At 56.8% G+C, this 233791-nt stretch overlaps 18 protein-coding genes across 29 annotated transcripts; 7 read left to right on the top strand and 11 right to left on the bottom strand.

Annotated features, from left to right (window-relative positions):
- Positions 1 to 7168: 7168 nt before the first annotated feature.
- ANO8 (anoctamin 8) lies at positions 7169 to 18049 on the bottom strand. Its single transcript, XM_051639400.1, is given in 19 exon segments — positions 7169 to 8198; positions 8200 to 8499; positions 8584 to 8694; positions 9037 to 9168; positions 9248 to 9439; positions 9543 to 10217; positions 10529 to 10672; positions 10886 to 10960; positions 11063 to 11118; positions 11221 to 11347; positions 11441 to 11593; positions 11806 to 11967; positions 12206 to 12333; positions 12413 to 12529; positions 12611 to 12707; positions 13023 to 13161; positions 13249 to 13381; positions 13544 to 13654; positions 16376 to 18049. Coding segments are annotated over 19 exon segments (3312 nt in total). The 5' UTR covers positions 16458 to 18049; the 3' UTR covers positions 7169 to 7820.
- GTPBP3 (GTP binding protein 3, mitochondrial) lies at positions 14024 to 22306 on the top strand. Its single transcript, XM_051639451.1, is given in 11 exon segments — positions 14024 to 15109; positions 18969 to 19074; positions 19473 to 19708; positions 20005 to 20091; positions 20196 to 20398; positions 20513 to 20585; positions 20681 to 20824; positions 20931 to 21096; positions 21188 to 21296; positions 21298 to 21473; positions 21574 to 22306. Coding segments are annotated over 11 exon segments (1647 nt in total). The 5' UTR covers positions 14024 to 14988; the 3' UTR covers positions 21800 to 22306.
- Positions 22307 to 22695: 389 nt separating this feature from the next.
- PLVAP (plasmalemma vesicle associated protein) lies at positions 22696 to 25868 on the bottom strand. Its single transcript, XM_051639469.1, has 6 exons — positions 25251 to 25868; positions 24839 to 24929; positions 24036 to 24622; positions 23504 to 23618; positions 23307 to 23385; positions 22696 to 23219 (listed from the first exon to the last, which is right to left on the bottom strand). The coding sequence occupies exons 1-6, from the start codon at positions 25626 to 25628 to the stop codon at positions 23213 to 23215; spliced, it is 1257 nt and encodes a 418-aa protein (XP_051495429.1). The 5' UTR covers positions 25629 to 25868; the 3' UTR covers positions 22696 to 23212.
- Positions 25869 to 28394: 2526 nt separating this feature from the next.
- LOC127394172 (uncharacterized) lies at positions 28395 to 30752 on the bottom strand. Its single transcript, XM_051639984.1, has 4 exons — positions 30093 to 30752; positions 28922 to 29105; positions 28648 to 28780; positions 28395 to 28482 (listed from the first exon to the last, which is right to left on the bottom strand). Exons 1-4 carry the CDS (start codon positions 30399 to 30401, stop codon positions 28395 to 28397), a joined length of 714 nt encoding a protein of 237 aa, XP_051495944.1. The 5' UTR covers positions 30402 to 30752.
- An 8035-nt stretch (positions 30753 to 38787) lies between these two features.
- Positions 38788 to 45066, bottom strand: CILP2 (cartilage intermediate layer protein 2). The gene is made up of 9 exons (XM_051639983.1): positions 45006 to 45066; positions 43907 to 44005; positions 43369 to 43641; positions 42923 to 43105; positions 42537 to 42695; positions 42164 to 42424; positions 41933 to 42041; positions 41285 to 41442; positions 38788 to 41180 (listed from the first exon to the last, which is right to left on the bottom strand). Exons 1-9 carry the CDS (start codon positions 45064 to 45066, stop codon positions 38788 to 38790), a joined length of 3696 nt encoding a protein of 1231 aa, XP_051495943.1.
- Positions 45067 to 46136: 1070 nt separating this feature from the next.
- YJEFN3 (YjeF N-terminal domain containing 3) lies at positions 46137 to 50136 on the bottom strand. Of its 2 annotated transcripts, XM_051639516.1 has the most exons (5): positions 49830 to 50136; positions 48197 to 48307; positions 47992 to 48105; positions 47379 to 47529; positions 46137 to 46360 (listed from the first exon to the last, which is right to left on the bottom strand). In XM_051639516.1, exons 1-5 carry the CDS (start codon positions 50013 to 50015, stop codon positions 46143 to 46145), a joined length of 780 nt encoding a protein of 259 aa, XP_051495476.1. In that variant the 5' UTR covers positions 50016 to 50136; the 3' UTR covers positions 46137 to 46142. The 2 variants fall into 2 exon arrangements, with proteins under 2 accessions (XP_051495476.1, XP_051495477.1); XM_051639517.1 differs by lacking the exon at positions 48197 to 48307.
- Positions 50137 to 52956: 2820 nt separating this feature from the next.
- NDUFA13 (NADH:ubiquinone oxidoreductase subunit A13) lies at positions 52957 to 54318 on the bottom strand. Its single transcript, XM_051639538.1, has 5 exons — positions 54191 to 54318; positions 54026 to 54104; positions 53583 to 53654; positions 53427 to 53496; positions 52957 to 53203 (listed from the first exon to the last, which is right to left on the bottom strand). Exons 1-5 carry the CDS (start codon positions 54282 to 54284, stop codon positions 53084 to 53086), a joined length of 435 nt encoding a protein of 144 aa, XP_051495498.1. The 5' UTR covers positions 54285 to 54318; the 3' UTR covers positions 52957 to 53083.
- A 5611-nt stretch (positions 54319 to 59929) lies between these two features.
- GATAD2A (GATA zinc finger domain containing 2A) lies at positions 59930 to 119690 on the bottom strand. 8 transcript variants are annotated; one of them, XM_051639438.1, is made up of 13 exons: positions 119616 to 119690; positions 114694 to 114787; positions 90376 to 90450; positions 80353 to 80624; positions 71281 to 71407; positions 70652 to 70783; positions 69320 to 69409; positions 67235 to 67366; positions 66019 to 66207; positions 64788 to 65067; positions 63638 to 63927; positions 62799 to 62982; positions 59930 to 61922 (listed from the first exon to the last, which is right to left on the bottom strand). In XM_051639438.1, exons 4-13 carry the CDS (start codon positions 80613 to 80615, stop codon positions 61792 to 61794), a joined length of 1818 nt encoding a protein of 605 aa, XP_051495398.1. In that variant the 5' UTR covers positions 80616 to 80624; positions 90376 to 90450; positions 114694 to 114787; positions 119616 to 119690; the 3' UTR covers positions 59930 to 61791. The 8 variants fall into 8 exon arrangements, with proteins under 8 accessions (XP_051495398.1, XP_051495396.1, XP_051495399.1 ...); XM_051639436.1 differs by lacking the exon at positions 114694 to 114787; XM_051639439.1 differs by lacking the exons at positions 114694 to 114787; positions 119616 to 119690 and adding an exon at positions 108197 to 108408.
- A 3187-nt stretch (positions 119691 to 122877) lies between these two features.
- MAU2 (MAU2 sister chromatid cohesion factor) lies at positions 122878 to 141634 on the bottom strand. Its single transcript, XM_051639423.1, has 19 exons — positions 141206 to 141634; positions 141089 to 141106; positions 140767 to 140832; positions 140068 to 140163; positions 138257 to 138351; positions 137696 to 137723; positions 137064 to 137219; positions 135844 to 135990; positions 135288 to 135378; positions 134598 to 134701; positions 133437 to 133514; positions 132795 to 132860; positions 132440 to 132523; positions 131799 to 131848; positions 131472 to 131549; positions 130924 to 131035; positions 130022 to 130112; positions 128559 to 128686; positions 122878 to 127181 (listed from the first exon to the last, which is right to left on the bottom strand). The coding sequence occupies exons 1-19, from the start codon at positions 141632 to 141634 to the stop codon at positions 127107 to 127109; spliced, it is 1992 nt and encodes a 663-aa protein (XP_051495383.1). The 3' UTR covers positions 122878 to 127106.
- Positions 141635 to 141984: 350 nt separating this feature from the next.
- Positions 141985 to 161709, top strand: SUGP1 (SURP and G-patch domain containing 1). Of its 2 annotated transcripts, XM_051639419.1 has the most exons (14): positions 141985 to 142029; positions 142311 to 142482; positions 143057 to 143160; positions 143593 to 143820; positions 145575 to 145698; positions 146763 to 146866; positions 148511 to 148634; positions 149868 to 150439; positions 155625 to 155731; positions 156484 to 156661; positions 157303 to 157409; positions 158229 to 158374; positions 159838 to 159967; positions 160666 to 161709. In XM_051639419.1, exons 1-14 carry the CDS (start codon positions 142005 to 142007, stop codon positions 160690 to 160692), a joined length of 2148 nt encoding a protein of 715 aa, XP_051495379.1. In that variant the 5' UTR covers positions 141985 to 142004; the 3' UTR covers positions 160693 to 161709. The 2 variants fall into 2 exon arrangements, with proteins under 2 accessions (XP_051495379.1, XP_051495381.1); XM_051639421.1 differs by lacking the exons at positions 145575 to 145698; positions 146763 to 146866.
- A 1298-nt stretch (positions 161710 to 163007) lies between these two features.
- Positions 163008 to 166379, top strand: TM6SF2 (transmembrane 6 superfamily member 2). Of its 2 annotated transcripts, none has more exons than XM_051639490.1 (10): positions 163008 to 163183; positions 164039 to 164139; positions 164255 to 164352; positions 164505 to 164608; positions 164714 to 164796; positions 164996 to 165120; positions 165239 to 165340; positions 165438 to 165530; positions 165617 to 165736; positions 166087 to 166379. In XM_051639490.1, the coding sequence occupies exons 1-10, from the start codon at positions 163092 to 163094 to the stop codon at positions 166291 to 166293; spliced, it is 1125 nt and encodes a 374-aa protein (XP_051495450.1). In that variant the 5' UTR covers positions 163008 to 163091; the 3' UTR covers positions 166294 to 166379. The 2 variants fall into 2 exon arrangements, with proteins under 2 accessions (XP_051495450.1, XP_051495449.1); XM_051639489.1 differs by having other exon boundaries at positions 163042 to 163183; positions 164036 to 164139.
- Positions 166380 to 167206: 827 nt separating this feature from the next.
- On the top strand, positions 167207 to 173053 carry HAPLN4 (hyaluronan and proteoglycan link protein 4). Its single transcript, XM_051639491.1, has 5 exons — positions 167207 to 167292; positions 168494 to 168611; positions 168970 to 169332; positions 170529 to 170831; positions 171839 to 173053. Exons 2-5 carry the CDS (start codon positions 168494 to 168496, stop codon positions 172174 to 172176), a joined length of 1122 nt encoding a protein of 373 aa, XP_051495451.1. The 5' UTR covers positions 167207 to 167292; the 3' UTR covers positions 172177 to 173053.
- A 1464-nt stretch (positions 173054 to 174517) lies between these two features.
- On the bottom strand, positions 174518 to 186944 carry NCAN (neurocan). The gene is made up of 15 exons (XM_051639556.1): positions 186920 to 186944; positions 183381 to 183460; positions 181945 to 182346; positions 181301 to 181475; positions 181045 to 181172; positions 179878 to 180171; positions 178611 to 179459; positions 177338 to 178516; positions 176740 to 176856; positions 176348 to 176461; positions 175983 to 176141; positions 175798 to 175880; positions 175576 to 175720; positions 174815 to 174997; positions 174518 to 174699 (listed from the first exon to the last, which is right to left on the bottom strand). Exons 1-15 carry the CDS (start codon positions 186934 to 186936, stop codon positions 174551 to 174553), a joined length of 4074 nt encoding a protein of 1357 aa, XP_051495516.1. The 5' UTR covers positions 186937 to 186944; the 3' UTR covers positions 174518 to 174550.
- An 8213-nt stretch (positions 186945 to 195157) lies between these two features.
- Positions 195158 to 197347, top strand: NR2C2AP (nuclear receptor 2C2 associated protein). 2 transcript variants are annotated; one of them, XM_051639540.1, is made up of 6 exons: positions 195158 to 195218; positions 195716 to 195762; positions 196195 to 196285; positions 196399 to 196504; positions 196794 to 196862; positions 197025 to 197347. In XM_051639540.1, the coding sequence occupies exons 2-6, from the start codon at positions 195722 to 195724 to the stop codon at positions 197138 to 197140; spliced, it is 423 nt and encodes a 140-aa protein (XP_051495500.1). In that variant the 5' UTR covers positions 195158 to 195218; positions 195716 to 195721; the 3' UTR covers positions 197141 to 197347. The 2 variants fall into 2 exon arrangements, with proteins under 2 accessions (XP_051495500.1, XP_051495501.1); XM_051639541.1 differs by lacking the exon at positions 195158 to 195218 and adding an exon at positions 195353 to 195372.
- A 164-nt stretch (positions 197348 to 197511) lies between these two features.
- Positions 197512 to 202075, bottom strand: RFXANK (regulatory factor X associated ankyrin containing protein). The gene is made up of 9 exons (XM_051639518.1): positions 201997 to 202075; positions 201569 to 201765; positions 200635 to 200715; positions 200315 to 200380; positions 200067 to 200167; positions 198957 to 199082; positions 198406 to 198472; positions 198191 to 198271; positions 197512 to 197836 (listed from the first exon to the last, which is right to left on the bottom strand). Exons 2-9 carry the CDS (start codon positions 201756 to 201758, stop codon positions 197778 to 197780), a joined length of 771 nt encoding a protein of 256 aa, XP_051495478.1. The 5' UTR covers positions 201759 to 201765; positions 201997 to 202075; the 3' UTR covers positions 197512 to 197777.
- On the top strand, positions 202071 to 209522 carry BORCS8 (BLOC-1 related complex subunit 8). The gene is made up of 5 exons (XM_051639544.1): positions 202071 to 202153; positions 203135 to 203247; positions 207095 to 207159; positions 207849 to 207956; positions 208970 to 209522. Exons 1-5 carry the CDS (start codon positions 202117 to 202119, stop codon positions 209010 to 209012), a joined length of 366 nt encoding a protein of 121 aa, XP_051495504.1. The 5' UTR covers positions 202071 to 202116; the 3' UTR covers positions 209013 to 209522.
- A 165-nt stretch (positions 209523 to 209687) lies between these two features.
- TMEM221 (transmembrane protein 221) lies at positions 209688 to 214456 on the bottom strand. The gene is made up of 3 exons (XM_051639511.1): positions 214161 to 214456; positions 211196 to 211281; positions 209688 to 210984 (listed from the first exon to the last, which is right to left on the bottom strand). Exons 1-3 carry the CDS (start codon positions 214454 to 214456, stop codon positions 210473 to 210475), a joined length of 894 nt encoding a protein of 297 aa, XP_051495471.1. The 3' UTR covers positions 209688 to 210472.
- Positions 214457 to 224428: 9972 nt separating this feature from the next.
- On the top strand, positions 224429 to 228243 carry MEF2B (myocyte enhancer factor 2B). The gene is made up of 8 exons (XM_051639488.1): positions 224429 to 224503; positions 225017 to 225220; positions 225330 to 225458; positions 225539 to 225671; positions 226501 to 226646; positions 227176 to 227287; positions 227379 to 227469; positions 227940 to 228243. Exons 1-8 carry the CDS (start codon positions 224450 to 224452, stop codon positions 228241 to 228243), a joined length of 1173 nt encoding a protein of 390 aa, XP_051495448.1. The 5' UTR covers positions 224429 to 224449.
- Positions 228244 to 233791: the final 5548 nt, after the last annotated feature.

Raw genomic sequence — 233791 nt, 5'->3', positions numbered from 1 at the left:
TGTCAGTTGCTGTTCTGGTCGTGCCAGGGTCACCTGGCAGCCCACGCTGTCCCACGCATCGGTGGCTGTGGAGGATCCCAGGGAAAGGGGTGTTGCTTTGGTTGCTCTTCAAATTCTACCCGTCCCTTGGGCTTGATCAGACTGATGTGTGCACCTTCTCCGTTGGAACAGAAGGATGGTCCTCTCCTGCTCTGAGGGGTTGGCCAGCAGTGTCTGTGGATGGGATGGAGCTGGATGAGCCCTGAGCACCTCGACAGCTCCAGCTGGTTCTCCACCAACTGCTGGCTCAGAGTCGTGTTTTCCTGTCCTCTCAACATGTCTGGAGTGGAGCCCAGGACTTGGAGTTGATCAAAATGTGAGCTTCCATGGTCTGTGATGAAGACCAACCTCCTTTGGACTGTTCAGTGCCTGTTGCCCAGAGCCCTTCACTGACTCTTCAATGGAGACCTGTACGTTGTCAGGGTGGATCCAGATGTGCAGAGACTGAAAGGAAATGAGCTTTGTCACCTGGAGGGGACAGGAAAGGTGTAGCTTAGTCATGATGTCTTGTCTGCTTAGCAAGGAGCTGCCTTCACGCTGTGTTAGTTGGAATTGTTGCATTTAGAGCTGTGTTTTTTTTCCCCCCCCTCCTTCACAAATCCCAGACACCGACTGAAGAAACAGCATGGATATTTTTCCAGAGCTCCTGGATAATCCTGGTGGCAGTGGCTGGTGTGGCTGTGAGCTTGGAGGGTCTCTGCTGCCCCCCTTCCCACGGCACCCCTATCCAACAGGGGGTGCCAGTGCTCCAGGTTTTGGGATGAAGGGAGACAAACTGTTGCTGGGCCCGGATGCTGCAGGGCAGAACCTTGGGAAGAGCAGGGAACAAACGGCTCCCCTGGCAGGTCTGAACTAGGCACCAAGTTCCTGACACAAGGAGTGGATCCAACACTGAGTAGTTGAGAACTTTGTACCTGCCTCAAAAACAAGCAACGACACCCAAGCAACAAAACAAAAAGCAACCAACAAACCCTTTTAGCCACAGCAGTGACCTCCAACTTGCTGGAACATCTTGGAAGATGCCAGCTGTCTTGGTGAGGATAAAACACACGTGGATTCCCATGTGATTCCCTGGTGACTCTGAGGATTCTTCCCAGAGCTACTCTGGCCAAAAGTGCTTTTGTGGAAGATGTTGGTGAAACTGAGGCTGAAGAAGCTTTGTGAAGAGCTGTGAAACACCAAGAGAGGGAAGGGACACCAAGGTGTGACCAGCTGCTGTGCTTGGCAAAGCTGCAGCCTGGCAGTGGTGTTTGTGCAGTGCTCCCAAGTTGTACAATCCCTGTAATTCCTGGTCAGCCTGGTAAGGTCTGAGCTTTGCTGACTTCTCTGCTAGACAGAGTGATGTGCTATTAAAGAGAGATGGCAGCTCCTTCCTGCTGTAATCCCCCCTCTTTGTCCCCTCTGTGTCTTTTTTAAAGGAAAAAATGACCTTGTTGGTTGTGGGGAGGCCTGGAAACAGGGCAGGTGTTTTTCAGGAGGTAAAAGCAAGTTGCCTTTTTAAGGTAGTTCTGGAGTCAGAGGGATGTGACGTTGTGGCACTGGTTGGTTGGCCTGGCTGTGGACAAGGATTTCATACCCACAGTGAGGCTTTCTCCATCCCGTTGGATCCAAAGGGAGCAATTCCATCCTTCCTCTTCCAACTTTTCCCACTCTGCTGCTGCCTCATGGGTGCTCTCCTCCAGCTCCTGCACTTTGCTCCTCTCCCATCTCTTTTAAGACCTGGTAAGTGTTTGAACATTGCCTGGAAGATCTGCTTTGCCTGACTGTGACTTCCTGGTGCCTTAGTGCATGGAAAACCACAACAAATATGTTGGGAAAAAAACAAAAACAAAAACAAATACAAAACCAAGCCCTGGGTTTTGCTGAGCCCACTTTGTACCATCCTGAGCTCTGACTTCCAGCCCTCTTGTTACAGAGTGACTGAGACCTGGTGACCCTCAGGGTTGGGGGTTTTTTTTTGTACATCTCTGCCTGGTGTTTTTATTGTTTCTCTTACCAATGTAAACTGCAGGTTTGGGTTTTTTAATGAAAACTTGAGCTACTTCTCAGAGATGGGAGTTTTGGGGTGTTCTGTTGTTGTTTCTTAGCCCAATGAAGCGCCTTTTCTCAGAAGTCAGAGCAGCAGGAACCTGGTGCTGGAGGCCACAGGTCTGTCTGGGAGGAGCCCCTTCCAGAGGACCCTGCTCTTTGCTGTGGGGAACACCTGGAGCTTGTGCCTGGAGTGAGTGACTAGATCTGAGTTGAGAATATTAACCAAAAAAATCAGGCCCTGCCTTTTTTTCTAGCACAAAAAACCCCCACTGGTGACTGGTGTGCAGGGAAACTGATGTTTGTTGAGGTGTAATAACTGATGGTTTATGATCACCTTTTTTTTTTTTCTTTTTAAGGGAAGAAATAATTCTAAAAAAACCCGCAAACTCACGCAAGAGGTGGGGAAATGTTGAAAAAAAGAGGCTAAACTTGAGGAAGTTTTGTGAATTCCCTTGGAATTCCATCTGAGCAGCAGGGTCTGTGTGTGTGGCTCCCGGGGTGTGCAGGGTGGGTTGGTCTGTGTTCACTCGGGTACCCTTGGCCTCTGCAGCTTCCAAGGTGTTTCCTGTTTCTGTCCTTGGAAGTTATTTTTGAGACCCTGGGGAATGTTGCCTTGAGCACCCTGCTCTGCCTCTGGGATCATCCCTGCTCTGCCTCTGGGATCATCCCTGCTCTGCCTCTGGGATCATCCCTGCTCTGCCTCTGGGATCATCCCTGCTCCCAGCACAGGGGGTTTGGGGTGTCCTGGGCTCCCTTCCAACCTTGGGAAGAGCCAAAACCTGTGGCTGGAAGGTTTGGGTGGGTGTGAAGCTGCTGAGCTGGGGGGGCTGTTGGCAAAGCTGGTGGGTTCACAGGCACAAGTCCTGGAACCACCTGGTGCTCTAAAGACCAGGGAGAGGCAGGATGGGGAGCAGGAAAGATCCCATTGCCTGGAACGAGCCTGGCATGGGTTGAAATTCTTTCCCACAGGAATATTTGAGGGGAGCAGAAGCTTTTAGATGTGTTTCACCAAGAGGCTCCGTTGAGGTGCACGATGCTGTAAGAGGATGGGTTTTAGAGGCAGTTAGATAATGTTAGAGCTGTTTGGGTTTTAAACAAAGACTTGCTTTCCTAACCTTGGCAAGGGATGAAGCACCAGCAGCTCCTGGGATGTGTGTCCTGGGGTGTTGGGAGCTGGTTGCTGAGCTGGGTTGTGACCAATCCCAAGGACACGCTTCACCCTCCTGCTCTTTGTCATCCTGGTGAAGGTGTCACCAACAGGCTTGGTCACCTCCCCCGTCCTCAGGGCTGTCCTGATGGAAGGCTGGGGAGCTGGGAGGAGAATTGGCTGGGAAACAGGTTTCCTTCCCTCTCCAGCACGTGCCTTATGCAGCACTTCCCTTCTCAGCCTTTGGGCTGTTCCCTGTGGGGCTCACTTGGAGCATCCTGGACTCTGACCGTAACATTCTCACTCTATTCCAGGTAGTTTTATTTTTAAAGCTCTTTTTTTCTGAGCTCCTTGGCACTGGCCTTAAGGGCAAAGACCAAGCAGGAATCCTGGATTTTTCCTAACCCTGCAGCTGTCAGTCCTGTTTCCTGCCTTGTGTCCAGACCCCAGCTCCCTCTTCTTGTTTGTTTGTTTTTAAGATACTTCTCTTTAAGACCTGCATATCTAGGGTAGGAAAACTGATTTGTTTTCTTGGATGAGCAGGCCCTGGCAGCAGGGAATGATGCCACACACTGACCATGACCACAGGGGTTCCAGCTCATTTATTTCCCTGTTTCCTTAGATTTTTGGGGGGTTTTTTGGATGTGTAATAGAGCTTGTCCCAGAACACATGTGCTGAGTTATCTTTTCTATTAAAAAACGTGCGACAACTTGAGAGTTTAAAGTCAGGGAGGAGGCAGGACTTCTGGAACCTCTTTTTTTTAATTTATTTTTTAACTACTGGGGAGAAAAAAAGGAATATTGAAAAGGCTGTGGGAAGAAGGGCTTTGGAACTGAAACAAGAGAATGGGATTCCAGCTTTCAGATTCACACTGGGAGTGTTTCTAAAGGCAAAGCTTCCCAAGTGTGTCCTCAGATAGGAGGAACTAAAGCCTCTTTGATAGGTGTGATTTGTAGAATTGGGTTCTAGGAATTCAAAACCAGTCTCACTGGTGGGTCTTGAGGAGTCTGGGTGGTTTCAGCCTTTCCTGTAGGGCCCCAAGTGCAGACCTGGCAGTTCAGCTGGTGAGGTGGAAGAGCAGCCCTGGTAAAACTTGACCCCTTTTCAAATCAGGGGGTTTTATTTTCACATCAGGTGGGAAGAGGAGCTGTCCCTCAGCTGCCTCCTGCACAAGCAGCACAGCAACTTGTGCTTTTCATGCTAATACTCTGCTTTTCATTTCCTCACCTTCATGACCAAAGCAGACTTGGGTTTGGTGGTGACCAGCAGGAACTTCTCACTTGGCCTCATTGCTGAGCATCCCCAGGACAGCTCATCCTCAGGGAGCTGCAGGGCTGGGCTTAAAACACCCAGGGCTTTTGTTTTTGTTGGTATCAGATTATGTCAGACAGCCTGACAGGTCAGATCCCCTCGGGTGCTGTGACAAGTGGGGTGTCTGTGAGGGGCTGGGGGGCAGCAGAGGGACCCGTGGGGAGCAGGACTGGCTGGTTCCTTCCTTAACGATGGCTCATTAAGGACACAGGATGACTAATTACTGGAAGGAATAGCCTGGAATCTGCAGGACGCTCAGGGCTGAGTCACTGCTCTCTGTGCTACAGTTGTGCCCCTTTCCCAACACGTTCACTTCCCAATAATCAGCACCCAGTGGGTGATTAACGAGATCGATTGGGTATTTTTAATTAAACCACCCCAGCCTTGAACACTGTGGCCTCTCTCCTCCCCAGCTGCTCTGACCCTCTCAGCTCAGCACACACAACCCCAGGCTGGTTTTTGGCAGCTCGTGACTCCCTCTTTCCTTCCAACCTCTCTTTGCAACTTGAATTTTCCTCTTCTACAAAAATACTGTTTGCTGGGGCTGGGAGAGGGGGGGTTTCCCCCCAAAAAGCTGCACGTTGGCAGAAGGGCTGCCCTGGTGGAGTAACTGTAAATACACTGTCTGTCAGATGTCATGGCCATTGGATTTTATTTGTTTGGGTTTTGTTTGCATTTCTTTTTAAACTATTCCATGTTTGATACTGTGTATAATAAATTTGCAGAATTTAGAGGATTATAATAACTGGCTTTGTTCTTCCTCTGCCTGACAACACGAGTGAGAGCTGCTGGGCTTGGTGGGGCTTGTCCTTCTGTCACCATCCCTGACTTTCTGTCACCATCCCTGACTTTCTGTCACCATCCCTGACTTTCTGTCACCATCCCTGACTTTCTGTCACCATCCCTGACTTTCTGTCACCATCCCTGACTTTCTGTCACCATCCCTGACCTTCTGTCACCTTTGCCCTGTGGTAGAGGCCTGTGAAGGGTGACAATGTCCCTCATGTCCCCTTCCTCCTTTCCTGGGGACAGGAGCTTCTTCCCCTGAGTGTGCAAACCCCCTGTGGGCAATAATCGAGCCAAGGCCTCAGGCTTGTTGAAATAGATTAATATTTTTTTTTTTAATTGCATTTCTGCAGGTTTTACAAAAATATGACAAAAATAAATTAAAAAGAAATAAATAACCCCCTTCCTTTCTTTTTGTTTCCAAAGAAATCTAACACAGCAAGGGAGGAAAAAAATGACAAACCAAACCAAAACCAACTCAACTCTTCCCTCCTTGGTTCAGGAACTGCCCGGCAGGGTGGGAGCCCAGGCAGATGCCTGCTTGTAGAAATCATATGTATAGAGAAATGTTTTAAAAATACCCTGGTCTGGGGAGTCCTGGCAGCAGCAGGTCCCTGCCCTCCCCTCGGGCACGCAGGGTGGGAAGACATGGTTGCAGGGCTGTTACTCCCAGGAGGGAAATGGGATGAAAGGAACTCCCTTTAGGACCAGGGTTGGAGGGGGGCAGAGCTGAGAACTGGCCCCCAAATTAAATGGAAGGAGTGAGCCCTGCCTGCTCTGGGGGTGCAGGCAGGTCAGGGGGGAGTCTCAGGCTCTACACAGTCCCGGGGGGGGAGCAGTGGGGGTTTGGGGTGACCTGGTACCCCCAGCCTGGCTCTCATTTTTCTGCCATCTGCTCCAGGGCATGGCCGTGGGTCTCCAGGGCTTTCCCAACACTCCCTTTTCTCTGGTTTTTGTCCCAAATCTTTTGTCCCGAAATCTTTCCTGCATCCTCTGCTCCTCCTGTGGGAGGGTGAGGGGGGACCAGTGGCCCTGGGGAGGGGGCTATGAGGGGACAGCAAAGCTTGTGATCTTGTCCCCTCTGCAGTGCAGGGAGCCCACCCTGGTGGCCTTGACCTTGGAGAGGATCTCCCTGCCAGGCTCAGCCCTGGCCTCTCCTGCCCTTATTGCTCTGGAAAATGGCTTAATTCAAAGATAAATTAAATTAAATTACATGATGTGTGGAAAGAGACGGCAGGGGGGGGAAACAACAACCTGACGTTTTTCTGCAGCCCAGGCCTTGGGGAGAGAGGGGGGCACGGCCCCTGCCTGGGCCAGGCACAGTGATGGGGCAGCCCCCCCCACAGCCCAACCCCCCAAACCAGCCCCCCCCATCTCTCCCCACCTTGCTTTGGAAATGGTTGGTGGGCAGAGAGCAGAGCTGGTGAGGAGGGCAGGGCTGGATGTCCGCAGCCGGGTCACCCATGGACACCGGGCGCTGGGGTGCCACCACCACCCTTGTCCCCCCCAAAGCGAAGCAGCAGGGACACAGAGCGGCGGCAAAGCAGGGGGGGTGGGGGGAACCGCCCCCAGCCCCTTCCCCACGGCAGCGGGGCCGGGGCTGTGAGAGCAGGAAGAGCAGCCGCTGCCAAAACCTTCGCCCCGGGAAGAAGCGAAGCTGCTCCCACCCCCCGGCTGCCCCCCAGCCCCTTCTCCCAGCCTCTGCTCCGTGGGCCAGCGCCTTATTGCGGAAGAATTCCAAGAAACGGGAAAGCAGAGCAGGGGAAGGGACCGTCCCGGCTGGTGTCGCCGGTGCCAGGTCTCGCCTCCGCCGCCTGGAGCCGTGGGACGAAGAAGGGAGCGAGTCGCCTGCCTTGGGGGTTGGTTTGGGTTTTTAGTGCAAGAAATGCTGCCCATGCGTGGGAATCCGGGCCGAGCCCCCCCTCCCTCCCGGCCGTCCGGGCTGCGGGCAGGAGGATGTCCCGGTGTTGGGAAGGAATCCAGGCGGAGGCAGCCGGTGGGTGCCGGGGGGGTGGCTGTGGGGCAGGGGCTGTAGGCACGGGTGAATCGGGCTCCTCTCGCCGTTCCCGCCGTCTCGTCCCGCCGCCAACGGAGACGCCGGTGCCCGGTCCCGCTGGACCCCGCAGCACCCAACTCCCCCGCCGAACCGCAGCGTCTCCCTGGGCCGAGTCCTCAGGTGCGGAGACGGCGGCCGGGACCCCCGGCTCGTGGACGCAGAGCTGGGCCGGGGCATCTCCCAGCCGCGGGACGGGGAATCCTGCCGGGACGCTCCGGGCTGCCCCCGCTGCCAAGCGCCTGGCTCTGGCGTCCTCGGTGCCCGAGGCGGCCGGACCCCCCCCCCGGAGCTGGGGACGAGGGGCTGGAAGGACACGAGGGGACAGGGCAGAGGGGGACGGTGCAGAGCGAGGGGCGAGCGTTGGCAGCCGGCGGGCTCAGCCCTGCGGCGGGGACGGCAGGCGAGAGGGTGACAGTGGCTGCGGGGACCAGGGACCGCAAAAGGTCCGGTTAGAGTCTGTAGCCCCCGCTCTCCTCCTCCGCCCGGCTCTCCGGCTCCTCTCGGCCGCCCTCCTCCGGCATCCCGTTGAGATGGGACTTGCTGGGGACCGGCCGCTCGCCCGTGTCCGCCGAGGGGCCGGGCCGGGGCTGGGGGGAGGCGGTGGCCGCGGCCCCGTTGCCCCCGGCCCCTTCGGACTTGCCGAAATTGAAGAGCTTGCCGGGGTTGAATGGCTTGGTGGGCGACTGGACCTTCTCGGTCCCTGTGTCCCGCTTAGTCTCTGGGGATTTCAGGAACTTGAAGCTGAGGAATCCAGGGAGTTTGTTCTCGCTGCCCGTGGGGGACTGGGGGGACCTGGCGGCGGCCGTGCTGCCAGCCCCGGCCCCCCCCGGAGAGGAACTTGCCCTGCAAAGGGATGATCTGCTTCAACTTCATCACGTTGTTGGTGGCCAAGAGGGAGCTGGGTCTCTTGGGCTTGTCGGAGCCGTGCGAGGAACCCCCGGAGCCTTTCCCTTTGCTTTGGCTCTTCTCGTGAGCCGGGTCCTGCCCGGCGGCCTCGGCCTTGGTCTCGTCGCGGTTGGCCTCGCGTTCCCGGCGGGCCTGGAACTCCGCGTGTCGCTGCCGCTCCTCCTCCTCCCGCTTGCGCCGCTGCTGCTGCTGGAAGTGGTGCTGGGCCTGCCGCTCGTGCTTCTGTCGACAGGACCCCGTCAGCCCCCCCAGGGAACATCCTGGGGACCCCACCGACCCCCGCGCTCCCACCCCCGCACTGCCTACCTTGAAAGCCTCGCGGCGCTGGTACTCCAGCTTGGCCATCTCCTCAGCCACCCAGGCGGGGATGTCGGGAATGGCCACTTGGATGATGTACTTCAGGAGCAGGGCGAAGTGCTGGGGAGGGGGGGATGGACACAGGGCTGGCTGAGCATCCCCAGCCCTGCGGGACCCCTCCTGAAATGCACCCACAAGGGATGGGGGGATGGATGGAAGGATGGATGGACAGACGGACGGACGGATGGAGAGACCCTACAATAACACCCCAGGGGGCTTCTGAGCCCCAGCGTGTTGCTCAGCAGCAACAACCCCTGCAGTGAAGTGTTTAAGGCTGAGACCCCATCCCTGGAGGGAAGGGTCTGCAGGAGCCCTTGGCTGAGCCAAGACACCACCAGGAGACCCTACAACAACAGAAGGTGATGGGGTGGGGGGTGCGAGCCCTGGGTGCCAGTGCCCTACCTCCAGCACCACCACGGAGATGATGGCTCCCTCGGGGCTGAGCCAGGGGAAGAGGCGCTGGAGCTGCCCGCACTGGGCGATCAGGTAGCAGTTGACCACGATGGCCAGGACGCCCATGGCCTCCATCACCTTCTGCAAGAGCAACAGGGCTGGGGATGAGCCCCTAGCCAGCTGGGACCCCTACCAGGCCCCCTGCCAACCCCCAACCCACCTGCCACTGCCCGATGCTCTCCACCCGCTGGCCGAAGGGTCGCTGCAGCCCCGTGCACAGCTTGAAGGCGTCGCTGCGGATCTCGATGACGTTGTTCACCAGGGCACACATGGCGGCCAGGGGGAAGGCAGAGGAGAAGAGCACCACGTACCCAAACTGGATGAACATCTCCTGGTAGTCCTGGAAGGTGTCCTAAGGAGGAAGAGGAGAAGGAAGAGTGCGTTGCAATGGGGCTGGGAGGGGGTAACAGGGCACCCCACCAGCCCTGTGTGTGTCCCCCCCTGGGGCTGCTCACCTCGTACTTCTTCATGCAGCTCTCCACCTCCGCCTGGGTCAGCTGTGTGGAGTAGTCCTCCTCCGGCGGGTCGATCCACGATGCCCGGTTGCGTTTCCGCCCTTCCTCCTCCCCCTCCTCCTCCTCCTCCCTGCCCTCAGCCCCTCTCCTCCTCCGGCCGGCCCGCGGGACCACCGCCGGCTCCACCGCCTTGACGGGGCTACCGGCCGCGCCTTCGGCCTCCTCCTCATCCTCGCACAGCTCGAAGACGGCGGCGGGATCCATGCCCTTCTCCACCATGGTGGGGCTGCCCTCCTCCAGGAAGCTCTCGTCCTCGGGGCCGCCGGGCTCCCCGCCGCGCCGCTCCGCCCTCTCGATGAAGCTCACCTTCTTCAGCTTCAGCCCGCAGTCCAGGGCGCTCTCCTCCTCCGAGTCCGACTCGCGACGCTCTTCCTCCTCCTCCTCTTCCTCCGGGACCCCGCAACCCCCGTTCAGACACTTCTTCTCCCCCCGTGGCCCCTCGGGGGGGGCCGGGGGGTGGCGGCGGGGGGTGAGCAGGCTGAGGATGGCGTGGACGAGCTGGCGGAGGCTGCGGAGGTCCAAGTCCCCCCGGCGCAGCCGCTGATACAGGTGGGGCTGTGACACCTCCCGGACGTTCTGCAGGAACTGGCGGGTGATGAGCAGCGTGGCCAGCATCTGCATGGGGACACGGGGGGCACAGGCTGTCACCCGGGGAGGGGACGGCACCCGATGTGTCCCTGCATTCCCATCACCTGCCCCTGCGGGGTCCCTGCTGCTCCCCGTGGCTGTGCTGGCCACAGAGCCCCGGTGTCCCCCCTCCTGTGACCCCTCCATCAGTGACAACTGACGGGATGGGACCTCAGCAGCTCCGGGGTTGTTGTGTGCCACCACCAGCTGGAGCAGATCCAGGCCCCGGGGGCAACAGGGGTCCCAAGGTGGGGTGCAAAGGGTGCCCACCCACCCCCTCCCCACCTCCCAGCTCCTACTTTGGATACTCCCAGTTTCCAGCAAAAGCCCAGGAGGCCCTTAAAGAAGATGAGGGAGAGGTGGAGGTGGAGGAGGATGAAGGGGAGGAGAGCCTCTTTGAGCTGACGCACGAGGCTTTGGGAGAGAGAGAAGATGAGCAGGAGCTGTGGAAGGGACAGAAGAACAGACAGACAGACAGAGAGACACCGTGAGCAGGGGCAGGGGCTGGGAGTGTGGCAGCAGGGGGGATGCGGGGACAAGCCGGGGGGAGAGGGGGATGGTGGCAGGGGTGGGGGGGTGGAGGACATCCGTCTGTCCGTCTGGGCGGTGCCGGGGGGGGCTCAGACGGCCCCGCTGCCCCCGGCACAGCCCCTCACCTCCTTCAGCCGCTCCATGTCTTTGAGGTAGAAACCGATGTAGAAAAGACTCAGGTATGAATTTACAAACTGAAACTGCGGGAACAAAGGGGAAGGGGTTGGAGGGGGGTGAGCGAGGGGTGGATACCAGGATCCCCCTCCCCCCCGTCCCCTCCAGCCCCCCCGGCCCCCTCTCACCAGGACCATTTTGATGATGAGGTGTTTCTCGTAGGCACTCTGCAGGCGATAGTTCTCTGCAAAGCAGAGTTGGGGGGGGGGGGTTCAGAGAGGGGGTCGAAGGGGGGGTGGGTTGTCCCAGCACCCAGCCCTGCTCCCCTGGTGCCACCCCCACGCACCCATGTCGTTCAGCCAATAGGCAATCTTCTTGTAAACCTCATCGCAGGTGGTGACGATGGCGGCCAGGATGATTTTGGGGAGGAAACGGATGATCCGGGGCAGCTCCTGGATGCTCAGCACAAACTCCTGCACAGGGACAGGGATGAGGACTGGGTCAGTACTGGGGTGGTGGTGGTGGGGAGGACCTGGCAGCCCGATGTGGGTGGGACAAGGACCCACCTGGAGCTGGAAGCAGCCCAGCATGAGGAGGAAGACGCAGGAGAGGCAGGCGAGGCAGACGGGGAGGCTGACCAGGCACTGGAAGAGCAGCCTCTTCCACGGGGGGTAATAAAACTCCTCGGCACTGGTCACTGGGCTGATCCTCTTAATGCCCTAATTGGGGAGGGGGACATACAGCATTGTGTGACCCTCCCAGAGCGGGGAGCCCCACGGGATCCCCCCCGAACCCAGTGCTGACCCCCTCAGGGTGTCGCGAGGGTGACAGTTCTCTGCACTGAGCTTGGGTGGCTCAGCGGGGTCAGGAGAGGGGGGGGGGGCAGCAGTACCCCAGCCCCAGGGACATCCCCGCCCCCCCCAGGGCTCACCCTGAACTGGGGACGTGGCTCCTCAATGGACTCGGCCGGGGTGTCCAACGTCCCCCACTTGTAGGCGAACTCGGCTCCCCGGCGCTTCCACTCCTCGAGGAAGAGGGTGGACCAGATGACATTGAAGAGGGCAAAGACCACGCAGCAGATATCCTGGCTGGTCTGCAGGACAGATGTCACCAGGGTCTGTCCCCTCCTGTCCCCAACACCCCCCCCCCCCCAGCCCTAGGGAGCCACATGGTGCTGCTCCAGTCTCACCACCATGGACTTGGAGCCTCCCAGCTCATAGCAATTACACCATTAAAACACCGTAGGGAAAACCTGGAGCAAGGTGGGATGGAACCACCCTCCCCCCGGCCCCGAAATATGGGAATTTGCCCCATTTCCCAGCCCTTCCCACCTGGTCACTCTCGGTGAAGGTGTAAAGAAGAGAGCCAAAGATGGCAGGGTACACCATGGCAGAGGTGTAGAAGCCCAACCAGGCGAAGTACATGGCAATCTTCACCCCAAAGTAGTCACAGATCTCATCTGGGGTGGGGTAAAGGGGGGCATGAGCAGGGCTGGGACCCCCCCCAGACTCCTCCCATGTCACCCCCCAGTGCCTCACCGAGGGGCTGGGCCTCACAAACCGCCTGCACCCAGGACTTCATCAGCCTCTTGAGGATCCTTTGCTCGTGCAGTGGGAAAACCTGCTGGATAACGCCGCGGGCTGCCAGCTCCGGGACTGCGCCGCGGGGCAGGGGGTGAGGGACAGGCTGTGGGGACACTGCCAGCCCCCCACGGCTCCCCTCAGTGTCACACTCACTGATGGGCTGTCCCTCGAGGAAGTGGATGTTGTGCAGCGACTCGCCCTGCTTGGCGCGGAGGTTTTCCAGCCAGTACCTGATGATGTTTTGCCGTTCCTGCGGCATCACGACAGGATTGAGCAGGGGGGTGATGGTCCCACTGCCTGGCCCCTCTCCTGCCACATCCTCAGCCCCTGCCCTGTCCCCTCCCCAGACCCACCTTGTCCCCTGGGCTGGGTGTCCCCGTGATGCCCTTCTTCATCTGGGGAAGGGGAGAGGACCCACCTTCCCTGCCCCATGGCCCTGCATCCCTGCCCCACATCCTTGCATCCCTGCATCCTTACCCCACATCCCTTCCCCATATCCCTGCACCCCCACAGCCCTGTATCCCCACATCCCTGCTTCCCTGCCCTTCATTCCTCCACATCCAACCTGAGAGGTGAAGAAGTAAAGCTCGTTCTCGATGTTCTCATAGATATAATCCTCCTCACAGGAGAAGCTCCTCATCCCCCCCCCGAATTCCGCTTTCACCGGCTTCCGCAGCCCGATCTCATCAGCCCCACGCAGCAAACTGCAGTGAGAGGGGACACAGCTGGGGACACGGCTGGGGACACGGCGGGGGACCTGGCAGGGGCTGGGGACATGGCTGGGACCTCACCTCTCGTAGGTGGCGGTGACAAAGAAGGCGTAGACACGGGTGTGCTTGTGGTGCCGGACCTGGACGATGAGCTCGGGGATGCCGAGGCGGATGTGGTTGAGGAGCCAGAGCAACGTGTGGTCGTCAGTGGTGTCTGGATGGTGCTGGTCAGTGTGGTCCGTGTCCCCCAGCACAGCCTGTCCCTGTCCCTGTCCCCATCCCTCCCCACATCCCCCATCATCAGCTCTGTGCTGCCACCCCAGTGCCCCACACCGGCACTGCCAGCCCCGGCCCTGGTCCCCTCATCCCCCCCTACCCGGGAAGGTCATGAGCACGTCGCAGTTCTCCGTGGGCACCGTCTTCATCCAGGCCTTGTGGGACATGATGTAGCGCCCGGCCTGGAGCAGCCGCTTCCCGAAGAGTTTATCTGTGGGATAAGGGAGGGAGGGGCTGAGCAGCTGTCGGATCCCGCAGGGCTGCCCCCCCTCCCCAGCCCTGGCATCCGGACCCCAAAGCACTAACAATTCAGCAGCCGGTACATGGGCTGGACTCCCGGCACGTCCCCGGTGGTGACTGTCCCCCATGGCAGCGGGTGGCCATGGCAGCGGGTCACAGCCCCGCTCCAGTGACGTTGGCCCCGGCTTCGGTTTCTCCTCCGGCAGCTCAGGGTGCCCAAAAAAATCCCCGGCAGCTGCCAGGGAGGAGCCGGCGGCGCGTCCCGGCACCCCTGGGGTGCTGGGTGCCGTGAGGTGCCCCGGGATGCCCCCCTGCAGCCCCCCCAGCCGCTCACCTCTGCCCGCAGCCCCCCGGCGGGGCCGGGATCCGGCAGGGCCGCGGCTCCGGGAGCTGGGAAACCGCAGGAAAAATGGGGAGAGCGAAAAAGCAGCCGGTCTCCATGGAAACCCGGGCGGGCCCCGCGCCGCCGCGGCGAGGCGGGGTGGGAACGGTCCCCAGGGTCCCCTTGTCACCCCTCGGCGGGGGCTGGAGCAGGGACATGGCCCCTGTCCTGCTGCGGGGTGACCGCGCTGTGGGGACACACTGTCCTAGTGCCCAATGTCCCCATCGCACCTGTCAGGGTGGACGGGGACCGGGTGCATCCCAAAATACTGCCCGGAGCGGGCAGGAAGGGCAGGATGAAGCTCCCCAAAGATGCTGGGGTGGGTCCCCCCCAGCGGGACCCCGTTTGTCCCTGCCCCACGCCGGCAGTGAGCTCGGCCAACTCTCTGCCTCAGTTTCCCTTCCTAAAGCAGAGTCTGGAAGGGGCGGGGGGACTGATGCCCAGGGGAAGTCACGGTGCCTCCGGCTGCCCCAGGGCTGGGAAGGTCCCGGGGCTCCGGAAACGCTCCAACCGGGACCGGCCGGTCCCGAAAAACGGGAAATGCCAAACCTGCTCCGGCAGCTCCTGCCAGGGGATGCACCCCAGCTGCCGGACCCCCCCATCCCGGACCCCCTGGGCTGGAGGAGCAGAGCAGGGACACCCCCACCAGACGGGCTGAGACCCGACAAACTCATCGCCTGAGCCTGTGCGGCGCCGGGCTCTGAAAGGCCGCCCTGTGTTGGCACCGGGGGCGAAAGTCGGGGCCGGAGCCAGGCCAGCCAGCCGCCCCCGCCGCGGGCCCGATCCTGGCCCCGGGGGCACGTCCCGCACTGCCTGTGCCGGCGGGTGCCGCGGTGCTGCCGGTGCTGACCCACGGCAGGAGGAACAAAACCACCCGGAATTGTTTAGGCCCTGCCGGGAGCGGTGGGAGGCAGGGGGGCAGTATGTGGGGGAGCCCAGCTGATGGGCACAGCATGACACGGCATGGCATGGCACGGTACAGCACGGCAAGATGGCATGGTGTGGTACAACACGGCACGGTGCAACATGGCATGACATGGCACGGTATGGTACAGCACAGCACAGCACGGCATGGCACGGCACGGCACGGCACGGCAGAGCAGCCAGCAGAGCCTCCACACGCGTGTGCACCCACGAGCAAAGCTGGGCAATGCTGGGGGGGGGAGGGGGGTGCCCACCCCGAGGCCTCGGCTCTGGGTGCAGGAGGGCTTTTCCCACCCAAGGTCAAGGGAAAAGATGAGGCTGAGCCACAGGGGGGCCTCCAGCACCCCTTTGTCCCCCCAGCTGTGCACGGGGGGGCAGACCCTGCCTTTGCCTCCCTCCAGCCACACGGTCCTTGTCACCCCGCTGCCAGCAGCCCCCGGCCCCCTCCCAGCACCTGGTGCTGTCACCAAACCACAGCAGGGGTTCTCCGGGGATGGAGCTCCTCAGCCCCTCTGTCCCCCCTCCGCGTCCCCGGGGCCCCCCGCACGCCGGGGCCGTGCCGCTCACCTTGGCTCTCCGGGATAAGGTCACGGGAGCTGCAGCGCGGCGGGACCGGCGCTGCCCCGCCACCGAGCGGAGCCCGCGGCCACCGGGCGCGGGGGGCGTGGGGGAGCGGCCATGTCACCTGCCACGGGTGGCAGCGTCCCGGGGGGACACAAAGTGGGTCATCCCACCCCCCCAACCGCTCGGCTGCGCGGCGGGCAGCAGGGCCTGCCTGGGGGACCCCAACCCGGCCAGGGGGATGTCACCTGTCCCCGGGACCACCCTGGGGGGAGACCCCAAAAGCAGCTTGGGGACCCCAGATCAAAGCCCCCGTCGAGCACTCGCTGCCTGGTATTGTCCCGGGGGGGCTGGTCGTGGTGTGTGGGGGGGTATAGGCCTGTCTGGAGGGGACAAAAGGGGTCCGGCGGTGACACGGGGGATCCGTGGACCCGGTGGTGGGGGGGGTGACTGGTGCGTCCTGGGGGACACAGACCAGTGCGTGGGCCCCATCCCGGGGGGGTACGGACCAGTCCCGAGCAGGGACACACACACACAGCCCCAATTCCCCGAGGACCGGGCGTAGGGATGGAAATCCCGGGGGGGGGGACACGGATCTGTCCTGGGGGGTGCACGGACCCCCTCCGGGGGTGGTGTCCAGAGCCCTACCGGGGGCACGGCCCCTCCAGTCCCGGGGAGCCGCATCCCGGCCGAGCCCCGCCGCCATCCGCATCCACACATCCAGCCGCAGGGAGCGGCCCCCCCCCCGCACGCCCCCGCAGCTGCAGCCCTGACCCAACCCGGCCCCGAGGGCCGCCCCCCCCTGCCCCCCCGGTACCCCCGTACCCAGGACGCCGGTCGGAGCCGCCGGTTCCGTTCGTTCTTCGCCGGCCGGGGCCCGCCGGGACCGGTCACCGTCCTCGGGCATGGTGCGGGGGGGTTCGGCGGCGGGGGCCGGTGCATGGGGACCGCCGCGGTTCCAGGCTTGGGGCCGGTACCGGAATCGGTACCGGGGCCGCCGCCGTCGCCGCCACCGGGCGGGAGGAGGGACAAAGGCGGCGGAGCGGAGCGCGGCGCTCCCGGCCCCTTTAATTGTCTGGTTGGCCGCCGTCTCCCCAGCGCCTGTCGCACCGGCCACGCGTGTCCGGCCGCGCCCCGTGGGGTGGTTCTGAGGGGAGGGGGGCGGCGGGTGTCCCCCCCCCTCACCGGGGGGTACAGAGCATCCCGGCTGTCCCGCCCCCAGTATCCCCCTCAGTTCACAGCATCCCCCCCCGGGGCTGCTCTGGCCCCAGCATCCCCCGCCTTGCCCCCCCCGACTGCCTCACCTCCTCAGTATCCCCCCCCCCGCCGGGGCTGCCCCATGTCCCCAGCATCCCCCTGGGGTTGCCCCCCATCTCTCGCTTGCCCCCCCGGCCCGGCAGGGTGCCCAGCCCGGCGGGTCAGGCTGTTGTTCCCTGGAGCACCCGGGGCGGGGGGGGCCGGTAACCCGAGCGGGCTGCCCGCTGCCTTCCTGACCTTTCGGGAACCCTTCTTTGCCCCCCACTTCTGCTCACTCCTGAGGGGACCCCCACACAGGGCCCTGGGGCCCAGCGCAGCCTGGCCGGGCACCCCGTGGCCCCCCCGGCAGTGCAGGCAGTGGGGCGGGGGGCACGTCTGTGCCAGGTTCTGCTGGACGCGCCCCCCCACCCCCCACCCCCCTGAGTTCCGCGCAGGCCTGGGGCTATTTTGGGGCAGGGGCTGCGTGCCAGAGCTGGTGCAGGGTGCCACAAGGAGCCGTCCCCTCCTCTGGCATCTCCGTGTCAGCAGCTGGAGGGAGGGGGCGGGGGGGGACACAGGCTGGCACATCTCCCAGGCCAGGCCTGGCCACCATCCCAGGATTGGCTGGACACTGGGTGCTATCCCCCGACCTGCCCCCTCCCCACCCTCCTGGACCCCCGTGGGCCGGGTCCAGCTGCGGGGTGGAGAGGGGGAAGCTGAGGGTTAACGGGGGGGAGGGTGGGGGGCACAAGGAACAAGCTTCTGCATCCCGGGGTGGGAGGGCAGTGACCAGGCTGGCTGGTCACCGAGGGTCTGTCTGGGCCCTGCAGGGGGGTTGTGTGTGTCCCCAGAGCTCCCGGGGAAACCCACCCCCCGGCCCCAGATCCTCTTCTGAGCTTCTGTCCTTCATCCCTGGCCCAGGGAGCATGGGGAGGGGCGGGGGGGGGTCCACAAAGATTTAGCACGGGAGGCAACATTGATGAGTCCCCAGCATCCCAGGAATTCCAGCATCCCTGCCCGCATCCCGGCCCTGCCGCCTCTGGCTCCTCCCTGCTCCAGCGCCTTTGTCTGTGTGGCTGGTCCCCCATGTCACGCCCCCGCCAGCGCAGCGCCCCGCGACCCTCCCCACGCCCCAGCCGACCCCAAACCGCTGCTCACTGAGCCTACGTTTCAGGGAGCTTGGGGGGAGACCCCCAGGGCAGGGGGGGATCTCGTTGTCTTGGCTCCCCACACCCCTTCTCTTGTGTCCTTTCCCGGGCCTCAAGCAGGAGGAGATGGGATGGGAACAGGGATGGGGTCCCCAAGGCCTGGGAAGGGGAGTGGGGAGCAGGATAGAGAAAGGGATGGGGGGTGGGAAGGGGAATGGGGTGGGGAGCAGGTACCACGCTGTGATTCTGCTTAGGAAAAATGTCCCTGGTTCATGGAGCAGGGGGACTGCGGGCCCCAGGAAGTGGGGGTGGCTTGGGGGACCCCCCACCCCACAGCCCAGGGGTCAGACCCGGTTCCCACTGCGGGGCTGCGATGCCCGGGATGTCAGGGGGTTCCCCTGGAAGAGCATCTCCACTCAGCTGGGTGCGGAGTTGTGGCGGGTGACCCCCCCCTCCCCCCGGGTGAGTGAGGCCCCCCCAAAACCCCAAGCGCTCCTGGACAGTGTTGGAGGGGAAGCAAGGGACCTCCCATCCCCGCGGGACGGGGACACCAGTGGGTGCAGAGGGGGTGGCTCCGGGGTGGGCTCTGCCATGAGGGGATTGTGGCTCCTGCTCCGGACACGGGGGGTCCTGCAGTGCCGGGTGTTACTTTTAGGGTGCAGCCGGGGGTCGCGGGTGTCCAGCACTCACAGCACTGCATCGCAATACGTGGGGGACCCCCGGGGGGGGGGCCGCTGTACCCCCACACTTTGCACCCCACCGTGGGGGACGAGCGGGGGTGCGGTGCCTCGGGGGGGAGCGGGGCGGGGGCTGCAGCCCGGCCCACCCGGCGAGGACGGGCGGAGAGACCGGGAGGGACACGGGCAGGGACCCCCGTGGGCAGGGACCCCCACGGGCAGGGACCCCCACGGGCAGGGACGCCCCGCGCCGGGCGGAAGCGCTGGGCTCCTGCGCAGCCTCAGGAGGGGCGGAGTCACGCCCGCGACGGGAGCCAATCAAAAATGAGGTCGCGGGCATAAAGCCCGCCCTCCTAGGACGCGTTGACCAATCGACGCTCGCGGATGGACGGAGCCTGGAGCCTGCGCTGAGGCCGCCGCGGGTCATGGCGCTGCGGCGGGCGCTGAGCGCGGCGGGACGCAGGTGAGGGCACCCCGGGATGGGGGTCCCTGGGGCCGGGCGGGCACCCTGGGGTGGGAGGACTCTAGGGAGGGAGCGGTTAGGCCTGAGTGTGCGGGTTCCGGGGTTTGGAGGCAGCTGGGTGTCGCGGGGAGGGGGAGCACGTGGGGAGGGGGTGCCCAGGAGGTGGAGCAGCTGGGGAAGGGGGAGCATATGGGGAGGGGCTGCAGGAGGAAGGGCTGAACTCCAGCATCTGGGGGGGCATAGAGAGGTCTGCACCCTTTTGGGACCCATCCCCGGAGTCTGTGGGGTGCACGGGGAGGGGTTCGGGGGGGTTTGCTCATCCCTGCCGAGCCTGGGTGGAAGGTGGGGGGTGGCTTGAGAGGAGAACCCCCCCACCCTGCACCCTCTCCCCTCCGCAGGTGGGCGCAGCGCCTGTGTTCGGCGGCGTGGGGGGACACCATCTTCGCCGTCTCCTCGGGCCACGGGCGCTGCGGGGTGGCCGTGATCCGCGCCAGCGGGCCGGGCAGCCGCGGGGCCCTGCAGAGCCTCACCGGGACCCCCCGGCTCCCCCCGCCCCGCGTCCTGGCCCTGCGCCGCATTCGCGACCCCGTCACTGCCGAGACCCTCGACCGCGGTCTCGTTGTCTGGTTCCCAGGTGGGGCTGGCACCGGGGCTCGGTGGCTGGTGCGGGGATCTCAGTGGCCAGTGCGGGGGTCTTGGCACCCATTAGGGGCATCTTGGTACCTAGTGAGGGGTCTTGGTGCCCCGAACAGCCCCTTTTGGCTTCCCCAGCACCAGCTGAGTGCAGATGCCAGCGGGGCAGTCCTGGCTGCAGCACCACTGCGAGTGGCTGATGGGTCACTCCTGAGGCCCCCAAAAAAGCCCCTGTGGGGGTCAGAGGGGGTGTGCTGGATCCAGCGGTGGGCTCAAGCGCTGCCCCCACCTCTGCAGGTCCCCAGAGCTTCACTGGGGAGGACTGTGCCGAGCTGCACGTGCACGGGGGCCCGGCGGTGGTGAGCGGGGTGCTGCGGGCGCTGGGTGAGTCCCTGCCCCCCTCCCCTGGGCTCCTGCCCCCCGGGGTGTCCCCGGAGGGGGTACCCCCAGCCTGGAGAACTGGGAGGGGCTCACCCGGGGGCTGGCAGGGCGCTTGCCCGGGCTCCGTCCCGCCGAGCCCGGGGAGTTTACGCGCCGAGCGTTCCGGCGGGGGAAGCTGGACCTGACGGCGGCCGAGGGGCTGGGGGACCTGGTGCGGGCGCAGACGGAGGCGCAGCGGCGGCAGGCGCTGCGCCAGATGGAGGGCGAGCTGGGCCGGCTCTACCAGCGCTGGAGCGAGACCCTCACCCGGGTATGAGGGTGGTGGGATGTGGGTTTGGATCCACCTTCCTCTGCCAGCGCCTGGTGGGCCTGGGGACACGGGGACAGGCTGTCCCCACTGACCCGCCCCCCTCCCCGCCCCCAGGCTCTTGCCCACCTTGAAGCTTATATTGACTTCAGTGAGGATGACAACGTGGAAGAAGAGGTTTTGTCCCAAGGTGAGGCTGGCAGGGTGGCTGGGGGGGGGGGGCAGGATGGTCAGTCTCTGCTGTTTTCCACCCCCCACCATGTGTCCCTTGCTCTGTCCCCGCAGTTGATGCCTCCGTGCGGGCGCTGGAGCGGGAGGTCGGTGCCCACCTGCAGGACGGGCGCCGTGGGGAGCTGCTCCGTGGGGGGGTCCACGCTGTCATCGCTGGCCCCCCCAACGTGGGCAAGAGCAGCCTGCTCAACCTGCTGTGTGAGTGGGGTGCCAGGGGGGCTGGATGAGGGTCTTCCTCCCCAGGCACAGCAGGCAGTGATGCCACCACCGTTGTCCCCTGTATCATGTTGTGTGTGTCCTCCAGGCCAGCGCCCGGCAGCCATCGTGTCACCAGTGGCCGGGACAACACGGGATGTGGTGGAGGTGTCCCTGAATGTTGGTGGTTACCCCCTGGTGCTGAGTGACACAGCTGGGCTCCGTGATGCCTCCGACCCTGTCGAGCAGGAGGGGGTCAACCGTGCCCGGGATCGGTGAGACCAGGCTGGGGGGATCCCTCCCATCACAGTGGCTGGGAGGTGACAGGATGTGCCCCCTTGCTCAACCTTGTCACTCCCTCCCCAGGCTGCAGCAAGCAGACCTGGTGCTGGCTGTGCTGGATGCCACGGCAGTGCCCACTGAACTGACGGGGCTGGGGTCTGCCCTGGGGTCCCTGCTGCCCCCCACTACCCCCCCCTTGCATCCTGGTGCTCAACAAGGCTGACCTGCTGCAGAGGGGCGAAAGGGGGGAGGCCCTACGTGATGCCTGCACCCAGGGTGACCCCCTGCCCCCCACCACCCTCCTCTCCTGCAAGACAGGCGAGGGGCTCAACCACCTCCTGGAGCTGCTGGCGCAGCAACTGGCACAGCTGTAAGTGTGGGGGTGGGGGGGCAGGGGGTAGAACATCACCCACCCCAGCTGGAAGGGGGGCGTTGCTCCAGGCTGAGTTTTATGCCCACTCCCCCTCCAGATGTGGAGACCCCCTGGCAGGGTCGCCCAGCCTGACCCAGAGCCGGCACAGCCTCCACCTGCGGGCGTGCGCGGCCGCCCTGGCGCGGTACCCGCGGGAGCGGGACCTGGGGCTGGCGGCCGAGCGGCTGCGGCTGGCGCGGCGGCACCTGGGCTGCATCACCGGGCAGGTGGGGGCTGAGGACGTCCTTGACATCATCTTCAGGGACTTCTGCGTGGGTAAATGAAGGGGGGTATTGGTGGGTTTTGGGGGTTACCCCCCGCCCATGGTGCCGCCAGCACTGGAGGTGCTGTAGGGGGGGGGTCTTGGCTCCGTGCTGGTATTAAACCGTGGTGCCTTGGGTGGCTCTGGTGTCCTTCCCCCCACCCTCCCTTCCCTGCATTCCTGCTGTTTTCCTGGCTGGGGGGGGTGGAATGTGTCTTGAGTCCTGGGTATGGAAAAAAGACACTCAAGAGGCCCCATTTCCTGGCCCAAAGGATGAACACGGAGCTGAAGCAGCCACAAGGGAAAAGCCACCCTAGGCATCCCTCCCTTGTGCCATGACATGGGTGTTGCAGGGCTTGGTCCCCCCTCAGCATCCATCCTGGCCCCCCAAGTGTACCCCAGCCCTAGGGACACAGCATGGGGGTCTTCCCCACCACCTCCAGGGCACAGCCCCAGCCTGTGGAGTGGTGGGATCCCCCCAGCTCCTCTGCCCAGCTCACAGCTTTGAGTTCTGTGGCCCCAAAAGTGGGGGTTCCCCAGGACCCTCCTCCTCTCCTCCCCAGCCAGGGCTTCCAAGCTCTAGAAGCATTGGGTGCTTTGGGATTATTTATAGTGGAGCTCCAGAAAACTCCCTTTCCCCCCTGGTTCCTCAGCCAGGTAATGCTGGGGGAACCCCCCTCTGTCATCCCCATCCCACCCCAGCTTTTCCTAGGAATGGGGTAGGAGAGGTCCCAGTGATATCTCTGTGCTTGGGCAGCGGAGAGGAGTGGGAACGTCTGGCCGTGTGGATCCCTGGGGAGGAGGCAGTTCAGGAGGCACCGATGGGACCTGGGGGGACGCACGTTGGGACCTGGGGGTTGTTGTGGCCGGGGACAGGGACACCCCGGGAGCATTGCGTGCTAGCGGCGGAGCTGCAGGCAGGGGCTGGCGTGCGGGGAGCCGGACAGGCAGGAAAAGCCCTTTTCAGCAGGCGGGAGCAGGAAGCAGCAGCAGTAAATCAGCGCCGATCAGCACCGCGCTCCGTGTCCCGCAGCTGCCCCCGCCCCGGCCGGCCCAGGGACTCGGTGGCCAAGGGCTTCCCGCTCTCCAGCGGGGACAGCCAAGGGCACGGGATGTTCCCAGTCCCCGTTCCCAGCCCTGGAATCTGCGTTCCCCCACCACCACTGGCATCCAGCCACATGTGCAGCAAGCTGTGTCGGGGCTCAGGGCCGGCTGTATTTCCAGCTGCCAATTGCCACGTCTCCAAGCATAGGGGTACATGGGGGGAGGGCAAGTATGGGGAAGGGGACAGGGGAGGGTGGCCCTGGCACCCCCCCCCCCAGCATAGGGTGAGGATGACAGTGGTGCCAGCAGCTCGTTCCCAGTCAGGGTTTGCCATCCGTGCCGTGGGAAGCACCTCCTGGGCTTGTCTTGTTTTCCATGGGCTGCTGGGCTGTTAGCCGCTGTGGAGAGGGCAGGATCAGGTCCCCAGTGCCCCTAGTTCCTCCCCCCAGCCTGGTGGGCTCCCACACCAGCCTCCCCCTCCTCACCTGGGGCTCTTCAGGGAGGACGTGTACTGCTCCAGGATCTTCTGCACCGACCGCTGGATCTCCTCTGCGTTGATTTTACCTGGTGAGATGGAGCCTGAGCTGGGCTGGGTGCTTGGGTGGGGGAGGACACTGTGACCCCCACCCCCAAGGGTGACAGAGGGGCTGGTCCCACTGCAAGCCACCCCTCCAGGACTCACCTGTGTTCCCAAGGAAGCCTGGGTTCCTCAGAACATCTGCATAGGTGTTGAAGGGTCCCAGCCGCCCACTCCCCCCTGGCACTCGTGAGCCTGGGATGTCAAAGAAGGCATCCATCTGTGGAGGAGAGGGGCTGGGGGTCAGCTTGGGGGGCTGGAGGCTTATTTTGGGGGACTGGGGGGGATCATTGCTACCCAGGGTGCACCATGGCCATGCAGGAGTGTGTGTGTGTGCAGAATAAAGTGCGCATGTGAAAGAAAATGCAGGTGCAAAGGGGTGTTTGCAGGAGCACAGGTGCAAAATTGGGTGTGCTGAAGAAAGATGAGTGTGTGAGGTCGTTTGTGGATGCAAAAGAGAGTTGTGTGAAATGGCTTGTGTGAAAGAAAGATGCAGGGGCAAAACTGTGAATGCAGAAGAAAGGGACGTGCAAAGTGGGATGTGCAAAAGCAAGACCTGTGTGCCCAGCCTTGTGTGCTCCCAGCACGGCCTCCCAGGGTGCCTGTGGATGTCCCCATGCCCCGGCAGCTCCCTCACCTTGGAGCCCATGCAGATGCTGAGCTGCTCCTTTAAGCGCCCAGCCTGTGCTGCAGCTTTGCTCTTCTCCTCCAGCTCCTTCCCAAGCTGCCCCTTCTCTGCCAGCAGCTTCTTCTTCTCCTCCTGCCCTCCCTTGACCTGTTTCTCCAAGTCCAGCAGCCTCTTCTCCAGCTCCTGCTTCTCCCCAGAGCAGTTGATGCGACAATGGAGCAGGTTCATGTCACAGACACTTTTCCCCACGTACTTGGTCTCCCGGTCCTGCTGCCAGCGGAAGAGTCCCTCTGTCTGCTGGGTCAACCAGTTGATCTGGTTTTCGGCAGCGCTGCAGCCGTAGGGGTTCAGCACCTCCTTGATGCGCTGGTAGGTGCTGGCAACGTTGCTCAAGGTCCCACACTCGTGTTTCAGCAGATCCAGGTTGGTCCTGGTGGACTCCCAGAGGGTTCGGGTGCTGAGCAGGTCCCGCTGGCAGCTCTCCTGCTCCTGGGTGGTTTTGGTCAAGGTGGCACCAGCTTTGCGGCAGTTTTCCTCCAGCTCCTTCTTGGCCAGGGTGGTCTGGTCCAGCTGGCTCCTCAGCAGAGCCTTCTCAGCTGGGGAGGAGGGGACCATGTTGGGGTGCAGTGTCCTCCCACACCCCAGCTCCCACCCCACATCTCATGGTGACGTTTCTGTCTGGCCTGGGGATGGGGGGGCACCCCCTGTGCAGGCTGTGGTGGATCCCTGAGGGGTGCTGGGGGTTCTCCAGGGGACTGGGAGGGGGGGTCCCAAGGAGGGAGGGACACCTTTGGGTGGGGGAGGTCCCTTACCACTGCAGCTGGAGTTGATAACACTGATGGTCACGTGGCACTCGTCCAGCTTCTTTGCCTGGTAGATGATGATCATCATCATCTCCTGCAGCTGTGGGGGGGTGGGAAGAAGAGGAAGAGGGTGAGGACAACTTCCCTGCCCTGGGGAGGATGACGAAGAGGGTCAGGACACCCCCTCAGCATCACCTCACTCTCCCGGGGGGCTGGGGAGGAGGAAGAAGAGGGCTGTGAGTTGGATACCCATTCAGGGAGGGGCTGCTGTGGGGATGTCAGGACTGAGACCCCCTCCCGGGGTTTGGGGGGACACATTGGTGTCATCAACAGGCTCTGCCTCCCCCCCACGTGCTTGAGGAATGAAGTGAGGTCCAGCACCCATGGGTGGGTACCCAGGTTGGGGGGGGAGGACACTCACCTTGGGGATGGGGTTGGGGACCTGGGTGCTATTGCACTTCTCCAGGTCCTTCTGCACCTTCTGGACAAGGGCCTGCAGCCCCTGCTTCTCCTTGAGGGTGGTGTTGAGGACACGGGTCAGGTTGATGTTCCTCCCACTGAGGGTGATGATCTTGCTGTAACGATCCTGGAGCTGCTCCTCCAGCAGCCGGAGGTGGGTGTCAGTGCCTGCCTGGGCATTCCCGTACACCATGAACAGCACCAGTCCCAGGATGATGAGGAACTGGATGAGGGAGGTGAAGAGGAAGATGTACTTCACATAGAACCCGCAGTCCCGCTTGGGCATCGCCTCCTTGCTCTCCAGACCGAACCTGGCCATGGCGAAGCTGCTCTTCTCCATCCCGACCAGGCTCTGCCCACCCTGTGTCCCCCCCCCAGCCCCTTATCACTGGGGGCCAGGCCGGGGCGGAGCCAGCCCCTCCTGCCGTGTTTATATTGCTGCATTTAATATTTCCTCCTGCCGGGCTCCTTCCTGCCTCTCCGGATGCCTCCGACGCGCCGGGTTATCACGACTGAGCTTCTGTTTGGTGAGAGGACTATTGTTCCTGGTTGCTAAGGGCTGGGGGCGAAGCCTGGGACCCTGCTCACCCTCCCTGGGCTGGAGCCACATGCTCCCCCGGGACTGACGGGTGCCCCAGAATAGCCCCCAGCACGGGGGGTACTGGGGAGTGAATCCCCCCCGGTTGGGCCACTGGCAGTTGCTGGTGGGGTGATGGATGGAGATGCCACCACCTGCACCAGCACCTTGTGTTGGTCCTGGTGCCGCATCCTTGTGGTGGCATGTGAGTCACCACTAGCCCCCCCCTGCTTACCAGTTTGGTGGCACTCAGGGGCTTAAATCCCACAGCTCCAGCTCGTGGAGCAGGGAAAGGTTGTGGCCAGGTCCTTGCTTGCAGGTGAGGTGGCAGTGGACATGGAATGAAGCCACTTGTGGGAACCTGATTGTGGCCCCTGTGGGTGCTGTCACCCCACAAGAGCCACCATCCTGTCGTGGGGCCCAGGGAGCCACTTCTGGTCCCTGTCCCCTGCTGGGGACATCTGAGCTGGGCAGTGACTAAGGGGCAAACACAGACCTCCCTGTGCCCACCCATAAGACCCCCGTGTCCCCAGGCTTCTGAGGAAGCTTCAGCCAAGCAGATTGAACACGGGTGGCCCTGGCCCTGTGTGAGGACAGTCACCAATGCCAGTGTCACTCTCACAGCCACTCAGCCCAGATGGATGGAAAGAGCAGTGGGTTTGCAGCCGTGTTCCCCCCCAAATCCTGCTCGGGGTCTGGGGTCCTCAGGGCCACCACGGACGGGCTGTCTGGGCTGCAGGACGAGCCCCCCCCGGGGTCTTAGCTGAGCCAGACTCTGCTCAGACCCCGGGCGCTGCCCCCGCCGCTGCTGCTTCCTGCCTTCTGGCTGTGCCGCGGTCCCCGGGGACCGGGAAGTGTCTGCGATGGCCGGGATGGTGTCGGGCCTGAATCCATTCTCAGCTACTGCCGTTTCCTTCCTGAGCTGCAAATAACGGTGAGTCACACCCACTGCCCCCCCGTGGGGACACTCCTGGGGCTCTGCCGGACCCCCAGACCCCCTTATGTGGGGGAGCTTCACTGGTGGGATGCTCCCTCTGTCAGTCCCCTCCCCCGAGGGCTCCCCGCAGCCTCCCAGGGCCACTGGGGATCCCAACAGGGTGTCTGACCCCCCCAGCACTGCAGACCCTGCCTTTGTCCCGTTTTCCACTTGACCTCCGGGCTGTACTGAGCCCTCGCTGTGCCGAAGGCTGGCGCGGGGTCATAGGAACGGCTCTTGCCCTCCTTGTCCCGGGCTGCCACGGGTCCTCTCTGGCGACCACCGCGTTTGGGGTGCAAAGATTGCCCGACATGACCACGGGCCACCTCGGGGGGCACGTGGGTGACAGCCCACCCCCCCCGGAGGGAAGGATGGCCGGATGCCTGCCCTCTGCACAGGATACGGCGGCAGGAAAATCTGGCACTTTCCTGGAAACCTCCTTCAAAGAGAATCAAAAGATGATGGGAAGCGGCTGCAGCTGCTGGTCCCCGTGTCCCCCCCTCCGCTTTTGCCCCGCAGCCCTGGCTGGGGGTCCCTGGCACAGCCGGGTCCTGCCCCGCAGCCACTGGGCACCGCGGTGGCAGAGCCCCCGGTTAAAGCCATGGGGGGGGGGGGGCAGGGGGTGATGCCTGAGTGAAGTTGGGGGGGTTGCTGGGATCAGGGGGTGGGGGTGGCTGGGATTGAGGGCATAGCTGGGATTTTTTGAGGATGGCTGGGATTTGGGGTTATGTCTGGGATGGGGGGTTGGCTGGGGTTGGAAGGGACAGCTGGGATCGGGAGGATGTCTGGGATCAGCGGGGGATCGCTGGGATTGGGGGGCACAACCAGGCTGGTGGCACGGGGAGATGTCCTTGTGGGGAGAACAGTTTTTATTGACCAAACGTCTGCCCAATCTTCCCAGTTTATGGAGCACACTGGGAAGGGGGTATCAACGCCCGGAGCTGATGGAAGAGCCGCTCGGAGCAGCCGGTGGGGAACCCATCCCTCGACTGAGCTGGAGCTGAATGTTTGGCCCCTCCGGTCCCACCGTCCTGCTGCGGCGGTGGCATCCGCATCGGGACACACGGCAGCATCGGGACAGGCGACAGGATCGGGACACACGGTGAGATCAGCACAGCTGGGATCGGGACACATGGTGGAGTCGGGACGCACGGCGGGATCAGGACCAATGTTGAGATTAGGACACTCGATGGGATCGGGACACCCGGTGACCACCAGCATCCTCCCTCTGGCCGCGCTGGCTCTGCTGGTTCCCAGTGCTAAGCGGCGCTGTGGGACTGGGAATGATGGGCTCAGCGGGGCGGGGGTGCCCGGCACCCAGCCCCCGCCAGGGCGGGGGTCGGGGGGCTGCGGGGCTTTAGCCCTTCCTGCAAAAGAGAGGAAAGCCGAGGATGAGCCCCCACAGGACCCCCGGCTCCTGCTTCCCTGGGGACACGGGTGACAGCGGCACACACGGAGGGGGGGGTGTCCCTGAGCACCCGGGCTGGCCGCAGCGGTGCAGCCCCCTCCCCAGACTGCCCCCGCCACCCCCCCGGCAAAAGCACCCACAAAAACTACCGGGACGGGGGGCACCTGCGCCCGGTCGCTCGGCCCCTCGCCCCCCGCCGCCGCCACGTCTCCACCTCGGCCGCGTAGTCCCGCCTGTGGGGAGAGCGGAGCCGGGTCAGGGGGTGTCCCTGTCCGGGGGGGACGGAGGGTCCCCATAGGGAGGGAGGGACAGGTCAGGGGAGTGAAGTGGTTGAAGGTGATGAAGGGGCGGGGGGGGCTGTCCAGCCCATGGAAGGGAGGGGGGGACAAGGACCTTACAGGGTGGTCTCAAGCTGCCTCTGCCGGGCCTCGCACTGCTCCCCGCGTCCCCGCAGCGCTCGCTGCTGCTCCGCCGCCTCCTCCAGCTGCTGCCGCAGCCCCAGCGCCAGCTCCTCGCCCCGCGCCAGCTCCTCTGGGGGGGCGACGGGGACAGCGGGGTCACCCCAACCCCCGACACTCCCAACACCCTGCTGGGCACTGCCCCGCAAAGAGCGTGGGGCGGGAAGGACCCCCAGGCAAGGTCCTGGTGCGGAGTGGGGAGGGGGATCTGCACCCCACGCTGCTGCAGCGGTGGGGGTGGATGGACAGAGGGACACGGTGGCAGGGGGACAGGGGGACATAGCGGCCAGACAGACCTCACCTTGCAGAGCTGCTTTGGCTCGGGCCAGCTCAGCCTGCTCGTGCCTCAGGGCCACCACCTCATCCCCCAGCGCTGTGGTGTTGGCCTCCAGCCTGGCCTGGGGAGAGGGGACACGGCAGTGTGGTGGGACAGGGCTGGGCAGTGTCCTGTCTTCATCCACTGCTGGAGCCCTTGACCCTCCTCGCCGCCTCCACATGTCCCCAAGCTGTCCCCATGCTGCTGGTGATCTCAGGTCCTCCCTGTCATGGTTCTTGAAGGGGTAGGGACATGGATTTGAGGAAGATGGTTTAGGGGAGAACTTTGTAGAACAGGGATGATGGTTGGACTCAGTGAGCCCAAGGGTCCTTTCCAACCTGAATAGTTCTATGATTCTAAGATCCCTCATTCCTGGAGGGATTACTCATCCTGGTGCTCCAGGGATGTCACCGGAGCCCTGGGCCACCCAAGCATCTCCAGTGCCTGGGAGGTGACAGAGCTCCTTGCAGCTGGCCAGCCCCGAGGAGCTGGAGCCCTTTTCCAATCTCTCTGGGCCATTGTTCAGCCGGATGAGCCCGGAGGGGGGGTGGGACCCGGCTCTTCCTCAGGGCTGCGGCCATGGCACTGGGGCCAGGCCCTTTCCCGGCCAGGGCTGCAGCTAAAAATACCCTGGAGGGAAGAAAGGGCAGCTGGGCACCGCTCCGACCTCCTCTGCCGCGGTGCGACGGGGTAATTACACGTGTGAGGAGCAGCTCGGTCACGGCTCGGAATAGCTGCTGGGGCCGGTGGGACCGGGGCTGTGCCACGGGACTGGGGGCAGCCGGGGCTCTGCTCTTGGGGTGTCCCATGCAGGGGGCTGACCATGCACCCCCCATCCCAGGGCTCCTCTCCCATTTCCCACCACATCTTTCCAGCCAGCCTTTTCTCTCCGAGTTTTTCTCACCCGCCGTTGCCTTCCCATCCATGCTGGGCAGTTTCCGTGACCTCGGTCAAAATTCCCTCGAGGATGAAGCATCACCCTGGGCTGTGCTCCCCCAGAAGCCCCTCTCATCCCCACCCCCTACATGCAGACCAACCCCTTTCCCCCCCCATCCCCACCAGCACCTACCACCCGCTCCCGGCAGGACCCCAGGCTGACGTTCAGCCTCTCGCCGTCGCCGCGGGCCCGGACGAGCTGCCGCCGCAGGGTTCCCTCCTCCCGCCGCAACCGGGCTCGCTCCCGCTCCAGCTCGGCCACGCGATTCCCCAGCTCCCGGCTCTCGTTGACCGCCCGTTCCCGGCAGCCCCGCAGCTTCCCCAGCGCCTCGGAACGCCACACCATCACCGCCACCGCCACCGTCACCGCCGCCACCAGCACCAGCAGCGCCGCGCACAGTCCCAGCACCTTCAGGGTGGCCTTGGGCACCGCCGGGTCCATGCCGGAGGGGACAAGGGACCCCTGGCTCGCTCTGGCGGTGGCCGCCCGGGCTGTGGCAGTGTCCCCGGGACAAGTCACTCCCTGGGTTGCTGTAATTGCCGCCTGTGGCTTTTCTTTTTTCCTCACCAAACGCCACTTTGGGCTGCGGTTTCTCACAGGTCACAACCCAGAATAGATTTTGTTTGGGCTGGAGGTGGGAGGATGCTCCGTCCCCCCGCTGGCCCTTGGTGACAGCTGCAGGGACGGGCAGGGATGCAGTTGGGGGTCCCGTGGGTGCCAGGGATGCTGAGACTGCCGCCTGCCCAAGGAGTCTCTGCAGCAGCCCCTTGTCTCTGCCGTGCCACAGGGTTGGGGCTCCGGGTCCCCAGGAGCTGCTGGAGTAACAAACCACCGGAATTTTCACAGAACTTTATTGGAAACTGGTTAAAAAAACAAGCCAAACAATCCCTCAGTGGCAAAGTGTCCATCGATTTCTCAACCGTGTATAGTGCAGGGCAGGGCTGTGCCCACTGCCACCCCCAAACCCTGCCAGGCTGGATGGGGACAGTCCCTCTTTGACCCATGTCAGGGGACAGGGAATCCTGGGGGGAGGAGGCAAATATTCCTGCTTCTTCAGGCTCACAGGAGGAGCATCCCGGGGAGGAGAGCCAGGAGGCTGAGGGACATGACTGGAAGTGTGTCCCCACCCGAGGGCCGACTTCCCATGTTCCAGAGCTGCTCCTGCAGGAGCTGGTTCTGCCGCTGGAGCTTGTCCCTGAGGCGGGGACACGGAGAATTGGTGACAGAGAGGGGGGGGCTGGGGGTAGCAGGAGGGAGTGGGGAGGGGGGCTCACCTGGTGTACTGCAGGTCCTCCAGCTGCTCCTGCTGCTGGGCCACTGTTGCCCGGAGCACTCGGTTCTCCTCTGCAGGGAGGTGATGGCAGGTTGGGATAGAGGTGTCCCAGAGGATGGGGATCAGGGTGTCCCAGGGATAGGGACTGGGGTGTCCCATGGAATGGGGATTGGGGTGTTAAAGGGGACAGGAATTAGGGTGCCCAGGGAACAGGGATCCTGGTGGCTGTGGGGATGGGGATCAGGATGACATAGGCAACAGGGATCAGGGTGTCCCAGGGGACAGGGATAAAGGTGGCCCAGGGGACAGAGATCAGGGTAGCCCAGGAGCTCTTGCCTGTGCCCATGCCCCCTGCACCCACCCCTTGCCCAGGACTCACCCTGCAGCTGGGTGACATTGGCTCGTGCCTGCTCCAGCTCAGACTCTTTCACCTCCTGTGCAGGATGGAGGGAAGGGGCTGGGAAGCTCTGCTCCACACCAGCTACACAGCTCAAATTCGGGACTGGGGGCTGTCCCTTGGGGTCCTGCCCCCCACCCCCACCAGCAGCACCCCAGCACCTACCAGCTTCTTCCTGTAGCTGTCCCGCTGCCAGCGGGCTTCAGCGAGGGACCGGTTGGTGAGAGCCAGAGCTTTCTCCAGCCCCACCGAGCTGTTCCCTGCCATCATGGAGTCCACATCCTGGCAGAGCACAGCGGGGATGGTCACTGCCACCACCATGGTGGCCACGATGACCAGCGCAAGGGCCACAGCCACGTATGTCTTCCTAGGTTGCTTGTCCGGGGCATTGTAGGGTTTGTAGTCCTCCATCCTACTGACACTGGCACTGTCCTGCCTGGGCAAAAACACACGGACCCAGGAGGCAGCTCAAGGTTTGCTGCAAAATCGAGTTGTTTCGTTTTTCAGAAAGGGACTTTCCCGGAAATCATGTGGTTTGTAGAGCACGGAGGGGCATGTGGGGGGGGCGGAGTGAATGGCCGCTGGGTTCCCGAGGCCCCTGGCTGGGCTGGCACTGAGCCCCTGCCTGCACTGGGGCTGGTACAGGCAGGGATTGGGCAGATACTGCTGGGGACCCCACAGTGGGATTGAGGGGACAAAGCTGGGGGGGCTGCGGGGCACCTGGGGTGTGAGGCAATAGGGGTAGGGGGTACTCGGGGTACAGAAAATTAGGAGTAGGGGGTACTCAGGTAAGGGGGCACTTGGTGTAGGGGTACCTGGGGTGTAGAGGATTAGGGGAATGGGGTACTGGCAGTAGGGGTTTCATGGGGTATCTGGGTTATGGGGTACCTAGGGTGAGGAGAATTAGGGGTACAGAGTACTCAGAATATGGGGTACCTGACATAGGGGCATGGGGTACCTGGGGTAGGGGGGATTAGGGGTACAGGGGGTAGGGATTTTTTGGGGTGTGGGGTATCTGGGTTACGGTTACCTGGGATATACAAAATTAGGGGTACAGGGTATGGAGAATTAGAGGTATGGAGTGTCCTGTAAAAAGGGGTGTGTCCCCCACGCAGCTTTAGGACCCCCTCCTGCTGCATCCCAACGTTCCCAGGGGATCCCCTCTGCTGCCTGGAGCCTCCCTCAGAGGGACCCTGCACCCACTCTCTGTCCCAGACTTGCCTGGGGGGTTCCGGCTGAGGGATTTTGTGTGTGCAGCCCCTTCAGCCAAGCAACCTTCGCCTGGGTCCCCATCCTGCCCAGGAGGCTCAGTCAGGTAAGTGCACAAAGTTGCAAATTGATTGAATTTGTGAAGGTTTGGAATATTGGTTTATTCCAGGTTTGGAACTGCTGCTGGTAAATCCACTTGGTGCAAACCCTGAGCTCGAGTTAGTGATTCCCGGGGAGCACCCGACAGAGTCGGGAGCGCAAATCTTACCAAAGAGGAGTCTCTGCTTGAGGGGTAGAGAGGTCCAGACCCATCGAGGCAGGGAGCTGGAATTTTCGTCCCTCAAAACTACAAGGCCAGTTTGTACCTACTGACAAGGGGGCCTGGGTCCCACGGCAAGTGCTGATTGGCTCCCTAGTTGAGATGGGGGGTAGGAAGGCCAACTCGTTACAGATGTCAACTCCTCCTCCAGTTTTGTTGATCCAGCCTCTGGTTGAGAGACCTTCACCCCAACCAGCCGTCTGGCAGGTTGTAAAACTTCCAGCATCTCCACTGGGTCCTGAACAGGCAACGAACAATTTCACCATCACCCCCCACCGCTCAGTGTCAGGCAGAAGATAAGAGCAGTAATTAGCCTCATTCCTGGTCCAGGCTGGGACAAGATAAGCACATTGATAAATCTGGACACGGCAAACTGGGCAGTGTCCCCCAGGGGGTACCCGGGGTGGGGTGGATTAGGGATACAAGATATCTGGAGTATTGGGAATTAGGGACGGGGGTACTCTGGGTGTGGGGTACCTGGGGTAAGGTGAATTAGAGGTGCAGGTTACTCCAGGTATGGAGCACCTGAGATATGGAGAATCAGGGGTACGGGTTATTTGGGGTGGGAGGTACCTGGCGTGTGGAAAATTAGGGTAGGGGGTACCTGGGGAATGGGGTTGCCAGATATGGATGTGGGATGCAGGATGCTGGATTCAGGAGTATGAGGTGGGATGTGGCTTGTTCGATATGGGATATAAGATGCATTATATGGGAATATGGATTATGGAATATGAAATATGGAATGTGGAACACAGAATGCTGGCACACCAGGACAGTGGCCACCACCTCACCTTTCCCCCCAGCTCCCGAAATAGCAGCCCCACTCGGGATTTTTATTCTGCTGCTTCATGGGATATAAAAAGCAATGGCTGTGAAATGAAAAACACACAAAATATTTACCAAAACTCAAGTTTTTTGAGTCAGATTTTCAACATCTGGAGAATGAAAAGGCCCTGGCAGATTCGGGAGCTGTCAGCGACCCGGCGTTCGGTGTGTTGTTATTATTATTTATGGCCTGGAGGCTGAGGAGGGAACGAAGGCCAAAGGTTTCAAAAATAGCTCGAAAAACCGGGGCTGGATGTTTTTTCCAGCTCTCTTTGAGCAGCGCGAGATTGAGCTGAGACTGAAAAAATCCAGCTAAAAAGCAATTGGGAGAGGAATGTGCATCAGGCAGGGCTGCCCCGGAGCCATCCCGGCGCTCCGCCATCCCCACCGCGTGCCGGCTCCGGGTCACTTTGGAAAGCAAACGCTCCCGGTAGCCCCTCTCCCTCTTTCCCTCCCCGCCCCCCCCAAAATCCTGGCTTTCAATGGCTTCTTTCCCACAGGACACATGGTGATACCCCCCCCCCCCGGCACCCCCTGCTTTGGGAGGGGTTGGGGTCTCTCACCTCCAGCTTGTCCATGTTCAAGGAGTGTTTGTTTTCCTGCTCCGGCAGGTTGTCCGGAGGGAGTGCCGGGAGCAGAGCAGCCTCTCTTGGCCAGACGGCCTGGAATTCGATGGCTGGATCCTGCCATGGCAGCAGAGACAGGGAGCTGGCATCTCCCGTGTCCCCCTGTGGCTGGGGGATGCTCCGGATGCCCTGGGATGCTCTGGTTCTGAGTCCACAGGGATATTTGGATTTAGGGACTCTGGGGATGTTCTGCTTTGGAGTCTACAGGGATACTCTGGTTGGTGATCCCTGGGGATTCTCCAGGCTGGGGTCCCTGGGGATGCTGCAGTTTGGGGTCCTTGGGGATTCTCCAGGTTGGCGATCCCTGGGGATGCTCCAGGTTGGAGTCCCTGGGGATGCTCCAGTTTGGGGTCCCCAGGAGTGCTCCAGTTTTGAATTCCCAGGGATGCTCCAGGTTAGGGTCCCGGGGGATGCTGTGGCTCAGGGCAGGGTGTAGATCCATTCCCTCCCAGGAGCCCTAGGCAGGATGTGACCCCTGGAGCAGCAGAACTGGGTGCGGTGCAGAGGGTGAAGCCAGTGAGATGGGGGCACATTTTTGGGCCCTTGGGGCCTGGGGCAACTCCTGATCCCCCTCTCAGCCCTCACCCCACGGCTTGGCCCCAGGGAGGGGGTCAGACAGCATGGGCCCCCCCACCAAGCCCCTCTGGGGGGCCAAGAAGAGGGTCTTGGGTGGGTGTTTCTGCTTTTCCCTTTCATCCCTTGGCTGCTCCTGTTCCCTTCAGCCTGAAACGTGGGTTTCTCTCCTATTTTGAGTTGGCTTCTCAGCTGGTTGCTTTTATTATTTTAATTTAGGCACTGTCATTATATTTTCCATTATTTAAAAAAAAAAAAAAGGAAAGAAAGAAAGGGAACGAGCAGCTTCCCAAGGCCCTTTCCAGCTCCTGGCAGCTTTTGTTCCAGGCCAGCCCCGGGACGTGCTCCTGGAACCTCCTTCCTGCGGCCCGTGCACCCGTTTCCCCCTCCCCACGGGGGTTTTGGGGGGGATGCACCCCGATGTGAGGATGCTGGGGGTGGGGGTGAGCAAAGGGGAGCCCCAGGCCCGCCGGGGGGTCCCAGCAGCTCCCCGGGATGTGCCGACACACGGGCCTGCTCAGCTACCTTGGGCTCCAGCCATCCCTAATTGCTGGCGGGGCGGGACGGGAGCGCGTCCCTTCCCTGCTTTGCTGTTCCCTTCTGGATGGGGTCTAAGACGGGGGGGGGGAGTAACAAGAAGCAGCTGGTCTGGGTCAGCGCCCCCCCCCCCCCTTGCCCCTTTCTCATCGCCCACTGTGTGAGATGCAAAGTGCCTCTAGAATCCCATGGTCCAGGAGCTCTCCCGGGATGTTCCCATCCCTGTTGCTGCCTCCTGGGCACTGCTGGAGCTGTATGGACCCACCAGACATGGGTGTGAGGGGGGAGCTCATCCCAAAGCCCGGGCTCCCTGCAGAACTCAGCTTGACCAAAGCTGTGGGGAGACTGAGGGGGTCCTTGCTGTGGTCCCAGCCCCCCACCCAGGGGATCCTTGCTGTGGTCCCAGCCCCCCACCAGCCCATTGTGGAGCTGAGCTGGGAGCATCACCCATGCCAGGGCCAAAAAAGGGTGGTTTTTTCCTCAAAAGCTGTTGCCTTGCTGAAGACCCCTCCATCTTGGCTGGAATTGAGACACAAGGGCTTCTTGTCCCCAGGGCTGGAGATTGTGGGACCCTTGGGATGGGATCTGTGGGTGCAGCTCCTGCATGGAGGGTCCCACCAGTTGGGGGGGGGGGGGGGGGGGGGAGGCGGGGCGTGGAGCAGCAGGAGGATTTTGGCTGTAGCCCCCCCAGCCCAGCCCCTGACCCCAGGCGGTTTTCCAGCCCTCGGGAATGTGGGGCTGGGCTGGACACCCAGCAAGGACCTCCCGCAAAGCCGGCACGTCCCTGGGTGTCCCTGGGACTGTGGGGAGCCCTTGGCACTCCCTGGCACCCCCATGGCTGTCCCCTGCACCCATCACCCCCCATCTTCCAGAGAACCCCATGGCACGATGCCAGAGATCCCCTTGGCTGATGCTGGGATGGGATCCAGGCAGATGGAGCAAGGAGCAGGGGGGAGCACAAGGGGCTGCAAACAGGGGTGTCTGACCAGCTGCTTTTTTGTCTTTTTTTTTTTTGCCCCATTTTTCTTCCCGACACCAGAAATAGCAGCGGAGCCTCAGGAGCTGCTTCCAGCTGCCCTGCCTGCGCAGCTGCCTGTGCCCAGCCAGCCAGATGGTGGAAAACAATCCTGCCTGCTGGAAATCCCTCCGGATCCCAGCTCCTGGGGGCATCTGCCAGCCTCCCCCCCATGGTGGGGGACATGGGGCTTGGTGGGGCAGCCAGGGACTGGCAGCACCCAGGGACTGGCAGCACCCAGGGATTGGCAGCACTCAGGACAGACAGCACCCAGATTTTTTTTTTGGGGGGGGTGTCACCCCAGGATGTGCTCCCAGCACTCCACGTGCCTCCTTCATCCCATGCTGCAGCGTTGCCCACCCAACGCAGTGGGTTCCCATCCAGGTGGGATGGGGGGGAGGGGGAGGACTAGGATTTGGCCACTGGCTTGGCACATGCCCCCCCACCTCCCTCTGTGTCCCCACCCCACCCCCGGGTGCCCCGTGTCCCCTTTGATCTCACCAGCAGCCGCATCCAGTAGAAGAGTGAAAAAATGCCATGATGGGGCCAAAGTGTCTTGTAAAAGGGAAACGTTGTGCTGGGAGCGGGGGGGGGGTTGGCCCCGTAAAAGCTGCCTGTTCCATTACAGCATCCGCCGGGAGCCGCGGGCGGGAGGGGGGCACGGGGCTGGGGGGGGGACACACACATGCCTGTGAACCCACCCGGTGCCACCAGCCAAGGGAGGTGGACAGAAGGACACATTGCCCTTCACCCCAGCCAGGGTCACCCAGGGAGTGCTCAGCTTCTGTGCTGGGAGCATCCCTGTGCTGGGGGGGCTGCCAAGCTGGATGGCCCCCCCCCAGGCTGCCACGTCCCCCATCCACGGGACGCTGGCACTGGTCCCCCCCACACCATTGCCAACAGCCTGAACTGGGCCCAAGGCAAACAGGAGCTGCTGGGACGGTGTTACCGTGCAGGGCGGGAGGAGATGGGGCTGGGATCTGGTATGGGGGGGGGGGTACATAAGTCTGAGCTCCCCCTGCCCCCCCCAGGAGAAGCCCATCAGCCAGGTGGGTGTAGACACAACGGTATATTTCATAATAAATAATGTACAAATCCTCACGTGCCCTGGGCAGGCGCGGGTGCCAGGACCACCGGGTCACATCCAGCCCTGGAGCACCCCAGGAGCTGGGGGGGGTCCCCGTGCTGAGGGGGGGGGGATGGAGGGAGGTTGGGTCAAGAAATGCCTTTTTTGGGATTTTTTTTTTTTTTGCCTGGGATAAAGGTACAGTTGGAACAAAACACTCCTCAAAGGCAAAGTAGGTGTTGGCAGCAGGGTGGGTGAAGGTTGTAGGGACCAAGCCCAGTGTCCCAGACATGTCACCGAGCCCAGCTGGAGACCTGTCCCCACGGCTGGAATGCTGTCACCACAGCCAGAGTTCTGTCACCAGGGCCAGACTGTTGCTACCTCACCCTGCTGGAGGGTTTTTAATCCCCATCTTTGCTTTTTTTTCCCCAAAAAAGACCCCCCCCGTTTCCTGGCGGAGTGCTGGGCAGGGATGCAGAGGGTGGTCCCAGCACCCTGGGCTTGCACCAGTCCCAGCACAGGCACACAGGACCCCCAGTGCTGGGCAGGAGACCCCTCCCCACCCCAGCCCCTTCCCCCATGCTCTTCCACCCCCTCTTTTATTCTAGTTTATTTAAATAACCCCCGGGGGGGCCGCAGCCCCTCCACCGGCACCACCAGTGCTGCGGTCCCGGGGCTGAGCACCAAGAGCTGCCCCGCGTGGGGCTGGGGGCGAGGGCAGGGGCAGCACCGGAGGGTCGGGGAGGGGGTTGCTGGCCAGGCCAGCAGGGGCCTCCCACTGGTGCCCCCCTCCTCACGTCCTGGTAGATCCCCTGCCCCTCTGCCCCGCGGGGTCATGGCGGGAGGGTCCCACTCCACGTGTCCCGTGTGTGTCCCCCCACCTCGGTGGTTATAAATGAGTGCGAGGAAAAGCGAGAGGGGGGGGGAAGGGAGGGCAGAGCTGAGCCGGGGAGGGGGCGTCGTTGGGAGGGGGGGGGTCTGCAGTGCTTACAGCTGCCCCCGAATCTGGCCCGGCCTCTGCCGGCTGCTGGGGGTCCGGCGGGTGGCCGTGGGGCGGGGGGCTTGGGCACCGGAGGCAAAGTCCATGACGTCGGGGGGGGCGCGGCGCAGCTCGCCAGCCCCCATCTCCCGGCGGATCTCGGCCAGCGCCTCGGCTGGCGCCGTCAGCAGCCGCTGGAAGAAGCTCTCCCGCCCTGCCGGCCGCTCCTGGCAGGTGAAGGTGACGGCCGTGCCCGCGTCCGCCCTCATCTCCCGCGAGAAGCCGTCGGAGGTGCCGTCGAAGCAGCGGCCGATGGCGATCTCCTTGGCCAGCCGCGGGTTCTGGTCCGTCACCGTGTAGATGCCGTAGTTGTGACCCAACGGGTCCACCGGGGCCAACATGGTGAAGGCGGCCGTGTGGTTGTTCTCGGCCACCGGCGGGTGCCGGTTCAGGTACTCCCGGAGGAGGCTGTTGACGGCCGTGCGGCGGCAGCTGCCCTGGGGGATGATGGAGACCAAGGTGCGATCCACCAGGCTCTGGTCGAAGAGCATCCCGCTGCACTTGAACTCCACGCAGGCCCCCGAGGTGCTCTCCAGCAGCGGGTCCTGTACGCTACGGGCGTCACGCAGCCCGTAGAGCTGCCCCCGGGTGCGGGGGTGGCTGCCGCCCACGTTTCGGGACCTCACCATGTACTCCTGCGGCCCTTCGATCTGCACCTTGATGAAACAAGCTCTGAACTCCTGAGGATTGGGCCACCACGAGAGGTAGTCACCGGTCCAGGAGGTCAGGTCGCTCTCTTTGAAGGGCACCACATTGTACTCGTACTTGTCCACCTCCACGCGGTAGAAGCGGAGGTGGTTGGCACTGACCGGCGCCTCCTCGCACTCCTCGAGGCTGCGATACGAGTAGATGGGACCGTTGGTCTCGTCAACATTGTTGGGGTCAGGCTTGGCCACATTGATTTGGAAAGCTGTCTTCTTCAAGTTGGGGTCATCGTGGTCTGACCGGCGGTAGCCCAGCTTGCCCAGGTAGGGTTGGGACACCCCAACGGCGTTGGGGTTGAGTTTGGGGCTGGAGGCTACAGCTTCCAGCTCCTCCCCACCCATTGTGGCCGTGACGTAGGCCGAGTAGGCGTCGGGGCGCTGGCTGTCACAGAAAGCGGGCAGGCAGGCACCGTTGGGACCCGTCACCACGCTGTCGAAACGACCCCAGGCCCGAGGGTTGGAGGGATAGCCAGGCTGGGGCTCCAGGTTGATGAGGCTGATGACCACCCCTTCCAGCTGCTCGTAGGGGTTGAACTTCTCGTTGCTGTAGGCCCTGACCTTGACGAAGCAGCGGCGGTCCTCCGGCACGTCCAGGTTGAAGAGGCGCCGCTCCCGGATCTCCAGGTTCCCCACCAGGAAGGTCCTCTCCTCCCTCTTCCCCCGGCTCCCCCCGGCAGGGCTGAGGACCCCCTCCTCCTCCCACAAGCCAGTTTCAGGGTTCAAGGACCACAACTTCATCTTCTGCAGGTGCTCTGGCATCCAGACCTGCCCAGTGTCCATCCGCACCTCCACGGGCCCCGTCTGCAGCGCCGCCCTGCTCTCCCCTTCCCGGAAATCCACAGCAAACATGCCATAGGTCCTCAGGGGGACGATCTCCCCCTCGGTGTTGGCAAAGCTGAGGTCACTGGAGGCAGCACTGGCCGTCGTCATGTCCCTGGGGTCCAGGAAGGTGACACTGGCTTTGACCGTGCCCTTGAAGACCTCCCCGGAGGGACGGAGGAAGGCGCCGGCAGGAAGGACGAGCTCGGCGATGGGCTCCCGCCCGCTCTCCTCTCCCAGTGGGATGGCGTTGCTCCGGCTGCCATCCAGGTCCACCGGTTCCTTCTTCCGCAGCACCTTAACCTCCTGGTAGATGGTTCCGCCACGGCGGTCGAAGGGCAGGACCTTGACGGCATCCAGGAACTTCTGCTGCCGGTCCACGAAGCGAGCCACCAAGCGCTGTGTGTCCGGTGGCACCTCGATGGTGAAGGAGCCCTTGTAGCCGGTGAAGCCGACCTTCCTCCCGCCCAGGAAGATCTGCCCGAAGCGCAGGGGCTCGCCCGTGTCAGCTGCCGTCACCCGGCCCTGCACCAGGATGCGGGGCTGGGCGCAGGGCCCGCAGCCGCACTCGGCCACCACCTTGATGGGCAGCAGGGAGCCGGCGCAGGGGATCTCCCTCATCTCCATCCTCCGCACCCCGCAGCAGCGCCCGGCCTCCGCCCCGCACCCCGACAGCTCCCGGGGGCCCCCAGTGCACGGGGCGGGCGGGCACCGGCCCACGTTGTAGTACCGGGAGCCGGCGGCGTCCTGCGGGCACTCGCTGGGCAGCTCCACCAGGCTGGGCTCAGGCTCCGGCTTGCAGCTCTGCTGGCCCTGGGCTTTGGGGACACAGAGGGGGACACGGGGGGTTAGGGTGACCCACCCAAGTTCACACCCCGTGCTGGGGTGAGGCTGCGGCCGAGGGAGCCCGTCCCCTCCTCACCCAGCACGGTGAGCTGCGCCGGTGCCGAGCGGATGGCGCCCGCCTCGGTGCTGGCCTTGCAGTGGTAGGTCCCAGCCTGCTCTGGCACCAGCCCCCGCAGCACCAGGCGGCCACCTGAGCGTGGCAAACCCCTCTCCAGCAGCGTCCCATTGTGGTACCTGTGGGGATGGGGACGGGCTCAGCCAAGGCTGGAGCAGCTCTGCTCTGGGAGCCAGGCTGGGAGAGTTGGGGTGTTCAGCCTGGAGAAGAGAAGGCTCCAGGGAGACCTTAGAGCACCTTCCAGTGCCTGAAGGGGCTCCAGGAAAGCTGGGGAGGGACTTGGGGCAAGGGTAGGGAGGGAGAGGACAAGGGGGATGGATTAAAACTGGAAGAGGGAGATTTAGATAGGATATTAAGAAGAAATCCTTTGCTGAGAGGGTGGTGAGACCCTGGCCCAGGTTGCCCAGGGAAGCTGTGGCTGCCCCATCCCTGGCAGTGTTGAAGGGCAGGTTGGATGGGGCTTGGAGCAACCTGGGCTGGTGGGAGGTGTCCCTGCCCAGGCAGGGGGTCAGAACAAGATGATCTTCCGGGTCCCTTCCAACCCAAACCAGTCTGGGATTCTGGAATTTGATGGTTCCCCCCCATCCCCCATCCCGGCATTCCGCTCACCAATAGTACTTCTTGGGCACGGGGGTGCCCTTGGCCTTGCAGCAGAATGTCACCTCCTGCCCGGCCACCCGCACCTTGGCCGTGGGGTGCAGCACCATGTAGGGCTTCTCTGCAGGGGAGGAAGGTGGCTGAGAGTGCAACAAACCCTGTCCCACAACAGCCCCCCAGATGGGGATCCCCCCCCATCCTTCAGGGTGCCCATCGTGGTCCCCCCCACCCTGTGATGCTCACCCAGCCTCTCCATCCTCACGTGTGCCACCGCCACGCCGGACCCATTGGTGACAACGGGTGCCAGTGCTGAGGCGAAGCCCTCGCGGTGGACGCTGACGTTGGTGGCAGCATCCAGGCACAGCCCCTCTGCTGTGAAGACCCCCCGGGCGTCACTGCGGGCCAGTAGCACCGGTGGGCGACCCTCCAGGTAGATGCTGGCATCTGGCAGTGCCACGCCGGTGACAGACACCACGGAGCCCTGCAGCGTGTGGCCGGGGCAGGCTGCGAGGGGCACGGCGCTCAGACCCCACCATCGGCAGCAGAACCGCGTGGGTGGGGGGCACCAGGGTGAGGGGGGGATGGTCTGTGTCCCCACACCCCCTAGGGAAGGTACCTGGGCAGGGCGAGGGGGGACATTTCTGCACCTCAGTGGGGCGGCCAGCGCACGGCAACTTCTTGCTTTTCTTGCAGCTCCGGCGCCGGATCCGCTTCCCGGCGCTGCCACAGCTGCGGGAACAGGGACCCCAGGACCCCCACTCCATCCATGCTGACTCTGTGTGTGGGGAGAACGCCGGGTGGGCATCGGGCTCCCACCAAACCCACCATGGTGACGCTGTGCCTGGTGAGCTGCCGTGTTGGCGCGGGGGCAACCACCGCACGCCAACAGTCATTGGCACATGGTGGTTGTCCCCGCGCCAACACGGCTCCTGCTGTTCCCTTGTGCTTCCGATTGTTCTTGAGGACCAGGAGAGTCAGCAGGACTGGTGCTGGGGCTCTTACCTGGGCAGGGGTCAGCACTGCATGGCCGGCGCTCGGTGGCTTTGCCCTTGCACTTGAACTCCGCCAGGGCAGCTCCCAGGCGGGCGTTGACACATCGGCGGGTGCGGGTTTGGGTGCCGGAGCTGCCGCAGGCACGGCGTGAGCAGGGGCTCCAGGAGGACCAGTGTGACCAGTAGATGTGCTCTGGGAAGGTGGGGAAGGTGTTAACTGGGGACACATCACCCACACCCATCCCCTTGGGGTGGCATGTTAGCTGCTGAGATGATGCTCAGCGTTGGTGCACCCAAGGGGTGAGGGCTGGAGCTGGGAAGGGGTTTGGTGGAGCTGCAGCTCCAGCAGGATGTGGTGTGTGTGTAAGGGGGGGGGGGGTGTGTGTGATGAGGGAGAAACGGGTACAGAACCACCACCAAGTTGCCAGCGGGGAGGTGGTGGGGCCAGGAACTCACCCAGCGGGCAGAGGAATCGGATGTGGTAGTTGGAGCAGGTCTTGCCTCGCGGCTGCTCCTTGTTGATGCAGCGAAAGCCTTTCTTGGGGCTGACGTGCACCACCTCGCCCACCTCCTCAGGCAGCTCCCACTCGGTGGTCCGGGCCTGCACGGCCACCGGCCGCGCGCAGACGCGCCCGCGGTAGTAGAAGCGAATGGCGTCCAGGCTCTCGTAGTCCCCGTCCCCCCCGGGGTGGTCGATGTTGAACCACGACGTCCACTCAGCTCCTCCACCTGGGATGGAGCAAACCTTCAGTGCACCAGTGGGGAACAGCACCCCCCCCCCATCCCGGGCTGCTACCGGCACTGGGGACAGCTTGGGGACATTGAAGGCATCATGGAAAGGGGTAGAGGGCACTGGGAGAGCCTTGGGGACACTGCTGTGGGGGGGATGGTGGCACCTCTTGGGTTGGCATGGTGGGCATCACCTGGCACAGCCCCTTTGGGGTGTCCTGGCTGGGTGACACGGTGTCCAGTGGGGGTTTGGGGATGGCCATACCTGCCGTGTCCAGGTCAAGCTCTGCCAGGCTGGGCTCCTCTTTCCAGGGCTTCCCCGCAGTGCTGCCCTTTCCCGGCTCTGAGTCGTTCTCCAGGGGCTCTAGGGGGAGACCAGAGGGTGGGACCACCCAGCACCCTGCCACCCCCTCCCCAGGGCACCAGGACACTCGACGAGCCAGGGGAACCAACATTCTGCCGCAAAGCTCAGCCAGATCTGGGATGGACCCCTGTCCCAGCAGGGTTGTGGAACCCCCACCCACCCTGAGCCCCCCATCACCACCCAGGGAAGGGGGTCTGGGCAGGATTTATCGACTCCCTGGGGCCAGGCTGGGGGTGACACCACCCGGGGTGGCCCAGGACAGGCTGCAGCCTCTGGGGGACGGGCCGAGGGGCAGCTGAGGCTGGTGCCGCGTGGCGAGTCCGGCCGTGCTGGGCCCTGCGCCACGTCCACGGGCTGCACGCCTTGAAATGCTGCCCAACCAGCTCCCGGCTGCCCCGGGGTGAGCTCAGCCCCGGGGGGGGCACAAGGGACAGGGAGAGCAGCCAGGGTGCCCACCCACACACCTGCTGTGCTGGGGCTATGGAACAAACCCGGCATCACAGCGAGCCAACCCAGGAGCCAGCAGGAAATTGGGCTGTTAAACCACAGCTGGGAAGTGGTCAGCCCAGGGGGGCTCGCTGTGTGGGAGGGTGCCCCCCACTCAGCTCCCACCGAGCCATGTCCCATGGGAGTTAACCCCACGGAGCAGCCGGGGTGGCCGAACCAGCCGGAGCTTCCCGCAGGTGCTCAACCATCCGGAGCAGACAGAGCTGGTGGGGACACGGCACCGGGCACGTCCCTGTCCCCCTGGTGACACAGGGTGGGCAAAACTGCCCTGAGCCTCACCAGCACGTCCTCCAGGTGCCAGAGGGAAGTGCCAGAGGGACCATCCATGACCCTGGAGCATCCATGACCCCAGCACACATCTGGCTCCAGCACACATCTGGCTCCAGCACACATCTGGCAAGCACTCAGCCCCATCCCCATCCTGCCCCGCAGCCCCCCAGGAGGGCAGGGATGACCCCCCGCCCCCGTGGTTCCACACCAGAGCCAGCCTTACCTGTAGCCCCAGCACCGTGCAGGGTGGCCAGGGCCAGGAGGGCCAGTGCCAGCTCCCCCATGGTTGCCGGCGCGGCTGCCGGTGACTGCGAGCGCGGCGGCGCCCTGGGTCTATATATGAGCCCTTTCCCCCTCGCAGGCAGCAGCGATCCTGGCACCCGGGCCCGGCGGCGCTGGCTCCGTGTCAGGAGGAAAGTGGGAAGGAGGATCCCTCCCCGCGGCCGGGCTGCACGCTCCAGCCCGGGAAACTTGAGGGTTTTGTTTTTGTAAAGCTGCTAAAATTGGATGCGCTTGGGAATGTGGAGAGGAGGGAAGGCGGGGAGGGGGGGGGGGGGGAAGAAAAAAGGCAAGTGAGGCCAAACTCGGAGCTCCTGTGGCCAGGTCAGGGTGCCAGCACTGCCCTGGCACCCCGTGCTCTGGGGCATGGGGGGCTGGTGGGGCCGGGGTCACCCGTGCTGTGACCTGCCCCACACGGCTGTGCTGGAGCCATTCGTGTCCCTGTGCCGAGGTGGAGCTGAGGCCGGGCACAGCTCGGTGCACACATGGCCCCGACTGCCCTCTGGGGCTGCGGGAGGCAAGGCAGGCAGCATTGCTGCAGCATGGGTGCAAGGGGGGGGGTGGTGGGGACACACACGGGGTCTCCCCCAAATCAAAGCCGTCTCCCACAGCCCAGCTGGTGGAAATCCCAGCACATTCCTGCATTCCCTAAAACTCCAGTGGCACCTGCGGGGGCGGGGGGGGGGGTGTGTGGAGGGGAGGGTGGCAGCTCCCAGGGCTATTATGGGGTCAAGAACATCCTGGGACAGCTTGGGACAGTCCCCAGGGGTGGCTCATCACTGTTAATTAAACATCCTATAATAGGGGACTTTTCAGGCGCATTTAAGGGTTTCAAGCTAAGGGGGGGGGGGTGCAGCAGCAAGGAGGACCCTGCAGCCACCACCAGACCCTGCAGCCACTCACGGGACCCCAGCAGCTGCCCGTGTCCCCATGAGACAGACAATAGAGGAAGTCACACCAGGTCCCCAAGAGCAGGTGGAACCGAGTCCCAGCACAAGCCCCCAGCCCACGCCCTGCTGGGAGGCCACTGTCCCCATGTCCCCAGGCAGACATTGACCCCAAGGAAGAGCCACCAAGAGCTTTATTCCCGGGGGGCTGGCAGGGCCACCACACACTCGGTGCCAGGGTACTGGGGTGGGTTGAGCTCAAACTTCTTCTGCAGGTCGTAGGGGAGGAAGCGCCCGGCCACGAAGTGCTGGCGGCCCAGGAAGCGGCGGGCGCACTGCTTGGGGGCTGACAGGGACACCAGCACCTCGGGGCTGATGCCACCACCACTGCCACCAGCCTCCACCTCCCACCCTGCAAGACAAGAGGAGGTCAGGGTGGGGAGGATGCAGGGGACATGGTGGCCCAGAGGCAGGGGAGGGTGCTGGGGGGTGGTGGGGATGGGGCAGGGGGAGGATGAGGCAGGGGGACAAGGGGTGTGTCCCCCTCCCCCCTGGCATCACCCCCCTACAAGACAGGAGGAGGGGGTTGGGGGGGGGGTTACAGGGGACATGGTGTTCCATAGGTGGTGGAGGATGCTGGGGGGTGGTGGGGATGGGGCGGGGGGGGGAGGAAATGGGGCAGGGGGAGGATGGGGAGGGGGGCGTGTCCCCCATCCCAGCATCACTACCCTGCATCCTGCAAGACACAAAGGAGGGGGGGTCAGGGGGTGCCCAAAAGGCAGTGGAGGATGCTTTGGGGTGGTGGGAATGGGGTGGGACGGGGGGAAAATGGGGCAGGAGGAGGATGGGGATAGGGGGGTGTCCCTCCCCGCTCTGGCACCGCCACCCTGCCCGGCTCCGGTCACATCCTGGCACCAGGAAGGGTTTTTCTTGGTGAGGATTCACCGGGGGCCGTGCCGAGAGCTCCTGTTTGCTCCTGCGGTGCCGAGGGGGGGTGTGGGGTGTGGGTGGGACGCGGCGCGGGGGGGCGGGGGGACGTGATGGCAATTCCAGGCCCGGCCACCAGACACCCGGGTGTTTTCAAATTACATCATGTCTCAGTTCAGGGAGTTTGTTATTTACCGTGGATGCCCTGAACGCATCCGCAGGGAGCGGCTGCCAGCCCCGGCTCCCGGCAGGGATGCTGCCAGGCTTGGAGGCAAGGGGGGGGAGCCGGCAGAGCGGGGGGGGGGTCCCCAGGGTTGTCCCCACCCTGGGAGGGCACAGCGGGGACTCCCAGTCACCCAGGCACCGAGCCCAGGGTGACACCACGCTGGGCAGGGTGACAAGCTTGGGGTGTGGGGAGCAGAGAGATAGGGGGGAGCTGCCCGGGAGGGGGGGGGTCCCATCCTGCCTCGGGGGGCGGGGGGGCGCTGAGTGCAATACCAGACCTGAGGGCACATCCAAGCTGATGATGGGGATGCGGATGTTCTTGAGGGTGGCCAGGATGGGGGCACAGGGCCCCCGCCCCTCGCCCACCTCTGCCTCGGCTCCCAGCACCGCGTCCACCACCGCGTTGTAGGCGTCGTTGATCAGCTGGACCTGGGGGGGACACACACACACACACGGTGGGCGGTGGGTCCCCCTGCCAACCCCCCCCGCCCCCCCCATCGTGGGACCGGCACCCAACCCACCGCGGGGATCCCATTTTCTGGCATAAATAGCCTCACCCAGCACCTACTGCCAAAAATCCCACCTCCCCCTCCCCTTCCAGCTGAGGGGAAGGGGGAGGACGGACGAGGGGGGGGCCAGGGCAAGGCTTTGGGGTCACATTCCTCCCGCCCAGAGCCCGGTGTGGCCAATAACAACAGAGCCTGTGGCTGGCGGGGCCGCGGCGGCCGCCGCTGGATTTCATGGCATCCCCGGAGCTCCCAGCAGAGCCGGGGGCGGGGGAGGAAGGGGGGGAAATAAAGTAGGGAATAATAAACTCAACCACGTCAGCCGGTGAGAGCGGCGGCAGCCCTGGGGGGAAGGAGGCCGTGGTGGTGGTGGGGGGGGTCTCACCTCGGTGGGGAGGTAGGAGAGGAAGGGGATGTCCATCTTCTCACACTGCGTGGTGAAATCCCGGTGCAGGGGATCCGGGGAGCGTTTGGGGTAGAAGATGGTGGGCTCGTAGTCCTGCGGTGTGGAGAGAGGGCAGGGGGCGGTGGAGCCCGGCATCACCCCGGGAGGAGGAGGAGGAGGAGCAGGAGGGGAGGAAGATACCTACAAAGATCCGCAGGTGCCGGGCACACACCAGCCCGATGGCCCCGTTCTGCGCCGGGCCGCAAACCACCAGCACCGTGGGCTGCTTCCGCGGCAGGGACGGCAGTGGGAAGGCCTGCCCGGAGGACACGGGGACATGGCACGGCCACCAAGCCCTGTCCCCACCTGGGTCAGCCCCAGGGATGGCACCCAGAACTGGGGATGGGGCAGGGGGACCTGGGTTTGCGGGGGGAGGAAATGGACCCGTGGTGGGGATCTGCTGCTGGGTGGGTCGTGGGGTGGGAATGGTGCCCAGGATGGGACCTGTAGTGGGATGAAGATGATACCCGTGGTGGGATGAAGATGATGGTCCTGGTAGGATGAGGATGATGCCCATGGTGGGATGAGGATGGTGACCATGGCATGATGACAATGATATGATTGCCCTGGTAAGATGAGGATGAATCCTATGATAGGATGAGGATGATGCCCATGGCAAGGTGACAACAGTGCCCAGGGTGGGCTGGTGATGATGCCCAAGGTGTGTTGAGGTCGATGTCTGGGCTGGGGCTCCGGGCCAGCCTGCAGGGAGGCGGCCACACGCTCCACATTCCAGCAGCCGGCACAGGGAGGGTCTGTTTATCCCTTGACGGATTTTTTCCTGCTCCAGGAGCCTGGCTCCTGGTCCCATCCAGCTGCCAGCGACCTGAGCGGCACGGCCGGCTGGTCGGGGCGTGGGACAAAGGGACAAAGCCACACTTGGCTGGTCCTGGCCCTGTCCCAGCACCCTGGGGCTCCCAGGGACGTGCCTGAAGGGAACAGTGCTGGGGACACTGGCTGAGTGGGAGATGCCCCAGCTGGGGGTCTGTGGATGCTCTGCCTGGCTCAGCCCCACCAGGAGGGTGCTCAGCCCCACCAGGAGGGTGCTCAGCCCGGGTCTCCCCAGCTGGGTCAAGTGCTGGACCCACGGATGCTGTGATATGTGGGGTCCCTGGGGGGGTGGGCAGCCCCATGCTGTGGGGCCGGGGCCAGCCCTGGGATTCAGAGACACCCAAATATTTCCCCTCCTCAGGCAACTCCTCTGCCCTCAGAGGAGGGGAGGGCAGAGCACAGCCCGGACACCTCACATGGAAAAGCTGAGCCGGGCTCTGAGTGACAAAGCTGCCCTTGATACTGCACCTCTGCTCGCCCACGCTGCCTCCTCCTCCTCCCATCCAGCACCAGCACTCGGGGGTCCGAGCATTGCCAGGGCATGGGGACCCCTCCCAGCACCCTCCTTCCCACACCAGCCATGGGGGCAGGCAGTGGAAGGGCTGAGCATCCCCATCCTGAGGAGGGTGAGCCCAGGGTGAAATGATGAAAGGGGGGCTCAGGAATGCAAAAAAAAACCCCACAAACAAACACCCACCCAGGGAGAGGCTGCAGGGCTAGGATGGGCAGAGCATCACTCTGCCACCAGCCCTGGGTGTCCCCTGTCCCCATGCCTTGATCTGTGGGGCAGGACAGAGACTACGGCTCAGGGTGGGAAAAGCCAAACAGGGGGACAAAAGGAGGGTGGGAGAGTGGCTGGCAGTGAAGCCCCCAGCCCTGGTGGGGTGTCCCTGACCACAGAGGGGTGTCCCCGACACCCGTGGGTTGTCCCCACCTGGCCACCTCACCTTGGTCACAGCCACGGCACAAGCCTGTCCCCAGATCTCGATCAGCTGCTGCCGCCCAAACCGATAATCCTCCAGCAGCTCCTTCTCCATGGCCTCTGCCTCCTCCTTGCTGCGGGAGGAGAGGATGGCAGTGAGGATGAGGATGTCCCCCCCACCCCTGGCACCCCTCGGGACCCCCTGCTCCATCGCCAGGGAGCAGGGCAGGGGATGCTCAGGGGTGCTGGGTGAGAGGGCTGGGGTCTCACAGGGCTCGGGGTGGGCACAGGAAGCAGCTCAGGGTTCAGGATGTGCAGGGCTGGCATTTTGGGGGGGCCCATCCCGCAGCGGGGGGCGGGGGGGGAGGCCCGGGGCTGCATTTCGTGCGAGGCACAGCCCTGGCAGCGTCCCCGGGCTGCTCCACAAAATCCAACAATGCTGCGGTTGTTCCTTTGCTGCCGAGCCCCGGCGCTGGCAGGGCCCGGAGCCTCCGAATGGGAGGATAATTGTTCCCATCTGTTGGCTCACCTGCGCCATGGGAACAGCCTGTGCCGGGGCCGCCGCGCTCGGGCTGGAAGGGATGGAGAAATCTGGCTCCTGGGAGAGGCCAGAGTCGGGGTCTCAGCAGCTCGGGGGCGGGGGGGAACCTGCAGTCCAGCAGGGGAGCTGGGGTGCCCCCGAAGCCTGTTCTTGTTTTGGGGGTGCACACTCACACCTTGCTCCGTCTTGGAAGTGGGGAGGGGACCCCCTGCCCCCCTGCCATGTGTGGGAACAGTGGGGTGCCACCGGCCCCGGCAGCTTCAAGGGTTACAGGGCCAGGTTCCTGCCAGGTCCCTGGTTGTGGGGTGGCCCAATGGACCAGCCACATCCCCTGGGTGTCCTGGCAGCCCCCAGAGCCCCCTGTACCACACGGTTCCCTGGGTGTCCAGACAAACCCATAGACCTGCCACACTCTGGTGGCTCCAGCACATCCCACAGCCCCTGCAGACCCCATTCCTTGGCCATGCTGGCAGACCCCATGGACCCACCTCCTCTGGCTGTCCTGGCTGATGCATAGACCCCTTGGTCCCCCCTTCGTGTCCTGGAAGACCCCACAGCCCCCCAGTGCTCTGGTGGTCCTGGCAGATCCCCAGGAAAGGTTCATCCTATCCTATCCCAACCATCTCATCCTGTCCTTTGCCATCCCATCCCAACCATTCCATCCCATCCCTTGTCATCGCATTCATCCCATCCCATCCCAAATCCTTTGGTGCCCTCTAGTGAGTCCCAGCCCGGCCCCAGCCCCACAGCAGGATCCTGTGGGCACACGGAGGGGACAAGGGGCCAAATCCACCCCCCCCCTCCCCCTCCCGGGCCGCTGCAGAGCAGCTGTGTTGTTGTCACCGGACAAAAGGCACGTTCCGGCTCTGACAAAACTCCCCACGTCTGCTCCAGGGGAGAACATTGTCCGTAATCGCTCCTGGCAGGGAATCCTGGGCCCCGGCCCGGGCTGGCTCCTGCTCTCCTGGCACCGTCCCCGTGGGGGCTCCCGGGGTCCTGGCTCTCTGACCACCCGGGAGCAGCGTGTCCCCCCCCGAAACGCTCCGGGGTTCACGTTTGCTACCAGACCCCCCCTCCTGGGTCACCCCAGTTTGGCTTTGCCACCGGTTTGGAGACACGGTAGGGGGAACGGCTGCTTCTGGGGGAGAAACCCCTCAGACCCCCAGGGACACCCAGCAGAGCCCAGTCCCACCCAGTTCAACCCTTGCGAGGAGCAGGAGGAAGAGGAGCCGAGGGAAGAGGAGCTCAAGAGCTGTGCCCTGTGTCCCCTCCCATGCCCCGGCCTCAGGAGCGGGGTCCCTCGGGCTCTGCATCCCGGTTCTGCTTCCCAGATCCTCATCCCGGCTCCGTGTCCCCCTCTCTCCGTCCCAGCTCTGTGTGCCCCCTCCAAATCCCGGCTCCACATCCCAGTTCCTTGTCAACCCGTTTCCAACTCGGCTCCTCATCCCGGCTCCGTGTCCCCCCTTCTCCCGTATCCCAGCTCCTCATCCCGGCTCCCTGCCCACCGCTCATCCCTCTCCAGCACCGCTCGGTTGCGGGATCCCCCGGGGAAGGGGCGACCCCGGTGCCGGGCAGGGCCGGTGCCTCCGGTGCCCGCCGGGGCGGGGGGGTTGGGACCGACCCTTCCCGGGACCGGGATCCCGCCGCTCCGCTCCCTGCCTCTCCCGGAGCCATCCCCGCCGCAGCCATGGAGACCCGGGATGCAGTTGCTCTGGCAACCGAGGCTATTTAGGTACCAGCCCCACTCCCCGAGGCTCGGGGGGGGCTCCCCGGGGCCTGGCGGGGGGGGTCCCGGACTCACCTGAGGTACCGGGGGGCGCCGGGCGCGGAGCTCATCCCGGGCAGCGGGACCGGGCAGCGGCGGAGCCGGGTGGGAGCGGCGGCGGTTCGGCCCCCCCGGAGCTCCGCGGTGCCGCCCGGGGGGAGGCGGCTCCGGTTGCCCCCGCCCCGCCCCGCCCGGCCCCCCCGGGAGCACCGCACCGGCCCCCGCCCCGCGGGCGGTGCTGCCAGGGGGTGAGGGGGGCAGACACCCCCTCCCACGGCGGGGGCTCCTCCCCCTTCCGAGCAACGGGAACACCTCAAATACCCCAAATCGGCGTTTTTCTACCTCCCCCGCCCCCCCCCCCGAAAGCCACATCTGTGGCACCAGTGACTGTGGGGCTGCCCCCCCAGGCCCCGGCCCCCTCCCCCCAAACCCCTGCCAGACCCTGACACAAACACCAACTGCCAGACCCCCACTGCCCCCCCAAGCCCCAGCCAGACCCCCATTTCTCCCCCTCCAAACCCCAGGCTGACCCCAACACCCACCCCCCAACCCCTGCCAGACCCCGATGGTGACACGAAGGGACAATTCCCTGCTCCAGGGGTGACAGGGAGGGCCCTGGGGGGGTCCCTGGCCCCTCAGGACAGCGGGAACAGGGCCTGGCTCTGCCATGCCCCCCCCCCCCGGGCACTTCCCACAGCCCATCCCACGCTGCCCCCTGGACCCGGGAGCCAGAGATGGGATCCAGGGACCCGCAGGAGCCGGGAATTGCAGGGAACAGCCCGGGAGAAGCTGCATTTCCCACGGGGGGGATACGGAGCTGCCGAGGAACACGCAGGACACGGCGGATCCGGGGCGGGGGGGGTTTAATAACAGACTCTAGAACAGTTCCCACCGCCCCCCCACCGCCCCCCCCCCACGGCGCCAGTGCCACTCTGGCATCACTCCGGTGTCCCCCGGGGGTCCCCCCGGTGCCTCAGACGTAGAACTGCAGCCCAAACTTCTCGTTGTCCATCTCGCTGGAGGGGCGCAGGTAATAAAGCTCATCCAGGGTCGGGGGGACCCAGCGGTCGGTGTGGAACAGGGATTCACCCACCTGGGCGGGGGGCAGGAGCAGGGCTCAGGGGGGGTGTCCCACCCGGGGAGGGCTCAGAGCCACCAGCCTCCCACCCCCCCCCGGGGGTGCTTCTTCATCTGAGCGTTCCAAGAAGGACCCGGACCCAGCGGGATGACTGGTTCAGACTGGGCGGTGCTGGGAATCACCGAGGGGCAAGACCCCGCCCCTCATCCCCCCCCCCCCCACCTCGGGAATCACAAACCTTCCAGCCAGGAACATCCTTCATGATCTTGGCCTCCTCGTCCAGGTTCTGCCGCAGGATGCGGAGGGTCCTGCGGGAGAGGGGGCGGCTGAGCCCGGGGCCGGGGCTCCGGCAGGACCCCCCCCCGTGTCCGTCCCGTCCCGCCCCCCCCGCTACCTGCGGTCCGACTCCGCCTGCAGCAGCGGCATCAGCGCGATCCGAGCCTCCAGGTCCTCGATGAGCAGCCGCCTGCGCCGGGAGGGGGGCACTGAGCTCCGGGGGGCAACGGGGGGGTCCCGGGAACCGGGGGGGGGGGGGTCCCGGGGCGGGGGATGCGGGGAAGGCAAATCCCGGGGAGGAGACAGAGGGAGCCGGGGAGGGGGGAGCCGGGGAGGGGGGAGCCGGGGAGGGGGGAGCCGGGGAGGGGGGAGCCGGGGAGGGGGGAGCCGGGGAGGGGGGAGCCGGGGAGGGGGGAGCCGGGAGGACCGTCCCGAGGGACAGAACGAGGTGCCAGAGCCGGGGAGTCCCCGGGGCAGGAGCCGCGGGGGGCGCGGAGGAAGCGGGGGCGGGCGGGGAATCCCGGGACGGGGCCGCGGGGAGCCGCGGGGGGTGGGCTGCACCTGCGCTCCCGGTTCCACTTGATGAGGGTGTAGTACCCCAGCAGGAGGCTGCCGACACCGAGCGCGAACAGGCTGTACCCTGCGGGGACGGAGCGGCTGAGCGGCGGCGCCGGGAGGGGGGCCCGGCCCGGCCCTGCCGCCCCGCGGGGCCCGCTCCCCGCCCACCTGAGAGGCCGCGGCGCGGCAGGTGCCGCTTGTAGTCGATGGGTCCGTACCCGCCCGGCGGGGCCATGTCCTGCTTCACCTTCGGCGCCGCCATCACGGCGGCCGCGACACGTCACTTCCGCCGGGAGGCCGGGACCACGTGACCCGCCGCGCTCCCCGCCGCGCCTTAAAGGGGCAGCGCTGGGGGGGGGGGGGGCCCGACCCACCGGGACCCGCACCGGGACCGGGACCCGCACCGCGCCCGAGCCTGCGGCAGCTCCGAACCGCCCCCCCCCCCCCCCCGGGCACGGCCGGTACCGGGCGCTCCCGGCACTGTGCGCCCCGCGGCACCGGCGAGCGGGCGCCGTCGCAGAAATGCACCCAGAAACCTGCCCGCGCTTGCAAACGGGGAGTCACAGAGTCATGGAGGGGTTTGGGTTGGAGGGACTTTAAAGACCATCAGGTTCCAACCCCCTGCATGGGCAGGGACACCTCCCAGCAGCCCAGGCTGCTCCAAGCCCCATCCAACCTGCCCTTCAACACTGCCAGGGATGGGGCAGCCACAGCTTCCCTGGGCAACCTGGGCCAGGCTCTCACCACCCTCACACTCCAGAATTCCCTCCTCATGTCTCACCTCAATCTCCCTCATTCAGTTTTAACCCATCCCCCCTTGTCCTCTCCCTCCCTGCCCTTGTCCCAAGCCCCTCCCCAGCTTTCCTGGAGCCCCTTCAGGCACTGGAAGGTGCTCTAAGGTCTCCCTGGAGCCTTCTCTCCAGGCTGAACACCCCAACTCTCCCAGCCTGTCCCCAGAGCTGCTCCAGCCCTCCCATCATCTCCGTGGCCTCCTCTGGCCCCTCTCCAACAGCTCCATGCACCAAACAGCCCCCGGTGAGGGCTGCACTAACATCCTGCCCCCAACAACAAGTGTGCAGTGAGCTCAGGCTGCCACGAGCACCCACACCCACCCAGCACAGCCCCCGGGCAGCGTGTCCCCCCCTCCCCAGCCCCTCACCCACCCCTCGCCCCCAGCTCTGCTCCACACCAGCACCCCCCTTTCCCTGCTGCAAACCCCCCAGCCCCACAGGTCCCAGCTGTGCCCGGGGGCTGGAGCAGGGTGGGGACCCCCCCACAGCCCCGGGATGGCTTTTCCCTGCACGCCCCCCCCCCTCCATAAGCCCCCGGAGGCCTCAGATCAAGGTCACTCTTGTCTTAAGCTCTAATCGGTGCCTTTAATCCCCCGGCTCCCGCAGGGCTGTAATAACTTTGCAGATGGTGCAGCCAAAGCCACGGGGAGGGGGGACATTGGGGTCCTGGGGGAGAAGGGGCAGCCTGGGGTGGGGGGGACACGGGCCAAGCCCCCCAGGGTGAGCGGGACAGGGAGGACACCGGGAAGGATGAGCCCCCGGGGTCCTCGCGGGATGCGGGGAAGGCTCCTGAGCTGGGCTCCTCCTCCGCGGCTGCTGCGGCTCCTCCAGCTTCGACAGGAGAATCCCGGCACCACATCATCCCACGGGAACTGGACTTGCAGGAGAACTGCGTGAAAAACGCGGGCCAAGACCCTGGTGGGGGAAGGAGCAGCCGCCCAGTTCCTCCTCCTGCCTCCACTGGAGGCAGAGACGGGGGTGAAACCCGGGGGTGACCCCTGATCCTCACGGGAAGCACACCTGGAGTGCTGAGCTCTTACCTGGGTTGTTGTTTTTTTTTCTGCTGGATCCAGCCTGGTGGTGAGGGGAGAAGAACAGCAGGAGAGATCTGTCAGCTCCTTTGCAAGGAGACCCCCCCTCCCCTCCCCGCCCAAAGCCCCCAGCTGCTTCCACCTCAGAAGCCAAATTTCCACATTTCACTCCCATTAGGTCTGGGGGCTTTTCAGGACCCTGAGACCCTCCCCCCCCCAAGTCTCCATCCCCAGGGAAAACTGAGGCCAAAGCCCTGCCAGGCCACCAGCTCCAGGCAAACGTGTCCCAGGATGGTTCACGTGTCCTGTTCATTGCCAGAAGCTGGGAAAGCAGTGGGGATCTGGCAGGAGCAGCCCTGCAACACGGGAACTGCTGGGATGAATGTTCCTTGAAGTAAGGAAACAAGCCCAGGGAAGAGGGGCTGCTGTGAGTTGGGGTCTTACATCCATGGGGGGTTTAATCCCCCTGCATCCTGATTTCCCTGGAGAAGGGGGCCTGGAGTGAAGCAGGTACCAAGCAGCACCCACTCCAGGCAGAGCTGGATCACAGAAAGGATGGGACACAAGTGGGGCTGGGGTCTCCAGAGCAGGGGGGGACAAGTCCCTGAGGCTCATTCAATGGGTGCAGAACCAAGTGCTGGGGCTGGGGCTTGGATGAGCAGGATTATTTCTGCATGGAAGGGGGAAGAAGCACATGGGAGGAGGTTTCCACGTACCACCTGAACCACAGACCCCAGGTTTCCCTTCTCCAGGGCTGTCACCTCAAAGCCTTGGGAGTTCCCATCCACCAGCTCCATCCAGCCCAGCTCCCCGAGGGGCAGAGCTGGTTTTTCGTGGCTCATCATCCACCCACAGACCTACAGTTAGAGCAGGAGGCTCAGCCCCAAGTGCTAATTTTAGGTGCAGACTTCACAGGCTCCAGATTCCAGCCTTTTCCACAGGACCCTGATGCCACCAGGAAGAGCTTCCAAGGGCTGATGTCCCAGGCCCTCTTCTGCTCTCAAGCCTGACTTAAAAAAAAAGGGACACAGAAGAGTTGTTTTGTTTTTCAGAAGTCATTACCTGCTCTGCCTGACACGTTTCTTTTGAAATAAACCACCACATCCTTAGGAGCAGAAATCCTTACCCCAATGATCGTTATTAAGGCAATTAATTACTCGGGCTGTTGCTGAGCAGTAGCTGTGTTCCCATCTCCTGGAGGGAGGTGGCTCTGCCCCTCTGGGACCTGCAGGACTCTCCTCCCCTCCTGTCACCTCTTGCAGTCCCAAATCCAGGTTTTTCGCTTCCAAAAGGAGCTGTTCCCACCTTCACCCACAACAACCCACGTCCCATCCCTGGGGAATCCTGGGAGGGGACAGGAAAGAAGAGGCAGAGCCAAGAGTTTGTCCATTTCTTTATTCTCATCCAAATACTAAAAATCCCTCACAACACAATTTACAGTTCTCAGTTTCAGATCCTTCCACCACTGAGACTCTCAGGTTTTGGTGGGAAATTCTTCTTCTTCTTCTTTTTTTTTTTTTAATTTTTGTTTTATTATCAAAGATTTAGAGTCACAATAAATACAAGTGACAAAACCCTGCCCTGGCGTCACGTTCCTGTTAAACTCCTGTGGTAGGTGATTATAAATGTTTCTTTTTTCCCCTGTTTTGTGTTTGTTTTGTTTTTTTTTTAATTAAAAAAAAAAGCACAATGCAAATTATCTCACTAAATGCAATGTACAGAGCTCTGCCTTCAGCAGACAAACACTCCTGTGGTTCCTTGAGGTCTTTTTGCTTTTTATATATATATATATATATTTATATATTCATTGTTTTAAAAAAATGCTTCTGTGCTCCTTCCCAAAGGAGAAGGTGAGAAATGAGCTCAATAAGGGGGGTTTTGATGAGACCTGCCTCAGCTTGCTCTGCTCTCCTAATTCCTTCAGCCCAATCTCCCCCCTCTCCCCCCCCAGTTTTCCATCCTGGTTTGTCCTTTGGTCAAGTTGTTTTGTTTTTTCCTTAGTGAGCCAAAAAAAGGAGTCACAATTAAGTCTCAGGATTCAGAATTAACGTTGCCCTAAAATGACAACGATAAAAAAACCAACCCAAATGATCCTGAATTTAAGGTTAACCAAGAGTCTTCCTCACTGTTACAGCCGAGATGCCCCGATCCAAGAACCCCTAGAATACAAAACTTAGCAAAGTCACCTTCTCCACCAGCTGGAAACACCCCCCAAGTCGACTGTGCTATGAAAACAAAAAGGTTCCACCAGGCAACTCCTCGTGTGCCTGAGTGAAGAACTGACCCTTTGCCAACACCCCCCAGTCACACAGAGAATAAATTAGGCCATAAAAACAAAATGGAAAGTACCAAAATAACAATTAAAAAAACAGAAACCAGGCCACCACACAAGCTCCCAAATTGCAACACGGGTTTCAAATGAAAATCCGGGGTTTATTTCACAAGTTGCTAAAATCTAAGTACAATAAAGTCATTATTACTGGATTATAAAATCTTGCCGTCGCAAGGTCTCCAAGAAAGGTTATATGGCTTGCAAAGAACCAAGGCTGCTCTAACCCTCTCCCCAGGAGAGGGGGGAAGCAAGCAGCACCCCAGCAATGTCAAACCAGCTCATGCAGCAGTTTGCAGCGAAGCAGTGGAGGGTCTGGGGGGAACGGGACACGAGGCCGGATACTCCACCTGGATGCAACCGCTGGCCAGGCCGGGCTGTGGAGCAGCACCTCCAGTCTCTGGTTCTGAGGGAGCTCGAAGTAAAACGGTTGGTTTTGTGGTGTTTTGTTGGGTTTTTTTGTGTTTGTTTCCCAGGAGCAGGCTGGGGAGGTGAGCGTGGGCAGCTCCGCGGCAGATCCGTAGCCCTTACGGAGGCGGGAATTCCCAACGGGAGGGATGAACCAAGGATCCTGTTCTCCAAAGCACATCTAACCCTCCCCCCTCCCTCCTTCACGATTCCCAAAGGATTTCACCATCAGGCTGGAACACCCTCCCGTGGCTATTCCACCTAACTGAGTTCCTCTGCTTGTCTGTGGGGTTTTTCGGGTCTCTTTCCTTTTTTCCCTGCGAGAAGGGGAATGAACAGAAGGGCAGGAGGAGATTTGGAAAGACTGCAGCAAGTGTTTGAACAACTATCTACATAAACCCAGCACGGGTCCTTAACTAGCCCAGGTCAACACTACTTAACTGAGTATGAAGTTTTTAACTAGGAAGGAAGAAGCAAATCTGGCATTTAACACATGGATACAACTTCAGTCTTTTCCTGGTGCATTTCTCTAAATAAATAAAACCCCAAAGTTCCCTGCAAAGCTCCAAGAACCACAGGTTAAAACCCATGTCAAAACTGGTTTGAATCCCAACAGGCAAATATCTCTGTAAGATTTCCTCTTCACTGACAAAGCCTCCAAAATAATCCCATCCCAACATCTAGGATAACGTTTGTGGGGTTTTATTCTACATTAAAGGAGAACAGGTCGTGGTCCAGCACTGCTGGGGGAGCAACATTTGTATACTCATCTGTATTTTCAGGTCCAAACCTTAAAATAAGTCTTCTCAATGATTTTAAGGCTTATTTTACATCTCTCCTGCCCTCTGGGCTGAAATAAAAATTCCCAAGCTGCTGCACAGAACTGCTGGTGTCCAAAAAGGTTTTGACATGGCTTTTAGAACAGGCAAGTTTAATATTTCTGCCCCTCTTTCCATTCCCCTTTATTTTTTCCTCCCAGCATCAGCTGAAGCTAAAGCTGCACTGGGAAGAAAGAGGGTGAAGTTGTGCAGGTTTCCCAAAAACAGTCAGATTTGAATTTTAGTTTGAGAAGTTTTGCTTGTTCTTTTTAAACAAATGCCCAGTGATGCAACAGCACCAGCCACTGGCATCAATGCCAAGAGAATCCAGGGATTTGTCAGGAGAGGGGGGGGGGGGGGGGAAACACCAACCAAACAAAAAAAACAACCCAAAAAACTCCACGCAGGAAAAGGAACAGAAACTTTCTCGTAACATTTCAAAGTGCAAAACTAAAATGCACTTCAGTGTCTCTCCCATCTCCCAACCCGAAATCCTGGAATGAAAAGAACAGTGACAGAACTCAGACCCATTCCTCTCATCCCCATTTTCTTCATGTACATTTGTAAAAACAAACAAACAAACAAAACCAAAGTCAAATTGAAGTTCTAGGGCTTTATACAGTTGCAAAACTAGGGAGTTTCTAGACTACTGAACAGGTTTGGGTTTTTTTTTTTAAAGTATCTAAATACTGATATTCACACAATGGAAGAGGGGCTCAAATGAAGGAGTTTTTTGTGTCACTATTCAAGTTAGATCTGAAGGGGGAACAACCCTGCCCAGTTCTTGGGTTGGTGTTGGATCTAACAGCAACTGCTAAGAAAATAGATTCAGCATGGGCTGAACAGTAACCCCTCTCCCCTCCCCCCCCCTTTTCTTTTATATATAGATATATAGATATATATATATAATTTTGCAAATAATTCTTATCAGCACTACTTCCAGCACTGATATGCAACATAAGTAGTAAGGCATATTTCTGCCACTTGAATTCAACTTGTAATTTGGGAGAAGCACAGGGAAGGTGACAAGAAAGGAACAAACCAAAACTGGACCTGATGGGTTTGGGTTGAAACTCGTGGAATTCCCAAAACATTTAAAACCACTTGGAGAGCTGTCCTTAAAGCAGGGTCACCTAAAGCTCTGTCAAGAGGGAAACAAGTGATGGACAGAGGAGCATGCTCGGGATGCCTGGAAGAACGGAGCTGGAGAGGGATCAAGGTGGGCAGTCCTGCCCCCAGCACGTGCTGGCATTGTCACCAGGGCCACCACGGCAAGGAGCAGCACGGGGACCAGCCCTTCCCAGCAGGAATGAGCAGAGGAAGGAGCCTCCCCCTCCTCCTCTGCTCCCTGCAATTCCCCCCCCTCTGATTGCGTGCAGCTTCTGGAATCCCTACTTTTTTTTTCCTTTTTTTTTTTTTCCTTTTTTCTTTTTTTTTTCCTTTTTTTTTTTTTTTTGAGCAAAATTGCTCAAAACAACAACAACAACAACAACAAAAACCCTCCAAAAAAGAAAATAATCAAAAACAGTTTCAACTTTTAAAGTCTCTGGGAACATATGAAAGGCCCAACTGCTCTTCGCTGAATTAGAAAGACTGAACAAAGGTGTTTGTCTATTCAGGAAATTAGGTTTTCAGACTACCAACAGTTCAAAGTCTATTCCAAACAGAATCCAACAAAAGTGAGAGACTCCTGCACTGGTTCCCACCTACCAGACAAGTTTTGGTGGCAGCCAGTCCCTTAGGAAGAAAAACAAAACATACTCAACTGGAATTTTGAGTTTGCACTTATTTATCATTAGCTCATCATCATCAGAAGATTTGGAAACATTATGATCTGTAGAACTGCCTTCCTGGCTGGAGGAGGGGCAGGGAAGAAAAGCAAACATGAACTCGGCTCACTAAATGCATCTGCAGGATGGGGTTGAAATTCCTCTCTCTCCTTGCAGTGACATCCATCCCCAGGGAACACCACGTTCCTGCTGCACGGGGAGCTATGAATAAGGAACCCAAAGGCAGAGTCGTTCAGTCCCTCCTTTTGTGCTGGTGCCAAAAAATAAAACAACCAACCATCCAAACTAAATACATAAAGCAAACAAAACAAAACAACACAAAAAAAAAAAAAAGAGAGAGAAAAAGGATTCTTCCCCTTCCCTGACAGCCTTCATCATCAGTCAAATCATCAGAATCTGAACCAAATGAGCTCAAGTCTTTCCCACCCACGTGGTGTCATTTTCTCATAGCAGGGACAGCAGCACTCGATGGGATGAGGAGTGGTCTTCTTGCATCCTATAAAGCCTGGGGCATATCCAGCTGGGATTAAAGCAGATTCCACTGTAATGTGGTATAAAAAGGATGGCAGAGACAGGAAAGTCTTCCTCTGGGCTCCTCTGCATTATTTCCACGTGGCAGACTGTGGGATGGACCGTGGGGGAATCATATCCAGGAGATACTCGCGCTGGCGGTCGACGGCTGAGGAGGACTTGTGCACAGCTAAACCAGGGCTGACGAAGGGCAGAGCCCCCCCTGGGGACACAGAAGAGAGCAGAGGGGACACAGGTCACAGTGTGATACAAACCTGAGACACAAAATGTGCCACCCACATGAAAACAGATCATCTAAGTAAGCACTATTGGCTGCCAAGGCCAGAGACCTGCAGAACATCAGTTATCTGAACCAACAGGAGCAGGATTTTGTACCAGGAATGAAGATCTGGGCAGGCCAGAACTCTCTGCATTGAAATCACATTTTAAATGAGAAATTAAGCTGTCAGGAGTAACAAAAATAAGATGAAATCCATTCAGTACCAGGCAAGAAAGTAGATCACAAAAGAGCTAGTTGCTACAGTGTTTCTTTCCAGGAGATCCTAATTATCATTGCAAAAACAAATGACTCTTCTTGAGTCACGTTCTTTTATATAAAAGAAAGATTAGAATTTCTAATTTCCATCTGTTGAAAGCAACAGCTTTAGTTACTGCCAGTCCTGAGGAAGGCTGGGAGTGCACACTAGGGCCCTCAGAGCAAAACCATCTCTTGCCTGTACGTCGCCCCCAGCAAAGAGAAAACACCAGCCACGCTGAAACGCCTGAATTCAACTCTCAGAAATTCCTGACCAGCTCGTGCAGCCTGGGAGGGCCTGCAGAGACCCCTCCTGAACAGCCTGGCAGTGCCCCTGGTTTTAAGTGTGTGAAGCAGGGGTTGGCAGCACCAAAACAGGGGTTTGGCAGCACCACCCGACTGCCCCTTTTTCCACGAGCCAACAAACCACCTTGAAACCCAGAGCCAACAATCCTGAGTGCAGCACCTTGGGGCTTCCATGCAGGAAGTGTCAAAGGGAAAGCATCCTCAGAGCTAGGACAGTTGGGCAGAGAGCAGCTGAAGAGACCTGAGAGAGGAGCCCACCTGTATTGATGGGAGTCTTCTTCCAGGCGGCCGCGCTGCCCTTGCTGCCGGGTCTCTCCGTGTGCTTCCCCGGCCGGCTGCCCAGGGCTGCAGCAGACGAGGTGTTCTGCAGCTTGGGGGACTGGCTGAAGGGGTGCAACACCCCCCGGGCACCTCCAGGACCTCGGGACATCTGGCTGGAAGTCTGGCAAGAGAGCAGAGGGTCAGATGGAACCAAGGAATGGTCAGGATTGGAAGGGACCTCTGGTGATCAACCAGTCCCCCTGCTAAAGCAGGATCCCCTGGAGCACATTTCCCAGGGCTGCATCCAGGAGGGGTTGGATTGTCTCCAGAGAAGGAGACTCCACAGCCTCCCCGGGCAGCCTGTCCCAGGGCTCCATCACCCTCATAGTAGAGAAGTTTCTTCTCATATTTCAGTGGAACTTCCCATGTTCCAGCTTGTGCCCGTTGCCCCTCATCCTGTCACTGGGAGCTACTGAGCAGAGTCTGGATCCATCCTCTCTGCACCCACCCTTGGACACTTAAGAGACATTAATAAGGTCTCCCCTCAGCCTCCTCTTCTCCAGGCTGAACAGTCCCAGATCCCTCAGCCTTTCCTCACCAGGGAGGTGCTCTCATCCCCCAGTCATCTTTGTTATCCTGTGCTGGACTCTCCAGCAGTGTCTCCTGAACTGGGAAGCCACTCTGGTGGGAGGTGTCCCTGCCCATGCAGGGGGGTTGAAACTAGATGATCTTTAAGGTCCCAATCCAACCCAGACCATTCCATCCTACGATTCTATGAAGGTCATGCCTCAGTTTCACACTCGTCCCTTGTCACCAGGACCTGGAGGGAGCCTCACCTGCTTGAGCGAGTGGTGCTGCACGATGGGGTCTGCCTTGGTCTGCCCAGGAGAGGAGGTTTGCTGCAGGATCCTCTGCTCGATCTCCTGCTCCTGCTGCAGGGCTTTGACGAAGGCGGCCTTCAGCCGGTTGGTGTGCTCAGCTTTCAAGGCCTTCTTCTGGTTGGATGTCATGCAGGTTTCACACATGATGGTCCCGTTCTTCTCCTCCCTCCAGCGGCAGGTGAAGTCAGTCTTACACTGAGCACACATGTAGGGCTCGCGGGAGGACACGGGGACCGAAACTTTACCTGGAGAACACAAGCAGGGCAAGCTCAGCTGGGCTGTGGCTTCTAGGAATGAGCAGAACTTGGAAAACTCAAGGATATTCCAGCATTAAAGACTCACAGCAAACCCCCCACCCACAGCCTGGAGCCTTTTGCAGCTCTCAACGGAAGTTTTGCAGCTGAAAGGAGGTTGTGGAGGGGCAAGTGATGGTCTCCTCTCACAAGTAACAAACAATACAAGAGGAAACAGCCTCAAGTTGTACCAGGGGAGATTCAGGTTGGATATTAGGAGAAATATATTCACAGAAAGGGTTGTCAAGCACTGGACCAGGCTGCCCAGGGATGTGGTGGAGTCACCATCCCTAGTAGTGTTTAGAAGTCCTGTAGACGTGGTGCTGAGGGACATGGGTAAGCAGTGGACTTGGTAAAGTTGGGTTAATGGTTGGACTTGGTGATCCTTCAAGGTCTTTCCCAACCTAAACGATTCCATGATTCAACCCTTAAACTCTTCACTTCTGTCAGTGTGTGCAAAGGGACCCAGCTTTAGATACTGAGAATTTACTGGTTATGGACAAAGAAGTGGTCACTAGGAAGTCTGCAGCTCTGGGGAGAACTGGAAGCACTTTAGAGAAATCCCCACCCCCAGCGTCTTGCTTGTGAGAATCACAACTGGTTGTTTTATTTCGTGTTTTTTTTTTACAATTTTTAATTTTTTTTCCTTCAGAATTTTGAATTCAAGTTTGAAAATTATTAAAGGTCAAATCCTAGATTTGACAGAGCATGACCATTCACTCCTGCACAGCCTGGAACTCCTTGTGGAGATAAAACCCAGATGGGAAGAGATCACTCCCGGCCTCGGAGGAACGTTTTTAAGGCAACCTCACCTTGAGTCTCCAGCAGATTCTGCACAACTTCTTCCAACCCGACTAGGTAAATAAATTCGTTATTGGCTGCACTTGGCAGGAAGTTCATCTCTGGAGCAGGTGGCTTGGGAGGAGGGATCTCCAAGAGTGTCTTCTCCAGCTGCTTCCGCAAGGCCAGCTTGGCGGCCGCTTGCCGGCTGGCCGGGGACTCGCTGGAGTTGACGATGGAAGCGGCACTGGTCGTGGTGGCATTGGCCTGAGCAGATGTCACTGTGGTACCTTTGATTGAAGTTGGGGAAGCCTGGGAGGAAAGAGGACAATAGCTCAGGGACCAACTGGGTCTAGTTCGGGAGTCCCCGACACAAGGACTTGGAGTAAAATTAGAGGAGGCCACGGAGATCTGAGGGTTGGAGCAGCTCTGCTCTGGAGACAGGCTGGGAGAGTTGGGGTGTTCAGCCTGGAGAGGAGAAGGCTCCAGGGAGACCTTAGAGCACTTTCCAGTGCCTGAAGGGGCTCCAGGAAAGCTGGGGAGGGACTTGGGACAAGGGCAGGGAGGGAGAGGACAAGGGGGGATGGATTGAAACTGGAAAAGGGAGATGGAGGTTGGAGATGAGGAGGGAATTCTGGAGTGTGAGGGTGGTGAGACCCTGGCCCAGGTTGCCCAGGGAAGCTGTGGCTGCCCCATCCCTGGCAGTGTTGAAGGGCAGGTTGGATGGGGCTTGGAGAAACCTGAGCTGGTGGGAGGTGACCCTGTCCATGCATAGGGGTTGGATCTAGTTGATCTTTCAGGTCCTTCCAAGCCAAACCAGTCTGGGATTCCAGTGCCAGGCAGGTCTCTCAGACAAGAGCTCTGTTCACCAGAATGCTCCGTTTTGCTTTCCAAGGAAGAGAGATGAAGCCCCTGCCCACTCCCAAGGGCAGCTCCTGCTGCAGTGCCAGCTGAGAGATGAGGCACAAAGCTCAGTTCACTGAAATATCCATTTCTTTCCAACACTCGCTGATGTTTCCCTTCCTTCCTACTAGGGGAGGTGACTGGGAACAGAGGAAGGGACTGCATGGGAATGATCTGTAAGGTCCTTTCCAACCTTAACCATTCTATGCTTCTATGGACAAGGAGCAGTTATGAGCAACCACGGCAGCTGGAGGACACCAGGCCACACTGATTAGACCCAGTAACCCAATCGTTATTAACGACAACCATTCATCTCCTGATTCATGTTATGTTTGGCACAAAACGCCTTGGGGAACTCACCTGTGGGATGTTGACCAGCAGGCTGGTGTTGGGGACGTTGGCCACACGGATCAGCCCCTGCTGGATAATCCTCTGTCCCTGAATTTGGACGCTGGGGACCGAGGCCCGTGGCGCCAGCAGCAGCGGAGGAGGCCCCGTGCTGGAGTGCTGTCGGATGTTGTGGATTTGCTGGGAAGAGACAGAAATGGGCTGATGTGATGGCACCATGAAGGATGGGGAGGATTGGAGAGCAGGAGGGGAGCGGTGGGAATCCGATGGGATGGCATGAGACAGTGGAAAGGAGGCAAAGCAGGGGACGCAAAGAGAGCGGATCGTTAACACCCGGGTCAAATGGGGGAGTTTTGTCCCTTTCCCTCTGCCAACATGAAACAAGGAGAATGTAGGAGAGGCCACTGCACTGTGGCCAAAACAGCTGTGCCAAAAAACCTAAGTTTCTGAGTGAAATCTCTTCAGAGTGTATCATTGTTAAGCCTATTTCATTTTCAAGGCCCTAAAGAGAGCTGTTTCTCAGGATGAGTTTTTCTCCCTAATCAGAAGAGAAATAAAATGAAATACCAAATCTCTACCTTCCTCCTTGATACAAGCAGACCTTCCACTGCAAAATAAACCCTTGCTTAGCAAGGAAGTATTTTTTTTCCCCCTGGTATCCCATGGAAGTTGGAATTGTAGAAGATGGAATCAAATGGAACATTGCTTTCCTGCCTCTTTTCTGTCACGGGTGATAAACACTCTCCAAGCAGCACTTCCAGAATTCCAGGCAACTACCTCATCTCAACAGCTCTTGTTCAATTGCAAGACAGACACAATGAGGGGGAAAAATGAGTTCTAGCATTTGAAAAGGTGAAACTGAGATGATAGAAAAGAATGAAAGGAAAATAAAAATAGAAGAAGGAGGGACTGTCTTTCATTTCCTCTGCTGCTGCTGCTCTTCTGAGAAGAGCAGGTGAAGCTGAAAGTCTGTACATGAACTTTCCCAATAAAGGCAAACCAAGTGCTTTGGCACAGCTGAAGGAGGCAGCATTTGGAGGCAACACCAAAGCTCTTCCCTCATGCTGCACTGGAAGCACAATATGATGCAGGATCTTTCAGCAGGGATCCAGCCATATGAAGAAATTCCAGGAAGGACTTCATAGGTACCCCCCAGACAAGCAGGAAAATGATTGTTCAGATGCAAGAAGGAAAACCAGAGCAGATCTACCCCAAGGTAAATCCTTACCTGTGCTCCTCTGACCAGAGGTGGCATCACTATCTGCGTGTTTTGCTGAGTTCCTAATTTTGAAGAAGTCTGCTGCCCTCCACGGACCAAGGGAGGGGGAATAACAGTGCCTGGGATCCGTGTAGAAGAGGTCTGCAAAACAGGGAAGAGTTGACTTGCATGGTTTTGCCCTGGTGTGCTTCTGCTCCTGCTGCTCAGCGACCCACAGAGCAGCATCTGCCCCCTCACACACGCGGGGACGCGGTGGCACCTGGCTACAGGCTCAGGGGCTGTTCTCTCTCATCCTGCACAGAATCCAAAAGGTGAAGAGCATTCCTGAGCAACGTTTTCCTCTGCCCTCCCACCTCTGGAATTCAGGAACAGTTCAAGAACTGCTGCACTCAGCCATCCTGAGAGGGACGTCACAGCCCGGGCAGGGCTGTGCGAGCGCTGCCGACGGGACGGATGAGGATCTGAGCCAGCAGCCAAGAGATGGTTGGGCTGGTTTCAGTGCAGTGAAGTGTCCAAAAAAACAAACAAAACCAGTCTGGTTTGGGGGGCAGTAAGAGAATGGGGAAATACAAAGTGCTGCCTTCAAGGAGGAGCACAGGGCGGACAAGTTGGAGAGGCAGGAAGGCAGGGAGGTGAGCAGACTGGTGCAGGAATGTGGGAAGGAAAAAAGAGACAGGAGAAGGGGAAAGCTTTAGGAAAAAAATGGAGAAGTAAAGGAATCAAGCTAAAGAAGTTTGAAAAAGCACTGCCTGTGCTTTTCAGGCTGCAGACTGCATTAAATCCTCCAAGTTTCTCATGCTGCTGTAAAAGGTGATATGGTTTCCTGCCTCACTTCATTCCTGCAGACCTCTGAGGAGCACTCGCTGCTCAAGAGCAACAAACCTCCCCATCCTGTTCACGTGGCTTCCCACATCTGGCCACCTCCCTCCACCTGGCCATCATCAGTGAAGGAAGACTTCCAAAAACACCAAAGCTCCCACTTTTACCATGGGCACACACATATTGAGGCAGGTGGGAAGTTTTCCCTGCTCCTGTGATGCCTTTCAACTGGAGACCAAATGTTAACTCAGCCCCTGCACCCAGGGATTAGTAGAGTTTGTAGAGTCAAGCAAAAAGCAGATGGGGGGTTAGGCTCATTTGCCCAAACACAGCAAATTAGGCAGAATAAGTTCAATTCTGGATTCTTAGCTCCAAGCTCTCTGCTCTGTCCACCTGGAGTTTCACTGTCTGATGGCTGAAGGTTTAACTCGTGCTCTAGTTCCTCTGAAAGTGCTGTCTTCAGTGGAGGCAACTTGGCCTCAAGGAAGGGACCACTCCAGCTGACAGACTGCTTTAGGTCTGGTGAGTGTTTCCTAAACAGAGAGACAAATCCACCCCTCCCCTCGAGCCCAGCCTTCTAGGAGATCTGGAAATGAAAAGTTCCATTTTCTGAGTGAAAGCAGCTTGTGCTGAAGCAGTTTTGAAATTTGTTTCAAATTAGCCCAAGTTAAATAACTGTAAATATTTGAAATCCAGCAACATAGTGAGACTCAAGAGGCAGATCAGGTTGACAGATTTCGATTGTCTCTGCTGGTTTTTTCTTTCCCTTCCCTCAGGCTTTCCAAGGTTTCATGTAATTTATTCTGAACCAAGATGTGTCCTACCACCATGTGCCATTCAGCCTCCAAGCCAACAGAAATTACTACAATTCACTCAGCTCTCCCAGTTCATCCCACTGAGGGCCCAAATCAGTCTCTCGAGGGGTCTGGCAACAGGCTGCCCCAAGATTCATAGGACATAACTCCACCACATCCTCCTTGTTAGCACTAGCATGGCTGTGTTTATCAGCAGAGTGGATCAGGATGATCAGCCACCAAAAAATAAGCTTGTGAGTGTTATTTCTGGGTGACAACTGGGATCTCCCACCCCAATCATTCTGAAAAAAAAAAAAAAAAGCTTACAGCGGGGTTTTGGGAGTTTAAAAAAAAAAAACTGTACATAATTCTGCTTGGCTTCAAGCCAGGAATGGGATGGGTTTGTCCTTTTTCCCTGCCCTGTGCACCTTCCTTCTCTGCTCCATGCCCTGCACCTGGCAGCCTGGCCCACCCCACTGACCTGGAGGGATGGCTTGCCAGCAGGAACGCTCTGCGGTCCCCGCACCAAGGGCGGAGGGGTGGCCACAGCACTCCCAGAGGAACCAGCAGGCTGGAAGAGGAAAAACCAGAAAGAAAGCAGACGAGTGTAAGGGTGCAAGCAGAATTACAGAAGCTCAGGGAATAAAAGCGTTTTAGCCCCTTGTGCCTTGGGAAGGGAATCTTCAAAGACCGTGGCTCCCACCCCAGCCCCTCCCTTTCCTTCCTCCAAGCTCCTCAACATGCACAGTTAAACAGAGACATTATTAGGTGAGTAGAGATAAGATTATACCAGGAAAATAAAAGGTTTGCAGACCAGAAAGCAGAGCAATGTGGAAATCTATTTCAGGAGTCTCAGCTTAGAGCCCACTTCAGCCTTATCCACCTTTACCACTCATCTCAACTAACTAGGTTCAAGCATAACACAGAGTGAAAAACAAGTTCAGGAAAAAGACTTCAGCTGTTCAGAAGTTTAGGATGAGCCATTTCACCCTGGTTAGGTCAGACAACCAGAGCTCACTGCTCAGTGTTCAGCAGTGAGCTGAGGGAGGCAGGTACTGGCATTAGTTTCAACTCCATCAACTGAAGCACTTCAGAAGTCCAGAAGAAAGATGCCAATAAAAGAACCAAACCCAGCCAGGAGTCAACATCCACCTGCACCCCGAGATGCTCCCAAATCTACACATCACAAAACCCATCAAGTCAGCATCACACGCTGCAAAATAAAGTGGTTTAGTTGCCATTGTTACAGATATTGAGACTTCACCTGTGCCTTGATAGCAGCGCGTGGGGAGTTCACACCCCCTCCCTTGCCTCTTCTCCTGCCACCCTCTATCTCTCCCATTTCATGCTGGCACACCAGGCAACTGCTGACTGACTTTACCTGGAAAAACCTGGGATCCAGAGCTGGGCTTCTGCCACGCAGCACAGAGCAGAGCCCCCAGCCCCCAGAGCCTGGGGTTTAACACTTCAGTTCCACCTGTCAGCACATTTGTGACGTGGCAAGAAACTCTTCCACGTGTGTTTCAGCAACCTCAACTCGGCACTAAGGACTGGACAGAGGCTTTGATCACTGGAAGTGTTACAGCCATCAACTGTCCTGTTCTTTTGGTCTTGGCAAGGCAAAAAAAGTTCCACAAAAAGGAATGGTTAAGAGGATAAACCATCACAACTCCATAAAGATTGGATGGGAAGGGAGACACGCCGCACTGGGAAGCTGTCTGTGTCCCACAGGTTACAGCAACCACCCCAGTTATTTCACTTCCCCCTTCATTTCAGAAGATGAGATGGTAAATACATGTAGGAAAAGAAATACCTTCTGAGTAGTGGTCTCCTTCTGGATTTGACTTTGCCGTAACTTTTTCAACAAAACAAGCTTTGCTTCTTCTAACCGTAGCTCTTCCTTCAGCTGTTTAATCATCCTCTCACGCTCCTCTGGGCTGCTCTTCTGCAGGGCCACAGAGAAGAGGAAAACAGGGGGAGGGAAAAGACAGACCATCCAAGTTACAAAAATAATGTAGAGCTTTATAATCATCAGCTGTGCCTCAGTGCCACAGACACGTCTGCAAAACCTCTGGACACAAGCTGAGTGTGGAGGAGGAGCTCAAAGGCAAAACAATAGGTTTTTTTTGAGGTGTTTTCACTAGGAAAACCAGTCAAGTGAAGAGTCAGGCAACAAATCTGAGTTCTGACCTGCTGAGTAAGGGTGGGAAAAGGCAAAAGAGGCACTTTTGAAGGATGTAAATATTAAGGAGTGATGAGGCTGAGGGAAAATAAAAGGCCATCAGCCTTTAACAGCTCCAAGATTCCTCACTTGCAAATCCATCTTTATAAAACCAGGTATCCACCTGACCCTGGGATCACAGGTGCCCCTATGGGGACAAGTGGGTGTTCCCTTCTTCCCAGGTGGCACCACCTCAAGCTTGCCAAGCCCAGAAGACTCACCATGAGGGCCTCCGTGTTGGTCTCTTTTAATGCTATTTTTGTTAAACCATTCATCCTAGGGCTAGAAGGTTCATTGTCGGATAAAACTATAACATCTGGTGAGGGGACTCTCTTTTCTCTCATTTCACTGCAAATCAAAAGAGAAACACAGAGAATTCAGTCAATCAGAACAAGGAAACAACTACTTCATGCTGCAAAGTGAGGTGATTTACAACCTTCTGTGAGATTGATCCCCAACCTCTGGAATCCTGAATGAACTTGACATGGAGAAGCTCAATCCACTTCTGCTCTCCTTGTGGATATTAAGTACAAAAAGGTGCCAGGAGGCAAGATGCAGCCACAGCACAGAGCAATGGTGGATTCCTTCAAATCAGCTTTTCCACTTCAACCCTCCCCACCTTTAGGAGACACGGAGGCTTTCCAGGGTTGTGTTGGCACCAGAGGAAAATCCTGGTCAAATGGTACTTTGGATACTGCAAAACCAGCCTCAAGATACTGTAGGAATCAGCTTTTTAAATGTAATCTCAACGTTAGTGGAAAAACTGAAGGAAAATAGTAGAGGAGTGTCCTCTAGAGGGCACAGCAAGCCAGAGAACTGGAGTTACTTAAAAGGAGGGTGTTCCAAAAAGTACCAGGAGCACAGGTGAAGTATTTCCAGCTTTTTCCTGTGTCTGAATGCACCAAACTGGCTTGGATTGCTCTTAGCAGGGAAGGAACTGGGTCGGGCCAAGCTCTGACCAGCTGGATAAACTGCTCCCCGAGTGAAGAAGCTGAGAAAGCACCGAAGTGAGAGGCAGAGCAGGCGTGAAGGGCTGAGGCTGGAGTCAGGCCCTGGCTGCTTCTCAGGCTTGGAGGGTAAATCCCTCAGGAAAAGCAGTTACTGAAAAAGCTGGGAATGCCAGCAAGATGGGGATTTGAGCAGGCAGCGTTTGGCACATGAACCAGCTCACTCTGGGAAGCCCAGGGCTCTTCACCAGTCTGGAACCCACCAGGGAGGGGGCCTAGGGAGGCAGGGATCCCTCATGGAGGGAGGGATCCCTATGGAGGGGAAGGGGGAATTCCACGGTCAGAGAGGCCACAACCCCAGCCCACCTGCAGATCCAAGGTGAAGGACGTTATTTGGCTACAGATGCCGATGGCCACGGGTGGCACTTCCCCCCCCTCTCCAAGCAGCAGGGCCTGCCCAGCTCCCCTGGGAAGGGCGCGGGAGCTGCCCAGGGGCCGGGCCGGAGCTGTCATCGCCACGGCCCGGGAGCCTGAACCTGAATTCTCTGTGGAGCCTGAACCCGGGTTCTCTTTGGAGCCTGAACCCGGTTCCTCCCCGGCCCCTGAACCCTCCCGATGGCGGCACCGGGGGGGGGGGGGGGGGGGCACACCGCTGGGTCATGTGACCCGCCGGGCACGTGACCTGCCCCGGTGGAAACCATGGCAACGCCCGGCCCGGCCCGGCCGTCATTTCGCGAGGGGAGCCCGGGGCCCCGGGGCCCGCCGAGGAAATGGAGGGGGCCACGGCCGGGGGGGTCCCCACAGCCCCTCCCGGGGCCCCTCTGCCCAGGGGCACCGGCCGCGCCTCATGGAGGGAAAAAAAAACACCCAAAAAAAGAGAAAAAAAATTAAAAAAAGAAAAAAAAAAAAAAAGGGGGGAGGGAGGGGAAGAAATGGGAGAAAAGTCCCCAAAGTCGCCGGCCTGTGGAGTGGAACCTTCACAGCATCACAGAATTATTGAGTTGGAAGGGACCTTAAAGATCATCTAGTTCCAATCCCTTTGCCGTGAGCAAGGAAAACTCCCACCAGCCCAGGCTGCTCCAAGCCCCATCCAACCTGCCCTTCAACACTGCCAGGGATGGGGCAGCCACAGCTTCCCTGGGCAACCTGGGCCAGGCTCTCACCACCCTCACAGCAAAGATTTCCTTCTAATGTCCAACCTCAATCTCCCTCTTCCAGTTTTCATCCATTCCCTCTTGTCCTCTCCCTCCCTGCCCTTGTCCCAAGCCCCTCCCCAGCTTTCCTGGAGCCCCTTCAGGCACTGGAAGGTGCTCTAAGGTCTCCCTGGAGCCTTCTCTTCTCCAGGCTGAACAACCCCAGCTCCCTCAGCCTGTCCTCACCAGAAAGCTGCTCCAGCCCTCGGGTCATCTTCGTGGCCCTTCTCCGGGCACGTTACAACAGGTCCACCCGGAGTTATTTTCTGGCTGGGGGAGGAAGGTCAGGCTGGGAGATGCCATCAGCCTGACCCCTGGCTTTCCCCAGATCCCACAGGGAGGAAAAGTAGTTCCCAGTGTCAGAACGAGGGGCAACAGGTACAAATTGGAAGATGGGGAGTTTCATTTAAATACGAGGAAAACTTCTTTACAGTGAGGGAGACGGAGCACTGGGACAGGCTGCCCAGGGGGGCTGTGGAGTCTCCATCTCTGGAGATACTCAAAACCTGCCTAGATACAGTCCCGGGGTAAAGTGCTCTAGGTTATCCTACTGCAGTGGGAGAGTTGGACTAGATGATCTCCTGAGGTCCCTTCCAACTCCAGCAGTTCTGTGATTCTGTGACAAGCTCCATCCTGGCCTCGTTCAAGAGCGTGTGCTGGTGACAGAGCGACAGGACACCCCGGGGCCACAGAACTGTCCTGGTGGGAAACGACCTTTAGGATCATCTGCAGCAAGGTGTGACCCCTGGAGCTTGTGTTCACCAGTGACCTGAACGCTTTATCTTTGGAAAACCACAAGACCACTGAGGCGAGGGAGCAGAGCTCCCAGTCTGCTGGCTGGGCCTGCACTGCTCAGCCAGGGAGTGGGATCATGGAGGGAGAACATCAGCCTGCATCCCACCATCCAGGGCACCAGCAGCTGGAGTGGACATGGGTCTGCCTGGCCAAGCCATGGCACCACACACACCTTCCCTCCCCCGTGGCTCTTCCAAAGATGGACCAACAGCATCTCTGGAGCCACCGCAGCCTGGACCCGTGTTCCCCTCTGCTGTGGGGGTACCCCCAGTGACCCCCTTGTGCTTGGAAATGAAACCTCATCCCTCAGAGCTCTGCAGTGAAGTCCATCCTATGCCCAGGCTGCGAAGCAGGAGGAGACAAGACCAGGACTGCCCACATTATCCTGATGGTTCTTCACCTAAGGGCTTCCCGAAGCCCTGGGATTTCTGTTTTGCAGGACACACGATGATGCTCCCAACAGCTGCATTGTAAGATGCTATAAGATCTAATAAAAGCTGCATTAAAACCCACTGCATTCAGACTTTTAAAATAATGTATTTCCACAAAAGCATCAAATAGATCCGTTTGGGACCATCTACCTACACCAACTTTGAGTCTGTTGACACAAGACCTCACAGAGGAAAAAAGTCAGCTTGAAGGGGGGAGATACATGATTTTGTTTTAAAGCACCACATATTGACCACAGCAGAGCTCGTGGCCAGTTCTACAGGATTTCTACCCTCAGTGACACAGTGAATGAGGTGGCACAAGACTGAACCCCAGCAATGTGGAGCAGAACTCTGCAAGAACAATCCTCCTTCATGGAGGGCTCTGCTTTCCTCTTTTTGTCAGCCCGTGTTGTCAAGCAAAACCATTCAAACCAGATGCTTCAAAATAAGAAAGACCCTGGAAATATCATCACTTTGAGAAAAATACTGCCACCAGCAGTTAATAATTTGGGATAACTGCCCTGATACTATGACCTTTATCTTCTGAAGCCACCAGGCATGTCCTTCAGCTAAATAAAGACATAGTTCTGTTACTCTGCCTTCAGCTTTCCTAAGTGTTGCTGTCTCAATCATCTGAACCCTGAGCTGGAAAATGAAAGCAGGGCTGCTGCCCAGTTACCTGCACCCAATTTAAGCCCTCACAGCAATAAACCACAATTTAGCAGAGACCTTGCAGAAAGTTTGCCTAAGGAATCAAACACAGACCTGACTGAGGAAAAAACTGTGCTTCCTCCAATATCCTCTCTCCAAACCAGAGGGACTGACACATCACACCATTCAAGAGCATTCCTGGAGCATCCTGAGCACAGCCACCATTCCAGAAAGACACAAACCAGACAAGAAAAGCCACTTTCCCATGGGGACACTCTGTATTATTACTTTTTTCTGTTAATCTGCAGGAAAGAAGAGGCTCAGGTGGCCAAATCCAGCCTTGGTGGTTTGCTTCCACTTAGCTGGGCTGGACGAAGCTTTTTTCTTGAAGATGACACACCTGAGTTCTAAGGTACCTCAAGGGGGACTTAACTTTTCTAACAGATCCATGTTCCTGCGAGACAGAAGTTTCAGTGAGGTATGATGAAATTTTAGGAGGAAATTCTGGGCTGTGAGGGTGGTGAGACCCTGGCGCAGGCTGCCCAGAAAAGCTGTGGCTGCCCCATCCCTGGCAGTGTTGAAGGGCAGGTTGGATGGGGCTTGGAGCAACCTGGGCTGGTGGGAGGTGTCCCTGCCCATGCAGGGGGTGGGACTGGATGATGTTTAAGCTCCCATCCAACCTTTGCCATTCTATGATTCTGTACAGCTAAGTAAGACAAAGTTTAAACTTAACACTAGTAAGAGAAAACGAGACACCTGGGAACTGTTGGCTCTGGGTTTCAGTTCAGAGGACTTGGAGCTCCTCTGTCTCAACAAGCAGTCTCTGCATTTGTTCATACTGACCCAGAAGCCTTACACAAAACATCAGCTTCTCTTCACAGCCCAGATCTTAGCCATGCTCTAAAATGCCCCTTGGAGCACTCCTCCCCCAGAGAAAAAAAAAAAAAAAGGATAAAACCAAAAATCAATGCAAAGTTCACTTGGTCAAAGCTACAGAACTACTGACAAGTGCCCCACTGTGGAGCAGGGGCCTGACAGCCCCATCCTGCCTCAGCCCAGCACCTTTTCTCATCTGGAGGTAACTGAGGGAAGCACCACAACTGCTCCTCAGACTTCATCTGCATTAGCAAATATGCAACAGTTTTGCCTCAGTCCATTCCATGCTCTCATCCAAAAATATTTGGCAAGGAAGACAAACAAGGAAAGAAAAAGTAATCCAGTGGGGAATTTTTTTCCCCCCCTGAAGATGTTTTATCTACAGGGATCAAAGAATGGATCTAGTGTCTGTGGTGTGAAAGTGAAGCAAAACAAACTTCATCCCTTCCTCTGAACATAAAGGAAGGAAACTTTAGAACTGTGTCTGCATTTAAAATAAAACACATTTCCCCACGAAAATCTGGCATCGGTTTTGTGACAGTCCCAGAACAGGACGTAACAGAAGCCACAGACCCAACACAGGCAAAAAAATGGTCAGAACAGGTCCCATGGATGAAGGAAGAGGAATGTGGGGGACAAGAAATGCAACGTGATGCAGCATGTTCAGCCTGGAGAAGAGAAGGCTCCAGGGAGACCTTAGAGCACCTTCCAGTGCCTGAAGGGGCTCCAGGAAAGCTGGGGAGGGGCTTGGGACAAGGGCAGGGAGGGAGAGGACAAGGGGGGATGGATGAAAACTGGAAGAGGGAGATTGAGGTGAGACATGAGGAGGGAATTCTGGAGTGTGAGGGTGGTGAGAGCCTGGCCAAGGTTGCCCAGGGAAGCTGTGGCTGCCCCATCCCTGGCAGTGTTGAAGGGCAGGTTGGATGGGGCTTGGAGCAGCCTGGGCTGGTGGGAGGTGTCCCTGCCCATGCAGGGATTGGAACTAGATGACCTTTAAGGTCCCTTCCAACCCAAACCATTCCATGATCCAAGGACAGCTCCAGGAGAAAGCCCCAGCTTCTTCCCTGCTCAACACATGGGAGGGAACTCATGTATTTAAGGGAACGAAAGAACAGAGGAGAGAGGAAAAGCAGAGGAAAGGGAAAGCAGGGCCTGAAAGCACAGGAAGACATTAGGACTCAACCAGGTTTGATCATTTCACCATCCCAGTCCAGGGAGACATGTCCTTATCAAGAGGGGAAGACTCTCCTTCCTCCCATTCCATTCCCTGCAGTGGATCCAGGATAATTACACACCAGTGCAGCCAGCTCCCAGTGCTGCAACAACGCCAGGCAGAGGAGCAAGATTTTGGTTTGGCCTTGTGTGACCTCCCATCAAAGACTTCTACCACTACAGACCTTCTTCTGTTTCTTCTGGCATCAGAAAACGCGCTCAAACCAGACCCTATTTTTAAGTTCAACTTGAAGGTTTAGGAAAAAAAAATATGACAAGAAAAATATTTTTAAGTTTAACATGGAGATCTTGACAGGCTTGTGTTTCAAATCTTGGAAATCAACTGATTTCAGGAAGATAACCCATTCAACCAGCCTCATGTCTGCTAAACTGGGATTATTGCTGGGCCACCTTTTCCAAGGAAAATATTATGTTTTCAGTTCTAAAAGCATTAAGGAAGTTTAAAAGCCAAACCATCATACACCACTAAGCATGAATTTTACCCAAGAAGTTTGTAGCAACTCAGTCATCTTGAGCAACAGCTCTTGTTTCATCTCCTCAGAAAATCAGCTGAACTGCTTTAAAGACACAGGTCTTCTGAAAGCTGGGAGCTAAGTTCCTCTAAAGATCAAAGGTCTGGAAGGGTAAATCTCACACTTAAGGGAAAACAATAATAATAATCCTTACGAAATTAAGATCCACCTTCCCTGCAGATGCCAGTTGTATTCTTATACATGCAAGGGATCAGGCTCACCCAGGGACAAGCTGCCTCTGTATCGCAGGCATCTCCAGACTCGGATTGCATTTGCTGGGAGATATTTGCATCCTGAGGCTGGTCAGCTGCTCAGCACCATGTTTGTGCTCTGGGAGCAGAGCCACACACAGACCACAGGCACCACCACGGAGCAGGAGAGGAGCCCCAGAACCTGGGAAGCTGCTGCTTTTGCTTCCAGGAGTTTGCAGAAACATTCAGGCTCGTTTTTCTCATTTGAGATGATCCCAGTGTTTCACTCCTCCCTTTTCAGATTTTTATACAAATGTGCATTATGAAAGTTGTTCCAACTTACCAACTAGCCAAAGAGTTTATTACCTGTGACCTTCTTAATTATAACTATTAATGTCAGTGGATTTGGGATCAGCCTGCCTCCTTAGGCAAGCTCATTTTTTGTCTAGGGGAAACCTCTTCTCCCTCCTTGCAGAAACTGAATACAACAATATCCTGTTACCACCTGAAATAAGAACACCGCACAGAGAGAGGATGATCTCTCATCTCCTCTAAATAGGTGCTATTGTTCCAGGTGCTCTCTGGGAAGTTAAATGCACAGCCCCATGTTCATCCCCCCTTTTGCACGTCTTGCAGCAGAGACGGACACCAACAGAGCAGAAGCCCTAGCACATATTTCCAAAAATATTCCAAATTCACAACGAGCATATGCATGTGGGGGCAAGTCCTGCAATAAAAAGAGTCTGAATACCTGATTCTAATTTATTCAATTTTTGGTATGAGCAATCTCTCTCAGATAGCCTTCAAACACAGAGCGTGCGTGCTCGTGGTAATGAGGAGGTAGCGATTAAGCCCAAAAGACACTCTCAGAGATTTACTCCTAGTCAGCACAATAAAACTGCTTGACATGGAAGTCATCCATCACCCCAATTAGCTGCTTCTGTGCAAGTCATAAGTGCCTCCTAAATATCAAATTGAGCAACGTGTATAATTGTCCCTTTGGCAGAAGTTTTATGGGGAAAGCTGAAAAACTCTCCCCTTCCCTCAGTCAGGCTGAGGGAAGGAATCTTGTTTTACAGACACTGAAGCTGCATTTGGATAATCAGGCTCTTTAGTTATTTCTCTGAGAAAAGCATCAAAAGTTGGGAAAAGTTTACAGATGAATTGCCAGCAAACATCAAAGATACCAATTTTCTCAGCAGCTCCCATAAATGCTCCTCCTCCCAATAATTCCCGAGCAGCTGATAAGGATCTCGTGTTTTCAGCTTCACACCTTAAATATGCCCTGCTGCAATACCCAACACCCCTGGATTTGTTACTCCCAGAACTGTTGAAGCCCTTTTGCACAGATAAGAAGGTCTCAGTTCTTACATGTTACTACTCCAGCATCAGCTGGTGTCAGAACCAGGGATGAACCAGGAATAAACCAGGCTTCCTGCTCCATATATTGGATCTTACTGCACTAGGAAGGAAAAAGCTAAACTCTGAAAGGGCCAACATCAGGGACAGAGAATTTCTGACCAGATTTTTATCCTGGTACAGCCAGAATCTGTGTTAGAAATATGGTGGAGAACTTGGAATCTGGCTTTATAGTGAGGCCCATAAATCTGTATGTCAGAACCACGCAGTTCATGCATATGTCTCATCTGTAAGTCAAAAGAGAAGCTTTAAATTTCCATAATAAAATTCTCCAAAGTGATAAGGAACTTTGAATTCATGCTTTCAGATGTCAAAATTCAGACCTCTCAAGGAGGCTGGACTTGCAAAAAAGCACTGAGAACTTGTCCTGCAGAGACAGGTGCTCTCTTTTCAGAACACTTCTAGAATCAAAATCCACAAGGTACTCGAAGGAGAAAGTCAGGCTTATCCATACATACTGCTCTGTCAGGAAGAATCAAGTTGCAATTAAAATGCCTCTGTTCAGACAATTATAATCTATTATTTTGCCTATATCACAGCTCAGCTAAAGAAACCCAAGCCACTCTTCCTCACATAAATCTCAATCAGTAGCTCAAAGCACATCCTCTCTATAACTTGTATGTTCTTCTATTCAAGACGTTATATTTCTTTACTCAGCTGCTCATCACAGCTGCCACTGCTGTCAAAGCTTGTGGAAGGAAAACCAGGGAGGGAGTTACAGAGAAGAAGCTGCTAAACCTCACGTGAGGAGCCAGAGATGCAACACACACCTTCACATTTCATAGAATCACAGACTGGTTTGAGTTGGAAGGGACCTTAAGGATCATTTAGTTGCAACCCCCCTGCACGGGCAGGGGCACCTCCCACCAGCCCAGGTTGCTCCAAGCCCCATCCAACCTGCCCTTCAACACTGCCAGGGATGGGGCTTCCATCCCCTCTACCTTTACAATGCAGAGAACCTCTTCTTAGCACCATCTGACCACACTTTACTGTGCTGGTAACCCAAAAGTTACAGTGCAACTGGAGCACACAGGTCATAACTCACCTTTTTGAGGTACTCATGTCCACAGGCTCATCTCCCGTCTGAACCTCCACTTTAATGGTTGCTTTCACCTCTCCACTTTTTAATAATCCTTGCACTTTCCCAGCTGCAGGATCTGTCTTTATTTTCATGTCGCCTTCAGCATTGATCTCTGCTCCTAACAGTCCTTTCTCCATTTTTATTTTTTTACTGTCCACATCGTTGTGCGGTACCTCACGTTCTAAGGCTCGTTTCTGACTTCGTGTCCTGCATGCTTCCTCTGTCATTGTGAGGCTCTGGGGAGAGAGGAGACACAAATGAGTTAAAAAAAAAAAAAAAAAAAAAGTAAGTTGGACCAAACACCTTAATTTCAAAACAGGGCAAAGTGCAGTGGTTACTGCAAAAGAAGTTCAGAAAGAGCAATAAAAGCTGTGCCAGTTTGTTCACTTGCCCTATCTTCAACATACATCTCAGGCTGAAGCTATTAAGCACCCAGCATCACCCTGCTCACACTTTTTATGTTAAGCAAACACAAACAAGCAAAAAAGCAAAACAGGAACACACAGACAAACCTCACTGAGCATAAACTAGAATCACCAAGGAGGAAAAAAAACCAACAACCTAACCCAGGAGCCTGTGTTAGGGCACAGGAGAATATACAAACCCCCACCACGAAAAAAGTCTGGCTCTTTACCAAAAGGCAGGAAGAATGTATGCATTTGCCTGACATGCAAATAAAGGCAATTACAAAATTCTAGATTAGGATCTCCCTGGGACTGCTGCCATGCCTTTCTGAGGACTTGAGCTGGATCAGGAGTTTCGGGAATCAGACAGCACGGGGAGAAGGACCTTCACACCCTGCATGGGGAGCCTTCCAGGTTTCCTGACAGCCTGCGCCCAGGCACTGCCTCCGTAATGCTCAAAGTTGAGACTTTCTTGGCTCCTGCTGAAGGAGCCAGGCTTTTCCACCAGGAGCCAGGCTTTTCCACCAGGAGCCAGGCTTTTCCAGGCGGCAGAGGAAGCGCTGGGCTCAGGGGAACCAGCCTTAACTCCTCGCCTGCTGGAGTCGCGGGAAGTTTTGCTCCGGGCGGGCTCTGACACCTCAGCCCACACCTGGGTACCTGCGGACACCCACCCATGGGACACCCACCCATGGGACGGACACCCACCCATGGGACGCGGAGCTGAGTCAGGCTTTGATCCCATGACATCACTGGGCTCCACATGACCCTTCCCAGGATGCAGCCTGCGAGACAAAGCACTTTCCAGAAACCAGTCTGAGCCGGCAGCAGGCGACCCGCAGCGGGGCTCACCCTGCCCGGGCACCCGCAGCATCCCTCCTCCTCCTCCTCCTCCTCCTCCTCCAACCCTCAGGCTGCTCAGGGACACCAGGCACCAAGGGGATGGCACAGAGTGGGGTGGGGAGAGAGGCAGAGAAATACACCCCCCTCCACAATTTATAATCAATCAATTAATTTTAAGCATTCCTCCCATCCCAGATTCCCACACACACACACTCCTCCTTTTAAAATGGATTTTGAGAGCAAGGCCAGCACACAAGAGTTGAACAAAGTCTTTGAAATGTTTTCAGCCGCGTGAGATTAACATAATTACATAACATAATTAACCTCTGCTCACCCCCCACCACCCCGTTATTCAACAGTGTCACACGAGCATTATGTGCAATGGCCATTTTGCTGGTATAAGCCCTGGAAAAGTGACCACAAGTTTTTCTGCATGGTGGTGGATGAAATAGATTTTTTTTTTTTTTTTTTGGGGGGGTATATATATCCATTTGGGGGGGGGATATGTTTAAAATCACAGTCAATACGCATCTCCCCTCAGCTGATCTGCATTTACAGGGTGGTTGAATTCACAACAGCAGAAGCAAGGTGTGTTTTACAGGAAGGTGAAGTCACTGCTGGTGTTTGTGGCAGTGAGTGCACAGCCCAGCACCAAGGCTTCCAGCTCAGCTCAGAGCTCCCCAGCTGACAGGGAACAGCATCTTCCAAACCCCAACAGCCCCCTGAATGCTGAGCTTCTAACTGGACAATCCAGCAACTGCTTCTCCCCCTGAATGAGCCTGATCAGGATTCACAAATCTTATTCCTGTTAATTCAGTGCAAACGCCTCCGAGCCCAGGGCTAAAACAAAGGAGCAGGCAGGGCAGCTACTGCCCAGCTGAGGTAGAGCTGGGCCATCAATCACAAGGACTTTCTTGGAGCAAGACTGCTTAGTCAGGAGGAAACCTCCTTAAACCCTGATCTGGATTTATTTTCAGCATCTTCATACTCTCCAGCCTCGCAGGGATGAGAAGCAGCAACTCCAGCAGCCTGTGCTGATCCTACAGCAGCACTTCAGGCACTCCAAACTTCTCCAACATTCACACCACACTGGATTTCTACTCCTCTTTTCCCAGCTTTGATGGGGAAAAGCTGCAGCATCTTGAGCTGCACGGGGGTATTTATCTCCTAGCACACCACACAAAGAGCTGCCAGGCAGAGCCCTGATCACTCACAGCTGGATCTCACTCACCTGAGTTAACATCACAAGCCCTGGAAATGAATGATCCGCATCTCCTAAGCACTAGGTTTTATTAAAAAATGAACACAGTCAAAATCCTAACACCCAGGCAGGGAAGGGATCCTGAACATGTCACTGAGCACCTGCTTTCCAGCCAAGCAGGACAGCTCATCCCAGGGTGATGGGAGAGAGGCAGCCCCTGAGCATTCCCCTCTGAGCCTTTCCAGGGGCAAACCCTCTGTACACCGACTCCTTACCAAGGTCAGACTGGACAGATCAACCACCCTGATGAAAAGGCATCATCTACCATTCCCAACAAACTCCTCCTGTTGCAAATTCTCAAGGCCACCACATCTTGCACCCTGCAATTCCTCCATGAACTGGCAGCAGCTTTTACATAGAATCATGGAATGGTTTGGGTGGGAAGGGGCCTTAAAGATCATCTTTTTCCAACCCCCCTGCATGGGCAGGGACACCTCCCACCAGCCCAGGTTGCTCCAAGCCCCATCCAACCTGCCCTTCAACACTGCCAGGGATGGGGCAGCCACAGCTTCCCTGGGCAGCCTGTTTGAGTGATTTCTCCTTGTAGCCACAGCTCCCTTATCAGACACTGACAAACTTCACTTTGTTGAGGAAATGGCCTCAGCTTCCCTGCACGTTCCTTAACTCACACAACCAAAAAAGCAGCACCTACATTTTCCTTCGAGGAATGGATTCACTCCAAGTTTTGGTTAAAAATTCACAGCATCTTGTTGCAACGATGGAGGTTGGAAAGCAGCAAGTGGGGACAGTGACTGCCAGAGAGAAGAGCAGTGCTCACAGCACGACCAGAACAGCCTGTTGGGAAGATCTACATTACTGGAGAGACCTTGGGATGAGATTGCACTCAGATTTTTACAGCTGAATCTGAAGATTGCAAGCACAGGCTCAAGGTTTAGATTAGTGTAACAGAGGGATCTGGTTGTGCAGTTCCCTCCCCACGATAGTGATTAAATCATATTTTTGTAGATGAGCCCTAAAGCCAAGTTACCTAAAGAAGTTTTAACCCTTTCAGGAAATAACACTGGAAAACAATTTGCTGAGGTGGATGAAGATGCAGAGAGACCTAAAGAAAAATGAATGTAGTGCTGAGAGAAGAGGGGGAGAAAATAGAAAGGAGACAAAAATGATGAGGTTTTCCTTTAAAAAGGCTGTTCTGCATCTTTTCAGGAAAAGAGATGAAAATTGGTGATGTCAGAGACTTCAGTGGGCATCAGCTGGGCCCCATCTCCTGCGAGTCAGAGGGCACCAAGAAGCAGGTTTGCAGTTTAGGTGGGTCCCTGACAGTGTCTGTTCCACGCAGCAGATTCCAAACCACTTTCCAAAAAAGCCTAAACTCATGGTCTGTAGGAAAAGGTTAAAACCAGAGGGAGGGCCTGGAAGAGAGGAGGAGAAACAGTCACCAGCAAGGATGATGTCCTTGGTAATGGAGAGGTGCCTTGCACAAGGAGGTAAGAGAAACGCAGACACACCTGGGAAGAGAACTTCCTCCTGGTGGCAAATCCAGGAGTTTGTTTAATCAGCACCTGAGGAGGACACAGCAGTGTCAGAGGAGACTTCAGCACCCCTGTTAAACAGCACCTTACCAGAGAATCATAGCATCATAGAATCATAGAATCACAGAATGTCTTGGGTTGGAAGGGACCTCTAAAGGTCACCTAGTCCAACCCCCCTAAAACCAGTACACTCTGTGACCAGCCCTTGAAGTCTGCTGGATTTATGGAGCTAGCACCTTCACCAATTCATTCCACTAGATGGGAATAAATCAGCTTATGTTTCAAACCATCCAGGCCATTTCAAAGCTAACATATCACTTCTTAAGCTGCTCCTGAAATCCCCACTTCTGCTTCTCCACCAGGAACTGATCAACACAAACCACTTCAGTTCAACTCAACTCAATCTTTTATTTGAAAGAAGGAAGAGAAAGCAAGGATTAGACAGTAAATTTTAAATTTTATGGAAGGTTCTGCTTTTTATTACAAGGAATAGTATAGCTCAGGGTGGAGTGTCCAGGACTTCAGGAGCAAATACTCAGCTGTAAGTGCTATCACTGTAACAGATTCACTATCACCATCAATTCAAGAGGCAGTAAAATATACCACAAAACTGCAGCAAACTCCTCACACTGGAGGCCACTCCACTGGTCACCCTGAAGCATTGTCAAAAATTGCCCCCACGCAGCCCAACTGCCCTCTGAGCACACTGACAACAGGAAAAAACCCCAAATGTCCTGAATTCACAACCTATTTATGCTAGCCTGGTAAACATCATGGAGGCTTGTGATGCCACCTGCATGCTTCCCATCAGGAAAAGGGTCAAAAGAGCTCCCTTGCCATCTTCCAAACCTTTCCTCCTTCCAAAGAGCAGAGCAGCAAGACCAAGGACACAAACCAGTGTCTTTTCCAGCAGGGATGTGTAGGACACTGTGACACACAGCCCAGCCCCTCACAAAGGGCTGGAGGTGCTGTAGCCACCACCTGCTCTCCTGCTTTTGCTGCTGCAGGGAAAAGCCAGAGCTGAGGAAAAAAAAAAAAAAAACAACCTCACAAAGTTCTAGTTTAAGGCTTGGGAAATTAATTACTTGGTGCTGATTTTTCCAGATGTGTGTCCCAGCCTGGAATGAACCCGAGCAGCTGCAGAAGCCATGCCCGGCTCACCCGGCTGTTGCCCAACCAGGGCATGAAGAGGCAACTGGGATGGCAGCTGAAACAGGTTTGATGCACAAGCAGACAGAGATCACCGACACGGTATGTGGAGACAAAACCACAATTAAGGAGGGGGAAGAAAAAAAAAAAAAAAGAAGAATCACCACACTTTGCTTGCTGCTTGCAATGCACACTTCCACATCTCCCCACATCCCATTCAGGGCTCTCTGCGTCGCCTCCTCTCTCCCGGTCATGATTTATAACTTCCTTGTACAAACTCCAAGTCATTCCCTCACAGAGGAGCAGTTCTGCTTAGTTTTAGCACAACTTTGTCGTTCAAAGTTAAAGGGAGTGAAGCTAAAATCACATCCTGACACGGCTGGAGGCATCAGCAGTGCTGCTGAGCACCAGCAGCAGATGCAGGTTTGGCACAAACCACCTGCAGCCAGGCTGGAGTCCCAGTGCAGCCACACACCAACCCTGGGTGATACTCACTCTTTTTGGTAGCAAAATAAATAAAAAATTAAAAAAAAAATAATAATCAAACCAACAACCCTCTTCCCAGCATAATCTGGAAACTTTTACAGCAAAAGAGAGGAAAAGAAAAAACAAGACAAAACACAATAAAGGTTACAGAGGAGGAAAGGGAGAGGTTAAGACTCCCTGAATGCCCCTCGAGGAGTATTTTCTAAAGGTAGTTTACCAAAAATGGAGTGAGCAGATGCCTGTCCCCCAGCACAGCCCTGACATGCACAGCTCCTGCAAGCTCAGCCATCCCCACACACCCTCCCCAGGATGCCCAGAGGTTCACTTCTCCCAGCAGGATGTCAAAACTTTCAACAAGAAGTCCCCGTTTCAACCAAGCTTAATTTCTTGTTATGCCACAAGTGGGTCGTTTTTTTCCCCCCCTATCTACTCATTCCTCATGAAGCCAGAAGTGAGATGTCCTGAGAAAAGGCATTAAAATGTGTCTGTGTGTCCATGTGTGCCACTGAGTGTATGGATCCACGTGTACTCCTGTGCACACACATGGAGAAGTCCACAACCTTGGCACGTAGGCACTTGGGGGAATAAACTTTAGAAAGCCAAAGTAAGGACTAGATTTCGTATATTTTTTAAAGACTAAATTAATGCAAGTGGGCAAGAATCCTGGTTATTCTGTGGGCTGAAAAAAAAATAAAAAATATAAAAATGAATCACCCTGCACCAGAATTCAACTGGGCAACCAAAAAATAAATAATCTCCATCCTTCCCCTGATGCAGGCAACAAAAAGCAGTGAGAAGCGGGTTGATCCCTTTGCTCTCTCAGCCATTATTTCCATGCCATGAGACCTAAAAACAACCCCCAAACCAACCAAACAAAAAATCCCCCAAAAAACCCACCAAAAAAAAAAAACAACACCACCAAACAAGCCCCAAGCAAACCAACCACACCAAACCAAAGAGAAGCAGGAGGAAGTGCTGAAGCCCCCTTTCCAGCTGCAGGGAGGAGCGGAGGGGGTGGGAGAGGCTCCCAGGCTGAGCACCACAGCCCACCAAGGGTTAAGTCCTGCCATTTTGGTGCCATTCACCGATATGTCCATTAAGGGTGTTACATAACAAAATGGCAGCCCTTAACCCTTCCCTCGCCGGGCTCCCACGCTGCTCACCCGGCCCCTGCTTCCCCCTCCTTTGCTGGCAGGATGATTTCCTCCCCCTTCTTGAAGCATTCAGGGTGGGGGGGGGCAGAACAAACAAACAAATCAATAAATAGAGCTCGCTCAGGATTGTTTTAAGTACTTGTAATTAAAAGAGGGAGAGGGAGCCCATGGAAGTTTCGGGCATCTGGAGGCAGCAAAGTTCTCCCAACGTGTGGGCAAGCAGGGAAGTGGCATTTTCAGGGGTGGCAGCTCAAGGAATGGCTGCAGGGAAACAAGTGGGGTATGGGGATCCTACCCTGCCCTAAAAAACAGGCACCACATCCCCAGGGCTGCTCCTGGTGCCTGGTTTTGGAGGGGAGCACCTGGAGCTGCTTCTCTTTCCACCCCAGGGAGCAGGCACTGAGGCACACGCTGCAACTGCTGGCAGTCATTACAGGGCAGTAGGAAGCAATTCAGCCCCCAGTTTTGACTAAATATTTACCAAAACTGACAGATAAACATTTGTAGAAAGGCGCTGAAATTGAGCTCTGAGCACCACAAACATCAAGTTCTGTATCTGGCCGGAAATGGGACTTTGGTAGCTGAGGTCCCACAAACCATCCTGCTGCCCTCTGTGCTACGTGTGTCAACTCAGCTTAAAATAAAATCACTATGATGGCTGAGTTTGGCTCCATTTATTAAAGAAGTGTGGAGTCTGACCCCTATCTCAGTGCTCTGAACAACAGAGAGAGAGGCATTGATGATTCCTAAGAGAGAGCTCCATGTAGATGTTAAACATGTAGCTGTGCAGATGGAAAAGAGAAGAAATAGCAGAAATCAAGCTGTTAATCTGCTAAATTTTGCTAAGAACTTCAGAGAAGTGATCAAAGTGATCTTAGAAAAAATAATTATAATAAAGCCACTTTAAAAAAATGCACAAAGCAGGTTTTTTTCCCCTAAATACTTTTTACTAGTGTTGCTATTCTTTACTCAGAGTATTCAGCCTGGAAAAAAAACAACCAACCAACCAACCCTGTCACTCCCCAGTCCTGCCACAATGACACAGATTCCCTGCTTGGCTCTGCAAAGCTCTGCCAGTTCTCCGCATGCTCCCTGATCCCGACTCCCAGCTGCAGTTTGCAGGAATGAACTGCAGGCTCAGGATGGAGTTGGGTCATTGTCAGCCCGGAGCTTGCTGGGGAAATTCACTCACAGGAGGCAGAGAAGGAAGAGGAATGAAAAGCCAAGTAATTCTGTTGGAAGACACCAGCTATTATCTGGCTGAGAAGGGCTCTGCCTTTCCTCCAGGTATGGATTCTCCAGGCACATCCTCATGGACACCAACTACTCGTTACAAACTCTTCAGCCAGTGTTTATTTTGACTTCCAAAATACAACCTTTCACTTAAAGGACTGCAACTTGATTTAAACTTTTCTTTGATGGGAGCAGATTTAAATACAAAGTAAAGGCACCATCAACTGCAATCAGGTCCTCCCCCCTCTCCCCCCAGCCCCCTCCCCATTTAATGTATGCTGCTTATTAGAGGAGGGCTCTAGGTTGGTTCATTTATTTTAATGCAAGAGCAGAAAAATTTGCATCTTTAAATACCCAGTCACAATAACAATCAGCTTTTCCAGCACCACATGCTGTGCATATGATAATAATGGGCAATTCCTTGGTTTTCTGCATTTTAAAAACTTCAGAGGAGGGAGGCTCCCTGTGCACACAGACCATCCCATCTCCTCTCCAAGAAGTGCTGTGCTCTGGATTCATGTTCAACCAATGCATAAATTATTGAGAACAGCCCCAGAGCAACCACAGAGGTTGCACTGAGGGAAGTGATGTATGTGGATACAAAGGACAAGGCACCAAAAGAAAGACTTTTAACAACCAAGGAATTACCTTTATTTACCAATTTATGTTCTAAAGAGAAGCCTGAACGTTATATTAATTCTAAGTTCCACTGCTTTGGGTTAAAAGAGGTGTTTTCAGAGGGTACTACTTACAGCCATTCCACGAGGGATTTGTCTGACCTGAATTCTCCCCCAAGTTTTATGGCTCTATTTTGGTCTAGAAACGACTGGGCAGGAAGTCTGCTAATGACCATGCCTGGGCTTTGTCCTACCAAAAAAATAATGGAGATTCCTCAGTGCAGGAGAGCCATCAAATACCTGTTTCAATTATGGGTCAAAATGCAGGAAAACAAGTTGATAGTATTAATGCAGACTGCTGTTCAGGTGTTTTATGGTGATAACTCACAGAACAAGAGAGCAGATGCAGAAACTTCCATGCCTATATTAAAGACATCTGAGTGTGTTACTCCTATTCCTTCACCTCTGACTGGTGTCATTAGGAAAGGTGTTTTTATGATTTCATTTAGTCTTTTGGCCTCATGAAAGATGGCACTGCCTTGCAGGATTGGGAAACTTATGGAATAAATAGCCAAAAATAAAATAACCAGTGATGCTCATGGCTTGCACAGTGTTAGTTCTGAAGTTAACTCTAGTAAAACACAATAAAACCAAATGAATAAATCTGTGAGCACCAACAGCAGGGAAAATGAGAAGGGAAGAAAAGTGAAGATCAGAAATGTTGGCACTGATCATGGGGGCCCTGGCAATATGTGTTTTGGAGGGGAAAAAAACCATTGGATAAATCCTGAAATTTATGAAATGGTCTGAGAGGTGAGCACCATCAGGCAGGGGACAGCTGACCAAGAGAGCTTTCCTGTGGCTCTGCCCCTGGAGCACTACCAGAGCTACAAGATACCTGCAGAAATTTCATTTCCATTCACAGTTTTTCTTCTGGGGTTTGTACAAATGATCAAAATATACAGAAAGCCTCAAGGGAGGAATTTCTGTGCATTTGCTTTTGTTTCTCCTCTTGCTCAAGACTGACAATATTGTGCAGCTGTTGTGAATGCTCAGTTAAAAGGAAGTGAAACTTCTGTGTCCCTCAGCAAAGGAGGGAGATTTACCTACACCAGCGTGTGGATTAAGTGCTAAGGGAAAAGGTGACTTTTGGTTAAGGCCCAGGAACCAAATCCTCATCCAAGTTTAATCTCCAAGATCCTCTACAGCTCCTCCTTGTCCTCCCTGATAAAGCAGGAGCTGGGGTGCAAAAACCCACTGGACAATTCCACCCTCCCAGCCCAGCTCCCCATTTACAGCACCCACCAGGGCAGATGGGGTGTCTGTCCTCCCTCTGATCACAGCTCCTACCTGTCAGTGAAGTTCATGGGTTCCCAGTGGGATCCTGGCCAGGCCGAGTGGCTGAAAGTGACTGCAGGGAGGATCCTGAGGGAAGAGACAAGCCCGTTAGGATACAGGTAGGTTAGAGAACACCTGTACTGCTGACATGCCCACCACTTCACCCCAAACACGCTCCCTGATGAGACACTGGTCCTTAAACATCAAGACCCCTGTGCCAAATGAGACCACTCTGTTTTAACTGGGACGGAACTGCAGGCCAGGCTGGTGTTCAGATGCTTTTGGATTCAAAACAAAAGCACAAGCAAATACATTTTAAAGATATTGCTTTTTCTTACTCTGTGTTTCTTCAGTCCTTGCTCCTTAGGTTAACACTCTAAGAGGAAACCAACTGTTTCTCATTATCTCTGGTTTGACTCAAACACCCACTGGAACCAATATTCCCACTTCTAACTGACAGTTTCCCTCAAGGAGATCTGCATCTCTCCTGCCAGCCAGGACCATAGGACTGCTCAGGGCAAGTCAAAGCAGCCTCTGTGCCACCTCCCCACTGCACTTCTTGGACAAAAGCAGCCCAGGTCCCTGTGTGAATGCAGGAGAACAGCCCTTGCAGACACATCTTCCAAAATTCCTTCACTCCTTCCCAAGGGGGCTGTGACACCAGCTGAAGTGACGTGCTGCTTTTAAGACAGACCAGAGCAAAAAGCCTGGTTTCATGAAGGTTTTCAGCTCTTAGTTTGTCCCACAAGCCAGTAGGCCCCTGGGTGAGCATTTTAACAGTCAGTAAGAAGAAGCAAACACAGCAGTACTTGTCCCGTGTTACCAACAGGAAGGTCACACTGTCAAAGTGTCTGTGACCTTGTGTATCTTTGGAAGCGACACCAGATCACACACAGGCTCAGTTCAGCAATTTAGTGACAATTTGTTGTTTTCACTTAAATAGTATCAGAGCAAGTTCTAATGATGAGCTGGGCACACTGGCTAAACACAGCTGGAGGTTTTGGAGGGGTATGACCACCACCCATGCCCTTGTCCTCCTGGTCATACTTGGGACTGCATCACCCCACCCTGGAGAAGCTTCCATGAAGTTGCATGCAAAGAAGAGAAAGGAGCGGAGAAAAGACTTCTTGGAGAAGTTTTTATCCTGCAGGACAGCATGTAATTCTGAAAAACATACTCCTGTGTTTATCTGCTTCTCACTCCAGAAAAGGTCCTGCTGGCCAACACTTGCTTGTGCTTCACAAAAATCTTTTTTAGGAGCCTGTACACACAAGGTACAACATCCAAACCTTCCTTCTCTGAAAACACCGAGGGGAGGAACCCACACTGCTTGGTTGGAGAAAGCAACTTGTTCTGCCACACCACAGGATGGACAGTTACCTGTGCCAGCAGCACCCGCAGAGTCAGAAAGCCCTGATCCCAGCAGAGGTGCCCAGCACAAAGCCAGTCCCCATTCCCAGTCCCCAGCCATGGTCGGCCAGTGGGGCAGGCAGAGCAATGCTGGGAGGAGGTGGAGCACGGCACTGGATCCACACTGGCTGCCAAGATGACTCCTTGGAAGCCCAGCCTCTTATTTCTGCTAAGCCACCGAGAACTGAGTCATTTCCCTCCTCAAAAAAAGTTGCAGAGCTGTTTTCTTTTGTCTAGAAGGCAGGACAACAGCTCACTGACTTCGAGTCCTCCTCTCTGGGTAGGGGAGAAGGGCTGTTAAGGGTCACCCCTCCAACACTCCCCCGAGGATCAAACTGTCCCCCCCTTTGACCAGACTCAGAGGTCACCTTGGCCCAAAAGCAGGCAGGTTGTGCCCAGAACATCATCTCTCTTTTATAGTTTTAAGCACCCCAAAAGGTTCCAATGGGTTAAACAAACTGCCATGAAAGTGCACATAGAGAAACTCAATGAATGGATATACAAGGGTATCCTAGTCCCTGATTAGCTATCTAGAGGGCAGGTTTTGCTAATTATAGCTCATCCTATTAGTCCAATGCTTTTCTAATTAGAGGTCCATTGAAAACCATTGCAACAGCTACTTCAGGGCCTTCAGCAGAGCTACAAAACCCAACAGACACGGCAGCACTTCCACAGTGCTCCTCTTGCATCTGGACATGAACAAACACTTCTTCATCACCAGAGATGACAAAAAGCAACACACAGAGCACAGGCATGGGGTGCTGGGCTGTGACAGGCACCACGGCACCACCAGCAGACAGAATTCCACAGAATTGTCCTGGTTGGAAAAGACCTCTCAGATCACAAAGTCCAACCATCCACCTGGGCCACGATGGAAGGGAGCAGGAAGGCACAAGTTGTAACACTGCTGGGGGTGAGGGGGGGAATAAATGACAAATAAAATAACTTAAAAAGGAATTATTCTGCCTGGCAGAGATAACTGCTGAGCAGGACTGGTGAAGGTTGCAGTGGGAGGGGAGGATCTGCACCAGCTCTGCTGGGAGGCTGGCACACAGAGCCCCTCCAGCACAGAGGGAGTTGGAGCTTTGCAAGAAAGTTTTCCCCAGCAAAAGAAGGAACGTGGGTACAGGAACGGGCTTGGCAGCAGCCTCAGTGCTGCTGTGTTCTGGAGGAGGTCAGCAGGGATGACTCCTGACGTGCTGTGGATGTGGGAAGCTGAAGGCACTGAACAGCATTTCTGAGGCTCCGGCCAGCCTCCATTTTTAATGAACTGTAGCATTAAACTCCCATAGTGCTCCTGTCATGGGACTAAAATAGTTTGCATCTCGTGAGGACACCAGAAGAGCAGTTTAACTGCTTCAGTGCCACGGGTGCCAGTGGCGTGGGACCAGGGCCACCTCCAGCACCGACCCACCTTCAGTGCCTGGAAGTTTCCACCAAAACCCAGTGGAGCATCAGGACTGAGCTGCCTGGGGAGGCAACAGGCACCACTGCCCATCCCACTCCAGCTCCCATGTCCATCCCTCCACAGCCAGCTCCATCCGTGGCTCAGCCTTCTCCCACCTCTCCAAGATGGGAAGTTTGCTTTCGCAGAACACGCTGCTAAGGAAGTAAGGTTAAAAGGCTTTTAAAAGTAGTTTGAAGGACTAATTTTTAAAGCACCTCTCGAGGGAGCCTCCTTGGGAACAGGCAATTAAACAGTTAATACTCGGGAAATGAAACCCTGCCCAAGCAGCAGCTCTAAGTTTTGACAGTGCTTCCATTGGAAAAAGTCCCCGCAGGAGAAGCAGAGCCCAGGGCTGGACACGGAGCTTGGGTGCAAGGGGTGTCCCCCAAGGGCACCAGGGACACCCTCACTGCCTGGCCTGGGGGTCCTGCCCCCCAGAAAACAGAGTCTTCAGCATCCTTCCCTCTGCAATGTCCTTCACAGGTTGGGTGCTTCCCTGATCAAGAATCGTGGCTCTTGTTCTGATACAGCGACTTTGAAAAACTTTTTAAAAGAAATGAAATGTTCAAGAAATGAAACTGCACCAAAACTGAATCTCTTGCTAACTCGTCAGACCTGAAATCAAGTTGCCAGCCTATTCTGTCACTCCTGAAGGTATTTTTCCTCCATTAAATGATGAAAGTTGTAGATCAGAGTATCAGGGACCGCATTTTTAGCAACATCACTGAATCCCATCAACACTACCTAATAAAACTGATGATCTAGAAAAATTCAAGACAGATTTAGCTGGCAAACCAGTGCTTAAAAACATGACATTTTCAGAATAAGAAAAGCTACAGGTTTTCTAAAGATTAAGGCATGGAAACTATGAGACAGGTACCACAGTTCAGCATTGCTGCTGTACATACCTCCTCAAACAACTGAGATAACAAAAATGCTGTATTTTTTAATAAGGCTGAGTGAACCAGTCACCAGAAAAAAGAGGAATCACATTTCAATTTAAATATTGACAGTCAAGGGGCTGGCTTCTGTATCCCATGTTCAGGCTTTGCTTCCATAAACATTTTTGAACACAGGGGTAAAGTCTTCAAAGTATTGGTCTAGGAGAATTCAAAGCTGTACAAAAGTATCAAACTGGGTTATCTGAAGTATCAGCTGAAAGCACTTTTGGACACTCCAAACCCACGGATTCCTCCCTGCACACACCTCAACAGAATTCTAGGAAGAGTCATTGGATAGAAACAGCAGCCACAGTGCACGTTCCACTACAGTGCAAGCAACCACCAAGGAGAGGAAAAGCCCTTCTCTGGCTTTGAGGAATGTGTAGGATCCATTTTCTGTACCTGCCACACGTTGGTATTTCTCCAAATATTCCCATATTGCTTTTTAACTCCGGGGTGCCTCCAGATTCAGGTGAAAGCTCCTCAACACCCTGCGTACCCACCCTTGGGTTTTAGCCCCTCCACACTGAAGTGCCACCTTGTAGGAAGGAAAAAAGCTCCTTTCAGATGCTCACTGAAACCCCTCTAACCCTTTGTTGTGCGCGAGTCAGATCGCAAATAAAACCTGTTACAAATTAAGAGTCTCCCCCACTTGCTCCCGAATTCCTGCCCAGAGGTAAAACACAGGACTCCCCTCCCGGGTCATCGATACCATTTCTAATTACACCCTTTGGATCAATGCTGGGCGAGCAGGGCTCTGGGGATCCTTTAGCTAAGCTGGTCTGCAGACAGGGATCACAGCCGGCGAGGGCAGGAGACAGCAGAAAAGTCAGAGGCAAAACTCCCTCCTGGCAACAGCTGCTCCTTGAGCACACCACCCCAGCACATCCTTCTCTTGGAGAACGCTTGTTTTCCCAGCATTTGTTCCCCACTGGATATCAAGTGGCTACCAAGGGCTGCCAAAGGATAGAGCAGCACATGCAGGCCTCCAAGCAGCAACCCTGCCTGCACTTCTGGATCCGGGAGAGGCTGCTCCACTAATTGCTCTGGCTGCGAGGCACTCCATGCAGATCTTGACACTAATGTGGCACAACTAGAGTTCAGCTTGACTCTGCCCTCTCCAATCCTGCTGCTTGCACACACCAGCATGCAGAGAAACAGGACATTTCGGAGTTAAGTTTTCTCCAGAAAATCCTGGGTGAACCTTTTGAAAAACACTGGTCGAATCTCTCCTCTTGCGATCAAAACTTAAGTGTTTTGAGACCAAACTGCAAGTGCATTCTGGCTCCTCTTTTTCCTTAGTCTGGAATATCTCAGTGGTAATGACATTACCAAGCTCCTTCCTCCCTCCCCAAACAAGCCCCACGATCTACCTGTGCTTTTAGTGAGATTAGGATTCAGTCAAGTGTGGATACCTGGAAGATGCAAAGATAAAGATGTTCTAATAATGCAGTTGATAAAGGAAAAAAAAAAATCAGCACTAACTGCAATGATATTTTTTTCCTCCCAGGTAGCCTTTGCTATTCAAGACCTTGCAAATCTGGCTTTCTGTAACCAGAGCCTGGAGTCCCCAGTTTCCTGGTCAGCAGTTCACAATGCTGAAGTACCCACAGCAAATGGAACCGAGTTCACTGATGCTCCGTGGAAAATGCAACACTGGCTGAGCCCTGCAGGGAGTCCCAGGTCAGCACAAAATGGAGTGTGCGTTTCTCTGCAGGTTGATTCAGAAGATCAGTCAGGCTCAAAATACCCAGATCACGATTTGGTTGGCTACTCATGAATAGAAACACCCATGATTGTCTAGGGTTGCACCACTACGGGCTCGAGCAGACACAAGCATGCAGCTTGCTTTTCACTCATAACACAATTTATGTCTTCAAATGGGGGCTGAGAGGGGGCAGGTTGCCCAGAAAAATCTCTGAAAAACCCACTTAATTCCACAAAAAGTCCACAGGAAACAGCTCTAAGACACTACAGTTTCATAAAAGTAAGAACAACGTGTTACAAAGTTGGCTACAAAAGCTGTTATTTCTAGATAAAGTGAACCTTAGAGCAGCCCTTTGGGTAAACCAGGTTTGTTTTGCTTTGGTTTTGAGAGCTGTATTCCCTCGTAGAGAAGCATTTAAGCAATGTCAAGTTCTCACTCCAAGAACAAAGAAGTATGATAAGAAACTAGGGAAGCCCATGAGTGAAGCAGAGAGAAAATATTTTCTTTTTGTCATTAATTTTACAATTAGTAGTTTAAACTGTGAAGTGGGAGTTGACAGAGAAAGGATGAATCCAACGATTAAGAGGCTGCACTGGAGCCAGGTCCAAGCAGTGTTACACATCTGTTTCACATCTATCCAAGTTAATCTTTGTAATTACTCTATGGGTAGACCTGACTCATTAAATCAAAATCTTTGCAAGAGACTGACTTGCAGGAGCAACAAAAAGAAACACCCGGCGTGGCGGAGCCGGCAGCCGAGCAGCCGCCGTGAACAAAGCAGAGCCCGCTCCGAGAAGAGGAACTACAGTATCTGCTGCTGAACAAAGGGAGGGAACACCAAGAAGAGCTACAAATAGCCTCAAGGGTCTTAGTTTGGGGGTTCTTGGTTTTTATACATAGCACAGTTGGAACTCTTTTTCAGTTACTCTGTGTTTATGGTCAATTACGATGATCCTCGCCCAGGGTCAAGATCTACAGGACACACGGGGTGAGCAGGAAGGATCTTACCACCCAAAATCATCATCATCCAGATCAATCCAGACCAACAGCACAGGGCAGACATGCTCCATGTTCCCTCCAGGATAAGCAAGCCTGCCCAGCCTCCAGCCTCCATCCCCACCAAGGAGTTGCCATGAACTGGTTTTAATCAAAGCTCAATCTGACCGCTCCACGGTGCCGGCCTCTCTGGATTTTGTTGAATAAACATGTTTTTCAAGAACTGGAATCATTATCTTCTGTTTTCAGATGTAGAATATATTTTTGACAGAGGAAGGGGGGGGTGTCTTTTTTCTATGGAAAGAGGCAAGGTTATGAAATGCATTTGCAGAACTCTTTGGCAGAGTATGAAAGAGGGGAGGAGGGATGTGTGCCTGAATCTCTCACCTCTTTTACCCACTGCCCAACAACCCCAAGAAAGAAGACTGGAAAGGTCTGGACCTCTCCTTAGGATGGAGACTGAAATGAGTGGCAATGTCCAATTAAAAAAAAAAAAAAAAAGGCAACAAAAAACCACAAAAAAACCCCCAACAAACCCACAAATAAAAACAGGTGGCAAATTGTTATGTCTAGCTCCAGTGGAAAAATCTGTCCTGCCTTCAGCATGGAGTAGGATGTGCTTTTTGCCTGCATCATGTTTGCTCTGGAATGCCAGTTCTGGGGGCTTGCTCTCCTCTGCCTGGCTGATGCCCAGAGCTGCAGGGATGCTTCCCCATCCTCTGGGCTCACCAAGGGCCAGGGACTTTAACTGAGCAATCTGGCACCAACTCAATAAGATAACTTGATTTTTCCTAAATAATTTGTTTTGTGCTTACCTGGCTTCAGCATCAGCTGCTGCCAACACAGCAGCAAACTCTTTTCTTACATTTTTTTCGGAGGGGAAGCTCAGGACACCATCCTCCACTCATGACATGTTCCTCATCTCAGTTGGAGGAGTAAGTTAATAACCCACAAGCTAATAATTTTGCAGCAGCAATTTTAGTTTCCCGACCTATATGATTTAAAAGCCCAACCGAGGGTGTGTGTTGAGAATGACAATGCTCAGAAATCCAAATAAGGGAATGAAATGGCAGCTTGGCAGGGACCCAGCAGCCACACCTATTTACAGGGGAAGCCAGGCACAGCCACCATCATTAATTAATTCCAAAGCCTCGGCACACAAAACTTGATGTGGATGCAGGTTGCATCCCCCACCTGAGATCAAAGGGGAGCAGCAGGCACCCAGCATCAGGCCTGCACAGAGCCAGGTCTGCAGCCCATGGTCCTGCAGCTGGGGTGGAAACCGTGTCCAGTTCTGGACACACAAGAAGGACAGGGAGATCCTGGAGAAAGTCCAGAGGAGGCCATGAATGATCTGAGGGCTGGAGCAGCTCTCCTACAAAGACAGGTTGAGAGAGTTGGGGTTGGTCAGCCTGGAGAAGAGAAGGCTCCAGGGAGACCTGAGAGCACCTTCCAGTGCCTGAAGGGGCTCCAGGAAAGCTGGGGAGGGACTTGGGACAAGGGCAGGGAGGGATGGGATGAGGGAGAATAGATTAAAACAGGAAGAGGGGAGATTTAGGTGAGACATGAGGAGGAAATTCTGGAGTGTGAGAGTGGTGAGACTCTGGCCCAGGCTGCCCAGGGAAGCTGTGGCTGCCCCATCCCTGGAGGTGTTCAAGAGCAGGTTGGATGGTCCCTGCCTATGCAGGGGATTGGAACTAGATTACATTTAAGGTCCCTTCCAACTCAAACCATTCTGTGATTATCACCCATGGGATTGAGGGATTTTTAATCCCAAGTGAGCCTCTCCACTGATAATGAACCTGGGAGGGTCCCTCAGCCCAGAACTAACAAACCAATACTGAGGATGAGCAAGATGAAATTCAGACTCTTGGTTACTTCACCAGCTTGATGTCAAACAAGAGCCACAGAAACATGAGGGCATTTTGGGGAGACAACAACCAGAAGTGTCACAATTACACCCAACAATGCTTTGCACAGGAAATCTTACCAAGTTTGTGTATCTGAATGTCCTGAGGGATCAATAACATGTGCAATATTAAAATGAGCCTCATTTAATTACTTCTATAGTCTTCATCATCATAATTCTCAGGCACATCACAGAAATAAGTCCCTCATCAGGTCTTAACCAACAGAATTAACATGCCTTTGTTCCCCAAGCCACTTCTATCACTTAAAAGCTCTGGCTGCTTGTTAAGCCATCATAGAATGGTTTAGGTTGGAAGAGACCTTAAGGATCATCGAGTTCCAAGATCATCTTCAGGTTTAAGAACAGTTCTTGGTCCAGCAAAGGGAATTAATTCATCCCTCTCTAGATGCCTTTGCTGAAAGGAGGAGAAAAAGCAGAGGAATCTTAAATAGCTTCAACAGAAGGTAACGGGATGAGGCTTGCAGGGGGCTGGAGGTGGACACTGCCTCCCTGATCCCAGCTTTCCCACAGTGTGGAGAAGTGCGTGATCACAATCACAAACCTTGTGATATTTACAGATGTCAGGAAAAAAAGCTTTCTCGTTCAGAATTTAAGAATTGTAGCACTTTTCCTGCCACTGAATACCTTGCACATGTAGCACCCCCAAAGCCACTCTGCTTTCCACCTCATCTTCAATGGTACTGATTAATTTTGCTTCTTTTTTGACTCCTCCAAGACTACATCTCACAACCCTTCAAACAAACAAGGCAGCAGAAAGCAAAATGGCAAGTCCACGCTCCCCAGCCTCCTGCAGAGACCAGCACTGCACAACTTCAGTGTTTTACAACAAAACCCAGAGATTCTCAGGTTTACACTGGATGAACCTCAGTGCTCGGCTCAGTGTGTCTGTACACACGGCCGTGCTGGGGACACGTGCACAACTGTGGTACCTCATTCTGCTGGAGACAGGATTTTCCAAGATCCTATTAAATATGAAAGCCTTCACTTCACTTCCTCTAATGCTTGCAAGCATTTCAAAGCTCGTGACCACGGGGCTCCTCAGCCAGTGAGCACACTGGGCACAGCTGACAGGCTGTGGCAAGAAGTTGCTCCCACTTACAGCAACAGGTAAATCAGCATCAGCGTGAAATGTAATTATTTCATTTTCTGACTAATTTCAACATCTGGAAAGGCTTCAGTACCTGTAGCATAAACCAAACTAAGAGAAGCCACTGAGCAATGCTTCCCCCATGTAACAGCCACAGAAGTGGCTTCAATGAGCCTTGCCCTGCTCCAACAAGCAAGTGAACCAGCATGACTCCATTGGAAGTGTCCTATTGAATTAAAAATTAAAAATACAAGTTTTCTTGAACGCCAACTCTTATAGTCTTATAGGTAGTGAAACTGGGTATTTGTATCCGAAACTGAATGAGACAGGTCTTGTCAAAAACCATTTCAAGACTAACTGAAAAATCAATCAAGGCTTCATTTTTTTTTCCCATTGAAAAACTACAAAATAAGCTTTTATTCCTTCAGCTCCAGCAACCTGACACTTAAATGCAAACAGCCCATAATAAATTCCTAGTTACTTTGGATATGTAACAGAGAAGGGGGGGAGAAAGTAAAACAGACTTGCCTCAAAATCAGCTCACTCTTACCACCCTGTTCATCTGGTCTCCTGCCAAACACAATTAAAAAAAATCACCCCCCTTCTGAGGTGTCATCTAACATTGCTAGAAGTTTTTGTCACCCACTTTTGTCAGAACGTTGAGTTACAACATTTATTGTTAAAGAATTAATAATTATGATAAAAAGAGCTAGTGGAACCTCTTCCTGGCAGGTGAGGCAGAGCATCTACCTCCACACACTCTGCTGGAACTGCCCATGTCACTTACATGGTTAAAAGGGGTGCAAAAGTAAGAAGTTATCACAAAGCCTCACTTGCTGCTGAGTGTTTTAGAAACTTCTGCAGGTACCTGAATTTTTAAATATCCATTTACATTCAGCTAAAGATACTGGGAGTGAGGGGAGAAGGGGAGGAGTGGTGTTTACTTCATGCCAGGGCTTATCTCCTGCCTTGTGGGAGAGCTCTTTCAGAAGCTTCATTCCTGTTGTTCCCATCCCTTCAGCTCCCATTCACCCTGCCAGAGAGAGGGCAGCAAGAAGCAGAGATTGTCCTGGATGACTGGAATTGTGAACTGCCTCCAGACCCTCCAGCCACACAGCTCAGGCTGCCAGGTCCAGCAAGATCTGGGTACAACTTCTAATTTAGTTTGATTCGTGTTTACACAGGAATAAGCCCAAGTCAGAAGGTGACGCGTAAGACACCAAAAGCAGAAGGCAGAGTGCTCACACACTGATCCCTTTCATGCTGCTGCAGAGTTCACTACAAGGCACCACAAATTAGCAGAGAAACTGCATTCAGGTTATTAGTCACCTCGTAATTGTTAAAGGAATTGGGAGACCAACTCCTCTTCCAAACGTGGCAGAGCTGTAACTTAACGCCAGATCAGCTGGAGTAGCAGACTTGCCAACTTCTCCAAAGAGGCAGGTTGTGGTCAGATGTCTCACCTGGAGGGTCACCCAAAAACAGCCACTAAAACTCTTCTACTCTTGCAAAACACTGATTTTTGTTTGTTGTTCTTTTGGGAGAGAAAAAGGAGGGCGGGAGGGGAGAGAGAAGTGAAGGAAACACAGAAGTAGGAAATGGATAGAGGCTAAAATGCTTAGCTCAGAGTAAACAAAGTTAAAAACCATAATTTAATAAGAATGAACACAAACAGAACAGACTGAGATAAACTCAGAGATGTGTGTGTTAAACAGCTCTTTGACACCAGGATGGGACTTCAACTCCTGCAGCACTTTCAGCCTCCAGTCATCCCTGTGACACAGACCATTCCACATACTCTGCTTCATGCCAGCAGCACCTGATGGAGCCACAGAAAATTCCTACAGGACCAGGTCTGGGTCAGCAGATCAGTTTGATTTATGCACAAACTAGGAGCTGGAAGGAGGACCCGAGGAGCCCAGTCAATGCCCAAGGGCTCTTCAAGGAGGCCAATGGTGGGAGGAGAAACAGCCTCCCCACACTGAGCCACCTTATTAAAAGGCAAACTGAACACTCCTGATCATAAGCTTCCAGACATCTTGGAGAAAAACACCTGGACTTGACCCTGCTGGGATGGACCTGCCAGTTATGAGGGATGTACAGGAAGGAGTTCTGCAGAGCTCAAAAACTCACCTGACTTGTGCACATCGCTTGCAAAGACATTAATTAAGTCCTGAATTAACAAATGTGAGAGTTGGGGCTGAACTCCCTGCTTCAGTTTTCAAGACACATCATGCTCCTTCCCCCTCTTTGCCAGGCCTTCAGCCTCTGTTCCTGCCTGTTAAATTTTACTCTCCCAGAGCCTTCAAGTGTTTGCATTTCCTAGGACAACAGGGAATTAGATTGTGAAGTAAACTCTTTTCCCCTCCTCTCTTCCCAAGTCCTACCAGTTATTCTCATCAGAAAAACACAATGACACAGGGTTAAATCATTTCAGACAGAAAAGCTAAAGATGAAGGTGAAAATGAAAGGAATTGTTGCCATAAGCCCTGTTTTACCTGCTTCCTTTGTAACACACACTGCTACCCATTCTGCAGATGGAACAGCCAAGGCACAGTGAGGTTGAAGTGATTTACCCAAGGAAAGTTCCTCCTCCAGGGAGGACAGGGAAGCAAAAGCAAAGGTGAGAACAAGTTATCACAGCACCCAGCACATCAGCTGGCCCTGAGCAGTCTGATTTTCAGGATGCAGTAACAGGGGCAAACATCTGGCATCTCCCTGCCCACCTCTGAGTTGCTCTGGATTCACCAGCTCTGGCCAGACACCATTCTGCCAGACTGGGCTGTGCCAAGCCTGACCCACCATGAAGACAAGGAGGAGAGAAAAGGGCATTTGCTGCAGCTGCACAAGGCAAAGTTTTTCCACTTTCTGCCTTATTTCAGTATGTTGAGACAGCAACACACTCTAACATTTTTTTCTTCAGAGTCAACACATCAAAAGTGGACAAAACTTCCTTACTAAGCCTTGATTTGGTCCCATACAGCCCAAAAGCCTCACTAGATGAGTTTTTTCCTCCACATTCCCCCTTAACTCCAAGAGGCTGAGCTGTGCTCACAGAGTGAGTCATGACTTTGCTTTCCAGCCTCACTAGGAAGAGAGGAGCACATTGGAGAGCAGGTTTGGAAACCCAGCACAACAAAGAGGTGCTCTGGAATGAGGAGGTAGAGAAGCTGTCCTGGAGAATTCCCTCTTGCCCCATGGCAGCTGCAGTCTCCCGAGGTGATGCTGAACAGGCTGCACAGACACAAATACTGGCAGCTAAACACCAGCTGTGTGATGGTGCCTGGCTGGGGAGTCCCAAGCCCTGACACACCAAGAAGTCAAATACCAAGAACACAATTAAAGGCAATGAAAGTAAAAACATGGGCACCTCCAGCAGCTGGGGAAAGGAGAAGGAAGGGAAGTGCTGAACAGCAAAAAAACAGTGTAGGAAACTGTGTATTAATCAACCTTAACCTTTGTTCTGTCCCTGTCCTATAATGCATGCTTTGGGCAATTCACTCTCCTTCTCCCCACCTGAAAATGGACACATGATTCATCTGCCAAGGAGGTTCACCAAGGTTCACACAGGGCGTTCAGACTGAGCAGGGCTGAGCAGATAGAAAATATCACCAAGAAATTAATAACATCAGAAATTCCAGGTGATTCATAAGAAATAAGGCAGGAACTGAGCGAGAGGCAACATCCTCAGCAGATGTCCAGCTCCCCAGGTGAAGGGATGCCACAGAAATGTAGACAAGGGGAGGGAAGAGAAGGCCAGAAAAGCCTAAAACAAAGGACCCCAAGCAAGTCTTTAAACCAATCTATTATAATATGAATGCATAAATAAGAAGAACATCTATATATAAAGTGCCAGACTCCAGCTTGTAGGTTTTAAGGACACAAATCTAAACCAAGCAGCACAGGTAGCACAGGGAGAGCTGATGAAAAACTATTAAACCCAAACTTTCCAAGAAGAATCCATCTGAAAGACTGTTCTGGAGCTTTTTTGTCCATCATTGGTATGTTCTTCTCTTAACATTTATTTTGCCTAATGCCAGGAGAAGAGGAAACACTGTTCAGGTACCACCTTCCCCCCCCCCCCCCCATCAACAAAACATGCTAACTGCAGTGCTCTTCACATGCTGCTCTACAGACCATGTGCTCTGATACCTCCAACATGAGCAGCATCACACAGAAGAAAACGTTACTTTCCCAAGTCTAAAAATAAGCCTGCCATATTTTCAGATGCAACAGTCTCCAGGAACATTTGGAGGGTAAAAAAAAAAATACCCACCCAAACCACTATACAGGTCTAGGTTACTTATTACTGACAAAGATATAAATTGGAAGTTGAGAAGTGCCTGGAGCAGGGTTGTAATGTTGGACATTCTAAGAGGAGGGATAAAAACCCTTTACATCACAGTTCATTTTTCCTTTTATTTTGTCCTGAGAGCTCAGCATGTGTATTTTAATTCAAAAGGGGAATGAACACACTGCATGTTTTCTTCCCAACTTTGCTGTTGTGACCTATTTGGGCAGGATCTATATACAGGATAAAAGTCTGTACCTGCACAGGTACCTCTCACACACAGGTACCTCTCACACACAGGTACCTCTCACACACAGGTACCTCTCACACACAGGTACCTCTCACACACTCTGTACAGAGCACATGAATTTTTATCTCACAAGACACAGTGAAACACAAGCAAAATAAACACACAACCACTGCCCTCCCAGTACAGCAGTAAGAACCCAAAGTATCAGAGGTAACTTAAACCTGGGGATGAGCTCACAGTTCATATGTGCACAGTATCAAAAAGATAAGTTCTGATGCCTAACGATTTGAATTTTTAAATGTGTAAGTACACTTCATTCCTGCTATCAGCCAGTAACATCTAGATGCTGCATCTAGAAGTTTGTGGTTCAGAACCTGCTCAATGAAAACATTCTAAATTTAGGCAGCAAACCAGCATTTTCCACTCACAAGTCACACACGGAGCGAGTGCTCCATCCAGGCAGAAAACCTGAGCTCTGCTGACCACTACAGCACCTTGTCACTTCCCTCCTCCCCAGCTTCTTATACCAGAGACTGTGACTTTCAGCGGGGCTGGCAACTGGCCAGGGACTCCACAACATGGACACCACTGAAGGTGGTAGCACTGAAAACCAAAGATGATCTCACTTGTGGCCTCATCACACCTGAATGAATTTTAGACCTAATTTTTAAACGACTTCCAGCACTAGCCGAAGGCTGCCTGAAGTTGACTTCCTTTACTTTCTCCTCCAAGCATCCTTCTTCCCCTCCTAAAAAGCAGAAGGAGTGATGCAACAAGAAAGTAAGAATGCTCATGGTGTGTATGGACGGGTCGAGCTAATGAAGAGCACACCCAGAAATAGCAGTGTAAGACCATAAGTCAGTAAGCCCAGAGTTCCTCCCACAATTACAGTCCCTCCAACAGCAAAGGGATAATTCCAGCTCAAACCTGAGGTCGTGCAGAGAGGGCCCAAACATTGCACCTACGTAGGTGTGCTGCTTCTTGGCCAAAAAAAGTGATCCAAACCCTTCACCCTGCCTTGCACAAGCCTCGCAAACATCACGCAGTGCCCCAGCATGCTCTGAATTTGAACCAATGATTTTAAACAGCCCCACGGATGAGAACCGGCCTGTAATTACTACAAAAAAGTCGGAAGGCAGCTATATTAAGTTACAGCATTAGCATAGTGCCCCTGCATCATGTGCCAGCAGTGTTGCATCATGGCCCGTTGATGCAACCTCATTCCTGTGCAAGGCAGGTAGGGATGGTTCCTGCTGCTCCTGAGCTTCCACCTCTGAGGAAAGAGAAATATTTTCAGCTCCCTCCATACCACTCCACTGCTGGATACTGAGTAATAAAACCCCCTCTCTTCCAGTGACACCCAGCAAGGTGGTTTTACTTCAAGCACAGAACTCGGTCCTTTTACACAAAGTTCAACCAGAGCACACTGGCTGGAATACATGTGCTCTTTTTCCAAGGAAAAGATAGAAGAGCCTCAGCCTGTTGCTTGCTCAGAGAGCACACGACGTGGTGGGTTTTACAGCCTCAGTGTCACCTGCAAAGCTGTGCTGCCCTCCCCCTTTCCAAAACCAGTAACTGCAGGGAGAAAAAAACCCAAACTAAGCAGTTCCCCAGCCCCAAAACCAGCACACTTGGTGATCTTGAGATACCTCACTGCAGAGCCTCACTGCCTCCAGGATATCACACCCCTTCTTTTTGTCCAGAGCTTGACAATCCAGATGCTCCAAAGGCTGCAACAGCGGCAACTAATGGAGTGTGATGTACAGGAATATGCTGTTCCATTTATGTCACAATCTCGGATGGCACTGGGGAGTAGTGTCCCCCTGCTCTCCCTGCATCACGTACAGGGCCTGGGGGGCTACTGGCCTCCAGTGGCCCAGAGGCCAGCAGGCATCAGTGCAGTATCACTGCCACATCTCAGCAGGTACCATCCCAAGAGGTGGTGGGACAGACCAGTTGTCACCAGCCCCATTGTCACCAGCCCCAGGCATGGAAGCCCAGTGCCCAGAAGGCCACCCCAGAGCTCAATCACACAAAAAGCTTTCCACAGGCTACACATCCCTTTATTTCCTATTTTCTTCTGCTGTCTCCTGCCTCTGGTCCCCTACCAGCTCGTCCTCCCCGCTAACAGCACGTCTCTAACACCCCTGCTTCTTCCTCCCCGCATCTCCTTCCACTCGAGACACAGGTCAATAGTCTGTCTGGAAGAAAGCCGGGTTTCATTCCCTGCTCCCGCTGAGGTATGGCAGCTTCCAGCCTCCTGGCATGTCTCTGATTCCCAAAGGCCCCTCTTGGTTTCACTTCCTGTGTAACTGCCTCTACAAGCAGCTCAGCTACCTCTGCTCCCGGCTGCCTTCCCAGGCGGGCAAGGGAAGGAGAAACATGGAAGTCAAACACCTGCAAAAGAAGCTGGGATGGAGCACAGGGGCCAGGCTGCAAATGGAGACTCACTGCTGTGCCCATCAGCTTAGGAAGCCCCATCCCGGGGGGAAGGGGGTCACGGCACAAGGCTGGGACAGCGTGGGGCAGCCAGAAAAAAAAAATGAAGACAAGTGAGGGTAAAACCTAAGACATACAGGATGTACGTGAAAAATAAAAATCAAAAGGCAAGATGCTGTGGAGAAGGAGGCGCGTGCATCCCGACTCCCGGGCTTCCCCAGCTTTGTGGCTGCAGAGCCAGGCAGTGCCCCGGCTCCCCCGGGATCCGGAGCAGCAATTCCGGGATCCTGCGGAGTTCCACGCGTGCCAGCGCTTGGACTTCCAGAGGACTATCCCGAGCGGGGCCAAATCCTACCAGGCCCCTCCCGCGGGGGAAACGTGCAGGAATGGAAAAACCAGGGACGGGAGAGAACCTTCCCCCCGCCGCTCCGGTTTGATAACCCCGTTACCGACCCGCCCTCCGCGGCGTGGGGGGGGAGGGAAGGTTGGGGGGGGGTCGCACCTTGAGCCGCAGGGAGGGCGAGGACTCTTATTGTGACACGGGCCGCAGCTGGGCCAGCCGGGGCCACCGCCACCGCGGGGGCTGCCAGCCCGGGGCGGCCACTCGCCCCCCGTTGCTCCCCCCCCCCCTCCCCGTGCACAGCGGCGGCCCCGGCGCTGTACGCGGGGGGGGGGGGATGAGGGTTGTTGAGCTCCCAGCCCCGGAGGAGGAAGAGGAAGCAGGCACGGCGGAAAACCCGTAACAACTTTCCGAAACAAACGCCTCGCCGGCTGCCGAACAAAAGCCAGAGGCGACCCGGGACGCTCGGCCCCGTTCCTGGGGAGGGGGGGGGGGGGAGGCAGACACCGAACTTTCCCGGCCAGGATGCAGCCGGGGAGCCCTGCCGCCCTCTCAGGCAGAGACACCCGCTCCCTCCCTGGCAGGCGTTAACCCATCAGTCCTCACCACAGGACTTTGCACTTTTCCCGGCTCAGCCCCGCACACCCGGGCTCCCCCGGAACTTCCCCGGGGGGGGGGGGGAGCACACGCATCCCCCGTGGCTGCCGCTCACCGGTCAACGCCGCCGCCTCTTTCCCTCCCACCCCCCCCAAGACAATAAAACCCAAGGAGAACTTTTAAAAGCTGAGAACTCACACGCCGCTCCACCTCCCCGCGCATCCGGGCGCCGCCGGTCCCGCTCCACCGCTTGCCGCTTTCGCTTCCCCCCACAACGCTTCGCCGCCCCGTTTTTTTTCCTTCCCCCCCCCACCCCTCCTCCTCCCGCACAGCCAGGGATCCCCGGCTTAATCCTCTCCGCCGCGGTTCCCCCTGCCAAATAATGCGCTTCACACACATGGAGTCGCGGCGTCACTCGGCCCGAGCATGCGCGCAGCGGCCCCCGAAACACACAGGGCGGCCCGTCCTGCGCCTGCAGCGGGGCTGGCGCGGGGCTCGGCGGGGCTGGCGCGGGGGACGGCGGCGGCCGCACCGCGCAGCGGCCCCGGCGGCGCTTCCGGGCAATGGTGGAGCAGGTTTGTGACCCGGGGCGCCATTGGCCGGAGGGGGGTCGCGGCGCATGGTAGGCGGGCGGGGATTGGCTGCGGCGCGGGCCGGGGGCGCCGCCGCGGGGGTGCGCGGGTCCCGCCGCGCCGCCCGGAGCCACGTGGAAGGAGCCGCGGCCCCGGAACCGGCCCCGCCGCGGCCTCCGCGGCCCGGGCATTGTTCTCGTCCCGCCGCGGAGGAGGGAAACTACCGGGGTCCGGCCCGACGGCGGCACCTCCGCTGACACGGATTAATCTCCGGGCCACTTAATCTTTTTTTCCTTGCCCAGCGCCTGCGGGCGCGGACGGAGGAAGCGGCTCCGGGAGCGCTGCTCCCGCGGCTGCCCGGGCTCCCCAAGGACACCGCGGAGAGAGCGGGGCCGCAGCCGCGGGAGCGGGCCCGGGGCTGAGGGCGCGTTCCGGGCAGGGCTACCGGTGCTCGGAGGCCCCGGTACCGAATGCGGTGGGAGCCGCGGACTCGGCTGGTCTCTGAAACGGGATGTAAAGTCTGACCGAGGCGATCGGAGCGCGGCGGGGACGGGAGGGAGCCGCTCTGTGCAGCCGACACCCGAAACGGCACTTGTCTGATCCCCGAGAGCCTCGGGGCAGCTCCCAGAGGGTCAGCAGGCAGCACAAAACAGCCCGAAAAGATCCTTTACAGACTCAGAAACCAACTCTTGGCCACGGGGAGCCCGAGGAGCGCGGCTCCCGGACACCGGCAAAGCCGGGAGCACGAGGCAGATCCCGGCTCCGTCCCGGGCCAGAGGGAAGAGCTGCCGGGACGGGCTGGGAAGGCAGAGCAGCCCCGCTCCCTCCTGCCCAGCTCACAGGACATTCCAGAAGGGCTTTTTCGAGTCTGGGTTCACCAGCTCTTAACTGCATCCGGTTAATTCTTTTAGACCAAATTAATGGCAGCATACATGCTAAACTATTATTAATTATTCATTATGTACTATTAAGTATTATGAATAACAATCCCTTTAACACACCTGGAGATCTCTGGGGTGGTTTTCCAACCAACTCGCACTGTTCTCCCACCCCTCAGCAGCCGTTCCCTGCACACCCTTCCCAGCCTCCCCTTCCTCTGGGCTCTCAGCTGTTCCCCCTGGCTGGGATCCCCCTGCAGATCTGCCCAAGTGCAGAACACACCACCAGCCACGTTTCCCGGGATCTCTGCAGCACACCAGTGCCATCGGGCCTTAAGCCCCCCAGGTTTCCACGTTTCTGCAGACAGGTTATTTTTTGGATGTGGCTCCTAACTCAGCAGCCCCCTACATCATCTTCACTGAGCCCAGTCTCAGGTTACTACATAATTAATAATAATTTTCTGTACTTTAGGCAAACCAGACATCTGAGGCACTAATTAATAAATGGTATCTTATACCTGTTTTAATATATAAACATCTTTGCCAGGTGGAGAGTATCTGCCAGTAAGAGATGTTGCTAAAACAAGATTTAAGCAGTCCCCTCTCTTATTTAAAACAGCATCTAAAATCTTCCCAGCTAAGTATCAGTGCACATTTAATCTGAATATTCTCCTTTTTGGGACTCTCTACTTTCCAACCAAATACTTGGGCTCTACACGTCACCATTTTACACTTCTATTGAAACAGGCAACATTACGTTATTAACATTATTGGATTTTAATCTAAATTAAACACTACATTTAAATTAAAATCCAATAGTTCAAAACGAGAGAAGCCATTTCTGTAAGTGAGCAGCAAATATTCCCCTTGTTCAGTCAGCCTGGCAGTGCAGCAACACCAGAGCACTGCTACCTCCCTGTTTCTCACTGGGCCTTGATTAAAGCTACTCCATTAAGTGCAGAGCACCCGCAGGAAGGGAAACTGGAATCCAGCCCCTGTCCCAGTGGGCACTGGCATGTCTGGGGTGTGTCACTGAGGTGACACTGTTCAGAGGCATCAGCTGCCTGGCGCTGCTGGCACTCCCTGGTGCCCGGCTGGCTCGGAGGGACACTGTCCCTCAGCCACACACTGGGCTGTTTGTAGCAGCCTTTGCAATTTTTACAAAGATGTTTTGCCACGATCCACCCCAGCGGTGCCTTGGCTTCCTACTTGCACATGACTTTCATTTCAGAGAGTGGCATGAACCTAGAAAAGTGCATAAATACTTGTTCTGATAACCAAAACTGGGGGGACGTAGCCTAGATCCTACATCTCATCACAGAAGCAAAAATTCTTCTGAGTCACAAAGTCCAACTATGAAGTTCTCCTTCAAAAGGTTATCTCCCTCATTCCACATGCCAAGTCCCTAGATAATATGGATCAAATTCTTCATCCTTCCTGGGTATTTTCATGGACACTCTTCATACAAGTACCACCCAGTGTAGCAATCCTGGGAAGCTCATTTAATTCCAACAACAGCAGAATTTGGGATTGCAATGTGAGAAGAAAAAAAAACACAACACCAAACAATTCAGGCAGAATTCACGAGTGGCCCTAAAGGAAGAATGAGAAATGAGATGAAGCCTTTTCTCTCTGCACATCAGAAAGTAGGTCAAAGCAGAATGAGTGAATCTCCAGCCAGATCTGGTAGACTTGGTCATCATTCCCCTGCAACCACCGGCAGATACAAGAGGCATGGGAACATGCTAATATTGGCACAAAGAACAGGCTGAACAAGTTCTGAAGCTCAACAGCTGATAAGTGTTTTAGAAAAGCAGAGAACACAACTCTGGAGTTGTCTGATGGTCTAGAGGAGCAAGACATCAGGAGCATTGATATCTCTGAAAGCTGCTTCAGACCAGTGTCTCTGTTCCTTCACCTAATTTCCACCCTTTGGAAGATAAACCAGGGGCTGCTGCCAAGTGTGTGTTGACCTGGAGTCTGACACTGGCACAAGAAAAGACTCCAATTCTTTATTTTTTTTTTAAAAAGCAAACCCCAGCACCTTGTGAAGGATGATTGTTTTTTTAATCCTTTACATTGCTGGCTTGAAGTTTCAAATGACCAGCCTACATCCTTAAATAGTTAAAGGGAAAAAAAGGATAAAACTGTAAACATGCTGCAACAGTGCTCTCAAAATCTTAAGAACACAATTTTAAGATGGCTTATGCTAAGACTGAAAGGAATTCCATAGACTCGAGCTCAAGAGATGGTCCTTCACTGCTCTGGTGAAACTACTTTCATGCAAGTGCAAGTTGCAGCTCCCACCAGCTGCTCAAGACAGAAGCTCTGGTGCGTAATTCAGGACCAGGATGAGCTGGTAAAGTGGTGCTTTTTGACAAGAAGAGTTCTGAGACACCTCAGGGTCACCATTTCATCTGTCCCATCAGCTCTGTTTGCCTCACATTTACATATGAAATGTTTTCTTGCAGCAAAGTAGGACACAAACCAGTCAATAACCCACGATCTAAGCACTGAGGTGGATGACCCTAAATAGAAATGAAAATTAATCTTTCTGGAACTGAAAGAAATGGAAGCTCAGTAAGTTACTGAGGAAATGGGGAAAGCAGCAGACATGTGCAAATACTGCTTGGCCCAAGATGGTGCCTTTGGTGTGATATTATCTGACCCTGTCTCTAATAAGCACTTTTATGGTTGGAAGGGGATCTATGAGGAGCTTTGCTCCAATTCAACAACCGCTTCATGGACTATCGATTTTGCTCGGAAGTGGGAGAGAACAAAGTTCACCCAGCACTGCTTTTATTTAAAGATCTGCCAAAGGACATCTCAACCTCCTGAAAACGGGTCCACCACAGGCTGCCTCAGATCCCTTCGCTTCATCTTGTGATCTGCAGCTTGGGACACACAAATGTTTTGCTGGCAAACAGTGAGTCAGACCCACAGAGCCATTCCTGGAGGGAAGGGCTGTAAACAAGCACCTCTTGCTTGTTTAGTGATCATCATCACGTGGCTCATCAGCACTTGACCCTGATTAAAAGAAGAATTAACTAGTCGTACAAAACTCTATGGAGTTCCTGTATAACTGGACTTTCTTTCAGTTTCAACTGACACAGTCTCCTGTGAGAAGCACAACTTAATCCTACAATTCAAACGTACCACGTTTCCTCCAGCATGGAGAGGGCTTTGGTCCTTACTGCCCTCCCAGTTAAGAGGTGATGGGAGAAATGGAACTATGACCTCAATAATTGATCAGTGCTGGTCAGACCACACCTGGAGCATTGTCTTCAGTTCTGGTCCCCATGATACGAAAAGGATGGGACAGGCTGGAGAGGGTCCAGAGAAGGGCCACAAGGATGATCAGAGGACTGGAGGACCTGCCATATGAGGAGAGGCTGAGAGAACTGGGTTTGTTCAGCCTTGAGAAGAGAAGGCTCAGGGGAGACCTTATCACCATGTTCCAGTACTTAAAGGGTGGATACCAAGAAGATGGAGACTCCCTATCTACAAGGAGTCACATGGAAAGGACAAAGGATCATGGGCAGAAGTTGCTCCTGGTGACTCAAGAGATACATTTTTCACCATCAGGACAATCAAACATTGGAATAGTGTCCCAAGGGAAGTGGTGGATTCCCCCACACTGGACAGTTTCAAGTCTCAGCTTGACAGGGTGCTGAGCCATCTGATACAAACTACAGTAGTACCTAGAAAGGTTGGAGCAGATGATCCTTGAGGTCCCTTCCAGCCTGGCATTCTGTGATTCAGTGACAGTTTTTACCAAATGTGGAGCAGAACAGACCAAAAGCTCCATTTGTAGCTACTCCGCTTTTTAGGAAACCAGCTTTTATCCCTGAGGGGAGCAGTTAGGCTGCTGGGTGTGCTCTGGGCTGATATGGTTCCTTTCTCAAGACGAAGCAGCAGATCTGCAAGTCGTGCAGTATTGGAGATGCCATGATTAAAACTCTCACTCCCTCTGATGAGGTGTCCCTCCACTGGACTGTGGAGGTGTTTTCAGGAAGCTCTTCTAAAGATTGTTATTTTGAAAGCCTGCTTGTGAATTTTCAGGTTATCCAATTTAAAGGGTTCAAAAGTATTTTCAAGTAGGGTTCGTGTTTGTCCACCAAAGAGTCTCAGCAGTTGCAGGAGGTGGTTGTTACAGACTCCAGATTGTCACTGGTAATGACATATCAACATTAATCAGGTTTAAACAACCCCCCAGTCAGTGTTTACCAGTTGGCAAACTGGACACAGAAAAGCCTGATTCAGGAAGGATTTGTTTTTACAGCTCAGACTCTGCAAAACTAGGGAATGTCTTCCACAAGGTGAACGGGTTTGTAGTTGCAGCCTGAAGAACTCCACCTAAATTCCACGGATGTATTTGAGCAGTTCCCAGTAGTTTATTCTCTCAATCCAGCATCAGACTAGATTCCTAAGGGAGATTAACACTCACACAATCAGATACCTGTGTATGATGCCACACTATCAACAGCTTTCTGTGGTTTAACAGACAAGGACTGGCTGAATACTTGGAACTGAGAAATAAAGAGTTGATGGAAGATGTTCTGTATTAATTTTAAGTTCTGCTTATGCAAGGCAAGACCTTCTTTTCCCCAGTGATAGTTTTGATGAAAAGAGATACAAGATCTTCCAAAGCATTGTCAGGTTACTCTTACTTTAGATTTCTTTAAATATGCAGACAGGCAAGTGATTCATGCTCTCCCTGTCATTAAAACCTATCCTGTCTGTGAACACTGAGGCTGGTTGTGTGTAAAATAATCTTCTAACTCAATTAGCTTCAGTTATAACTGCCTTTTTTTTTTACAGACAAAGTCCTTCTCACCCCAAAGAGTGAGCCCACTGGTTGGTACAGACAGAAGGCACAGAGCCAGGTGGTCAGTATGAGAGGTTCCATCTCAGGCTGTGATTAACCTTAACACACTGATCATCTCCAGGACCAAAATCAAGGCAGCCTTGAGAGCTGAAACCAAAGACAGAAATCTTGCAACAGAGGACAAATGAACTTAGTACAATCCTGGCTTCAAAATAACTGCAATAAAAGGTAGATAAAGAGCAAAAAGTAGGAACTTTGAGCAAAACACAGGCAGAATACTGTGCCCTCAATAAAACTGAGGGTTTTCCTTAGGGCTGTGAAAGGCAGTGCCCAGTTGTTCCTGGTTCCCAGGGCACCCACCCAGGGATCAGCACTGCACTGAAGCTTGCATTGCATCCAAGGAGAGCTGTGCCATTTTGTTACAAAATCACCTTGATTGCAGTTAAATTTGTGACAATTTTTAGCATGTCAAGCCCAAGCAAGTTACCTGCACTTCTCAAACAACTTCCTTCTAAACTTTGATAGGGGAATAAAAGTTTGACAGTTCACCATGACCCCGGCTGCCTGTAACTCACGCTGTTATTTTTAAAAAGGAATAATCAGAGCCCTTTGTTACCTGTAACTCTCCAGGACTTGGCTGTGCATTTGTCAGGTGCCAGCAGAGCCTCAGCACAACGTTGTGGTTCAAGCAATCACAGGCACACTGAGGTCTGAGAAAGCAGAGCCAGGTTTTACTGATCTAAATAAAGTCAACTAGACAGACTGTTATTGCTGCATTCTGAAAACCTCTCTATTTTCACAAGGATTATGAGGGTCTTATTCCATGTTTACTATAAGCATTTATTAACATTGTTCCTCCTGGTAATAAGATGTTTATTATCAGCACATAAAACCTGCCAGTCTTCCCCTAACCCCCTGCTAATTCTAACTTCAGTTCTGTCAAGCCTCCTCTCTTCCCCCAACAGCACTATACTAGGTCAGTTCCATAACCTGCTTTCCTGCTGAAAAGCAAGGCTTATAAATTAGATTCATTTCTAAATTTAGGATTGATGGGATCAGTCATTACTGGTCTTATTTTTTTTCCAGGCAGATTTCAAGGGAAAGGTATTCATAAAGCAACTACCACTTCTTAAGAGTTTAAAGAACTCCTGAACTATAAATCTCCTTTGTGTGAGCTGCTGAGACCACCCTCACAGAATTAACACTGAGCTTTTATGGGAAGACCAAGATTAGGGGTTTTCTTCTTCCAAAATAGTCTCATATTTTAACACTACTTCCCAAATTGCACCTTCAGTTTCCCTTTGCCTTTATGGTAGGAAATCCAGGCTGTTCAACAGGAACAAGAATGTGAGTGAGGGAGAAATAAGTGAGTTGCGCCGACAGGCAGACTTTGGGAAGCTGGTTTCCAATCTGAAATTTGCCCTGGACAATGAATCCAACTCCTGAGAAAAGAGGGTGTGGGAGGTCCCTTGCAGCCAGCAGGTCCTTGCCCTGCCAAGGGATGGCTCTCAGGAAGAAAAATCCCATCCATGTCACCAGCAGCTGAAGCACCCTTTGCGTTCCTCTGAGGAGGAGGCTGGTTCTCCAGCAGCACTTTCCAAGTGCAGAGGGACACCCAACCAAGAGGGAGGAGAGATGCCCCAGACCTGCCTGCCACAGCCTGCAGTGCTCTCAGGAATAATTGTTTAATAACTGCAAAAAAAAAAAAAGGACAGCCCAGTTCTTATCATCAGGCTCTCTGGAGATTTGACATCCTTGGCATTGTATCCTAAGAGGAAGGAAATTTCTCACTTCCCTAGCTATTTCAGTTATATAAATCAATTGTTGAAGGATAGTTTAACTGGTCTGCACCAAGCAACCATGTTTGGGCTCAGATGCTCTTCGGTGATGCTTAACTATAAATTAAAAATATATCAGTGATTACACTGCATGTGCATGGAGAAAATGGTGAAATCCAATGGCTAGGGAAAAAAACCCCAAACAACCTGCTTGATTTTCTACTGGTAGTCATGGTGCCAAGTCTGTTATGGCAACAAGAGGCTGGAGCAAGGGAAGGTTCCCCGACTGTGAAGCTGTTTGATCAGGGTCCTTTGGACCCAAAGCTCACATCTTGTCACCAAACACTGAGCATCCTCCTCTCATTTTCTCCAGCCTCCTTGGAACTTTCATGTCTTATCAGCTGGGCAAGAAAGTTCAGCTGCATAAATTTAAACAAATTTTAAGAGACTATTGGTAAGGGCAGTGGATTGGGAGAGAAGAGTTTTCTGGCAAAGAAAAAGCTGCTTTGGGCCACAAAAGCAGCAATTAAAAGATGGAAAAATCCTGAAAATACCTGTGGTAGCTCTGTGAGCGCTAAGTCCACTGGTTTGCTGATGCCAGACAACCAAAAAGCAAACACTGCAGGGATCATTCCAAAAATTCAGCTTGTCACTAACACCCTGATTATTTACTTGCAGCAAGGAATAGATCCGTCCTAAGCCTTGGGAGCTCAAGGGTGAATTGATGCCATGGCTGATGTAACAAACCTCTCTTAAAATGAAATTATGACAAAGACACAGTAGCATACATGGAGATAGTAAATCCATGTGCCTCTTTCTAGAGAAATGGGTGTTTTCCACAGAGCAGCCTTCACAACTAGGAATGCCAGACATATTTCAGACCCATTTTAGTAGCCCATCGATCAGTTCCTTGTGTGGAAAATGTGCTTGCCAAGGGAGGCAAGTGGTCCAGAAGTTTTAAACCCTGTAATTTGTAATTCCCTGTTCCAGCTCACGCTGGCCTGAGCAGTAACAAAGCTCCAAGTCCTCATTCCACATCATCATGCTCCTATGAGGAGACGTTTCAGGTTGTCTCTCCTGCTCCCTTGGGAGCTCTGCTAAAAACATGGCTGTGACCCACTGAGCAGGTCACCACTATTACTTCCAAATTCCCAACCCACCTTTGGGAAGCTGACCACAGGCAAGCCAGTTTCTCCAGAGACCCCGTGGACTCCCTACATTCCAGCTGAAGACACAGGGGTGGGAAGGAGTTGATCTCCCTTGGGCCCAAAGAGCTGAACTCTTACAAGAGCCACCCAGTTACACCTAAATCCAGCACTGGCCTTGCAGTTTTTTGCTGAAGTGAGGCTAAAATCCAGTGGTTTTCCCTCTTACGTAGAAACCTTGAAGCACTCCAGTCTCTCATGATGGCAACTGGATAATTAACTCTGGGTGAAAGCTCATTCACATTCTTCAAGTAGCTTTCAAAAGCCCAGCCAGCGTGTTTGTGTACTTTTTGTTTTGTTTTAAACAAGATTTTGTTATTTGTGGTCCCCAAGTCGTTGCTTACAGACAAGTTTCTTCCTGCAAGACCCTCTGAAATTGCTCGTGGCAACAGGAAATTAAGATGTTTCAAGTGAAGCCAACTGGGAGGCATGAAATAGCCTGCAGCACTTTGCTTGTTTCAGATAGCAGCAGCCCCTTGGACAGCAGGATTTAGGGACCACTGGCAGACACACATAATTCCAGCTATATTTGTGTGATAACATCATCTGGTTCACTCTCTGGAAGATTTAGTCTCTGTTTGAACAGGATGCACGCTCAGGTTCTTGTAAAACTTGTCATTAAGCTCTCGAGAAAGTCTGACAAAAAAAGAAGTAATCTGTACCACTGAGGCTGATTAGAGGAAAAGCTCCATCTCCAGCTTGGAAGAAGACTGCCCACTAAAAATACACTTTTTTTTCCTTAAAACTTTGTGCTTGGCACAGTCATGAAAAATACTGCAGTATTTAGCACAATTTGCTTTGCATTTAATAGCACTTTGTATCCAGCTAGTTCACATAAATATTTGTACCACCAATTTCTAAGTTGTTTAGGAGTTCTGTTTAAGGGTCCTTCTCAAGAAGAAAGGCTTTTTCTTTCCTTACACTTTTTTTTTTTCTTTGAATTTGCTTCTAAAATGCTGTGAAGAGTCAACATTTCTGAAGTTAAACACTAAATACTTGGAACTAACAATATTCTTTTACCTGTAGCAACTGCCACAGTACACACAGCTCATACATCTACTCCCTTACACCCTCTCTAGCTTTTCACTGCCCTTATCACAAAGATTGAGGGGAAAAAAAAAAGTGGAAGAGAGATAGAAAATTAATAATGAATTAAGATTTTCAAGAAGCCCTCTAGATCCGTTCCGTGAAACATGGCAGAGAGCTGGGGGTGAGGAGAAGGTGGTAGACCACAGACAGGATATAACTTTATTTTGAATAGAGCTTGTCTTGCATACAAACTAAATCCCCCCCCCCCCCCATCCAAAGTAGTATAGAGATAAAACACCGCCAGAAAAAGAAAACGATCAAGGCAAAGGCAAAAGTGGTGCTTTCAAACTGGTGAAAACGAGCCTGGTTCTCCCATCTTTCCACACAGAACCTCCACGCCTCTAGACAGAGGGGTATAAGGACTCCCTCTTTGGCATCAGCCCCACTAAACACCTCCATCTTAAGTCCTGTCGTGAATTCAACCCATCTGGCACTCTCCAGCAAGCAACCAGTTTTTTTGTTCCTGCTTAGCAGGTCCCCTCCGTCAGTGGCCTCACCCTGCCTGCATCCACCCTTCCCTCCCAGGGACGCCCCAGCCAGGGCAGCCCCTGGATGTTTTTGCAGCCCCGTAACAGAACTTTGTCCATTCCTGAAGTGCCACTTTTTTTTTCTTTTTTCTTTTTTTTTTTTTTTCCCCTTCCCCTTGCAGTGGACGTCTCGTTTCCCCCCGAAGCACCACTGTGGCTTCTCTCAGGAGTCCTGGGGGTCCCCAAAACCGCTGCCCCTCCGTTCCTTCCCTCTCCCGCCGCCGCTCCCCCCGCCTGCTCCGGAGCTGGCTACACCCAGCCCGGCCCGGTGGCCCCAACTTCTTTCCCGGATGCCCCATCTTTAGCATCGGTAGTTCCCTCCCCTCCCCCACTTCCCCTCCCCCGCCTTCCCAAGTCTCTGGGACTAATAATCTGGCTTTGCTGACATGCTCTGGTAGCTGTGCCTATCGGGCAACTCCCAGGATGCACTCTTCGCTCCTCCCTGGCACCCCCTCAGCCTTGCCCACCCTCCCCTGGTACTTCCCCAAACCTCCCCCCCCCCACAAGCCTCTTTTTTTAATTTTTTTTTTTTCCGCCCCCTTCCCCCCCCCCCCCCCCAACCCCCCCGTGCCGTGACCGCCCCTCCCAGGCCCCGATTCTCCCTCAGGCCGATTCCCCGGTGTCCCCGCCGGGCCTGCCCCTCCCCCGCTCTGCCCCACGGCCGGGGGGCGGACAGGTTGGGGGGGGGGGGGGTGACCGTACCTCACAACCCCCCCCTCCCCACACACACACCCCCCACCCCCCCCCCCCCCCTCTCCTCACCACGCCGGCCCGCGCAGGAGGCTTCTCCCTTCCCCGCCACCTCCTTCCTCGCCCCTTCCCCTCAGCCCCGTTGCCCCTCGGGGGGTTGTGGGGGGGGGGGGGTGTGTGTGTGTCTGTGTGTCCCCCCCGCCCCCCAGGGGTGCCGATAAAGGGGGGGGGGGGCGGAATGTCACTCACTCTCCTCAGCCCCCTCGGAGCCGCCTCCTCCTCCTCCTCAGCGGGGCCCGGGCCGGACTGGGGCCGTGGGGGGAGGGGAGGCGGCTCCCTCAGGTGGCCACTGACAGGAGGAGGGAGGAGGGCGGGCGGGAGGAGGGGGCTGCGCGCGCAGGGAGACCCGCCTCGCCCCCCCCCACCCCCCACCCCCCCCCCCCGCGCCGCCGGTGCCGCGGGACTCCCGGGGTGGCGCGCGCGCCACCAACCGTCACCTCCTCGGGACGCCGCCCCCCCCCCCCCCCTCACCCCCCCCCGCCCCCCCCAACCGGTTGCTAGGCAGATTTGGACCAACTTGCGCCGCCGCGCGCCTCGCCCCGCCTCCTGCCCGGGCGCGCGTGTGAGTGTGAGTGTGTGTAAGTGTGTGTGTGAGTGTGTGAGTGTGACTGTGGTTTTGTGCAGGGTTCTGTGGGTTCGCCCCCCCGAAGCGAGTGACAGACAGCTGCGGCGCCCAATGAAAAGCCGGGCTGCCCACGCCGCCAGCCAATAGCAGCCAGAGCCCGCCTTAAGCCCGCCCGCCTAGTAAGGGGTGAGGAAAAGAGGCGGGGTCTTCTCTTCGGGATTGACGGGGAGCGTGGCCAATAAGCGCAGAGCGGCTCTGGGTGGGTGGGGAACGGCAGCCAATGGGCGGGGCGGGGGGCGGGGCTCGGCGGGGCCGCCCCCCGGGGCCGCGGCCCGAGGGTCCCTCCCGCGGCGGGGCCGCCCGGGGTGATGCGCGGCCCGGGGGGGGGGCCGGGCCCGGGCTGCCCTTATCCGCCCGCGCAGGCCGCCCTGGGGCCGCAGATAGGGGCCGGCCGCGGGGTCACCCGCTCCGTGAGGCGGGCCGGGGGGGCAGGGGGTGCGGGCCGCGCCTCGCCGGGGTCCCCGCAGCCGGGAACGGGGCTCCGCGGTGCCCGGTGGCGGCGGGGCGGGGAGGGGGTGAGGCGGGGGCAGGAGCGGCAGGCCCCGGCAGGCCGCGGGTGCCGTGAGTCACCGCCGCTTCCTCGGCGGATCTGGGTCAGGGGTGCCCTGGCGGCCCCGCCACCGGCCGCACCTCCGGCGGGGCCCGGTGCCACCGGGGCCGGTTAACCCTCCCGCAGCCGGGCCGGGGGCTCCGGCCGTGCCTGGCAGCGCCGCGGGTGGGATTATCGAAGTGTCCCCGGCCAAGCCGACGCACCGGGAAACAAAGGAATCAATGCGTTGACTTTCCCCGTGAGATTCCCCGAGCTGTGTTCCTGAAAAAATCCCAACAAGGCTCCGAGCTGCCAGCCCGCAGCCTGCCCTGCCTCCGGCATCAGCCTCGGGACTGCTTATTCAGCACTTTTAGACACCTGCAACTGAGCTTGCTCTTAAAAAGGAGTTTAAAAAAACCCCAAACCTTGGGTGAAGCAAGTTTTATAATCATGAATAGAGTGACAGGAGCTCGCTTCATTTTAATGCCAGCACCAATCTTGCATCGGTTGTTTTCCATACAGGATTAGATGCAGCTTCACATCAGGTTATTGAGGTATGAATTCCTAATATTTAATAGGCATAAATCGGTTTGCTTCCCCGTTTACTAGGGACGGGAGGGCAGAATCCAGGCCTCACCCTCCCCCCTCCAGCACAGCAGCTCCTGGATCGTGTTCAGCCTTTGCTTAAAAAAGTTCCAAGACACTCAACTCTTCATGGCTCCTTTCCACTCACCCTTTTCTCTCAACACCTTTGTGTTCAGGATCTTTTCTGTGAGACTGAAGCCGAGTTTTCTTGTTGTAAAGCACCCTCCTCCACCCTTTGTACAAGACAATTGTAGCTACAACTAAGGGTTAAGAGCGAGTACTTGTTAATGGCTTCTCCCAAAGCACCAAAACCCACTGGCTTCACCTCAGGCTATTTGAAGCTGATGCTTTAATCCACAGGAACTTATTTCATTTGCTGCCTGTCATCATCAGGAGTTCCAGAACAGGTCTAGCACAAGGTGCACGTTACCACCAAGACACCTGGTAAAGTGATTTCCAGAAATCTCGAGTAACTTTTTTGCTCTTGTCCTGGTTGGCCAGTTTTGCCATCAGGCAAAGGTAGTATCCAGGATTCCCAGCAAACACAGGAAGATCTGGTTTCTCCTTTATGCTTCAACTAAGGGCTTCTGTGGAATAAGCTAAAGAAGAGCAAAAACTCTTCACCAAAAAAACCCAAGCAGCTGGGTGTTGTGCAGCAGGCTGGCACCTTCATTTTGCTTTGCTGGCTCAGGACAAGCTTCCACATGGTGAAACACAAAGAGGACCCACTCTGGATGTGTCTCCAGCTCTGTTAGGCAAGTTCCAAACTTTTGTACCTCTTGCTGATCTCTTTTAGACCTGTCTCCCTTGGAGTTTTGCCACCAGATCCATCCTTTGGGAGGAGATTCCAGAGTCAGGTGAGCAAGGCAGAAGGGAGGTGACAACAGCTCAGTTTATGTCCAATTTATTTTCTGAGGAAGCAACTGCAGATAAGCAGGGTGAGGAGACAGGGATGTCAGCTGAGCAGAGTCTTAACTCCAACAGAAAGGAAGCTGCCATTTGGGTTAAAATCTGCATACAGAGTAAACTTGGAACAGAATCAACTTCTCTGGTGAACTGCAAGGGACTGGCTGAGCAGTTCAGGTGGCACCTCGGACACTGCAGTTCAGTTTTACAACTCTTTAGTTTCTTTGAAGCTTGACTTGCAGACACATGGGTTCAGCAGTTTTCTTCCTTGTAAACTGAAGCTCAACATGTAAAAATACCTGCCAGTTACTCAGATTCTGGGATAGAAGACAAAAAAAGCAATCTCCATTCAAGCTGATCCCCATTTGGGAAGATGAAATAAAGTCAGCATCCTTCTTGATTGCACAACTGCAGTGAAAAATACTCCTGTCCTAGAGCAAAAAAAGAACAATTCCAGGTGTTTGACCAATCCACAAAACTCACTTTGTCCCAAACACCTGCCAGGATTCCAGGGCAGGTTCAGGGCCACCCCTGGCCCTCCCGGCGTGGGAAGCTGAGCAGTCAGGTGGACACTTGCAAGCAGGAAATTCTGGTTCTTGTTCCAGGCAGGAGCCTGCAGGCAGAGCAGTGATCTATCCCTGCTCCCCCAGAGCTCCCAGGCTTCCCACCCTCCTGTCCCACAGCCAGGACAGGGCATCCAACAGCTTCCAGGATGTGTGATGGGCAGAGCTGCCCACCTACAACACACCCTGCCCAGGCAGGACTGCCAGCAGCTCAGCTGAAGGAAGGAACATCCTACCCACGGCTAGAAGAAGTAAAATTAAAACTTTATTTAAAAATTCTTCTAATATAGAAAATGAGAGGAAACAAAGGCAACCAAGTCACGCCCCCGGTTCCATCCCGTGCCGCGGGTTCCTGTATTTACAGGGTCAGGAGGGAGCACTGGCAGAGGGAACAGGTCCTGCTACAGCTGGAGAGCTACAGACACGGGACAACACATGGTACAAACCCCAGGGAACACCCCGGGGGTCACTGCAGGGAACAATTAAATACACTTGCTAGGACAGACAGTAGAAGAGCACAGAGGGGTGGGATTTCATCCTGGCTTCTCCAGGTGTTCCAGACAACCTAAACCAACACCATTCCCTCCTCACTCACGCCGTGAAGAACCACCAGACACGATGGGAATGGGATCATCCAGCAGGACTGGGAAAGGTCAGTAATCCCTTCAGGTGAAACGGGACATGACTGAGCTCCTTCTGTTGTGATTTTACTCAGTGGAGAACTTGGAAAAGCTGAATAAACTTAAAAGCAGGGAAGTAAGATGGGGCTGCACCCCCCTGTCCCCAGGCAGCACAGCCACTGCAGGCCCTCACATTGTATCCCCATCAATTGTTGCTCCTGGTGGCACAGTGAGTGCACAGCTGGCACGTGGGGGATGAAATTAATGACTCATTTTATTTTATATTCCCCCCCAGCTGCCAAATCTAGATGTCTTTACATGGGCCTTTCTGATGTTGATGGTGTAGGAAATGAAACAACAGGCAAACACTTCTTCAGGCTGCATTCTCTATACATATATAAGTTTTTACACTATCTACAAAAAACAGTGATTAGATGCTTCTGTGTAAGTTCTGGCTACTCATTTAAAAATACTAGAGAAAAAACTGTACAGGTTCTCTAAATTACATCTTTAGAAGAATAATTATATATATATTTTTTAGAAGTTCATAAAAGACTTCGTGTTTGTTTCCAGAAAGAATTAAATGATTGGACAAGGAAGTTTAGAAATAGGTTGTTCAAATCAAGTTAGACAGACCAAGCACTTAACAGAAGATTATTTGTAAACTGTAAACTTCTAGTTTTCTGTTCAACTTTACAGACTCATTTGAAAATTAGGAAGAACTTCAGTTATGAGGTCCTTGTTTTCATCTCTGCTACATACAAAAGATACTGAAAAGCAAAAACTATTAAATAATTTAATATACAAGTGTCGTTAAAAAGCACTGTACATTGTAACAAATGTACATTGAATTTCAGAGATAGAAAATCACCCAGTTATTTTCAAATTTACATGATTTGGGGAATTCTGTGATGGGGAGAGGACTCTGGGAGCTCTGAATGCCTCGGGGCTGTGGGTGACAGTGGCACAAAAAGCAAAGCCCGAGTGGAGCTGGGGAAACCTCAGGTGGCTCCTCCTGACAGGACAGGTTGTTTAGCCAATGGTTCCTGTTCAACACACACACCAGAAGCAGGCAGCCTTGCCCTCAAGTGCCTCCTTCCCTCCCGAGGACAGACCAGCCAGGGATTTACCTTCCCCAGCAGCCTGGTTCACACACACACAAGGACTGACCAAAAGGCAGAAAATTCCTGCTGGAAATCCCTCTCCTGCAGCAGCACCTCCAGCCCTGCAGGCCCTGAGCAGCAGGGGGAGGTGAGGAGATGCAGCTCCCTGAACAGGCACTGCTGCAAAATGCTTTTCTTCAACTCAGCCCAAACCACAGCTCTTGAGAACAGAGATTTTAAAAAATATTTCCTCGTAGAAGCAGCACTTTTTGTGGCATCTGAAGGTAGTTTTTGTGGCAGCCATGGGCATCAGTTAAGTAACAGCCTCAGACTGGATGAAGACAAGACTAAGAATGCCTGGATCCCCTGGATGGGACTCTGAAGTCCATCTTTTCCAGCCACTGGTCATTCCTCAGCTGCTGAGGCACTGTCAGGAAAACAGCCATGGAATTTGGGTGCCGAGTTCTTGCAACTCAGTGACTTAGAGAGGGAAGAACCAAGGAGTGACACTGCTTCCCACACACACCACACACGGGATATTGATATTCCCAAGGTAGAATTTACCTGATCATTCCTGACCACAATCCAAGGAGAGGACAGCTCAGGGTTGTTCTAACCTGCGCCTGCAGCTCGGCAGGGCTGCCTCGGACCAGGATGAGCAGCTGTGGAGCCACCTCCTCTCTACGAGCCAGGGCCCCAGGGGCAGTGCTGCCACCGAGGGGCTGGCGTGGGGACAGGCTCCTGCCCCTGGAGCCGGCAGCTCCATGGGAATTCCAGCTGTGGGATTCAAAGGGAACAGGACAGACCTCAGAGAACACCACCTCAAGGAGCTCGCGATGCAGAACACGGCCCATCCCCGTGGATTCTCCCTGTGTTTGGTATCCCCAAATGTCCTATATGCTAACTTAGGTTTCTTTCCTATTTTTCTGAGCTCTAAGGGAGACTCCAGACAGCACCAAGTACCAGGCTCTCTCCCTGTACTAACACTGAGGCCCTGTTATCCCCATTGCACATTTAACAAGGCTTAAAATACACCTGCAAGAGGATGTGTTTGAGAACAGGATCCAAATCAGCACTGCCCGTCCAGCCAAGGGAACAAAACCCTGGGCTGGTAACTGGACAAGCACCTTGTCCCCTTCACATCCTTCAGTGGTAGAAACTGAGGGCTCTGAACTACAAAAAGCAAGTGTCTCTGTGAGCTGTGGCTACCCAGGGGACGAGGCTGGGAAAGAATGACCAAAAAAGATTTCACAGCATTCCTCCTCCAATTAAAGTTCTAAAGGTTTGAGGGGGGGAATCAAGCATTTCCTTTAAAATATTCTCCTCCCTCAGAAAAAGAAGCAGAGAAAACCCTATAAAAGTCATTTTCCTAGCAGATTCCTTTCCCCTCCACCTCGGAATTTGGGAGATAAATATGCAGGAGCTACCAAGAGAGAAAAAAACACCTTTATTCAACCCCAGGAACCTCACAAGCTTCACACAGCACCAGGTTGGGCTGCCACAGATCCTGGCTATGAAGCTGCTGCTGCTTCATGGAATTAACAACTCCCAGAGTGTTTTCTGCAGAACCAACCTGGGCCTCCTCTCCTGTCCTGAGACAGCTGCAGAGACACAGGCAAAGGCAGGGAGAATTCACAGCTAAAGAGTTAAAAAGTAACAAACAACTGAGAACAGGAAAACTAACATAGAAAAGGTGGGAATTGTCCTGGTTTTTGCCAAGGGTAAGACGACAGTTTAGTTTTTTATAAGCCTCTGGCTTATACTGGGTCTGGGTTTGAACCATCTAGTTTAACTCTGACTTCAATCCCATGTAGAGATCATTAAGGCACAGATGCTGCCTCCCCTTGGCAACGCTGCAGGTGGGATGCAAAACCTTGTTCCCCAGTTGCTTGGCCCCAGAGGGACTCAACACAGGACAAGGACTTTCCTCCTTCCCTACAGATCCCAACTAAGCAGCTGAGATGGAGAGAGCTGCAGCTTTGCCCTACCCAGGACTGGGCAGCAGGGCAGGGAGACAGAAGGAAGATCCTCCCAGGGACAAAGTGGTGGCACGTTGTCACACAGGGATGAATCTGGGAGGTGGAACCTGCTCAGCTCAGCCTGGAGAACTCCCTGAGGACACCAGCACCCCTGGCTGCAAACACCAACACCCTGCCCCTCAGAGCTCAGAGCTCACCCACCTCATACTCACTCCAAACAGCCCTGCCAAGGGCTGCACTCGGTGAGGAGGGAAGGGCATCACCTCAGAAACTACATGTAGAACTTCAGGGCAACCCTACAATCAATCACGATTTCAACCCAATTCTTCCCAGGAGTGGAAGGGCACAGCAAACATTCCAACTGGCTGAAAAAGGATTGGGAATACAACTGGTATTCAAAACTCTGCGAGTCCTCTTCGCTTCCTGGGACAGTTTTTTAAAAAGTAGGTATCTAACAATTGAAGGAACAAGTGTCCTTTGGACTAAACCTTAATTCTCAGTAAGAGGAAAGCAGATTAAAACCAGCAGGTATATACACACTAGCTGTATATTCACACACCATGTAAAAGCAGCTTAAAATGCCCTTCTCACTTTGCCAGTCTATGAAATGTACGTTGTCTTTTTGCAATCTGTTTCCTACCAGGCCCTCACTACCAGAGGAGTTTGCTGCCTTTTCTTTGAAGAAAAGATTTTGCATGTTGGTGGTTTCTGTTTTTGTTGGTCTTTTTTTTCTCCTTTTCAAACACACTGTCCTGATAGTTTTTCCTCTTTCACAGGAGACTGGCCAGGCTGGTGGTGGGTCCGTTCTGTGCCTGGAACTGTACAGGAGGTGGTCCATCTGTCCACTGCAAGATAACAAACAGCATGAAAATCCTACAGTCCCTGCCTGGCAAGGGGAGACAGGGCAGGGAGGCCAGAACCTTGAGGTCATGAAAGATTTCATCATCACCACAGATTGTGTGTCAGGTCTGGCTTTGTTTTGCACGCGAGGAACAACTGGCCCTTGAGCAGGATTTCTGTGGAAGCTGCTCATTCCAAACCCAGCTGACTCCCCTGCTGGATCCAGGGGGAATGGGAACGCAGTGAAAGCATTTCCTGCTCTCACAGGTAACATCTGACCCTCCAACCATGGGAAACCACAAACTCCAGATGTGCTGAGAGCTCATTCTGCACCACAACCAGGGCCTTCTCAGAGCAAGGGAAGCCTCTGGTTCTCACCCATTTCAGTATGAAAAATATTTTCCCCTCAGATAAATCAAAATCTTATAAAATGGGCAATCTAGTATTTGTTTCTTCATCCTCCTCCCCTTCCAGATTTTTAATCCAGTAGAGATTATGCAAAATCCAGCCATGAGGGGGGAAGATGGGAGGTGGGAGCACTGATCACTGGCCCAAGGGCTCTCGTGCCATATGGACCCAGGGTTCAGGCTGGGGGGTCTCACCATGGCTGCACCACCAGCACTTCCCTTCTCAGAAGCCTCAGGATCCACCTGCCAGCAAATTACAGCTCCCTCATTGGCCTTTTATCCTCCTTCTTTCTCCCCAAAAAGGAACATTGGGGAAAAAAACCAAGATGTCAAGTTGCCCACATCTCACATTCCCAATTGGACATTTCAGTCCAGGGTGTTAAATGACCTTATGCCCTCACCAATGGGAAACCATTCTGGTCCTTTAGAATGGTGTTAAAAATGCTTCTGACAGGAAGGACACCAATAGCTGAAGTCCAAAGAAAGCTGCACCTTAAGGCACTGGCTACACAGACAAATGGTGTAATAATTGGAAATTCAGATTTGTAGATAAGGGGGAAAAATCCCTTAGGAATGTTAAAGTATCAATAGAAACTGGACTTTTAGCAGTGTACAACAAAGCATCCCCCCAAACCAGGAAGACTGAATGACCTAAACATTAAAATTCAACCTGAGAACATAGTTAAGTGTCTTTCAAGAGCAATGAGTTGCCCACCTGCTACCAAAGCCATTCAAAACCTGTAAATTCTGGTGAACCAGGAAAATGCTTCTAAGGAACAGACATTACCCACCAAGTAGCCCTTATAATAGTGAATGAATTCATGGAGTCACACTTCCTTTCCCTGTGGAAGGGAGTGAATTGGGGCAACTGGGTGAGAAGTGTGCTCAGCTGAGGAAAGGAACAGCCAAGGGAAGTGAAGCAGGTGGAAATACCCCAGGAACAAACACCTGCAGGTGCCCCAGGAGGCTTCATACCGTGATCAGGTTGTGTTCTGGAAGACTGCAGGCCTCGATGTGGTCCTGGAGCAGCTGCTGGGAGAAGTTCTGGTGCATCTGTGCTGCCTCATGTGCATCCATGGCATTCCCACAGGCTTTGTTCAGGTCTGGAAGACACCAGCATTGTGTGCTCACCAAGAAACACTGGCTGGGCTTGTCAGCTGAGCAGCTCTCCTACCCAAAAAAAGGCTGTTCCCTCTACCTGGTGAATCCCACAGGGATTCATTTCCACAGCCAACACACCAAAGTCCTGCCCCTCCTGAATGAAAACCCCTCTGAGGAGAAGCAGGGCCACCCATGGCGCCTGAAGCCTCCCCTTCCCCAGCAGCTCCCACTGCACCACTTCGTGTAACTTTACTTCCCAACTCTTAAAAAGCACATTTCAGTAGCTCTGAGAGGAGGAAGCCAACTCCTCGCTCCAATGAAGCCCCTGCTGGTTTGTTGGGATTTTTAGCTTCCAGCACCACCTAGTGGGACGCAGAGTCTCAGTGGTTTCTCCCTGCAGCTTCACCACCAGCAACACAGTTTCAGAGCTCAAGCAACACTTTTATTTTGTAATCCCTTGCTTTTGGGGGACTGCAGAAGCCTGCTGCACACTGAGCTGATCCTGGAGCCTGCTTTCTGTCAGGCCTACTCCCAGGTATTAGCTCAGGCAGATTTAAGACTAAGTATAGGATCAGGCAATGGGAAAGGTTGGAAGGGACCTGAAAGATCACCAGGTTCCAACCTCCCACCAGCCCAGGTTGCTCCAAGCCCCATCCAACCTGCCCTTGAGCACTTCCAGGGATGGGGCAGCCACAGCTTCCCTGGGCACCCCATTCCAGCACCTTCCTACCCTCATGGTGAAGAATTTCCCCCTAATGTCTAACCTAAATCTCCTTTTTCAGTTTCAAACCATTACCCCATGTCCCATCACTGCCCTCTCTGGTGAAAAGCCCCTCCCAAGACAAATACCTTCACTGCCTGGAAGGAGAAAAGCCAGTGCTCCAGAGCTCCATGCTCATGGTACATATGGCAATTTCATGTAAGTTGGAGCTGTGGGGTAAGTACTTGGAAAAGGGTCACGTTGCTGCTTTATTTTCTAGTGAGAGCCAAACAATGGCAGCTTTAATGCTGTGGGTCTGCCAAGGAGCTAGTCAATATTTGAACAAAGCATCCTGGGGCCTGTCTCAGTCAGATGAAACAATATTTATCTACAAAGTGATAGAATAGTCTCTGATATTTATTAAAGCCCTGACACAGAAGCAAAGCCTGAGTGAAACCTAATCAAATGTTTACTACAATGGTAGCTGCAGTCAGAGGGAAGCAGAGCAGCAGCAGAACCATCTCATGCTGGGATTTGGGAAACCCAGGCAGCCTCTCACCCCGTATTTCAACCCCACTTAGTACCAACTGGCTCTTTGCTGCTTTTTATAAGAGTACAAAACCTTTTCTTGCCTTACCTCTCAGCAGAGCTGAAGACCAGAGCTGCACAGACATATCTGGTATCTTGCTTGCAAGCTGCATGGCTGGTACTACCATATTGTTACTTTCCTGGTGAAGAGCAGATATCAAAAATAAATTATTTTTTTTCCCTTCCTTGCAAATACACATTGCATAGAAATGTTACATTTGTAAGAAAAAAATCAGTCTGCTGTAATTGCTGCCACATTCTGGAGTAAAGTGGAAACGCTCAATGGGCCAGTAACCCAAAGACATCAAAGAATGGTTTGGGTTGGAAGAGACCTTAAAGATCAGCCAGTCCCAGCCCCCTGCATGGGCAGGGACACTTCCCACCATTCCAGGCTGCTCCAAGCCCCATCCAACCTGCCCTTCAACACTGCCAGGGATGGGGCAGCCACAGCTTCCCTGGGCAGCCTGGGCCAGGGTCTCACCACCCTCACACTCAAGACTTTCTTCCCAAGATCTCATCTCAATCCCCCCTCTCCCAGTTTCAAGCTGCCTGTCCCAGCAGCCATGGGGTCTAAGTTGTGCAAGATAATACAAACATTTCATCCTGGCAGATGGTGAGAATTAAGGAGCTTGTCCCCACAATTCCTTCCAGAACAATCCAGCTGAATGATGGTATTTGTCCTCTATCCAGCTCCTTTTTTCAAGTGAATTTGGGTATTACAGAAACACAGACTTCTAGAACAGACTCCAAACACTGCAACTTTGTCTAAGTGTTATTAAACATGCAAATTACAGCTACAAAATGATGCAAGTCAACGAGCTGCCAACTTCTAAGAGGCACCAACAAACGCGCCTTCCAAAAAGAAGATTAATTTCACAAAAATGTCCTGATTTGCTTTGGCAAATGCCACGTGAAGGTAAGAGAGTAACAGCAGAGAGGGTGCAGCCTTACCCTGTGATTCCCTAACACGTAGAATATGTGACCCAGGAGCACAAGGGAACAGGCTGTCAACCGATTCAAATCTTCTGCATTCGACATTTTCAGCGTTTCTCGCAGGAACCTCCTGCCAGAACAGAGCACAAACCCAGGGTTTTCAGAGCTCCCCTTCCCCTCCACCATCCAAGAGCCACCCTTGAGAACCCAATTAATCCAGCTGGCAAATATCAGCCCTCAGGAATAAGCCTGTGCTGCAGGTGTCCTGAAACAAAGCACTCCATTCCTCAGCCTCCCCTTTCACTCAGCAGCAGTGACTAGAACAGAGGTTCTGCTTCAACAAGCTTTGTTTGCTGAACTCCCTAGATCCAAACCAAGCAGCTTTCCAGGATTCCCCCCCCCCCCGTGGGTAAAACAGAAGGTTGATAAAATCCAGAGGGAAGAAGAGCTTAAAGGTTTTACAGCAAGGTCTGGGAAGGAGGGGGTGTTACATTTTATCTCAAAAAGCTTGTTTTTAGTTTCTCCTTTTTCCTCCCTGATTTCCAGGTGCCCCGATTTCTACTCACTTGGCCTCATTGTATCTTCCTTGGAAGAAGGAGAACAGACCTCGGATGTAAAAAGCTGCTGCTCGGAGACAGTGAGAACTGGGGACAAAGCAAAGCACTGACATGACACACAGGACAGACAGATTTCCAGGAATTTCCCTGATAATCCCATTTCCCAACAAAACGTTACATCAAACACAGGGTCAGAACTTCTGCCTTGCAAACAAGTTGATGATTTTGTTGCCTTTTTTAAATTAAAGTGAAAAAAAAAACAAAAAGCCAGCTACAAATCCAGTAATTCCATCCCCAGTGCAACATCAGCATGGAAAGAGTTTCTGGAATTCTCACCTCACAGGGAAATTATGGTCTGGATTTATCCTTTCCAATAAGCTGTAAAGCTATAGGGCAGGAGGAGAAAGAAGGACAAGATCAGTGTTTCTCACAGCACCAACAGGGAGGGTTTTTATTGCAAGGGCACATCAAGGCACCACAAACACACTCAGATTTAGTTGGATGGGTTAGATCACTGCACAAACATTCCTACATCAGGAGTTTTCATGCCCATTTTGATCCTAAAATCAGGTTTTAAACAAATGATGCTTTCTCAAGCTTTACAAAACTTTCTACACCATGTTAGTGTTTCCTCAGAAAACTTGCAGCTAAGTCCCAAATAAAAGCTGCATCAGATTTGCTCTTTAACTAAAACCAAAAATCAACTGAGCAAAAACAAAAAGTCAACTTTTAGAAGCATCATTTTCACTTGTTAAGCTTTGTCACACTCAGCTAAGCCACACTCTGCAGCTGGGCCAGCTGATGCCACAGGTTCTTGACCATGAATTGACACTCCCCAGATGGAAGGAGCTGCTTGGCTGCCAAATGAGGCACCACTCAGCAAAAAAATGCTCAGGAAAAGACCCAAATCTGAGCCCAGCAGCAGTTTTCTTTCCCACAAAGTTGTGACTCTGAGACTGAGTCAGAGCCAAGCTCACCTCTTGGTGCCGGTTGCCTTCCCTGATGTAGACACTGGCCAAGTTTGTCACAATAAATGCCCACAGCTCTTGATGTGTAGTGAGCTAAAACAAACAAGACACCAACAGCACAGTCAAACCCTTCAATATCTAACCCAGAATTTGCTCCTATATAAATCACAGATTTGATGTTGGATATTTTCCTATTAATAAATCCTGTGATCAGCACAGAGAAAACAATGAACCAGTGTAATTAACACTGATCTCCAGATTTCCCTTTCAACTTCCTCTCTTCCCTGACCCACACCAAATTGCAACAAGCCCATTTCCACACTGAACATCCATAATGAAAAGAGTTTGGGAAGAAAAATCTCACCCTCAGTGCTGTGGTAAATTGTGCTTCTGCGTTGTCCATGCAGTTAACAGAAATGCAGTAGAGCCCCTGCAGAGACAGGACATCTCTAAGGTAACACAACACAATCATAGCAAGGAACACAAGGAAAAGCACGGACAAAACCAGGCATCTTAAAATATTAGCAGGGAAAAAAGGTAACCAGCAAGTCTTGGCTTCTTTTTCCCAGAGCCAAGTAAAACTATTTACACACAAATCCTGTCAGAACAGGATGTTCCTGTCAAAAATGCCCCATTCGTGTCAAAAAACTGTCTTAGCTTCTGATAATACTCAGGCAGAAATGCTACATAAACCCTCCCCTTCATGTAGGTCCCACAAGACACTGTTGTAAACATGGAGAGTATAAACCTGGTGTATTTATCTCATGCACTGACCCTGGTGCCACACACCACTTATTTTAAAGAGGGATTTAAGCCTTTGATGGGCTGAACTAATAGTGGGTGAGTCCCCACAGCAGCTCTGGCCACTGGAAACACAGACCCCATCACTCAGGATCACTCAATCTTGCTGTGTTCCTACATTCTCATTAATTACTGGTGATGAGGATGAGCCTTGGGGAGGGTCTCCCCAGGAGTGAAAAGCTCACAACTAGTCACAGACACTTACTAACAGAGTGTGCAGCTGGGCAGCGTGGTTGGAAAACAGCCTGGGAGACTGTTGGCAGAGCTGGCAGACTTGGGAAATCTGTGAGGGGAAAGGAAAAGAAGTTATTTGGAAATACTGTTTCATTTTCTGCTCTCGATCCATCCACTTGCATCATACATGTCATTCCATAGGTCTCAGGGATCGGCTGCAGAGCCCCAGGTCACGCTCCAAGCTGGAAGCAGAGGCTTTACAGACTCTGCCCCAACGCTCCTCCCATGCTCAAACTGGTTTTGAATTCCCTGCTTTGCAGCAGCTCCACCATATGGTGGCACCACCTGCAAACCCAGGCCCAGATCCCTCCCCACACGCTCAGAACGGGAGCTGGCAGGCAAGGGAGGAACGGCCATCAAAAATCTTCCAGAGGGTTCGTGCTGGTGATGAGTTTTGTGAGCCAGAAGCAACGATTATCCGTTCAGCAAGGCTCAACTTCCCCCTCAATCCCCCAGAGCCTCCATGGGAAGCTGCCAGCACAGGGGGGATGATCCAGCAGCATGTCCTATAAATAAGGGCTGGATGAACAGGATTTGAAAATTACTGTGTGAATGGCAAAAAACCAAAATGCCCAGTTTTTTCTTGTATTAAGTGACAGTGCCCCTCTCTTCCCACCCACCAGGGAAAGGGCAGGAACCTTGAGAAACAGTTGGACAAGACCTGGAAGAATTCCAAGGGCAGGTTGGATGGGGCTTGGAGCAACCTGGGCTGGTGGGAGGTGTCCCTGCCCATGCAGGGGGTTGGGTCTAGATGATCTCTAAGGTGCCTTCCTACCCAAACCACTACAAGATAAGACAAACACTAAAAGGAAGAGTGAAGAGCCACAAACCCTGTCACATCCAGGGGCCGACTGCAACACACCACCAGGAGGGTGTCAGTTGTTGCCACTGATCAGTTATTTTTGCCTCCTTGAGCAACTCCAAATTGTTCTTAAATAAAACATGGAAGAGGAGGCTGATTCCACAGCTTCAGAGCTGCAGCATCCCCAGCACCCTTAGGCCTCCCTATGTCTGTCAGCAGTTGAGCACTGCTGGGATCCTGAGCCCAAGTATCTGCTTCCAAACTGGAATTCCCATGTTTCCAAGGCTATCACTGCATCCCCCCAGGGGAACACTGCAGCCCCACAGGTACCTCCTGCAATGCTGTGGCTTTGTGTCCCGTGACAAGTCGGCACATGATGATGTGTTCCAACAAAATCACTTGGAAAGATGACAGGATAGGGCTGCAGTCCAACACTGGAGAGGGAACAGAAAGAATTCAGAAAGTGAGTTAAGGGAACATGAACACCCAACCCTGCAGCCTCACCCCCACCAAGGCAGCTTCAGCTGCAGCTGGTTCAGCAAAACTGATACAAAGATGGTTCTGCCCAGCTCCTCTGCCACAGGAAGGACTGTAGAGGTTTAAAATTCCAAAATGAAAGAAAAAAAACCAACCCCAAACCCCACCAAATCCATGATGCTTGAACTGTCAGGAGCAGGAGACTAAGCAGCAGTTAAGGAAAAACTCTGTGGGAACACACACTCACTTTGGAGAATCAAAAGCTTGGATAACCACACCCAGGGACAATCAGAAAGGTAGCAGGAAAATGCACATTTTTACAGCCCCATTTACTGAGTTTCAATAAAAACCCCCTAAAACTTGATTTCTGTGTTCAAAGTAACCACCCAGTTTTAAAACAAAGTTCTTAAATGCAGTAGAAACCACCTGACAAGAGGCTGACCCAGGCAGCTCAATTAGGTTGCTGTGGTTTGGTTTTAATTTAAATTAGCAGCAAGGAATGGAATCTTGGGGCATCAGCTCCTTGATAACCCTAATCCTTACTTTTCAGCTTCTCCAGCTGCATCAGTGCTTTGTCTGTGTACTTCTGAGCCTTCTCCAGGTACCCTGCTTGCATGGAATGCATCACTGTCACCTGTGGGAAAAGACAGCAAAGGTGACCAAAAAAATTCTCATTGCAAAGGGGGAAAGTCTGGGGATTACCACCCCTCCTCAGCTACCAGCTTTTCAAAATCCATTTTGACATCATTCAGGAGTGTAACCATAGGAAAGAAGTGGAGCAACTCGTTTAAGGAATTCGGAGTCAAGACTGTTGCTCTGTTGGTAGAAATAAGCCCACAGAGCTCTACTGTGGGAGTTAATCTGATTCTGCTTGGCTTGGATATTAATAAAGTTACATTCCAGCTTCCAGAGCCCTTGCACAGTCTCTTCAAACAGCAACATCATAGAAAGGAACAGTGTCACAGACGCTGTGGCAGAGTTAAACTGGCAGTGGAGCAGAGAAGCATCTGGGCTGCAGAACCCGGCGCTGGGGGCTCTGAACCATCCTCAACCAATTCCTCACTCATTAGCAAGAATTCAGTGCAAAAAAGCTGCTCACCAAGTAGACCAGCACACACATGTGCTCCTTGGGCAGCCAGTGAAAGAGATCAGCAGGGTTGCTGGGCAGGATCTCATCGTCGTGCAGGGTGGAGATGGTCTGGATGCACTGCTGGAGCTGCTTCAGGCACGGCTTCACGCTCTTCACCTGCCAGGGACAATCATCACAGAACCATGGGATGGTTTGAGTGGGAAGGGACCTTAAAGATCATCTAGATCCAACCCCCTGCACGGGCAGGGACACCTCCCACCAGACCAGGTTGCTCCAAGCCCCATCCAACCTGCCCTTCAACACTGCCAGGGATGGGGCAGCCACAGCTTCCCTGGGCAACCTGGGCCAGGCTCTCACCACCCTCACAGCAAAGAATTTCCTCCTCACGTCCAACCTCAGTCTCCCTCTCCCAGTTTTCATCCATTCCCCCTTGTCCTCTCCCTCCCTGCTCTTGTCCCAAGTCCCTCCCCAGCTTTCCTGGAGCCCCTTCAGGCACTGGAAGGTGCTCTAAGGTCTCCTGGAGCCTTCTCTTCTCCAGGCTCAACACCCCAACTCTCCCAGCCTGTCTGCAGAGCTGCTCCAGCCCTCCCATCATCTCTGTGGCCTCCTCTGGACTCCCTTTAGGAGCTCCATGTCCTTCTTATGTTGAGGACTCAAGAAGTGGAGACAGTTCTCCACGTGGGATCTCACAATATCCTAGTAAATGGGGAGAATCCCCTCCTTTGACCTGCTGGCCACACTGCTTTTGATGCAGCTCAAGGCACATCAGAGCTGCTGCAGCCCAGATGCTCCAACATTCCCTTCGTTGGGAAAACTTGCCAGGCAATAATTAAACCTCCACAGTCAGGACATTAGTTTGTGCATAAATCACAACAGCAGCACCACAGCACAGTGGCTGCTTTGCCTGTCCCAGGATGAGCACCCATCAGCCCTTCCTATTTGCAGGCACAACCAACAGAGGCTCCACATCTTTCCCAAAAAAATCACATGCAAAGTCTGTCCCATCTCCACCAACATTTCATGGACACAAGACTGGCCACCATGTTTATAAGCATATTGCAGGAAACCTTTCCTCAGGGAAGAAGAAATTAATGTAATTTCTTTCCTCTTCATTTAGTGAGCTTAAAATCTAGTTCCATTGCCAAAATGCGCAGCGAAAAATCAAGAGCTCTCCCCCAAATCACCTTGGTGTCAACATCAGCTGCCTCTGAGGCACAAGCCCCACCTACCTGCCCAGCATCCAGGTAGTGTGTGACCTGCAGGACCAGGAAGAACACCCGTAAGGACTCTTTCTGGATGGGGTTTCCTTGCCAGTTCTCCACGATCTGCCCGCAGAGGGTGAGGAGCGGGTGCACTTCCTGCAGCTTCCGTTCCATCAGAAGCAGCTGCAAGAAAACCAAACTCATTCTTTTTCTGCCAAACAGCTGAAACCCTCACAGCCCCACGACACAGCCCCCGGATGGTTGATTTCAAGCTTTACCATTTCAACCAAAAAGAGATTCCAAGACATCTTGCTGCAACAGCCTTGTCACGCGACCAGATTTCCCCCCCACCTCCAGCCCAAGGGCTCCAGGGACAATTCCCCTTGTCCTTATTCCTTCCCAAAAAATTATCTGCCATAATTAACAAAGGGGAAAGGGAGCCAAACCCATTCCCAGGAATTTCAGGAGAATCTTGCAGACTTCAGGCTTATCCCAGGTGTATTTTTTTTATATTGTACTTACTCAGATGAACAAAGCAATATATACACACAGGTAAGAATGCAAGACACCTTAACATAAACATGCACATGCTAATGATCTGATAACTTGCATTATACTAATAAGGAAACAGTTTATTTTAGAAAGTACATCCAACTCACCATCCCTTTGCTTAGCAGAAACAGGGCCCTGAAACAAAACAAAACCATGTCATGCTCAAAAAACAAAAAGCTACTCAAACCACAACTGTAAATAAAACCCTGAGGAATAAAGAAACCTGTGGGTCTGCCCCTCAAGGACAGAGAAGAGTCTTGAGGAAGCTGCTACAGGAAGGACATGGAAAAGGGAGATGGAACAGTCTAATTGTAGCCCCAGGAACCAAATTCCCAGCCTCTCAGGTTCAGCTCTGAGCTTTTGGACAGTTTTAGCTACAATAGTTTCTAAGGCCAAACCAAGCAAGTGAGAAAAGCTGATGGTAAACACAATCAATAAAATTAATGGTGAAAAAAGACTCCCCAGAGTCAGACATTGTGGCCCTTAACAGAAAAAGGAAGGGCTGGAGAAACTCTTAGATCTAAGAGAACACTCAGAAATGTTGGTTTGCCTGGAAAACCCACACAGCAATCACACACCTCTGAATAAAACTAGAAAATCTCTATATAAAATGTAGAGGAAACCAAAATATTTAGAGTGGGAAAGGAAACAAAAGGCCAGGAGCTCACCTGGTATATTCTGATCCCACCACCCGAGCATACTCTGCTCCCACTCCCAGAAGGTCACATGCAGATACTAGATCTTTTTCAAGTGTGTGTAGTTGCTGAAATGAAAAAAGGGCCATAAGTGATCAGCATTTTGGCATTCTCCAAAAAAAAGAAAGTGTAACATTTCAAAGGGAACATGTCAGCCCAGGCTCACACCATGTGGAGCTGCTACAGTTCATTAAGACCACGTGTGGGTCAGATCCAAAGAAATCCAATAAAACTGTGGATTGTTATCCTGGAGTAACTGGAACAAGAGTGTGTTTTCCAGGAGGAGGTCTGCAAGGTGTGTTCCAGGTGGTGGGGAGAGGATGAAGCACTCCTGCCAACTTTGGTACCTTCTCCAAACTCAGGCAGAAAACCACGCAGGTGTAGAGGAGGCACCAAGACACTGAGGTCCAGCTAAAACCAGGAAGGAAATCCCAGATAAATCAGCAAAGGATGTTGAGCTTGGAGGAAGGATCCTACTCACAGGGAGGCTCAGGGAAAAACATATAAGCTCCTTGTGAGTACTCAAGCATCAACTCCTCACAAGGCAAACATCTGAATCAGTAGGGATTCCACAAGTCCCTGCTCCTAAACTACACAAGGAGCTTAGCAATTCCTTCTGAACAAAGCTGGTGCTTGTTCAAGCTCATCAGGACAGGGGGAAAGACAAGAACAGGTGACTATTAAAACAGCCATCAAAGATAAAATTACTTCCTAACTAGTTCTGTGCTGCAAGTACCTGCAAAGAGCAATTATCTCCCTCAACTCTCTCATTAAACACCCCAAGGCTCCGTGGGAGCAGAGAAAAGGCATAACCTGGAAAAACAGGAGGAGCTCTTCAGTAACAACCTGCTCTTCCCACTGATCAGTTAACTTTGGGGATCTACCCCCCACCTGAGGCACTGGATCCATCAGGAAGAGCAGCTCCCCAGCTGAGCACTGGGACAAACACCAAACCCTGCAGATCCCAGTATGTGCCAGTGTGTTCCTAGAAGGGAAGATGGTCCAACCCGTGCAGCTGGAGCCACACTCGGAGAACTTCACAGAACAGGAAGAGTAACATTGCTCAGAGGCCTCTGCACCAGCTGCTTTTCCCTCCCCAGCTCTGCTCTGTGTGCTAATTAGGTTGAAAATAATCAAGCCAACACTTCAGGTTGGCAAACTCCAACTCCAGCAGGGCTTAGAAGAACATTTACTTTCGTTGCAAAGCATGAGGTAGATTATTCTTTTGCTCCACCTCTCAAGTTGTGTGTTACTAGTGCCCATAGGATGATCCTTGCTGCTTTATTCCCTACAGAGTGCCCCTTGATGCAACCTGGAGTCTCCAACAGATCATTATAGCATGAGCTTTTCTCCTTTTGCCTCTCCATTAACAGCAACGATTGGGGAACAAAATCAGAGCATCATGGAATGGTTTGGGTTGGATGGAATCTTAAAGGTCATCTAGATCCAACCCCCTCCATGGGCAGGGACACCTCCCACCAGTCCAGGCTGCTCCAAGCCCCATCCAACCTGCCCTTCAACACTGCCAGGGATGGGGCAGCCACAGCTTCCCTGGGCAGCCTGGGCCAGGGTCTCACCACCCTCACACTCCAGAATTTCCTCCTCATGTCCAACCTCAACCTCCCTCTTCCAGTTTTAATCCATCCCCCCCTTGTCCCATCACTCCCTACCCTTGTCAAAACCTACAGGCATCCAGGCTCCCTTAAAGAACACAAGTATCTTCCCAAACATTTCTCCACCCACAGTGCAACAATAAAATGCAGCCCTCAATGTTAATCACTTACTGCAAGTTGAAAAAGCAATCTACAGTGCCAGTAGGGAGTCTGCTGGGAAATCTGGATGGCTTTACGGAGCAGAGGTTTTGCTGTATCCACAGAATTCTGCAACAGAAACAGAAAAACCAGGCTTCTGAGAACTCCATCCCTAACAAGAAATGAGCTGCATTCTGTGGGGATCCCCCCATCACAGCCTGGTAGGTCAGAAACCTTTAAAAGATTAAAACAGCTGAACACACAGGCCCTCACACCTACACTCAACTGAGCCTGTTCTAAAGTATTTATAATTTAACTCTTTTGGCACTTTTCTCCTGTAAGATGAAAGGCAAACATTTTGCTTTAGTAAAGGTACAGACTAGTTGAGGCTTTTCTAGAAGGGGGAAAAATAAGAATAAAAATAGCCTAGGAACACAACAAAAGCTTGAGGAAAACCACCTGCTTCCCCCCCCTGCTCTCCAGATTAACTTGTCTTTGTCTAAATGAAGGCTAAAGAAATAGTTTGGCCAAGAAAACAGGGAGACCTGCACTGTAACTCCAGCAGCAACTCTAAAACAGACCAAATGCCTTTCAGCCTCACACTTTCATAGCCTGCTCTGCATTTACACTGCAGCTGAGTCCTGTCACAAATCCTGTCCTTCCTAGTGGCAGAGCACCCCAGGACCAACACCGTGCACATGAAACCCAGCCCTGCAGGCCCAGGACACTCACCTCCTGACAATAGAGCTCAGACAGAAGGCTGGCTGCCTCAAACTTAACATCTTCAAACTGGGGGATCTAGCAGCAGCAGAGTTAAGGAAACAACACACAAAGCAACACTCCCACGGCCAAAAAAAAACAAAAAACCCCTTCGCACAACACACGCGATAAGGAGGCAGCCCGGGAACGTGGAAGCAGGTCACAAATACCAACTGCACTCCCATCCCCAGGGCCAGGCTGTCTCTGGGGAGGCGGTTTGTTATCAGAGCCCCGGCTGCAGCGCGAGGGGCCCGGGCAGCGCCGCTCCTCGCCCAGGGAGCCAGGAGAAGGATACTTGCTGGGATATCAACCACTGCAAGAGAAGACAGCGGGTTAGTCTGCACCCCCCACAGGCCGGCCCCGCTGCCACAGCCCCCCCCCCGCCCCCGCAGCCGCCCTCCCGGGAGCTCACCGCCTTCTCCAGGTGCCCGCGGGCCAGGTCGCCGTTGCGGGTGTGGTGGTAGAGGACGGAGCCGAGCTGGAGGTGGGTGCGGGCCTCCATGCGGGCCGGGGGCTTGCGGGGCAGCACGGCCTGCAGGCAGTGCACGCAGAGCCGCACCTTGGGCGGGCTGGACGTGCGGAAGTGCTCGGCCAGGCCCAGCAGCGCCAGGTACCACGACTCCCCCCCGGCCGCGCCGCCGCCCGACCCCGACCCCGCGGCGGGCCCAGCGCCGCCGCCGCCGCCTCCTCCGCCGCCGGCTCCTCCGCCACCCCCGCCGCCCGCCTCCCCGGAGCCCGCCGCGCCCCCGGCCGCCGGCTGCGGCTGCTGCTGAGGCGGCGGCTGCTGCTGAGGGGCCGCGCCGGCCGCCGAGCCCGACGCGCCCGCCGCCACCGCCGCCATCTCAGGGCCGCGACAACACGGGCGGGAGGGGCGGGGGCGGGGAGCGGCGCGCGGGGCACGACGGGATATGGAGTCCGCGCCGCCGCCGCCCCACGGGGGGAACGGGAAATGGCGGCGGCCGCGCGCGGCCTCCTGGGGGTTGTAGTCCTGGGAGCAGCGGGGGCCTGGGGAAGGAGGGTGGAGGTGGAACCCACCCCCCTTCCCCGCCCGCAGCCCGCAGCCGGGCGGTGGGACCCTCTGCCGGGCCCCGCTGCGGCGGGAGGGGCGGGGGGGGGCCTGCGCGGGACTACATCTCCCAGAGGGCTTTGCGGCAGAGCCGGGCGGCAGCCGCCCCGCCCGCCGCGCTGCATTGTGGGACGGCGGCTCCAAAATGGACAACCCGAGGGATGCGCCAGGTACGGCCGGTCCCGCCGCTCCCCGCTCCTCCCGCTCCTCCCGGCCCGCTCCCGCCGCTCCCGCCGCTCCCCGCCCGGTCCTGCCGTTCCCGGCCCGCTCCTCCCGGCCCCTGCCGGCCCCGCGGCGCGGGGGGAGCGCACACCGGGCCCGCCGGTGGGGGGGAGGGGGGTGCGGGCCCGGCGCGTCGCCTCCCGCCCCCTCAAGTGGCTTCGCAGGGGGGGGCGAGGGGGTCCCCGAAGGTCCCAGCGTTAATTTTTATTCCTCCCTTTTTCCCCCGCAGGGAAAGCGAGTCGTTGGTTTGGGGTCGCACAGTCTAAATCAGCCAAGACCACCGTGAACATTCTTCAGCAGGAGGAGCTGATAGCGCAGAAAAAGAGAGAAATCGAGGCCCGGCTGGAGCAGCAGGCAAAGCAGAACTGCCTGAGTATCCAGCAGCTGCCTCTGCTTGGAGAGTACGTGCAGATTGTGGTGGTTTTGAGCGGGAGTTTTGCTGGCAGAACTGGGCGTGTTGGTCAGATGGAGCTGAAGAGATGAGCTGTGTGAAGCTTGTTTGCTTGGAGGCAAATCCTGAGAAAGTTTAAATTGATAATTGATACACAGGCTGGGCAGGATACTTGTGCTTTAATTGATCAAACCAGATTTTTCAGAGACTAGGGAAAACAAATACATGTTAACAGCAATCATGTATTTTTAACAGGATATTATTGCATTTTCCTTCAGCTTCCTACTTGCTGCCTTCTTTATAATCATGGCTCCTAAGAATTATCACAGTTTTCCAGCTTGCTTGGGGTCCTTGGAGGCAGAGCCTGGAGGAACCCTGTTGCAGTGGAGAGGGTGGGTAGGGGCTGTGAGCAGCACCCTGAAGGCTTCTTTCAAAAAGCTTGGTGTGTTTTAAAGGTTAGGTGAGAGATCAGCAGCCACTGTCATTTGTCTTTGTTTTCAGTTCAGAATAAAGGTGTGTGAGGGGGGCTGGGGAGGAGGATGAAGATGAGGCCCATCACCTGCTCTTCTCTTTTTTCTGCCCAGAGATGATGGCACTGACAGCGAAGCCTGTGTTTCCAACAAGTTTGTTAATGATGGCAGTTTCCTCCAGCAGTTTCTCAAGCTGCAGAAGGAAAAGTCAAGTGCTGGTAGGTCGACTCCTGAGCAGCAGGAGGCCTTCCTTCTCCTGGTGGTACCAGCTTTGTGTGAGCTGCCTCCATGTGTCTTCTCTTTACACACCCTGCTATGAGGTGTTACCAGCAGGTGTAAGTCCTAAAGCAGTGATGACACCTTGAAATTGGGGTGACAGTTTTTCTTTGAGGTGCAAGAAGGAGCTCTGCCCTCTTTCCCTCTGTGGGTGCTGTAAAGACAAGCATCTCTCTTCTAGCTTAACTCTCACTGTGTAAAAAAAAAAAATCACCATTTTGTGCAGCTTTTACCACTTGGCCTCTTGAACTCTGAAAGTAACTCGCCCCCCTCCCTCCCCGCAGCTGTTTTACTGCCTGAGTTGTACTTGTAAGCTGAGTTTTTAAACCACTGAAGGATGCACAGGAATTCTTTTCCCCTCATTCTTTTCTAAGAACCTCCCCCAAGTTCCACTAGTAACTCGGGAAACACTTCAGCACCACCTGTTGGGAAGAGGCCGCTGCTGCTGGGGAAGCGGCCGGGGCAGGTCCTGAGCAGGATGCTGCACCAAACGAAGAGCTACTCCCATTCCAAACAGAGCCCCGTCTTGACCCGCCTCAGTGTCTTTCAGTCTCCAGATGAAGATGAGGAGGAAGATTATGAGCAGTGGTTGGAAATTAAAGGTAAATGAGACCTTGTGCTATGCTGGTTTGACTGGGGAGGGTGGAGGGTTGCTTGCCTTAGTGACAGGGGGATGGTTCTCCCCGCTGGAGGGTTGGGGTTGTGGCTCCCTCAGGCTGGTGGTTGGTGTTCTTAGCACAGCTGATGTTTGCAGAGCTCTGCCTGGTGACACATCAATGACACCAGGTTGTGCTGGTGGCCTCTTGTGGAGTAACAGAGCCCTGGGACAGGCTGCCCTGAGAAGCTGTGGAGTCTCCTTCTCTGGAGACATCCCAAACCCATCTGGAGGTCTTCCTGTGGGAGGTGATCCTGCCCTGGCAGGATCCTCAGAGGCCCCTTCCAGCCCTGACCACTCTGTGACTCCTCCAAACTTCAGCAGAAAACCTGAGGACTGAATGATAACATGTAGAGAAGAAATATGTTATTTTAATGGAGTTGGATTGTTTCCTAATCATAATTCTGCTTTCGTACAGTAGAGCTGTGTTGTGGTTAGCTCTCTAGAGCTTATAGTGCTTGTATTTAAAATGGAATTATAGGGGTTTAAATGATAGAAGAACTAGATTTAAGGGTTGGAACTAGATGATCTTTAAGGTCCCTTCCAACCCAAACCACTCCATGAAGACAAGTCTTCAGTGTGGGTGGCTGTGTAGGGGAGAACGTTGTGTTAATTAATAAAGCAACATGTAACACACAGAACTGTGACCAGGTCAAGTGAAAGTTCCTGCCTCTTTTCAGAGTTTAATTACAAAATCTCACCTCTAGCTTGTGACTACTTTAAGTAGGATAGAAAAACCAATGAAGAATATTGCAGGGCTTAAAGAACCAAGTTTCTCTGGGTAACCCAGGCTAGGAAGCCAGAAGGCAGATTTATTTAATAATCTGAATTTCATGGGTGGGTATTAATCAAGTATAAAATTAGATTGGAGTTGCTAAATAAGTCACACTAAGCTTTGTGGCATAATTTATTTCATTATATGTTCACAAAACCATGTCTAACTCTTTCTGGTGGGATTTATAACAGCCTGATCTTAGCAAGTCTGGACTGGAGTGTGACATGCACTGCAGGACTGTGGGGAGCAGAGAGCAAAGACACAAATGGACCATTAATGTAAAGATCATGGGGTTTGAACTGAGTTTGAAATCAGTCTGGGCAGCTCTGCTGCTGCTGCTCTGCACTCAGATTAAAACTGGAAGAGGGAGATTGAGGTGAGACATGAGGAGGGAATTTTGGAGTGTGAGGGTGGTGAGAGCCTGGCCCAGGTTGCCCAGGGAAGCTGTGGCTGCCCCATCCCTGGCAGTGTTGAACGGCAGGTTGGATGGGGCTTGGAGCAGCCTGGGCTGGTGGGAGGTGTCCCTTCCCATGCAGGGGGGTTGGGACTGGATGATCTTTAAGGTCCCTTCCCACCCAAACCATTCCATGAGTCCCTGTTCCTCCCAGTTGTGCTTTGTACGGAGCAGAGTTATCAGGAGCAGGTGATACTGCAAATGGTAGTTGCACCCTGAGCTGTGGAGATCCAAGCCTGAGGCTTCTTGTAGGAAGAACCTAGACAATCAGCTTCCTCCTAGGGGGAGCAGACAGGCTGACAGTAACCTAGGGATTGTAATTTGTACAACTGTGTAAAACTGGATCCCCCATTTCATCCTTTTTCTTCCCATTCCCCTTCTACTTTTGTCTGCCGCCGTGGTTCTTAGAAGTAATGTCCCTGTTGCCTGTTTGGTGTGTGAGTTGAACCCCAGTACTGACAGCTGCTTAAAGTTTTACCCCCAGAGGATGCGGAGACCCGACAAGTGGTGGAAAAGCTGGCTAGGTTCGTGGCTGAAGGGGGACCAGAATTAGAGAAGGTGGCTATGGAAGACTACAAGGATAACCCAGCTTTTTCGTAAGTGTGGTGATAACTCTTGCCTTCCAAAGCAGAACTCTTGTCTGTAGGAGAAAACTTCCAGCCTTGTGTCCGTAGCCCTCCTGGGTGGGCTTGGTTTTGTTGTAGCCCCCAACATAAAAAGGACATGGAGCTCCTGGAGAGAGTCCAGAGGAGGCCACGGGGATGATCTGAGGGCTGGAGCAGCTCTGGGGACAGGCTTGAGAGAGTTGGGGTGTTGAGCCTGGAGAAGAGAAGGCTCCAGGGAGACCTTAGAGCACCTTCCAGTGCCTGAAGGGGCTCCAGGAAAGCTGGGGAGGGACTTGGGACAAGGGCAGGGAGGGAGAGGACAAGGGGGGATGGATTGAAACTGGAAAAGGGAGACGGAGGTTGGAGATGAGGAGGGAATTCTTTGCTGTGAGGGTGGTGAGAGCCTGGCCCAGGTTGCCCAGGGAAGCTGTGGCTGCCCCATCCCTGGCAGTGTTGAAGGGCAGGTTGGATGGGGCTTGGAGCAGCCTGGGCTGGTGGGAGGTGTCCCTGCCCATGCAGGGGGTTGGAACTGGTTGATCTTTAAGGTCCCTTCCCACCCAAGCCATTCAGTGATGATTCTGTGATCATTTGTTGGATTTGAGCTTTGCTGTAACTGTTTAATAGCTGGGAAGCTGAGGCAGAAAGTGACACCAGGTGGTGCTGAGGGGACAGATCAGCTGGAGTTAGAACAGCCTGGGAGGTCTGGCTGCCTGTACAACATCTGGGATATGGGGATACTGGAGTGGATCCTGGAACTGATCCTGCCACCTCTGCCATGGACACACTGTGTGGCTGGGGACAGAGGATCCCCTTCTACATCAGAAGATGCTCTTTGTCATTTCTCTTCAAGTGACACAAAAAAACCTTTGTACAAATCCTTAAATTAAATCTTTGTTTGTTGATAGATGCTAAAGACTTTCTAACCCACATTAAGTGCCTTCTGAGTAATTTATCTCTTGTTTTGAGCTGTTTATATCCCAGAGTATCAGTGTTTGTTTATAGTTGTTGCTGATCCATATTTTTTTGCCTTTTTTTCCCCCCTACCTCCACCCTAGGTTTTTGCATGATAAGAACAGCAGAGAATTCCTTTACTACAGAAAGAAAGTGGCAGAGATAAGGAAAGAGAATCAAAGTTCTCAGGCATCCTCTTCTCAGAAAGGTAATTAAGGCTGGGATTTGGAGAATCATTCTAATGAATTGCAGAAGTTAAATTTAACTTTTTCACTCTGCAACTGCTGGTGAGGTGTGTTCTGGGCACAGTTGGAGGGGATGTTTGGCTGTGAATCTGCTGCCTGTAAATAAAATGTCAAAATGGAAGGAGATGGTGATCAAACATCATGATGGCATCAAACTCTGGTGCCAAAAGGGCTGTTTCCCAAGCCTGTTGCATGCTATGCCATGCCTAAAGGGCTCTTGAAAGAGATTTCCCTTGCGTTTTTCCAAAATCCTAAACAAAGGGAATTAAGATGAGTCTTTGTGTGTGTTCTGGAAAGTGTCTCAGCCCTGAAAATGCATTTAGGAAAAGTGCTTTTCCTCAGATGTTCTTATTTGCTCTGTTATCAATAGAAATGGTTGGTTTGGTTAAACACAATCCCTGTTTCTGGGGCCATTTCCCAGACTGAAGCTTGTGTTTTCTGCTTGTGGTGTAAATCCTTGCCAGAGAGGGACTTTTCAGGTGGGAAAACAGCAGCAGTGGGTGATCTGGCAACAGATAAGGGGGTGTGGGCAGTGGAGTCTGGTGAAGAAGTGATTCTGTGGGTGAGGTGTGGTCTGTGGGCCAGACCTTCATCCCTTCTGCTCCAGGCCTCCCTGTGACCCTGGCCAGTGGCTCAGCCTGTCCCTGGCACCTTCCTTTGCTGTGGGAAGGAGTCTGAAAGCAATTTAGCTGCTGTGCTGCTGAGTTAACACCTCAAACAACTCCTGGTTTAACAGCCTGTAGGCTGAAAACTGCTTGTTACCAGCATCAACCAACTGATACAACAGTTTGGAAGCTGAGCAGTATTATCCATACTTTACAGGTGTGGAATGTTGAAGGAAGGGAAGGTTATGACTTGTCCATGGCTTATAATCATATCTTCTGCCTCCTGGTCCTGTGCCAGCAGGCTGGAGTACTGGCACTGGGACTGTGCAGGTAGCAAATGTCATATCAAGCTGTTGTGGCTAAATAAGATGTTTGCCTGGCTCCTTATAAACATCCAATCTGCTTGAAACACTTAATGATCTGAGCCTTGTCCCTGCCCTTGGGTGGAGGCTGCAGTAGCCACCTCCTCCAGGTGAGGATTGGGGCTGTTCCATGGAGCATTTCCCCTCTCCTGCAACCCTCCCCTGAAGTGGCCAGCAGATGTGGAGGGATAGGTGGGGTGACAACACCTGTTTGCCACTTTTTATAAAGCTTCCCCTTTGCTCCTGGGGACATAAGTGGGCAAGTCTTTTAACTAGAGGGAACTGTGAGGTGTAGCCCTGTGGAAAAGCACCTGCCATGAGGAAGAAACATAATTCCTCTGCAGGAGAGAGAGAGACAAGTGTCCACCTGTGGAGACAAAAGCTGGTTTGTCTGTTAATCTGCTCTCATCTGGCTCCTGGCACGAGGGGAAGCCGGGCTGTGAACGGGCACACCTCAGGTTACAGCCTTGTGCAATATCGTGTGTTTGTGATGTAAACTCTTGATGACTGTTGATGTTTAATGCTTCATAAAAATTAAACTCGACCTTTTGCCCTTATTCTGCTCTTGGGGTCCTTAGAACAGATAGGCTTTGACTGTTGCTTGTGTGAGTTGGGCCCAGTACTGACAGCCTGCTTAAAGTTTCACCCCCAGACGACGAAGAGACAAAGAACTCTGCTGAGAAACTGGCCCGGTTCATAGCAGACGGGGGTCCTGAGGTGGAAGCTATTGCCTTGCAGAACAACAGAGAGAACCATGCTTTCAGGTAAGGGGAGAAACCTGCTGCTGAGGGTCATGGGGGGGAGGGAGGTTAGGTGGGCCTTTTTCAGGGGAAACAGCAGGCGAGCTTGTGCCTGGCTGAGGTTACAAGGACAGTGCACTCAGCACTGGCACTTCTGCATTCTCAGGCTGCACAGTTCAAAGCACAGAGACAGAAATCAGTTTGCTTCCCCCAAAATTAATTTACAGCCTCCCCCTCCTCCTCACTTACATCCTGTTGCAATGTGCTGATGTAATTCTAACCTTTCTACTTCCCCCTGTAGCTGTGAGTTGGTGAGAGCCCCCATCCACCCTTCCTACCACTGCTGCCCCCTTCATTTCCTGGGTTGCTCTTTCCACAGCAGCTTGGCTAAGGTGCAGGTCTCCCTCCCTCAGACTTAGGTCCCCCTTTGGGATCCCCTTTCCAGCCTTTCAGGTGGGAGTTGTTCTCTCCAGTGCTCACTGACAGCTGTTTGATGCCTCCCTTTGGTCTCGTCCATATTATATTTTTCTGCTCTTACAAACAATTTGGTGTGTTCTCTGGAAGTGAAGTGGGGCTGAGCAAGCCTTCTTTTGTTGCTGATATTTTGGCATTTTATTGGCTGCCTCCTGTGTTGCAAATGACTTTAGACAGATGTGCTAATATTTGAGCTGCTTCATGATTTGCTTCAAAACACCCCCTGTGACCTCAGGTCAGAGGTGCCCGTTTCTGGAAGGGGTAGCAAATGAAGCAGTGGGATTTTTGTGTGTGTGAGGGGAACAGAAGGAAGAGTCCTGGTGTCATTAAGTAGACTGGTAATGTCAACGTTTATAGCTTGAATAGGGGCTTGGGAGCAGCTTCAGGCACTGGTTTGATGCTCCCATGGAATTGTTGTTTGAGACCCGACATGTTCCAGTCTTTCCAGACATGTTCTGGAAGGCAGGTGAATTCTGGGGGAGGACCTCCCGTTCCCACACATGATCCCTTGGAGTCCCGTGTGTTTATTTGGCACCTGAAACAGCTGTGCTGTGCTCCGGAGTGGGAAATACCGGTTCCTGATCGAGGCCTGGAGCCCTGCAGTGCCTGCAGATCCGCACGGGATGGTGCTGGAGAGCAGGGAACGCTGCGGCCAGCCCGGTTGTTCAAGAGCATTGCAGGAAAGCAGAGCCCTGACCGAGCCGTGCTGTGTCCAACCCCAGCACGTGTCTGCTACATCGAAACTTTCTCTTTCTTTTTTTTTTTTTTTCAATTTCCTCACAGGTTTTTGTACGAGCCAAACAGCAAAGGCTACAGGTACTACCGGCAGAAGCTGGAGGAGTTCCGAAGGGCCAAGGCCAGCCCTGCCTCTGCCCCCTCGCCTGCAGAGGCCTCTCTGAAAAGGAAGAACGGCCCCGAAGCCTCACCCTCACCTTTGTGCTTGCCCTCTTTGCCCTTGCCCTCACCTTTACCTCTGCCCTTGCCCCTTCCCACCCCTCTGCCCTTGCCCCTTCCCACCCCTCTGCCCTTGCCCCTTCCCTCCCCCCTGCCCTTGCCCATTCCCTCAGCCTTGCCCGTTCCTTCAGCCTTGCCCGTTCCCTCCCCTCTGCCTTTGCCCATCCCTTCCCCTCTGCCTCTGCCCTTGCCCGTGCCCTCAGCCTTGCCCTCACCTTCTCCATCCTCCTCCATGACTCCACCTGACCAGACAGCCCCACCTGCTGCTGCCACCACCACCCCTGCTGCTGCTGCCACTACCAAAAAGAAGCGGAAGAGCCGATGGGGGCCAGAGGAGGACAAGGTTGAACTGCCCCTCCCACAGCTCATCCAGCAGCTGGATTCCCCTTCCCCTCTTTCAGGTTAGTGGGTCTGGACATGATGTTGGGTAACTGTGTTTTTCCTGGGGAGTCCATTCTGCCCTAGCCCAGCTGGCCTTGTAAACAGAAAGCCCAGCACGTCCTATCTCTGGCTGTCATCTCCTTGGTTGCCAGCCCCCTCTGTTTCAGCAGGTCTAGCAGCCAACTCTTCCCTGTGTGGAAACCTAGATAAACCACTTTATCTCACTGACACCAGGGATTGGATCTTATCATTCTCCAGCTCTCTCTAAAACCCTGCTGTGCTCTAGCTCATTACAGCCTTAGCCTCTACACTATTTAGGGCTATTCCACTTCAGGAAGGGAGTCTGTCAGCAAAAAGGTATCAAAGCCTGAACTATGTTTATTCCCCATGGTTGGATGAAATCCCTGGGCAGCACTTCCATCTCACTCAGAAGGCTAAATGTGAATAGCTGTTCCCCAAGTGCTGGCAGACACCAGTGTAACTTCCATTTCCAATTTCTGCCCATTTCAGTTCATTTGTTTACTGAGGGGGTTCACAGGCCTCATCCAGCCTTGAGGCTCCTGCTCCTATTGCTTCACTTGCCAGGATTACCCGAAGGGTGCAGCTCCTCCAACTGGTGGAAGATAATTCTTCCAGTTGAGGCACTTCCAGAGAGCTCTGGGAGGCTGAACTTGGGTGGCCCATCTGTGCCTGTGTAATTAGGCAGTTAGGGAGGCATCCAAAAAGGGAGTCACTCAAGGACAGAAGGTGAACACAGACATAGGAGATGGCATCTTGGAATCCTTTGCACAGTTAGTGTGGTAGGGGGAAAGGCTGTGAAAAGGAGGAAGAGAAGACACAGGGCAAGGCAGTGGGGGTTGGCAAACTGAGAGAATTAATGGCATGAGGCTGGAGTCATGGGAAAGGTGAGAAGGACCTGTCTCAATGAGGACATTTTGCAAAAAGCAACAGCAGGACACATGAGGTGGGATAAGGCATAGAAAGGGAGCTATAACTCTATGAGCTGGAGGGTGAGACTGTGGATAGTTCTCAACATATGGTTGGGCTGTACAGGTTGTGGGTCTTCTGCCATGGCTGGGTGCTAGAGGAGATAATTGCTGGGCTCATGAATAGCTGTGATTGGGTAAGGTGTAGGGTTGGCTGTGTGTGCTGTGGTGTCTCTTGGATCTGTGGGGGTCAGGAAGGAAGGATGGGGTCTACCTCATAATCCAGCACTTCAGATGTGCAAGATTCCAACCTGGATGGCTTATTCATTTGACCTTGAATTGCTGCTGGTAGTAAGGCAGAGCTCAGATGCAAAAGTCTTTTTGTACCTCTAGAGTAATTTTCTTGCAGACTGCAGTGAAGCTTCGATGATGAAGCTGGGCAGGTACTATCAAAGCAAGCATCAGATTCCATCTTCCTGCCTCCTGCTGCAGTGGGGAGCTGCAAGGGTATCCATGTGCTCATTCCAGCATGCTCCCTGCTGAAATCTGCCGTGGATCTCTTAGCTGCCCCTTAATTAGGCAGGGATATGCTCCTTGTGTCCCTGCTCACTTTCTGCAGGGCTTGGTGTCAAGTAGAAGAAAAGGACAGCAAACCAGGCATGACAGATCAACTGCTAATGCTCTGCAGGGGGAAGGGTGTATTTTTTTTTTGATCAGTTCAGGTGAACTAATCCCTTTTCAGAATTAACATCTTCAACCTGACAGGTGAAGGGAATTCTGAATTACACCCCTGCTCCTGAGGAAGGCTGGAGTTGCTCAGTATGCTTTGGTACCTAAATATCAATGTCTTACTCCTTTATCCTTAGCAGTTGTTTTGGAATTAGTGGAGGGCTGTTCTGGTTCCTTTCCTGGCTGCTCCTAGTAATAAATCAGTGTCGTGGAGAGGAGAAAGTGCAGCCCTTTTGGACAGAAACAAGGTTCCTCTTAAATGTATTGATATCCAAACACTTCACTGGATATGACTGCAGGGACTAATATATCTGAACAGAGCAGCAATTCTGTGGTCCCTGAACTCTGTGGACTAATGGGAAATTACAGGCTGTCATTAGTGTTTCCTCAAACCTGATATTGGATTGGTTTGGGCCTGATTAGTTTTAATTGAGTGAGTTCTTCAGACTATGAAGCAAAAAAACCCCACCAAACCAGGCACTTCTGTGCTGGGATTTCTTCTGCTGTCCTTAAAGGACATTTGATTCTCTTGTAACAAGCTCCTCTTTGGGCATGTGGGAGAGGGATAAACCATCAGGTAATCTTCTGCCAATGCTGCAGATAGACTGCACCATTAACCCTGTAGGCAAAGCTGATGTCATCCAAGGAAAAAACAAGTCCTTTTCCCAGGCTTGCTGAAGATGAGGCTGAGAAGCAGCTCCTTGTTTCCTGCTTCCCTGATGCTGCTCCTGTGTAAGGAACTTATCAATCTTCCCTATTTTGATGCAAATCTGTCGACTGATCTTATGAATAGACTTTTCTATCTTCAGATGTGGACTTGGGGTGGAGCTTTGCTTTGGCTGTCAACTTTGCCTGGGTTGTGATACTTTGGGCCAAGACTACAAAATCATCCCCCAGGGCTGGATTTCTGCACTGACTCTTTTCAGCAGCATCTCAGCATAAAACCTGCCAGGAACCAGAGCAGGCAGACAAACCAGATGTAGTTTTAGCCCAGGAAGGAGCAGTGGCAGATGCTTTCTGAGGAGCAGAAGGAGATGTTGGGGGCTGACCTTTCTCCCTTAGGGTGGTTGTACATGCTGGCAAGCCCCAGCTCACAGGGACCCTAGAGCCATCCCTGGCTTTTAGCCCGAGTGTTGATGCAATTCCAAACGAAGCCAGGGAGCTGCTGACCTCTGTGAAGGGCAGAGTCTTCCTCAGTGCATTCAGAAGAAGCCTTCCCATGCCCTGGGACAGCAGGGGAATCTGCCCGGGGTTGATGCTGAAGTGCCTCAGTCTCACCTGACATTTGGGGCCAGATTCTTCTTTCCATGGAACAGGCACAGTGTGTTCCTTGAACCTGTTTCCCAGATCTGTGCTCTCCCAGACAGGAATTGGGCTGTTTATCATCAATAAACAGGTTTATTTTTTGATTTGCTCTCATTTCTTGGGAGCTGGAAGTGCTGATCCTAGCACCAAGCCCAGTGTGACACTGCTCCTTCCTTCCCTCCTCTTGGAAAACCTCTTGCAGTGTTTTACATAACTCCTCCTGCAGAGCTGACTGGTGGGAATGTGCAGAGCCTTGGAGCAGTGTGAGGGGAAGGTGGATGCCCCCTTTGGTGTTCTCCTTGGGAGGCTGGAGTTAAGGAAGCCCCTTTCCAGTCCTGGAGTGCTCACCCAAAAGCAGGAGGGCAGATAAGAGTGCTCAGATCAATTGCCCTGAGTGAGAATAAGAGGAGGGGGGAGGACACCCCCAGGGCTAATTAACATGCTGTGTAGACATTTGGTGTCATGAACAATGATCCTGTTATTATCGGGCTTCATAATTAATAGGGAATAAATAATGAATGAAGCATCACTTAGCTGTAGTGTGGACTTACATCCAAATGCAGGTTTTTGCAGCCATTAGGGAGAAATCCTGTTGCTTGTAGTGAAAAATGCAACGAGCTTTCAAGTGTGGCCGAGTGGCTCCTTTTAATCCCTTAAATATTTAACTGTTGGGGTCTTAGCTCTGAGGTGCTTTAGAGGGGAGCTGCCAACCCTGCTAGACAGATATGAACCAAGTTTGCAAGGCAATTTCCATTGTAAATCTCTTTTTTGTTGTAGTGTTACTACTTTATTTCATGCTGCACCAGTTCCAAACGGGCTTCCTTTCCAGCTCCCCTTTTCCCTTTCACTTGCCCTTTGAGCTCCAAGTGCTGTGTGATCATTTTAAATCAGTAGGTGCCCTGCCCAGATCATGTTAATATCTAATTTCAGGGCTTATCTGATACAACAGAAAAAAAAAAAAAAAAAATCCTAAGCCATTCCAAAGGAAGAGCTTCCAAGAGGGGATGCTGCAGAAAAAGGAGGATACATCAAAGGGTTTGTCAAGCAGAGAGTTAAAATCCCTCTTCTTTGAAAGCAGGGACAAGATCCCTGGCCATGCTCTTCTCGAGCCCATAGATTAGCAACTAAAATCTCCTTGGGGACCAACAACTTCCAAAAGCAGCATCATGCTCATGTCTTTATTCTAATGTGGTCGTTTGCTTTTCATCTGGAATGAAGTTGCTGTTTACACACGGCAGCAGCCACTTGGGTGCCCAGGTTGGCCAATGTGCTGACAAGCTGGGATCTGCTGATGACTCAGGTCTGAATAATGAAGCATCACCCTTTTCAGTGGCTGGGGTTCACCAGGAAGCCTTAGAAAGGGAGTTAAGATGAGGGAGGAATGGTTTTTAAAGCACATTGTAGCAGATTGTGACCTGTGAGGATGTGACACATCGTATGTGAGTCTGATGATGTGATAGAGCCTTGGAGCAGGGGCAGGGAATGCTGAGCTGCACCCTTTCCTGCTCCTGGAGCAGATCAAGGGAGGGGATTCTCTGCCTTTACTCTGCTCTTGTGACACCTCACCTGGAGCACTTTGTCCAGTTCTGGAGCCCCCAACATAAGAAGGACATGGAGCTCCTGGAGAGAGTCCAGAGGAGGCTACAAAGATGGTCTGAGGGCTGGAGCAGCTCTGCTCTGGAGACAGGCTGGGAGAGTTGGGGTGTTCATCCTGGAGAAGAGCAGGCTCCAGGGAGACCTTAGAGCACCTTCCAGTGCCTGAAGGGGCTCCAGGAAAGCTGGGGAGGGGCTTGGGACAAGGGCAGGGAGGGAGAGGACAAGGTGGGATGGATGAAAACTGGAAGAGGGGAGATTGAGGTTGGACATGAGGAGGAAATTCTTTCCTGTGAGGGTGGTGAGAGCCTGGCCCAGGTTGCCCAGGGAAGCTGTGGCTGCCCCATCCCTGGCAATGTTGAAGGGCAGGTTGGATGGGGCTTGGAGCAACCTGGTCTGGTGGGAGGTGTCCCTGCCCATGCAGGGGGTTGGAACTGGATGATCTTTAAGGTTCTTCCCACCCAAACTATTCCATGGTTCTGTGATTATTCATGTAATTCCCAAGTCCCACCAGTCCATTGTTCCTAAGTTTTTTCAATGCTGGAGCCATGAAATGAGTAAAATTTGACGTGGGGATCTTGGGATACAGTTTATCTGCTCTCAAAAGCTTCCTCAGATTTCTGAAAGCCTTTTTAACATCTGCTTATTTCAGTTCAGGACCTGAAAGGTCTTGGTTATGAAAAAGGGAAACCGGTTGGTTTGGTGGGTGTGACAGAGCTCTCTGAAGCCCAGAAGAAACAGCTGAAGGAGCAGCAGGAGGTAAAGCCCTGGAATGGTTTCCAAATTCCTTGTGTACCAGCATGTTGCCTTGCTGGGTTAGGTGGGAAGATGGAGGTGGAGATAACAAAGAGACTTGCCCAGTGGTCCACAAATAAATCTCTAGGATTTGTGCTGAATGCCCAGGAATGGTTTGGTGCTGCAGCCAGCAGGAATGTTGGAGGACTTTGGGGAATCTGAGTTGAGGCAGCCAGTTGCTGCTCCCAGTGTAAACCCCAAATCTGTAACCGAGTTTTGTGTCACATCTGCAGCTGAATTGCCTCAGCAGAGGGGAGAGGCTGAGTGGGCACCTGCAAGTTCAGGGGGAAGGAGAATTGGCTCTTGCCAGACGGTGGGGGTGATGTGGCTGCCCCATCCCTGGCAGTGTTGAAGGGCAGGTTGGATGGGGCTTGGAGCAACCTGGTCTGGTGGGAGGTGTCCCTGCCCATGCAGGGGGTTGGATCTAGATGATCTTCAGGTCTTTTCCAACCCAAACCATTTCATGGTTCTATGCTTAAACTGTGGGGACAATCAGATGGCAGTAGAGCTCAGGGTTAACATCCAGGTTCTTTTGTCAGAAGAACCAGCACATAATGCTCCTCTTTGACCTGGGAAGTGAATGGATCAGATGGGATTTGTAGTTGTCACAACCTGTTTTCTCTGGGGCAGCCAGGATGTGTCCCTGCCTCTGTGGGCAATCCTGCTGCCCAGGAGCTGGTCACCTTCTGAGCCCACCGTTGGATCTCTTGCCCTAGATGCAGCAGATGTATGACATGATCATGAAGCACAAACGAGCCATGCAGGAGATGCAGATGATGTGGGAGAAGGCAATTCAGCAGCACCAACACGGCTACGACAGCGACGAGGAGGTGGACAGTGAGCTGGGCACCTGGGAGCACCAGCTGCGCCGCATGGAGATGGACAAGACACGAGGTGAGTGGGGAGCTGATGTGCCCACGTCTTGCTCTGTGGTGGCACAAAGGCCTCCAGAGGAAGATGAGAGAGTTGGGGTGTTCAGCCTGGAGAAGTGAAGGCTCTGGGCAGACCTTGGAGAACCTTCCAGTGCCTGAAGGGGCTCCAGGAAAGCTGGGGAGGGGCTTGGGACAAGGGCAGGGAGGGAGAGGACAAGGGGGATGGATTAAAACTGGAAGAGGGAGATTGAGGTGAGACATGAGGAGGAAATTCTTTGCTGTGAGGGTGGTGAGAGCCTGGCCCAGGTTGCCCAGGGAAGCTGTGGCTGCCCCATCCCTGGCAGTGTTGAAGGACAGGTGGGATGGGGCTTGGAGCAGCCTGGTCTGGTGGGAGGTGTCCCTGCCCATGCAGGGGGTTGGATCTAGATGACCTTTAAGGTCCTTTCCCACCCAAACCATTCCATGGTTCTATGTCTGAGCTCCTGTTGCTGGCATGGGAGTTGCAAGGTCACTTCTCACTGCTCTATGCTGTGGCTTCCCTGGTGGTTGAGTGGAAATCATGACCCTCTGTTGCTGTCAGGTTTTATGCTTCATAAACCCTGGGCAGTCCCAGTCACAGGAGGCTGCATTGTTGCTGTTTTCTCTCCTGTGTGTCTTGGGCAGAGTGGGCTGAGCAGCTGACCCAGATGGGCAGAGGGAAACATTTCATTGGAGACTTCCTTCCACCTGACGAGCTGGAGAAGTTCATGGAGACGTTCAAGGCACTGAAGGTGAAATGGCAGAGTCAGCAGTGGTGGCAGAACCTCAGGCCTGCCCTGGGGCCAGGAGGGAGGCACCTCAGGCCTTGCAGCCTTGAGCTCCTTCTGCCCTTACAGAAGCTTACCCTTGGGAGCTCTGGTACTTCTGGAGGAAACAAGGGGTTAGGGTTTTTTTTCCTCTTTGCAGAGAAATGGCTGCAGCAAATAAGAGACCAGATCCTGGGAGAGTGTTTGGGGGGGAGCTGGAATGGCAGACAAACCTCTCAGACTACCCACCATTTGTCTGCCCTTCCTGTTCCAGATAAGTGGTTGCTGATGCCAAGCAAGGAAAATTTGAATTTTTATCCAGTTGATTGCAGTAAAGTGGAAATATAAAGCCTACAAAAAGCTTATGCAAAGCACTTCAATACCTGCCAATTCCTCCTGAAGTGCAGAACTGCTTGATGCTGGTGCATTCCTCATAATGTTGTTGTGTAACCAGCATGGGGTCTGACATTCCCTGGAGATCCTGGATTAACACAAACTGTATCTGAAGCTTGATCCAGTGAGCAACTTTAAATTCAGGAGCTAAGTATTTCTCAGCTTAATCTCACAGTAGCATTCTCTGCTTCTTGCAGATGATGTTATGGGGCTGGCCAGGGCTTTATCATTCCCCTATTTTTTCCTTCTGTGTTAGTGCAGAACTGGAATCCCAAGGAAATCGTGCTAGTTAAGATGGTTCTGGCAAACAGTGAATAACTTGGAGTAGCTGAAGCTGGTTTTCCCTTCCTCTTACCAACAAAGATGGGTGCATATGAGGCATAACCAGCACTGCCTTTTGTGTCTCTGCAGGAAGGACGTGAGCCGGATTATTCGGAATACAAAGAGTTCAAACTGACTGTGGAAAACATAGGTTATCAAATGCTAATGAAGATGGGCTGGAAGGAGGGCGAGGGACTTGGCTCGGATGGACAGGGGATTAAAAACCCAGTCAGCAAGTAAGCAGAGTTCTTCTACTATTGATTTAGTCCATTCCTCTTGGGCTGATAATTGATGCTCCTGCCCTAGCCCACTGGAAGCAGCTACAAGGAATGTGGCTGCAGCTCATCATGTGAGCAGCACATGGAGTCCTCACAGCCAAGGAGGAAAATAATTTCTGATTTCTTTGGGGTTCCCTCCCACCAAGGCCTGGGTTGGTTCTTTTATCTCAGGGAGGGAGGGGGTGACCTCAGGTTTTTTGTTTCTCATCTCAATTTGCCTTCTTCTGAGAGGTGCTACTCCCCAGCTTCCCCATCAGTACCATGAGGAGAACACTTGTCTGTGCCTCCCTTCTCCCAGGGCCGGTGAGGATTAAGGCCTGGCTTTAAAGTCATACATTTATTTCAGTATTAAAGAACAGGCCTTTTGCATCTGAAGCACCACTGCTGCCTGCTGGCAAGTCCCTGGTGTGCTGGGGGGGGGAGAGAAGATGACCAGGGTGTGCTGCTGCTAGCCCCCTGCTTGGGGGGAGGCTCAGTCCAGATCAGAGAGCTCTGGGTGGGAACCTGCAGCTGTCCTGACGTCACTCATTTGCCCAGAAGTTTCCTGATTTGATCACACTTGGTATACAATAAAGCTTTATGAGAGTTCTGCCCAAAAATAGTTGAGCATCTCTTTTTAGCTGGATCATCTGTTGGTAACATATGCTGAACTTCAGAACCAAATATTGGGGATAGGAAATACTCAGAGTTGTTTTTCAGTGTTGGATCCTTTTAGAAATAACAGCTGTTTGTTTGCTGCACAAAAGAAAGTCTCTACAAAGTGCTTCTGCTCCTCTTTCTCAAGAAGATGACTCTGGCACTGTGCTCATTGGTTCAAAGGAGTCCTGGGATGAAAGGTGGCAGTAATCAAAGCAGCCAGGCTCCCAGGCAGCAGAGGGAGGCAATTTTGGTCCATCAGGGTTGAACAAGGGTTGTGATTTGCTTGGGCTCTGCCATCAATATGTTCTTAGCGTGGATAAGAAGGTGCTCCTGCAGATGGAAGGGAATTGCTCCTGCTTTTTGGGTCCATTCTGCAGTGAAGGAAGGAGAGGCAGGGTGTGGTTTAGCAGCTCTGTCCCCCTCCAGTCCCCAGGGTGCAGCCCCACGGCTCCAGTTGCTGCTCCCAGCAGCGTTTCGCATGGAGGCACCAAGGCCTGGAGGGTATTTCTGTCCCTGCTGTAAAAGGTTAAGCAAATATCTGTTGACACTCCAGCTTCCATCCAACAGCAGCAAGTGTCCCTGCTGTGGAAGGGCAGCCTGGGAGCCTGGCAACCAAAGTCAGCTGCTCAGGACCAGCGCCTGTCACGATACAGCGCGCTCTGGGCGACGCCGCTCGCTCCTTGAGCTCCTGCGACAAGAGGCAGCAGGTTTTTCTGCTGAAGAGGAAGATGATCTGTCACATCTGCTCACCTCGGGGATTTTTCTTCCCTCTTCCCAAACAGGGGGACCACAGCTGTGGACGGAGCTGGTTTTGGCATCGATCGCCCCGCCGAGCTGACCAAGGAGGACGATGAGTACGAGGCGTTCCGCAAGCGCATGATGCTCGCCTACCGCTTCCGACCAAACCCTCTGGTAAGGGGGTCCCAAGGCCAGGGCAAACACAGGGACAAATCCCTTGGGGCTTCTGTGCCTGTCTCCTGCGGCAGGAGTGTTCCTAGTGCCCCACCCAGTGAGCAAACACTGTGAGAGTTTCTTTGATTCTCTTCTCATGCTGAGTCAAATTATCGCTGCCCAAACCGAATCACCAAGAATTTGGTTGGAAAAGACCTTAAAGATCTCAGAGTCAAACCATCAACCTGACACTGGCAAGTCCTTAACTAAACCATTTCCCTAAGGACTACAACTCTTAAATGGTGACTCCACCCTGGGCAGCCTGTCCCAATGCCTCATAAAACTTCTGGTGAAGAAAAACATCCGCAAAGGTGCCATTTTCCTTGCAATGATTTTGTTTTTTTAAACTCAAAATCCCTTATTTTTCATTTTATCTGCTACATACAAAGTATAAACTGTGCCCAGAAAGGGAGTGGATGGATTGTCCATGAATCCATGGTTTATTTTGAATAATTGTTTTCCTGATTGCAAAAGACTTGTAAGTTTGTGTTTGCCTCTTGCAGCCAGCACACCTAGAGGGCTGAGATTGTAATTTTTGATGGGCAAACCTCAGGTTTCCCTGTCAGAAATGTTACATTGCAGTGGCTTTTTCAGAGAATTAAGCTCATTGTTCTGTGAAGGCAACAATTTTGATGAATTTCTCTTGTTACTCCCCACAGAACAATCCACGACGACCTTACTACTGAGAACGTTACGGGGACAACGTGTTTTCAAAGCAAGTGTAATTTTCCTGTGAGATGTTATGAAACTGCATTATCATTCTCTTATTTGCTAATATTGTAAAACTCACTGAAGTCACAATGCCATCTTTTCACCCAGAAGAGCAGCCTGCCAGCTGCTCCCTGCACGTTCCAGTGTCACGACATGTCGTGAGGAGGCCTGGGTGGTGTTGGCAGAGTGAGGCAGGTGGGATGGAGGCCCTGACACGGTGCCAGTGGAAGGGTAGCACCAAAGATACCAACAGGACTGGTTCAGGGGCTCCACTGGTGTTTAGCTTAGTGCCACGTTGCAAGGAATGAGTTTGTTGTGTAATGGCAGATCCTCTGCTGCTCTGGGGTTGATTTTTTGTTGTTGTTTTTTTTATTTTTAATTCCAAATTTTGGGACTGGTTCTGACCCAGCTTTTGGGGCTGTTGTTCTGTCACACTGTTGTTTCCTGAAGAGCTGGCTTCTGATGCTGTTGTGAAGCTCCAAGTATAGTCTGACCTTCAACTGACATTGCAAAACCAGTGCCTGGTTTGTTCTACCCAGGGCAAGTTCATTCCATGTCAGAGGAGACAGCTCCTTGTTTTCTTGAACACTAAGTTCACCCAGCGAGAGACTCTCTGTGGGTTGGGGTGGTGAAGAACCAAGCCTTCAAACACAGTTTGTGAAAGGCCATTTGGATTTTGTTGTCATAAGAAAACCCCTCTACAACTATGAATTTTCTTCATTCACTCTGTAAATAAAGTAAAACTCATTGGTTCCTTAGTTTTAATCATGGAGGTTCTGGAATGAGTGGTGTCACTGTGGGTTTCTGTAGGCTCTAGAACTCTTGCCCTCCAAGCATCTTGGAGAAAACAAAGTGAGGTTGGTTGGTTTGGTTCCTTTTGCATTTGTTTTCCCTCAGTCCAACTACTTGGTGTGTGATTCTCTTTTGTTAACTTTTCTAAACAAGGTGGAGTCAAGGACTTGGCTTTCAATAAAAAACATTTGAAATAGTCAGTTCAGGAGGGATTCATTGTGAGAGAAATCCAACTGCCTGAGCACCTTGTGCACCTACCAGCACAGTGTGTACCTTGGCTGCAGCTTGGACAGGGGGATGTTGCCTTTGGGGTGGCTCATCAGCATGGGCAGGGATCAGAAGGATTGGGAAATACAGATAAGGAGTCTGGCAGGTCTTCACAGGGCCAATTTCTGCTCAGATGATTAAGGCCACTGTGGCAGCTGAGTGTTCCTGGGCTGGTAGGACACTCATCCCTGTGGTTTCCCAGGGCTGCTGGGTTTTGGTTCCTGACTGGCACAAACCAGAGCTCTGGGGCTGGTTGGAACTCCCAGAGAACCCCTGGCTTTGTACCAGTAGGGGCTGGTGAGGCAGCCCCTGGAGAGCAGTTTTTATGCCAACCATACTTTGATAGCTACGAAGTGGGGATTTAACCTCCAGAAACTGAACCAAACCAGTGGTGTACCCAGGAGGTCACCAAACTTAGACTCTTTTAGATCAAAGAGTAAGTTCCTGGTGCCCGTTGGTGTGTGAAGGTGGGTGCCTGAACCCCCTTTGCTCCTTGGGGTGTTCCTGTCACCCTTAGGCTTAATGAGTGGCTCTTAACGAGCCTTTCCTCCTCAGCCCAGAACCTGATCTCCATGTGGGTGCTGACAGGGGTGGTTTGAGTTCCTCCTGCACGGAAGAATGAGGAACAAGCCCAGGGCAAAGTGCAGGGTGGCTGCTCCAGCCCCGGACTCTGAAGCAAGAGGGCAAAGGAGTGACGTGGTGGCAGGTTGGGGAGGGCTTGGGCAGGGAGGGGAAAGGTTGAGCAGCAGTGTTGGGGGCTGCTGAGAACCAGGGGGCTTCCTGAGCTGGGCCAGAGCTCCCTGGGGGCTGGTGAGGAGATAAATGCTCCTGTTTTGAGCAGAGAGTGGGAGAGGAGGTGGAGGGGAGTGCTGGGCTCCCAGCTGGGCGCAGAGACCTTGAAACTCCTGCTCCCTTCAATCCGTCACTAAAGGCAGGGATGAAGTGTTGGCTTTCATGTGCTTCAGTCGCCTGACAAGATCTGAAGAGGTGTGTTCTCATGGCTCTTCTAAAGTACTTAAGGTTTCCAGGATGAATTGGAAAAAGGAAAAAAACGAGCACATTCCCTGAGCTCCCAAAGCCTCTTCTGGAGCCGTTTTCTCCTTCCCCCGCAGCCCTTAGCTCTTCTGCTCAAGGCAACCCTCAAGGTCAGAGCCTGGCACAGACCCTCACAGGGAGACAGGCGTGTTTGGCTGCTGCCTGTGTCCCCCCCCGGGACCCCCCGGCCTTCCCCCCGGGCAGTTCGGGCGCTTTAAGGGCGCTGCCTGTTCTCCAGCAGAGGGGACAAAGTCCGCGGGCTGCGGCGGCCAGGCCGGGGATGCAGCTCCCGGCAGTGCCGGGCGCGCTCGCCCCCTCCTTGCTGGCCATCCCCGTGGCCTTCAGCATCAACGGTGCCACCGCCTTGGCAGAGTGAGTCTGGGCTGGGGACACGGCTCTGGGGCTGGGGACACAGGTCTGGGGCTGGGGACACGGCTGCTCTGGGGCTGGGGACACGGCTGCTCTGGGCAGGGTGCTGGTTCCTGTCCTCGTCTGTTCTGGATCCAGCCTGGGACTGGGTGGGAACATCTGGACTGATCGAGGACAAGGCTCTGCCCAAGGAAGGTGGGAGCTGGTGATGGGGGCCCAAGGATGGGGGGTGAGCTGGGTACCCTGAGTGCAGCACCCCAAGGTGCTGGTATGTGGGGGGGGGGTGTCTGGAGCCCCATCACACTCTGTCATGTCTTAGGGTGACCAGAGGATCCCGATGTTGTGCTGCTCCACTGCAGCATCTGCCTTTGAATTTTGAATTAAATCATTCTGTGGGAGTAACTAGTTGTGTAGTAATTAATTACACATTAGTAATAATGCACTTAGGTGGTGACACTTCAGTTATTTGATTGTTCTGAGGTGGTTTTTTTTCAAGACAATCTGGTGGGTTTGGATGTTGAGTGTGTGTGTCGAGGACAAGCTCAGCCTCTCTTGGTGCTGCTGTCACCCCTGCCCCATCCCTGGGGTCCTGTGCTCCCCAGCCCCTCTCCCTGTTCCCATCCCTGTTTATGGAAGAGAAATTCCACCTGCAGAAGGCAAACACGAGCTGGTTTCTCCTATAACTGTGATCTCAGCGGGTGATCCTGGGGCAGGGGCTGATCCTGCTGTTCCCCCTGCTTTGGTGGAGACTTCTTAAAATTGATGGGACAAAGTGTGTTTCAGCAGGACTGGGGGACATGGGGCTTCACCCCTGGCTGTACCCAGGCTGCTTGAACCCGTCCCCCTGTCCTGCAGCAGCCCACTGGTGCTGATGCTGACGGGGCTGCTGGTGCTCACTGGCCTCATCTCCATCATCTTTATAAGCGGAGGGAGCCACTTCCAGGACCCCTTTTTCTGTGGTGAGTGTGTCCCCCCTTTGCTGTGGGACCTGATCCCATGCCAGGGCATGGAGCACAAGTTTGGGAACTGGGGAGAGCTGTGGGACCCACTCGAAACTGACCTGCTGCCCTGCAGTGTTTGTGCTCTTCTCCTTCACCTCTGCTGTGGACTTGATCATCTCGCTGGAGGAAGATGGCTTCATCTCTGGCTTCGTGGAGCTCTTTGTCAGAGAGGTACCCCCGCCCCCGGGGCAAGCCCCCTCCTGCTCATGCTGCAGGGGAGCATTCCTGGAGCAGCCCCAGCTCCCGTGGGGTCTCCTGGGGAGGGGGTGTGGGAAGGCACCTGCCCCCTTCTCGAATAATCCCGAGATCTTCCCGATGGGCAGGGTCATCCCTACCTGCGCACGGCACACGGCATCATGATCTGTTACTGGGATGGCATCGTCCACTACGGGCTCTACCTCGCCATGATCACAGCCATCAGCCAGAGGTGAGCAGGGACAGCAGCAGGACAGGGGCTGCCAGGGGGGGAGCGCCTCGAATTTTGTGGGGAGGGGAGCTCCCAGCCAGGTGTCTGATCCTGATGTCTCTGCAGGAAGAACTACAGGAACCTGGGTCTCTTCTGGCTGGGCTCTCTGATGATGAGCATCATTGTCTTCCTGCTGGGGAACCTGATAGGTATGGGGGTGCAGAGGGGGCCTCTGCCAGCCACTGGGGGGCACTGGGGACATCCAGCCCTACTGGTCCCTCCTTCCCTGCCTCTGGTGGGTTTGTTCCCAGGCACTTGCTCCATGGGCAGAGGAGGAAGGGATGAGCCATGGGTACTGGTCCTAGGTGCCAGTGCTCTGCCATGCCCAGCTGTGCTCTCCTTCCCCAGGGAAATACAGCTCGGAGCTCAGCCCTGCCTTCCTGCTCAACCTGCCCTACGTCCTCATACCCATCTGGGCTGGGGGCAGACTCTTCCAGCAGCCCAAGGCCCTGCCCTGCCTCAGCCCCGAGAAGGTGAGCCCTGGGGGCTGGAGCTCTGCAGGGGCTCCACCCAGAGCCATCAGCCTTATCCCAGCTTGGGGCTGGACCACAGGGTCATGAAGCCCAAAATCCAGGGTTTTCCCTCTCCCAGGTGGCAGAGGAGCAACGCAAGCGCCTGTACCAGCGGCCACAGGACGTGGGGCTGATCCTGGTCCTGCTCCTCACCGCTGCCTTCACCTTCTTCAGGGGGATGGTGAGTCCCTGCACGGGGGTGTCAGAGGGGACGTGGGGGTCCTGGGGGTGGGTGTATCTGCCCCCACCCACCACCCCTGCAATCTCCATGTCCCCAGGTGGTTTTGGACTGTCCTGCTGATTCGTGCTTCGAGTACATCTACCAGCACGAGCCGTACCTGCGCGACCCCGTCGCCTACCCCAAAGTGCAGGTGAGTGGGGCTGAGGTGGGGCTGGACCCCCCCACACCTGCTGCCGTGGACGGGGTGACTCTCTCCGTGTGTCACTGTCCCCCTAGATGCTGATCTACTTGTTCTACGTCCTCCCTTTCTTCTGCCTCTGTATCTACGGGCTGGTGCTTCCCGGCTGCTCCTGGCTGCCCGACTGGAGCCTGGTGTTTGCCGGCGCCGTGGCACAGGTGAGGGGCTGTGGGGGATGGAAGAGACAGGGTGGGACCCTCGGGGGTGGGTTTTGGTCTCAGCCAGGAGTGCCTTGAGGCAGGAGGGGACAGAACTGCCCCGGCGGCTGCATGTGGAGCAGTTCCCACCGCCGCTGCCCGATAATTACTTTGGCCTCGGTGGATCTTGACGGAGCCGGGGATGAGTCTGACAGAAATAGGCTGGAGAGAACCCGCAGGTCTATAGATAGGACGCGGGGGGTGTGTTCCTGCCCAGCACCCTTTGCTGCCGGGTGGGCTGCACCAGGCCAGCCCCTCGCTGCCGGACCACGCCCCCGCCCCATCTGCCACCCCCTGTCCTCTGTTCCCAGGCTCAGTTCTCCCACCTGGGCTCCTCACTGCACGGCCGGACCCCCTTCCCCTACCAGACCCCTGAAGATGTCTGGTGGAGCTTCCTGGTCACCAACATCCTCTACGCACTGGGACCCCAGCTGCTGGCCCTTCGCTGCCTGCGCTGCCCTGCCTTCTTCCTGCCTGCCACTCCTGCCAGCCTGCCCGTGGGCAAGAAGCACCAGTGACATGTCCTGCCCACCCCTGGGGGCTGCTGCCCCTCGCCCCACCGGAGCAGGTGGGACCTGGCTGGTAGAGATGTCCCCAGGGATGCTTTGGTCCCCTCCGTGTCCCCCAGTGTGACCCCAGGGCGCTCTGTGGGGACATCACTGCAGCCACAGCCCTGCCGGAGCCTGGGCTTGGGGGGGTCTCGTTGGTGGGGGGCTGTGGGAGCCGGGCTCCCCTCCTGGCAGGTCCCCAGGGGCCGCGGGGGTCCTGTCCCACCCTGGGGCTCGTGGACACACCAGAATGCCACAGGAGCAGGGGCCGTGCCAGGAAAGCACTGTTTACACAATAAAGGACTGAGGGTACAGCTCCCAGCCCGTGTCCGTGCTCCAGCCGGGGATGTCACCTCACGCCAGTGGCCAAAGCACCGGGCCAGCCCCCCACGTCACCCTGCCTGTCCCCCCTGCCCGCTGCCAGGGCCTTGAGGAGCTGCCTGACTTTGCCCCCTCCTGCCCTTCGGGGGGCGGGGGCTGTCGGGGGGTCCTGCTGCCTGCACTGCCCTTGCTGCAGGGGCTCAGGGTCAGGGTTTGGGAGGTGCTGGGGGGAGAGGGGGGCCCTGAGTGGGCCAGGGATGAACACCGGGGCAAGGGGGTGTTGACGTGGGTGATGGGGTGCACAGGGGTGGGGGGGGGCACGGGTGGGGGTTCTGGCAGTGGGTCGGGGATGCCCTTGCAGGGGGTGTGGGGAGGATTTCCTCGGCAAAACTCCTTTTACCCCGCGGGTTCCCCCTCGCAGCCCGGGCTGGAGGTACCGGCGGTACCGGGGCCCGGTGCCGGTCGGGCCGGTGACCTTGGCGAGCTGTCGGCCCTGCGCAGCGCCGGGAGCCGGGGCAGGGCCGGGCCGAGCTCCCGGTGCCGCCCCCTGCACGGAGCCGCAACCGGCACCGGGAGGACCGGCGGCACCGGAGCGCTCCTGCGGCCGGGCCCCTCCCGCGGGCCGGCACCGGAGCCCGCGGAAACACGGTGAGTGCGGGGGGCTGCGGCGGCTCCGTTCTCTGCGGTTCGGCCGCGGGGAGTTGGGACGGGACCCCCGGTACCGACACCCCGGGCGGGGGCTGCTGTCGGAGGGGCAGGGGGGAGGTGACCGGGCCGGTTCCCCCCCCCGCTGCGCTGCCCGTTCCCGGGCACCGGAGTCCCGCAGCCCCGGGGCTGCCGCCGCAGTGTCCCGCACTGCAACACCGCACCGGCCCGGGGGGGAGCCGGGCTGCCCCGCTCCCCCTGCATCGACCGGGCACCGGGACTCCCGGGGGTTCTGCCCCCCTCCCCCTTTCCCCAGACCGGGCACCGGGACCCCCAGAGAGGCAGCCCGCGTCCCCCTTTCCCCAGGACGGGGCACCGGGACCCCCAAAGTGGGGACTGCCGTGTTCCGCCTGCCCCGACCGAGCACTGGGACGCGCGGGAGGAGGTTGCCCTGCTTCCCCTGCCCCCAGCGGGGCACCGCGACCCCCGAAGGGGCGGCTCCACTCTCTTTGGCCCCCAGCCGTGCACGGTGACTCTGGGGGGGCTGCCCCGCTTACCCTTTCCCCGGACCGGAGCAGCCCGGGTCCCCTTACCCCAGGCCAGTCGCGGAGACCCCCGGAGGGGGGGCTGCCTCACTCACTCTGACCCCCAAGCAGGCACTGGCATTCCCAGGGGTGCTACCCCGGTCCCCCTGCCCCACAGCCAAGCCCTTCCCCTGCCCCACAGGGGGCTCCTTCCCCAGCGGGGGGGGCACACACCCCGGCTGCCTGGGCTGGGATCTGGGGCATCCCCAAGAACACAGGACTCGAGGCGGGAGGGGGTGGGGGGGGGCGGGAATTGCAGTCCCGGAGGGCCAGAAGGACTCGAGCACGTTTCCCCCTCTCTGTCCCCGGGGAATAGGGAATACGGTGTTGGGCAGGCAGCTGAGGGGGCTCGAGGAGGCTCTGGCAGCCGTGCCCCCTCCCACACCATCAGTTCAGTTTCCAGATGTGCCAGCGCTGACATAAATAACTCACCAGATCCAGCCCGACGAGTCTGCCATGAAATATTCATCCCGGCTGTAACCGAGCGGGTGAACCCGAGTTCAGAGCCAGCACAGGCCAGGGTGTCCCCGCGGGCAGGGGCTGCTCGGTGGGGGGGAGGCAATGACACCCCTCCCTGGGGGCTGGAGGGTGCTAAGGGGCTCTGCTCTCCCCCGCCCCAGATGCATCCCCGAGGCCCCTGGGCTGCTGGCCCAGCAGCTCTGCTGCTCCTCGCCGGTGTCCTCGCCTCCGACACGCTGCCCAGCGCCCGGGGACGCAAGAAGGTGGTTCACGTCATGGGTGAGTGGGGAGGGGAGTCCACGGTGGGGGGCCAGGCTGGGGTCTGCAGTGGGGGGCCAGGATGGGCCCCCTGGGGTGGGACAGGGGGAGCCATCCTGCAGCCATTGGGTTTAACATCCATTAAAGTGCCATCAGGGTCTCCAGGACATCCATTGTGTCCCCTCTGCCCTGGCCGGGAGATGCCCGATCCTCCCTAGAGTTTGCAAAGTCCCCAAAAGAAGGGAATTACCCCCAAAATCGGGAAATTCCTCTGCCGGCCCCATGCCCCCAGCTTGCCTTGACCCCACCGTGGGTCCTGCCCGTCTGCAGGGGACAGGCTTGAAGGCAGGGACTCCCCTGAGCTTGATGTCCCTTGCAGAGGGTGACAGCGGGGCCGTGGTGGTGCAAACAGCCCCGGGGAAGGTGGTGACACACCGAGGTGGCACCATCATCCTCCCCTGCCGCTACCACTACGACGTGTCCGCCCACGACCCCGCCGAGATCCGCCTGAAATGGACCAAAGTGACGGAGCCCATGGCCTTCGTGGACGTCTTCGTGGCTCTGGGGAAGGCGCGGCGGGCGTTCGGCAGCTACCGGGGCCGCACGGCGCTGCAGGAGGACGGCGCCGGGGACGCCTCGCTCATCATCCGCAACGTCACCCTGCAGGACTACGGCCGCTACGAGTGCGAGGTCACCAACGAGCTGGAGGATGACACTGGCATGGTCAAGCTGGACCTTGAAGGTAGCGGCGGGGCTGTAGGGCAGGGGAGGTGGGATGGGGACGAGCACAGGTGTCCGTGTCTGGAGCACCATGTGCAGCTCGGGAGCCCCTCAGAGCAGGAAAGATATAGACCTGTTGGAGAGGGTCCAGAGATGGGCCACAAAGGTGATCAAAAGCTGCTGGAGCAGCTCTGCTCTGGGGACAGGCTGAGAGAGTTGGGGATGTTCAGCCTGGAGAAGAGAAGGCTCCAGGGAGACCTTAGAGCACCTTCCAGTGCCTGAAGGGGCTCCAGGAAAGCTGGGGAGGGACTTGGGACAAGGGCAGGGAGGGAGAGGACAAAGGGGGATGGATTGAAACTGGATGAGGGAGATTGAGGTTGGACATGAGGAGGAAATTCTTTGCTGTGAGGGAGGTGAGACCCTGGCCCAGGTTGCCCAGGGAAGCTGTGGCTGCCCCATCCCTGGCAGTGTTGAAGGGCAGGTGGGATGGGGCTTGGAGCAGCCTGGTCTGGTGGGAGGTGTCCCTGCCCATGCAGGGGGTTGGAACTAAATGATCTTTAAGGTCCCTTCCAACCCAAACCATTCCATGATTCTATTGTCTGGACACAGTTCTCACAGCTGTCCCTGAGCTGGGCTCGGTGCTGCTTTACTGCCGGTTGTTTTTCCTGGCGTGTGCCGTGGTTTATTGCCTCCGTTATTGGCTTTTATTGTTGCTCCAGGTTTACAGGCTGGCAGCTCATAAACGCCAGAGATAGATGGTGTCATGGGCTCGTAAAGCACCGGGGGGGGACGGGGACCGGGATGTGGCAGCAGCACTGGGGCTGTGCACAGGATGGGCTGCTGCAGCCAGGGACACCGGGGAAGGGGAAACCCTTTTTTGGGGGCTTGGGAGGGTTGCTCTGGGGACAATGGGGCTTGGCTGGCCCCCACATAGGCACTGCTGATATCCCCAGGTCCCAGAGCAGCAGCTCCTGGAGCCCAGGGGTGTCCCGGGGGTCCCTGTGGTCGCAGGGTTGGGGGTCTTCGGAGTTACTGAGCAAAGCCTGGAGCACCCAAACTCCTCAAGCAGAGATGGTGGCAGCTCTTCTTCACTGGGCTTTGCAGCAGGTCTCCCAGCAGCCCCCATTCCTCCCTGGTGACCCCATTCATGGGGTGCAGCTGCAAAACAAGGCTGGGGAGACCCCACCCCCCCCGACTCCCCCTCTCCATTCCCCCCAGGCGTGATCTTCCCCTACCACCCGCGCCTGGGGCGCTACACCCTGAACTTCCACGAGGCGCAGCAGGCGTGCCTGGAGCAGGACGGGATCCTGGCCTCCCACGACCAGTTGCACCAGGCCTGGCTGGAGGGGATGGACTGGTGCAACGCCGGCTGGCTGGAGGACGGCTCGGTGCAATATCCCATCTCCCGGCCGCGGGAGGAGTGCGGCCGCAAGGACACGCCGGTGGGAGTCCGCAACTACGGGTACCGGCACAAGGAGAGCGAGCACTACGACGCCTTCTGCTTCACCTCCAACCTCAACGGTAATGGAGAGGGGAAACTGAGGCATGGAGCACCCAGCTCGCAGTTTTGCTTGAGCAGGGGGGGTGTGTGGGCGGGCGGTCCTGTGAGGGTCCAGGAAGATGCTCAGCCTTCAGGATGCGGGTGCACGTCCCTTTCCTGACACATCCAAGTGGGGGGGTTTGGTGCTGGGGACTCCCAGCAGGGACATGGATGTTGCCCCATCACCTCAGGGGCTGGAGGAAGACCCGTCTCCCCCAGGCAGGAGCAGGGGATGGAGGTAATTGCAGCAGCCAGTGGGCCGGGTGATGGATGAGGCCGGGGCCACACAAGACAGATGGGAGCCGGGAGGGCTCCGGGGCTGCGTAAATCCCTCCCGGCTGGCAGGGCCGCACGGGGGTGCTCTGCCAGTGTTTGTTTAATAGAGGCAGGGAGGATAAATAGCGGCTGGGATGGCCAAGAGGAGCCGTCGCCCACCCCGGCCACGCAGCCCTTGTAAATCTGGTGGCTCCTCAGAGCCCACCCCGCTGGTTGCCTCTGCCAGTCCCCCCATCAAAAAAAAAATGCCAGGGGTGGATCCGTGGGGCTTGCCGTGCTCAGCTCCATCCCTTTCCCTATCCCTTTCCCTATCCCTTTCCTATCCCCTTCCCAATCATTTTCCCTAGCCCTTTCCTTAGCCCTTTCCCTATCCTCACACTGTTGCTGCCCCATCCCTTTCCCCTTCCCTTTCCCTTTCCCTTCCCTGTCCCTTTCCTTATCCCTCATTTCTATCTCTTTCCCTATCCCTTTCCCTGTTTCCCTATCCTGTCCCTTTCCTTATCCTTTACCCCTCACCTCTATCGTTTTCCCTGTCCCTATCCCTACCCCATGCCATCCCTTTTCCCCTCCCTTTCCCCCTCCCCTTTCCCCAGCGCCGCACAGGCTGCCAGATGCCACCGCCAGTTCCCCCACCCCTGACACCCCCATCTTTACCTATTTGTGCCCCCCTCTCTCTTCCCCTTTCTCCCCACCCTCTCCCCCCACCCCTAAGGCAAAGTCTACTTCCTGAAGACCTACCGCAAGCTGAGCTACCCCGAGGCGGTGCAGGCCTGCAAGAACAACGGGGGGGCGGTGGCCAAGGTGGGGCAGCTCTACGCGGCCTGGAAGCTGCAGCTGCTGGACCGCTGCGAGGCGGGCTGGCTGGAGGACGGCAGCATCCGCTACCCCATCGTCAACCCCCGCGCCCGCTGCGGGGGCCGCGAACCCGGCGTCCGCAACCTCGGCTTCCCCGACAAGAAGTACAAGCTCTTTGGGGTTTATTGCTTTAAAAAAGCAGGTGAAGCTGGCCCGGAGAAGGCGGTGGCTGGAGGGCATCCTAATCGGGTGTGAGGTTTCCTCCCCATCGCGTTGGAGCACCCCTCCGGACTTGGCTGGGGACGCCCCCCCCAACCCCCATCATATGCTGGGCTCCCCGGCGTGGCTGCCTCGGGGGGCTGCGGGCAGCCCCTGGGTTGGACTGGGAGAGGGGCCCGTGTGGTGCTGGCACAGCTGCTGTGCCACAGGCTGCTGCCACAGGCTGGTGACACTTGGGGAAACTGAGGCAGCGGGAGGGGAACGAATCCAGTAGCCCAGCTAGGAGCCTGCGCTTGGACCCAGAGCCGGCCCCCCAGCTCGTTGCAGTTCTTGCTTATCAACCAGCCTGTTGCATGTGCTAAAGGCCCGGCCAAAGCAAAGCAGGCTTGAGCCCCCCCGTGTCCCCATCCTCATGCCCGGGGTCCCCAGCTCCGCGCTGTCCCCAGGGCCATGCACTGACCCCCCCGGGAGATGCCGCGGGCCACCAGCATCGTGGCACCGGCAGGTCTCTGCGGGGAATTTCACCTGCCACCGGCTCCCCCTCGTCCCCCACATCCCACCTTGGCGCTGGGCAAGGACTGGGAGCACTGGGCTTGGCTTCATGCAACATGAGCAGCCTTGGGGGGGCACCCGCAGCCCCGCCAGCACCCGCTCGCCTCCGGTCGCCCCCCGGGGCCACTGCTGGAGCCCAGTGGCCGCCAACCCGGGGCTGAGGCAGCTCCTTCGTGCTTGGCTTCGTGCCGGGAGCGGGGAGGTGCCGGGTGGGCACCGCCCCCTGTGCCCACCCCCCCAGGCTTTGTGCAGCCCTGGCGCTCGCCAGCTGGACGTAGATGAAATAAAAGCTTCGGCTGCTTTGGAGAGCTGAGCCCCGGCTCTCGTGTCTCCTTCACTGGTGCCACCACCCGGGGGCATTTTGGGTGCAAGGGGACCCCGGGCTGGCTCTGCCCCACGGGGTGCTCCCCCCCCCCCACTGCTCTTCTATTCCCTCCCTATTTGAAGCCCTGGCGTCCCAGGCCCCCGCGGCTGGAGCTGGGCACAGCCAGCTGCTGTAGCGTCCCTCTAGCATCCCTGTTGGATCCAGCAGGACCAGATCCAAGGGAGTGGGAGCAGCAGAGCAACCTCGGGGCGTTGCGGTGACCTGGAGCCCTTGTAGGGATGGCTGGGGTCCCCCGTGCCGGGGGGAGGACATGAGGCAGCTGAGCCCAGGCCATCGGTCACCTCGAGTGACTTCCAGTGCTGATGAAAAGAAATAGCTGACACATCCAGCCACTGCCACCCCCAGGAGGGGACAATGGGGACTGTTGGTGCCACTGGAGCCCCAGGTGGTGGCTGTCACACGCTGATAGATGGCACCCACAGCTAATGCAGGTGGCACCCTGGTCGATCCATCAGCATCTCTGCGTGTCACCGGGGCCAGCAGGGAAAGCCACGGCCACTCTGCCCCCACCACGGCGTGATGCATGAGCCCTTGGCTACCACCAAGGAGGTGGCAGGGATGGCACAACCAGCCCCGAGGAGGAGGATGAGGTTTGCTTGAAATTCATTTAGCAGTGGTGAAAGGAGGAAGATGGAGAGTGTGAGGAGAGGGCAGGGAAGGGCCACGGGGGGACTGTCCCCAGGGTCCCCACATCCCCCGAAAGGTGCAGGGTCAGGGCAGCTCAACTGTTAAAAAAATTTATTAAAATGTCCAGCAGTACAGAAAGGCAGAGTCAGAAATGGCACGAGGGGCTCGGGGGGGACAGGGAGGGGGCTCGGGACACGGCAGTCACGTCGCAAACAGCAGAGATCAGGAAGCGCCGAACACACGCGCGCACACACACACACACACACACACACACACACCAACTCCAACGGGGACCCGACGACGAATGGAAAGGGAAAATAAAACCCAACCCCCGGGCCGGGAGCAGAGCTGGACACCGGCCCTGGGGGGCACTGCCCCCACCCCCCATGCCAGTCACAGGGATGGCCCACAGGCAGGACCAGGGGGGGGCTGGGGCAGGAAAATGGGGGGTCTGCTAAAAAAACAGAGCCACCCTGGACCAGTGAAACAAGATGGTTGAGGTGGGAGAGATGGGGGGGCTGGCGGGTGAACCCCATTCCTTTGAGGAGGGGGCCAGGCGCCAGCCAGGGAACAACCCCCGCGCAGGGATGGAGGGGGGGGTCCCCGTGTGGGGCTGGGGGCTCGACCCCAGGTCTGGGGGCTGAGCGTGGGGCATGCAGGGAGGGCTGGGGATGCACAGGCAGCTGCCCCCTCCGGATCCTATTCCCTACGGGGCCGGGCAGCCTAGGAGCTAAAGCCAAGGTGGGGGGGTTATAAAAGAGGGGCGGGGGGTGGGTGGGGTGGGTGAGGGTCAGGAAATATCACCACATCCCATCGGGGACCTTTGTGCTTCCTCATCCCGAGGCTCTAGAAGTAGTGCCCCTCCTCCATCCAGTCCAGCCGGAGGCGGTCGCGGTGTTTTCGCCGCTCCTTGCGGGGTTTGCGGTGGTGGTGCTGGTGGTGGGGGTGGCCGTGCCGGTGCCGGTGGTGACGCCGCGCTCGGTGCGACCGCCTGGCTAACGGGGGGGGGCAAGGGAGGGGACCGTGAGTCCCGGCAGGGGGTGGGTGCCTTGACACCAGCCCCCCCAGTCCCCAGGATATCCCACCCCAAGACTCCCCGTCCCCACTAACGTTTTGTGCAGAGGATTTTGGGCCGGTCCCACTTGCCGGTGCTGTGGCACTTGATGGTGGGCACGTGGCGCTGGGTGAAGCCCTCCTCGCACTGGTAGCGCACGCTGGAGTGGATGTTGTACTTCTCCTTCTTCTTCCCCACCGTGAAAGCATTCGGCACCTCCGGGGGGGGCCCGCACAGCACTGGGGAGGGGGACACAAACAGACACACACCCCCCGTCACCCTCCCGGCACTGGGAGGGGACAAGGGGGACACTCTGCCAATGCCATCTGCTCTCTCCACGAGAGATGGATGGTTTAGGAGGGGCTCTCCTCCAGCGGGGGGGGCAGTGAGGTGTTCCCACGATTTACTTAATTAATTAATGGCTGAGCCCTTCTTTAGCAGGGGGGATGCAGGGAGGGGGGGTGCAGGGAGGGGGGGTGCAGGGAGGGGGGGTGGGCTGCTCTGCTGGCAAAGAGCAGCTGGAGGTTAATGTAACCTCCCAGATAAGGAATGAGAACTTAATAGTTTGAATGGTGGCAAACTAAACAAATTCAAGTGAAGAGGGGAGAATTGATTGGGGGGGAAACAGAAATTAAGGGGAAGTGCTTGAGTTTTCCTGCACGAGGGGTTGGGAGAGGCTTCCTGAGGATGAGCAGGAGCTCAGGGGCTGCAGGATGGGAAGGCTGGGGGCCATGGGATGGGGATGGGAATGCTGAGGGTGATGGGGTAGGGATGCCAGGGGCTGTGGGATGAGGGCTCCATGGTGGGGACATGGTACCTGTGCCTTTCTTGCAGATGTAGGGCAGGTTGTAGTTGCAGGGCACATCGTTCCACTTGCCGATCTCGTGGGACACCAGCACCACACAGTCCTCACCGCCCGCAAAGAAGTTGTCGGGTTGGTTCTCCCGCCAGTTCTCGTATTGCTGGTGGGACAGAAGAGAGGGTGAGAACCCCCAAACCCCCCTGCCCCGCACCCTGAGCCCCCACCCAAGGCTCTCACCAAGCCGGTGTTGTCGGTCCACTGGAAATCCTGCTCCACGATCCTGTCGTTGAGCCCGATCCAGGTGTTTTCATGCCCGAAACCTGAGGAGAGAGGCACCCAGGGCTGGCACGGGGAAGGTGAAGAGGACCCACAGGTGCTGATGCGAGCTGTGGGAGGGGGTGTTATCCCTCCCAAGCCCACACCGTTGATGAAGCTGTGCTCCTCTGGCGAGTGGATGCTGGTGAGGTGGCCGGCACGGCGGCGACAGTCCCGCTCCGCATCCTCCCAGGAGCGCCGGCGGGAGAAGTACCGGTAACAGTGACCCTGGAACTTGTGCCAGTTGTGGTCACAGCCCTCTGTGTCTGTGGGGAGATAGAGACCGTGGGGACACCGAGGGGGACCATGTCCCCCCAGCATTCCGGAGAGGGATGCAGGGAGCAACTCCCCCCCCCAGTGTGAGGAATAAGTCCTGCATCCCCTTCCCCAGGGATCAGGGGCTGAGCATTGTCCCCATGGGGGTCTCAGCCACCCCATGGTAACCCCACGGAGGGGACATTGTGCTCCCCACCTTTCTCGCAGCGGCTGCCCCCGTAGCTGGGCAGGCAGAGGCAGACAAAGGAGTTGACCTCGTCAATGCAGGTACCACCGTTCTGGCAGGGGCTGGACAGGCAGTCGTCGATGTCTGTGGGGACACGCCAGCAGCTGTGGGTGTGTGGAGACCCCCGGCCACCACCCACCATGCCACCAGCACCCATGTCTGAGGATGGGCAGATGGAGCACGATTTAGCCCCGCAGACCCATTCCCTTCCCAGCTTCCCAGTCTGGTTTCAGCTTCATGCTGTGAAGGCAGGTAGAGCTGGATCCGGGTCCAGGACAGCCAGATCCTGCCCTGGCATGGCTGGACCCTGACCCAGCATGGCCAGATCCTGCCCTGGCACGGGAGCTGCTCCAGCCACTCACCGATCTCGCAGTTCTCCCCGGTGAAGCCCGGGGTGCAGCTGCAGCCACAGACGGTGCCGTTGGCGCGGCAGGTCCCGCCGTGCAGGCAGGGGTTGTTCTGGCAAGGGTCGGCTGGAGCTGTGGGGTGGGAGTGGGTGTCCTGAGCCAGGGTGTGAGGGGGACACCACGACACCCTTCCCCAGCAGGACCTGCCTGGCACTGCCGTGCGTTAACCACAGGGCATTTTTCCACCCACCCTGGCCTTACACTTCTCAATATCTTGGTCACCAGTTTGCCAGCCTGGCCAGGCTGCCTGTGCTGAGTGTCCCCCACCAGCAGCCACCTCTCCAGCTACTATTAACAACTGTGCCTATTAAATATTTAAGAGGATGTTTCCCTGCCTCCCAGTAACAGCTCAGCTCCCTTCGAAAAATCCGGGATCTGCTCCCAGCCCATCATGGTTGCTGGAAACTCCCCAGTGAGTAAATTGATTTGGGTAAAAAGAGAGAATCCCCTACCAAACTGTGCCCTCCTGGCCTGGGGGGTCAGTCTCTAGGTCCTGCTGCCCCCCAGCCCGTTCCTCCCTGTGCCCATCACTCTGGGTACCCCCAGTGCTCACCGTGCTGGCTGGCATTGCCAGTGTCCATCCAGGCCACCAGCTCGGGCTCCTCCAGCTCCTCGCCGCTCCCACTGTTGGCATCCAGCAGGTGGGACCCCCCTGGGCCCCCCGGCTCTGCCATCATGGAGGGCTCAAAGAGTGGCTCTGCACTCGGGGACTCTTGCCCCTCTAGCACCCCTGGGTGGGGGGCAGTAGGGGACAGTGGGGGGCTGTACGTGGCTGAGCTTGGGGGTGCAGGGGGCTCGTCCCTCCTTCCCTCTCCAGGGGTGTCCTCCTCGCTGGGGGCTGGTGGGGCATCCTGGTGGCTGGAGGCAGCTGAGGGGCTGGGGCTTGCGGGGGGCTGCTGCTGAGTGGCCAGGGGGGCTGGGGGGAGATGCTCAGCTCCCCCCAGCTCCTCTGCAGCATGGCTGGTGGGTGCTGGGGCCATGGAGACAAAGCCTGTGGACCCCTCCTCAGCCGCTGGCTCCAGCACATCAGCCTCCACAGGCTGCTCAGTGCCAGCCCACGGGGCCACTTCCCCAGCCATGGGGGGAGGAGAAGGTGAGGGGACATCCTGTGCTGGGGGGGACACGGCTGCTCTGCTGCTCAGCTCAGCTGAGCCATTCCCAGCACCCCCATACCCAGCCAGGGGCTCAGCTGGCCCATGGGGAGCTGTGGGGCTCAGCTGCCCCGGGGACTGGGGAGTAGCCCCCTCAGTGGGGCTGGGGGTGACAGGGTGCCCCACAGAGGGGCTGGGTGGGTGGAAGAACATCACGGCTTTCCTCTGCCTCTCCAGCGAGCCCTCACCCAGGGCCCCACTGCCATCACTGCCGTCACCACGGGGCTGTGGGGCCATCTCAGGAACCTCAGCCACCAGCGGGGCTGGGGGCAGTGGGAGCCGTGCTGGGACAGAGCCCCTGTCCTCCTGGGAGGGGGCGTCCCCAGAGAAGTCCTCCACGGCATCCACAGGTGGCCGGGGAGAATCCCCACGGGCACTGGGGGCACGGGGCTGAGCCCTGACCGTGGTGACATCCTGGTGGGGAATGCTGGAGGCAGGCAGGGAGGGGGATGGTGGAGGGGGTGTCTGTGTGGGACCCCCGGGATTGTGGGGGGCTGTGTGGGGGCTCCACTGTGGTGAATCCCTCTGGGCCAGCGCCTGTGACGAGGGGGACATCGGGGTGGTGGCTGGTGCCATCAGCTCTGCAAGAGATGGCATAACCGTGGGGTCCCCAAACTGGTGCAGTCCCCACCAGGACCACCACCCTCCCCCCAGCCACCTCCAGGTGTTGCTTACCAGGGCTGATCTCCTCCTCCACTACGTTGGAGGGTGAGTAGGTGCCACCTCCCTGGGGGCTCTTGGTGCTGGCACGAGGGACATTCCACATCTCCACCAGATTGGCTGCAGCCCCCTTCACCTCCAGGGCCAGGATGGGAGTCTGGGTGACTGTTCCCAGTGGGTCCCCGGCCACCATGGGGTCCCCAGCCACCGTGGGGTCCCCGGTCACTGTGGTGGGGTCCTGGCTCTGCTGTTGCAGCTGGAAGTAGCGCCCGTTCAGCCCAGCGTAGCTGCTCCTCCTTGGGGTGTGGGAGCTGGCAGGAGGGGTGCTGGGGGTCTCTGCTGCCATGTCAGGGGGCATCCCCAGCCCAGATGGTGAGCTGGTGACATGCTCCTGGGTTAGGCTTTGGGACTGTGGCAGGAGGGTGGCCAGGGTCTCCAGGTGGCCAGAGGCTTCTTGGACCCGCAGTGCTGGGCTGGTGCTGGCAGGATCCTGCCAAGAGATCCCCAGTGCCTGGTCCACCAGGTTGAGAGCTTCATCCTCATGGGGCCACACCAGCGAGGAGGCCGTGGTGGGTGGCAGTGATGTGCCATCACCCAGGCCATGAGCCACCAGTGCCTGTGATGGTGCAGCCCCGGGGAGGTCCCCACGCTGTGCTGCTGGGCTGCTGCTGGTCAACTGCAACTGCTCGTCCTTGACCTTGTCCTCACCCAGCCCTGTGGGCCCTGGCTGTGGCAGGAGGGTGTCCCGGGTGTCTCCCGACGTGCCCAGGTCCTCGATGTGCTCCACCAGCACGTTGTCACTGCTTGGTGGGTCGGTGGATGGCACCAGCTCCTCTGGCTCCTTCTGCCCTGCGGCTGCTTGTGCTGTGGTGAAACCATAAGCTGGTGAGACCATGAGCATCAGCTGAGCTGGTGATGGGACCAAGGGGCATCTGGGGAGTGAGCATCTCTCCTGTGTGTCCCCTAGTGCTTGGTGCCAGGCACCACATCCCACCACACCAGGCTGATGCATGGGATCGTGGGATCATTTTGGTCAGAAAAGACGTTTAAGACCATCGAGTCCAACCACTACCCTCACTCTCCCAAGTCCACCACTGAGCCCTGGAGCTGGGCTCCCTCCCAGCACAGCTCTCCTCATTCATCTCGTTAATTCCCCAATTAAATATTAATCCACAGCACTTTTCCCAGCCATGCCCACCGATTCCCGAGGGAAGAAGGGCCAGGGCTGCTGGGAGGAGGGGGATCTGGGGGGGAGAGGAACACATCAGCTGGTCCCCCTTACCTTTATAGCAGTAGGCATCGAATTTGGAGGTGGGGGGTGGGAACCCGGTGCGGTTGGGGAACTGGTAGAGGGTCCGGACGCCGGAGGCGTCACCACCGCATTTCCTGCGCGGGAGCGTGATGGGATATCGGACGCTGCCATCCGCCAGCCAGCCCGGGTCACACCGGTCCAGGCCCTGGTGCCAGGCCAGGTGGAGCTGCCCCGTGGTGGCCAGGGAAGCCCCCCGGCTCCGGCAGTGCCGCCGCGCCTCCTGCCAGGTGAACCGCCCCGGCACCGCCGCGTAAAACACCGTCCCTGCGGGAGAAGCAGAGCCTGTTGGGGACACGGGGACAGAAAGCGGTGACAGTCCCGGTGGCTCGGAGCCCAGAGGTGGTTTTTTGGATGTCTCTGTGACTCCAGCATGACAGCCAGGCCACGCTGCTCAGCACCAGCAGCAAAGGTGAGACCAAGAGCTGGCACGGCACCGGCGCTCATCCCCACGGCAGGGAAGAGATCACAGAATCATCACATTGTTCTGGTTCAAAAAGACCTTTAAGATCATCCAGCCCAGCTGCTAACCCAGCCCTACCAAGGCCACCACCCACCATGTCCCTCAGCACCACATCTACACGGCTTTGAAATCCCTCCAGAGATGGGGACTCCACCCCTGCCCTGGGCAGCCTGGGCCAGGGCCTGACAGCCCTTTGGGGAGAAGAAATTGTTCCCAAGATCCGACCTAAACCTCCTCTGGCACAACCTGAGGCCATTTCCTCTTGTTCTATCACTTGCTCCTTGGGAGAGAAGACCAACTCCCCTGGCTCCAACCTCCCCTCAGGCAGTTGCAGAGCCAGAACTTCTCCCCTCAGCCTCCTTTTATCCAGGCTGGACACCCCCAGTTCCCTCAGCCGCTCCTCATAACTTCTCCAGCCCCTTCTCCTTGTGCTCCAGACCCTTCCCCAGCTCCATTGCCCTTCTCCAGACCTGTCCAACCCCTCAATGTCCTTCTTGCTGTGAGGAGACCAAAACTGAACCCAAGATTCTAGGTCCTACTTCACCAGGGAAGATGCTCAGAGATGGCCATGATCTCAGCCCCAGCGACTGTCTGGATCGATGTCCCTGGCCACCCCCTGGACCGATGTCCCTGCCACCCCCTGGACCGATGTCCCTGCCACCCCCAGCCCCACTTGCCTCGCAGCTCTGGGGCATAGCAGTACACATCATACTCCTCCCCCGGCTCCCTCCGGCCGTAGCTGCGGATGCCGGGGAGGCTGTTGCGGTCTCCGTAACACCCGGGCCGGGACAGCGTGATGGGGTACCTGCCCGAGAGGGACGCGGGGGTGCTCAGCTCCAGGGCCAGCCCTGCCCCGGGATGTCACTGGGGGTCGCCAGGGAGCCGAGCACCCGCCGAAGCAGCCGGTGCCACAGGCTCTTGCCGCACGCTCACCGCACGGTCCGGTCGGCCAGCCAGCCCGCGTCGCAGTTGTCGTAGCCGTCCTCGAAGGCCACCTGGAGGTGCTGGGGGGAGGCCACCACAGCAGAGTTGTCCCGGCAGGCTCGGCGGGCGGCGGCGAAGCTCAGGGCGTAGCGCTGCCCCCCTGGGCGGTAGTGGAAGACGACGCCTGGAAGGGCAGTGGGTGACATGGCTGGCACAGGGGGCAGGGCTTACAGAATAATAGGATCATGGAATGGTTTGGGATGGAAAGAACCTTAAAGGTCATCCAGTCCCAACCCCCTGCATGGGCAGGGACACCTCCCACCAGCCCAGGTTGCTCCAAGCCCCATCCAACCTGCCCTTCAACACTGCCAGGGATGGGGCAGCCACAGCTTCCCTGGGCAGCCTGGGCCAGGGTCTCACCACCCTCACACTCCAGAATTTCCTCCTCAAGTCTCACCTCAATCTCCCTCTGCCAGTTTTTATCCATCCCCCCTTGTCCTCTCCCTCCCTGCCCTTGTCCCAAGTCCCTCCCCAGCTTTCCTGGAGCCCCTTCAGGCACTGGAAGCTGCTCTAAGGTCTCCCTGGAGCCTTCTCTTCTCCAGGCTGAACAACCCCAACTCTCTCTCAGCCCCAGGGCACGGTGCCTGGCTCACCCATCACCTCCAGTGGCACCAGGTCCTGCTCATCCTCGATGCCAGCCACCACCTGGCAGCGGTACAAGCCGGCGTCGCTGGCGCGGGCGGCGCGCAGCACCAGGGTGGCGTTGGAGCGGTCAAGGGGGTAGCCGGGCAGGGCCACCCGCCCCTCGTAGGCTTTCACCACCTTCACCGCCTTGTCCTTGGCCACCAGGATGGGGACATCCTCCCGCTGGCCGCTGGCCGAGCGCACCTTGCTCCATTTGAGGCGGGGGGGGTCGGGGGGCTCGTTGGGGCCCAGCGAGGTGGAGGGACGGAGGTGGAAGAGGCAGGGCAGGGCCACGGGCTCCCCCAGCCCCACACGGACCGCCTGGGGCTGCAGCCTCTGGATGTGGATCACCTTCCCATCCTCCTGGGAGCCTGCGGGGACAGAAGCCCAGAAACCATGGGGATGGGCAGCGGGAGCTCCTGCATGGCTCTTGTTCATGGAGAGGGGGGAGAGCGTGGGGATATTGTAGGAGGTTGGGGGACTCTGTACCCAGCACCCCTGAGCCCGCCAGGGGGGAGGGTGGAGCAGGACAATGTGCAGCCTCCTCACCTACGGTCTGGAGACTGACAGTGCCAGTTGAATCTGTCCCCGCAGGGCTGAACCCCCAGATCTCTGTAACCGCCCCCCCCCCGCAACCTCCCCCCTGGATGCTGCCAGGCTGTAGCCGCTGCTCCGCACCCAACCATTCCCATGGGAATACCAGTATTCCCTATCCCTGCCCGCAGCTGGGTGCTATCCAACCCCATCCCTATGCCGGGATGAAGCGGGGCAGCGATCGCCGCCTCCTCCTCCTCCCGCACTAATCCTGCCCCAGCTCCACTGCTGCAAATCCCACAGGTCTCCGCAGCCCCCACAGCGCAGCTCTCCCTGCCCGCAGCCCGGGAGATGCTCCCCCCTGAGCCCAGCCGGCTGGGGACCGGGGACGGCCACTAATCCCCCTCCCCCCGGACCCGTCACCTTCCCCCCTCCATCGCACCGCAACCCCCTCCCTCGCTGCGGAAGGTACCAGGGCGGGGGGATCCCCTCCCGTGCAGGAGGGTGCTGGGATGCACCCACCATGCAGGAGTGGGGGGCGGGAGTGGGGTGGGAGTGGGAGAGTGGGGGCAAGGAGTGGGGGAACATGGGCTCAAATCCCCTCGGGGACTCAGCTCCGTGGCAGAGAAACCAAAGGGATTAAGGATTTAAGGTCTCGCGTGCGGGGATCCCAGCGTGGGCGTGTCCAGGGTCGCCTGGGGGGCTTCTCCCTCCATAATCCCCCGCAGCCAGGGGCAGGGGGGGGCAGGGGGGCCGCATCCCCAGCCCTTCCCTGGTTATTATTCACCCTCCACTATTTATTGCGGCTGACGGGGTTCATTATTCGCTGCTGTTTACCCTCGGTGGTTAATTACCCCCGGGCAGCACTTACCCAGGGCGGCGATGGGGAGGAGGGAGAGCCCGAGCAGGAGCCAGCAGCCAGCATCCCCCATCACATGGACCATCCTTGACCTGCAATGACAGCGGGGGGGCACGTCGGGGTGGGAGGCCACCACTCACCCACTCCCTCGGGCCATAAATCACCACGGGGCCACACTGGGACCAGCCCCTGGAATGGTGGGGAGGGCACGATTAGCTCCATGGAGCAAGATGCCATCAGCTGCAGGGCTTCATTTCACCTTCAAGTGACAATCAGCAGCAGCTGGATCCCACCACAACCATCATCCACAGCTACCATCATCACCCAGACCCCACCACAAACCTGCCTGAGCTTTGTTTGGGATTTTATCCAGGCTCCAGCACCCCAGCCAAGCAGGGTTGTCACCAGCTCCCCCAAAAGTCAACTCCCAGACAGGGCCAGGCTGGAGCTTGGCACCATGTGGCCAGGAGCTCAAACCAGACCCATGATCTCCCCTGTGCCAACAGATCCAGAACAGGGTCTACTGGTCCATGTGGGTTCCTCAGCTCTGTCACTGACCCCCAGCTTTTGGGGAACACCAGGACCCCCCCTTCCCTCTCCCAGCTGCCTGGAGCTGAGCCTTCACCTCAGCCCACATGTTCCCCCATCCCTGATGTTCCATTTTCCAACCTTTGATTTCTCATCCTGTCCCTTCTGCTTTCATGGGACAAAAATAGAAAGAGAACAATGAGAAGAAAAAAAAGAGACCCCCTACATTCTGCACTGGAAAAGGGCCCTTTTGGGGGTGCAAAATTGGGTTTTATTTTATCTCTTCTAAAGAAGAAAGCATTTGTAGCCCCTTCCCTCCCACAACAGCTCCATGGGGTTCCTGCCTCCAAACCCAGCTGCTGATAAAAGATGTGGAGGTGACCTGATCCCAGCTCCAGAAGGCAATTCCTGGAGTGTGGAGCAGGGAGTGGGATGAGGTTCACTGCCTTGGCCCAGTCACGTCTCTCAGGGGATGAGCAAGCTCTGCCAGCACCACAGCAGCTCCTTCTTCCCTGCTCCAAGATGCTCTGGGAAGGAAATTCCCCCAGCAGCACCAAACTTTTCCCACTATGGGGGAAGAAAATAAATTGCTCAGCAGGGTCCAGCTAGGGAGGCTCCAGCTCCTTCCCATTGAAATGCTAATTCTGACTTTCTGGGGTGTCAGGAGCTCTCCCAGCACAAACCATCAGCGTTGGGCCATGGGTTGGGGTGGCTCTGGGACATAGAATGGAGTGGCCCCTGCCCACCCTCCCAGTCCATCCATGTCCTTCACTGAGCCACGATGCTGGGACCTACTGGGCAAGGGTGGGGTGGTGGGTGCAGGATGGGGAGAAGGGTGCTCGGGGCTGTGCTCCCATCCCAGAGCTTCAAATCACTCCCAGTCCACCTTTTCTTTCTTTTTCTTTTTTTTTTTGTATTTTCACCCAGAATTTTGTTTTTCACTTCCCTCCACCCTCCCCATCCCTGCAACTCCCAGGCAACTTTTCCCCATCAAAGGGCAAACAGGACAACTTCCAAGTGGGAAAAGCAGCAACCAAGCCTCAGTCCCCAAAAGTTTCCCTTTCTCCATCCTCCTCCTCAGCCCATTCACAGCCACCTCCCAGTGCCACCAGCCCCAAACCACTATATTCTGGCCCACAGGGCAACTTGGAGTGGTGGGATGGAGCCAAAGGGATCCAAGAGACTGAAGAGCCACGTTAACGTGCCAGTGTATAAATACTCCTCTAAAGCTCTCAGCTGTTTACCCAGAGACGGGTCCTCGCTGAGCAAACGCTGCTGAATAAACACCCTGGAGTTTATTTAAATGTTAAACAGAGAAGTTGCTCCTTGAATTTGCAACCACTATCCCAGCCAGCTCCCCAGCCGGCTCGGGTAGTGGTTGCAAATCCAAGGAGCTGCCGTGCCAGGGGTGGACAAGCCCATGGTCCCCACCCTAAGGGTCCACAGGACTGCAGGGCTCCAGCTGCAGTCGTTGCCTTCCCTGACATCAGCATTTTTGGCCATTTTTTCCCTGATTTTTTTGCTGTGGCAGCAGGGAAGGTGCCGCGGTGGGAAGGGGCGGCGCTGCCGGCGGCACCCGCGGTCTCCTGGGGGACAGGACACACAGCCCCAGGCTGCTGCTCCCTTGGGGCCACCCAATTGTCACCCTCCCTGCCCTCAGAGCACGCGGGGACCGTGTCCCTGGTGGTGCCGTGGATCTGCTCCCAGCTGTGGAGACTAAGCAAGGTCCCTGCTGTGCTCTGCTCCCCGCAGCCCCTCGCTGGACCCCCGCAGCCTGGTGCTGAGCCAGCAAAAAGTTGATTCCAAGGTCAGGACAAGCAGCACGGCCACCTCCAGCCCTGCTGGTGCCAGGGCAGGTGGTGTCCCCCACCGAAGGACCCCCAGGAATACCAGGCAGGGTCCTCCCAACCTCGGTGCCTCATTAATTATTAAGACCGTCCCCCTCCCACCTCCTCTTTGCTCCATTAACCCACAATCCAGCTCCGGCAGCCCCGGGGTTGGCGCGGCCCAATCCTGACCCCCCCAGCACCATCGGGATCAGCCCTGGCTCAGCACCAGTGCCGGGGGGGGCGGGAAGCAGGATCAGCCCCATCCCGCTTGGGCAGGATCTGGCCAAGATCCCCATGAAAGGGGCCGGGGGGCTCAGCCAGGTCGGACATCGCGGCGCTGTCCCCAGCGGTGACAGCAAAGCCAGGAGGGTGGCACCGGGCGCCACGGACACGGGGGGACAGTTTGACATTGGGGGGGGTGTCTCACGCCACAGTGAGGGCAGTGCCACAGACTCGGGACACAGCGGTGTCCCCGGTGCCACGTGGCTGAGCGCCCTCGGGGACAAGGAGCGTGTCCCCGTCCCCCGAGTGGCCCAGCCCGGGGGGAACGGCAGAAGAGAGACATTTAAAATAACGCCGGTGCAAAGCCACCCCCCCACACACACACACCTCAACCCGGGCGAACATTCTCACATCTGTCACTAGCTGTCACCTCATGAATAATTCATCTGCCTCATGAATATGCAAAGCCGGGGCTGGTGATTAGCTCGAGCTGAAACATAGCTTAATTCCTCACAGGCCATTGGACGCCGGGACGACCCGGCCAGTTTTGGGGTCTCCTCTCAGCCCAACCTGCCCCGACCCACGGGCTGGGGGCAGCTGCGGACCCCCGGGTCCCCACGGAGCAGAGGGGACATTTAGGACAGCAGGGATGCACAGACTCGGGGTGGGTGGGGAGGGGGACACTGCCCACCCACCCAGAAAGCCAGGGTGGAGCGGGACAGGGATGCTTCCCCCTCGGGTATGCCCCAACCCTGGGGGTGTCCCCAGCTGCCCCCCAGCCAGGGTGCAGACCCTGTGTCCTCTGCTGTCCCCACGGGTCACTCGGGTCCTCAGTGCCACCAACGCACATACAGCACCTTGATGCCCACCCATCCAAGCATATCCATCCCCACCCCCCCCCGATCACGGGGCCGATCCTGCACCCCCTCCACACAACCCTGAATCACCACCACCCACCTCCGCAGCACCCACCTCCCTCCCAGCACCATGATGCCTCCACCAGCCCAACAGGGATGGGAGTGTCCCCCCAGCACCCCCCCCGGGGCCGTGTGGCCGCGGTGGGAGCCCGGTGGCGGGGCCGGCTCCGCGTCCCCTCCTCTCTGCCCACAACAAAGGAATTCTGCCTCCCGCTGCCGTCACCGCACGGGCAACGTGACGCTCCCCGCTCCCCCCCAGCTGCCAGAATAAATTAGCACCTCGGAAAACTGTGATCCCGGCCAATATGGGCCCTTTGCTGGGTGCGATTTTTATTAGGCAGGCAGTCTGCAGCCTTTCGTTTAGAATTTGATCCGCTTTTAAAAAAACATGTATTTTATGCCCCCCCCCCGCCCCCTCCCTATTTTCTCTCTCTCCCCGGGAAGCAGAAGGCACCGTGGGAGCCCCCAGGCCGGCGCGGTGTCACCGCAAGCCCCCGGCCCTGCGGGGGACTCGGCCACACATCGATGGGCAATTCCCAAGGAAGCGCCGGCACCGGGCATCAAAAGCAGGGAGAGGCCACCGATCCGGGCTCCCGGCACCGTCCTCCCCGCTGGCGAGTCCCCAGGCCCATGCGTGGGAGCCAGGAGCCCCCAACCAACCTCAGACACTTCACTGGTACCCGCGCCTGCATCCGTCCATCCCCGCATCCCTCCCTCCCTCCATCCATTCCTCTTCGCCACGCAGCATTCCTATGCCGGGACATGCAGGTTGGGGCTCATCCTGCCCATGATGCTGAAGCCCCCTCCCCGCTGCTCTCCGGCAGCCACGGGTACCCCGGGGATGTGAAACTTCCCGGTCCCCTCCAAGCCAGGGAACCACCGGCAGCACCACCGGGGAACCAGGCGGCCAAGACAGGGGAGGGGACAGAGGGACACCTGGCTCTAAAACGGCGAGGTGACAGCTCCGGTGGGCACCCACCGCCAGCACCCGCTGCCGTCCCTCGGCCTTTCCCCCCGCCCACCCCCTCGCTGCCAGCCCCTGCCTGCCCTGCCAGGGTCCCCCAGCCCCGCCTATGTGTTCCCCAGGCGGTCCCTGTGCCAGAGTCCCCCAGAGCTCTGGTCCCACCAGTGTCCTCTTGTCCCAGTCCTCCCGGTGTCCTCCTGTCCTGGTCCTCCCGGTGTTCCCCTGTCTTGGTGTTCCCACAACCCCAGTGACCCCAATCCCATTGTCCACCTGCCAAATGTCTCTAATCCCTCCTCCCCCAGCCCCGACCCCCCAGCATCTCCTCCAGCCCCGCTATCCCCAGCGTCCCACCCCTGACAGTCCCAGTCTCCTCAGCGTCCCCAGCCTTCCAGTCCCACTGTCTCCCCTACCCCAGGGACAATATCTGGGCATCCTTGTCCACCCTGGTCCCCACAGTCTGTCCCCCATCTCCTTATCTCCCTCCCCCCATCCCGGTGTCCCCCCACCCTGACAGCTCCGTTGTCCCCACCGCATCCCCAGCCCGGGTCCGTCCTGTTCCTGCCATAACGGTGCCACCGTCTCCATCCCCGTTCCCGGTCCCCATCCCCGTGTGCTCTCACCGCCCGGCCCGGCCCCGCCGGCACCGGGCACCGCAGCGGGGGCGCGGCGCGGGCGGAGCCGACGCCGGTATCGGTGCCGGTGCCGGTGCCGCACGTACCTGGGCCGGCGCTCACGGGGTCATCGCCGCCGGTGGAGCCGAGCACCCCGCCGGCACCGGGGGCTTAAAAGCGGGGCGCGGAGGCTGGAGGGGAGGGGGGCAGGGGGCCAGACCCCCCTCGCAGAGGGGGCCGAGCCGGGGCCGAGCGGGGCCAATCGCGGCTGGCGGCGGGCGCGGCCCCCCCCCGCCGGTGCCGCCGGTGCCGCCCGCCCCGCACCTGCCCGCAGCGGCGGCGAACCCGCGCCCGCTCCGCGCCCCGCCGCGCTGCCCGGCGCAGGGCGAGGGGCGGCCGCGCATGCGCTACCCCCCCCCGCCCCAAACCGGGGCCGCCCCCCTTACAATCCCCCCCCACCGGTGGGTCTGCCCCCTCCCCATCGAGCAGGGCCGCCCCCCGCCGCAGGCACCGCAGCCCCTCCCGCAGCCGGGGTTGGCAGGGGTTGGGGGGGTCTTTTTAAAGGGGGACGTCCCTGTAACAGAGGGGGGATCTCTGTAATGGGGGGGATCTCTTCTAGCCCATCCACAGCTCCTCCAGCTGGGTGAGAGGGGCCCGGCGCGCCCCCTCCTCCATGGGCACCGCACGCCCCAACATCCCTGCACTAGGCTCTGGCTGCATCCCAGTAGGATTTCAGGGGATTGCCAAAAAGGGGGGGGGGGGGTACCTTCCAGTCTCTCTGCAGCCCCTCCCCAAGTATCTGCGGGTCCCCCGTTGTCCCTGTCCTGCCACCCAGCGGGATTTTAGCTGGTGTCCGAAGCACCTTCCAGCCCCTCTGCACCCCAAAATCCCTCCCAAACCTTACGGGGTTCAACCAGCATCTACTTCCAGACCACCCGTACCCCGCACGGCCCCGACGGGGGGGGGGCTGGAAGATGCTGAGGAGGGATGAAGGCTTGAAAAGCCATCACTGAGCTCCCAGGGAAGGGGTTTAGAGGGGGGTCACCTTCCCACTGGTGACTGCAGAATGCCCTCCTGTCTCCCCCCGACTTGGCAAGAACCGGTGACAAAATATTCCTCCCCCCCGCCCCCCGCCCGCCGCCTCCCCTTCATTTTCCCCATCCGATGAGTCCGCGGAAACCCGAGAGCAAAGTTCTCATTTCCGACTCCATTGTGCCCGACTTTTTCGTGGCGTTTCCTGCCTTTTGTGAACCCCCCCCTCCCCTCGGCACAACCCCCGGCGTTGCCACCGCACAGAGCTTCTCTTGTTCCCCTGCTTTGTGTGGCTGCAGCTGGCGTCCCTGTCCCCCACCAAGGTGCCCGAGTGTGGGGGACAGTGACAGGGGTTAATCCCCCCCCTCACGTTGCTGGCCAAGCAGGATTGGGGAAAGGATCCCAGGGGATTTGCCAGCACCCTGGTTTCCTGGCTACTTCGTGCTCCAAGCAAATCGACTCTGCAGCTCTCCATCCTGCTGTCCTGCTTTGGAAAGGGCACCCATGGGTGCTGGTTTGCTGGAAGGAGGGTGCTGCACTGTCTTCGTGTGTCATGAGAGGACAGTCCAGCATGGATGGAGGAAGGACCAGGGTGGGACAGAACCAGTTCCGAAGCTTTTGCCCCATTTGTGCAAGGGCCTGGGCATCCTTGGGGGTGAAACTGCTCCTGCTGTGACCCCCACAGCCAGGTCTTGCACCCACATCCCACCTGCCCCCTGCCTCCATGCTGTCCAATCTCTTTCTCCTGCTCTCCACCTTCCCAAGCTTCATCTGGAAAGCCAGAGGCACCATCAGGGTCTGATCCACACCATGCATGGGTCAAGGACTAGCCAGATTAATCTGGGAGCCCAGCTCCTTCCTGCACCCAGCAACTGGAGTGGGGGTCCCCTCAGCACCCACCTCTCATGGGCCACCTTCGCTAACGAGCACCAGACACAGTGATCAAGCTGCACCCAACCTTGACCCTGACCTGCAATGGCTCCATGGAGTGAAAGGGTTGTGGGGACAGCTGGACCTCTTGGGGACACCAACCGTACTATGGGCAGCAAGGGGGGGACAGAGGGACCCCAGGCACCCACCCCCAGGGGGAGCAGGGCCCCTGCAGAGCCCGCGTGGCTGATCTGCTGTTTGTCTTGCTCGGGAAGGTGCTGGCAGTGAGTTATTGGAGCTCTCCTCTGGAGTGGAGATAAATGTCATAACAGGCACCAGCCTGTGCCGCGTGTGGATGAGAATGAACAGGCACCTCTCCCGTCCTCATCTCCCTGCTCTGGCAGCTGCTCCACACCCAGGGACTGGGGTGATGGTGGGCACTGGTTCCTCCACCACCACCAATTTGTAGCTCCAGTGTCCCCTCACTGGTGTCTCCAGCTGGGAGGTGAATTCATGGGGATCCACCCATCCTGGAGCCCTGACATCCCACTGTGCCCATCCCTCCATCCAGGTGGGAGAGCCAGCTCCACCTGGCACATGGGGATGTCCCCATTGCCCCAACCTTGTCCTCTCAGGGTCTCTCCACACCTCCAGCCCCACATCTAGCCCACCCCTGCGGTGCTGCCCCAAGGGCACCAACAGCTCTGCTCTAAGCTACTCTCATGGAGCAGCACCCACCATGGCTGGGTCCCCTCTGCACCCCACGTCTCTATCCCCCCAGGGTCAGAACAGGTCCCCAGGGCAGCAGTGGTTGGGTTCTCTCCATCCCTTGGTCCTGCTCACTCTGCCCTGGCTCCGATGGATTTTGCATCGGAATCTTCCAGGGCGAGCAGGGACCTGAGTGTGGTTTTGAGCCTGAACACCAGGTTTCTGGTGAAATCCTGCAGCAGTGTTGCCGTGACGACCCTCCTGCAGTTTCCATCCAGAGATGTTTTCCTTTGTTGTGACAGGGAGGTGGGGAGGCGGCTGCCGGCAATTGGGGTGTGTGGTGGCACTGGTGAGGGCTGGCATCACAAAGGGCCAGGACCCCCCTTTGCCCCTGGGGAGACCTGGTGGGGCTCTGGCATAGGGCTGAGGGGGTCTGCATGGCTCCAGCACAGCCCTGGCTTGGCCTCAGCCACCCAGGAGACAGCGGAAGGGCCAGGGAACACACATGACATGAGTTTGGTAAGTCTCAGCCAGGTCTCACTCCCATTAAGAGCCGCAATAGGGAGGTAAGGTGACCAACCTACAGTTTGGGGATGGGATGAGGACACTGTAGAGTCCTGCAGGGGAGAGAGGAGGTGGGGAAGTGCCCACCCTGATGACAGAGCTGGATTGGGGGTGGCAAGGCCAGGAGCCTCCCAAGCTCCAGAGCTGCCCAGTTTGGCAGCTGGGGCCGAGGCGCCGTGACCAGGGTGCTGAGTACCCTCATCGCTGCCATCCCGTGGGTGCTGAGCACTGGGGCACCGGGGTGCCAGGGACCTTCCCAGCACAGTGAGGGGCTCCACAGCTCCCCACATCAGGAGCAAGGCCCCAGTCCCTATATGGCCGGGGGTGCACAGGGGGACCCCATCCCGCGCCCCTTGGAGCCGCTTGTTATTCCGCTCAGGTCCGCCGGCAGCTAATGAAGCCGGTTCCAGGAGAGCTGCCACATTCATGGGGAAAGAGCTCATTAATGAGGCCTCTGCCACCGCAGCTGGGGCCAGCGCTCGGGGCACTGGCATGGGGGCGGGCAGACAGACAGACGGACAGCTCCGAGGCAGGGCAAGCCGGCAGCCGATGCCCTTCCTGGCTGAGATGCTGGTCCAGAGCTGGAGCAGGGCAGGATGCTCCTCATTGCTCCAAGGGGATGGACTGAGCCCCAGCACCATGGACCCACTTCCACTCTGCCCCCGGCCCCTCGTCCCAGGCTGTGCCTTGTTTTTTGCTTTTGGCTAGAGCCAAACCCACCAAATCCTCCTGATGGCACAGGCTGGGCATAGAGGGATCTGGGCTGGGGGCTGCAGCATCCCCCCGGGGACACAGGGACCCTGCCCTGGCCAGGCCCAACTTCCCTCCAAACCCATTGGCAGGATGCATCGATTTTATTTTCTGTTTCCATGGCGACTGCCTCCTTCCCTTCCCCCTCCCGGCAGCCAGACCTGTTCCTTTGCCCTCCTGCAACACCCAGCCCCAACCAGCACCCACCTTCCGTGGGGACAGGGGGGACACAAGACATGACCCAGCACGGTCCCCTCCTCCAAGTACTCCCTTGGGTGGCATTGCCACCAGCTCAGGACCTGCAAGCAGTGCCCACCGTGGTGCTGGTGAGTGACAGGCAGCAAGGGCAAAGTTGGGACTAGGAACAGGGGACACCAACCCTGGCCATCCCCTCTGTGACACGGGAAATAATTAGCAGCAGGACTGGCAGGACGCCACACTGGGTCATTAGCCAGAGCAGTAATTGCCCCCCAGGCACTGCCCGTGTGGGGACACTGAGCAGCATCTCCTGCCAGCAGAGCCAAGCTCATGAATGTCACATTCTACCCCAACACCTGCTCACGGCCAATGTGCCGTGTCCCCAGCACCCCCAGCACGGCAGCACCTGCAGGGAGGACACCAGCACCTTGGTGGTCCCGTCACGAGCCTGGTGCCTTCACCAATTTGGGAGAAAACACCTTGTGGCTAAAAATCAAGGCTATAACATGCTAATTAGCATGATATCCTTTTACCCATCCCCTTCCAGGGGGACGCACCCGTTGCCGTCCCGCTCAGCTCCTTCCCAGCGTGGAGATACCACTACATTGCTCTTTAGCATTAATTACCAGCTGTGCTAAATGCTGCTCTTCCCGCCCCCCCGGGACCTCCTGGGCTCACACAGAGGGAATAAAGGCAGAGGCACATCCCGGAGAACAGGCAGGGCCCTGTGCCGGGCCGGGGGCCCGCGGTGTTGAATAGCGCCGGTGCCGCATCCACCGGGAATCTCCAGCCTTTACACGGAAGTGGAAATCAATCGCCGGCGGGTAATTAACGGCGAAGGGCACACAACACCAGCTTCTTCTTCGGAAGCAGCTCCCGGTGCCAGCCCGGGGTTGCTCAGCAAAACTCACCCGCCAGCACCCGCCGGACGAAAGGCACCAGCACCCGCTTCCTGCCGCCCCGGCACGAGGGGGCTGCACCGGCCCCGGGCCAGCAGCCCCACGGGTGGGAGGCGCGGCCGGTGGGAGCCGGGGGTCTGGATTCGGGCCGGTGCCTGGTTTGGCACCGGCCTTGCTGTTAGCTCTTGGATAAAATGCGAAGTGGCGGTTGTGGGGCTGAGCGCCGGGCTGGGGGGCAGCCGGGGCCGCCCAAGCTGCTCCCGGCGCAGCCCGGCGGGAAACGGCTGCGGCTGCTGCCGCGCTCCCCGGGAGCCGGGAGGGCGAGGAAGGTGCTGAGGCCGAAGAACCCCGGGTTGGATGGAACTGGGGGTCGCTGGAGCGGCAGGAGGTGACGCAGGTGGTGGTGGCACAAATGCCAGACCCGTCCCCGATGCGCAATGAGCCAGGGGGCAATTAAGGCTCCTGCGGTTTTTGACCCAATTTCTCCGGCAAACCTCGGAGAGGGGGAGAAGGGGAGGAAGGAGGAGGAAGAGGGAGCGCGGCACGCGCGTGCTGCTGCCTGTCACCGTGTGTGCGTGTACACGCTCAGCACACGCGTGTGTGCTCCTTGGCGGGCTTGTGCAGGCGTGTGTGCAGCCCCGGGGCGAGGGTCTGAGCCCCCCGAGCTGCGCTGCTGGGGGGTGGCAGCGCTGCAGCGCTCGCCCCGTTCTGTTTTTGCTCGAGGGCGCTGTGACTCAGCGGCAGCCCAACACCAGGGAGGGCTGGGGGGCTGTGGAGCACCCCCGTGCCGTGGCCTTGCAGTGCCTCCCCCTCCAAGGTGGAGGCATCCACCAGCCGGGGATGTGGGACCCCCGCGGGGTCAAGGCTGGGCAACCTCACCCGGCGCTGGGGCACATCCATGGGGACTCGGGGCCGTGGGCAAGCGCAGCAGCACCGTGTGCGAGGGATGATTTTGAGCTGCTGCCATGTTATGTGTGTGGGGGGGGCCTGATTTCTCCTGGCACGGCTGTTCCAGGCTTCCCGCGGCTCCCTCGCAGGCTGGGGGGGCACAGCTCAGCCCTGCCGGCCGGGGGTCCCCCGGCCCGGGGCAGCACGGAGGGGCTTTGTGCTGGAGACTTGAATCGGGGAGGGGATGGGGGAGTTAGGGGTGGGGGGCACTGGGCTGGGGGGGTTGTTACGGGCGTGTGGGGAGACACTGGTGTGTGTGCTGGAACATGGCAGGGATGCTGGGATATGAAGGACGCTGGAGCACGCGGGATGCTGGGATGCTGGGATGTGCGGGATCCTGGGATGAGCGGGATGCTGGAGCACGCAGGGATCGCTGCCCCCCGCCCCCCACCCCGCAGTCTCCCCCCGCTCTCTCCAGCCGCGCTCCGCCACTGCCACCTACAGAGCTGGCCCAGGAGGGCACCCGCATCCCCCAGCCCGGGGTAACCCCCCGGCTGCACCTGGCTCGGGGGGGATGCACCCCCACCCCAAAGCCGTGCAGGGGCCATGGAGAGGGGCTTGGGGGTGGGGAGGAGGTGAGGGCGGGAGCCAGACTTTGCAGGGGGGGTAAAGCAAGGAGGGGCGGCACCCACAAAAGTGCTGGGCCGGGGGGTGCTGGCGGGGGGACCCCGCGGTGCTGTAACCCCGCCGGGAGGGCTGAGAAGGGGCGGGGGGGGGGGCGGTCCCGGACAATGGGGCGGGGCGGGCAGGGCGGTCCCGTACGTCCCGGTCCCGGGAAGCAGTTCCGCCGCTTCCTGCGCCGGGCGGGCGGTGAGTGCGGGGCGGCCGGAGGGGACGGGGATGGGCGCGGGGGGGGCAGCTGGCTGACCCAGGGCCCCAGTGCTGCCGGGGGTCGGGCGGGGAGGGTTCCTCACTGCTGCCCTGGGGGTCTCCAGTGGTGTCCGGGTATCCCCAGTGCTGCTCGGTGTGTCCCCGGTGCGGCTTAAGGGTCCCCAGTGCTTCTCAAGGTGTCCCCAGGGCTTCCGGGGGTCCGCAATGCTGCTCAGGGGTCCCTAGTGCTGCTCAAGGGTCCTCGGTGTTGCTTAGGGGTCTCCAGTGTTGCCAGGGTGTCCCCAGCGGTGTCCGGAGGTCTCCAATGCTGCTTATGGGTCCCTAATGCTGCCGGACTGCCCCCAGTACTGCCAGGGCGTCCTCAGTTGTCGGCGGGGGTCCCTAATGGTGCTCGGGGGTCCCCAGTACTGTCGGAGTGTCCCCGGTGCTGCTGGGTGGCCCCGTTTTTGCCCCTGGCTGACCTGTTCTCTCCGCAGGCTGCGATGCCCGTGGAGCCCTTGGTCTGCGCCGACACGGCCACGCGGTGAGTTCGGCCCCGAGGGGGCGGCGGGCAGGGGGGCAGCAGGAAGGGGGGCAGCAGGCAGGGGTCAGCAGGAAGTGGGGGGCAGGAGGCGGGGGGGGCGGCGGGCAGGGGGGCAGCAGGAAGGGGGGGGGCAGGAGGCAGGGGGTCAGCAGGAAGGGGGGCAGGAGACAGGAGAGGCAGCAGGCGGGGGGGGGCAGGAGGCAGGGGGGGCAGCAGGCGGGGGGGGGGGCAGCAGGCAGGGGGGCAGCAGGCGGGGTGGGCAGCAGGCAGGGGGGCAGCAGGCAGCCCCTGCCATGGCCACCACCCCAGGCCGGGTCCCTGCCGGGTGCCACACGTTGTCCCCCGGCCGCAGGGGGGACTCGCGCTCCCTCGCTGACACTGTCCCCGTCGCTGACACTGTCCCCGTCGCGTCCCCGGCCTGTGTCCCTGCAGGGTGAGCTCCGTGCTGAACCGGGACGCGAAGCAGTTCGGGAAGAAGCACATGTTTGATGGGAGTGAGGAGACGTGCTGGAACTCGGATCAGGTCAGGGGGATGAGGGCAGGGGAAGCCTGGGGGCAGGGATGGGAGCTGGAGGGGTGGGACAGGAGCTGTGCCTCCCCACCCTGACAGAGCCCCCGTGTCATTCCTGCCTTCAGGGCACCTGCCAGTGGGTCACCCTGGATTTCCCCTGCACCGTCAAGGTCTCACAGCTCCACATCCAGTTCCAGGGGGGATTCTCCAGCCGGCTGTGCACACTGGAAGGTGAGAAGCTGGTCTGGGGGCAATAGGGGTCCTTCTGCCTCAGTTTACCCACACCTGGATCCCACAACTCTTTGCTGTGAGGCCCAGAGGTGTTTGCTACCTGGTCCTGAAAGCCAAAGGGGGTTGAGGACATGGGCTGGAGCAGAGAGGGATGGACTTTGAGAACCTGGGGTTCCCTGGGATGCTTTGAGTGCAGAGCCAAGGCAGGGAGGATTGTGGGGGCAGCCAAGGTGGTGGCAGCTGGCAGAGGCTCCCCCAGCAGCTGAGCCTCCACCTTCACCCTCCACAGGCTGCAGAGCAGGGGAAGAACTGGTGAAAATATCTGAGCTGTACCCCGAGGACATCCATGCCATGCAGATATCCTTTGCCATGTCACGGGCTGGGTCCAGCAGCTGGAGCAGATCTGGACATCACCAGCCACAGTTCACTGGGGTGTGAGCCCCACGTGGGTCCCCTCAGAGCCAGGCTCCCACCTCATGGTGTCCCCCTGCCTGTTTTTTTCCTTTATGAATCCCACACAGATTTCAGGTGGAGGAGACAGTGCTGGATAAGCTGAAGATCACCTTTGAGAACAGCACTGACTTCTTTGGGAGGATCGTGGTCTATCACCTCGGGGTGCTGGGGGAGAGGCTCTAAGGCAGTGGCAAGGGACAGCACGGAGGAAAGGGGACAACAAAAGCTGCCAGTGGGGATGTACAGCCTCCAACTGCACCCCAAGGTGCTGAGAGGGACCCCCTGCCCCACAGGATGGCAGTGACAGAGGGACACTAGAGCAGAGATCCATGTGCTGGACTTTGGTGGGACACAGAAGTGTAATGACACAAATAAATGGTGTCCCCACTCCTTCCTGGCTGCTTCTGGGGCAAGTGGCATGCCTGAGACCAAGCCCTCCAGGGTTTGCCATGGCAAACCTCTTGGAAGAGACAGGAATACCAGGGCACTGGGAGCTGGGGGACTTGGGGACTGGTGGCTGTGCCAGGCCGAGGCAAAGGACAGGGCTCCACACAGTTGCTTGAGAGTTTACTTCCAAAAATGCAATCCCTGAACACACACAGAGCAGCAGAGCCTGGGCAGAGCTGCAGCTGTCCTGAGGAATGAGGGGTCCCAGGCATGGGGCCCTGTGGGTGGGCAGACCCCCTGGAGAAGGGGTAGATTCCCAGCGGTTCCTGGCTCCCTTGTGTGCTCCATGCTGGAAGCATCGTGCCGTTTGGGGGCAGCTGGGTGAGGCCATGGTGGTCCCAGAGGGGAGCCCTGGGCTGGTGGGGCTCCTGTCTCACTCCAGCTCCTTTTTCTGAAACAGCTTGAGGATGTGATTTTCAATAACCTGTTGGACTAATGGAGGGGAGAGAAGTGAAACCTGGGAAAGCCAAGCCTGAGAGAAGCCACTGCCTCTGTGGGCAGGACTTGGCCACCATTTTGCTCCTGTTTTCCAGTGGGAGGCTGGAAAAAAATCCTTTTATGCCAGGGGTCTGTCCCCACTTCCCCTGTCCCAGCACAGCTCTGGTTTGGAAGGAGACCAAGGGGAACGGGACCCATCTTGATTTCTCTGCCTTGCTTTCTCTGGGTGGCAGAGCAGGGAGCTGTGGTGGAAGGTCAAGAAAAACCAGGCTGGAAGTTGGGAATCACCTGGAGGCTTCTCAGGAAGGGAAAGCAGGGCTCCCTGCCAGGCACAGAGAGGACACTTGCCTTTCTTGTGTCCCAGGGCCACGGCCAGATCCATCGGGGTGTAGCCAGAATCTGCCTCCGTTGTCAGGTCGGCACCATGAGCTGCAGGCAGTGGGGATCAGGGCACTGGGGACCCCCAAAAGCTGCCCATCCTGGCTGGGCAGCCCCCCACCGTGACACCCCCAAGGTGCTCAGTTTCTCCCCCCAGCCCCATCCCTGGGGTGGTTCCCCATTACCTAGCAGGGCCTCGACACACTTGACGTGGTTGCCGCGCACAGCGTAGAGCAGGGGGGTGCCACCGTTCTGCAGGGAGAGGGAGGGGGCTGTGTCACCGTGGGGCTGTGCTCACCCCCCTCCTGCCTGTGCTCACCCCCCTGGGATCCCCTTCCCACCCTCTCCCACCTCCAGGCTCTCAGGGAGGTCTCTGTGCAGGTTTTTATTTTCCAGGTGAAATACAGTAACTTCTAAACTCTGTAATTTTAAAGAGAGCCTGAAGTTCTGAGCCTGGTTTCCCTGTGCTTGGTAACATCACCTGTGTGAGCAACCAAGGAAACCATTTAAGATTATTATCCAGATTAATTCCTTCAACAAAATCCACAGGAGCAGGCAAAGGAGGGCTGGGAAGCAGCTGGCAGGGAGGCAAACTCAGCCCTGGAATGATGTGAACTCGCTGCTGCTTTTTAAAACGAGCTTTGCAGACCCCCCTCAGGGCTCTGTGTCACCCCCAAGCGCTGGCACTACCCCCGTGGGGTCCCTGGCTAAGGCAGCCTGCCCTGGTGGCACTCACCCAGTCATAGATGTTGATGTCCACGTTCCTCTCCAGCAGCATGAGGACGATGTCGGTGTAGCCGCCCATGCTGGCCAGGGACAGGGCGCTCTCCCGCTCCTTGGCCAGGGCGTGGGGGTCTGCACCCTGGGGACAGCACCAATGTGAGCCCCCCTCCCGGGGGGGAAGCAGCCCTGCTGAGGCCTGGGGTGCTCAGCACAGCCTTGCTGGGTACCCCAGGGGGCTGATCATTGAGCCAGGTCAGCCTCAAGGAGCAGAGACAGATCCCGAGTTCCCAGTGACCTCTCCTGACCAAAGTCCTTCCTGGGCATATTTTAATCATCATCAAACATCTCAGGTGGGGACTTAAAAGCCCTCTCCAGTGTCAGTAAAGGGAGCCTGATACTGATTCCTGTTACTCAGCCCTTTCTCCACCACTATTAACAGTGTTACCAGCCCTGTACAGTACTCACCCTCTCTTCTGTTACTGATTTTCCCTACAAAACCTCTGTCCTCCAGGCCCTGCCAGCCACGGACCTCTCCTGGACTTCATCATATCCTCTATCAATGTATCACCTCCTCTCTTTTGGGTTCTGTTTGTCTCTTTGGTAACACCTTGTGATTTTGCTGCTAATCCAGAAGCAGAGCCAGGGTTTTGGGCGGTGCTTTTGAAGCACGAGTGATCACAAGTCTTCGGACTGAGCTTTGGGGAGCAGTTTGATCCAGAGTGGAGGGGGACCTGGTTCCTGCTCACCCCCAGACCATCCTCGACTGTGAGCCCGGCACTCAAGGACGATGCAGCAATGAGTTCATTAACTGCAACGACACCTCAGTGAGCACATTTGCTGGCAGATTACAGGGCCCAAGTGATGAGCCTGATCTCAAATTACCAATAAGCAGATATTTAATTACAAAAAGTTATTGCTGGCTGTGAGATAAGGCTCTTCAGGCTCCCAGCTTAGCCCCCAGCCCAACGGGGAGCCGCCTCCGACAGCCCTTAGCTCTGCAGACGTGTCCTGTTTGGTGCCGTGGGAAAGGCTGGCTGAGATGGTACTGGGACAATCTGGCAGCCACTGGGGGTGGAGAGGGGAAGTCTCCTGCTAACGAGGTGCTCCATGAGCCTGGCCTTACCCACTGGAGCAGGTGACGGACCGTTTCGATCTCTCCGAAGGCCGCGGCCCAGATCAGCGGCGTCAAACCTCTCTCATCACGTTTATTGACCAAGTTCTCACCTGCACAAACAGGGATGAGACGTCATACACTGGAAGGGTAAAGCCCCCTCGGCTCCCTGTTCCCCCAGTAAACCCACCAAAGTCTTTACACTAAGCCAAGAGTGGATCAAAAGGCGTTTCATGCCCTGGCGTGAGGGACAGAGGTACCTTTCCGGAGGTGCTCCTTGAGCTGGCTGAGCTCTCCTTGGGCAGCAAGCTGGTGGATGGACAGGGCTGGGGGAAGAGAAAGAATTCACCCATCAGGACAAAATGTTTCCCCATCTCAGCACCCACCATCTGCAGGCAGGTCCCTGCAAGCCTGGGGAGGGGGTAACTGGGCAGTAAAACCCAACGTGCAGCCAACACCCTTCTGCCATTCAGTGGTGGGGACAACCAGCCATGGGCGCTGCAGGGAGCACCTGGAGGGCCCAGCCCAGTGTCCTCTGCACCCTCTCCACCCCACATCACCCCTGCCCAGCAGTACTCACTGTCCAGCGTGGCTGGGAGGGCTGAGACCTCGTTGCCTCGCTGCCTGTTGGTCAGGGCGTTGCTGCGCTTCAGGGCGAAGCCTGTTCCGGAGGGGAGGGAGTCAGGGAACATCTCTGCACAGGGAGGAGCTGCACTGACCTGAGGCCAAGAGCTTCATGACAGCTCTCCTGAAGCTGTGCCCTCCTGTCCCTAGCAAAAACTGAGTCCTGCAACAAAGGATTTACTCCCTCCCTAGTAAAGAGCCTGGAGATGGAGGTTTGACCAGTTTGCAGGGACCAGCAACGAGCAGGGAAGATAAACCAGCCCGGGGGGGGGGGGGTCCATGTGGGGCAGGGTGGGAGGCAGGGAGCTGGCATGAGCGGCATCACTGCAAAGGACACACTGCAGGGGACAGCCTGGGGGATGCGCTCAAGTTCATCCCCGGGTCTCCTACCCTTGAAGAGCTCGGTTTGGAAACCCCAGGGCGTTAATGAGGAGTTCGCCGCGGCTGGTTCCGCTGCCTGGAACCACAGCGACCTCTGACTGCTGGCAGGAGCCGTCGGGTTCGGACTCGGCCTGGCCACGGGGAGGGAGCAGCAGCGGTTAAAAGACTTTTTTATTTTTATTTTTCTAGCTGCCTTTGCGGGATGAGAGAGCCCGACGGTCCCTCCGACGGGCGGAGCAGCAGGCTGGGCAGCGCCCGCCGCCGAGAGCCGCGGGCCGGGTGCTCCTGTGCCCGCCCGTCGGGGGGACCCGAGGGCTGCAGGGCACTGCCTGCCCCACCGAGACACCACGGGTGGCCGTGAGGGACCCGCTGCCACTCGCTGGGAGCAGCTGGAGCCCCAGCGCACCCAACCAGCGCGGCCAGCACCCCGAGCCCAGGGAGGAGGGTCGCGGGGGGTTGGGGGGGGTGGGAGATGCCCCCTCTGAGCTCCTGTCACCCCCCGCACTCACTGTCCCCGTGGTCCACGCGTGACACGTCCCGCTCCGGCCGCAGACACCCCGGGGGGGCCCCGGTGGCCGCCAGCTCCTCCGCGGCCGCTGCTCCCCCCGCTCCGCTTTCACCCTCTTTCCGGAGCTCCCGGGCACCCGCGTCGTGCGGGGAGTTCCCCGCCAGGTCCGCGACGGCTCCTCCGCCCTCCATGGGGCACCTGCCGCCCGGCAGCGCGTGAGGGAAGGCGGGGACGCCCCCGGGGGGGCTGCCGAGCCCCCAGCCCCGCCGTGCCGGCAGCGCGGGGGGTCCCGCCCGCCCCCAGCCCCCCGCACCGCCGACAAAAGCTCCCAACCCCTCGAGCGAGCCCGGGCGGAGCGGAGGGACCCCCCGCTGCCCCCCCCGGACCCCCCTGGGGTCCCTCCCTGGCCGTCCCCGGGCCCGGGCTCACCCCCCGCATCCTCCGGTGCCCGCGTCCCGCCCCGCCAGGACCGAGCGCGCGGGGCCCGCGGTTTCCGGCCGGGGCTGTTTTCGGCGGCGGCGCCGGAAGCGGAAGTGGCGGCGGGGCGGGATGGAGGAGCCCGAGATGCAGCTGAAGGTGAAGAAAGGTGGGAGCGGGGCCGGGGGGAGGGAGGGAGCCGGGGGCTGGGGGCCCTGCGGGGCCCTGCGGGTGCCGTTTGGCCGGTCGCGACGTGGCGCTGCGGGTCGGGCCGGGGGGGGGTGGTGCCCGGGCTCTGCAGGGCCCGGAAAGGCGCGGCGGGGTTGGTTGCCATGGGGACTGGGTGTCGCGACAGGGCGTGTCCCGATGGGACCCTTGTGGGTTCCCCCCCCCCCCCCCCGGCCCCTCAGCCCGGTGAGCGATGGAAGAAGCATCGCGGGGGGGCGGTGCCCCCCGGGAACCCGCGGGGAAAGGGGGGTCCGGGCGGGGCTGGAAGGGGGGCCCGGACACAGGCGGGGCTGGGAGAAGAGGTGGGGCAGGGGCTGAGGGGGCAGCTCAGCACCGCACTGAAGGTTCCCGGGCCCAGGTCTGTGCCCACCACAGCTGCCCCATGCTTTGGGGGGTGGCGGAGGTGGAGGAGAGCTCCAGGCTCTGAGCAGAGCTGAGCCCCAGAGGCTGCTCGGGAGACAGGGAGCCTGCAGGCCGGGAGGTGCTGGCTCTGCCCGGGGGATGGGGTGGCTGTGGGGCAGGGGAAGGGAGCCAGGGCACTGCTGGGGTCTGCTCATCTCTCCCCCTGCTCCAAACTGGTCAGAAAGGGCCCCACGAGGGGCAGAGCTCTGGTGTTCCCTGAAAGCAGAACAACCAGAACCCCCAAGGGGACTGTGGAGGTGGGGACATCCCGAGCTGGTCTGTCTGTGGTTGGAGCCCAGTTTGTTCAGGCTGTGGGGAGAGTGGGAACAGAACTGCCTGTCGAGCAAGATTTCACTTCCACATCCTCACTGTCAGACTGTTACCCACGAGCTGTTGCTCTGATCTCTCCCTTGCCATGCTGGGGACAGGGCCAGTGCTCTGGGGGGAACCTTTTCCCAACCCCTCCTTGCCCTCTGGCTGTTCCCTGCTGCCCATAACTCCCTTGCTCTCCCTGTTGCAGTCACAGACAAGTTCACAGAGAGCCTGTACGTGCTGGCCAACGAGCCCTCCGTGGCTCTGTACCGGCTGCAGGAGCACGTTCGGAGGTCCCTGCCAGAGCTGGCACAGCACAAGGTGGGTCCTGCCCCCCCTGGGCTCTGGAGCTGCCACACCAGCTCTTTCCCTCACTTGGAACGTGATCATTGATTCATCTCCCTGGGATGAGGGGGGAGCAGGAGGGAGATCGGCCCCGGGGGTGTGAGGGGCTGGGGGAGCCCAGGTTGCTCTGAACCAGAGGGAATGAGGGGATCCTTGAAAATTATCCGTGGAAAAAAAGCTTGGGGGCCCAGCCCTGTGCTGGCATGGCTGGACTTGTGTGTGGAGACAAAGAAATAGGAGTAGTTTGCCTTGTCTGGGGAGGAGGGAGGTGTTAAGTCTTATTCCCCCTCCCTGTGCCGGGAGATTGGTTTTTTCCTACATAAAACCAGGGTGAGGGTAAGAGGAGGGAAAGGGGGGGGAGTGTGAGGAAACAAGTGCAAAGAGGCAAAGCAGGATAATGAATTGCATCTCCCAGCTGTGTTCCTGCTTTCCTCCCCAGCACACGTTAGCACCAGCCTTCTTGTCCTTCTCCCTCTTCTGCCAGTCATGATTCATTAGGAGTGATGTCTCATGAATAGATTACTGCCTCATGGCTATGCTAATGTGCTGTCAGGCCCCATTTTTCACCTTTACTTTACAGCCCTGCTTCCCAAATTAACCTGGATTGTGACACTTTATTATTCAATTATTTATTAAGGTTTCCTGTACGTGTCTGTGTGCAGGGGTGGGGGTATAGAGATGTACATGGGTGCACAGCACATGCTGATGCAGGTGAGACAGGTTTGGAATATTATTCCAGGGCTGTCACTTGCTTCCATTTAATCAAGAGAGATCCCAATTTCAGGGAATGTGTCTGGAACAAAAGGAAATGGAGCAAATTGTCTGACAAGTCATGCAGGGGGAAGAGGTTGGTTCCCATCCCAGGGGTGAGGGGCAGAGCAGAGGCTCTTGTGGAAGTGACAGCCAAGGGAAGGCACCAGGCATGGAGCATATTGTTGAGCAGCTGAGTTTATGCCAGGCAAGACCTCTGGAGTTCTCTGTTGTAGCCAAAATTCCCCCTCTTTTCCACTGTCTCCCTGTGGGAAGGGAGGTGGTGCTGGCCTCTGGGCACCAGCAGCAAACACGAGGACCCCACGTCCCTCGGTGTGACAGGAGCTGTCACAGGCACCAGGTTCCTTCACCAGGTTCAGCCTTGCAGCATTCCAGCTTCCCAGCTGCTCTCCTGCTTCCTGGCTGTGCTTCCTGTAACCAGTCCCTGGTAGAAACTGGGAGGGTTCAACCTAACTCAGCTAGGCCAGTGTCCTGACTCTGCTGCCAGTAACAGCCTCATGACAGGTTTTCTCCCATGTCCTCAATCCCACTCTCCTTTTATCCCAGTTTCAGGCCTTGCAGCAAACAGAAGGGGCCTGTCAAGCCCTTGAGCCCAGGCAGCCAAACCCCAGGAGAGGGAGACACTTGAGGCTCGGCCAGGGCTGTGGGCACAGCAGAGTGTGGAGAGGACAAGGGGGATTAAAACTGGAAGAGGGGACATTGAGGTGAGACATGAGGAGGAAGTTCTGGAGTGTGAGGGTGGTGAGACCCTGGCCCAGGTTGCCCAGGGAAGCTGTGGCTGCCCCATCCCTGGCAGTGTTGAAGGGCAGGTTGGATGGGGCTTGGAGCAACCTGGGCTGGTGGGAGGTGTCCCTGCCCATGCAGGGGGGTTGGAACTCAATGATCTTTAAGGTTCTTTGCAACCCAAACCATTCCATGATTCTAATTAGGTGGGGATGGATGGTCCAGGTTGCTCTGCCAGAGCCCATTGGCTCCATGGCCCAGCAGGGGAGCAGGAGGTGTCAGCAGGAGGTGTCAGCAAGAGGTATCAGCAGGGCTGTGCAGCGTGAAAACCCTGCCAGGTTTGATGTAAATCACAGCAGAGGCATTCGGGTGAGGTGGGTTTAATTCTCCAGACCAGAGGAAAAAGGAATGCTCTGTGTGGATCCATTCTCAGGTAATTTAGTCCCGAGATGTAGGTGACACAGAAAGGAAATGGGATTTATTGGTGGTTTCCAGCTTTCCCTCAGCTGTGCAGCAGCTTCATCCCTGGCTGCCTGAGTTCTCCTGAGACACAGCCTTGGAAATTCCCAGGGGGATTAAACCCAGGAAAAGAAATGGGAGCAGGCTGGGGGCACTGGGAGAAAAGTTTCTGCAAGGGGAAGGTTTCCTCTGTGCCTGGGCAACAAGCAGCTTTCTGGGACTTGATAAAACAATCATCTTCATACCATCTTCCTCATCCTCTCAAACCTTCTGAGCAGATTTCCCACCTCCCAGAGAAGAGGAGGATGTGAGGCCCTGGCTGCTCAGCCCCACTCCTCACAGAACAGCCTGGCTGGATTTCCCTTGGTCTTGGGAGAACTTAGATCTCTCTGGTTAATTTATTTCCAAGCAGCAGGAATATTAGTGCTACTGGGTATTAAGAGCTGGCTTTGGTTCTTAAACTGCATCCAAGGACACATCCTGGGAATTTAAGATGGAAAGATTTAGAAGTGAGGAGTTCTAGGGAAAGGCTCTTGTTCCTAATAGAGGATGTGAAAATCCCAGGAATTGGTGGGAATGCTGGGAATGGGCACCACTGGCTCTGATACTGGGAAATGCTTAAAATACTGGTGCTCAGGAAGGGCAGGACCACGGGCTGTGACTGGGCCAGGGTGATGTCAGGGTCTGAGTGGTTGTTCTGGCACCTCCTGGGGAGCACAGGGTGAGGAACTGCAGGGAAGCTTCTGCACCTTTTTTGCAGCCTCCTCTGAGGAGAAAGTGTCTTCCCAGCCAGGGATGCAGCTGCATGAGATGGGATTGGACTCCTGGAGGAGTGTGGTCTCCATGGGGCTGTGAGTCCTGGGGGAAGGATGCTGTCCCACCAGGAGCTGCCCGGAGCGTGGCATGTAGGGGCTTGTTTCTTTTGTAGTTTAAAGCTCTGTGGTCAAGTGTGCTGATGTAGGGCAGGCTTTGAACAGCAGAAGGGATTCTGGATGCAGTTCAAGCTCCTGCCCAACCTCCTGCACCCACAGAAAGAGGCTCTTGGATCTCCTCTGCCTTGTAACAAGATGCAGCAGAATAGGCTGGAGAATTAGCTCCCAGGAGAACATACTTTAAAGAGCACCCAAACTACTGAAGGGCTTTTGAAGCAGTTTCCTGTTGAGCTACATCCCTGAATGCAGCTGTGCTTCCATTGGGATTGAGGTGTTTGTTTGGCTTTCCCTTCCCTTGGTACAGTTCTGGCCTGTGGCAGAGCTGCCTGCCTTGGGGTGAGGTTTACAGGGCTCCTTCCACGGTGCTGGTGGCTGCTGGGGATCAGGCCCTGGAGTTGCAGAGGAGACTGGAGGACAAGGACAATTGTGGCTGTGAAAACATTGATCAGTAGCAGATCCAGCACTTTCTCTGCTGTGAAAGAAACTTCCCTGCTTTTGTGTGAAGGACTGATGATCTTTAAGGTCCCTTCCAACCCAAACCATTCTGTGATTCTGTGACTAAGCAGAGGACTCTGCAGGAGCTGTGTTAGGTCAGATCCTGCTGGGCCAGACACCCTGGGAGATCCCAGTATTCCCAAACATCCTTCTCTGTTGTGCTCAGGGCCATGGCTGGTTGCTCACGGGGCAAAACATCTAAACACAAGGGGAATTTTGCCAGAATATCCAAAGTGTTGGCCTGAACTAATAGCCCTGCCAGAAACAGGCACAATAAATGTTTATTTTAATTGCTAGTGCCTGGTGCCTGCAGGCAGGCTGCCCATCTCAGTGCAGCTTCCAGTGGGAAGAGCCTGTGCTCAGGCAGGGCTGGTGGGACATGTTGTTGTGGGCTGTGTCTGCCCAGCACACACCTCATGGTGCCACCTCCTCTTCTTTTTCAGTCTGACATGCAGAGCTGGGAGGAGCAAAGCCAAGGAGCCATCTACACAGTGGAATATGCCTGCAGGTACAGGGGGGGGGGGTGTCTACAGGGAGAGGTTTTGTAGCAGCAGAATCACAGAGTTGTCACAGTTGAGAAAGTGCTCCAAGATCCCAGAGTCCCAACTGTCCACCCAGGGGAAAAAAAACAAACCAAAACCACCACAGAAAACCAGAACCACCCACCAAGCCCATTGGAGCATGTCCTGAAGTGCCACATCTTATTTTGAATCCCTCCAGGGATGGTGACTCCACCACCTCCCTGGGCAGAGCCTGTCCCAGTACCTGACCCCTCCTTCACTGAAGGATTTCTCCCAAATCTCTAGCCTGAAACCAAAGCAGAGAGGCTTCCCTGCTGCCCCCCTGGTGTGAGCCATGGGGAGAGCAGGGCAAGGGGGTGGGAGGCAGGCAGTGCTCTGAGCTGCCCCCTCTGTGGGCAGAGCTGCTGGTCCTGCAGTAAGTCCACCCAGCAGGGAGGTGCCACATGCCAGGGATGCAGTGCAGCAGGTCTGGCTGAGCACCTGGCTCAGCAGGCTCCACCTCATGGTTGGACTCAACAATTATCTCAGAGGTCTTTTCCAACCAAAACCATTCTGCCATTCTGTTCTCTGCTATGAACCTGAGGTTTCTTCCTCGCAGTCCTCTCTGCTGTGTGCTCTGAACCCACCATGCCTCTGAAAATACTGACCCCTCCACCCTCCTCTTCCCTTCCTCCAGTGCCATCAAGAACATGACAGACAGCAGCGTGTACTTCAGGAGCATTGACAGCCTGCTCAGACAGGCCATTGCCATGAAGGACCAGCTGAACGCTGCTCAGGGCCGCAGGTAGCAAGGGGGGGACCCTGTGTGTCTGGGTGGCTCCCAGGGTGATGTCACATGCCAAGCAGTTCTCCCAGAACACCATTCCAGGCTGTTATTTGAAAGAGCATGCTGCTTGCCTCCTGGCTTGGTTTGCTGGGAAGCAAATAATCCTGTTTACCAAAGGGTAACTGGAAGGTAGTTTATTGAGTGTGGTGTTGGTAGATCTGGTTTAGGGTTTAGGGGAGAACTTTGTAGAGCAGGGGTGATGGTTGGACTTGGTGATCCCAAGGGGCTTTTCCAACCTGAATAGTTCTAGGATTCTATTTCCATATTTCAAAAGGGATGTTTTAAACATTAAACCTGTGTTGTGGCCAAGGTGTTTGGAGTGAGGTGGGGCTACCAAGATGGAGCAGGGGGGAGGCTGTGCTTGGTGCTTGTCCTGGTTTGAGCCAGGACAGAACCAGTTTTCTTCCTAGTGACTTTTCTGTTCCCTCTCACCTGTCTGGCTCTTTTCAGGCAGAGTCCCACAGAGATAAGTGGTAGCAGAACACTGATGCATTTTTCTGCTTGCAGTTGAACTACAGCTACTGAAATACCTCCCAGCAGCTTGTCTGAGTCTGGGGTGTTTGTTGTTTCAGTGTTAGTGTTGGAGTCTGACTGGGAAGGAGTGAGAAAATCCCCTGATAGAACCAGCACAGCCACCAGAGCCTCTGTCCCTGCAGGGTGACCCTCCCTTACCCCTTCTGGCTCAGGGTCTGTACTTGCCCAGTTCTCCTCATGGCAGGGTCACACTCTGCAGCCCACAGGGGTTTTAGTGGGAGCTGTGGGGCTGTGCAAACTGCTGTCCTGACACCCCTGGGGCTGCTCTCTGCTGCTCTGCAGAGCACACTGGAAGGTGTGCTTGGAACCTGTCCTTGTCCAAGCTGCTCTCCTGCAGCAAGCAGTGAGGTTTTGTTTGAGGGAGCCCCTGGTTCTTCACAGTTTCATGGCTGCCACTGTCCTGCCTGCCAGACCTGACTCACTCTCTCTTTCTACAGCACTGGTGCCCCACAAGCCAAGAACCCTCCAGCCAGTTCCTGATCTCAGACAAGACTGGCCATCCTCTGCCACCATCTCCAGCCCACCTCTATCTTCTCTGACCACATGGAGGAGTGAGAAACCACCTGCTCTGTCTGTGAAGCTGCCCAGAGGCCTCTGCCTGCCTCCCTGCTCCTGGGAACAAGGTGCTGCACCTGGGCAGGCAAATCCTGGGGTCAGGACTGCCTTTGGGGGGTGCTTTGGGGAGCACTTGTGTCCCTTTCCACAGCACTTTTCAAAAGGGAAAGGGAGTGGATCTGCATCTGTCCTTCTTCTCCCTGCCAGGCTGCTACGAGGCATTTCTTTTCTCTACCTCTTGGCCACAAATATCTCAGAAAAAAAACCCAAACAAACCCAAAACTAGGTCTTGCTTTCAGTGTGTTGTGGATGGTTGGGTAGAGACGTAACGTGGGCACACTTCAGCTTTGTGCAGGAGGCATTCTGCAAGGAGGGTTTTTCATCTGGGTGCCAGGGAGTTGATGAATTTGGTTTCAGTGAGAACAATAATAAAAAGGGGAAAAAAAAAAAAAAGAAAAAAGAAACAAGAAAGTTCTGTCTAAAACCTTCCCCTGCTGCTCACTCAGGCTGGGGGGTCTTGGAGCCTGTTGGCTCGACGTGTTTCAAAGGAGCAAAACAAAGCCTGGTGGAGCTGGAGCCTTTCAAGGGAAGAAAGGAAACTGCCCTGGCCTTCAGAAAAACAACCAAAAAAGGACTTTCTCCATCCCCTGTCAAGCAGTGGGAAGCAGAGCTGCATGCACAGCTCTGGAGGTCGCTTGAAAGGGGGCAGCTCCAACCTTAATATCTCCTGGAACCAGCAGTTCTGTTCTGCTGGAGAATTTACCAAGGATGCAGGGATCAAAGCAGTGCTGGACTCAGTTCCCATAGAAATTGTCCTGCTCTCAGGAGGCTCCTCTGGCTCCATCTCACTTTTTGCTCCTCCATCACCTCCCTGGGTTTCTGAAGCTCAGCTGGGTGGGTGGGATGAACCATCTCCATGTAGCTTGGGCTCCTGGGGATGGAGGAGGCAGGAAGGAGGCAGGGACAGCCAGAGAAATCAGCTGGCATCTGCTGAAGAAGGAGCAGAGGTCGGTGTGTGGACAAGGTCCACTCACTGCTTCTCACCCATGTGTTCCTCCTCCTTTGCTGGGGCTGGGGCAGCCATGGGGGTCCTGCCTGGGTCATTTTGTGGTCCTTGTTTGTGGGGGCACAAGTGCCAGCAGTGTCCCCCAGCAGGAGGGGCTGGGGGCTCAGGGCAGGTGGCTTTGAGTGGAGGTGGCATCTCAGTAGAAGCAGCAACGAGCATCAAGCAGGAGCTGCCCAGACCCCCGGGTAGGGGGGTGAGGGTGGAAGAGCCACCCCCTGCCCTGCTGAGACAGGACCCATATTAAGCTCTAATCAGAGATGCAAATCTTGGCCCTGGCTGCCTGCAGCTCCCCTGAGACGAGAGAAGGTCCCACTTCCATTCACACCAGGGTCGAGTCCTTGCCTGAGGCTCCAGGCTTGCGGGACAGCACGTTCCTCATCTCCTGGGTGATCCCACTCCAGGGCTTCCCCTGCACCTGCAGCAGCCCCGGCTCTGCCGGCAGCGTCCGGTGTGTCCGCACCAGCTGGGAACGTTCCTGCTGGGAGCGAGGCCCAGGGCTGCCCGAGGAGGTGAGGTTGCTGCTGGCTGGAGAGCCCAGCTGGGATTTACGCTCCAGGAAAGGAGGGAAAGAAAATTCCCGGGGGATCTCGGGCCGGGGAGGGGCCGCGTTCCTGTTGTTCATCCGGCTGCCGGGGGAGTCGCCGTGTTGGGCTGAGTCGTTCTCGTACAGGGTGTGAGAAACCTCGGAGCGGTTCTGCTGGGAAAGCTGGGAAGCCCTGAGCAGGGCGTGGGTCACTGTGATCAGCAGGACGATGACACCCGAGGAGAGGATGCAGGCACTGGCAATGCCAGCCTCCAGCTCGAACAGCAGCAGCATGTAGATGGCGAGAGCTGGAAGGAGAAGGTGAGAGCAGAACACCTTGAGGAACCAGGAGGACTGAAGCCACGCAGCTGAACCCGTGGCCTTCAGGCCCTGCTGGTCACCCAGGACACAACGTCCACCCCAGCAAAGCCATTTGCAAAACAAACCCGGTGCTGGAGTAGAAACTCAGCAGCCCAGAAGGTCCCTGCTGGGCTGTGCTGGTGGGACCTGAGCACTTGCCTGTCAGGTAGATGGAGACCCCACAGCAGAAGAGGCCGATGGCAGCGTGACGGACCCTCCGGCTGTCCAGGAGGAACCAGTCAGCCCTGCAGGAAGAGGGAGGGAAGGACAGGTCTGTGAGTCTCCTGGCCCTGCTCTCAGCACAGGAAAAACGCTCTGGCCCGGGCTGAGAAACTGGAAGGGTTTTGCATGGAGAAGCAGCTGAGAGCCTGGTCACAATCATAGAATCATAGGGGTTGGAAGGGACCTCAAGGGACCACAAGCCCCAGGACTTCCTCTGAATGGGGTTTTCCTCCAGGTTTTGCACAGCTCTGGGCTGCCTTGTTCTCACTCCGGGACAGAAGATTGTGAGAACACTTGAAATGTCAAACTTTTCCTGCTTGTTTTGAGTAAAAACAAATGAGGGCAGGTGCTCGGGAGAGAGAGAGAGAGAAATGGCTGGAGGTTTTTTGCAGGTGATTTTCCCCTGTTCAGCAAACCCTGAAGAGTAAGGAACAAATCTGAGGTGAGTGGAGCCCATCTCCCCCTGCAAGGATGAAGCAAGGCCAGGTTCTCTCCTCACCTTTGGGATTGGGTTTCTGTGCTCAGCTCGGATTGCAAGGCTTTTGTCTGGAAGTGGCTTGGCACTTGAATTGTCCTTAAAACACATGAAAAGACCAGCTCCTTTCCAGCAGGGCCTTTGTTTCCCACCCTGCAGGCTCTCCACCCAGCCCCTGACAGCTCTGCTTGGGCCTCTTTGGAGCTGGATTGACCTGGCAAACCTCAATCCTCGCTGGGCTTTGGAGGCTGCTGTCACCAGAGGATGCCCCCACTAACCGGGAGAGGGGTCGTCAGGGGCTGCGGCGCCGTGGGGAGGTTGGCAGGTGGGTGCCAGGCAACTCCAGGGGTTGGAAACCTCATTGCTTTGAGAGGTGCCAGCAGGATCGTGATGCTGAGGATCCATAGTCCCCTGAAACAACTCGGGGTGCAGGAGACCTCGCTGGTCCCACCAGCCACCTCCCAAAATCCCGGGGAGCTGGTTGGGAATGCATCCCGGCTTAGAAGGGGCAGCAGCACCACCCTCCTCCGGGCAGGACCAGCTCTGAATTTCCCTGCGTGGGGAATTCGGCAGCCAGGGATGCTGTGCCCCGGCCCAGCCTCCTCCCAGCACGGCCTGGACCCCCCTCCTGGGCTTGTTGTAGCCCCTCGGCCGTTGCCACCCCCACGGGGAAGCCGTTAATAGAGGCTGGACCCGCTCCCGCTGCCGGCGGGGAAGAGCAGCCCCTTTGTTTTATTAATTACCTGAGGGGGGAGGAAGGGGAGGAGGGATTAGCGAGGAGGAGCAGGACTTTGTTTGGAGCTGGCTCGGGCTATTGAGCGCAGCGCTGAGGAGCAGTAATTCAGTGTGACAAGCCCAACGTGGGAAAGGTCCCTGGGACGTGAGCGGGTCCCCTAATGAAACCAGTGCCCGGTGGGGCCAGGCCAGCTCAGCCACGAGGAGACAGTGTCCAACGGCGTCCCATGTCACCAGGGAGAGGGGCTGTGTCCTCCTGGTTCCTCCTGCCTGACCAGCATCCCTGTATCCCCAAAAACCTGCCCTTTTCCTCTCAAACGTGAGTATAACCCTCAGGGTTGCTGCTGCTGGGGAAACTGAGGCACGGCCAAAACTAAGTGAGCTGCTTGAGATCCCGGGCAGAGGGACAGAAACCCAGTGCTCCCAATGCCTGGGATCACCTGCAGCAAAGACAAAACCAGCCCAACTTCGCTGGGGCTCTGGAGCAGAGCACAGAAATGTTATTTAGAACCAAATGGTTTGGGAAGAGCTTCCCAAGGGGCCCTGCAGTGATGGGTGCTCTGTCCTGTGAGCCTCGGCCTGCACCCAGCACACCTTGACTCTACCTGTGACCTTCCATCTGCTGCCTAATTAGTGCTGCTCCTGCTTCACACTTGGGATTCTCAAAACAACCTCAGAAGTCCAAAACTCAGCATTTTACTGCCCAAATCGATACCAGATCTCAGAGCAATTTACAGCAGATTTTCTCTCTACCAGCTTCCCAGGGGAAATTTGGCTCCCCCTCCCCCCAGCCCCCAAAGTTTTCTCTGAGGGAACTTTGTGTTCTGCAGAAATATTTTGCTCTCCTTCATTAGTGGAAGATGCTGAGAGGAGACACTTGCCACGTGCTGGAGTGGGTCCAGCCCTTGGAGAGGCCTTGATGGGTTTGTCTAATTAGGAGCAACATGTAACTGTTGAAACATAATTATTATATTAATATATTGTTATCTATTATAATATATTCGTGCTATTATAATATATTGATATATGTTCATATACTATTACATATTCTCCTTCCCTTTAAATGGGTTTTTGACTTGCTTAAAGTCCGTGTGGTCCCAAAATTGTCCCGTGGGGACCATCCCAGGAGCTACGTGGAGGGGCTTCCCCATACAGACCAGTTCCCACCAAGATGCTTTTAAATCTCACTGTTTGCAAGTTGTTTATTTTTATTTTTAAGCCAGGAGTGGAGCTGATGCCAGGCTGGTCAGAGGGCAGTGACTGGGGGGGGGGGGTGCCTGGCAAAGGCCAGATCTTGGGGTGCAGGAGGGGTCAGCAGGGCTGTGAACGATCTCACGCTGAGGGGACCAGCACCCTGTGACACATCCCAGGGCAGTGGGACCCCTCCTCCTCCTCGCACCCCTCATTCCATCCTGCACTCCTCCAGCACCTTCCCTCCCCTGCAGGACCCCTTCCTCTCCATCCCCCTGCTACCCCTCCCCAGCATCCTGGTGCCCAAGACCCCTCTGAGCCTCCCCTGCACCCCTCAGCATCCCCGGGGCTCCAGAGCACCCCGGTGCCCCCCTGACCTCCCTACATCCCCAAACCAACCCTGCTGCCCCACACACCTCCCTGCACCCCCATGTCCCGCTGCCCCCCGAACCCTCCTGCACCCCCAAGCCCCGTTGCCCCCCGCCCCCCCGGGGCTCTCACCGCTCGGTCCCGGGCTGTCCCCGGCACATCTCGGTGCTGAAGTAGCCGTGGAGGAGGCAGAGCAGGAGGCAGCTCACGTTGAGCACCAGGCAGAGCGCGGCCAGCACGGCCGAGACCGGCAGCAGAACGGCGGCCGCCGGCTCCGGCAGAGCCCCTCGACCGGCACCGGGACCGGCACCGGTCCGACCCGACGGCAGCTGGAAGATGAGGCTGGAGGCGAGCAGGGCCATGGCGGCGGCCAGTGTCCCGAAGAGCAGCAGCACCGTCAGGGCCCGCTGCGAGTAGGCGGAGGGCATGGCAGGGCCGGTACCGGAACCGGAGGGGGTACCGGGAACCGAGGGTTTACCGGACGGGCAGACCCGCTCCGCCCCCCTAAATTTGCGTGAGCTCCGTGCCCGGTGCTCCCGGGATGGGAAACACCGGGAACCGGCACCGGGCCAGGAGCGGAGCTGCGGCCCCACGGGGTGTCCCGCTCCCACCCTGCCCCGTGCCCGGCCGGGGCGGGCCGGTCCTGCCTCCCGGTCCTGCCTCCCGGTCCTGCCTCCCGGTCCTGCCTCCCGGTCCTGCCCCTCGCCGCGGCGGCTGCAGCCGAGCGGCTCCCCCGGGCTGGGACCCTCCCCCCGGGCAGCGCCGGGCGGGTCCGCGCAGCCCCAACCCCCGACGGGGCCCCCGGAGCCTCTTCGGGACCCAGGGGGTTTGGGGTGGGGGAAAGTTGTGTGGAAAGAGCAGGACGGGGGGTTCAAGGGCCCCGGCTGGGCTCGGGGGGATGGACAGAGGGACATCCTGCTGCCTGCCCAGCTCCTCGGCTCTTCCCATTCCCAGGCCTAGCTTTCCTGCTGCTGGGAAAATCCTGGGATCAACTCAGGCCAACGTAACCTCGGCATGGAATGAGGGGGGAGGAGGAGGGGGCACCATCACAGCCTCATCCTGCTTCCCAGTGGGAAGGGGCATGTTCAGCCTCCACCTGCTGTGGGAGCATCCTCCCCGGAAGCAGGAGAGCTCCCAAAATGTCCCCAGTCCCACAAAGCTGAGAAAGGACCAGCCAGGAGCTGCCGTCAGCCCCCGGCCCTTGGGGCTGGCACCAGTTTCCCGTGGCTTATAAATATCCTGGGAAGCACAAGTGCGTTTTCCCCTGGGATCTGCCCCACCAGCGGGTCCCCTCTGGGAATCGGGGAGGATTTGAGTAAGATTCGTTTGGGAAAATTCACTCTACCAGGTCACCTGTTCCCTTGGGAAAGGCCTGGTGCCTTGGGAGCAGTGGGGAAACTGAGGCAGAGTTTCCCCACTCCAGCCCACACCCCCCAGCACAGCCATGTCCCCTGGGCATGAGATGAGGGGACACTGGGGTCGGGCCTTTCCATGCACATCCTGGGCACCCGGCCAGGGCCAGGCCAGGGGACCGGCTGCGACGCCGACTCCTCCAGCCTGGTGTCCTCAGCCCCTGGGCCTGTGCCCAAGCCTGGCTGTGGGATCTGGACGGGGTGACCTTTCCGTCTGGCAGAGCCGTGGCACTGCCGGCCTTCCCGGCCTTCCCGGCCCGCGTGGGTGGTTCCCTCTGGCACCCTCTGCTCCCGCCGGAGCCGCGCGGGACACGGGCTATTTTGGACCTGGCGTGTTGGCCTTGGCAGGCAGGGGAGGGTTTGGCTCCCACCTCGTTTCCAGCCCCGTTTGCATTTTCAGCAGGGGGGGACGTTGGTCCCCAGGCCTGTGTCCCTGGCACTTGGCACAATGTCCCCAAACTAGCTCCCGGTGACGGTGCCTCTGTCCCTTCCCCATGGCAGGGACAGCAATGGGGTTCAGCCATGTCCCACAGGCTGTGTCACTCGGGGTGCAGAGCACTGCAGGGCTCAGCCTGGGGTCCCCAGCAGCTCCAGCTCCCCAAAACCCCAGGATCTGGGGGCAGGAAGAGCCTCCAGAGGGAGCTCAAAGCTTTCGAGCTGCCAACCTGGAGATCCAGGGCTGAGCCAGGGGGGATCTGGGCAGAGCCCAAGAGGGGGTTCAGCTGGGGTGGCTGGAAGTGACTCTTAGCCAGGCCAAGCCCCTGGGCAGCCAGAGGCAAAGGTGAGGGGACAATCAGGGATGTCCCACACCCCAGGCAGGCAAAGGGCCACCCTGTGTGTCCCCAGATCCCAGCCCGGGGCAGGACAGGATGTCTGGACACATCATCTCAGACTCCGCAGCAGCCAGGACTCTGCGGTGCTGCCTCACTTCTGCTCTCCCTCCCACCTCCTTTTCAGGATCAATTAAGATTATGAACTGGGCTAATTAACAGTCTGCTAATTGCACTCTGAAGCCCTCTATAAATCATGAGCTTTAAAAGCAGATCTAAGAAAGATGTCATGTCCTCTCTGTCAGCAGCCGGCAGCGAAAACCTGGCCCTGAATCCCCATCTCTCCAGCCCTTCTTCCTGAATTCCCAAGGGCTGGAATCAGACCCCTGGCATGGCTAGGGTGGAAGGATGTGTTCCTGCTGTGGAGCTGGCGTGGGAGCTGATTTCCAGGGAGCCCTTGATAAGCTCCTTCCCACCTGCTGCCCAGGCAGCTCCATGCAGTGGGATCTTGGGAATTGCATCAGTTTCCCCCTCACTGCTGTAAACAGAGGAGCTCCCTGTGGGAACCCTGCGCTGAGCAGCTCCTGGACAGCCCTTCCCTTTCCCACCATGGCTGGAGGGAGTGGGACCCCTGGCAGGGTCACCCACCCCGTGGCGTCTGGCAGCTCAGGGGAGCAGAGCCCAGTGGTCACGGTCATCCCTGCGGCTGCAGCGTGGATTTGCCCCCACCATGGCAGAGGTCACACAAGGACAGACGAGTGGAGGTGTGAACCGGGCAGTGCCTTCTCCAGGAGCGGTTTTAGGGCCAGGTTTGGACGTGAAGGCAGAGCCATGGAGTGTCAGCATCCCTTCAGCTTGGGTTCTGCAGGGAAAAGCACCTTCTCAGCCTGGCTCCAGCCCACACGCTGACTCCCAGCCCAGCCACACTGTTCTCCTGTCAGACCCAGGCTGCCTGTGGGTTTGTCACTGTGTGTCACAGCAGCACCCTCCTCCCTGCGCTCTGCAAAGTCCCTGCTGGGTCGTCTTGAAGGCTTCGAGCTGCAGGATCCACAACCACCTGCATCCTCCAGTCCCCGCTCAAGATGCTCCGAGGCAGAGCAGGGTTCTGCCACCTCCCTCAGGCTGGGAGTGGGGACAGTGCCAGGAAACCACAGTGCTGGATTGTCCCAGCTGTCACCAGGACCTGCCCCCATCCTGGTGCCGGGTGGGGGGACACAGCAGCCTTGGGGTTTGGAAGGAGCAGGCACGGGGTTGGTTTTTGTCAGAGCTGGTGAGCTGCCTGCAGCGGTTTCGCTCAGCGTCCCCAGCACTTCCTCAGGTTATGTCACTGTGGTTCAGTGTCCTCCACTCCGGGTGGCCTCACTCGCAGCACGGGGAGGGGGCAGGGTCCCCGGAGCAGGTCGCTTCATTTATAAAAATATAAGATAAAACCGAAAGGGAGCACGTTGGGTCAGAGCTGCAGAGCAGGGCCGGGTTTCGAGCTGATGAGGTTTATTTTTTGCTCTGGTTTCGCTGGGCCCTCGGTGACTCCGGGGACAAGCAGCCCCCAGTCCTGTGACCGAGGGGGCTGGCAGTGCTGGGGTGGGGGGGTCCCGTGAAACCAAGGTGGGGGGCTCAGGGATCTGGCATAGGCCAAACCCAGTACCTGGCCCTGAACCTGTGCCCAGGTCCCCCCCATCTCAGCCAGAACCTGAACCCCCCCTGGTGAGGACACAGCATTCCCTGGGACCTCCCGGACTTCACCCTCATCCCAGCCCCCCAAATTCCGACAAACCTCCCTGGCCAAACTCCCTATTCAAACCCCCAAGTCCCCTCATCCCCCCCCCCCCAAATCCCACGATCCTCACCCCCATCCTAGCCCCTCAAATTCCCACAAACTCACTCACATCCACCCCAGCCCAGTCCCATCCCCTGAGCCCCACCGGGTCCCCTCACGCCCCCAGAGCCCCCCCATCCTCCCCCCCTATTCCAGCCCCCCCGGTCCCCCCGTTCTCCCCCTCCCACCCCTTCACCTCCACCCCGCCCCTTTTCCCTCCAGAGGCGGGGCTATGCAAACTACTCTCGCAGCATCCACCAATAGAGAGCGAGCCCGGCTGCGCTATGCAAATATTTCGGCGGTGTAGGCGGGGTTATGCAAATGTGGCCTGCGCGGCTCGGGCAGGCTGCGGGCAGCGGGCGCTACTCCGGGAATACGAACCGGGACCGGCACCGGGATCGGGACCGAGATCGGGACCGGGGCCGGACACCCGCGGCCGAGGAAGAGCCGCTGTCCAGGTGCGTGTCCCGGGGTGGGCAGGGGGGTCCCGGGCGCACCGAGGGGGCGGCCGCCCTCCGGTGTCACCTGTACCGGGGAGGGGGGCCAGTGGCAGCCGCGCTCCCCTCGCCCATCCGTCTGTCCCGACGAGGCTCCCCGGTGCTGCGGGCGGCTCAGCTCATCCAGCCCGTCGCCCCGTCGAGGCCCAGGGGCTGCGGAAAGCGGTGCCGGCCCGAGGAGGTGCCGGGGCGGCCGGTCCGGGGCCCAACCGAGCCCCGTCTCCCGCCCCGCCGTCTGGGGAGGGCGGGCTATAAAAAGCCTGCGGTTTGTGCCGCGCTCGGGGCGGTTATTTTTACTCGTCTCTGAGCAGGGAGGAACGCCCGGGTTTAACCCAAAAGTGCAGCCTGGATGGCAGCCGCCCTGCCCCGGGCCCCCCGGTCGCCTCCCCGCCATCCCCGGGCCCGCCGAGGCCCTCGGGCGGTGGAGCTGAGGGGAAACTGAGGCACGGCGCTGCGGGGCGGTTGGTTCGACGTGGAGCACGTTGTAACGCCGCCGGTGACAGCGCCGGGACAGCGCGGTGCAGGGCCAGGGCCGTGTCACCGGAGCCTCGCCGGGGTGTCGCGCTGGTGGCGGTTTATAGCCCCGTTCCTTCCCGCTCCCGGGTGGGATGGGACCCGGCCACAGCTGGTGCCAGCGCCTGGCATCTCCGGAATGTCCCAGCGCACCTGGGTGTCCCTCCACCTCCCGCTGGCTCTGCCGGATCCTCCCGCCCGTTTCCCAGCGCGTCCCGGTCCCTGGGGCTTTACTCTTTAAATGAGGGAAAGTCTCCCAGAGCTCTGGGACTTCGAGGTGATGAATTAAGGTGGCAGCTGGTGTTGGGGGGGGAAGGCAGGACCTGGAGGGAGGAGATGGGCTGTGTCCCCTCACTCCACGCACATCTTGGGGCAGCAGGTACTGGCTGCAAAGGGAGAGTGGGCGACCCGGCTGGAGAGCTGGGTCCTGGCCCTTTTCCATGCCACTGGCTGCCAGCTGGACATGGGTGACACGTGAGGGAGACCTTGTTCAACTTGGCAGGGGTGATCTGGGATGTAGATGCAGGCCCCAGGTTTGGTTTAGGATGTCAAATGTCCCCAGGGCACTGATGACATCCGGGTGCTGAGAGCTGGACGGGGAAAGAAAGTGGGTTTGGGAAACTTTGCCTGGTGCAAGGGATGGGAATTCCCACCAACACCCAGGAGAAGCATCCTGACAGCAAGAGGGCTGGAGAGCCTGGCATGCTGCACTGCCAGGGGGTGCCCAGAAGGAGCAGTGGTGGGAATTACTATATTTAAAACCCTTGGACTCGCCTGCTTTTCACAAGAATTACAGCAGGATTGTCGGGAGCTGCCAACACTGAGCAAAAAAGGTGGTCTGGGATTCAGAGGGGTTCCCTGTGTCCATCCATCTTCCCATGGGCAAGAACTGCCTGGTTTTTTTTTTGGGGGGGGGGATGCTTCAGTCCCTCACAGTCATTTTAGAACCGAAACGCCTCCGCCCATGGCCGCGTCCTGCCGGCAGCACCGAGCTGTGGCAGTGCCAGCTGCTGGGGGCACTTTCGCTCTGTGTCACCCCGAGTGGGATGGAGCTGGGGCTGGATGGCAGCCAGCTGCCCCCCAGCATGCCTGAAGCCTGGATTTGGCTCTGCAGGAAGGCAGGGCAATGCCACGGCCCCGTGCCCTGCTGGGGGGAGATGGATGGGTTGCAACAGTTCCCGGGGACTTTGCGGGGTGATGTCTGTGAGGTGAGGGGGGTGGTTAGCAGAGGTAACCCCCCCGTCCTCAGCACCCTGATGTGCCTTCTGTGGTCCCCAAGCCCCCACAGCACCCCTTCCCCTCCAGGCTCTCCTTTCCCCTGCTTCCCACCAGCCTCCTCCCACCTTCCCCACTCCCCTTCCCACTCTGGTTTATACTGGTTAGTTGTCTAAACAACCTATAAAAAGCAGAAGGGCCTGACAACCCGCTCAGAAACCCTGGTGAACTCTGACTTTTCCCTTCTCCAGGCTGGGGATGCTGCTCGCACCACAAGGCCCCAGCACTGCCATTCCCTGGGGAGATCCAGGGCCACATCTCCAGCTGGAAGCAGGGCTGGATGTGGCCCATGGTGGTCCCAGCACCACGATGGGGAGGGGATTCTTCAAGCACCATTTCAAGCCCATTGCCCCCCACCAAGCACTGGCGTGGCAGCATCTGGCCTGGCCCTCCCTCAGGGATTTCCCTGCTCATTGCTCAGTTTTTCCCCTCTTGGCCAAACTCATGTCTTCTCCCCATAAAAGATGGGATGGAAACTCTTTTTCTCCCACTTTAATCCATATTTTTTTCCCCAACAGAACATGCTTTGTGGATCCTGCCCAGTGCTGACAGTGGGTACTTGCTGGCCACTCTCTTCCACCACCCCCACCCCCATTTTTACCCAGACACCTCCAGCTTTCAGGTTCACAGCAAAATCCCCATCAGTTGCTAAAAATGGCCTTTCCCCCTGATTTTTACATCGCTGCAGCTTTGTCCCATGGGAGAGGTGGGAGGATGAAATGCTGGGGTGCTTGGAGACCCTGACCTGGGGTTATTAGGGCAGCGCTCGGACCCCCCAGCGCAGCAGAAGCTTCTGCTGTTCCAGGGGGTCCGAGCGCTCCCCTAATAACCCCCCTCATTGTCACTTTGGGATAAACTTGGTGGATTTAACATTTCTGGGATGGAGAAGGATGGAAAAGAGCTCTGGGAAACCCCGGTACCATGCTGAGCATGGAAAAACATCACTCTCATGGGGCTCTCTTCGTCTCAGCACACTAATTAGGAGCTGGGGTAGGAAGTTTACACGCTCCGGCGTGATGCAAATGACCCTTAAAGATGTAAAGGATCCGGGGAGTTAATTATAAACCTCGTTGCAGGTTTGGGGTGGGGGGGGGGGTGACAACTCTCTGTGGGTGCTGGTGAGGGGATGGTGGGGACGTGGAAGTGAGCAGAGAGCCCGGGCTAAAGATAAGCACATGTGGGAGGGAGCGGAGCTGGATGGGTGCCAGGGGAAAGACACTGCAAAAAGTTTGGAGGGCTGGAGAGTCTTGTTTGTGCTGGGTTTTGTTGGCTCCTTTCCTCGTGAGGTTGCTGGAGGGTACTTCATCCTTGTGTCCTTGGTCCCTGTCATGGCAATGCTAAGAAGGAGCCACTTGGGAGGTCAGGGATTGGTGGGAAATCCAGTAACTAGGGATGGTGGGTTTTTTTCTGGGACTAGCAACTCAATCCTGCTCCCTCCTGCTCAGGCCCTGGCTGGATGGTGGCTCCTTCCAGGCTGCTCCCTTGATGCTGTCCCCAGCCATGGGGACAAGACTGGAGGATGCCAGCTGGTTGGAGGTGGCAATGCCAGGCAGAGCTGCCCTGTTGTGCCCATCACCACCAACTGTGATAATCACCCACAGCCGCCATAATCGCCCGCAGCCGTGAAGCTGCTGATCCCCTTGTTGCCCTCAGTGACAATTAAAATCCAAAGTGAATGTCCCACCTTCCCCTCCCTGCCCCTAATACCTGTCCGGGGGGAACCGGTGCCCATGTCCTGCCACACTGCAGTGGCTGAGGGACCGGGTCCATGGAGGCAGTGAGCTGACACACCCTGTACCCTGCTCCCAAAGCATCCCCCTCCACAGGCCCAGCACCTGCCTGTCCTGCCAGACCCCAGCACATGGTGGGTGCTGGTGGCAGTGGTGGCCTGGCCAGGGCTGCACATGTCCCTGCAGGTCCCACGTGGCCGCAGGGGCCAGGGCGATTTCCCAGGAGGAGTGGAGCTGTAATGAGCTGCTCAGGGAGGCGGCTGATGAAACCACCCTGCGTGTTGCACGAGGCCTCGGACAGTTTCCCTGGTGAGGGGACCAGCCTCCCCCCCCAGCCCAGCCCACGGTGACCGTGCTGTGGGTCTGGTCATGGTGGGTCCCCAGCTCCCCTGGCCAACGGTGCTGCGGCTGCTGCTTCCTCTTACCTCGCACCCCTGCCTGCTATTCTGGGTTAAGGCCCCTGCAGCATCACCCAGGGGAAGCCAGTCCCCTCCTGGGACCCCCACAGCATCACCCCATGGGTGTTGGTACCACCTTGTGACCTCCCCCCTAGCACTGCCCTGCCCTTGGCAGTGGTTCGTGTCCCCATGTCCTTCTGTCCCCAGCACCCTGGAGCTTTTAAAAGTCACCTCCCCCCAGGATGAGGCTGTGCAGGGACATGGGAGGCTCATAGCTGGGTGAGCACCCCCAGACCCACACCCAGCTGCAACCAGAGCCTGCCTGGAACAGCTGCTGTTTCTGCACCGCAAATGAGGATGGGCAGGGGAGAGCTGATCCCAGCCCTGTACCTGGGAATACCATGGCCCAGTGCTGGTCTGCAGGTGTTGGTGCTGGGAGGGCAGGAGCAGCCCCAGCCCCGAACAGGCAGCAGGAATTGTTGGGAAAACCTTTGAGTTTTCACCAGGGAATTGTTGGCTTTTTCCGGGGGTGGGGCTGGGGTGGTCTCAGCACCCCCTGTACCTTGGTGTCATGCGTGGGCCCCAGGACACAGGGTGGCAGCAGGGCCGTGGGAACGGCAGCACAATTTCCTTCCATAAATTAAAATTAGTTTTGATCAGCTAAATATAGCAGCTGAGCAAGATGGTAAATGGCAACGTGCTCGAAGAGGGGGAAGCGGGACAAGCTGGGGCATCAGGGGAGCTCAGGGCTGGCCTGTCCCCAGCCTACACCTCTGGGGTGCATCCCTGCCGGGGAGGGGCCTTCTGGCCAGGCTTGGGGGGTCCCAGGGTGCTTGTTGTCCCCAGGGATCCACAGCACTGAGCTCCCAACCCTGCTGGCTTCCCAGCTCAGCTCTTGCCCCATGGCTTTGGGGACAGCAGGGACCGAGCTGGCCCAGGTCTGCACACAAATTGGGGTGGAGAAGTTGGGTGTGAGGGTCCCATTGGGGGCATCTTGATGCCACCCATGGATCTGCACCAGGCTGGGGTGGCACCGGGGCACCCCAAAAGGGTTTTGGGGTGAGCAGTGCTGGGGGCAACAAGAGGAGGAAGAATCTGGTCGCTGTGGTGGCAGGGGGATGTCATGGGGGGGGGGGGTGTCACAGCCCTGTGCTGGGCTGCAGTGGGTGCTGGCACCCTGCAACCGGGGTGGGACGGAGGGTCCCTCGACCCTCTTGCCCTTCCCACCGCCGGCTCACGTGGCCCCGAGAGGTGGGTGGTTTCGCTTTGCTGTCTCCTCGTACAGCCACTTCCTGACCTGCGATCGGCGGGGGTCAAATTTAGTCTGCTCGTGTTAGCAAAAAAAAAAAACAACAACACACCCAAAACCAACACACAACCAAAAAAAAAAAAACAAACCCAAAAAACAAAAAACCAAACAACCTTGAACCTAAAAACAGCCCCTTAGCTGCACGGACCCTCCCCGCAGCCAGCCCAGCCTCCTTTATATCCGCCCTCCCCGTCGGAGGGACCAGCTCCAGCGCCCGGGCAGGGGCTGCGCAGCCCCCGCGGGTCGGGGCGGGCTCTGGGGGCTGCAAAAGCTGGTCCCGTTTTCCCGGTGAGGAACCCGGCACCGCGGCTTCCCGGCGGGACACGCAGGTTCCCAGGTCCCCGGGGCCGGTGCGGGGTGGGGGTGCTGGACCCAGGGCTGTGGAACGGGCTGGGCAGAGCCAAGAGGATTTTTCCCTCCCTGCTCCAGCAGAATTTCCCAATTTTTAATATTTTATTATTATTTTTTTCCCCCCACGTTTCAGCTGGACGCCGTCTTTGCTGGGGAAAAAAAAAAAATAAAAAAATGCTGAAACTCCCTCTGAAACCTTTTTTTTTCAGCAAAACTCACTTTCAGCAGCCAGAGGGTGAGGAGGTGCCCGCGCTGCTGGGGTGGACACTTGCTCGGGCCGGGGCTACGGGGGCTCAGGGGCTTCTTGCTCTTGCTCTCTTCCAGCCCCCCCGCCAGTGTAGGAGGAGAAAATGGGCCGGAAAAAAATACAGATCAGCCGGATACTGGATCAGCGGAACCGGCAGGTAGGAGCTCGGGGACAAGGTGGGAAGGAGGGGAACAGGGAGCCCCATGAAGGGGCTCTGCTCCCACCTTCCCCATGGGTGTTGGATCCTCGGGAGCTGGAGGGGCTTAGAGACCCAGGAGAAGGATTTCATAGAATTATGGAATCCCAGACTGGTTTAGATTGGAAGGGACCTTAAAGCTCATCTAGTCACAACCCCCTGCATGAGCCGGGACATCTCCACCAGCCCAGGCTGCTCCAAGCCCCATCCAACCTGCCCTTCAACACTGCCAGGGATGGGGCAGCCACAGCTTCCCTGGGCAACCTGGGCCAGGGTTTCACACTAACGAATTTCCTCCTAATATCCCATCTAAATCTCCCCACTTCCTATTTTAATCCATTCCCCCTCGTCCCATCCCTCCCTGCCCTTCTTGAAAGTCCCTCCCCAGCTTTCCTGGAGCCCCCTCAGGTAGGGGAAGGGGCTGTACCCCGGGATCCTGCCTGCAGCATCCCACCCCCTTGCCCTGCCCCGCAGGTGACCTTCACCAAGCGGAAGTTCGGGCTGATGAAGAAGGCGTACGAGCTGAGCGTCCTGTGCGACTGCGAGATCGCCCTCATCATCTTCAACAGCACCAACCGCCTCTTCCAGTACGCCAGCACCGACATGGACAAGGTGCTGCTCAAGTACACGGAGTACAGCGAGCCCCACGAGAGCCGCACCAACTCCGACATCCTCGAGGTAGCGGCGAGGGGTGGGCGGGGGGGCCGGGGAGGGGGTGTGTGTGTGTGTGTGTGTGTGTGTGTGTGTGTGTGCAGGACCCCTCTCAACCCTCCCCTGCTCCCCCCAGACGCTCAAACGCAAGGGGCTGGGGCTGGAGAGCCAGGAGCTGGAGCTGGATGAGGGGCCGGATCCCGGGGAGAAGGCGCGAAGGCTGAGCGAGGGCACGGACCTGGCGGGGGCACGGCCCAGGTTTTATGTGAGTCGCTGCCAACCCGGTGGCGTCCCCAGGGGTTCCCGTGTCTCCTCCCTGTCCCTCACCTCCCTTTGTCCCTGCAGAGCCCGGTGCCCGAGGCAGCCTACAGCAGCTCCCCGCCGGCCGCCGATGGATCCCAGGGCCAGGGTCGCCCACCTGCCTTCAAACCCGCAGCACCGAAGCCACCGGGACGTTCACCGGGGCCGTTGCCCCCAGGTAGGCTCAGACCCAGAGGGCGAGGGTCCCTGCCATGGCCACCCTGTCCCCGCAGGGATTTTCCCAGCCCGGTGCCACATGCAAAGCTCCTCTCCACAGCATCTCCCGGGGACTTACCGGGAGCGGGGCCGGGGCGGGTGCGTGGGCAGGGAGCACCTCTGCAGCTGCGGAAACATCGTCCCTGCTTCCCTCCAGCTGCTTCCTGCCCCCCCGCCACACCTGGCACCCTGGGCACCTCACACCTGGCACCCTGGGCACCTCACACCTGGCTCCGAGCTGGATATGAGGAAATGGCACGAGCCTGGGGTGGTGACGGGGACAACGGGCACTTCCGAGGCCACGCAGCAGAAAAGCGGATGGAAAAAATGACGCTGGGGCTTGACCAGTGGAAACCCCCCCGGGTGGGTGGGGGGCAGCACAGGGGCAGCAGGGCCATATTCCCAGTGTAGGATGCCGGCGTGCAGCATCCCCAGCTCCATGGGTGGGGGCAGCGTGGTGGCCTCAGGCACACGGGATGTCCCCACGGGAGGTCCTGGCTGCTCCGTGCGGAGCAGGGCTGGGGGTGCTCCCCCGGCAGGGTCCGGCTGGGGGGGTTTGCAGGCCCAGCCCCGCCTTCCGCTCGCTGCACAGCCCGGGTGCACCAGCGCCCCGCGCAGGATGTGGCTTTGCTGGAGCACAGCGCCCTGCACACACGCGGCCACGCGTGGGGCAGCGAGGCCAGCAGGGCCACCAACCGCAGCCGTGAGGATCCCCCCGAGGAGCAGAGCCCCCGGGACCCTGCATCCCTTGGGGCCGCCCCGTGTATCCTCCTGTCCCTCTCACTGTCCAGGTATTGGGTACCCCCTGTTCCCTGCTGGCAGCCTAACGAGAGCCCTGGCCACCAAGACCCCCCCGCCGCTGTACCTGGGGGCTGAGGGCCGGCGTGGGGAAGCCCACGGCAACCTGGCAAGCGGCCGGAGCGGTGGCAGCGCGGGGGTGAGTGTGGAGAGGAGGGGTGGGACCCTGGCTCTGTGGTATCCACTGCCTGGGCTGGCATGGGGGGGACAGCACTACCAAGGGGGGGTCCGCTGCATGGCCCCATTGCTGGGGTGTGTCACCCGTGTGAGAGACAAAGCCCACCCCCCAAATGCGTAGCCCTCTGGGGTAGGCTGTAATCCCCAGGGTACCTCTGATGCTCAGGGACCCCCCTGGCCATGAGGTTCCCCTAGGGGCTGGTGCCAGCAGGGTGTTTTGTGGCCAGCAGTGACACCAGGGGAGGGTGGGGTGGTGAGGGGTCCCCCCCTGCACCCAGGACTTTCCCAGCAAGTCATTGTGGCAAATGTCCCTGGGGCCACGCGGGTGTCCCCTTCCCCAAATTCTGCTCCCACCTCCCCTTGTTCAACCCAACACTGAGGCTTTGCTGGGGGCCATGGAGAGGTGTTGGGAGGGGCAGATGCTGTTTCATGAGCCCCCCCCAGGGGGTCAGCAACACAAAGCCTGATGGGGGCACCCCCATTTCCCACAGCGACCGCTGTACCCCTCTCTGCAGACCCTAAGCCCCGTGCTCACCCCAGGCAGCACCAGTGTCACCAGCCACAGCCTCACTGGCTTCCCCTTCCTCAGCCCAACCCAAGCAGGTAAGTCTGGGCCCCCTGGCCCCAGGGACCCCCCTCGGATGTCTTTCCCCCCCTCTCAGCTCCTGCTCATTCTTGGCCTCCTGTTTGGCAGAGTTTGGGGCTGGCGAGGCCCCAGCAGCCCCCACCTTCCTGCAGCCTGGTCCCACGGCGTGGCAGCACCCAAGGGACATGGCAGTGCTGGGGTAAGGATGGGCTGGGGGGAGCTGAGGGGGGGACAAGGGGGAGCGTGGGCTGTGGATGAGCCTGTTCATGAGGAGCTGCTGCACCCATGGATGCCACCTCCCAGCACCCAAAGTGCAGCCCCCTCACCCACCGTGCTGGGATCTCTCCAGCTTCACCCCAAAACTGGGGTACACGGGGTTGCCCCCCTCACCTGCTGTTGTCACTGGAGCCTGTTTTGAACTGGATTTCCCCTGAAGACCTGGCCCCCATGTCCCCTTGTGGGAAACCCCCCCATCACACACCAGGTTCCCCACAGCCAAGGGCTGCCCGGTGCCCACCTGGGTTGGAGCTGGTACATTAAGTGACTTTGAGGGGGTCCCAGCACTGCTAGGGAGGGGATGGGGGGGGAACTCGGCCTCTCCCCACCCTGTGCACCTCGGTGAGGGCTGCAGGGAGACCCGGCCTGACTCCCCCTCCCCTCCCACGCCAGGGTCAGCAGCCGGATTGTCCCCACTGAGGAGCCAGCCCCGGCCTCCGGCGCGTCCCCGCAGCACCAAGCCATCAACATCAAGTCGGAGCGGGTCTCCCCAGGGCTGGGGAGCTCCCCCCAGCCCCCCTTGACCAGCTTGGCCTCCGTGAGCGAAGCCTCCCGAGGCCTCGGAGACCTCCAGCAACGGGACGACTATCCCAAGGGGTACCCCTACTCCCCGGGTCCCCCCCGGCCGCTGGCGGAGGAGCAGCGGGTCCCCGTCCCCCCACGGCGGGCGCAGGCCATGGCCACTTGGCAGAGATAGCAAGACCGACGGGGTGCAGGGGTGGGGGGAAGGCCGGGGGGAGCAGCCCCCCGCTTGACCCCCGTCCTCACACCCCCCGGAAGCCCCCCGTCCCTTTGCAATGCTGCCGGGGGGGTTGGCGGTGCCACAGGGTTTCCCGCGGCATCCCGGTCCCCCAGCCCGGGGCTGTAGTTCCCGGCAAACCCCCTCCTCACCCCGGTACCCCCCACACGCTGCCCAGACCCCCCCCCCCCCTCCCCTCCCTGCAGCTCTGCCCCCCTACAGCCCCCTGCGAGACCAGCACCCCAGAGGCGAGGAGCGCTACCCCGCTCCCGGGTGCGGTGCCGTCTCGTCCGTGCGTGTCCCCAGCGAGCGGGAATGCCTGGGAAGTGCCACAGGGTGGCAGCAGGACTGAGAGCACCAGCAGCGCGTCCAACCCTGCACCCCCCCGGCCCCATCCCGCACTCTGTCAGGGGGGCTGCCGGGGGTCCCGCAGAGGGAGGAGTGAAAGGGGGGATGGGGATGGGGGGGGCGGCGGGTGCTGCTCCCCCTGCCCAGGGGCTTTTTTTTTCTATTTATTGTCTTCTCACCAATAAAGAGCTGGGGGTGTCGGGGTGTCTGGTGTGAGCTTCTTGGGGTCGGACAGCACTGCTCGGGGTGACTAATGAGGTGGCACGTCATGAATGTCCCCAAGGGAGGAAGCGACCCATGCCCTGACCCCCTTCAGCTCAGTGCTGCTGTTCCCTGTGTCCCCTCAGGCTCAGAGCTGCCTCTCCAAGGTCACCAACCCAAGAAGATGGGTGACAGCCGGGTCACCCCCGGCTCTGGCCAGGTCCCTGGGTCCCAGCCGTGGTGCTCCCACCCCTCGGCTCCCTGGGAGACCCCAAAAGGTCTTAGAGCTGCAACCTGGCACTGAGAGCAAGTGGGAGGAGGAAAAACCCCTTCTGTGCCCTTAAGATCAGCATGGGTGGGGGCAAGCAGGGGGTTAAGTGGTGGGGTGGGACCGGCCCAGCTGAGCTGCATCTCTTATAATTCAGGGCAGGGCGGGGGCTTGGGAGTTTTGCTGCTGCTTGGGGCGGCGAGATAGCTGCTGGGGCCTGGGCTGTGCTGGCCATGGCCGCGCTGGCGAGAGGTGAGTGAGGGGGGGGGGAGCAGAGTTTGGTATTGCCTGTTGTCCTCTGTTTCTTTGGGGGGATGTGGGTTTCCCACCAGCACTGCTTTGGTCCCCCCGGGTTGGGTTTCGGCGGGGGTGGGGGTCCCTTGGCGCTGAACCCAGCCCTTTCCAGTGGGGCAGGGGGGGATTACCGGTGGCCAAACCCCGAGATTAAGACATGGGCGGGAGATTAATGGTGGGGAGAGTTTGCCCAGTTTAACAGAGCCCCGAAAACGCCATAAATCCCAGCCGGCATTGGGGGCTGCAGAAGTCCCGGCAGTCCGGGGCTGGGTCCGACCTCGGGCCGAGTTTCCCCACCCGGGTGCTGGGTCCCCTCCAGGGCCACCCTTGGGGCTGGGAAGGGGCTTCTGGATGCAAGGAGAAGGCGAGACACCCGAGGGAAGTGTGGGGGCTGGGGTAAGAGACACTGACTGAATAGCAACGGCTGCGTGATTTATGGTTTGCATTATAGCACGGCTCATTTGAATATATGCTAATAAGGCTTTTTTTCCCCGTTTTGTTTGTAAGATTTAGATTTGCTATGGCAACCCGCTGACATGGAAGGAGAGCCAGGAAATGTCAGGGCGAGGTGAGCCCCAGGGAGGGACTGCCGGGGACACTCGCTCCATCTCGCCGCGGGGACACGGGAACGAGCGGCGGGACCCAGAGGGCAGCGGCGGGAGATCCTGGAGGAGACCGGAGCCGCGCATCGCCCCGGCAGCCTGCAGGTCCGGTAACTCGCCCTTACGACAGGTCCTAAACTGGGGTGGAGGGTGCCCTTGGGTGCCTCTAGCCCCGCTTTTGTGTTGCCCCTCTGCCCCCAGCCTCATATCCCTGCCTGCCTGCCGCGCGTCCCCGCAGCGCGGTGCAGGCGGTGGGATGCCCCATCGAGCTGGACCCAAAGGTGACACCAAGGGACCCCCCCAGCTTTGTTGAAGGGCGGACAGTGCTCAGGGTGACACTGGCAAGAGTCAGATCATCTCGGGGCGGCACTGGGAAGGGCAGAGCATCTGTCTCTCCCGGTATCCCGGGTACCCGGAGGCTTTTCACGCCTTGTAACAGGGAGGAACGAGGCTGGTGCCCGGTACCTCTTCGCCTCCCCGCCGCAGCAAACGGGGGCCGAACCGGACACCGAGGACTACCGCCTCCTCGTCCCTCGCCCCCCACTTCCCCCCGGTGTATTCTCCCCCAAACACCCACTTTGTTGTTTTGCAAAACCCTGAAATATTCATGGCGCTGCGCTGAGCGCCTCTTAATGAATTTTTGATCAAAACGTTATCAGGGAGTCAAAATAAGCTGCCCCCCTCCCACAACCCCCACCGCTGTTGCTGGCGGACCGGAACCACTGGCTGGAAGAGTCGGGCCCGGCGCCGAGGGCCTTTTACCGGGAGAGGCCCCGGCGGAGAGGCCGGGCAGCCCGAGTGTCCCGCAGCCACTGGGGGCGGGGATCGCACCCCGCTCCAGGGATGGCTATTCCGGGGCCGGTGGGAGGATTTGGGGTGCCTGAAGTGCAGGCCCGGCCTCCTGCGGCCTCCCGTCCCCCTCCCCGCCTCGGGAGGGACCGGCCGGACCCCCGTGAAGTCCCGGCTGGACGGGACGGGCGGCGGGCAACCAGGGCAGCGCGTCCCGGCGACCTACAGCCCCGCCGGGAGAAATATTCGTTAAGGGGGAAATACATAAGCGGAGATCATTAGGGCAGAGCAGGGAGCCGGCGGTGTCTCCCCGGCAGGGCCGGGCCGAGGGTTGCCCGATCTCGGGGTGAGCAGTGCTGGGGGGGGGGGGGGGAGGGGGCACCGGGACGGCACCGGGCACCGACCCGGTACCGGCTCGGCGACGGGGAACGAGCAGCCTGATGGCGCCCGTGGCTGGAGCCAACCTCGGCCCACTCCAGCCTCGCTCCGCTGGCGTGTCGGAGGAGGTTTGTCCTTCCCTCCCCGGGGCTAGATTTGGGGTGCAAACCTACCCCGGGCGCTGCACGAAGCCGCACCGATTTTTAAGGCACTCCGAAAATCCCGGTGCACCGGGGGAGGGGGGCCTTGGGGGCGGCGGGAAGCTCGGTTCCCGGCTACTTCAGAGCTTGGAGGTGTTCACACCCTGGGGAAGCGGGGTAGGATGTTTGGTTTAATTTATAAATAGCCGATTTCTGCTTCATTTCCATGGAATGAACCTGCACCGGCCGGGGAGCGAGGGGAGCCGGCCCGCCCGCCGCCTCCTGCCGCAGCCCTGGAACGGGGAGGGGGGAGAGGCAGGAGAACACCCCCCCCCCCCCCCCCATCCCCATCCCTTCTCCTCCGGATCCTGCCCCGCGCTCCGTGGGGTCCCCCGATTCCTGACGGTCCCGCAGTACCGGGGCGGGGGGAGGGAACCGAATCCAGCCCTGCCTTCAGCTGCCCGTGCGGGGCCGCATCCGCGGGGTCACCCGGAATTTTATTATTAAGATATATATATATATTAAAATAATAATATTCCCGTTATTTTTAGATTCTGCTGCCAGAGTCGTCCCCGCCCCTGCCCCCCCCTCCCGGCCCGGTGCATTCCCCCCAGCGCAGGGCTAACCTATCCTGCTCCCGACGTCAGGACGTCATGCCTTACGTAGTAAAATATGGAGAAAGCAAGCGGGGGGGGGAAAGGGCATTTTTTCCCCCTCCTCTCTCCTATCTCCATTTCCTAAAGGGACAAAATGGATGTTTGGGCGGAATCCGCGTCCCCCCCCCCCCCGCCCCTTCCCTAAGGGCCCGGTGGCGGTGGGCCGGGGCTGCCCGGGTCCGGTCGGGTAGGGCGGGGGGGGGGGTCCCGACGTTAAAGCCCCGAGCAGACGTTATCTGTTTAACCCCACGTAAAGGCAACGTGATCGCGGGGGACTCCTCTTCCCACAGCCCTCCTGCTCCTGGAACTCCTCTCCGGGAGCCGCGTCCCGGCTGTGCCGCGCTCCGCATCGCCTGGATGGCTCCGGGCTCCGCGCCCTGCCCGCTGCCGGTGCCGCCTCCCCCCAGCCCCCGCCCCGGAGGCTGCCGGGGTCCCGGAGGCTGCCGGTGTCCCGGCGGCTCACGCTGTCGCTAAGTCATTAATGGATGCAGATGTGCGGAGGGAGGTAAATAATCACCCCCCACTCCCTCTCCCTTTATTTTTTTTTTTTTTTTTTTTGGTGGCTGTTTCTCCCTCCCCCTGCCCCACACTGAACTCCCCGGGCCGAGGCAGCAGCGGCAGTTGCCAGTGTTGCCGACCAGCGGGGCAGGGCTGTGCGGGCACCTGCAGCCCCCCCCCCCGCGCCCCCTCCCGCTTCTCCCAACTTGGAAGAAGTCTGCGAAGAGGGGACCCCGCGCCTCCCCCACCTGGAGCTTTTTTTTGGGGGGCGGGTGGAGTGTTTTTTTGCCTTTTTTTCCCCCTCTGGATTAGGGGTCCCGGTAGCCCGGTGTGAGTGTCGGGTTGGGGGGGGTGGGGGGGGCGGGCGAGGCGTGGAAAGCTGCCCTCCCTCCGGCTCCCGCAGCGCCGGGAACAATGGCCACGGGCTCCGTGGGGACAATGCCCGGCGGAGCCGAGCTGCTTGGGTTGCAGGACACGTCCACCACCGCCTCGGCCACCCCGGGCCCCGGCCCCCTGCCCCCCCGGGGCAAGCACCCCCCCTTCCCCCCGGGACAGGCACCCCCTGCTTCCCCGGGGTTGTGGGAAAACGCGCGGCCGGGGTTGGGGAGGGAGCAATAAACTTAGGAAAAAGTGTCCCCTCCTCACCCCGGGGGCCGGCTCCGTCCCCTCCCGGCTTTGGGGACCCCCCCTCGCCGAGCCCGGTGATTCCCGACTTTTTTTTTCTTTTTCTTTTTTTCTTTTTTTGCCTTAAACTCCACCGGGTGCTCCCGGCGGGGGCTCAACAGGTCGTTACCGGCCAGTCCCCAGGTGCGCGCTCCTCCTCTTCACACCCCACACACCCCCCCTCCACCACCACTTTTTTCCATCACTCCCCCAACACCCACACACACACACCCCCTCTCCCATTCCCCAAACCTCCCCCCCCTTCTTTCCTCATTATTCCTGTTATCCCAAGGCAGTCTCCGTGCCCAAACGCCGGCATGTGCGAGGCAAACAGAGCGCGATTGTTCCGAGCCTGGGAACGCGCGGAGGGGGCGCGGGGGCCACCGCCCGTCGCCCCCCGCCCGGCCCCCGCTCAGACGCGATTGTGATGGAAAATAGGCCTTTTCCCCGCATGCTGTTGAACTTGATGTTGACTCCTTTTCTTCGGGGGTTTCACATCTCCTCGGCCACTTGTTTTTTTGTGGGAAAATTTTCTCCCGAGCTCCGGTGTGAAATTAATTAATCAAGGCCTCTAGATGGCAATGGGACACAAAAGGGGACAGCCCGGGGAAACTCCGACAAACTCACAAAAGCCACCCCCGGGGTTTATAGCCCCGGGCCGGTCGGACC

This window comes from Apus apus, chromosome 24 (assembly GCF_020740795.1).
Source record: "Apus apus isolate bApuApu2 chromosome 24, bApuApu2.pri.cur, whole genome shotgun sequence".
Taxonomy (NCBI): Eukaryota; Metazoa; Chordata; class Aves; order Apodiformes; family Apodidae; genus Apus; species Apus apus.
This window is presented reverse-complemented; position numbering and strand designations above follow the sequence as displayed.

What these genes read in the sequence shown, in the direction of transcription:
- SUGP1 (XM_051639419.1), top strand. Translation starts at nt 142,005, where the DNA reads ATGGACAACCCGAGGGATGCGCCAG. An exon ending in GAAGGAAAAGTCAAGTGCTG is followed by an intron (nt 143,161 to 143,592) that starts GTAGGTCGACTC and finishes TTCTTTTCTAAG; the next exon opens with AACCTCCCCCAAGTTCCACT. An exon ending in AGAGAGAACCATGCTTTCAG is followed by an intron (nt 148,635 to 149,867) that starts GTAAGGGGAGAA and finishes ATTTCCTCACAG; the next exon opens with GTTTTTGTACGAGCCAAACA.
- BORCS8 (XM_051639544.1), top strand. Translation starts at nt 202,117, where the DNA reads ATGGAGGAGCCCGAGATGCAGCTGAAGGTGAAGAAAG. An exon ending in GCAGCTGAAGGTGAAGAAAG is followed by an intron (nt 202,154 to 203,134) that starts GTGGGAGCGGGG and finishes TCCCTGTTGCAG; the next exon opens with TCACAGACAAGTTCACAGAG. An exon ending in AACGCTGCTCAGGGCCGCAG is followed by an intron (nt 207,957 to 208,969) that starts GTAGCAAGGGGG and finishes CTCTTTCTACAG; the next exon opens with CACTGGTGCCCCACAAGCCA.
- LOC127394172 (XM_051639984.1), bottom strand. Translation starts at nt 30,401, where the DNA reads ATGGACCCGGCGGTGCCCAAGGCCACCCTGAAGGTGCTGGGACTGTGC. An exon ending in GGTCCTGCCGGGAGCGGGTG is followed by an intron (nt 29,106 to 30,092) that starts GTAGGTGCTGGT and finishes CCCTCTCCCCAG; the next exon opens with GCCAGGCTGGAGGCCAACAC. An exon ending in CACCGCTGCAGCAGCGTGGG is followed by an intron (nt 28,781 to 28,921) that starts GTGCAGATCCCC and finishes TCGCCCCCCCAG; the next exon opens with AGGAGCTGGCGCGGGGCGAG.
- MEF2B (XM_051639488.1), top strand. Translation starts at nt 224,450, where the DNA reads ATGGGCCGGAAAAAAATACAGATCAGCCGGATACTGGATCAGCGGAAC. An exon ending in GGAGCGGTGGCAGCGCGGGG is followed by an intron (nt 226,647 to 227,175) that starts GTGAGTGTGGAG and finishes CATTTCCCACAG; the next exon opens with CGACCGCTGTACCCCTCTCT. An exon ending in CCTCAGCCCAACCCAAGCAG is followed by an intron (nt 227,288 to 227,378) that starts GTAAGTCTGGGC and finishes CCTGTTTGGCAG; the next exon opens with AGTTTGGGGCTGGCGAGGCC.
- CILP2 (XM_051639983.1), bottom strand. Translation starts at nt 45,066, where the DNA reads ATGGGGGAGCTGGCACTGGCCCTCCTGGCCCTGGCCACCCTGCACGGT. An exon ending in CAGTGCTGACCCCTGCCCAG is followed by an intron (nt 42,696 to 42,922) that starts GTAAGAGCCCCA and finishes CCCCACACACAG; the next exon opens with AGTCAGCATGGATGGAGTGG. An exon ending in GGCGCAGCTCACCGTGCTGG is followed by an intron (nt 41,181 to 41,284) that starts GTGAGGAGGGGA and finishes GTGTCCCCAAAG; the next exon opens with CCCAGGGCCAGCAGAGCTGC.
- RFXANK (XM_051639518.1), bottom strand. Translation starts at nt 201,758, where the DNA reads ATGGAGGGCGGAGGAGCCGTCGCGGACCTGGCGGGGAACTCCCCGCAC. An exon ending in CCTCCCAGCCACGCTGGACA is followed by an intron (nt 200,381 to 200,634) that starts GTGAGTACTGCT and finishes CTCTTCCCCCAG; the next exon opens with CCCTGTCCATCCACCAGCTT. An exon ending in CAAGGAGCACCTCCGGAAAG is followed by an intron (nt 200,168 to 200,314) that starts GTACCTCTGTCC and finishes CTGTTTGTGCAG; the next exon opens with GTGAGAACTTGGTCAATAAA.
- NR2C2AP (XM_051639540.1), top strand. Translation starts at nt 195,722, where the DNA reads ATGCCCGTGGAGCCCTTGGTCTGCGCCGACACGGCCACGCG. An exon ending in TGCGCCGACACGGCCACGCG is followed by an intron (nt 195,763 to 196,194) that starts GTGAGTTCGGCC and finishes GTGTCCCTGCAG; the next exon opens with GGTGAGCTCCGTGCTGAACC. An exon ending in GGACATCCATGCCATGCAGA is followed by an intron (nt 196,863 to 197,024) that starts TATCCTTTGCCA and finishes GAATCCCACACA; the next exon opens with GATTTCAGGTGGAGGAGACA.
- MAU2 (XM_051639423.1), bottom strand. Translation starts at nt 141,634, where the DNA reads ATGGCGGCGGTGGCGGCGGGCGCGTCGGGCTCGGCGGCCGGCGCGGCC. An exon ending in GTGGGATCAGAATATACCAG is followed by an intron (nt 137,724 to 138,256) that starts GTGAGCTCCTGG and finishes GTTTTGTTTCAG; the next exon opens with GGCCCTGTTTCTGCTAAGCA. An exon ending in ACGTGTTAGGGAATCACAGG is followed by an intron (nt 130,113 to 130,923) that starts GTAAGGCTGCAC and finishes GCTCTTCACCAG; the next exon opens with GAAAGTAACAATATGGTAGT.
- NDUFA13 (XM_051639538.1), bottom strand. Translation starts at nt 54,284, where the DNA reads ATGGCGGCGCCGAAGGTGAAGCAGGACATGGCCCCGCCGGGCGGGTAC. An exon ending in GCCGCGCCGCGGCCTCTCAG is followed by an intron (nt 54,105 to 54,190) that starts GTGGGCGGGGAG and finishes CCGTCCCCGCAG; the next exon opens with GGTACAGCCTGTTCGCGCTC. An exon ending in AGGATGTTCCTGGCTGGAAG is followed by an intron (nt 53,204 to 53,426) that starts GTTTGTGATTCC and finishes CCCCCCGCCCAG; the next exon opens with GTGGGTGAATCCCTGTTCCA.
- YJEFN3 (XM_051639516.1), bottom strand. Translation starts at nt 50,015, where the DNA reads ATGGAGCAGGGGGTCCCGAGGGGTGCCAGGGGTGGGGGGGACATCCTC. An exon ending in CCCGGCACCTGCGGATCTTT is followed by an intron (nt 48,106 to 48,196) that starts GTAGGTATCTTC and finishes TCCACACCGCAG; the next exon opens with GACTACGAGCCCACCATCTT. An exon ending in CAGCTTGGATGTGCCCTCAG is followed by an intron (nt 46,361 to 47,378) that starts GTCTGGTATTGC and finishes CTTGTCTTGCAG; the next exon opens with GGTGGGAGGTGGAGGCTGGT.
- NCAN (XM_051639556.1), bottom strand. An exon ending in CCTCCCCATCGCCGCCCTGG is followed by an intron (nt 182,347 to 183,380) that starts GTAAGTGCTGCC and finishes CTGTCCCCGCAG; the next exon opens with GCTCCCAGGAGGATGGGAAG. An exon ending in CGATGCCTACTGCTATAAAG is followed by an intron (nt 179,460 to 179,877) that starts GTAAGGGGGACC and finishes GTTTCACCACAG; the next exon opens with CACAAGCAGCCGCAGGGCAG.
- PLVAP (XM_051639469.1), bottom strand. Translation starts at nt 25,628, where the DNA reads ATGGAGAAGAGCAGCTTCGCCATGGCCAGGTTCGGTCTGGAGAGCAAG. An exon ending in GCATCTGCATGGGCTCCAAG is followed by an intron (nt 23,619 to 24,035) that starts GTGAGGGAGCTG and finishes TCTCCTCCACAG; the next exon opens with ATGGATGCCTTCTTTGACAT. An exon ending in AGGCTTCCTTGGGAACACAG is followed by an intron (nt 23,386 to 23,503) that starts GTGAGTCCTGGA and finishes CCATCTCACCAG; the next exon opens with GTAAAATCAACGCAGAGGAG.
- TM6SF2 (XM_051639489.1), top strand. Translation starts at nt 163,092, where the DNA reads ATGCAGCTCCCGGCAGTGCCGGGCGCGCTCGCCCCCTCCTTGCTGGCC. An exon ending in TGGAGCTCTTTGTCAGAGAG is followed by an intron (nt 164,353 to 164,504) that starts GTACCCCCGCCC and finishes CCCGATGGGCAG; the next exon opens with GGTCATCCCTACCTGCGCAC. An exon ending in TCGCCTACCCCAAAGTGCAG is followed by an intron (nt 165,531 to 165,616) that starts GTGAGTGGGGCT and finishes CTGTCCCCCTAG; the next exon opens with ATGCTGATCTACTTGTTCTA.
- GATAD2A (XM_051639438.1), bottom strand. Translation starts at nt 80,615, where the DNA reads ATGACAGAGGAAGCATGCAGGACACGAAGTCAGAAACGAGCCTTAGAA. An exon ending in GACATGAGTACCTCAAAAAG is followed by an intron (nt 71,408 to 80,352) that starts GTGAGTTATGAC and finishes TTTGATTTGCAG; the next exon opens with TGAAATGAGAGAAAAGAGAG. An exon ending in CTCTGGTCAGAGGAGCACAG is followed by an intron (nt 66,208 to 67,234) that starts GTAAGGATTTAC and finishes CCATCACATCAG; the next exon opens with CCCATTTCTGTCTCTTCCCA.
- HAPLN4 (XM_051639491.1), top strand. Translation starts at nt 168,494, where the DNA reads ATGCATCCCCGAGGCCCCTGGGCTGCTGGCCCAGCAGCTCTGCTGCTC. An exon ending in GGTCAAGCTGGACCTTGAAG is followed by an intron (nt 169,333 to 170,528) that starts GTAGCGGCGGGG and finishes CATTCCCCCCAG; the next exon opens with GCGTGATCTTCCCCTACCAC. An exon ending in CTTCACCTCCAACCTCAACG is followed by an intron (nt 170,832 to 171,838) that starts GTAATGGAGAGG and finishes CCCACCCCTAAG; the next exon opens with GCAAAGTCTACTTCCTGAAG.
- TMEM221 (XM_051639511.1), bottom strand. Translation starts at nt 214,456, where the DNA reads ATGCCCTCCGCCTACTCGCAGCGGGCCCTGACGGTGCTGCTGCTCTTC. An exon ending in GGACAGCCCGGGACCGAGCG is followed by an intron (nt 211,282 to 214,160) that starts GTGAGAGCCCCG and finishes CTCTTCCTGCAG; the next exon opens with GGCTGACTGGTTCCTCCTGG. An exon ending in GGTCTCCATCTACCTGACAG is followed by an intron (nt 210,985 to 211,195) that starts GCAAGTGCTCAG and finishes TTCTCCTTCCAG; the next exon opens with CTCTCGCCATCTACATGCTG.